Here is a 243,793-nt window from a genome sequence, read left to right on the forward strand (position 1 = left end):
AGTGCAAACGTTATTGGATCTGAGGGATCCGTAAGGACGTGTCTAGGGCGTCGACGGTGACTGGCTCCTGCATGATCAGGATTCGGGGAGTAGTCAGCGGCGGCTACGATAAGGCGATTATCATGACGCATAGCCTTATCGAAGTACCGTTCCGACGCTGACTTCATGTATTTCTGTATAGATTCGAGGCCCAGGTCGTCGTGTAGGTCAACGTTCCTCACGAACCACGGAGCTCCGACGGCTAACCTGCAAAAGCGGGATTGTAGAGATTGAAGGGTGTCTATGTGTGTGCGGGCCGCGTGAGCGAACACCACACTCGCGTAAGTCATAACGGGCCTTATGCAAGTTTTGTAAAGTGTCACCTTGTTCCGAAGGGACATTTTACTCCGCTTACAGATCATGGGGTAGAGTCTACCGAGAATAAACGCGGCACGGTCACGGACTGATTTTATATGCGGGCGGAATGTCATCGATGCATCCAGGGTAACGCCCAGGTACTTGACCTTCCTGGCCCAGGGTATGGATTGACTAAAGAGAGTAATCGGGGGTGTGAGATTCTTCCTCCTAATACGGGAGGAAATCCGTGTGGAGCTTCCCCTCTGAAATAGCACCGCAGTACTTTTCGCTGGGTTGATGTCTATGCGCCATTTTCGGAACCACTGTCCTAGGGCTAGGGCTGCGCTCTGAAGCTTCTTCGCGATTAGGGACTTGTTTCTACTGGAATAGTAAACAGTCGTGTCGTCGGCGAATAAAGCTAAATGGGCCGGCGGCGACCGGGGAATATCGTTAACGAATAAGCTAAATAGGAGGGGTGAGAGGACAGAGCCTTGCGGGACTCCAGCTGTGAGAGGTCGTGGGGAGGAGCGGGCTCCCTCGACTCGATATCGAAAAGAGCGGTTCGACAAGAAGTCCCGTATGATGAGCACGAGACTATCCGGCACGCCCATGTTGAATAGTTTGAAAATCAAACCGTTGTGCCAGACTTTGTCGAACGCTTTTGCGACGTCGAAGAAGAGAGCTCCCGTGTATAACGGTTTTGGTCGATTAAGCCCCACAAGAATGTGCTCCGTGAGGCGGTGCACCTGTTGAACGCATGAGTGATTTGTACGGAATCCGAATTGTTCATCGATGAGAATGCCCTTGGATGAGACGAAGTCTCTGAGGCGTTTGTAGAGCAGACGCTCATACAGTTTGCCTAAAGACATGAGGAGGCTAATCGGGCGGTAGCTCGTCGGATGATTTTTTGGTTTACCGGGTTTATGTATGCCGATAACGTCCGCTTCTTTCCACACCGCGGGAAAGATACAGTTCGCCATAGCGGCATTGAAAATAGATGCCAACATCACGATGAGTTGGACGGGTAGAAGTTTAATAACGCGGTTGGATATACCGTCGGAACCGGGAGCCTTGCGAGGACGTAGGTCTTTGATCAAGTCTTTGACTTCCATCGGGGTGACGGGTGGTAACGCGTCCGAGGGTGGCAAGGAGACTCTGCGTTCTACCTCACTGTCTACTAATTCTACATGAACAGGGTCCACGGATTGAGTGCTGGGCGTGCACTGGGTTTGCAATGTATCGGCCAGCAGCTCTGCTTTTTCATCATCATCGAACGCCGCGAGTCGGCCTGAGGGGCCTACGAGGGGGGGCATAGTTACTACCGTATCCGATTTGAGAGTACGAGCTAAGCGGTAGTAAGACCTTTGAGAGGGCGCGAGTCTTTCTAAGAAATCAGACCATCTGGCATCTCGGACTTCGGCGATGCGAGACTTTACGTCGCGTTGTAGGGCACGCATTCGAATTCGATTTTCCGCGGTAGGATACCTATCGTAGGCGCGTATCGAGGCGTTCTTAGCTCTAAGAAGTTCCCTAATATCGTCGGACAATTTGAAGCGGTGAAGGAAGTCCTCCGCTACAACTTGTTTCGATGACCTATCTAATGTCGAGGTGATGTGTGACGTTAAGATGTCTATGGCTTCAGCGGTATCCTGAGGAGACGGGGTAGAGTCCGGGCTAAACGGGAGCGATGGTGGATCAGATTCAGCCCGGCTGATGCCCAGCGTGTGCCAATCCACCACAGTCCTCGTGACGGGAACGGAATCGGGAGCGCGGCCGAGCTTCATAACGACGGGACGGTGGTCTGAATCTAACTCTGAAACTACTTCGATCGAGTGTAAGCGCAGAGTTACGTTTTTTAATAACGCTATGTCGAGTATATCCGGGCGATGCGCGATATTTAGCGGGTAGTGAGTCGGAGTTAGCGGAGCTACGATATCGAAGGCGAGATCATCGACTAACGCGTCAAGCCGCCTGCCATTCGGGGTTGTAGTGTGTGAGTTCCACCTGATGTGTTTACAATTTAGGTCGCCCGCCAGAATGACAGAGCTCCCCATGCCGAGCAGCGCCTCGATATCACTGCTTAGAACGATCTTATCCGGTGGAAGATAAACGGACGCGATAACGATCGGCGCGTGTCCCGTCAGTGAGATTCGGCACACTGATGCTTCGATATTAGCGAGCGCGGGAGGATCGAGCGGAACGCAATGCAGGGCTCTTCTATAGTAAATGACGGTACCACCACCACGAGCAGAGAGCCTGTCGTTCCTGACCATGTTATAGTTCGCGATTTTAGGGTCACGGCGCGCGGGCTTAAGTAGGGTCTCCTGCACTAAAAAGATATCAATTTGATGGTCACGCAAAAAGTCAGAAACCTGATCACGTTGATTTGCGAGACCGTAAGCGTTAAAAAATCCTATCGTTACGGATAGGGGCTTTATTCTACTTATATACGCCATTGATTACCGGCGGAGTGAGGGGAGGACGTACGTATTTAATGACGCGTATACGTCGGCGTATTCTTGCACAACGGCGATAAAGTGTTGTGCAGTGGAGGCAGCGCGAATGGCGTCGCCCAAAGCGTTAACGCGCTCAAAGTTGATCGACTGAAAGAAGTCGATCGCTAAAGCGAGATTGTCGGACGCGGTCGGAGGGCAAGTCGCGGGAGAGGGACGAGTCGCGGGGGCGGGACGAATTGCGGAGGAGGGAGTTGTAGCCGTGTTCGTGTACGGCAGCGGTTTCGCCCAGGCCAAGACACTGGGCACCGGCGCCGGAACGAACGCTGGCTTAGCCTGCGACACAGAGGGTGCCGAGGCTTTGATGTCTGGGCCGGAAGCTCGGAGGCGGTTTTGGCGGGCGACGCGTCGATTTATTTTAGGGGCTCGGGGGCATCCGCGGTAATTTGCGGGGTGACCCTGTGTTTGACACAGGACGCAGCTAGGCGGTTCCGTCGCGGTTTTTTGATCGCGAGTGCATAGGGCCGTGGCGTGATCGCCTAAGCACTTGACGCATCGGGGGCGCGCGTGGCAGTTACGGGAAGAATGCCCGTATAATTGGCAGTTATGGCACTGGCTGTGCCTTTCTTGTGTGGGGTTTCGACTGCGATTCCGGAAAGGCTACAGACCGTTCGGATGTTGAATATTTGCTTACCCTCGGGGGTAGGCTGGAGGGCGACGAGAACCATATTATATGGCTCCCTTCCGCGGCCTGTATGCATGCGGTGTACGGAGTTAACCGGTAGGCCTTGTTCGAGAAGGTCGGCCTTAACGAGCTCGGCATCCAACTCTTTAGGGATGCCACGTATAACGGCACGGAGTTCGCGCTCCTCCTGGAGCGTATACGTGTGGAAACTTATACGCTCCTTACGGAGGTAAGAAGAGAGGGCCCTATGGTCGTCGGGTGTTCGAACCTTAATTTGAATGCCGTTCGCGAGGTTACGGGCATTCGTGAAATTGATATTTTTGGCCTTAAGGGCTAGAGAAACTCGTTCCCAAGCTGCCTTCTCTTGAAGGATTACCGGGGGAGGGGTCTGGGTTTTATTTTGTGCCACCGGACGCGGCGACGGAGTGGCACGGGCTGGAGGCGCAACGGGAGTCTGAGGGCGGGGGCGCGACGCGTTCGCGGCTTTGCTAATTTAAGCGGCCGCGGGAGCTCGAGACTCCGCGGCACGCTTCTTACCCTTTTGCACCAGGGTGAATCCATCCGTCGATGAGGCGGGGGCGAGGTCGACCTCCATCTCCGAGTCAGAGTCGGAGGACGAGGAGGCGGGCGCAGGTGACCTACGAGTAGGTGTTTTGGAGGGTGCGACGGAGGCCGCGGATGATCGCGCTGCTGGAACGGTGACCACGGCGGACGACGCAGCAGTTTTACTCGCCAGTATAGGCGACGCGGGAACGGTAGGCACGACGGAGGCTGCGGTGCTTGATGCAGAAGCTTTGCACGCAGGTACAGGCGACGCAGGAGCAGCGAGCTCGGCGGAGTCCACGAGAGGGCTCGCGGTGTGATCGGCCTTGAAGGCCTGAAACTCGGAAGTGAGCTTTGGGTAGCGAAGCCGGAGAAATTCCGCAAATACAGCGTCCATGATGGCTACGTGCCCAGGTGGGGCTACCCTGGGTCTTGAAGACACTCGCCTTGCGGCGAGGCCCCAACTACTCGGACCTGAGCGGTTCTATTGAGCACAGGTGGCGATGCGGCACGATTACTACAGGACAAAGAAAAACACAACAAAACGGAAATAACAAAAAGAAACAAAACAATTAAACACTTCCAGGAAAACAGTTTGTCGGCAGATGTACCACGAACACAGAAATAACAAAAGGAAACAAAACAAATAAAAATTTCCAAAAAAAAAACACTTGGTCGGCAGATGTACCACGAACACAGGCCGCGCGAACAATGGCCGGGCTAACAAAAGCCGGGCGAACAAAGGCCGGGCGATCGAGTGGTCGATGAGCACGTCCGCACGTGACGGGTGCCTCTATCGGAATGTGCCCAGGCGATGCCGATGGCTTAGAACTACCCGCCTCTACCCGTTGACGTCATAATATGCGACCAAGACATTAGCTGGAAAATGTATAGCCGCGTTCTCTGAGTATTATATCTGCGAACTGCGATCACCAAAGATAATTTACTGGTATGCGGTATTGTGAGCCCGCGCGGGTAGGTACCATCATCCTGCTTATTTTTGCCAAAGCAGTAATACAATCCGCTTTGAACATGATTGAGCGTATTAAAAATTAAGGCTTCGACCTCAATAGGCGGCGGCACTCGCGTTATGATGTCTATGGACTCCGAGAACCATATTACGCGAGGTGATCCACGAACTCATAAGCTCACCTACGCAATAATAAAAAAGCCATAGTTTGATTATACCGAAGAAACGTATTTAGTACGCAGCGGCTCGAGTACCGCCGATGTTCTTGAACCAGGCTAAAATCTCAACAGCTTCGGTTGCGTTATTCTTTTATTTTTATTATGTTTTTGAAAGATTAAGCTGCATGGTACATTGAAATTAAGGGTGTATGTCTATTTCTGCCGCGAATCATGGCCAATGTATTAAACCTTATACTTCTACTGGGAGAAGATGTCAGATAAGCATCAGTTGTAAGCCAAGGTCTCGTTAGTATCTTCAGTTAAATCTCCGTATAGACCATCTTCAGAAAATATGTTAGAAGAAGTCTGAAAGTGGCAACTGTGACAGAGAAGGTGAGAAGTGCGCGTTTGGGATGGTATAGACATGTGATGAGACGAAATGAAAATGAGGTCGGTAAGAGAGTGTTAACTATTAATGTGGAAGGATATAGAGGAACAGGTAGACCTAAGAAGAAATGGATGGATTGCGTGAAAGATGATATGTGTAAGAGGGGGAGTGAGCAAAGAAAGGGTATATGATAGAGGAGTATGGAAGGAGAAAGCATGTTCACATTCCGATAGAGGCACCCGTCACGTGCGGACGTGCCCATCGACCACTCGATCGCCTGGCCTTTGTTCGCCCGGCTTTTGTTAGCCCGGCCATTGTTCGCGCGGCCTGTGTTCGTGGTACATCTGCCGACCAAGTGTTTTTCCTGGAAGTTTTTATTTGTTTTGTTTCCTTTCGTTATTTCTATGTTCGTGGTACATCTGCCGACAAACTGCTTTCCTGGACGTGTTTAATTGTTTTGTTTTTTTTTTGTTATTTCCGTTTTGTTGTGTTTTTTCTTTGTCCTGTAGTAATCGCGCCGCATCGCCACCTGTGTTCAATAGAACCGCTCAGGTCCGAGAAGTTGGGGCCTCGCCGCAAGGCGAGTGTTTTCAAGACCCAGGGCCGCCCCACCTGGGCACTCAGCGATCATGGACGCTGTATTCGCGGAATTCCTCCGACTTCGTCATCCACAGCTCGCCTCAGAGTTTCTGGCTTTCAAGGCCAATCACACTGCGAGCTCTCTCGAAGACTCCGCCGTGCTCGCTGCTCCTGCGTCGCCTGTACCTGCGTGCAAAGCTTCTACATCGAGCACCGCAGCCTCCGTCGTGCCTGCCGTTCCCGCGTCGCCTATACTGGCGAGTAAAACTGCTGCGTCGTCCGCCGTGGCCACCGTTCCAGCTGTGCGATCATCCGCGGCCTCCGTCGCGCCCTCCAAAACACCTGCTCGTAGGTCACCTGCGCCCGCCTCCTCGTCCTCCCACTCTAACTCGGAGATGGAGGTCGACCTCGCCCCCGCCTCATCGACGGATGCATTTACCCTGATACAAAAGGGTAAGAAGCGTGCCGCGGAGTCTCGAGCTCCCGCGGCCGCTAAAATTAGGAAAGCCGCGAACGCGTCGCGCCCCCGCCCCCAGACTCCCGTTGCGCCTCCAGCCCGTGCCAGTCCGTCGCCGCGTCCGGTGGCACAAAATAAAACCCAGTCCCCTCCTCCGGTAATCCTTCAAGAGAAGGCAGCTTGGGATCGAGTTTCCCTGGCCCTTAAGGCCAAAAATATCAATTTCACGAATGCCCGTAACCTCGCGAACGGCATCCAAATAAAGGTGCATTCATCTGATGACCATAGGGCCCTCACCTCTTACCTTCGTAAGGAGCGTATAAGCTTCCACACTTATACGCTTCAGGAAGAGCGCGAACTCCGCGTTGTAATACGCGGAATCCCTAAAGAGTTAGATGTAGAGCTCGTAAAAGTCGACCTGTTAGAACAAGGCCTACCAGTGAATTCTGTGCACCGTATGCACACCGGTCGCGGTAGGGAGCCATATAATATGGTTCTAGTCGCTCTCCAGCCTACCCCCGAGGGTAAGAAAATCTTTAACACACAGACCGTCTGTAGGCTCTCTGGTATCGCTGTCGAAGCCCCCCATAAAAAAGGCACTCCTAGCCAGTGCCATAACTGTCAATTGTATGGGCACTCTTCCCGTAACTGTCACGCGCGCCCCCGATGCGTCAAATGTTTAGGCGATCACGCCACGGCCCTATGCACTCGCGATCAAAAAACCGCGACGGAACCGCCTAGCTGCGTCCTGTGTCGAACACAGGGTCACCCCGCAAATTACCGCGGATGCCCCCGAGCCCCGAAAATAAATCGCCGCGTCGCCCGCCAAAACCGCCTCCGAGCTTCCGGCCCAGACATCAAAGCCTCGGCACCCTCTGCGTCGCAGACTAAGCCAGCGTTCGTTCCGGCGGCGGTGCCCAGTGTCTCGGCCTGGGCGAAACCGCTGCCGTACACGAACACGGCTTCAACTCCCTCCTCCGCGATTCGTCCCGCCCCCGCGACTCGTCCCTCTCCCGCGACTTGCCCTCCGACCGCGTCCGAAAATCTCGCTTTAGCGATCGACTTCTTTCAGTCGATCAACTTTGAGCGCGTTAACGCTTTGGGCGACGCCATTCGCGCTGCCTCCACTGCACAACACTTTATCGCCGTTGTGCAGGAATACGCCGACGTATACGCGTCATTAAATACGTACGTCCTCCCCTCACTCCGCCGGTAATCAATGGCGTATATAAGTAGAGTAAAGCCCCTATCCGTAACGATAGGATTTTTTAACGCTTACGGTCTCGCAAAACAACGTGATCAGGTTTCTGACTTTTTGCGTGACCATCAAATTGATATCTTTTTAGTGCAGGAGACCCTACTTAAGCCCGCGCGCCATGATCCTAAAATCGCGAACTATAACATGGTCAGGAACGACAGGCTCTCTGCCCGTGGTGGTGGTACCGTCGTTTACTATAGAAGAGCCCTGCATTGCGTCCCGCTCGATCCTCCCGCGCTCGCTAATATCGAAGCATCAGTGTGCCGAATCTCACTGACGGGACACGCGCCGATCGTTATCGCGTCCGTTTATCTTCCACCGGATAAGATCGTTCTAAGCAGTGATATTGAGGCGCTGCTCGGTATGGGGAGCTCTGTCATTCTGGCGGGCGACCTAAATTGTAAACACATCAGGTGGAACTCACACACCACAACCCCGAATGGCAGGCGGCTTGACGCGTTAGTCGATGATCTCGCCTTCGATATCGTCGCTCCGTTAACCCCGACTCACTACCCGCTAAATATCACGCATCGCCCAGATATACTCGACATAGCGTTATTAAAAAACGTAACTCTGCGCTTACACTCGATCGAAGTAGTTTCAGACTTAGATTCAGACCACCGTCCCGTCGTTATGAAGCTCGGTCGCGCTCCCGATTCCGTTCCCGTCACGAGGACTGTGGTGGATTGGCATACGCTGGGCATCAGCCTGGCTGAATCTGATCCACCATCGCTCCCGTTTAGCCCGGACTCTACCCCGTCTCCTCAGGATACCGCTGAAGCCATAGACATCTTAACGTCACACATCACCTCGACATTAGATAGGTCATCGAAACAAGTTGTAGCGGAGGACTTCCTTCACCGCTTCAAATTGTCCATCGATATTAGGGAGCTCCTAAGAGCTAAGAACGCCTCAATACGCGCCTACGACAGGTATCCTACCGCGGAAAATCGTATTCGAATGCGTGCCCTACAACGCGACGTAAAGTCTCGCATCGCCGAAGTCCGAGATGCCAGATGGTCTGATTTCTTAGAAGGACTCGCGCCCTCCCAAAGGTCTTACTACCGCTTAGCTCGTACTCTCAAATCGGATACGGTAGTAACTATGCCCCCCCTCGTAGGCCCCTCAGGCCGACTCGCGGCCTTTGATGATGACGAAAAAGCAGAGCTGCTGGCCGATACATTGCAAACCCAGTGCACGCCCAGCACTCAATCCGTGGACCCTGTTCATGTAGAATTAGTAGACAGTGAGGTAGAATGCAGAGCCTCCTTGCCACCCTCGGATGCGTTACCACCCGTCACCCCGATGGAAGTTAAAGACTTGATCAAAGACCTACGTCCTCGCAAGGCTCCCGGTTCCGACGGTATATCTAACCGCGTTATTAAACTTCTACCCGTCCAACTCATCGTGATGTTGGCATCTATTTTCAATGCCGCTATGGCGAACTGTATCTTTCCCGCGGTGTGGAAAGAAGCGGACGTTATCGGCATACATAAACCCGGTAAACCAAAAAATCATCCGACGAGCTACCGCCCGATTAGCCTCCTCATGTCTCTAGGCAAGCTGTATGAGCGTCTGCTCTACAAGCGCCTCAGAGATTTCGTCTCATCCAAGGGCATTCTCATCGATGAACAATTCGGATTCCGTACAAATCACTCATGCGTTCAACAGGTGCACCGCCTCACGGAGCACATTCTTGTGGGGCTTAATCGACCAAAACCGTTATACACGGGAGCTCTCTTCTTCGACGTCGCAAAAGCGTTCGACAAAGTCTGGCACAATGGTTTGATTTTCAAACTATTCAACATGGGCGTGCCGGATAGTCTCGTGCTCATCATACGGGACTTCTTGTCGAACCGCTCTTTTCGATATCGAGTCGAGGGAACCCGCTCCTCCCCACGACCTCTCACAGCTGGAGTCCCGCAAGGCTCTGTCCTCTCACCCCTCCTATTTAGCTTATTCGTCAACGATATTCCCCGGTCGCCGCCAACCCATTTAGCTTTATTCGCCGACGACACGACTGTTTACTATTCTAGTAGAAATAAGTCCCTAATCGCGAAGAAGCTTCAGAGCGCAGCCCTAGCCCTAGGACAGTGGTTCCGAAAATGGCGCATAGACATCAACAAAGCGAAAAGTACTGCGGTGCTATTTCAGAGGGGAAGCTCCACACGGATTTCCTCCCGGATTAGGAGGAGGAATCTCACACCCCCGATTACTCTCTTTAGACAACCCATACCCTGGGCCAGGAAGGTCAAGTACCTGGGCGTTACCCTGGATGCATCGATGACATTCCGCCCGCATATAAAATCAGTCCGTGACCGTGCCGCGTTTATTCTCGGTAGACTCTACCCCATGATCTGTAAGCGGAGTAAAATGTCCCTTCGGAACAAGGTGACACTTTACAAAACTTGCATAAGGCCCGTTATGACTTACGCGAGTGTGGTGTTCGCTCACGCGGCCCGCACACACATAGACACCCTCCAATCCCTACAATCCCGCTTTTGCAGGTTAGCTGTCGGGGCTCCGTGGTTCGTGAGGAACGTTGACCTACACGACGACCTGGGCCTCGAATCAATTCGGAAATACATTAAGTCAGCGTAGGAACGATACTTCGATAAGGCTATGCGTCATGATAATCGCCTTATCGTTGCCGCCGCTGACTACTCCCCGAATCCTGATCATGCAGGAGCCAGTCACCGTCGACGCCCTAGACACGTCCTTACGGATCCATCAGATCCAATAACCTTTGCATTAGATGCCTTCAGCTCTAATACTAGGGGCAGGCTTAGGGACCCCGGTAACCGTACTCGTCGAACTCGACAAAGAGGTCGACGTGCAACCTAACCCATGCATCAGCCCGCTGAGTTTCTCGCCGGATCTTCTCAGCGGGTCGCGATTCCGATCCGGTAGTAGATTCATTCGCGAAACAATTGCTCTTGAGCTGTTAGGTCTCCTTCGGAGGCGCTCGGGCAGTTGTTAGCAAATCCCACCCCTCTTGGCTGAGCCTTTGCTCGCCCACCTGTCCTGGTGAAACTGGAAAGGCCTTCGGACCACCAGTAAACTATCAATCATAAAAAAAAAAAAAAAAAGAAAAGAAAGCATGTTGCGCCGACCCCAGGTGACTGGGAGAAGGGCGGGAGTATGATGAGATCATCTTCAGAAAGATCCTTTGGCCCACCACACTCTAATGTCTGAAGCTGATAAAACTAATTGGCAACCCTGAGAGAAATAATGAAAAAGGGATTTATCGTTTTGATCTTGTACATTTTATTTTGTTAGAGGAACAACATTTCTAAATACATATAGTAAGCTTTCTTGTAGACTTCCCAGACAAGGCCTAGTAGCTTCGAAATGGCTGAACTAGCCGGCTCTATTCAGAGCTTGGACCGGTAGATACTACCACACAAACTATTTTAGTCACGGTGCAGTGATGGATTAAAATTTAACATAATATAATTGAGACACCGTTCTCTTATCTTGAGGTAAGTTACGGTATCACCCGTACGATGACAATAGACTCCGGTGACTACTTAACAACAGGTGGGCAGTGAAAGCGTTCTTCGATCTAAGTGAACGGTAGATCCATACGATAAGTAGCGACAACAAAATAATAGATTTATAATTTTTTGCATATAATTATTCCAATATCGTGATAATTTTTCGTGAGCAGATCTTCATTGCGTACATCCTCAGAAGCATCACCAGCGAGTTTTTTTGTTTGTTTTGTATATATGGGTGGACGAGCTCACAGCCCACCTGGTGCTAAATGGTTACCGCAGCCCATAGACACCTATTACGTAAATACCGCCACCCACCTTGAGATATGAGCTCTAAGGTCTCAGTATATTTATGTACATACAGCCACAAATTCGCAGCGTTTGGTTCGAAAACGGCGGGCATTTTGTTTTTTAGGCCAGGACGACTTCTAGTATAATCTACACCTGTAGCTATCTACGTTAGTTATATACGTCAATCCCTATATTACAGTGTCGACATGGTACACGATATTTATGTTCCGATTCCCCTAGGTGCTTAAAATTCAATGAGTAAAAAAACTACACCTTAAACATATTCAAGAAAAAACAATCAAATGCGACTGTCTTATGTAACACGTGCGTCGGGGTTCATGTTGAAATTTTTCCATATCTATTTTAATTTCGGGCACAATTCGTCGTCCGGGAATCACAAGCGGGAGTGTGATAAAAACACAGATGTCGGCCGCAAGGGTACCCCGTTACCAGAATCGTAAAATTGGACTGTTAGCGCTACCACAGCACCGGCTACAGCGCTGTGTGCATTTATTAGCAAAAGGAAAGGGGTCATCGCAATCTTGGCTATAAGTTTTGAGTTTTTTCTGAGCGTAGAGCGTCTTAATAGGGCCTTCATCGCTAATACCTCGAGATAGCGATTTATTTTGGGTTCGATTTTCTTTTGCAATTATTATTTTCTTCAGCCACTAAATTCTAGCTGAACTTCTGTAGAAAAAACGAAAGTAATAATATATGAAGTTTTAAACCAACATAAAAAGATGAACAAGCTTAAATAGCTAACTGAACTCACCATTTTTTTTTCTCCATCCTCTCGATACTTATCAAGATGCAATGTTATAGAATTATTGTAATGTCATTAATCATTGATGGGTGTGCAAATTGTTAAGTTGACCGAACGTTTTAAAGATGAATGACGTTCTAAGATTCAGTTACAGACAAACAAACATACATACATACGAGTATACTAAACTAATTAAAGCGTTTTGTCTTTCCAATATATGTAAATAAAGATAGCCCATTGAGTTTCTCGCCGGATCTTCTGAAAGTGTCGCGATTTCGTTCTAGCAGTCGATCCTGTGAAGCACTGCTCTTGCTAAGGCTACTCTTAGCAAATTCTCTCAAATTGAGCCCGTGAACTCACCTACCGGTCCCAAGCGAATAGTTTGGGAAAAAATATGTATAGATGAAAAGGAAGTTAATCTATGGTTTCGACTTTCCAAACTTAACTGTCATGGCTACAAATAATATAAAAAGGGCCGTTCTGAACCCGGTCAAAATAGATATTTTGTCCACCATTCAAACACCAAGGCCACCAACAGAGTTCATCACAATGACTTGTCCTATATTGCTCACATCTAGCAGGACACTGCAAGCTTCGTCAGCTCACCAATTCCCATTGCACCTACTCATGCTGCACCTTCCAGCACGCAGTCGCCTCTCGAAAGTTTTGAAGTCGTCGTGGCCTAAAAGATAAGATGTCCGGTGCATTCGTGTTGAGCGATACACCGGTGTTCGAATCCCACAGGCGGGTACCAATTTTTCTAATGAAACGTACTTAAATGTTCATGATTGACATCCACAGTGAAGGAATAACATCGTGTAATAAATATCAAAACCCGCAAAATTATAATTTGCGTAATTACTGGTGGTAGGACTCCTTGTGAGTCCGCACGGGTAGGTACCATCACCCTGCCTATTTCTGCCGTGAAGCAGTAATGCGTTTCGGTTTGAAGGGTGGGACAGCCGTTGTAACTATACTTGAGACCTTAGAACTCATATCTCAAGGTGGGTGGTAGCATTTACGTCTATTGGCTGCGGTAACCACTTAACACCATGTGGGCCGTGAACTCGTCCACGCATCTAAGCAATAAAAAGAAAAAAAAACATTGCCCCAGCTGCAAAACTATAACCAAGGTACGAAGATCGCAGCCCATAGTTCAATCGAATTAATAACCACTAGACATACAGTGATTCTATCTGCGACCAACATGCCCTTGAACGCGATTATCTTGCGTACTCCACAAATTCCTAACTCTTTAAAGCTGGTACCACACCGCGACATCGTTCTAAAATCGAAGCGTTAACATTTAACTGTTCCCTCCTTATGTTAATATCGTTATAAAATATTCCCAATGATACCGACATATTAATCGTCGCGTGCTACTTTATATCAGATGATATTCAACTGATGATTTACTATTGGCGGTTGCGATAAAAAACGTAAGGCTTTACGATCGGGTTTGTTGATGTTCGGGCTGATTGGGTTTTATTGCGTTCAGCTAAAGGATTTATTTATCGTTTTTTTTTTAATTCACGGTCTAGTTAAATTAAGTGAATACCAGACTTTAAGGATAAACACGGGAAAGTAACGTCCTAGGTTATTTCCGACACAAAGCTGTCATGTTTGTCTGAATTGAAGAGTGAGATAACTATGTAAATTTCAACCAGAGGTGTAGAGAGGCGTTATAATTTTCATGCACTCCATGGGCGCCCAACATTAGGTGTGTAAGTGAACTGGTCCGATCTCCTAAGCAAAAAAAGTTAACGTCTATTTAGTGGATTTAATGTTTTATTCCAAGAATTTCGAAATAGATATTAATTACTGGTGTTAGGACTTCTTGTGAGTCCGCACGGGTAGGTACCAGCCTATTTCTGCCGTGAAGCGGTAATGCGTTTCGGTTTGAAGGGTGGGGCAGCCGTTGTAACTGTACTGAGACCTTAGAACTTAGATCTCAAGGTGGGTGGCGCATTAACGTTGTATATGTCTATGGGTTCCAATAACCACGTAACACCAAGTGGGCTAGTCCACCTATATCAGCAATAAAAAAAAATACCTGTAATTTGTTACGCATTAAGAAAATTCCTAAATACTTGTGTTGAATGGTACAGCCAAGTCGCTGTCTGAAATTTTAAATATATATTTATTTGAATACTAGCTGTGCCCGCGACTCCGTCCGCGTGGAATAGCGACTTTGGGCAGCAGTTTTAGGACATTTTTTTGGTTTATAAACACCATCATTTGGGTATTTAGAAAAATCTAATTTAAAGTAACGCTTCTCTATACACGACATTAGACGTACAGCCATCGAGGATCAAAGCATACAGGTTGCTAGATTTACTAACATGTGACAGAGCTACATAGTCGTGTGACCGAGTTGACTGTGTGAAAAGCAGTTAACACTTAGATCTATACCCGCAACTTTTAGCGTCTGACATTAGGCTTTATTTATTATTATCACGAAGCATAGGCTCACTGGAAGCGCGATCGGTAGTGTGTCGTGCTTCCCGTTCTTGTAGTGTCTCCTGAGACCGGGCATTTAAGTCCGAACCCTCACAGAGCTCACACGTATTTCCCTTTCAGTAAAGGTCTCAGACTCAAGCGATAGAGCATGAGCATCGCGATCGGCAGTGAGACGTGCTTCTTGTTCTTCAATTGTCTCCTGAGACCGGGCATTTGCTGTCCAAACCCTCTGAGAGCTCAGACGGATTTCCCTATCAGTAAAGGTCTCCGGCTCGAGCGATAGTACATGAGCCTCGCGATCGGCAATTAGACGTGTTTCTTGTTCTTCAAGTTTCTCCTGAGACCGGGCATTTGCTGTCCATATATTTGAATATACAAAGTTTCACATAAAATAGACCGTTATGTCGGATACTAATAAGTGGAAGTCTGGTATTTTAAGCAGTCGGACATAACGATAAACTCACAAAAGATCATTGTGTAAAATACAGAAACACGTTAATTTTAACTTGAATTTTTTTAATTTAAATATCAACAAGCGTAATTTTATTCGATTGCCGTAAATAATCGCTCTTCGGGGAGTCAATTCTACCTGCAATAATATGATCAGATTATTGGACGCGACCATCAATTTAATTGCTGTTAATATTATTTCGTTCTCCCAATAATTTCCCTTGATTATGTCGGATTTAAGTACGAATTAATTTCAAAGCAAATCTGCTAGCTCGTGCGTCGCATTCAAACGAAACCAGAACTTTGAATCGTACGCTAACAAAATTCAATACCTCTAACAAACACGGAGAGTTTTATTTCAAGGGAAAACCACATGTAGTTTTAGTCGTCCACATGTAAATTCTGACCGTTTGTTCCTACTGTATTACGTACACAGTAGCACCAAAACATTGGAAATTCAACTTTAAGTCCTTTACGTTATGGATGCATCGGTGTGTAATATAGTTGACTTTGTCGGCAAACATACAGACGTGGTCACAAATTGCTGTGGTTTCCGTCAGTGTACTCCGCGTCTGTTTGTCTTCAAACAATAGACGCTACGTGCGTTTTGTTTGGGTTGTGACATATTTTTATTTACGTTATTGCCGCCAAGGAAGATGACAGAATCATACATCTTAATCATTGGAATAGAAGTCGTCGTGGCCTAAAGGATAAGACGTCTAGTGCATTCGTATCGAGCGAAGCAACGGTGTCCGAATCCTGCAGGCGGGTACCAATTTTTCTAATGAAATACGTACTTAACAAATTTTCTCCATTGACTTCCACAGTGAAAAAATAACATCGTGTAATAAAAATCAAACTCGCAAAATTATAATTTGCGTAATTACTGGTGGTAGGACCCCTTCTGAGTCCGCACGGGTAGGTACCACCGCCCTACCTATTTCTACCGTGAAGCAGTACCTAATGCGTTTCGGTTGGAAGGGTGGGGCAGCCGTTGTAGATGTCTATGGGCTCAAGTAACCACTTAACACCAGGTGGGCCTTGAGCTCCTCCACAAACCTAAGCAAAAAAAAAGGTAATGACTTCATGTGCCAAGATCTTCGATACACAGAAAAATTCAGATGTGCTCTCTCCTATTGGCCCCCGAGCAGTGACGTAAGCAGTTGTATTTTCGGATAATCACCAGTGGCCATATTTCACTAGTCGAAAACAAAAATGTAATTAATTGGTTGTGTACTTTGTTTGTATCTGTATTAATAAATAATATTGGGCATCAATAGCACACTATCAAAATTACGGTTGTGATTATAAAATGATCGCAAACGTAAATAGACGCCGTGAATATTAAACGAAACAAATTGGTTGGTAATTGACGCGGTTAACCGGTTTTCCGTATCTGTAGCGTTACACGTTGTCGGTTAACCGCAAGTATTGCAACCGGTTAAAACGGTTCAAATATTTTTGATTTTATCCAATTCGTTCTCACCGTATTAACGGACCACACAGAGACGTGCCACCTATTCTTGTTACAGTTCAGCCATTCGTCCGGTTCTGTAGAGTAAGAAATCAAATTACAATTGTATTTGTCTTTATATCTCAAGGTACCGTGGTATTCGCATTGTAATTTTTTTTTTGTTGGTTAGTTGTGTGGACGAGCTCACAGCCCACCTGGTGTTAAGTGGTTACTGGGGCCCATAGACATCCAGAACGTAAATGCGCCACCCACCTTGAGATATAAGTTCTAAGGTCTCAAGTATAGCGACATATCTATAGCCTCCTCCAACCACATAAGAAGTCGTCGTGGCCTAACGGATAAGACGTCCGGTGCATTCGTGTTGAAGCGATGCACCGGTGTTCGAATCCCGCAGGCGGGTACCAATTTTTCTAATGAAATACGTACTCAACAAATGTTCACGATTGACTTCCACGGTGAAGGAATAACATCGTGTAATAAAAATGAAACCCGCAAAATTATAATTTGCGTAATTACTGGTGGTAGGACCTCTTGTGAGTCCGCACGGGTAGGTACCACCGCCCCGCCTATTTCTGCCGTGAAGCAGTAATGCGTTTCGGTTTGAAGGGTGGGGCAGCCGTTGTGACTATACTGAGACCTTAGAACTATATCTCAAGGTGTGTGGCGCATTTACGTTGTAGATGTCTATGGGCTCCAGTAACCACTTAACATCAGGTGGGCTGTGAGCTCGTCCACACAGCTAAGCAATAAATAAAAAAAAAAAAAAAAAAAAAAACATAACACTAGGCAGACCATGTGATAATCTAGTTACGCAAAAAAAACCTTTAGAGCCTAAAACATGATTGGAGGTACTGGAGTCACCCCAGACGCGTGACAGCCGAAAATAACCAACTTTCTGCTCTGTAGTTATAGAGGTCTGATCCGATAACGGGGGGACGTGCTATTGGTCGGCTGCATGATACCTACTCGAGTGCAATTCACTTCTCTTCCGTGCCCCCGGGCCCTCGACAAATCAGTTTTCAGTGCGCCTTCAATGTTATCGGGGGGGTTAACGTTTCTTCAACGTTAAACGGACAAAATCGAGCTTCGATCGAATTGTATTTTAGTAATTTTCGGTTACATTAATTTTCTGTTTATTTTTAGCAAGATAACAAGTTAAATTAGATACAATAATTATTGCATCAGAAGGCAAATAGTATTCATAACAACGTGACTTACATAATACGTACCCAAAAAGGTTCAATTCAATTATTCAAAAATATGTAAATAGAATAGTAAGAAAATTAAATGTATTAAATTTACTTTAAAATGTACTAAATCATCTTTAAATGTGAGACAAGTAGGTATTAATGTAATTGTCTCTGAGGAATCATTGGAGCTTGTTGAGTCAACTGTATTTCTTGGTATACCTAACAGTGGACTCCAAACTGCAGTGGAGACCTCATATTCATAAATTGGCGAGTAAGATCAGCTCTGCAGCATATGCAGTAAAAAAAAGTAGAATGTTAACAAACGCGGACACGGCTCGTTTAGTTTATTTTAGTTACTTCCACAGTGTCATGTCCTATTGCATTTTGCTATGGGGCAATGCGGCCGATGTAGAATAGTACATTTCCTCCCGCGTGTAAAATTGCAAATGGCAAACACGCGGGATGAGATGTCCTACTTTTTTCCCGCGGTGCACATACTATTTTTCTCCTACCAGGCCGGAAGTTCGTGGAGTACCGAGCCGGGGTCCAGGGGCGAAGCCCGGTGGGATCCAAGGGCGAAGCCCTGGCAGGGGTAGGGGGGGCGGAGCCCCCTCATACTCATAAAAAAATAATTTACTGTTTTTTAATTTTTAAATAAACTACTACTAATTGAATAAGAACTGTCTGATGAACTCATCTTTTTTTAATACTTCACTATTAAATTTTATTGCCTTTTGTTTATTTCACTTTTACTAGGCTAGTTTACGAGGCTAGTTTTTGTGAATTGGCGGTAGTTCTTTTTGACGTTCAACAAGTATGTGCTTTCATTTATGTTGAATAAGAATTTTTTGATTTTGATTTTGGTTTTACCTTTTTCGTGGTCACGGAACAGTAATGTATTTATTATTCATCAACAACATTAGACTATGGTTCCCTTTCCATAAAAACATATCTAGACTATTATTATCTATCTATAATAAATATCTATTTCCATGGAATATGGTTCTATTTCCATAAAAATATCTATTTATCTATTTATAAGAAACTAGCGACCCGCCCTCGCTTCGCTTCGGAAACATTAAAACACATGAAACCAAAAAAAAAAAATTAAAAAAAAATTAAAAAGTAGCCTATCATCAGGGACAATGTCGGCTTCTAATGGAAAAAGAATTTTTCAAATCGGTCCAGTAGTTTCGGAGCCTATTCGAAACAAACAAACAAACAAATCTTTCCTCTTTATAATATTAGTATAGATATCTATTTCCATAGAATATGGTTCTTTTTCCATAAAAACAATTCTAGACTATTATTTGATATAGATATAGAACGTACGAATAATATTATATCGAGGGACTGCTAATGAATAGCCTTTGCAGCAGACACTTGGAATTAAAAAATTGTAATGGATAGTCTGATAGTTATGTGTTAGATTTTTAAGTTTTTTTTTTTTTTTTTTTTTTTTGCTTAGATGGGTGGACGAGCTCACAGCCCACCTGTTGTTAAGTGGTTACTGGAGCCCATAGACATCTACAACGTAAATGCGCCACCCACCTTGAGATATAAGTTGTAAGGTCTCAGTATAGTTACAACGGCTGCCCCACCCTTCAAACCGAAACGCATTACTGCTTCACGGCAGAAATAGGCAGGGCGGTGGTACCTACCCGTGCGGACTCACAAGAGGTCCTACCACCAGTAATCTAAACTAAACCAGTAATAGTAAAGTTACTAACATGGATTATAATTAATACTTACTAACAAAATGTTATGTTTTTTTTTACTGAAATAAAGATACATAATAATATCTTGTTCGATTTGAGTTTTCGTCTTCGCGACAATAGAATTAAAAAAATCTTGCCATTCACCGTTATTGCTATCGAAGATAAACCACGAATAAAATACAATTTGTTGTTTGATTACGGGAAAACTAAGTGTCGCGTCAAGGCATCGTGTGTGCGCGGGGTCGAAAATGGCCAGTGATTCTATTACTCAGAGATGCATAGGATGTTTCGCGCTCATTTAAACTTTAACGATGATTCGATTTTATAGTAACTAGAGTTTAACTGTGCTCATTGATGGCAATTTTTAATTCTTTTTTTTTATTGTTTAGATGGGTGGACGAGCTCACAGCCCACCTGGTGTTAAGTGGTTACTGGAGCCCAAAGATATCTACGACGTAAATGCGCCACCCATCTTGAGATATGAGTTCTAAAGTCTCAGTATAGTTACAACGGCTGCCCCACCCTACAAGCCGAAACGCATTACTGCTTCACGGCAGTAATAGGCAGGGTGGTGGTAACTACCCGTGCGGACTCACAAGAGGTCCTACCACCAATGTTCGAATCTCCATCTCCTTTTTACATCTCCCACCACCAGAGCAGAGTTCATCCATACTACCTACTCGTAGAACCGCTGCGTTCGTCGACATTGCGTTTCCAGAGATTATTTTCGCCACGCATCATCCAGCTCAGGATAAATTTTCTGTCGCCGAAGTTTCTCGAACGCTATAGCATGTCCGTCTTCGAACGAGGCTCGCGGAGAGTCCTCAGCCGTCTGGCGACGATGACCGACTGTAATCACTCACCATCAGGCCGTCCGTATGCTCATTAGCCTATAAAGATCATTAAAATAAAAATCATAAAACACGGCTTCCTTCGATCATTTCAATATGCCTCCCTGAGATTCACTAGTAAACTATAATAAACAAAACTGCCGCTTTATATTCTTAAAAAAGTAAAAACAAAACAAACTTTTTCCGATGCAATCCCATAATACATCAAGTTGATATGACTTCAATATATCTAATAGCATCGATACAATCTCCAGCGTCGCTTTTATAACGGTCTGCACTGCAGGATAGGGAGAACAATATGGCGTGTTGAAGTATCGAATACCGACCTTCTCTTAACAGCTCGACAGTTGGAATACCTATACTGCTTCAAATTAAGCTTAGATGTACACCTGACACGGGCTACTAATACCAATTACAACAAGCACTTAGTACTTACATCATAAGCCCGTTTGCCATCTTATAAATATACAAAAAATCCTCCGAATATGTGTACATTTGAAACAAAAGGGTGCGTGTACTTATGTACGCACGTAAGAAGTTAAAACTTTATTTTTATTAAATTTATTTCTTTTTTTTTTATTTAAATTTTAATCAATTTAAAAAAAATCGATTAAACAACATCCTCAAACACGCATATTGGACATCCTTTTCTTGACATCGTATAAATTCGGTAATTCTCGGTACGGATCGGAAAGTTCACCTGCGGCTATATTCAGACTCGCCAAGTTACGTCGGTCGTATTGTAATGAGCGATTTAGTGGGCAACTTCATTATGTTAATTTTGTTTCAAGGTGCGCGCGCATCGTAAAATTTCACTCTCATCAATTTTTCATAGCGCCTAAAGAAGTATAACTTTAAAAAATGCATGTGTTAACATTAGAACCTTATATTATAGCTTTTTATTAAGCAACCGAATAGATAATGTACTAAAAATTTTTTTAATTGGAATCACATACTCATAAACCCCGCTTACGTTAACCCTTCGTCTAAATATGTTCAATGTCGTTTGAAGTCCATACATAAAATAGTTTTTTTTTTGCATTAAGCGATGAATCAACCCTCTTGGTGCTCAGTTATAGGAACCCACAAATATCAAGAGGTAAAGAAGACCGTCACCCATCCTAAGACATAAGGTCGAAAGATTTATTATTTTTTTTATCGACTATTACACGCTTGGGAAAGGATTGCATGACTGTGCAGCCGTAGTAACACAAAAAATAAGCAGGATAATGGTGACTACCCAAATTTGTAGCTGCCTACGAGATTTTGACACCGACAGTCGTTGCCTTACCGTTCTCCGTACATCTTACCGACCACCGGATTTATGGAATACCGATATTAGTATAGGTTTTTGCACTTTGTTACAGCACTCAGCGCACGGATATAAATAACTCGCCCGCAGTACTGCAGTCAGGTTTATATGGCAAGAAGAGTGTCATAAGGAATACTCTAAAGATAGTAGTAGTGTTTACGTTAAAAGTTTTTAAAAATACATAGTTCTCTGTAAAAATATATATTAAAAGGACAGACGAGCTACGGAGACCCATAGACACCACAAAATGGATGCCGCCACCTACGATGACATACGAGGTGGAAGTGTCCTTGGTGTTGTTACATGACTATTCTACTCGTAATACCGACACAAATAGAGGTAGAGGGGGAAGAAGTCGCCCGAAGAAGACATGGACTGTGTGAATGACGATATGAGAGAGAGAGAGAGAGAGAGGAGTGAGTGTTGAGCCGACGGCTAATAGAAGAGAATGGAAGAGAAAAATTAGCTGCCGACCCCACCTAGTGGGATAAGGTGAAGAAAGAGCAGAAGAAGAAGGCCGACACAAATAATAAGGTGGTGGTACGCCCCAATTCCAATAAAGTTAGGAGAAAATTGACAAGAGGGGCAAGGATTTTTGGAAACAAAAAGTTAATTGAGATGTAGTTACTATTTCAAATTAGGAGTTAAAATGTCTTAAGGCACAGAAGCGATTATCGCTAGACAGAATATGACTCGCATACCCCTACGCCCTGATGAATGTCTGGACAGACTAACAGTTTAGGATCTTCTGATCCCAAATTTCCATGTGCTCTCGTGATTTCGACCTTACCGGTATTCAAGGATGCCCATATACATATGTTAGCACCATCACCGTTTTATCTACATTAATGCATTCACTAATGGATATGCCCAAAGCCATACCTATAGTCAATGTAGCGCCCGTGTGTATTCATTATCGTTCCCTAATAAGCTTGCAGTCAAAATGGAATAGGCACAAATGTAACCGGTTCATTGAAAATACCGAGGCTGACGCGTCCTAACACGGCTGCGTCAATACCCAGGTAAAACCACCTCTAGATATACCCGGCTATGATCGATATAATATGATGCGGTATCCAAGAAGGCGGTACGAACAATAAGGGCACTTTGGTAACCTCGCTGTGTTCTCCGAAACCCGTTTAAAATCAGATGATTTGTGAAGTCATTTTGTAAATAAGAGACACGCAATGAAGAAGAACTTACTGGTCATGTGGCGTCTTGTGTTCACGCACAAGCAATTACCACCACTCCGCCTATTTCTGCCATGAAGCAATAATACTTTTCGGTTTGAAGGGTGGGGCATTCAAATTTTGAGACTTAGAACTCTCTCTCTCTTAAAACTCATATCTCAAGACGGGTGTTGGTATTTATGTTATTGAAGTCTATCCTCCAACCATTTAGACCAAGCTGTGAGATCGTCCACACATTTAATCAATAAAAAAGCATACTACATTTTCTTTGCGAGGGCCATCCAATTTGGATTCCAGAGCGTTCTCGGAGAATATATAAATAAGAATAAGATATATATACGTAATACGATAGGCAAGTTTATCAAAATAACATAGATACGAACAAATACAGAGCAACGAATATTTGTCATCCGGATATATGTATGTACGCTCAATTTACGATCATCATCCACACAGTTCGAGACCGTGAAATAATTAGAGCAGCCTTTTGACACACACGACTGCAGCAGTCTGATTAAATCTGCCATTTCGAAACTCTCACTTAAACATCATATTTATGTAATCTGAATAGCTACTTTAGTCTATATTTAATGTCTGTTGTTCTAAAAAAAAGTAATTCAGTGTTTTACAAAGTAGAGATGTAAAAAGAAAAAGTAAAAACTGACTTGAAGTCGTCGTGGCCTAAAGGATAAAACGTGCGGTGCATTCGTATTTTGTGATGCACTGGTTTTTGAATCCCGCATGCAGGTACCAATTTTTCTAATGAAATACGAAAAATACTCACAATTTACTTCCACGGTGAAGGAATAACATTGTGTAATAAAAATCAAACCCTCAAAACTATAATTTGCCTTGAAATGCTTTGCTGGTTCAATTACCAAGACTTATACATTATATACGATGACGAACCTTAAGGTATATTTTGTCGAAATATTGTATAAATATATTTATGTCGTGTCAATCAACCGGCCCGCTTATAAACAAAGATATATTTTGTCGTACACTATTTATTTTCACGACAATAAGACAAATGCGATCGTAATTTTCGGGCCGCCACATCGAAAACGTAAATGTCGAACACTATCTCACGCCTAGTGGTGATGCGCGGAGGAAATACGTCGGAATACCGGGATCAAGAAGAAAATAAGATAATACACGTTCCCACACAAATAATATACGATATTGACAAACGTACGTGCTCCATTTGCCGGGATATTTCGTTTATTTGATTGCCTCATTAGACAAAAGATTATTAGACGTACTTAGAAAGTAGTTATAATCTCATGATCATTTGGATGGATGGGCTTACACATGGATAGGCATTTTTTACTACTTAACAGACGACTTAGAGCCCACCATGGTAAGTTACCGTGGATCGTGAACACTATTTAACTATGCAGATATCCGGCAATACTATTACTGGTAATATTTGTTACTGGTGGACGGACTTCTTGTGAGTCCGAACCGGTAGGTACCACCACCCTGCTTATTTCTGCCGTGAAGCAGTAATGCGTTTCGGTTTGAAGGATGTGGCAGCCGTTGTAAGTATACTGAGACCTTAGAATTTATGTCTCAGGATAGGTAGCGACATTTACGTTGTAGACGTCTATGGGCTCCGGTAACCACTTAACACCAAGTGGGCCGTAAGCTCTTCCACTCACCTAAGAAATAAAAAATAAAAATACTACCTCCTGTAAAGCTCTTAGGCATTTAAAATCTTAATTCAGTGAACAGTAAGTATTGAATATGAGAATGGTATGGCTGCGAAATGAAGATGGGGTCATCTCCTCAGGATGCTCCTTATTAATCTGGTGGAACAGGCAAAAGACTCAATGCTCAAAATATTACATTTTTATTGTAAACAGGAAACCTTTACTTTTTGTTAGTCAATAAAAACCATTGCTTTAATTTAATTAATAAAATTCCGTTTCAGATCTACGGTGCTCTTCTACAAAAAGTATAGTTAAACACAATGCGGTTCCCACCATCGAGGGAATAGCACTTAATGGAACTTCTAACAGGCTTTAATTAATTATTTTTAGAAACTATTCTGAGTTCTGCGTCCAAGTTGAATAAGGTTTCAATTGTCATTGATTACAATCGTGATAAATTACAAGATTTTATTACAAAATCTTTTCTGCCATCTACCATTATACTTCCATTCTACCATCCGGCTTTGGAATGAACTCTCCTCCCCGGTATTTCCCGAGCGCTGTGACATGTCCATCTTCAAACGAGGCTTGCGGGGAGTACTCAATAGAAGACAACAACTTGGCTCCGCCTTTGAGAATTCTGACGGCCATAGGCAACGGTAACCACTTACCATCAGGTCTGCCTGCAAAAGCCAATAAAAAAAACACAGGCCGCAAAAACATTTTTTTTGGCCGCATTACACTAGCTTAACTAGCTCACGATGCACTGGCTTGAAACAGTTTCCGGTATTCATAGATATCACAACGCGAATACCGTTCACCCTGAGAAACAAACCAAAGCAGCACTCTTCAAGTCAGAAGGAACATCCCGAAAGAATTTCAGTCAGAAAACGTACCTGTGTGCGCTCAAACTACGCCCTACATTCAGTCGAAGGTTCTAGTAATGCAAAAGAAATAAGAAAACAAACAGTACGATACCTCACGGCAGGACCTCATACTGAATGGTACCTAGTTTAGGCTCCGAAAGAAAAACAATCTACAGCTTTTCAAATAGTGAATAAGTGAACTGACTCGCCTTATCAGCATGCTTTGACTACACTGTGATGATTGATAACAGTATTTGATTATAGTTTGAAGTCGTCGTGGCCTAAAGGATAATCGTATCGAGCGATGCGGCTGTGCCAGTGTTTGGATCCTGCAGACGGGTACATTTTTCAGATGAAATACATACTAACCAAAATACCCATAAATGACTTCTACGATGAAGGAGTAACATCGTGGAGTAAAAATCAAACCTGCAAAAAATATAATTTGCGTAATTACTGGTGGCAGGGCGTGTTGTGAGCCCGGATGGGACTACCACCCTGCCTATTTCTGCCGTGAAGCAGTAATGCATTTCAGTTTGAAGGATGGGGCAGTCGATGTACTGTAAAAACTGAGACTTAAAGCTCATGGTGTGTGGCGGTATTGTTGATTTCTATCGAAACCGGATACCACTTAACACCAGGTAGGCCGTCAGCTCGTCCATCCATCTTAACAATAAAATGTCAAAAATAGCTTAAATAGTGTTCAGAATGTATAGATGGTGCATTAAAGATTTTACATGAATTATGTATTGACTATATTCAGTATTAAAATTTAATTCCGTCCACAAGATACGGTAGAACAGTACTGCAATATGTCGTACCGATCTGTTAGTCTCGTAACAAAGACGTGAATACCAAACACATTAGGAATTCGCTCGAGTGCTTTGCCCCGTTCGGGACGTGAACAAACCTTTTATCTGCAGTTTGTCTTAGAGATATAACTTTATACTATTGTAATAGTGTGCAGTATTCCTCGCCATAGGAAATTATTAGGAATTCGCAGACCGTAGAAACTAGAGTTGTATAATAACGTATCGTTATTGTTCTAATGAATGGAAATTATGCATTGCTTCTCTGATTGTACTAAATTAATAGTCGAGATAACAATTCACTTAGTGCTAAGCCATTACAGAAGATTTATCAAACATCTAATGATATAAATAACTTCAACACATTGAGACACGTAATTGAAGTTCGCAGCCGACAGAGGATGATGGCCCTTTGCAGCTCAAGGCCAGTATGGTCTTTTGACAATTCCTCATAAATCAATAAATATACTTAGGAACAGAGAGAATATACGAACGGCAATCGTTAATTCGATAGGGGACGCGAGATAATTTCGTCTCCAGGTAAAAGTAATACCCGTAAACAGTATTAGGTACGTGACTCGAATGTTCTCTCGTGCCACTCACGAAAACCCTACGCTGATGTATGTCCCGCCGTAAGTATTGTGGCGTTTATTGCCTTTCGTTCCGAAATGAAATGCTAAGGGAATTGATGATAATTTGTTTTATTCGCTAAAACCTAAGTTTCTTTCGTAACCTGATTTTTCCTGCCGACAAATCGACTACGGAAAATCATGTTGTATAATATAAATATTTACATAATGTGTCTACGATTTGCCACGCAGGCAGAAGGAACATGAAAAAAAAATATTTCTTTAAAAGCCGTATGCATGAACAAATAAAAACCAATCTTCCATTTGACTCCATACAGAAGATAACTTTTAGGATTATCGATGATCTTACCCCACGGATAATTTAGAATCTTGAGGTCTACGGTCTAAGGACTACGGTCTGAATTGTCTACGACCTAAGTAGTTTAGGGACTTTATTTTGTCTATGTTTTATTAAGTACGTTCCACTAAGGAAACAATTGAGAAGTGGTCTCTATTTTAGCATCACAACATTCAGTGATTGAGCCCAATTCATTTATAACTTCTGGAAACGCGGCATTCGCCACGCCACGGCACGCCAGTGACTTTTTCTATTTGGCTGGCGGCAGAATCTTTACTATGTGCTTAAGCTGCCTCTGAAATGAACTGCATTTCTCAGTGGCGTGGCTGTGTCTCTAACATACCGTCAGTTCGGCTGTGTGCTCATTTTCCTTGCTTGGTTCGCCTTCCTTGTTGAACTTCCTACGTGATTATGCGCTTTAGGACGAGCGTGTGATGCATGGAACTCGATGACCGAAGATATAACAAACAGTACAACCAACCAGAACTAAAGCTATTCAACAGTTGGTAAGTCCTTCTGTGCAACCAAAAGCAAATAAAGTCTCATTTATTCAGAAACCAGGCTTTAGCAATAAAATGTCAGTAAATAAATAAACATTTTAGTGCTATCGACATTTCGTTTCATTGTTTTAAGTGATGGAATCTTCAGTCGTATTGTTTACGGCGTAGTTCGCACGGAATATTAATCGCGGGGTCGGTGTTCCCTTTCCTGGTTCTCTCAATATTGGAAACTTTAAGCCTTGAAGGTTTGCAGTAATTGATTGGGATACCGTATCGAGGACTGCTTTGATCGAAACTTGGATTTGAATGTGTCCATATATGCACGGAATAATTATAAATTGTATAATTTGATTAATGCTTCGCGCTGGGGTTCGGGATAAATAAAATTCTACCGAATTACAAGTTATCACCGTATTAGCACTTAGAACACTTAAAACACTTCACAAACACTTTAAAATTCTCAATTCACTTCTTCCGCTTCGCTTCAGGTGATCCGTTCGCTGTTTCGCTTCGAGTAGTTCCGATTACTGACTGACTGCGTGCCATCTCTGTGACGCTTTTATAGCCGATATCACATCCCTAGAATTATCGAAAATATTCCATACTAGCGACCCGCCCTCGCTTCGCTTCGGTAACATTAAAACACACATGAAACCAAAAAATTTAATAATTTTTTTTTTTTAAAAAGTAGCCTATGTTCATCAGGGACAATGTCGGCTTCTAATGGAAAAAGAATTATTCAAATCGGTCCAGTAGTTTTGGAGCCTATTCGAAACAAACAAACAAACAAATCTTTCCTCTTTATAATATTAGTATAGACATTTCGAGTATTGTGTTTCTGCTATCTGACAATAGATGGCGTTGTACTTCTCTAGCGTTCTAGGTGCTACTAGATCCTTCTATATTCGTTCGACTATTCGGCGATAGATAGCGTTACTCTTACCGGCGTAACAATAGATTGTGATGATGAAATATGTTATTATTAGATATAAAATAAACGATCTCAGGAAAACGTACTGACTGCGAAATGCACTAAATTGAAATATACATTTATCCTGAACATGCGGCGTGCGAAATAAACACCTCAGTAAAGGGTTGGATAACAATTTACATGTACACTACACAAGGGAAATACGTTTGCGTCAAGATGTAGCAATGTTATGGGAGTTTTATAGTTCATCCTCTAGTTTCTGGATGAAATAATAAACGTAAATAATATTGGACAGAGGTGAAAATTGGTTTCGTGTGAAGCGGTTATCCATCGCTCAACTCAAGAAATCTGAACCTAAACCGCAATAATTTCATGAATTTTTCTACTCGGACTTTTGATCCGACGGACATAGCCTTCGTCTCGTTAGTAAACGTTCTTTATAACGTTTTTTTTTGTTTACTGCCCTTGTCGGTTAAGAATTCCACATGACCACGACTGCTCTGCCAAGAGCAACCGATGCTGATGATGCCCTAGGCAGACAAGCATATGGCCCACCTGATGGTGAATGGTTACCATCGCCCATGGGCGTCAGCAATGCCGCGGGCAGAGGCAACCAGCTGCTTACCGTTAGCCTTTAAAATGGTGATTTGCGACAGAACTGCAGCAGTCTTCAGAGTACATCTTTTTTTATTGCTTAGATGTACAATAATATTCCAGTATAATAATACCTCTTAAAACTTTACGGTTGTTATAGACACTTCACACCAAGCTTCTGGCTTAACGCTTTTTCAAACTTTTTGTGGTTGACATTGGCACTTCAGACTAGGTTTCAGATATACTTAAAAATAAAGTTGTTGTTTGCACTTTTGGCATAGCAGAACCAAAGTGCACAAGATATCCGGAATGATTCCAATATACCTTACGAGTATAAGCGAAATATGTCAAAAATTTACTAGTAATTAATTGAATAAAATATTGGAAATGATTCCCAAAGCCGTTGAATGTTTGTCGCATAGAGCATGGTAAGCCTTCAACGCTTAACCGATTATTTGAGCTAACAACACAATCATAATTATTATCGACATAACGCAATTAAAACATCACAAAATATAACTTGGCTCACATAGCAAACAAGAAACCAACGAAAACTCTTATCTCCAAGGATTCTTACGCAGAAATCAACATCAGACGTCTGAAAAGAAAGATCAAATTACCAGTTTTCATACGCAGGGTCGAACGCAAAATCTTCCGTCCACGAGTCTTTTGTTGGCTTTTGTCTAGCTATATACTCATGCGCTCTTTGCATCTGATACGAACAAAGATAATGGCCTTAAAAAGCGACCCTAAATAGGATTACCGCCATAGATTTCGCGGCCACCTCATTGTCGGACGAAAAGCCGCAACGAGATTTTGTAATTCGTTTATTTATTGGCTTTTGTAATACGAAAACGGCTGAATAGGTGGAAGCTGCTTTCTGAAGTGAAAACACTCTGGGGCGTGTCTCTAAATGAGATGAATTGATTTTAATTTAAGTAAACCTATTCGACATGCAGGTTTTCGCGCTCACTGTCAATTAAGACCCCTTGACACATTTCACACACATTTCCAAAGAGTATCCATGAGTACTGGTGTCCAGTTTTAGAGGCCAGTATGGGTGTCCAGTACCCAGTATGGGTGTGCAATATTGGTATACAGCATTGGGGTCCAGTACTGGTGTTTAATATTGGTGTTTTGTACTGGTGTCTAGTAATTTGTGTCCAGTACTGGTGTCCAGTTTTAGAGGCTAGTACTGGTTTCCAGTATGGGTGTCCGGTACTGGTATCCAGTATGGGTGTCCAGTATTGGTGTTCAGTACTAGTACCCAGTATGGGTGTGCAATATTTGTATTCAGTACTGGGGTCCAGTACTGAAATTTAATATTGGTGTTTTGTACTGGTGCCTAGTAATTGGTGTCCAGTACTGGTGTCCAGTTTTAGAGGCCAGTACTGTATTCCAGTACTGGTGTCCAGTATTAGAGGTTAGTACTGGTGTCCACTATGGGTGTCCAGTACTGATTTCCAGTATTGGTTTCCAGTACTGGTGTCCAGTATTAGAGGTCAGTGTTGGTGTCCAGTACTGGTGTCCAGTTTTAGAGGCCAGTACTGGTTTCCAGTATTGGTGTCCAGTATGGATGTCCTGTATGGGTGTCCAGTATGGATGTCCTGTATGGGTGTCCAGTATGGGTGTCCAGTACCCAGTATGGGTGTGCAATATTGGTATCCAGTACTGGGGTCCAGTACTGGTGTTTAATATTTGTGTTTTGTACTGGCGTCTAGTAATTTGTGTCTAGTACTGGTGTCCAGTTTTAGAGGCCAGTACTGGTTTCCAGTATGGGTGTCCAGTATTGGTGTTCAGTACTAGTACCCAGTATGGGTGTGCAATATTTGTATCCAATACTGGGGTCCAGTACTGAAATTTAATATTGGTGTTTTGTACTGGTGCCTAGTAATTGGTGTCCAGTACTGGTGTCCAGTTTTAGAGGCCAGTACTATATTCCAGTACTGGTGTCTAGTACTGGTGTCCAGTATTAGAGGCCAGTACTGGTGTTCAGTATGGGTGTCCAGTACTGATTTCCAGTATTGGTGTCCAGTACTGGTGTCCAGTATTAGAGGTCAGTATTGGTGTCCAGTACTGGTGTCCAGTTTTAGAGGCCAGTACTGGTTTCCAGTATTGGTGTCCAGTACTGGTTTCCAGTATTGGTGTCCAGTATGGATGTCCTGTATGGGTGTCCAGTACCCAGTATGGGTGTCCAGTACCCAGTATGGGTGTGCAATATTGGTATCCAGTACTGCAAATCTCCTAAAATTGTAATTTGCGTAGTTACAATAGTTACTAACAATTTAATTACCGATCTCTAGTCTCAAGGTCGTATGCTGTAATATCTGTGAACTCCGGTGATCCCTTAACGCCATTAAAAGAAAAAAATATCCGTTACATTTCCTCTAAAACAAATCGAATAATATTCAAATTGATCTCGAGCATTCCAGAATTGGAAAGCCACATTCAAAAGTCTCTTGCCAACACAGATTTGTGGGCACATCGAGGAACGGCCGTGGCTTCCGACCGCTAGTTCCGCATTCCACATTATGTTTTTGCGGCTTTCATACTAGATTATCCTCTCCGCGGAGGTCGGAGGCCGCTAATACCGCTTTTCGTGTTGTTAACGAGTCCCATGTGCGAATTTTATAAAACCAGGCTATGAAACTTTTCAGGAATCCGAACTCTATTTATTAGTAACGTTCTTTTTACCAAACAAAAATTTCAATATTACTCTAGAGTCTAGATTATCATTTGAATTCTATTTTTTCTAAAGTTTATTTAATACCCACGATCGACCGATAGGTCATCCCTGATCCCTGGATCAGTCTAGTCGATCGATTACGATAGTCTAGTTAGCAAAGCAAAATTAAAAATACATAGAAACGACTGCACAACAGATGAAAGAACGCAACGCAAGAAATACTTACTAGGATTAAATTTAAGTATTAAGTTAATGATTTGAATAAAAAAAATACTACTTTTTTTGTATAATCTTTGGTAGATCGCAGAGGGTTTCGTCAGGAAACAGTAAATCTTGGTTCTAATCAAGTTGGCCATGCCTACACTAGATCCATAGATCTGGCTTCCCATCTAGTGTTAAGAACCGATAGAATTCCCAAGTGAATGCCGCCACCCTCTTAATAACATGAAATCAAAGTCTCAATAGCATTGTACCACTGCTCTTCTAATCTTCAAAGTGGGACGCGGGAATGCTTCACAGCAGAAACAATAGGATCTAGTTGGCTCAAATACCTTCTACATATTATTTGCTGAAAATAGTTTAAGAAATCTTACTGTTACTTTGAATTCGTTGACTGACAAGACTGACTATGCAGAATCATCCAAGCCTATTCTTAAAAACAAATATGAAACACAAAAATACAGTGCTCTAAAAATTGGAAAATTGCAATACATCGCTAACTAAAAGTTGCGATCAACAATAAAACAAAACTTACGCCAATTCAAACAAACCTAAATATCATTCATCATAATATTTAAAACAAGCGAATTCGCAATTGAAACCCCTATCCTTGTAATTCGCACAAATTCGAACACAAAACTTCTTCGCGAAAAACGGATATTCCCCAAATTTCTTTTCGCTTCGAAATCGTAATAAGTTTTCGTATGCATAAATGGACCTCATCCGAGAATGTTGTAACAATGGGAAATTTTTCTTCCCGGCCTGCCCGGATGAGGAACCTTTATTTTTCGTCTCTCGCTTTCATTTCACTTGCAAATGTTTCATTCTTTATGAATTTACCGCGACTCAAGAGGCGAGAAAGGTTTTTCCGGCACCAGACTCCTACAAATATTTGAAGTGAAAAGTTTTGCTACGGGTGTTGTTTTATTTTTTTTATTTTTTCATCATTACATCTTCTCAATTTCATAGATTGGTCTCGGATAGCGAGCGATTTTGTTTTAGGTTACATTTTTATTTATATTTTTGCTATAAGGGGCTATTTTTTTGATAATATTACAAATATCTAATGTATTTAATTTATAAATGAAATTTGATTGATTACAATTCAAAATTGATTTGATTACAGAACATTCCATTGAAGATTACAAGCATATTAAGCAATTTTATTGCCCATTCTTTTGTAAAAACAAAACAGAAACTATGTAAAGTTACAAATACAAAAATGTAAACACACAATACATCAAAAAACACTAAACAGTGACGCGATTGCATTACAACGGACACGCTCACTATTACTTATGCTCAAGGGTTCTCTGGGAAGGAGAGTAATAAAACTTCCTAAATTGTACTTTTTGTCCTAACTGAATTCGTGATTTATTTGCATTTTTAGTGTGCAATATAAAACACTCTACATACCCATAACACGCTTTTCAGCTATAACTGACCACAGTATTGCAATAAATCGTACGTACTGTCATGACAATGTCACTGTCCACAAATAAGCTATGAAAACATTAAACTGTGTTCTGAAATTCAGATCACATACCAGCCGGACTATTAACTTACATAATAAAAGCGTTCTAAAAATAAATAACGCAGTTGATTCCATTACAAAAGCAAATCAAATTGAGTCGTACCTTGCTATCGTTGGATTCGTCCCGGGACACTTTCCGAATTCATTCGGCGTCGCCAGAGCGATTCGTCCAACGATAGTGTAGTGTAGACAATGCTTTAGGAAATTAGATCGGCATCGGAGTCAAGGCACGTGGTCGCCTTGACTGGACGACTTGTTATGTTAAGAGCACTAAAACGATGGACCTGTAACTTTTTGAACCAATTCTTTTTTTTTTTATAGCTTAGATGGATAGACGAGCTCACAGCCCACCTGATTTTAAGTGGTTACTGGAGCCCATAGACATCTACAACGCAAATGCGCCACCCACCTCGAGACATAAGTTCTACGGTCTCAGTATAGTTACAACGGCTGCCCCGCCCTTCGAACCGAAACGCATTACTGCTTCACGGCGGAAATAGGCGGGGTGGTGGTACCTACCCGTGCGGACTCCCAAGAGGTCCTACCACCAGTGAAAAATTCCAAACAAACGAAAAACTAAATGGGTTTACGATAAATATTATAGCTTAGCTGTACTTCTATTTATATCAATGATATCTGTACGGTTTGTCCAAATAACCATCTGTTGTAATAATGATAACAACTCCAATGTTTGAGTAATTGTTTATTGATAAGATTATAATAATTGATTGATGTTTATATGATATAGATGAGAGTAAGCGAATATGCGACGCCTTGCTAATGGCTAATGGTACACGAATTGACTGGAAAATGAATGACTTCGATATAAAATGCATCCGTATGCAATATAATGTGCTCGCTTGCCCGTACAATATCAAATATCAGAGTACCTAGAGTTTTAAGGGTTTCTTCAGTGCATCTTGCAATATAAATTATATTGCTAAAGAGCAAATAAATGTATGCCAAATCGATATAATTCTTAAGATTCTATTGATCTAAAATTAACATTGCGGGACTGGAAGCAAGCGGACCCAAATCAAGGTAAACAGTGAACAACATAATCCAGTAGGGGTTTTCCGAGCGCTCTTCTTCAAACGAGGCTTGCGAAGAGTACTTAATGGTAGGCAGCGACTTGGCTCTGCCCCTGGCATTGCTGACGTCCATGAGCGACGGTGACCACTTACCATCAGGTGGGCCGTATGGTCGTCTGCTCACAAAGGAAATAAATAAAAAAATGTGCAAGTTATTGACACATAAAGTGTGTATAGAATACACATAGAAATTAGAAAAACTGCGTGTGAGTAGGATTGTAGCATAGCTGCTTAGTAACGGGAATGAGTTTATTTTATTTTCTAACTATAAATACATGTATGTATCTATTTTGTTTTTAAGGAATTAAAAATTTAAATAATACAAAAACGAAAATGCAACAAGTCCGTATACAAGGTGGTACGTAAACCAAGTTGGCCATTTGCTACGTCGAGGTGACTTGGAAACTTAAACAAGCTCTTTCCGTGGCATTGTCCAACGTTAACACGTATAGAAAATAGCATAACCTAAGTATTTGCTATTAAGCATAAACTGTTCTATCTTCGCACAAACTGAATTGGGTAACTGTGAAACTTTTCCATTCGCCCATGGACTTCAGCAATACCATGGGGCAGAGCCAAGCCGCTGCCTACCGTTAAGTACTTCCCGCAAGCCTCGTTTGAAGAACCACATGTCATAGTGCTCGGGAAACACAGTGGAGGGGAGCTCATTCCAAAGTCGGATGGTCAGTGTCAAAAAATATCTCTGGAAACGCACTGTGGATGAACGCAGTGGCTCCAGGTAGTGTGGATGAACTCTACTCCGGTGGCGGGTGGTGCGATGGTAATTATCTACCTACCTACAACAAGTCTAGTTGTAGTGTTGACCGCGGGGAGCCCCTACCTTGCCCGGGTTCTTTCTTGGGTGAAGATCGGGCGTTAAGCTAGAGTTGTTTAGTGGATGAACCTCTACCATCTTCGGCCACCAAGTTCCACATACCCAAAGCGCCCTCTTAGGCCTTAGGTACGGGAACCGCTTAGGTGGTTCAGTACCCGATCTATTAACTTTTTAAATCGCGAAATACAGTTGCTTTTCTTAATTGCAACGAATATGTATTTTTTATTTTTTATTTTATTAGGCTCACAATACACATCACAAGCTAAAGATACATAAAAAACACAAATAACAAGAAACAAAATCTGGCTTGCAACATAAGTTATGTGCGCACGACAAAACAAGACATATAGTGCTGAATTTGTATAACAATGTTCCTTACAATTATGACAAAACAACATGCTGCTATTGTTGTGAAGCATGCATTTTGTGATATATTTGGGCTCTTCTAGCCGCTGTCAGATGAACCGTAAGCTGGTGTGGCGGTAGCCATCACAGAATACAAGGTATTTGACAGATGCCTGATTCTCGCTTATGACATTTTCAAGATAATCTTATATATACAAGTTCCGAACAACAACATATGGACCCTCGGTCTACCTATCACCTGCTCGGTAGAAGATCTTTGCCTACGTCCTTTCCCTTCCGCACTGGTGACCCTGACGTGACCTATCTATCAGACTATTCCAATAAATAAGACGCTGAAAACCCCTGCTAAAATTTCTCACACATTCGAGAACATTCTCAATTTTTAAACTATCGATAAAATTCCGCTTCTAACATTTTCATATTCATAAACTGCAACTTAGCCATTCAGGATGAAAGTTTTAAAATCTCCCCGCGGACTATATTACGGCGTTTAAATTTACACTGTGTACTTTGCAGTTTAGAAAGCTATTACTTTACCAGTTTATGGATGAACTGTGGCAGTTTTCGTAATAACGTGCTTATTGGCGGAATATTAAATAACATTGTATTTTAAGAGTCCACTAATGGCACCTAGCAACAGATTTTGTTGTAATTAATATGAATTCTTGATTTTAATGAACTATTCCAGCTTATTTCAAGCTCACCTGATTCTAAGCGGTTCCCAAATTCCAGAGATATCATCTGCTCTTTCCGCTTGGAAAATGAGTTCAACACCTTTAGTTTTTTTTTAATTACATTAAAGATACACAAACTTACGACGGTGCACCTGAACTTAAGTGGTCAGTGTCGCTCATAGATATTGCGTACACCGTCAGCGAAAAAAACAAAATATAGTGCTGCATAAATTATAAGACGTATTATGACCCTCGCGGGAAGGTACTACTATTCTACCTACTTCTACCACGAAACAGCCATACGTATAAAGTAAAGTGGAATATCAAATATATAATGCAGTTGAGCCTTCGACTTCGGTCCTAAATTATAAATATGTATGGTACAAAAATAAATAACAAGACAACCAAAGCTAAATTAAATAAAACCTAACGAGAAAAAGTCCACGAAAAAGTGTTCGAGATCTTCACAGCGTGAAACGAGACGCTTTTTTATATTATCTGTGCATTTTTCACTCGATCACGACTTGGGACTATTTGGCGGGAACGCGAGGAGTGAAGTTTTGTGATTTGTTTTATTTTGTCTATTTAGTGTTTCTTCAGGTTTAAATATATAATAACGGTGGTTTATTAACTGTTTAATATCTGTTCTGAAAGTGCATAAATGTGGGAAAAAAAAACAAACCCGCTGGACGTAACTTCTGGGGATCCTCCAAAAAGTCCACTGAAAAAATCTTAGTAAATGACCACCATTTTACTGAGATTATATTTCATCCCATATCATCTCATTTCATTTCATTTAATTTCATCCCAGCTGATTAAGTCTCAAATTAATCATCTTCATTTCATTTCACTCCATAATGTTATTTTTCATAAAATTAAGAATTTTAATTAAAATAAGACATGTCTTAAAGGTCTCAGTTACCAGGTCATAAAATCCCTTGAAAAAAATCACGACTTGGGACTATTTGGCGGGAACGCGAGGAGTGAAGTTTTGTGATTTGTTTTATTTTGTCTATTTTTTATTAACTGTTTAATATCTGTGGAAGTGCACAAATGTGGGAAAATGAAACAAAGGCGCTGGACGTAACTTCTCGGGATCCTCCAAAAAGTCCACAGAAAAAATCTCAGTAAATGACCACCATTTTACTGAGATTATATTTCATTCCATATCATTACATTTAATTTCATCCCAGTTGATTAATGTCTCAAATTAATCATCTTCATTTCACTTCACCCCATATTATCATTTTTAATAAAAATAAGAATATAAATTAAAATAAGACATGACTTAAAGGTCTTCGTTACCAGGTCATAAAATTCCTTAAAAAAATCGATCACGACTTTAGCGCCGTTTTTATAAATTTTCAAATATTTATGTATAATATTATTGTCGGACTAATTATTTCCACAAAACCGACTTACTATTTGCCCCGAGCGTGGATAAAACGCATATACTATCGACTTCAAAAAATAAATCTTGTAGTAAGAAATGTAAATCGAAAGAATAAGATGTTCAAAATTTAATTCAAAAGAGCAACTGCATTCTTAGTGTCGATCGAAAATTCAGCATCTGATTTACCTAAAACGTTTACGATCTGTCCCTCTGCTGAGACCGTAAAGAGAATAATAAATTGAATTGAACAAGTGTCGCCCGCAGACATGCCGGTTCCCAGCTCCGCGCAACTCCTTTGTAGGGAACCCCCAATGAAATCTCTAATTTAGTTTTTTTTTTTAAGACCGCAGTTGTTCTTTTAAGTTTCCACGTGCAGCTACAGTTACAGCTAAGTACGCTAATTGCAGAGGTGTCACAGTTTAAACATAACGCAAATGTGCAACTTGATGCGTATTCTAGGGGTACCGTCAGGGACCCTCATCAAGTTTTTTTTTTTAACTGCTTAGATGGGTGGGCGAGCTCATAGCCCACCTGGTGTTAAGTGGTTACTGGAGCCCATAGGCATCTACGACGTAAATGCGCCACCCAACTTGAAATGGATTTATGGTAGGCAGCGGCTTGGCTCTGCCCCTGGCATTGCTGATGTCCATGAGCGACGGTAAACACTTACCATCAGGTGGGCCGTATGCTCGTCTGCCTACAGAGGCAATAAAAAATAAATAAATAAAGATATAAGTTCTATGGTATCAAGTATAGTTACAACGGATGCCCCACCCTTCAAGCCGAAACGCATTACTGCTTCACGTTAGAAATAAGAAGGATGGTGGTACCTACCCGCGCGAACTCACAAGAGATCCTACCACCAACGTCTCCAAGAGACTTTCAATGTGCTGGTTTTTTCGACCCGTCTGTTAACCAGCTGCTGCGACACGAAATAAACCCTGCAGCCAGGTCTCGAAGGTTTCTAGATCTATACAACGTGGAGTCTGTGGCCGCAATGCTAGGTTTACCGGAACCTCAGCCGAATGCATTTCATAAGGATATTTATATCGGATTGGTACCAACCAGTACTCCTGACGGTTGAAAGACCAAGGGCCGATCCGGGACATCATGACGTCATAATTGCATCGTCAAGGAAATGGATGCAAGGTTGCAAGGTTTGACTGAAACCTACACACATACAAACATTGGAACTTAATTTTAAAAAATGCAAAACTAACCTCATTTCTCTTGAATTTACGGGTACCCCCACTCTGTTTATCTCTGCGTGAAGCAATAATACATTTCGGTTCGAAGGGTAAGGCAGCTGTTGTACTATAAAACTAATACTCAGAACTCAGGTCTTAAGCTGGGTGGCGGCATTCACGTTCTTGATGTCTATGGGCTCCGGTAATTACTTGACACCAAGTGGGCCGTGAGGTCGTCGACCTATCTAAGCAATAAAAATAATAAAAATAGTTTAAAAAAACTATTTACACAATTTTTAATTCAAATTTATTAAAATTTATTTTCAATTTTTTAGTTGGATTTTCTATAAAAGCGTATTTTGTTAGTTTTTTTAAACTATTATTTATTTTTAATTTTTTAGTTGAATTTAAATTTTTTCCATATTTTTTTCAATTTTTTTTTTAATATTGTATTGTCATCGGTCCTTAATAAGTATACCAAATTTCGAGTTAATGCGACGTTTTGAAGGGGGACAAAATCATGTTCAAAGATTCCGTTACAAACATACATACGTCTGAAGCTAATAAAAGCGTATTGAAAAGAATCTAATTGTCTTAGAAATTATTTTGTCTATACATTTCTCAGCCAAAAAAAGAACAGTAAAAGAATCTGTCTGCAGTGCTATAGGACCGTGTCTTTGAGCCGACAGTGTCTTAAGAAGCTTAATAGTTGTGTAAGATTCGGTCCTGCAAGTTCAGAGGATTTAAAGTACTACGTTTAATAGTCTTATCGTCCTTTGGAAAGTAAGCTCTGTGTTTGAAATGCTGAATTCGTCTTAATCCGGTTTCAGACTGGATTTTGATACTAATTTTAATTGTATATCATCTATATATTAATACGTGAAGCAAAAACTTTCGTATCCCTTTTTGCGGAAATTGCGCGGACGGAGGAGTATGAAATTTTTCCACACTTATAGAGAATATAGAGAAGAAGTGCACAATGCTAATATTTTTTTTAAATAATGCATAAAAGATACATTAAATCAATAAAGAAAACGTTACACACACTACATACCATGTATTTGACGCACACACGCATGCATACTATTTATTGTCAAACTTTTGTTCTTGACGTCTGTTATCAAATTGAGAATAGATTAAATATTGTTTGTCTTTGTTAATATTTTTTATAGTGTAGTCTATGCGAAATTTGTGATTATAGAAGTATAAAATACAATCATAATAGTAATTCCAATTAATTATAGTCGAATTTCGACTACTGCGGGATCTCTAGTTTAATTTTACAGACGCAACGTGCAAAACAAGAAAGACAAATATTCAAACTAAACATATAAAATACATATAATCCGATATAGTTTTTCTAAACAATTCGTACGTAAACTAAAGACTATCTTTTTTTTTATTTCCTTTGTATGCAGACGAGCATACAGGCCGCCTGATGGTAAGTGGTTACCGTTGCTCATGGACGTCAGCAGGGCCCTGAAACTGCGATACTTTTTTTATTGCCCTTGTAGGCAAACTAGCATACGGCCCACCTGATGGTGAGTGGTTACCGTCGCCCATGGACTTCAGCAATGCTAGGGGCAGAGCCTATATATATAACTAAACATAGAAAATAAAATTTTGAATTTTTGAATTTTGAATTTTGAAAATTTTGAATTTTGATTAAATTTTGATCAGTTTGTGGTTTCTGAAAATTTACAAAATCCTTCATTAAAAATAAAATATATTTGTTACTACCATCTACAGGAGCAATGAGAAACTAATCGAAGTGAAGCCATCTAGTGGCCGACGCCCGTAAACATTTTTGTTGAGTACTTGAGTTGCTTGTCTATAAATAATTTATGTGTATTATCTATGGACGTCAGCGATGCCAGGGGCAGAGCCAAGCAGCTGCCTACCATTATATACCCCCCGCAAGCCTTTTAGTACAAAAACACAACTTTATAGCTGCATGGAGATTGCAATATACCTTTCATAAGCATTCACATGTCATTGGTCGAACAGTTGTATTTCTCTCCATTGTTTGCACTGCACGTAATATAATACAATTAAAAATTAACCGACACCCGATGTCGAGGGTCTCTTACGACACTGTTAATACAACTACATATTATTTGCTTTAGATTGCCTATTCAAAATAAACTTGGCAAATGGTAATGTTTTATGCCCAGCTTATCAAATGAACTCAACAAATAGCGACAGAATTAAATTTTCTATTGATGACTAGCTGACCCGAGAGACTTCGTAGTGCCTCAATCGATAAATAAAAGACCTAAACTTTTTTATAAAATAAACTTAAAACAAACAAAAGGAATCCGTCCGACGGGGGACACATCAAAGGAAAAACAAAATTGTTATTTTTATTTCATTCCGAGCATTTTCATATTTATCTACCTTTTAAACCTTCTCTGGACTTCCACAAATAATTCAAGACTAAAATTATCCAAATCGGTCCAACCGTTCTCGAGTTTTAGCGAGACTAACGAACAGCAATTGATTTATATATATAGATAGATAGATTTTACACAACTGTAGGTGTTTACGCGGTCAGTGATCTGTCTGTGTAAGAAAGCACTTCAATGTATAGCTATTCCATTGAATATGTTTCAAAAAAGTTAATATTATATTGATGATTCAAAATCAACCCTCCAACTAATTTTCCTAATGACAATACAAACCAAAAATACGCCATACAAATTTAGAACGACGTGCATAATAAAGGACTTAATTAATATACGTAATTAGTATAATGTTGCGGTAATGGTGGGGCAGTGTCAACATTCGTTGATGATCGATAGGCGACACGTGGGTCTTCTACCAGTAATTATAGCGTTTATTATGGATAACCTAAATGAAAATCAACCTTCAAGTTTTTACTTTAACTCAAAGTGATAAGACTCAAAATTACTCTACCTACCTACCACGAATACCGCATAACCCCATCCTGGTTTCTTCAAGTACTTTCGTATTCAGAAACCCTATTTCATTTCCAATCCGTTCACAATAAAAAACGTTACTTCGTATGAGAATACTAAAAACATTTTATACTTCCCAAACTAAAGTGTACCCTCAAAATAAAACCGTATTTAGTATTCAGTATTTTCTTACAACAAATTTTGGATACAAAACATACGATAGCCAAATATATAGCTGAAGTAAACATTCGACTGTACGAGGGGAAAGCGAATTGTCTGTGAAACTTTTCAGCCGGGAGAATGGAAGAAAAAGCGAAGCAGAATCTTTCAAGAAAAAGGTTAACCGTTTTTATTTTTACTAGAGATATTTCTAAAGATATAGATATAGATATTCTAAAGATAAAGAGACTTAAGATATTTCTATAATCACAGATTTCGCCAAGCATAAACTTAGACAAATAATGTTAAAGATAAACAATGTTAACCTATTCTCAATTTGACCACAGACTTTGTTTTTCATTATGTCAATAGTTTTAACTTTATGGACCACAGACTTTAAGCAGAAAGAAAAGTATGATAATAAGCAAATAGTTCCATGCGTGTGTGTGTGTAATATGGATGTAAAATCTGAAGTAAAAAAAAAAAAAAAAAAAAAAAAATATATATATTTTTTGTGTGTGTAATGTTTTTTTATTGATTTAGTGTATTTTTTGTGCACAATTAAAAATAAAATTAGTAATCTGCACTCCTTCTCTATATTCTCTATAAGTGTGGAAAATTTCATACTTCTCCGTCCGCGCAATTTTCGTAAAAAGGGATACAAAGTTTTCGCTTCACGTATTAATATACTAGCGACCCGCCCTCGCTTCGCTTCGGAAACATTAAAACACACATGAAACCAAAAAAAAAAAAATTAAAAAAAGTAGCCTATGTTCATCAGGGCCAATGTCGGCTTCTAATGGAAAAAGAATTTTTCAAATCGGTCCAGTAGTTTCGGAGCCTATTCGAAACAAACAAACAAACAAATCTTTCCTCTTTATAATATTAGTATAGATAGATTTATTATTATAATTGCTCAAATGATTTTGTTAAGTTCTACTTGAAATAATGCAGTATTTGGTTTAGTGTTTCTAGGGAAGCAAACCAGCACTTATTTATTTTATCGTCATCACCACTAATAAATCTGATTATCGATAATGGTGCATCGAAATAAAACCTGACGTATCTTTTTCAAAATTACTGTAGATTGTCTAGAACGGGTTGTCTGGAAGAGATCGCTATTAGCGATAAGACAGCATACTGTACAATTATACCTACCCGTTGACGGTTTTTTCAATGTCCATTGTGTTTTCGTGTCCAATAAAGTATTCTCCCATCACCACAAGTAACATCCTTGAAGAAAATTGGTTAAGTAGTTATAATTTATTATTATTGCCTATATTACGTTTATTATGTAGGTACTACTTGAAGAAATTCACTAAGCTGCTCAGTGTTTCTAGAAACGCACACCGCGCTCTCTTACTTATTTCCTCATCATCATCACGAGTAAGATTGAATAAGATAAGAAGGCATTGGTTAAACTGCACTAAGTTTTCTTATTTAACATAGGTAATAAGTTCGAATATGAAATCGTCGTGGCCTAAAGGATAAGACGTCCGGTGCATTCGTATGAAGCGATGCACCGGTGTTCGAATACCAGGCGGGGTACCAATTTTTCTAATGAAATACGTACTTATCAAATGTTCACGATTGACTTCCACTGTGAAGGAATAACATCGTGTAATAAAAATCAAACCCGCAAAATTATAATTTGCGTAATTACTGGTGGTAGGACCTCTTGTGAGTGCGCACGGGTAGGTTCCACCACTCTGCCTATTTCTGCCGTGAACCACTTAACACCAGGTGGGCTGTGAGCTCGTCCACCCATATAAGGAATTAAAAAAAACTAGATTGTATTACATAATCGCTGTTACACAATTGAGTCAGTTTCAAATAAACCCATTTATTTGATTACATTAATTCACAGCCCTCGGCTTATTGGTAGTCAGCTAAAACTTGTTTTAATTCCGGTTTTAATGTTTATACGACAGGAAAGTTGCGTTCACACATTTTTTTTTTTATTTTTTTTTATTGCCCTTGTAGGCAGACGAGCATACGGCCCACCTGATGGTGAGTGGTTACCGTCGCCCATGGACTTCAGCAATGCCAGGGGCAGAGCCAAGCCGCTGCCTACCGTTTAATACTCTCCACAAGCCTCGTTTGAAGAAGGACATGTCATAGCGCTCGGGAAACACCGTGGAGGGGAGCTCATTCCATAGCCGGATGGTACGTGGCAAAAAAGACCTCTGGAAACGCACTGTGGATGACCGCAGTGGCTCCAGGTAGTATGGATGAACTCTACTCCGGTGGCGGGCGGTGCGATGGTAAAAACGAGATGCCGGTATCATCTCGAACAATTCCTCAGAGCACTCCCCATGGAACATACGGTACAAAATACAGAGGGAACCGAAGTCCCTCCGCAGACCCAGAGGCTCCAAACGATCCGTGAGAATGGGATTATCGACAATCCGAACGGCCCTCCTCTGTATGGAGTCAAATGGAAGAAGCTGGTATTTGGGAGCCCCGGCCCAGAGATGGGAGCAGTACTCCACGCGAGGCCGGACTTGTGCTTTATAAAGCAAAAGCAAAAGCAAAAAAGCATTCTCTTTGTCCTTAATTATGAGTGTACGTTAAACATTAACTTATCATGGCTCAGGTAAACGAAAAGCCCTTAAACATGACTTAATGAAGAAAGTTTTCGTCTTAGGGCCGGCGGACTTGACAATACCATAAACATTCTGTGTGGGTGCACCTTTCGCAATGCTGTTCAATAATGTTTTAGGTTTTTTTTTGGAACAAAGTTCCTTATGGGACGATGCGGTGGGGTACCCTAACCCGGAAAAAACGTCCGTAACGTAAGATTTTTATTAGTAATGCACACAGTGTACGACTTAACTTTGTAATAACGTACAAAAAATAACATATTTTTTATCATTCATTGACCACGATATCAGAGCGTTCGTTTGCGCAATACACTAACTAACTCTTATGCAAACAACCGTGAATGAAGTGTACCACAATAGGTTCGCACGTTACCGAATGACCGTGGGTTGTTGCGAAACCTCCAGTTTTATTTTCTTGATACCTCGAATAGAACTTAAAATTAATATTTTTATAATAAGGAACATCCTTTCTATCCGGTGTCCCACGACACCAACATCTTTTTCTTCCTATTCTAGTAAGCCTCGAGAGGTTATCATAGATACACAGAGCGAATACACTAGGTTTATATTAAAAGATACGGGAGAGAGTAGTAGAGTAATGTAGTACATTAAACGTTACAAAAAGGGAGCGTGTCCTTATGTACGCGCGTAAGAAGTTATACTTTATTTTTATTAAATTTATTCCTTTTTTTTTGTTTAAATGTTAAATAATTAATAATAAATATTTAACGTTAATAATTTAATAATATTTAGTATGAATTACATTAAAAAATAATTTTGTCATTTATATTACTAAAAAATGAATGCTAATAACACTTTTTTTACGAGTGTACATGCGCGAAAGTTCACCTGCGGCTATATTCAGACTCGCCAAATTACGTCGGTCGTATTGTAATGAGCGATTTAGTGGGCAACTTCATTCAGTTAATTTTGTGTCAGGGTGCGCGCGCATCGTAAAATTTGACTCTCATCAAATTTAATAACGCGCCTAAAGAATTGTATTCACTGTTCACTTCCAGGGTGTAAATAGGCAACGTTACGGAAAACGGAATAGAAATAATTATGCTATTTACCCTTACCCGCTGAAAAGGCAAACAAAATTCATTATTTAAGCTATTGTTATGAAGTGGTTATGGCCTAAAGGATAAAGACGTCCAGTACATTCATGTTGAGCGATTCACCGGTGTTCGAATACCAGGCGGGTACCAATTTTTCTAATGAAATACGTACTCAACAAATATTCACGACTAAATTCCACGGTGAAGGAAAAACATCGTGTAATAAAAATCAAACACGCAAAATTATAATTTGCATAATTACTGATGGTAGGACGTCTTGTGAGTCCGCACGAGTAGGTACCACCCCGCCTATTTCTGCCGTGAAGCAGTAATGCGTTTCGGTTTGAAGGGTGGGGTAGCCGTTGTAACTATATTGAGACCTTAGAACTTATATCTCAAGGTGGGGACGCATTTCCGTTGTAGATGTCTATGGGCTCCAGTAACCACTCACCATCAGGTGGGCCGTATACTCGTCTGCCTACAAGGGCAATTAAAAATAATAATAATAATAATAACACAGAAAATGAGTGAAGGCTATCTTCAGTTAATCCATAAACTCATGAATTTCAAAAATTTACAATACAAATGGATAAAACAACGACCAATTAACGTAGGCAGTTACAGCTAATTACATAGGTACAATATTTCGTGTAACGTTTGTCAAACAAGCACGTCGCTTCGCACGTAAATAAATTAATTATGTTCAAACACAATTCGTACATTATATCTGCGTTACACGTTGCGACAATTATTACTTGTATTAGGTATATAATGTTTGTCGCAATACATGTGTATTTAGGATAATTTACTACCGGCTTACCTGTTCTTCTGGGGTTTAATGGTTAACAGAGTCTATAGACCAGCTTGAGATATGAGCTGAGTGCCGAGTGAGATGTTTAGAACCGAATTAGAAGAAACCTTCACGGCAGAAATAGGTAAAATGGTACTTGCACGTACAGGTCTCACATTACGCCCTACCACCTGGAATAATACAAATTTAAATGATTACTAGTTTGACTTTTATTGCACGATGTTATTCCTTCATAGAAGTTGATCGTAAGCATGCGTTATGTCCATTGAAAACTGGTCGTACCTGGTTGACCTCGATCCTCAGAATAATCACTTAATCCTTTCCCACGGTTAAGTAGTTCAAGCCTTTTTATCCTACCACTGATATGAGTGTCCAGAAATCAAGCACATGCAATTAAAATAAAACACGAAATTCGGACGTTCCATATTTTAAATTTGAAAGCTTTTGGTGAACTAAAAATGTTCCTTAAAGAACTCGGGTTGGTAGAATTTAGTAATTACCTACCTACATACACTGAGATCTAAAAACCCGCACTGTCTCTTCACTGTCTCAATTTTTTTTAAACCATATGAACATGTTTTGCGAATAGCAGCCCACAAAGAATCTACTCCCAGAGGCGTACGACATAGCATTTCCCAACTGTACTGCCAGCTGCTATGATACCGGTCGAATTCAAAAGGCCACAGACATCAGTAAATATATTCTCTCTGGAGCAACACAATACTCGCAAAGGAAGTAGTTTCAAAGTCCCCCAGGGACGCAATAGATTCCGGGATTTCCTAATGCGTTTGCCGCAACGTCATCTTGGTTTCTACTTACATAGTTGCTCGCCATGACACGGGAGTCCGATATAAAAGGGGGTTATTTTACTACTAGAACGCCTCGTACAGGGAAGGGTTGAAGGTACAAGACTGCGCGGGAGGTCATCAATGCGGTGGACCGACCAAATGAAAACTGCAGTGGGAGGTCCCATAAATGAGTGCAGTAGAATGGCCTCGAGCAGGTAGAGATGGCGGGACATCGTGAGACGCATCAAGTCTGCCCCTTTCAACACTACATGACGACCACGACCACTCTGTCAAGAGTGCCACGATTGAGAAGAAGAAGATCTAACTAGACTGGACTAGACTTAAAATTCAACAGGCCTTGCGGCGGTGGCAATCATATAACTTTTTCAAGATAAGCTTTCATGTATACAAATTCCGAACAATAACATTTGGATCGTCGGTCTACCAAGCAGTTTTACCCGCTCAGTGAAAGATCTTCCGTTTGTCGGTACTCCCAACTGGTGACCTGCGACAGAGCATCTGCAGCCTTATCAACAATCATCAAAGTCGACTTTCACAGTTTCCGCACTTTCGCAGTTAAACGCAAGCAATCAACAGTCGTCCCACAGCAAGCCAGAACCGCAGCCTCAACAGGTCCATCGCAGTCGACGAGCATGTTCCTTCTAAAATGCCATTGGTCAATCACCTACGCGATTATTCTAATCCAGAGTATTTCTGTAAATACATAGTAATTAAAAAAATACAATAAAAGAACATTCTCACTTGAACACAAAGGAAGAGGACAGTTTGACCGTACTCCAAAAACATATCGTAAAACCCTTATTTTACAGCAACCCTTGCGCGGTTCAACCACATAGATTAGTGTTTCACGCTTAATAAGTTCAAAGTCTCGTGGCACTTGCTTGAAACAAAAGGACAACGTAATGAATATTACAATGGTTTCCGGTATTAAAACTGTTGAATTATGATTTCAAGTTTGGAAATAGACGGAAAGATATTTAGTTCAATGATTGTAATTTTCGAGGTGGATTGTCTCCTTTTGCATCATCTGAATACGTTACTGGGACTTTAACGTATTAGGGATGTTAATTTTCCTCCACATGTAATCCTAATCCCGGAACGTGTATTCCGAGAGTGCGCCACAAATCTAGAAGAGGCAGCATGTAGACTCATGTATTAGCATACATACTGCATAGTGCGTTTATCGCCGTGATGTAATGCTCGGTTCAAAATTATTTTACGCTATACACGTAAACTATATGGTAATTAGGGGCTTTTAGAAAATAATAAATAATAAATAAATATTGACTAACAATCACGCCACGTTAACTGGTCCCGTGCTAAGTTCGTAAAGAACTTGTATTACAGGTACCAGATAACGGAAATAAATGTAAGATTTTTATTATACGCATACATATATTTAATAAACATCCATAACCCTGGAAAATACATTTTATATTTATCATACAAATATCTTCCCTTGGCGGGATTCGAACCCGCGACCCCCTTGTGTAGTGACCATGTCACTTACCACTACACCAGACGGCCGTAAAAACGCTATTGATTACATTTCATAACGCTAAGATGCGATTTCTTCTTTAACCTAATGGGTTATTTTGTTGGCACTTGAAAACAGGGTCCAGGTAAACAAGAATAAGGACTCAGAAAACTAGACTAATTTATTAAAAAAAACTGTATTTTCTTACATCGCAACGTTACGCAAAATCCATCCCGGCAATTCCTTAAAACACGCCTGTTTTTGATTCTACTATATTTGCCTATTCAACGAAAACTCAATTCTTTTAACACTTTTTCTGAAGTGAAATGTGTGCACCATGGTTGTAAGGCTAGTAGTATGAATGAGTAAATAACGCCGGCTATTTCTGCCAGGACGCAACGACGTTATAGTATCGAGAATAAGACAGCTGCTTATTCAATATTATTGAGACGTCCAATTCGTACCTCTATCTTCTTCTTTTTTTCCACCTTATCCCACTAGGTGGGGTCGGCACAGTTAATTTTTCTCTTGAGTTCTCTTTTATTAGAAGCCAGCTCACTCTACTCTCTCTCTCTCATATCGTCATTTACACCCTCCATCCAATTCTTCTTCGGTCCACCTCTTCCCCCTCTACGTCTCACTACCAATTTTTTTTTTTGCTTAGATGGGTGAACGTGCTCACGGCCTACCTGGTGTTAAGTGTTTACTGGAACCCATAGACATCTACAACGTAAATACGTCATCCACCTTGAGATATAAGTTCTAATGGTCTCAAGTATAGTTACAACGGCCGCCCCATCCTTCAAACCGAAACGCATTACTGCTTCACGGCAGAAATAGGCAGGGTGATGGTACCTACCCGTGCGGACTCACAAGAGGTCCCACCAACAGTAAAAAATTACTACCTACATACCTCAATATGGGCAGTAAATACTCAGTGCCAACTATACTCGAAGTTCACCGAAGAATTTAGGCCAATACTCCCACAAAATTCCTGTCGCACAAAGTAATTAGAAATACAATTTGAATTTGTCTTCGTAAATTATATTAAACGAAACATCAAAGTATATAACAATCTCGTTTCCTATTACCATGCAGAACAATTAGAGGCAGTAAAAAGAGGGAATGATTGGGGCTTAATCAGAGCACGCGCCTGCGACCTTATTGACCTTTGAACCTTAATGAAGGATCGCTTCCGCGGCCAAAGGCGTCTTTGTCACTGTATTACGCTATTTGTATAGGGGTGGTGTAAGTCATAAGCTAATTTCGGTGTTCAATATTATATTCTAATTTTAGAGTTGCTCAGCAGGCATAAGCAGGCATAAACAGCGCCAATGATTTGAGTTCCGTCAGTTCGCCTCAATTTGGCAGCTCTAAAAAACAAATATTTACCTAGCATCTTTTTCAGATGTTCTATTATATTGTGTTCTGACTGTTAACGTTGTTTATTCATCATGATTAATGATAATTAATTAATAATTAATGTTGTTGTTCTAAATTTTTTTAAATTAAATTGTTCATCGCGATTGTTAATTTCGTTTATTAAATTAAATGATATAGCATGTTTATAGCCCGTAGCACGAGAGACATAGGCTGTACGCATAATGACAAAGCTTGCTGTAGTGCGAATGGCTACGAATGGCTAAAAGTCGTCGTGACAGTCGTATTTTTGTTTTAATACAATTCTGAAGCCTGCCTGTAATAAAAATAAATCCGTGTTTATTTGTTTGCTCAGAGAATACACGGCTCCGTAGCCTAAGAATCAGGAAAAAATCGAGCTTTAAGCGTTGGATAGTCCTTTTTCATTGAACGTGCAACTTCTTCCTCATCGCCCTCGTGGTCTTATTATCATTATTAAACTGCAAATAGAAAATTCAATTTTGAAAACAACTATCCTAGACGATAGTTTTAAATATTTTTTTTAAATTCAAAATTCGCTTTCCTTCTATAACTTGACGACCGCTGTAATATTAAAGCCCTTTGTAATACTAATTACAGCGGCGGTTGGAGCGCGTGCGAGGGACGATGCCTTGATTGCAGGTACCACGATGTGTTACCCCACTGTTTGATGTTTCAAATAACTTCTTGATTGCTATTCTCTCAGTATCCGGTGCGGAGTTTAGTGGACAGTCATACAATTCTATATTACATTGTTTTTTTTCCTAGTAGCCTAAGGAGCGAATCCAAATTCGCGCGGGCTGGTACGTGAGCTCACGGGCTCAACCTGAGAGAATTGCTAACACTAGCCCTAGCAAGAGCAGTGCTTCGCAGTATCTACCACCGGTTCGGAATCGCGACCCACTAAGAAGATCAGGGGAGAAACTCAGTGGGTTGTGTATAATATACTGTTACGAGCTGAGGCTCGGGATAAATAAAATCTATCGAATTACAAGTTAACACTGAATTAAACTGAATAGAATTATCGAGAATATTTCACACATTTCGAGTATTGTGTTTCCGCTATCCGAAAATAGATGGCGTTGTACTTCTCGAGCATTCTCTAGGTACTGCTAGATCCTTCGATATTCATTCGACTATTCGACGATAGATGGCGTTAATCTTACCGGCGTAACAATACCTATTGGTTTTTTTATTGTGCAATCGACTGAATTACCTTAACCTTCAATTAAATTAGTTCTTTACTTATGTTGTTTTGTTTATTAATTTTAAGGTTCCTCCTCCTCCTTGAATCGTGTTCGTCAATGCTGAGGGTCGTGCGTGACCTATTACAGAGCATTTTTGTCTGGACTATGTTCGTCCATTCCTCTCTGTCCTCAGCACAGTGAAAAGCAACATTGATACTGAAGCTTAATGTCGTCTTAATTTAATTAGACTAGTGCCATGGGACTACGCCCCCTAGGCCTCTTTCCTTCCATTTTCTCGGCGATGAGTAGTTTTTCGAGATTGCCACCTTTTTTCCTCGCAACGTGACCGAAAAACTTGAAAATTCTACGTAGACAAGTAATAGAGAGTCTTGCGGAGACGCCTAGTTCTTCCAGGATTGATGCGTTGATCGACCCGACTTCGGTCAGCCTTCTTTAGAGTCCATGGAGACCATAAAAAGATATATAGAGGTAGTCATAAAGTAATCCGAGTTTAACTGTGCTGGTGATACAGGTTAACATGCCTTGTTTGTCGTATGATACTACGGCATATCAGTTTTAATTAATTACCCTTAATACATTTTTATTGCCCTTGTAGGTAGACGAGCACACGGCCCACCTGATGGTGAGTAGTTACCGTCGCCCATGGACTTCAGCAATGCCAGGGGTAGAGCCAAGCCTATCGTTGCCAAGCCACTGCCTACCGTATTTGATTGATTTTTCATAATGACATCATAATACCCGAAATTAATGCACTGAAGCCGCTCGTAACCGAGACGCGTGCTCAAGCAAACATTGAAACGAAAAGTCCCTTAAATTCCGTTTATTATTCAAACACATTGAAGTTAATACAAATATTTTGAAATTTACAAACTAACTTTTTGGGTTTTGAAAGTTCGTTTAATTAAATCTTCAGTTTCGCGTTCCGTCGGACCGGGCTCCTAAATTCGGAGTTTCGTGGTTAAATTTCGTTTACTTGCGAACAGCCTCGGTACTAATTAAGAGTATTTTACAAAATTCAATGATGCTCGCGTTTGTTTGACTATGTAACTCGATCGTGGACTTGGGTTTGTTGGTTTTCGATCTGTGTCTTTTTCTATACCGGTCAGCCATTGGTAAAACAACGTGACTAAAATTCTGAATAATAACTCTAGCTATTTTAAAAATTAATTCTCAAATCTATATATGAAATCGAAACCCCGTCCGGCTGTAGTTGGAATGGCCCCTTAGGTAGAGAAAAAATATAATGTGTCAAATGAAAAAGCGAAATTAAACTGCGAAAGTAATTATATGTATGTACTAGCTGACCCGGCAGACTTCGTAGTGCCTCAAACGATATTTATCGTCGCACGTCGACCTAAGTCGTAGTGCCTCAAACGATATTTATCGTTTGAGGCACTACGACTTAGGTCTTTTATTTAAAAGACCTAAACTTTCGTATAAAATAAACTTAAAACAAACAAAAGGAATCGGTCCGACGGGGGACACATCAAAGGAAAAACAAAATTGTTATTTTTATGAAATTCCGAGCATTTTCATATTTATTTACTTTTTAAACCTTCTCTGGACTACCACAAATCATTGAAGATCAAAATTAGCCAAATCGGTCCAGCCGTTTTCAAGTTTTAGCGAGACTAACGAACCGCAATTCGTTTTTATTTATATAGAAAAAGATAGATAGATTAGTTTTATTTGTGTCAATGACTTGTGAAACCGAACGAAAGGCTACTACTCTAGGTACTATTGTAGTTTACAAATTTAAGAAATCAATCGAAGAACGTTTGTCTCCTAAAAGGCACATTGTAAAGTTAACGATTATACTCTTGTGCCAACAAGTGGGAATGAGTTCGCTCCCCAAATTTCCATTTTTTTCCAATATAGTACTCCTGTAAAAAAGTTCAAACACTTGGGAAAAAATAAGCCCGCTTAGTGTGATTTGATAATTCTAGTCTGTAACGTTTTTAGGAACAGGTTTGATTTGACATTTAGGAGGCTTGTAACATTGTCTCATTGTTTTGAAATGAGAGCGTCTTACCATAAATCTTTAATTGCCCGTTCATCCTAGTTCTATCCATTCCGATTAGTTGAACATCTAATGTATATAATTGATGATGTAATTGTAATTGATAATAATAATAAATCTTGAAAAATCTATATAATTTTGTGGGTACACAGTGGTATTCACGTTCTAAGCTAATATTCTAGTAACTGTTTGACATGTTATTAAACCAAATTTCCTTTTAAGCATAAACCTAAATTCCAATATACAGTAATATTAATTTCTATCAACTTTCGTTTCTAATAGTGACCGACTTATATCGAATGTTCTGTGCGATGTGGAGCTTCTGTTACTATGTTCGAAATAATTCTTACCTTAAAGGCACTAAAATAATTTAGTGCAGAGAGAAATGGTTGAAGGAGAGATGAAAATATAACCTAACTAGCGACCCGCCCTCGCTTCGCTTCGGAAACATTAAAACACACATGAAACCAAAAAAATAAAATAAAAAAAAATAAAAAAAAAGTAGCCTATGTTCATCAGGGACAATGTCGGCTTCTAATGGAAAAAGAATTTTTCAAATCGGTCCAGTAGTTTCGGAGCCTATTCGAAACAAACAAACAAACAAATCTTTCCTCTTTATAATGTTATTATAGCATATAGTATAGAAATAAACTTTTTTTATACAAACAGTAGGTAATCACGGTAATGCAAGCGTAAACAAAAGATTGTATTATCCGGCATCGTCAGGCGTCGCGTGCTAAGCAACGATGTTATCAATTCGCTAAATGTCAAAGTACTCTATATGAAGTCGGTATTGCTGGGTTCCTGTTGTGTACGATAAAGGGAAAACAGTCTTATGCCAGTGGAATAAGGTTCACGACATTATTGACATCGAACTTGCAATGTGAACTTCTGTCGTGAATCGTAACGGCTTTTGCCGGGTGTAATGTTCTGGTCATAGAATGGGAATGTTGCAGATTGAATTTTTCGAGCGTGTCGATTCCTGAACGTCGAAATTTCTGAGAGAACAAGAAAAAAGCATCAAACCAACAGCAACTTAAAACAACCAAAACTATATAGTACAGGATCCCTGGTACAATTTTCATCATTTATTAATAACAAGCTGATTTTTCGTGAGTAGCTTCCTTTTGACTAGACGCCCAACTTTTTCTTTACAGTAACGTTGGTAAATGGTAGCTTACTAGGGGTAGAAGAATAAAATATGTTGATTTCACGAATTTTAAAAATTTATTGCTAACCGAATTTTTCTTTGTTAATTATCGAGATAATTATCTAGATAACGTGAAAAAATATTTGTCCTACAAAATATAAGGTTTTCTTAGGGAGTCCCCCCTCTCCAACTTGTATCATAAACAAGGTCATGAAAAATAATTACTAACCAGCTGATTTTTTTTATTGGTTAGCTAACATTTTCATAGTTTACCACCCACATTGTCCTACAAATTGCGTGGTATGTCATCTTGGTCCTACGCTTAAAAGTTGTCAATACCGCAGTGGCTTTAGAGGAAGAGGTAGACCTAAGAAAGAATGACGTGTTGCATGAAAGACGATATGGGTAAGAGGGAAGTGAGCGAAGAAATGGTATACGAAAGAAGAGTATGGAAGGAGAAAGCATGTTGCGCCGACCCCAGGTGACTGGGAGAAGAGCAGGAGAATGATGAATCTAATAATGATTAAGTCTCAAAATTAGGACGAGAATTAGAAAAACACAAAACCGAATGGAGTCTTCGTGGTCTGACAATTGTCCAATCTACGATTCTCAATTCTACGTTAACGATAAAGTCAAAGAATCGCAACGTCTCGCAAATGTACGATAGTTGCACATACAGGGTGTTATTGCGAGCGAACTCCACTCAGCTATAGCCTAGCATTTACATACCGTTTGATAAACCAATAGATGCCTTAATGACCCGACGATATGCTTGTTCTTGGGTCTTCTCATTAGCTATGCACCTAAAATGAAGTAGAAATTAGTATTGTAAATATGGGTTTGTGTTTACACTATTCTTATATCACTATCCCTCTCGCACGCCGGCGTCATTAGTCATTGATATAGACGTGATAAATATGCACTGATAAAATTATTAGACCGATAACTCAAGTTCTATTTTATATTTTGGGCAAAAATTTTACATTTTGTCTATTAATTGGGCAGAAACTTCCATAACATTACTAATCGTTTTGATATAAGTCGCGACGTACTATTTCAAAAAATTTGAAATAACCAATTTGTTATCGTCATCTTTGAAAAATATTGAAAAATGAAATGAAACAAAGAAACCATAAAAAATATACGTCTCCACCATCTTACAGTTTCGCGATCAAATTTTCTCTCATCACGCAGACAATTACTTTTTAACTTAAGAGAACCTGCCTATGGAGTATTTGCATTGTTATAATGGGTTTTTACTTAACGACGGTCTAAGTGCAAGGGATTTTCATCTTTATCACGTCGTTGTTAGTTTTCAATTTCGCCTGTGCATTCTTAATTAAGAACTCTCGTGCTAAAATGTTAAGCAAATTGTTTAGGTTTAATAGTAATTCTCGAATTTGTCTTTGATTATAATGAAAAAAGTCGTTACAGATATTGGTTGTCAAATATTACCGTCACTTAATAGAAAACTAACCTCTACTACTTTTTTTAATGCATCGCGAAATGTCTGCCGCGTTGTTGAAATAATATAATATAATCAGTATAAGTGTCCTACCCTTCAACTCGGAACACGTGGTTACTTCGGGGCTTAAATTGGTAAGATTTTAATGCAACATTAATTTGATATGTTTGTAAAACTTGGGTTATGATTTACCTTAAATTGCGAAATGGTTTTTAGTTGTGAAGTAAAAACGCGTTTCCAAAACTTTTTTACTGGCGTCGTCAATGGCCAAACGAGCTCACGAACCGATAGTTGACGCTGAGTGAATATCGTATATAACAACAAAAAATTCAATTTGAACACCTCATTGGGAACAGTTACATCGGAAACAAATACGAATAAACGTGGGACCATTTTCACTTACCAGCTCCATGGAAATGGGGAACAAAACGACCCCAAGTACCAATATAACAAGACCCCCAATATTTAAACGTAGCCCGCTGGTTCGATCGGAAACTCTACCAGTGAGAGGAGAGCGGAAGATCTTGATCGATCTGCCGAAGGTTTATAAGACGTGGAATTCGAAAAATTCAATTTCCTAACTGTGAATTTAGTAGGGAATGTAAGAAAAAGCGGGGTGTTCATTGGAACGGTCCCGCGGGGGGCGGCACGATGTAAAACACGCGGTAAATACGTATTTTTAAAACACGTAACACTATTTCCCATATGTTGTTCTCGTTTGTTGAGAATTTTCGATTATTTCTTTACAGTCGATGCTCTGATATGTTCTTTTTTTAATTTTTTATTGCGTAGAGGGATAGCCGAGTTCATAGCCCACTGGATGTTAAGTGGTTACCGGAACCTATAGACATCTACAACGTAAAGCCGTCACCCACGTTGAAATATGAGTTCTAAGGTCTTAGTATAGTTACAGCGGCTGCCCTTCAAACTGAAACGCATTACTGCTTCACGGCAGAAATAGGCAGGGTGGTGAAACCTACCCGTGCGGAATCACAAGAGTTCCTACCACCAGCGATTACCGAAATTATAATTTTGCGGATTTGATTTTTATTACACAATGTTATTCCTTCACCGTGGAAGTCAATCGTGTATATTTGTCAAGTACGTATTTCATTAGAAAAATTGGTACTCGCCTGCTGGATTCGAACACCGGTGCATCGCTCAATATGAATGCACCGGAAATCTTATCCTTTAGGTCACGATGGCGTCAAAAGGTTCTTAGGCTTACCTTAGTGATAACTTATATATTGGGATAACTCGAAGACACTATTGAAGAATCAAGGCTTCCAGCTCAAGCTATTCTTACTCGGAAACAATATAATTTTACTGGTTGTAGGGGGTCTTGTGAGTTCTCAAGGCTACGTACCATACCCTGCCTCTTTTTTCATTGAATCAGTAATGTGTTTCGGTTTAAAGTTTGGAGGAGCCGGTGTACTGTCAAAATTGAAACTTATGACTCTCATCTCAAGAAGGGTGGCAGCAGTTTGTTGATGTCGATGGATTTTTACTGCTGGTAGGACCTCTTGTGAGTCCGTGCGGGTAGGTACCACCACCCTGCCTATTTCTGCCGTGAAGCATTAATGCGTTTAGATTTGAAGGGTGGGGCAGCCGTTGTAACTATACTTGAGATCTTAGAACTTATATCTCAAGGTGGGTGGCGCATTTACGTCGTAGATGTCGATGGTCTCCAGTAACCACTTAACAATCAGGTGGGCTGTGCACTCGTCCACCCATATAAACAATAAAAAAATTAAAAAAATACTTTGGTAACCACTTAACTCCGCATAGGCAAATATAAATTACAATGTAGTACAGTATAAATAAATGTAATTCTTAAAGCGGCAGTGATTAGGTTGGATTTTGATTATCGGGCGGACACTAGCAGGAGAGTAGTATAATAATATGCCGCATCATCGCAAATTATAAAATAGCATTTTTCTCTCTTTCTCATTATCAAGAATATAAAGATACGGGATGTCATTTTTAATGCAATCCCGATCTAATAACGAAATTCCTCAGATATTCAGAATGTTGATGAAGGAATTTTTTAATTATTCCCGTTTCTAATTGAGATATTTTCGGTGATAAAATTAAAAAATTGAGGGACAGAGAAATATTCGACTCGGTCAATAGAGCGTCGGGTGTGACTTAATAGAGGTGGAAGTGAAGGAGCCAAGACTAGATCTCATCAACGAGAATAAATTATTAAATATTTTACAGCAACATAACGTCTCATGAAAACTCAGATAATATTATATCAAAATCTACGAGTTAATGAACAAATGTATTGTAAAATAATAATAGTGTAGTGTTTGTTTGATAGATGGACGCAACACAGCCGCCGTCCCCTAAACACGTCATTTTGGATCCCCCCGGCCCACTTTCACAACCTGCTGGGGCTAGTGTTAGTAAGCTCCCTCAGGCTGAGTCTCATGAACTCGCTTATACAGTTGGCGGATCCAGAATGGCAGTAGGTGTCATTAGCATCGAGGCAATTGCATCGGCAATGGCAAGGCATGCGAGGCAAAAAAACTAAGAGTTTCCTGAAGATACGGGAAGAAATCCAGAGAAAATTAAATCTAAGCGATTAAAATACTTTCTGTTTAATACGCTTTTACTAGCTTCATACGTACGTTAGTATGTAACGGAATCTTTAAACATGATTTTGATTAACTCGAAATTTGGTAAACTTATCAAGGACCGATGACAATATTTTAATATAATATAATAATTAATTAATTCTCGCTTTTTTTACCATTAATTTGATTTCTAGTTTTAGCTGGATTTTCCATAAGTTTTTAGTATTTTTTAAAACTATTTTTATTAATCATTATTACCACTGGCGAGAAACATTTCATATACAAACCGCTTACTTACTAAAGTGCCATTCTTCATTAAAATTTGCAATGCATTTGTCAAGCGCACGGTTCAATGACCAAGAAACAGCGCTAGGCTTTGCCAATCCTAAACATAGGCTTAATAGTTTTGCAATTTTAGAACTTGATTGTAACTGAAACGACTCTGCGCCAACGTAATTGAGGGATTGCGCAAACCACCTTAATTTTAGGCTTACAGCTTATTTAGGCTAGTTTCGAAAGCGTTTTTGTTGTTACGGCTTTCTAGCGGACTCTTAGCTAATCCCGCCCATCTTGATTCAGACTGCGCTCGCACTCTTGTCCTGAAGAGCTGGGAAGATTAGGCCAAAAGCAAACCCAAACACCAAAAGAAGACAAGATTGAATTCGGCAATGGAGCAATGTACTAAAACAACCATATATTTTATTATTTTCCTATTAAATGGAAAACAGCATGCTCCAATGCTCCTGCCAATTCTTCTGCGGTGTACCTATTCGATTTCGAATCGGTAGTAAAGTCAATTTGAAAGCGCAAACAGAGGTCTATTTTTTTATTTTTTTTTATCAACAATCCGACAAACAGATGTCAATTTTTTTATAATTTTTAAACTAACTATCCGAATTAACAAGGTTTTGGGTACCACAGGCACCCGTCACCGTTCTCACCCGTCGCTTGCGACGAAGGATTCGGCGAGTAAATTAACCCACAGGCACAGCCCACTAATAGTCCAAAATCCCAGGGCCCCCAGACGTCTGGGGGACATCTTACTCTATAAGTTTCTCGCCGGATCTTCTCAGTGGATCGCGTGGAAGATTCTGCGAAGCACTGCTCTTGCTAAAGCCAGTCTTAGCAACGTCCTTTGGTTAGAGCCCCGTGAGCTCATCTACTCGATTACGCTGACATAACCTACTAGGCTACCAGCTTAGGTAGGAGAAAAAATAATAATTCGCCGTACTTTGTTAAATTGACCTGACCAATACAAGTAATAAAAAAAGATGTATGGTGTCGTGGGACACCGGATAGGAACGAAGTTCCTTATTATATAAATATTAATTTTAAGTTCTATTCGAGGTATAAAGAAAATAAAACTGGAGGTTTCGCAACAACCCACGGTCATTCGGTAACGTGCGAACTTATTGTGGTACACTTCATTCACGGTTGTTTGCATAAGAGTTGGTGTATTGTGCAAACGAACGCTCTGAGATCGTGGTCAATGAATGATAAAAAAATATGTTATTTTTTGTACGTTATTACAAAGTGAAGTCGTACACTGTGTGCATTACTAATTTGTACGTTATTACAGAGTTAAGTCGTACACTGTGTGCATTACTAATTTGTACGTTATTACAGAGTTAAGTCGTACACTGTGTGCATTACTAATTTGTACGTTATTACAGAGTTAAGTCGTACACTGTGTGCATTACTAATTTGTACATTATTATAGAGTTAAGTCGTACACTGTGTGCATTACTAATTTGTACGTTATTACAGAGTTAAGTCGTACACTGTGTGCATTACTAATTTGTACATTATTATAGAGTTAAGTCGTACACTGTGTGCATTACTAATAAAAATCTTACGTTACGGACGTTTTTCCCGGTTAGGGACCCCTCCGCATCGTCCCATAAGGAACTTCGTTCCAAAAACCTCGAGATTGTTTATCATCGGTGCACTGCTTCGAGGCAGATCTGTTTTGAATGTTATACAAAGCATCAAACTGGAAGTGGCTAAAGTCCTAGTACAACTAGCCCATTAAGCACCGCCAGAGTCAGTCCAGTTTTAAAAAGGCCAGTCTGACGTGACTTCGACGAGACAAGCGACGAACGCCACACGTTGTATTCATTACGCATTCCCCCATGTAAACACCGCCCCGTTCGATATTAGAGGCCGGAACATATGGCCGTAAGACGTGTTTTATTAAAGTCTCCGTGTAAACGTTCACGTTTACGCATTTTAGGTATTCGCAGCGCACCGCCCGCCGCCCTGCACGCTCGCTTCGTAACGGCTCATGTAGGTATTCGAAGTCATTATGTAAATAAATTAAATGGTTTACTGTCTGCTATTGTTATGCCATTTTGGAATATGTTTAGGGAGATTTCGTACTTTTCCTGATGGTGAACGATCAGCGTCGTCTATGAGCCTCTGCACTTTCAAGGCCACTGCTGAGCCTTTGAGCCAAGCAATGAAGACTTCAAGGCCCGTTTGGAGGAGAACGTGCAAATGCCGTGGAGAGGAACCGCCATACCTATTTCAACGATTTCGCCATACCACGCAAAGTGGTGGTGCGTTTACACTCAACGATAGGACAGGTGGTGCTTTTGTAGTCTGCCACTTGATGTCTGCGTTCTCAATAATCAAATTATATTTAAAAAAAATAGAAAAACTTCCGGTTGTAACTCTACGGAGAGAGTGGGATACAGGTTTTTTGTCTATGATTCACTTTTAATTTCACTTGGTCCTTGAATTAATCTTCCCATAACGTGAACACACATAGGCAAGTACCACCACTCTGCCTGTTTCTGCCGCGAAGCAGTATTGCGTTCCGGTTTGAATGGTGGGGCAGCCATTGTACTGTACAAATGAGACTTGAAGGTCTCCAGGTGGGTGGCAGCATTTACGTTGTTGATAGTTAACATCACCGGTAATGGGCAGTGGCTTCTTTTCACCCTTCCATGCATTAAAATAGTCCACCCAATAAAATCTATGTTTATTATAATGCACGATTGTCGCGACTTACCAGTGGAACCATACACGCTCTCCCATCAGGCGTTAGCGGCTTGTGATAGTATACATTTATTTATTTATTCAATTTAATCAAAAACGATAACTTCCGCTCAACTAAACAGTAATGGCGAGCTAAGTGATTTTCTCCCTGAAGCTACGTAGGTATATGTGGCTTTATTCCGGAAGCTCCTCTGAGCTTATGTTTGCACGTACATATGTGTATTGGACAGCTTCCGGACCGGTAGCGGTGGTCGTCACCGTTTGCAACTATTAAACAGAATTAGCTTCCGCTAACTTAGTCCATCAGTTCCCTTCGGTTAACTAGATGCCATTCAACTAGTAAGCGATTTATGTGGCAAATGTATAAAGACGATAAATAAATAATAATAGGTAAACCTGTATGGTTAGGTAGGATTAATTGTGAGCGTCACGAAGAAATCGTCCTTTAGGGGTAATAAAGTTGAATATATATTACTTTGATGATCCAGTGGTTTGTAATTCTGATCAAGGATTTCGGATTTAATTCCCGGTTGGAATCAGTGGTAAAAGATATTTGATATTACTCGCGTGTCTATATGAATTTATTTCGGGCACGCGTACCAAATAAGTTCCTTGATTAAAACTATGCGGCTAACAGCGACGGTAACCACTCACCATCAGATGGGGCATCTGCCTACAAAAACCACAAAACAAACTGTTTTAACCCTAATTTAAAATATTATTTTAATACCACATCAATGTTTTGCAGTTCGTTGGAGAGAAGTTAGACACACTGACGCCTTGGACGCGAGATAATGTACTCGTTCACAAGTTTAAATACACTTGTTTCTTCTACCTAAGGCGCTCTCTAATCACAAAATGAACCGAAATTTAATTTAGGTATCTTATTTCGACTATAATTTAAAATATATATATATTAGATAAATATTTTAGATTTAGTCCGTGACCAGAAAAACTGTAAAGTATCTGAATTATTTGGAAATAATAAAAGAACAAATGCCAGATTAAACCTTAAAAATCGTTTTAATTATATCTACGCCTTGCGGATATCGAAGAAAAGGAATCATATATAATAAATGAAAAAGTACAACCTCTGCAATTGAATATTCGGAACCTGCCTATTTTTTTATTGCTTTGATTGGTGGACGAGTTCACAGCCCACCTGGTGTTAAGTGGATACTCGAGCCCATAGACATCTACAACGTAAATGCCGCTAATGCTATAATAACCGCTAATGTAGCGGTGGCATTAAAGTTTCCATGCCATGGCCATGGCCTTCGGCTGAACAATTGGTGGAAAGTGAGTTCGACTAAGATACTTTAACGGAAAGCTTAATGTATCGATTACATTAAGCAGTTTATCGATCTATGCCGAATGAGGTAAAACATTAAACAGTCTATTCTATGAATGAGGAATTTGCTGGATTCGCTTCAGTTGCTATTACTTGCTTCTTAGCAAAGCGGAGGGGGAAAGTCCTTAAACAATAACTTAGGATAACGACACAAAATAATACTATTAGCAAAACACGTATATTTAATGACAAATCGTTTGATTTAAATTATGGGAATGACTATCAGATAGCGACGCCATTAAAAGTGAAATTACGCAACGAACACACAGCTTTTACTTACACTTGAGGCCAACGCGGAGTGGATAATTGTTTGAATTAATCGTCCGTTGCTTTGCGGAAACGTTTTTTTTTTAACGCACACATTGTATTATAACTGCGGTTTCTTGTAAATGTGACGACAATATAATTTATTATGTTACGTAAAATTTATTGGAGTGTTTTGTTGCAGTTTGTGTTCTAACAAAAAAATACGTTTATAACCCATTGATATATACGAAGAGAGTACTCAATCATAGGCAGGGGCATGTCCGTGCTTCAAGCATAGCTAATATCCGTAAGCGACGGGACTACTTACCATCAAATGGGCTGTATACTAGTCTAACTATGCAGGCAATAAAAAACTGTACGTCTCCGGACGCCCGACAGAAGTGATAGCTTAAACTAATCTAAGTTGAACTAGGTAATATTGAAATAGTTTGAGAAAGGCTTAGGTTATTAATAAATTTTATGTATATTAATATGACAATGTAATGAAAATTGTACCGCTGCCATATGCGTGAGAGAAAGGGAAGCCAAACAGACTGGCGCAGTAACGCCTTGCGTAACGCAGCGTCTTACCCTCACATAAGAAATACTGAAGTCGTCGTGGCCTAAAGGATAAGACGTCCGGTGCATTCGTATGTACTATATAGCGGTGCAACGGTGTTCGAATCCCGCAGGCGGGTACCAATTTTTCTAATGAAATACGTACTTAACAATTGTTCACGATTGACTTCCACGGTGAAGGAATAACATCGTGTTATAAAAATCAAACCCGCAAAATTATAATTTGCGTAATTACTGGTGGTAGGACCTCTTGTGAGTCCGCACGGGTAGGTACCACCGCCCCGCCTGTTTCTGCCGTGAAGCAGTAATGCGTTTCGGTTTGACGGGTGGGACAGCCGTTGTAACTATACTGAGACCTTAGAACTTATATCTCAAGGTGTGTGGTGCATTTACGTTGTAGATGTCTAAAGTTAACACTTCAATAAACGAAAATCGAACAGTAATTACATGCTGTTTTACGCATATTAATCAAGATTTCCGTTTGCTTTGGAATATTTGCTTTGAAGAATAAAACTCCGAAATACAATTTGCTGCATAATTGCATGGCAAAAGAAAAAACAGAATAGCAGTGCTATCTCACATTGTCTCCATGGTATTCGTTATGGATGACTATCTCAATTTACCAATAATAAATTTATAACAACTAAAAATACATTAAAACTTGTGTAAATAATCCTCACTAGTTTTATAACAAACCTGTAAAAAAAACTATAAGCTTGCTACCAGTTTTGGTTATGTATTAAACCAATTATTTTGGCAGGACGTGTAATTATATCGAAACTCGTTCATCGAAGGTCCGTACTGCACGCTAAGATTTCGTAACAAGCGTCGGTAATTACAACCAGAAATCTAAAATTCAATCCGAGCACTTGACAAACTGTTCATAGCTTTAAAGTTTAAAATATTTTACGCTTAAAATTGTCAATGATAATTATAAAAAAACCAGAGCAGAGATTATCCGTTTGGTTAATCACAGCGTGTATCTAGAAATCGTCTTTACTACATACTATCCACCAGGTCCGATGAAGCAAGCACAACCCCTCGAGGCTACTACCAATAGATAGGAAGAAAAAAAACCACCCAATTTTAGAGCCAATCATAAATCTATATAATATGCGCGAAAATGTAATAAGTAAACACCTAGCACTATGATATGTTCTTTTTTAAACAATGACTATTGATTGATAATAATTCAAATGTATGTACATTGAATGCTAATTCGAAGATAATAAAGATCAAATTACAAAACATACATCTCTTGTAGGTCTAAGAAAAATCCATGAAATCATACCTCGCTGTGATTAGCGAAACATTACAAAAGAAGCATTGATAGTACGAATACGACCGCAATAAATGTATGAAGCTCTCAAGATATTCGCATTTGCGTAGAGCGAAGTTTTTTTTTTATGATATAAGGGCCAGGACAGGAGTGTGTGAGCAAAGGCTTAGCCAGGAGGGGTGGGATTAGCTAAGAGCTGCCCGAGCGCATCCGAAGGAGAACTAACAACTCAAGAGCAGCTGCTTCGCGAATGAATTTACAAGCGGATCGGAATCGCGACCCGTCGAGAAGATTCGGCTAGAAACCTACGGACTGATGCATGAGTTAGGTTGCACGTCGAACTTTTTGCCAAATCCGACGACTACGGTTACCGGGTAGTGCGAAGTACCTTAATATATATATTTTTTTCATTTCCATAGTCTTATCATGTCAGATATCATGAGTACAATGTCAAGCAATTCTACAAATACTTTCGTTTACAAATACAATTTGTATAAATAAATAGCTATACAACATTATAAATAAATCACTTAACAAATAATTAAATTTCCAACATATCTTACGAAACCAAAGTACGACGAGCTACAAAGACCAGACCAGCAATCTACAAGGTTTTGCAATAAACCGTATCGATTGGCGGCAAGTGGGCTCTTGTTAAACATGATATTTCGTAAGGAAACCCTTCGCGGAACTCGGACGATCCATAGCCCTAAATATTTCTGAAACTTTAAATCCGACCTCCGCTTTGTTGTTCCGATAGCAAACCGACGAATTATTAACGGATATTTTTTAAATAATTTAACCGACCTTAAAAACTGAGGAGCTTCTGAATTCCATTGAATTTTTTTGTAATTTCATTACGAGTCGAAGTCTAATCTCCAACAAAAGCTGTTTCCTGTGTGCAAGTACTTTTCAATTAGATCACAATGATAAATTTTTTTAAATTGTATATATTTTTATTCTTCTAGTAGTGCAACAATGTTAGCAAAACTCATAGTACTTGAGTTTCGATTATATTATAACTGTAATTATCCTATATAACTCTTATATGTTAAAAAAAATTATTAAAAAATCCGATGATTTCCGGAAAAAACCAACACACGGCCACATAACGTAGCCAACGAACCGTATGACTGAAAGTGTTTTGTTATCAAACGATCGCAATTAACGTAATATTGTAATGCTTTTTGTTATTTAATATTACGTTACATGTTTTATTATGTTTAATTTTGGCTTATTACCTGTAAAATATGTTGTTACAAATCTTTTAACAGTTATGTGAGTTTGAAAAAAAAGACTTTCTGGTATCAATAATTTTATGTCAAAGCCGCTGATCACCTTGCACTGTCAGTCCCAAAACTAACCTCTAAATTGAATATAGCAGCCAGTAATCCAGCAGCAAAAATTTAATTCGAATATACGTCATCCCTTCATTTACCACCAGTATATTAGACTTGGAGACTTAGAGTATTAATAATAAAGTTTCATATTCATATAAGTTAGGTCATTCGCCTTTCTTATGGGTGCCGAAATATATACCAAGACAAGCCTAAGCCCTAATAACCAATATCTAACCCGGAGCCCAGTAAAATTGTTAGGGCAACTACATTAACAATGTCAAACATTCCCCCGCAACTTGAGTAATCGCCGCTACCAGCGTCTACCGAGAGGGGATCGACCATTCACTTTGCTTAACCACCGAGTCACAGTGTAGCTTTGCATCGTGTGAACAATTGTACGCTAGCAACATGTGCGGTGAAATGGGTAAGGCTGTCTTGAGGGCGTTGACTGGCGCGCTACTCTGCGGAGTTGTTTCTGACGCGGCCTATTTACAAGTGAGTATATTTGATGTTTATTGAGCACGCTGATAAGATTACTGGTCTTGTTAGTCCGCACGGCCAAGTACCACCACCCTGCCTATTTCTGTCGTGAAACAGTAATGCGTTTCGGTTTGAAGGGCGGAGCAGCCGTTGTGCTGTGAAAAGTGAGACCTTACAGTTCTTGTCTCGAGGTGGGTGGCGCATTTGCATTGTAGATGTATATGGGCTCCGGTAACTACTTAAGATCGGGTGGACCGTGAGCTCATCCACCCAACCAACTTTTCTTTTATTTTTTTTCTAGGTGGGTGGACGATCTCACAGCCCACCTGGTGTTAAGTGGTTACTGGAGCCCATAGACATCTACAACGTAAATGCGCCACCCACCTTGAGATATAAGTTCTAAGGGTCTCAGTATAGTTACAACGGCTGCCCCATCCTTCAAACCGAAACGCATTACTGCTTCACGGCAGAAATAGACAGGGTGGTGGTACCTATCCGCGCGGACTCACAAGAGGTCCTACCACCAGTCAAGTAATAAAAAGTACACCACAAGTAATAATAAAATTAAAAAAACGTGGTTGGAAAAATAAGATTCTGCTTATTTCGACATCGTTGTGAGTAGCGGTATTCACATTAATATCACGTGGACTGGATTCTAGTATAGCCGATCAAATGAAAAAAAAATCACACAACTAGTGCAACTAGTATAAACTCTTATTTTAAATCACAATCACAAAAAGGAAGTTTTTTTTATTGCTTTCAAAGAAAGCGACCTTAGAGTCCTCTTAAAGGTCAAGAGGTGGCCTAACTTACTACTTAAACTACTAGTTTATTGTAAATTATACCATCATTCTCCTGCCCTTCTCCCAGTTACCTGGGGTCGGCGCAACATGTTTTCTCCTTCCTTACTCTTCTATCATATACCATTTCTTCGCTCACTCCCCTCTTACCCATATCGTCTTTCACGCAATCCATCCATTTCTTCTTAGGTCTACCTCTTCCTCTATATCCTTCCACATTCATAGTTAACATTCTCTTACCTACCTCATTTTCATCTCGTCTCATCACATGTCCATACCATCCCAAACGCGCACTTTTATACTTATTTATTTATTTATGTACACACAGAAAACAAGACACAGTACAGAGTAATAGGAAAATTATGTACAAAGGCACTGCTTATTTCTTTGAGAAATCTCTTCCAGCAGACCTGCGAGAGGATAATGAGAATAATAATAAAAAGTGATAAGTGTGTGTAGAACAAATAACACATAACTAAAATAACAAATACAACATGAGAATACCTTATTGTAAATTACACCATCATACTAATATTATTATAAATATACTTACTACGGCCTTATAATACTATTACTTTCTTATAATAAATTAAAAGAGTAGAACTATTCTAAGCAATTACAAACACACAAAATAATTTCTAAGCTATCTACGTAATTCCCGAAAGTTAACATACAAATAAAGTTTGTGATAGTATTTAACAACTACATAACGGGAAGCCGTGGAAGCGTAATAATTTTAAAAGTTTTCAAATAACAAAACATATTTCACTGAAGGGACGAAGTTAACTTTCAAAATTGCGTTTAAAATTTTGTTAAAAGCGGCCGCCATGGACGGGGAAATTAGAATAGGGCCATGTAAAGTTTTAGGTCCTAAGTTTGCCCATACATCTTGTTGTGTTTTTAAGGATAAAGAAATCGTGGTTATTGTTCATATTTTGGCATATAAGTACTTGCTCAAAGTATGAACAATACAAAAACTTCTGACCTTTGGGGCAGTACTAAAAAAAAAATTAGGAAACTATTAATCAAACGAAACAATATGTAACAATAAATAAATAAAATTATCTATTGCCTTTCACACAGGAAACACTTACATATCTATATAGATATATAAAAATCTAAGATACTTATTATTATAGAATACAACTATCCACTTTCAAACATCAAGCTGTAGTTTAATTATCACATGTATAAAAGCTATGGTACTTTTCGAAGGACATAGCATGATGCTTCGAAGCACAAACTTAGAATCTAGAATAAGGGTAATAGTGTCATTAATTTGGTGACTAAGCCTGTTCTAAGTCTGTGTGGGTACCTTGGTCTGTGTACCATCTATTCCATACCACCTGTTTTTGGTTCCTATCCAAAAAGGATTGTAAGGAAAATTGGTCACTACTACGTTCAGCTCAAAGACATCCTCAATAGGTCAAAGGCAATAAATAATTTTATTATTCTGGACAAGGCACAAGGGAAAGATCACTAGGATATGAAGTGTGGGTTTTCAATGCAAATATGACTTCAAATACCAAATGCATTAAAGTAGCCATCAACTTTCTGATTGTAGTATAATAGTGTATTATTTGTGTTCCGGTAGCTGCTTTAAATGAGGAAGAAAACAATTTTGCCAATTTTAAAAAAGAAACTCCTATTATCTTCGAGCAAAGTAATAAATGTTTCAAGAATCCCCTACCCGAATTCAACAACGGATATCTTAATCAAAGTTGCGGTCACATCGTTCACCGGACCTCGTTCTTATCACCATTAAACGGCAGTAAATCCTGAGGCCATTCCACTATGACAATAAAACCGCGTCCACTCGCCCAAATATATCAACGAGCAATAACTCGTCTCATAAGGGAACACTAACTTTTGCAATTTACTCTCTCACTGTTTCCCTCGAGGGATCTTCAAAGGGGAATTATCTCTGACTAAATTCGCTCCCGTTTATTTTGGACGCGGGATCTTCTGTTTTTTAGTTTCGTTTCTTTGATCAAAGCTTTCAAAGTGGAAATTGTTTGAAAGTTCGTTTCTCAAACAAATTTGTATTCTATAGTAATTTCGCAAATTTACACCTCGTCGATTTTCGCGCACAAAATTTTTCATTTAACGCTTAGTTAAGGTCTTTGAGGAGGAAATGTGGCGGTTTTAATGGAGGAAGTCATGGCGAGATATTATTAAGGAATGAGAACTGTCGCCGTAATTATGCTCGTCTGTCATTTGATGTTCGGAAGTGTTTTCGAATGAAAGCTAATTAATGTGAAGAATAATTTTGATGTAGACCTTTCTGGAATCAACGTTATTTTTTTTCTTTTGATACCCTCCACCCACTGACTCGAAGCGTACCTTTATCGTAGTCGTAATTTCTGTCTTTGTCCAATTTTAGAAACTTAGATAATGTTCTTTCTTAGTTTATTTTCGAATATTTTTTTCTTACCTTGAAAATTTAAGTAGCCGAATTTGATAGCAATCTCAATGTAAAAAGCGATAATGATGGCTTAAAAACTGACGGAATAAAGTTGAAAATATCGCAATTACAAATGATTTTCGAACTGCACGCATTGTACTTAACCTCAAAAAACCGTTCTGCTTACAGTAAACACAGTCGGTAGTATGGCGCTCCGTTTACAACAAGATTTTTGAACGGAACTTGGCGCCAGATTCTACCGAATCTGTGGATTGAAATCCCAAATACTGTCAGTTTTTTTATATTCCATAGATAGTAAAATAGAGTACAGAGTCCACGTATTAAATAGCTACCGGAGCCCATAAGCATCAAAAATATATAAGGTAGAAATCTCGTAAGATTGCGTATAGATTCTAGAACTTTTACTTTATTTTGGGTACAGGACCACGACTACCGGACCCGATTTTTACATACGAAGAATCTCCAACATCTAACTCTGCAACTAATATCGAATACACAGAAAACAAATAAGTGTTTGAGTAATAATTGCACATCCCTAATTCATGAAAGAACAATTTCATGAAAACAAAAAACATAACAGTTCTATTCGAAAAGTTTACTCTCACAATGACTTCTTCAAGTCTGAGGGTTCTTAAACCTCGTAATATTTTAATCACAATGGCTGGAAGGCAGACTACAAGAAATTTGAAAATGTAGCATAACAAGGGCCACTTTTCTTTTTATCGAGTTGTACAATTAGTTACGTGATAAATGGTTGCTAATATAAGGTATTGTTGTACCATACAGATTAGGACAACCATCTAGCCTATCCCTGCTGAAATCCAAACCCTATTTTACGGATAATTAACACCACTCTGCCTATTTCAAGCGCAAAGCAGTCATCCGACTCAATCCAACACGCCCCAATTACCCTTCAAACCCGCAAACAAGCTTCGCTGTAGTTATGCGGGATTTTAATACCTACCCTACCTATCCACTATGCGGGATGGAAGTAATATGCTCTGCGTCGACTCTGTCCCGCCGTCTCAATGTGGTCACTGGGCTCTGACCCGATCCGGTGTCGAGAACCAGCTGTGAGCGGCAGGAGTTTTTGGTGAGGTTCAACTTCCACATACCCCACCTGTAATGAAGGGATCCGGTGATTTTCTCCTGTAAGAAAACTTTTTTTTTATTACCAAGCAGCTCACCTGATGGTGAGTGGTTACCGTCGCTCATGGACGTCAACAATGCCAGGGGCAGAGCTAAGCCGCTGCCTACCGTTTAATACTCTCCACAATCCTCGTTGAAGAAATATATAATTTATAGTGGAAATATTTCATAAACACGTTCCGGATCAGTGTTTACCTCAAACGAAAAATTCAACTTGGATTTAAAGTTCTTCACCTGACGTCTAAAACGTATTGACATTTATCCGCGGTAGCGTCATATAGCTCGTACAATATACCTTGTACAGGCTCTTGTAGTCTGCGTTTAAACGTTAAGAAGAAAAAAAAAACGGAAACTCTCCAGCAACTAATAAAATTCTTAAAACGAAACTTGTGTACTTCACCGCTACGAGCTTTTAAAATTAAACATCAGACAATGTTTAATCTAAGAAGCACTTAAGCATTAATTTTCGTCTGACGTTTATCAGGTTCGCTTTTTATAGAGACGGGGCGATGAGCTCACTTACTATCTAGTATTAGGCGTTTACTGCAACCCATAAAACGATACCTCTCATCTTGAAACGTAAGTTCGAAATGTCAATTATATTGTGTTACTTATCTCTCACTCTTACACAAACAAAGAATTTGTGTAAATATTTTTGAAAATGAAAAAATCCTAAAGAACAGAGGCATACAGTCCGATCTAAAAAAAAATTTGAAATAACTTTTCTCCAGATTGTTCTAGTATTTTCGATTATCAGCCTCTAGGGCATTTAAATCAATTGCGTAAAGAAATCTTACCCTAGAAACGTCGCACACATAACAACTCCAACAGTTTTAAGTGTGTATTTTTATATGTTAAAATAGCTAACATCTGACATTTCGTCTCTATGTCTAGAGCTGAGTGTGTGACACAGATACTAGTCTTGGGGTGTACGCAACTCTGGTTGGCCATGACTGCCTCTCGCTACCGGACGAGTTGATCGATTTCGCAACACGTGCTCGGCCCATGGATCTAATATAGTTCTAGTACATATAACGTGTTTATTATGTAATATAGTATAGAAAACTTACAGAGACCACAGCCTAATCTTATTGAGGCTTATTTACAGAAAAAAAATATATTCACAAAACACAGCTGGTTCTTTTCACAACTGTGGGTCACTGACAAACTTACTGAATTACAATAAACCTCAAAAATCGCTTTTTTCTACAGTATTGATGCTGTAAACACACATCTGCTGGTGGTAGGGCCTCTTGTGAGTCCGCGCGGGAGGGCACCACCACCCCGCCTATTTCTGCGGTGAAGCAGTAATGCGTTTCGGTTTGAAGGGTGGAGCATCCGTTGTAACTATAGGTATACTTGAGACTTTAGAACTTATATCTCAAGGTGGGTGGCGCATTTACGCTATAGATGTCTATGGGCTCCAGTAACCACTTAACACCAGGTGGGCTGTAAGCTCGTCCACCCATCTAAGCAATAAATAAAAAATTGCGATATAGACGTAGAAAATAAGACCTTCATACGTTATAGGCAGTTGAGCCAGCGGCTCACCTGGTTACCAAGTAGTTACAGTCGGTTATTGACATCTACAAAGTCAGCAGCACTACCAAGCCCCTGCTTAACGACAAATGTCCTTAACAACGACTGAGAATTGAGTCTGGAAGCCGTGATACCGTAATCAAAGACACTAACCACATACCCAAAGAGCAAACTGAGTTAATTTACTTTACTGAATTTCTTTTCAGAGATACGAACCCTACGGCCTCCAGTTCGAACAGGCTTTAATCAGAAAGCCCCTAAGAGAGCACGAGAAGCCACAGGACCTGCGCAACGTTCCCGGAACCCCTGGCGTGGACTACCCCATCTACCACTCCGTTCCGGAGACTCGATTCTCGTGTGAGCACGTGCCGATACACCCTGGAATGTATGCTAACGTTGAAACTGGATGTCAGGTGAGATCCATTTTAAATTACAAATAAACTTTTTTTTATTGCTTAGATGGGTGAACGAGCTCATAGCCCACCTGGTTTTAGGTGGTTACTGGAACCCATAGACATCTACAACGTAAATGCGCCACCCACCTTGAAATATAAGTTCTAAGGTCTCAGTATAGTTACAACGGCTGCCCCGCCCTTCAAACCGAAACGCATCACCGCTTCACGGTAGAAATAGGCAGGGCGGTGGTACCTACGCGTGCGGACTCACAAGAGGTCCTACCACCAGTAATTACGCAAATTATTATTTTGCGGGTTTGATTTTTATTACACGATGTTATTCCTTCACCGTTGAAGTCAATCGTGAACATTTGTTAAGTACGTATTTTGGTACTATGGTAAAAATTGGTACCCGCCTGCGGGATTCGAACACCGCTGCATCGCTAAATACGAATGCACCATAATCCTGATAGGTACCATTACAGACAGGTACCATAATCCTGTCCATTTCTGCCGCGAAACAGTCGGGCGTTTCTGTCTAAAGGATGAAACAGCCCTCGTATGATGCAGTGGAAACTTCAACCTCAGGTTCCAAAGGGCGCTGTGATGTAGCTTCCACTTCAACTGACTCGTGAGTCTGAGCATCAGCGATAAAGGTTTTTTTTTACTACGTCTATAGGGAAACGAGGAATCGCCCCAACTGATCATACGTAATCATCATCGCTCATTACGAATACAGAAATACCTTTTAATTATACCAACAGATTTATAATTTGTCTTGTATAACCAAAAATGTTACTAGTGACTGTTAGTTAGTTGTCTTCATATCTGCTTAAGTATCCACTAGTCAAAATATTTACTTTGTAAACGTCTACATAAAGGCTGGCATTCACTCAGTAATATTGCGCAATAACCACCCAATATGGCACAACAAGTTTCGTATGAACTTCTAGATAACTTGTTTATATGCCTTGTGTATATTTTTTTCAATTTAAAAGTCTTCGATATTCGAATTAACGTTCATAATTTAAACTTAATTTTGGTCTGCTCGATTGTGATAAGCACTCGTTCATTTAATGTCTCCTGACCCCGAGAAGGTCAAAACGTTATAAACTTATTTAATGAGATAGTAAAATAAAAAAGTAACAAAAAGAAAGCGTAAAATTAAAACCTCTTTTACGGTTTATTAAAACCTCTTTTACGGTTTAATCTCTCGTTTTTTATTGTCATTGTATTATTTCGAACATTTCAAATACTTTATCGGCCCTTGAATATTGTGCTGCCAACTACCGTCTATTCTTCTATTAAAATCATATCTAGACTTTTACATTTCATTTGACACAGAATGAACTAATAGCACTGACTTGAGGTTTGGCAGACGAAAACTGTTTTTTCTACTGAATTTGAAACGTGAGTAATAATATAATGACAATAAAAAATGCGAGATCAAACCGAAAAATTAGTTTCAATTATGCCTAAATTTGCTTAATCGAAGAAAATACTTAAAAGAATTAACATATAGTTTATGTGTTTCTCACCAGATAATTAGGTCTTTCAAATAGATAATTAATTCACTTAGGCATTTCCTTCGAGATACTAACGCCAATGTAGTGACAGCTGTCAAAAAAATTTTTAAATACCGATCATAACCGCCATTGCTCTAAGCCCACCTGAAATTCTGATAATATCTGAGCTAATATCTGGAATATGACATACAATATGAATACTGCCATCAATATTGAGCAATTAAGTCAAAGTGTCTGTTATAATAAAATTTAATTACAACAAGACATGATTATTATTTACCTATACAGAGGATGTAACCATTGACATAATAAAAAAATAAAAAAGTTGACTCAAATTTCGAAGTAGAGGCAGCGAAATATCTGACATCTACACTATTTGGTCGTTCAGTGAATGAATGACATTAATGTAATTCATGGCAATACGAACTGACAATCACACACCCGACCTGTTTATAGATATTAATTTGAAGCCATAAATAAAATTTAAGATGAATCCAGCCCATTTTAAAACACTTCGTCGAAGTATTGTTCATGGATAATATACACATAATGTCTTATTTACAATTGACATATACTCGTAGATCCCAAGGATTGAAGTGACGTCTTCAGCTCTAACACTAGGAGCAGGCTTAGGGACCCCGGTAACCGTACTCGTCGAACTCGACAAAGAGTTCGAATTGCAACCTAACCTATGCATCAGCTCGCTGAGTTTCTCGCCGGATCTTCTCAGCGGGTCGCGATTCCGATACGGTAGTAGATTCATTCGCGAGACAATTGCTCTTGAGTTGTTAGGTCTCCTTCGGAGGCGCTGGGCCAGTAGTTAGCAAATCTCACCCCTCCTGGCTGGGCCTTTGCTCGCCCACCTGGCTTGGTGAAACAGTAATCTTTCAATCATAAAAAAAAGGATGGAAGTGTCTGTTGAATTGCTTTACCAGCCTTAAAACTCAACACAATATACAAAAATTATAGTAAAGTTTTCGTATTTAAATTGTGACAATGACATTTCTTTCGTTATTTATCTGGTATAAAGCGCTTTTTATGGTCGCGGCCTTCGATCATCAATAGTAACTATTGTTGATCGAAGGTCGCGGCCATGAAAACTGTAAACTATTATTAACTCAGAAATTAGAAATGGGAATTTCTTTAGATTAAACTTTCTCTCTCTCCACATCCTACATAGGTAGTGAGGTCAGATATTCTTTTTTTTTTTCCACTTCGCTTTCTATTCGATATCATCGTCAATAATATTCCCTCTTGTCCTTTGCCACTACACCTTTCCACCCCATCTTGGGTCTTCGTCTAGGTCTTCAACCAGGGAGGGAGAACTGCAACGCCAAATTTTTTAGATTAAACTCAAAAAGTATTTTTAAAAATGATAACAAACTAATAAGAGACTTAGACTTTTCACTGCGAAGAAGGACCCCTTTGTCATGGCGCCGCAATTCCAAGGAGTATACCTTCCGAGAGTATCGGGATACTTGGGGTTGACATTTCGAGCGATGTCCAGTTTTGGAGTAATTTGGAAGGCAAAGCCAAGTTGGCGTCCAAAATGCTGGAAGTCCTCAACAGAGCGAAGCGGTACTTCACGCCTGGACAAAGGCTTTTGCTTTATAAAGCACAAGTCCGGCCTCGCATGGAGTACTGCTCCCATCTCTGGGCCGGGGCTCCCAAATACCAGCTTCTTCCATTTGACTCCATACGGAGGAGGAGGGTCATTCGGATTGTCGATAATCCCATTCTCACGGATCGTTTGGAACCTCTGGGTCTGCGGAGGGAATTCGGTTCCCTCTGTATTTTGTACCGTATGTTCCATGTGGAATGCTCTGAGGAATTGTTCGAGATGATACCGGCATCTCGTTTTTACCATCGCACCGCCCGCCACCGGAGCAGAGTACATCCAAACTACCTGGAGCCACTGCGATCATCCACAGTGCGTTTCCAAAGATCTTTTGTGCCACGTACCATCCGGCTATGGAATGAGCTCCCCTCCACGGTGTTTCCCGAGCGCTATGACATGTCTTTCTTCAAACGAGGCTTGTGGAGAGTATTAAGCGGTAGGCAGCGGCTTGGCTCTGCCCCTGGCATTGCTGAAGTCCATGGGCGACAGTAACCACTCACCATCAGGTGGGCCGTATGCTCGTTTGCCTACAAGGCCAATAAAAAAAAATACAAAATATTTAAATACAAAAACTAACATATCGTCGTTATCAAGCCAAAATCTGCAGTGCACTTTTTGAGATTTTTACTTTTTGACCTTTTCGTATCGTTCACAGCCCTATCTACCGTATAAAAAAAACTGTTATTTGTCTATAGCCTTAAATTTATCTATAGCTTTCATTTGATATAGTTCTTAAAAATTCACCTTTATATAAAATTTTATACGAAAATTGTTGTACTCGTTAATTCAAAATAGAGTTTTTACACATAGCAGATTTTGGTTTGACAGCGATGATATCCAATTTTAAGTACTCTAATGGAGTGTACGCCACTGTTACTAATGAAACCTGTATAGAACAGATGACGTGCAGCTGAATGATGGTAATTGCTCTTACAGGCCTACCACGTGTGCCACGACGGTCGCGAGGGTCACCAGGGCGCCTCGTTCCTATGCACCAACGGAACTCTGTTCGACCAAGCCAAGTTCGCCTGCGACTGGTGGTACAACGTTGACTGCTCACAGGCCATTGAACATTACAAGTAAGTTATATTCGTGATGCAGTATCTTTTGTAAGTGTAATTAAATAACAAACGCGTAAATTTCATAAGGCTGTGTAAAAACTGGTGGTAGAGTATGTTGTACCTGCACGGGTAAGTACCACCATCTTACCTATGTCTGCAGCTAATCCGTTGAAGACTCCTCTTTGAGTAATTGGCCAGACGTTAATACCATTAGATTTCGACCTGTTTCAAGGAAAGTGACTGCATTTATATTGTGACAACTATGGTCTTCCGTAACCACTTTGCACCGAGTGTACAGTGAGCTCGTTCACCCATCTATGCAATAAAATATAGATGCTTATCGTATCTTTTTCTCTAACATTTATATAATAGGAGCTATGTTGCTTGAATATAATTTAACTCAAGACTGACGTAATTAATCGAATGTTAAATAAATGTCATAAATAAATAGTGTATGAACCTCCGAGCTGAATTGCACCTATTCCTTTTCAGACTGAACGCTGATCCATTGAAAAATCCCTACGTGCCGAAACAGAAACCAGAAATCCACCAGGAACAACCGGAAGAGTACAATATCCCTGAAGAGGCATACTTCAGGAAATACTAAAGTAGCATTGTGATTTAATCGTATTTATGTTTCAGTTACTTGCACACATCACAGATATTTAAATTTAAATCTAAATTAGAAGCATTTTTATGAACATCGATTCTATAAAAATATAATCTAGATAGGATATTTATCTTTCACTTTTAAGGCACCAACGTCAAAACCCTGATTAGCTTTCCGCATAAGGTATCATCAGGAATCAAGTTTATCAAATTCTAGTTTTGTTTACGAACAGAAACAAATATATTATATGCTGTGTCTTTCATTTAGTGAGAAATGCTTACTTAAAAACGGGATTCCTGACTGGAAAAAATAAATAGGGAAACGTGACGTGTGTGCCGTATCCAGAATATGTTAGAAAATATCATCTAATGAAAAATCAAATCGGCCGAAGTATACAAGACTTCAAAACAAATAATAAATTCTACGAAAGCTGTAATGTAAGCTGCGAGTTATGATGTTACATTACAAAATTAATTTATTCGTATAATAAATTTGTCTGAAACTTAAAGATATATTGTTTTACTCAATTATTACTTTTAAAGAATATTTTTTTAAACAATTAGTACAAGCGCGTGTCGACACATCATAGTGGTGATGTCTAATTTCGAAGAAATACTCTATTTCAAACTAGCGGACCCGGCGAACTTAGTTCCGCCACACGATTTGTTTCACACACATCAACCTGTTAACTTCAAAATTCTACTATAATTAACCATAGAACGTTTAGCTGTCAGTTGCGTTTTGCTATTCCATATCAGTTGCGTTTTGTCATACCACGGTTTATGTCACGTCCCATGGGGGGGTGGTGCGATCAATGGCCCTATACGGGGCGCCTGTGTGGGGCCAGTCCCTGGCCGCGGGGGTGGCGAAGCTGCTGCAACGGCCGCAACGCACCATCGCGGTCAGGGTCATCCGTGGTTATCGCACCATCTCCTTTGAGGCGGCGTGTGTACTGGCTGGGACGCCGCCTTGGGTTCTGGAAGCGGAGGCGCTCGCCGCTGACTATCAGTGGCGGGCTGACCTTCGCACCCGGGGCGTGGCGCGTCCCAGCCACAGTGTGGTCAGAGCGCGGAGGGCCCAATCTGGGCGGTCCGTGCTGGAGTCATGGTCCAGACGGCTGGCTGATCCTTCGGCTGGTCGTAGGACCGTCGAGGCGATTCGCCCGGTCTTTGTGGATTGGGTGAATCGTGACAGAGGACGTCTCATTTTCCGGCTCACGCAGGTGCTCACTGGGCATGGTTGCTTCGGTGAGTTCCTGCACCGGATCAGAGCCGAACCGACGGCAGAGTGCCACCATTGTGATTGCGACTTGGACACGGCAGAGCATACGCTCGTCGCCTGCCCCGCATGGGAGGGGTGGCGCCGTGTCCTCGTCGCAAAAGTAGGAAACGACTTGTCGTTGCCGAGTGTTGTGGCATCGATGCTCGGCGACGACGAGTCGTGGAAGGCGATGCTCGACTTCTGCGAGTGCACCATCTCGCAGAAGGAGGCGGCGGGGCGCGTGAGAGAAGCACAATCCCGCCGCCGTCGAGCGGGGGCCAGGGAGGCGGATCTCGCCCAAGCCCTGGCCCTCTAAGCGTTTCGGGTCCCCCCTCACATGTCGGTCTGGGGACCGGCGAGGGGGACCTAAGAAGACGACGTGCAAGCTGCTCTGCACGCGTTTTACGCAAGAGCATCCGGGTGATGGAAGGCCGGCTATCCTCGACCCACGCTGGTTCTGGTCCAGCGGGGTATTCCGTAGGATAGCTCACTCTAACCGGCGCCATCTAGGCGGGCTTCCGATAGCCTGCCGACCGAGAGGGCTGGTGGTCGTGGCACCGACGACCGCCGGTCCGGCGTCCCGAGGGGGAGGGTGATGGGAGAGATGTGCTCCGCACTAAACGCTTCACTTTCCCCCCTTTGCCTCTTCATGAGTTCTGTCTCATGCGAGGTTTGGACGTTGGTTGTTGAGCGACAGGAGGTTTTAGTCAGTTCGACTCTGACATGCTCCGCCCCTCTATCCCCAGTGGAGGGCGGAAGTCCGGCGATTTCCTCCTGACCGACCAAAAAAAAAAACGTCCCATGGGAATGTGATAAAAAGTATCCTATGTCCTTCTCCTGGTTCTAAGCACCCTCTTCAGCAATTTTCAGCCAAGTCAGTTCAGCCGTTCTTGAGTTATAAATAGTGTAACTAACACGACTTTCTTTTATATATATAGACTAGCGACCCGCCCTCGCTTCGCTTCGGAAACATTAAAACACACATGAAACCAAAAAAAAAAAATTAAAAAATAAATAAAAAAAAGTAGCCTAGCAGGGACAATGTCGGCTTCTAATGGAAAAAGAATTTTTCAAATCGGTCCAGTAGTTTCGGAGCCTATTCGAAACAAACAAACAAACAAATCTTTTCTCTTTATAATATTAGTATAGATGTCAATCAGCGTGCTTTGTACTCGTAATACATATTATCTTAAGATTATAAGTTTTTTTTAGCTTTTAATTCCTACCCATAAAACGTACCTACCCATAACGTACACACTAGAATAAAAAATAATACTTGTGCCTTCAGAAGGGTACATCTCCCTAAATTTTACTCTAGAGTCAAATGGTATGAGACAGATTAGCGCAACCTCGCGCAGCGAACCTCTAGAAGCGCAATTAGATTTCAGGCGCTATGGACGACCTGCTATAGTGATAGGTTAGATGGTTGGGTGGTAAAGGTGATGGGTCAAATTCCTCAGAGCACTTTCAGTGGGTTAAACAAGACAGAACGCAGAGGAAACTGTATAGACCCAGTGGCTCTAAGCGAACCATGTCGAATCGATTTTTTTGTAAGGCCACAGCCATCCGCTGGATATGGGTCTCCCCCAAGGTTTTTACTGGTGGTAGGATCTCTTGTGATTACTGGTCGTAGGACCTCTTGTGAGTCCGCACGGGTAGTTACCACTGCCCTGCCTATTCCTGCCGTGAAGCAGTAATGCGTTTCGCTTTGTAGGGTGGGGCAGCCGTTGTAACTATACTGAGACCTTACAACTTATATATCTCAAGGTGGGTGGCGCATTTACGTTGTAGATGTCTATAGGCTCCAGTAACCACTTAACACGAGGTGGGCTGAGAGCTCGTCCACCCATCTAAGCAATAAAAAAAAAACCTTGAAAAAAAAGGCTCGCCACAATAACCACCATAGCATGTCGTGAGTGCACCGCGTGGGAGACCTACCCACACCGCGCTCTACCTAACCGAATTCTATGGTTTATAAACAAAGAAAATAGTATTACAAAATCAAACCGAAGTGAAAATTACTTTTTTACCCCGGTTATTATCAGGATATTATGGTATGAAGCCATTATAGCATAGTATAAAGTATATAGCCAAGTAATAAAATCATTATTAAGCTGTCGTCAGTAATAGATAAGTGTACAAAATTTTAATGCTAAACAGACATCGATATACTTCAAGATCGAGCTAAAATGTGTAAAGTGTATAACGAACAAAAAGCTACCGACAAACTTTTATTCTTTACTACTACTTTTTACTCTCTAGTAGCCTTGTTGGTTGAAAATGTTAATTTGTACAAATAAGCCGCTGCACATATTATAAAATCGATTTCCACGATGAAAACTTCAACATCACACCCAAAACAAACGGATTCCTACATTTCCTATTTACCGACACGAGGAAATTAATGCACGCAGGAAAATACATAGAGCATTTTCGTGTTACGTTTTGTCCGTGATGTTGTCAATGGCATTGCCGCGTCGATAATTGACACCGAAACAATACTGGCTGATAACTGGCGGCGAATAAAATAAAAATACAGTACATACAGCAATTGGTCGCGGAATGACGACGGTGACGGAACGTGAATGTTGTTTTACGCGTTTCGCTTTTGTTTTTATTTTTATTATTAATATTTATGTCGATTAAAAGTTTTTAGTTTCGAAGTTTCGAAGTCGTCGTGGCCTAAAGGATAAGACGTCCGGTGCATTCGTATGTTGCGATGCACCGGTGTTCGAATCCCGCAGGCGGGTACCAATTTTTCTAATGAAACACGTACTCAACAAATGTTCACGATTGACTTCCACGGTGAAGGAATAACATCGTGTAATAAAAATCAAACCCGCAAAAATTATAATTTGCGTAATCACTGGTGGTAGGACTTCTTGGGAGTCCGCACGGGTAGGTACCACCACTCCGCCTATTTCCGCCGTGAAGCAGTAATGCGTTTCGGTTCGAAGGGTGGGGGTAGCCGTTGTAACTATACTGAGACCTTATAACTTATATCTCGAGGTGGGTGGCGCATTTACGTTGTAGATGTCTATGGGCTCCAGTAACCACTTAACACCAGGTGGGCTGTGAGCTCGTCCATCCATCAATGCAATAAAAAAAAATAAAAAAAAAAAAATTGTTGAAATATATAAATCTAGAAAAAAATTGTCATGCAGAATTAACTTAGAGGCTCTCGAATAATACTTTTGAGAGTACGGTAAGTATCATATGGCAATAGAATCCGAAGCAAATTTTATAATCAAGACATTTCGTATAATTTTTTATTGCTTAGTGGGTAAGGGAACTAATCGTCCACCTGGTCTTGAATTGTTTAAAACAATGATAGCATAACGTGAATGCCTCCACCCACTCTCCCACCCTTTAACAGGAAAGCAAATCTGCTTCACTGCAGAAATATACAGGTACAGGATAATGATACTCACCTGTGTGATACGATAATACAGCTTATAAGAGCTATGCAACAACGTGTTCACACGAAAGCGTTTTGGGCGTATAAGCCTAAGGAACTGGTAAAAAAAAATTGGCAATGACGAAATAATATTGAGGTCCGCTTGGTACCATCGTTCTGTCTCCAGTGAATCATGCTTTAGGAATTAAAACTTGGTTTAGCTTATAACTCGAGGGTTGGATTAATGTTGTAATGTCTATCGATTGCGGAATCAAAATCAAATGGGAAGTGACGTCATCTGCCAATGAAATCAACAAACACTATGCGTACTTATGCATTTTAACAAAATTCAACCTCTTGCTCGTTAGACTACCTAAGCTTACGAAGCTCTTTGCCAACACATTCCAATGCCAAGACGAATCCACAAATATATTCAAAATTTAATAATAAACAGATATACCCATTTTTTTTCATTGCTTATTCTCTAATAGTTTTTAGTTTCGTTTAGAAAAATGTTCAAGGGCATCCTCCACTTTATCAATAGGCAGGTTAATGTAATTGTTTAATGTATTATATTGTGAATATTTTTTTTTCCTTACATTATTCGTTAGATTAGTTTTTGTTATTGTGTTGTTTTGTCATAATTGTAAGGAACATTGTTATACAAATTCAGCACTATATGTCTTGTTTTGTCGTGCGCACATAACTTATGTTGCAAGCCAGATTTTGTTTCTTTTTATTTGTGTTTTTTATGTATCTTTAGCTTGTGATGTGTATTGTGAGCCTAATAAAAAAAAAAAAAAAAAAAAATAATAGCCTAAGTATCTGTCGCGACCCACTGAGAAGATTATGCGAAAAACTCAGTGAGATGTGTCTATGGGTACTACTCACGAGTCTGTTCACATCAATGAATGAATGAAATGCGTTTATTTCAGGCAACTTAAGCCCATAAAATTTCACATACAATTACATAGCATCTAAATCAAAATACAATAAAATTCAAATTACAATTTATCATAATGACTAAAAACAAAAACAAACAAAAATGAAAACAAATCAAATGAAACCGAATTAAAAATTTTAAAATTAAAATTGTCAACTACTAATATAAAATTAAAATTAATAAAGGAACTAATACAATAAATAATAAAATAATGTTAACTTAATAATATAACTACATATATAATATAATTTAAAAAATGACGCTGACGAATTCTCAAATTTCAAGACGACCAAAAAAGAATATTTTGGGAACTGTAACACTGCATTTAAATAATTTGAATATAAATAAACGCGTACAACAAACGTTGCCTTTACGGAGCATTCGAGGGAACTTTTCATTAAAATTTGCTTGTTCCACCGAACAATTACAGGCCCGGTGAACAGGCGCGGTCGAAATAATATAAATAAAATGTTATTTATTAACACAGAAAAGTGTTTGCGGCCGTCGGCGTGTCCGTAATAAGCTCACCGTTTTGTTAATGTTTACTGCGATTTTGTAACAATGTAAACAGTTTGAGAATATTACGTAATCTTTATGGTTTCTGTAAAGATACTACATATTTTCTTTGTAAAAACGTAGCAAGTAGAATTATGAGCTACTCGGGACTTCGATCTTATTCTCATGTCTCATGTGGAATCTCATCATGTCTCATCTTACCACTTCGATAAAGCAACACAACAGGAGAACCCTCTCATCGTGGCCGCCGGTAACTACATTCCCGATCCTGCGGACAGAATGGAAAGCAGTCGACGTCGTCCAAAACACGTCATTTCGGATCCTCCCGATCCACTAACGGTGCTTTTAGGTACCTCAAGCACCGGACACCGTTCTCGTCGAACCTGTCGCTTTCGATGAAGGGCTCGACGAGTAAATTAACCCACAGACAGCCCACTGAGTTTCTCGCCGGATATTCTCAATGGGTCGCGTTTCCGATCCGGTGGTAGATTTTGCGAAGCACGCTCTTGTTAGGGTTCGTGTTAGCAACGTCAGGTTTGAGTCCAGTGAGCTCACCTACTAGTTAAGTTCACGCTGAAATAGTTGGGCTATCAGCATAGGTAGGAAAAAAAAAATCTCATCTCACGAAGTTTATGTAGTAGTCATATCAGCACATTACAATTTAGGAGTTCTCATCTAAATGTTTTATTGATTGCAAAAAAATGGTTGTTTTGTTATTCCCCTTGTAAACAGACGAGCGCACCGCACGCTAGTTTAATACCAGTAATCAATGGCGAACATCGGACGCCCTCTCTTTGAAGTTAGCATACGGCCTACCTGATGGTTAGTGGTTACCGTCGCCTATGGTCAGCAGTAATGCCAGAGGCAGAGCCAAGCCCCTGCACACCGTTAATAATTAGATATTTTAAATTTACAGGTCTTCTCTTAAAATCAAATATTCTTTCCCTATATTCAATTAATCTTACATAGATCCATAGCTTAAACTAAAATAACCCACAATGACATTAGAATAAATTCGAACTCCCAAGTAGCTCACAAATCTACTTTGTACTTTTAACACAGTTAAAATTTCAATTTTTGGTAATTTAAATAAAACGTCATTATAATTGAATAAAAAAGTTATTAGCCTGTTATTAGCCTTATTGATCGAAGAGCCTGTGGTCTACTTTTGAAACAAACTAATGAAACTGATGAATGAATGAATGAGTGAATGAATTAATGAAACAACTTTGAAACAAAAACAGTAGCAATGTTTTCTGCCCTACCTAATATTCTGCCTTCGTTTACCATTTACTCTAGAAAGACCCGCATCGTCTCCTCCGCACTTTTTAAGATGGTACCTACGAATGTTCACATGTACACAAACAGTCTTCTGAAAACATTACAAACAACATCCACGTACAAAGTCCAGGAAACGTACTCGAAGTGCTTAAATGAACAAATATAATTCGAGAGCAAAATGTAATATTTAGAAAGTTCTTTGATCCACAAAGGGCCGTGCGAGCACGCAACGACGCCACGGTCCGAGCTAGGGTTGTCGGCGGCGCGTAAATATTGTTCGACAAATTTTATTTTTAGTACCTGAATTTTGTTGAGTTCTTATTGAATATGTCCAGCACAAAATTTTAACAAAAAAAAAATTGTACTACGGTTTTTGATCGTTCTGCGATGCAAAACGGAGATGTTACACACAATATAGTTTCGTACTCCCTAGTATCCAGTGTCTACTAACAATCACTCTATACTACTTGAATACTCTAAGTCGTATTTTGTCATAATTCTTCATTTTACTCAATCGTATCGCTTCGTGCTCCTGAAAGCAACTTCGCAACTGTCCTTATTTTTAATTATACTATACTACTATAACTTATATTATACATACCGCTAGCCACGTTTTGGGCACGCAGTCGAAAACGCAGTACGTTCGACTTATGTCATTATTTTGCTTCTTATTTGATACGCAAACGGTGATATTAGCTATTTATTACTGCGGCTGTTAACCACGAGACCGGTCTCACTGCCGCTAGGTGCTATTATAACTGTACATTTTTCTAATTAGAATTTGTCAACCCTACAATACACATGTGTGTATGTTAAACAAAATTCCCGTGCGAAGTTGGCAGACAACCCTTCTGAGCGTTCGTGTTTACGGAGCCATCGCGACAGATTTGTCAAAGAAAACTCGCGGCTTATGCAAATAACACAAAATGCGTAAATAAGTATTACAGAAGGTTTTTTTTATAACTATGTGTAATTAAATTGGCTTGTTGAACTTATGTACAATTGTAGTCAATATTAATGTTTTATAAGCAGATTGTTAGCTTATGGGGTTAGCCCGTAAACACGACATGTCTGAAATGTCTTTCCATGTTGTTACGCTGGTAAGAGTAACGCTATCTATCGCCAATAGCAGAAAGGAATATCAAAGGAACTAGTAACATCCAGAACGCTCGAGAAGTACAACGCCGTCGTATCGACTATAGAAGCGTTGCAGAGATGGCACGAAGGCAGTCTGTAATCGGAACTACTCGAAGCGAAACAGTGAACGGATCACCTGAATCGAAGCGGAAGAAGCGAATTACGAATTGTTAAGTGCTCTGTGTGTTTTAAGTTAAATAGATTTTTTTTTTCTTTTTCATTAGAGAAGTGCACATTTGGGATGATATGGACATGTAATGAGACGAAATGAAAATGAGGTTGGTAAGAGAATGTTAACTATGAATGTGGAAGTATATAGAGGAAGAGGTAGACCAAAGAAGAAATGGATGGATTTACGACGATATGGGTAAGAAGGGAATGAGCGAAGAAATGGTATATGATAGAAGAGTATGGAAGGAGAGAACATGTTACGCCGACCCCAGATGACTGGGAGATGAGCAGGAAATGATATGAGAGTTTTGATTTACAATTCAGTAGAATTTTTATTCATCCCGAACCCCAACGCGTAACAATATTTGTGAAGGATATTTCAGTAGTATGAAATATACCTACATTACACGTCCAATCTATAATTATTCAATATTTTATACTTTCTGCTTAGATTATGCTGTGGGGTTAAGAAATGCGGGGTCGAACAAACATCAAATAAGCAGAACGTATTGTTTTTCTGTATGCACTGAAATCGCTTCGAGTTTTGTTTGTTCCAAGAAACGGTTCTGAACGCGTGAAGTGCCCATAACAGAACGAAGCAATGTGAACTTTGGAGATTTTTACGATTATTGGAACTTCAATGTTTTTAATTAGTAAATATTATTTGTTTTTAATAATTAATATATATGATTTTGTTCAGTGATTACTGGAGATCAGCGCGCTAGAGTGACGGTAGCGTGCGGCGCAGCCTCAACCCCCTCAGGTTACCCCGCGACCATCACCTAGAGAACTGCTACTACTCCCTTGACATAACAATTCGTCGCAACCCAACCACTTCACATGTCGTGTCCTAAGCTTATCCCTAATTTCACTAATGGTAGGGCATAATGTAATCCCGCACTGTTGATGTCCACCAACATACCAAATTCTTATGGTTTTTTTTATGAGTATGGTCTTGTAATTGCATGCAATTTTAAACGTGGGAGGAAATGTCCTACTTTTGTCCCTTGGTGCACAATGTACTATTTTTCGGACTGGGACCGAACCTCCTACGAGGTATCCGCTGCTAGGGAAACCGCTTACAAAACCTACATCATTTGTATGGCCAATTAACCGTCAAAACATACACATGTCATGTACGATCGATAACACATCTCGTCGAGGGTAAACAGATTGAGAAGTTATCAGAAAGTTTTCGAAGAGTTAGCAAGTTGGTATTTAATTTAGACGGTCCCCGGAGCTAAGAGCGACGCGATGCGGCTCGATTTCGAAACTTTTGCACACCTACTTAATTACTGAGACGTGACTCATAAAGATATGAACTTGTGCCGAACGAAAACCGATTGCTTCAGACATTTATTATGTTTTAGACTTTTTTTTTGTGTCAAATAATCTTATCTGATTATAAGTTTGTAAATTGCTTCCCTCCGCGATGTTTCCGAAGAGATATGACATATATTAGAAGTTGTAGTGGGCTAAAGGATAAGACGTCCGGTGCATTCGTATCTAGCGATGCAACGGTGTTCCAATCTCGCAGGCGGGTACCAATTTTTCTAATGAAATACGTACTTAACAAATGTTCCCGATTGACTTCCACAGTGAAGGAATAACATCGTGTAATAAAAATCAAGCCCCCAAAATAATAATTTGCGTAATTACTGGTGGTAGGACCTCTTATGAGTCCGCACGGGTAGGTACCACCGCCCTGTCTATTTCTGCCGTGAAGCAGTAATGCGTTTCGGTTTGAAGGGTGGGGCAGCTGTTTTAACTGTACTGAGACCTTAGAACTTATATCTCAAGGTCAGTGGCGCATATACGTTGTAGATAGTCTATGGACTTCAGAAACCACTTAACACCAGGTGCGCTGTGAGCTCGTCCACCCATCTAAGCAATAAAAAAAAAACCTGAATGTAGGTAGGCGACAGATAGCTTGATTGTGTTGCATGGTATTGCTACTATCCATCCGCAACTGTGAACATTAGGTGAGTCATATGCTTGCATGCTTTTGAAAACAATAAATAAAGGACTTTCAATACTTCGAGACTAACATCGTTCTATCGGACCTATGGGCTCTAGTAATCACCTAATAATGTGTAAGGGATGTGAGCACGTCTGCAAATTTTATCAATAAAAAAAAACAAAAAACAAAAACCTCAAGTCCAAAGCTTACGTAAAACAGCGTACGATTTATTATTTACAAAATTCTTGAAGCCTCAAAACTTTCCACATTAAATTATAACTAGTCTAGTAGAGTTTTGAACGCGTTTAAAACAAGATACAGTTCTTGTTTAAGATGCGAAAACCGTTTAATTTTGAATTTTGTAATAACTATATGAATGGGTAATTAATAGCTAAATTTATTACAGATTGACATTGGAAGAGTCGGTATCAGTGAGCACTGTTTTGCCTCTAGTGTTGCCAATATCCATTCTAATCGATAATGTAACCTAAACTGCACAACTGATCCTAAGCTGTGACATAGCTCTATCGTTAGAGATGGGTTTTTGATTCCGATCCGATTAATAAAGATCCAAACGAGCATCAAACCCTAACAACTATGGAGGTCTATCACTACTGGACTAAAAACAATATTATATTATGCTCGATGCTTCTAATAGTTCACAACGTTCATGGTCACAGACGACTAAGATGTTACTCGTTGACATTTAAATATTGTGCTTACTGATTCGTTAAATTAAGTTTTTATAAATAAAAAGTTATATTGAATAATCTTATAATACATATATATGAAAATAAATGTTTTCTTTTTTAAGCTATTGCATAGCTTTTATCGCGGGTTTTGGGCTCGGCGACCGAATCAAGAAATTCCGTAACGAAAATAAAACTATCACCCCCACTCCGCCTACCATGTAGCTCGCGTTCAACACATTCACAGTTGCGCTTGTGTAGTGTTTGTGAATAAGCGCGCGGCGTGACGTCGCACTGCATGCGCACCATAAAAAGTCTGCCCATCTCTCTCTCGCGCGGTCCAGCTTATGAGTGAAGGGGACAGTTAATGTTTTGTTTTTGTTAATGTTTATAAATATAGCGTGGTCTTATTTTATTATTGATTTAATATTACATTATTATTGTCTAATTATAATTGCATAAGTTGATAAAAATGCTATGCAATAGCTTTACCGCGGCAGTCCCCGAGTGCCACACTTGTTTTTTTGTTTACTTAATATATACTATGTACTTAATGTATAATTAATGTATAGCTATATGCATTAACCTCTCCTCGAGGGCAGACCTCCTCCAATGAAATTCAACGCTTCCTATTCTGAACCACCTATGTATATCCAGCTTGGGCCCGTTATCCTTGTGATGTCATCCTGCCATCTTGTGTGAGGTCGCTTTGCTCTGTGTCGCTATGCCCGTGGACCACTCCCCGAATTGACTCTTTTGGTTCACCTTTCATCATCATCATCTCCAATTAAGTACTTATAAATATTTAATACCGTATCGTACTGTCATTAAGAATTTGCATCAAATCATAATAACAATTTTAATTGCCAATTCTATTTGCACGTGCACTCAAACATTAAACCAACCTAAAACTAATTACTCTGTTTCCATTTCAGACTTCAGTTGAGACTTATAATTTAGCTAAAATGTTTTACGCGGTACGTAATTGAACAAATTACATTGTATTGCAATTCAACAATTTAAATGACGACGAATGAAAATTATTTTCTTAGTTGATTAGACGGTTTCACTCAACCTTTAAGTGCCACAAAGTCGGCCACCACCGTGAGATCAATCCCATCTTACAATATTCATTTTGAATATTTAAATAAAACACATAAACACCATTTTTGCTTCTTTTTATAATGCTTTGTTCTATTATTTAATATACGACACAATTAAAACTTTGACATAACATATCTTAAGATGTAAAACTATTTCTACTATTTTTATTTTACATCTCAAGATATGTTATGTTATAAAACTACTACTAAATAGTAAAAAATAGTAGTAATCGTTAAAATAGTAGAAATTGAATTCTGTGATTAAACGGATAGTGCAGCCCACGATCTTTTACGGAAATCACGTATGCAGCCAGCTCTTGACCGTAAGAGTGCTACTGCGGACCAGCGCGCCATTTTGAACAAGACCATTCAAGGTTACCGTACTACCTTCGTTGAAGCAGCATGTGTGTTTGTAGAACCCCCCCTGGATCCTGGAAGTGGAAGGCCTCGCTGCTTTTCTCTATTACCAGGGACCTTGTAAATTTTTTGTCCAGTGTGTGACGCGTTAGGAGATCGAGGAATTAAGCTGCTGCTTGATCTGTGTAACCAGGTATGGAGGACAGGCAAATGGGTCAAAGACTGGAAAGAATCTCTGCTTATTCCACTACACAAGAAAGGATCAACGCGAACATGTAGTAATTACCGAACAGTGGCATTAATATCGCACGCTAGTAAAGTAATGCTTTATGTAATTAACGGAAGACTACAATCCTATATTCAGTGGCAGATCCCTAGTGAACAGGCGGGTTTTGTGAAGGGTCGAGGAACACGAGAGCAAATTGTAAATGTAAGGCAAATAATTGAGAAAAGTCGGGAGTTTAACATGCCAATACTCTTGTGTTTCATAGATTACACAAAAGCTTTTGATTGTGTTCGGTGGGACTGTTTGTGGAGAATTCTGCGGGAAATGGGCGTACCTCAACATCTAGTATCATTGATCGCTAGCCTTTACCGGGATGGTGTGTCTATGGTTAGAGTGAATGACGTCATCTCGGGACCTTTTAAGCCAGAAAAAGGTGTGCGACAGGGGTGCATACTTTCTCCTATTCTTTTCAATGTGTATGGAGAATATGTAATGAGGAAAGCCTTAGAGGAGTGGGAGGGGGGCATCTCAGTCGGTGGCATAAAAATTAGCAATCTGAGATATGCGGACGATACCACGCTTTTCGCGTCATCTGAGAAGGAGCTTGCTGACCTATTCCGTAGAGTGGAGTATGAGAGTAGTTTAGTGGGGCTCTCCGTTAATAAGTCCAAAACAAAGGTCATGATAGTGGACAGAACCAGTCAACTCTCTAGAACTGGAGAGCTATCAGTTCTAGAATTCGTCAGCGAGTTCATATACCTCGGGTCCTTACTGACCGACCGCGGAGGCAGTGAGGGAGAGATAAGGAGGAGGAGGCAGGTGGCCAAAACAACGATGACCAAGCTCAAACGAATATGGCAAAATCGCAAAGTCTCCAACGTCACGAAAATGAGACTCGTCCGAACCTTAGTTTTCTCAATCTTTCTCTACGGGGCAGAGTCCTGGACAATTAAGGCATCCGAGCGCAAGAAAATAAACGCATTTGAAATGTGGTGCTGGAGACGAATGCTCCGAATTCCGTGGACGGCCAAGAGGACAAATAAATCTATCCTGGATCAGCTTCGCATCCGAGTCAGGCTCTCAACAATCTGTTACCAGAGGATCCTCAGCTACTTCGGTCATATTGCCCGCCGACAGTCAGATAACTTGGACAAAGTGATTGTGACGGGCAAAGTAGAAGGAAAGAGACCCCGCGGCCGATTACCTAGCCGTTGGTGTGATCAAGTAACCGCTCTAACTGGGTTGCCAGTCGCAACCGCCATTCGAGCAGCTGAGGACCGGACGAGATGGAAACAGCTCACGAGACAGGCAACGGTCGAGTTTCAGGGACACGACCTTCAGCAATGAAGAAAACGACGAAGAAGAAGAAGAAAGAAGTGTGACGCGTTCCCGTCCTTATATCTTCTGAACGCTGTACTCCTGAGGCACCAACGGATGGGTTATGCCTGGAGTGCGTGCTGGCAGTGCCAATTAAGGGAGCTTAGAAGAGCCTGCGATCGACAGGCCCAGTGGTCATCATGCCAACGTTCGCCGATCCCGCGTCCCGTAGGGTCCAGCTGTGCGATAATTTACCCCCTTTTTGTGCCTTTACGTCGATATTTGAGCGACAACAGGCTTTACGTCGGGATCGACGTTTTGAGTATGTGCTTATATCTAAGAGCGTGTGTATTATGCAAAAGTGATAATGACAAAGACACGACAAGTTTGCGACCTGCTATTGTGCAATGAATCGACAGAAAGTAAGCTTTTTTATGGTTGAAAGATTACTGGTGGCCCGGAGGCCTTTCCAGTTTCACCAGGACAGGTGGGCGAGCAAAGGCTCAACCAGGAGGGGTGGGATTTGCTAACAACTGCCCGAGCGCATCCGAAGGAGACCTAACAACCCGCGACCCGCTGAGAAGACCCAGCGAGAAACTCAGTGGGCTGATGCATGGGTTAGGTTGCACGTCGACCTCTTTGTCGAGTTCGACGAGTACGGTTACCGGGGTTCCTCAGCCTGCTCCTAGTGTTAGAGCTGAAGGCGTCTAATGCAAAGGTTATCGGATCTGATTGATCCGTAAGGACGTGCGAAACTAAGCTAAGCTCGCTACGGTCGACCCAACTTCGACTTACTACTTTTATCACGCCCAACGCGTGCGCGAATTTTTTCATCCTGAACTATACGAAAGGTTTGACCGATTTAAATATACCTAAGCAGATCTTTACTATAAATAAAGTATATTCTTCATAAAACTATTCCTAGATTACGGTCTGGTATTTATCTCGGCAACAATAGGATCTAACGCTTACACTCTTAAACATTAATGTTGTGTACTCTAGTTGTAATACTAATAATACTAAAACTGAAGTATCCGCATGTTTATCCTTCGTTTGTGAAATGGCAAGATTGTTACGGGAAGAGTTAATATTTTTTCACATGCTTATAACTTTAATTGCAGAAATAAACTCATAGTCCAGCCACTTTCAAGTGATTACCGGAACACCTAGAACTGAATCTGAATGACCTACCTTGAGACATCAAGTCTTGAGATCGGAGTCTTAATTTTGTTGCATAACGTTTATCCACCTTTCAAAGTAGAACTCGTGACCTCTTCACAGTCCGTACCAGTTCAAATTTTTATTATTTTTTATTATTTATTAGAGCCATACACCTATTAGGCTGAGTCGGCTACCTTCCACCAATAAACTTACATTTTTGAAGTGAAACTTCTTTAGGCGCGCTGAGAGTAAAATTTAACTAGCGACAGATTCGTTAGGGCTAGAGAGAAAAGATACAATTTAGGAAGAGTGAGAGTGAGAAAGTAGACAGACCGTCTCGCGACCACTCGACCTGGGCGGAGAAAACGAGGTAGGTCGCTTCTGTTATACACATTCTGTTTACGGGCCTTGGCCACTAGATGGCTGGTTATTAGTTTCTCATTGTTCCTGTAAATGGCAGTAACATTTTAATGATCTTATATTTTATTTTTAATGAATGATTTCAAATATATATTTAAATATATATAAATAGTAAAGAGATAATTTTTCTTATACACAGCATTGCCTACAAGAGATATTTGAGTTAAGGATGAAAAACGAAGAAACCACAATACTACACGCCGCAAAGGAAGTTTCAAATCTTTCACGTGCACAAAGTTGCACGAGCACCATTTTTTTTATCTATTCCCCAATTATATATTCACTCATTATTTAACTGACCAAGTCTTCGACCAACAAATTGTTGATCGAAGGACCAAGTTGAAACTTTGTATAGTTGTTTTTGCCACTTCAGAAACGGCTAGGCTAGTACTATAAAATGGTCGACAGATGGCGCCACGTGTTTCAACAGAAATACTATTTATTTATTTATTGCTTAGATGGGTAGACGAGCTCGCAGCCCACCTGGTGTTAAGTGGTTAATGGAGCCCATAGACATCTACAACGTAAATGCGCCACCCACCTTGAGATATAAGTCCTGAGGTCTCAGTATAGTTACAACGACTGCCCCACCCTTCAAGCCGAAACGCATCACTGCTTCGTGGCAGAAATAGGCAGGACGGTGGTACCTACCCGTGCGGACTCACAAAAGGTCCTACCACCAGTAAATATTATCCAGCGGTAAAACATTTACCAACGGTTTACAATTTTCAAAGTCGCAGCAAAGAGATTTTAGGGATTGTTACGTCTGTTAAAGTTGAGTATTCCGAAGCGTGAATTTCAATTTTTTGTTTCGTTTGGTTTGATTTTTTCTGCATTTAAATCTTCTACTCCATAGCCGTGTAGGAAGGCACCGGCAGAGGCGGATCTCGTCACCGCCTCTGCCGACGCTAACGCCAACTTTTCTCATTCAAACTTATTTCCTTTTATCTAGCAGCCACGGAGGCGGACTTATCGCACGCTTTATTAAATTACTTGATAATTTCAATTCTTGGCGGTCCGTGCTTTGTTTCATTCTAGAAATTTCCACGAAAACAATTTCTTCATAAACGACTTCATGGATGGAAGAAATTTAAAATCGCTGAATTCAGATTTTTTTTTGTGTCAGTTATTATAAAATTCGATAGTGAACCTTTTTAAACATTTTTCGATTGATGAAATTATATGTGTGACGAGCAAATACATACTATACTTATAGTATACTTCAGAAAATTATAACTTACTAGCTGACCCGGCAGACTTCGTAGTGCCTCAATCAATAAATAAAAGACCTCAACTTTTACATAAAATAAACTTAGAACAAACAAAAGGAATCGGACCGACGGGGGGGACATCAAAGGAAAAACAAAATTGTTATTTTTATTTAATTCCGAGGATTTTCATATTTATCTACCTTTTAAACCTTCTCTGGACTTCCACGAAAAATTCAAGACCAAAATTGACCAAATCGGTCCAGCTGTTCTCAAGTGTTAGCGAAACTAACGTACAGCAATTCATTTTTATATATAGAGATTAAAATGAATACGATTTTCGATTCATTCTTTATTATGCTCCGCGTCTGATTATTTTAAATGGTTCAGAAAAAATTGCGCCCACAAAATGATACCCTGTTAAATACCACTATATACTACTTTTGAAATAGATTACGACCCACCTGGTGTAAGGTGGCTACTGTAAAACGTAAGCATCCAGTGCTTTTCCTCGTGATATCCTCTGGTTAACTAATGTGATAACATGATAAGGACTAAATTTTAATTTCATATTCCAAATTCAAAATTTCGAAGTACATTCAAATGCGATCATCAAAAAAAATATCTCATACAAAACATTGACTTAACAATTTTTATTATCGTCGCGCGAATATTCATTATTCGAAAATATCAAACAATAAAAAATATTCTCAAATCAAACAACGGCACTTCCTGCGAAAATAAATCCGAAATGTTTTGGAAACAGTTAGGGAGCGCAAACAAAAAGCAAAAAAAAAAACAAATATTATCTGTGACATCAAAACAGTGTTGACATGAAGCCGTTCAAACGAGAAACACAACACAAACAAACGCATATCCGAACTGACTAGTCTGGTTTTTATACGAATATATTGTTTCCGACGGTTTCACGTAACAATTCCTATACTAAATAGTAAAAAAATTTAGGAAAATTACCTTCATGCCAATTAAACTTGGTAAAAAGTTAGAGATAAAATAATTAATTTATGGATAAAAAAAAAAATATTCTATATCCGATCTGGATAGCAATGCTGCCGTGACAAGCTCAGCAAAAGTTATTTAGCTAGTTCATTGATAGAAAATTTTCTCATCTGGCACGGACTCTAACTTTTAGTTAGCCTAATTGATGTCTTACTGAATTTTTAGACATGTTTTTTTAATTATAAAATTTTTTACATGTAAATTATATTTAACTATCGGAATGTCTTTTAAAACAAATGAAACTAAGAGAGAAACAAACAAATAGATCCAAAAAAAACAACAACAAATCAATAATTGCATAATTCTCGATTCAATTGATCGATTTTTAATTGTTTAAATGTTTTATACATGCTGCTCTTTAATTGTAATAGCGCTATTCATGCGTCTCAACAATACTTTTGGTAATTTAGACCAAATATACTCAACAGATTCTAGTGGTGAAAAAAACAAGACTGCAGTCGGACTCGATCGACCAAAACTAAAATAAGAAACATCGATCAAAACTAAAACAAAACATGCAGCCGAACTAAGCAGCTCTACCTTTTTTGTTAAGTCAGCCAATATAAAAAAATGTTTTTTTGTTTATCAGATAAATGAGTTCGTACTTGGGTAAACGGTAATGTGATTTTAGTACCTTAAATAACTTCTTAACATTCTATTATTCAAAAATATATTCACTTTCTACATAAATGAAGTTGCGGGTAAAATTTAGCGTTATGCCAATGTAACTATTCCACACTGACGAAGTCGCGGGCAAAGCTAGTGTTTTATATGTACCTACTGCTCATTAATTCTAATAGCACTATTCATGCGTCTCAATAATACTTTTGGTAATTTAGACAAAAAATTCTCAGAAAATTCGAGATAAATAAATAAAAACCTTTGTAGTCGGACTCAATCGATCATAACTAAAATAAAACATGCAGCCGAACTAAGCAGGTCTATCTTTTTTGTTAAGTCAGTCAATATAAAAAAATCTTTTTTTTTGTTTATCAGATAAATAAGTTCGTACTTGGGTAGACGGTAATGTGAGGAGGGGGCGTCCCAAAAATACTTGGATGGACTGCGTGAAAGAGGATATGCGGGAGAAGATGTTAGTGCAGAGGTGACGTATGATAGGACTGAATGGAAAAAGAGGACACGTCGGGGATAACAGCAAGAAAAAGAAGAAGATTATTATTTCTTCATTTATGCAATTGTAAAATAAGGATCGCAGTGCAAATAAAACTTCCACTGTTCCAAAATGATCTGTTATAATAATAATTAAAAATTAATTAACACTCTTGTTACGCCTTGCTCATTTTCTAACAGTCTTCACCATCTTCCTTTCCTCTTCTGTTATTCTCTCACTTACATCTTAACACACTCTTTTCATACGTTCCGTTCTTACCGATCCTACATTTATTATTATTTTTAATTGTCCTAAATGCACGCAATGCAGCTAAGGTCACCTGATCTGAATTTTCGATTAGCGGAACCCATAAACAACAAATGCCGCCACCCGCCTTGAGATATGAGCTCTAAGTTTCAATGCTATTGAATAACGACTGTAACATCTTTCATATCAGATCAATTTGCTCGCACCAGCAGAAAGGAGAGGGCAGAAGCAAAGGGAACATCAGGCTAAAGATATTTTTTCTTTTGATGGGCGTCGTTCCGAAGTCAAGGCCTTTGATGTCTATGGATACAGCTGGTTCACCGTCACAGATGTGTCCAATAAAAAGCTGTCAAAGCTACACGGTCTCACCATACGTAGCAGGTGCATGAAATATCTTTTACTGGTGGTAGGCCGTCATGTGAGTCCGCACGGGAAGGTACCACCACCCTGCCTATTTCTGCCGTGAAGCAGTAATGCGTTCCGGTTTGAAGGGTGGGGCAGTCGTTATAGCTATACTGAGACCTTATAACTCATATCTCAAGGTGGGTGACGGCATTTGCGTTGTAGATGTCTATGGGCTCCGGTAACCACTTAACATCAAGTGGGCCGTGAGCTCGTCCACCAAAAAAAATCTACTGACGGTCTTAACGTACGACGAAAACCTAATCATGTTAATCCCGAGCAGGGAACAAAGACCGACCGTTGAAATCAAAACGAAGCATCTACCATAACATTGAATTCGATTAGCAAAGATTTTATCATCGAAATTTACATAGGTAAATTAATTATTACGTTATCTTCGCATACACAAGGACTATTAACATAAAATTAATTTCGGTTAACGAGAACGGTCACAGGAGACACGGCGCACTGTAAGAGCGAGTTATAAGGTTAATCCTGAAAATTTCGAGCTACCCGTATTTTATTTATCAGCTTATATGTCCAGACCAACGCACTGCTCACTCCGTGTTAAGTAGTGAAGTCCATACGAAACATAGATCACCACTTTAATATACGAGAGCTGCATTGTAATGTCGACTATACTTAAGGACAATGACAAACGGAATAATACGCTTTTATTAGCTTCAGACGTATGTATGTTACTATGTAACGGAATCTTTGAGCATGATTTTGACTCCCTTTCATAACGTCGGATTAACTCGAAATTTGGTATACTTATTGAGGACCGATGATAGGTCGTCGTGGCATTCGTGTTGAAGCGATGCACCGGTGTTCGAATCCCGCAGGCGGGTACCAATTTTTCTAATGAAATACGTTCTCAACAAATGTTCACGATTGACTTCCACGGTGAAGGAATAACATCGTGCCGTGAAGCAGTAATGCGTTTCGGTTTGAAGGGTGGGGCAGCCGTTGTGACTATACTGAGACCTTAGAACTATATCTCAAGGTGTGTGGCGCATTTACGTTGTAGATGTCTATGGGCTCCAGTAACCACTTAACATCAGATGGGCTGTGAGCTCGTCCACACCGCTAAGCAATATAAAAAAAAAAAAAAAAAAAAAAAAAAAAAAAAAAAAAAAAAAAAAAAAAAAAAAAAAAAAACATTCAATATTTAAAAAAAAAAAAAAGAAAAAATTGAAACAATTGAAATTCAACTAAAAAATGAAAAATAAATAATAGTACAATAAAATCATTTTTTTTCTATACACTGTATATTTTTTACACTATTTTTATTTCAAATTTATTAAGATTTATATTCTATTTTTTTTGTGGGATTTTCTATAAAAGCGTATTTTTTTAGTTTTTTTAAACTATTATTTATTTCTTTGATAAGGGTTGCTCCGAACGCTGTTGTTCGAAGCATGTCTCAAAGACTTCTTGGTTTCTTTGTGAACGGAATGCACGCTGGTGACACACTACTACAGACAGGCGATGGAAAAGTAAGAAGTCTTTTTTTTCCTACCTATACTTAGATAGCCTTGAGAGGCTATTTCAACGTTGCTTTAGCATGTAGGTGAACTCTCCGGGCTCAAACCCGAAGTGTTGCTAGCACTGGCCCTAGCAAGAGCAGTGCTTTGTAGAATCTACCATCGGATCGGAAACGCGACCTGCTGAGAAGAACCGGCAAGAAACTCAGTGGGCTAAAGCGAGTCATCTGACAGTCTCTGTCGTGCTGATTCCTAAGATTTAAAATATTTAAAATCTCGTCTAAAAACAATTATGTTCATTATGTTACTTTGCACGCAATTTAGCACTACTAAACATCATCTGAATCGCGAGTTCATTGGGCTCGAGTGACGCGGGACTGTTTTCGATTTTGACTATGGTCTCCTGATATTTTCTCTTTGTGTGGATCCGGTATTGGTACGAGCCATAGGAATATCGGTTTTTCACACTATAATATCACTATCTTACAGTCTATCTAGCGCTTGGAATGTACCTCTCGGTTTCCTACCCTCTATTTTTCTGGTAACGACCAGTTTTTCCATTCCATTTTCCTACCTTGAATCATTAACTTCCTAAAGTGTTTTAAATTAAGAAGGATAATTTTGTTTTTTTTTGTGTATTTTCATTTTGTATAGTTTAATTAATATTCGAATATTCCATAAATATTTTAAAAGTAGAATTTATTAATCGTCTTTATTTAAGTTCGTTACGTCGAGTTCGAATAAAAATATTTTAGTTTAAAAAACGAATATTTATAAAACACATAACTTAGAAACGTATTCCGTTAAACGATCAAGCTTAATCGATAATATCGATTTTATCAACACCCAACCCTAGCCGGTCCAGCTGACACAGGTCGTTACTTTTTCGGTTGTTACCGATAGAAGCCATTTCGCTACATTCTGCTGAGTTCCGAAAGCTTCCAATATTCATTCTTCTTATTATACACCCTTCTGTTAATTAAATGAAATAGATTTCTGAGAATGAATGGAAATTTAGATTAAAATAAATAATGATATCTAAAACATTGAGGAGCTATTAATATCGATTAAATTTAACAATAGTGATGATCGGATATCACTTAATTTAAACTTAGAATCCTTATTATGTATTTTACTAAATCAAATTCTCTAACTCCAATTCCAAAGACAATAGCCGCCAACATGCAAACAGTAACAGCACCCGCCAACAAGACGGATAGCTACAATTAATTCGTAATTTCCATTATTAATCTCTGAGTTAGACGCCGGAGTAAATCTCCAGTGACAGATAAGAGATATTGAAAATTAATTTTATCTTGGCTCTTTTCTTAAATACTTTATAATGGGAGGCCGTTAGAACTTTATCCCCTATCGACTCTCCAAACTAATTGAACAAGTGCCATTTGAAAACACAGGTATGTATTTAGAAACAAGGGGGTAGGGGTCAAAGCACTTTTATTTTATGATTTATTAGCAAGTACGTAAATAAGCGGTTAACATTATTAAATATTTGTAAACAATATACATTATGTATATTTATTAGCATGCAAGCAAAATTAAATGCTGATGTATGTACTAATGCTAAATGATTTATTTAATGCACAAGGCACTGTATTCATTTAAATATTTAATGATACCAACTAATGACAGCGGCTTGGCTCCTGGCATTACTGAAGTCCACGGGCAACGGTAACCACTCACCATCAGGTGGGCCGTATACTCGTCTGCCTACAAGGGCAATAAATAAAATAAAATATTTAAAAAACGACAACTCTATGGTCTCTCATACTATACAATAACCTTTTGAAATCCGACTCATTCACTATTTTTTTATTATCCGACTCACACAATATTTTTTTATTTTTTTTAAATCTCCTTTAAACAAAAATGCTCAGAAACTTAAATCAAACTGTAATTTTCAGGATCGAAGATAGTTTCATTTGCTATTACACAAAAGCAGGGTATTCGAACTGTACTTAGCTGGTTGTTCGAGAGTTTTACAGTTAAATAACCTTGTAGCGACTTTGTTTTAAGACTCAAAGAACGTACGCGCATTGAGGTGATCGTACTGATGTGAAACGAATGTCGAATTAATTTAAAATAATGTAACCGTAATACCGATTTGTACCTGTGCAATCCAGGATTCTTCGATATTTTGGACATGTATCGCGACGGTCAACAGAGTCTATCGAGATACTTGTTGTTCAGGGTAGGGTAATTTTTTATTTTTTTTTATTGCTGCACCCATCTAGGGTGGTTGAGCTCACAGTCCACCTGGTGTTGAGTGGTTACTGGAGCCCATAGACACCTACAACGTAAATGCGCCACCCACGTTGAGATATAAGTTCTAAGGTCTCAAGTAAGTTACAACGGCTGCCCCACCCTTCAAACCGAAACGCATTACTGCTTCACGTCAGAAAATAAGCAGGGTGGTGGTACCTACCCGTGCGGACTCACAAGAGGTCCTACCACTAGTAATTACGCAAATTATAATTTTGCGGGTTTGATTTTTATTACACGATTTTTATTTTATTCCTTCACCGTGGAAGTCAATCGTGAACATTTGTTGAGCACGTATTTCATTAGAAAAATGAGTACCCGCCTCCGGGATTCGAACACTGGTGCATACGAATGCACCGGACGTCTTATCCTTTGGGCCACGATGACTTCAATGGTAAAAGATCTCGTGGACGAAGCCTCATACGCTAGACTGATCTAGTGAAAGGTACCTTACCAAAACCCCACTTAACGAGTGCGTGCTTTTTTTTGTGTTTCCCTTAATGATGATCCCATCAGCTTAATGATGAGAGGCCATTTCCGCGTAACCCTAACAAGTAGATGAGCTCACGAGGCTCAAACCTGACGACGTTGCTAACACTAACTCTAACAAGAATAGTGCTTCGCAGAATCTACCACCGGATCGAAAACGACCCACTGAGAAGATCCGGCGAGAAACTCAGTGGGCTGTGTCTGAATTAATGCACTCGCCGAGCCCTTCGTCGCAAGCGACGGGTTCGACTAGAACGATGACCGGGGAGTGCTTGCGCCAAGCCTCAGTTCACAAACTATGAAGAACAACAGCTGTCAGGGCTGTAATAAGCAAGGATTCCACATGACCACGACTGCTCTGTAGCCGACTATGATTATAACCGATTTGTAAAATTCAAGTCCTAGAATAAAAGGAAATAAACAACTACAACAAATTAAAAAGATTGAAACTTAATTAAAAGCTTTAAAAAACACATATCAGTAGTATTTCATGACGTCACAAACTACAAATTTTTGTCAATTGTATTTCTAAACGTGCTATCTCGCTCGCATACTCGCTAACATTAACAAAATTTGAAGTAAACGTATATTTGTATATTTAGGGCCATAAATACGTCAGGTAATATAAATAAATGTAACAAAAAAAACACATTTTTAATCTAAAGCATTAAGAATATTAAAAAAATAACAGAAATAAAAGGTCACCTCTACATCAGTTTATTGTATTATAAATGTCAGGGATGTGTACAGATTATGTTGTTCTCGTCCAACGCGCGTCCAATTCGTAGTTCCAAACGTAATCTATGTAATGCCCTTACTGATCTAACAAAGTCAATTCTGAAAGGGTCATTTCACTAAATCGAATTACATTTTTTTTTGTTCTTTCTGGACGCGTTTTATAGATTGGACCAGGCACAGGACGTTACTAGTAAAATTAGAACGAGACCCGTAATTGTTGGAAGCGAAACGCTTGTTACGAACCCTAACCTCTACATTTTGTTTAGGAATTTCGACATTATATTTATGGTATTAAGGGTCACAAGAATGCAGGCTTATGTTTGCGTTTGCATTCAGAATTAGAACAAAGGGTTGTCACCCGTAGAACGTCGCTCAATAAAGTTTAATCAGAGCAGACAGGCAAACGTAAGTTACGTTCTACGTGCCACGTATTTCCTCTTCTGGTCCTGTTGAAGGTCGCGGGAAACCATTGGGCTCGGGCAGTGCAGGATTGACCTTTAAATCGAGCTTGGGGAGATTTGTATCTAGCATTTTACGTCTGTAAGCTGATCATAGAGACCAGGTTCCACAACATGTTTTAAATTTTATTATTAGCTCAAAGACAACGTATTCGTATTATAGCCGCTGTCGCAACAGTAGAACATTGTTAAACATACTGATAGCCTGGCTTATAAATGGCTTGTTCCTGTAGTCAAAACAACAAGACATCAATAAAATAATTGTCGTTGCCGTTTTAATACCCAAGTTCCTGAAGGCGCAATGCAATTGGAAGGCATCATCTGGTAGACTCCATCCGTGCAACCACGAAAAATGCGTTTTTTTTATTGCTTATATGGGTGGACAAGCTCACAGTCCACCTGATGTGAAGCGGTTACTGGAGCCCATAGACATCTACAATGTAAATGCGCCACCCACCTTGAGATATAAGTTCTAAGGTCTCAATTATAGTTACAACGGCTGCCCCACCCTTCAAGCCGAAACGCATTACTGCTTCACGGTAGAAATAGGCACGGTGGTGGTACCTACCCGCGCGGATGCGAAAGAAGTTCTACCATAAAAAAGAAAAAAATAAGCAAAGTAAAATGTGTCTAGAAATAATTTTTTGCATTAAAAATCACTTGGGCCTGTCTCTTTCAGTCTTCTATGTACCCCTCCCTTCAAATCTTCTAATACACCATATATAATAAAGGATTCATTTCCGTAAATACAAATCATCATCATCAACCTGCGGCAGTCCACTGCTAGACATAGGCCTCCCCCAACGCTCGCCACTGAACCCATCTTCGGTTGTACGCATCCAGTTACTGCCAGCTGCCTCGCGCAGGTCGTCGCTCCATCTAGCAAGAGGGCATCCTACACTCGTTTGCCGATTCGCGGTCTCCAGTCCAGAACACGCCTACCTCAACGGCTATCGCTTCTGCGACATATGTGACCAGCCCACTGCCACCTTAGCTTACTAACTCTGCGAGCTATATCGATCACTTTGGTTTTTGCCCGAATGACCTCATTGCGTATTCGGTCTCGCAATGACAAACCAAGCATAGCTCGCTCCGTAGCTCGCTGAGTAACTTTTAGTTGGTGGACTAGCCGCACAGTCAGTGTCCACGTTTCGGCTCCGTAGGTAAATACAAATGGTAATTGTAAAACTAAAACAAGAACGAAAAGCAATTTAAATTTCGTATACCAAACATGAATCGTTTAAAAATTTTGTCGACCTACACCTTTGTTTTAGTGACAGCTTAGTTGACGGACAGGAACAGTTTATCAATTCGACTAAAACGGATCCTCACATACACACCACTGAACGTTTTCTTCCATTTAAATTATGGAGGGTAGAAATAAGGTAGAATAACGGCCGTCTGGTGTAGTGGTAAGTGACATGGTCACTACACAAGGGGGTCGCGAGTTCGAATCCCGCCAAGGAAAGATATTTGTATGATAAATATTAATGTCTTTTCCAGGGTTATGGATGTATATTAAATATATGTATGTGTATAATAAAAATCTTACATTTATTTTCGTTATCTGGTACCTGTAACACAAGTTCTTTACGAACTTATCACGGGACCAGTTAACGTGGCGTGATTGTTAGTAAAAATGTATTTATTTATTTATTTATAATGAGCACTTGTATATAGGGTAAACAGCAAGTTATTATTGGGAGACTCACTGAAATAGCGCTAGTGTAGAAAGTGGATATAAACATAGCAGTTACAAGCAGAGTAAAGTGTACTAGATTGAAGTGAAGTGTGGTTGTTTTAGGGCGCTCTTTTTAAAATCTTTCCACTTGCTACCATGGCGCCATCTTAATTGGCTACCTTTCAACGAACACTTTTCAATACACTAAAATGGCGCTCTTTACTACTATCTTCTATAGCTTAAATTAGTAACGAATGTAGCTGAACCTTAAATATCCTGATTCGAGTAACTGGGACCGATAAGGTTGATCGCGCTTCAGCGGTCTTGAATTAAACTTTGTTTGAATAAGATTGTCGTCAGCTCATTAAAATCCGAAACATTTCGAAACGAATAAGCCGAATGTTTCATTTTTAATTCTACGTAAAACGAAAAACCGATTACGTAAATTTCGGGAGTTGAATTATGATTTTCATTTGTTCGACTGGTTTATTTAAATTTATTAAAGTTAGTGGGATAATAATTTAGCTAGCTATTAAAAAATAATAATTACAATGATGATAGGCTGTCTGACATCAAGTTCTTGGTCAACACGGTAAAAAAAGAACTATAAGTGGCTGCTAATTTAAATGTAAACTTGAAATGAAAATTATTTTAACCTTTTTTACAGGTGGGACAGTGTTTGAATCTGAGAAACAACTAACGGACCGACCATTCTTTCGGGTCACATAGAATCATCAAATAAAATATTTACTTAATTTTAAGTAACTTAACACTGCCAGCTACGAAATATTCCGCTAATTAAAATGTTCGAACACGTTTGAACGTGACACGAATGTTAAATATATGTAAATAGCCTTATTATAATTTGTATAATTGCGCAATTAGTTATTGGTAGTAGCATAACTTGTAACCCCACGGGTACGTACCACCAGCCTGCTTATTACTGCTGTGAAGCAGTAATACGTTCCAATTTGAGGCACGGGGCGACTGTTGTACTATGGAACTGAGACTTCGAATTCATATCCCAAGGTAGGTGGTGGCATTTATATTTTTGATGTCTATGAGCTCCAATAACGACTTGAGGTCAGGTGAGCCGCGAGCTTCTTCACTGGTTAATCAAAAAAAAAAAATTTTAACAAAATATCAGTTTATAAAACGCAATACAATCTATGTTTAATAAGCTTCCGCTTCAACCTTAATTACAATTTGCTCTTAAAAATTGTATGAAAGATATTATAATTAAGAAAAAAAATTCACACTGGCAACACAGCACGCGTTGTTCATTGGCAGCACTGGGCACGTTGCCACGAAACTCCATTACGAGATTACTTTCCTCACTTCGCGCTATCGCACCAATTAACATTTAATTTAGTTAATCGCTGTTTTTTGTTTTTATTTTATTTGATACACAAATATTAATTATGCAAACGAAACAACTGTATGTCTTTTAAATGAGATTATTTTTTTATTACTTGTAATACACGGTTGATATTTATGTGGTTATTAAACCCAAAAACAAATGCTGTAACTGTAATTGTTCCCGAAAATAAAGATAGTAATGATAGGTCGCGACAAAATAAAAAATAAAAAACCCCGTTCGTATGTAATACAATAAATAATAAATAATAAATAATAAATAATAAATAAATAAATAAATATTTACTAACAATCACGCCACGTTAACTGGTCCCGTGATAAGTTCGTAAAGAGCTTGTGTTACAGGTACCAGATAACGGAAATAAATGTAAGATTTTTATTATACACATACATATATTTAATATACATCCATAACCCTGGAAAAGACATTTATATTTATCATACAAATATCTCCCCTTGGCGGGATTCGAACCCGCGACCCCCTTGTGTAGTGACCATGTCACTTACCACTACACCAGACGGCCGTTATAGAATGAATTATAAGCGCAAGGTCAACGGCCTCGTAGGCGGCAACTGAAAATACTTTTAGTGTTCCATTGCGGATTCACAAAAATCGAATTTACTAAAACAACAAGGGTCTTCTTATTCATAATAGGCAATTTTGCAGCAGGCAGCGGCTTGTCTTTGGCATTACTGGTGACTATGGCCACAGGTGACAATCAAGTGGTCGACGTCCGTGGACCGATGACTTTGTCATCCAAACCGACACGCGTTACTGTTTCTAAACCGAAATAGGCAGGAAGAGCTACCTATCTAGCTTATTAGAAGTACGCGAAAATGTACGTAGGTTTTAAAAAAATATTATTAACAAACAACTAATTAGTAACCGCTCAAGAAACTGAACTGTCCCTTTGGCACTGGTGGTAGGACCTCTTGTGAGTCCGCGCGGGTGGGCCCCCTCCATCTTGCCTATTTCTGCCGTGAAGCAGTGATGCGTTTCGGTTTGAAGGGTGGGGCAGCCGTTGTAGCAATACTTGAGACCTTGGAACTTATATCACAAGGTGGGCAGCGCATTTACGTTGTAGAAGTGTCTATGGGCTCCAGTAACCACTTAACACCAGGTGGGCTGTGAGATCGTCTACCCATCTAAGCTATAAAAAAACAAAATGGAAATTGACATCTATTCGAAATACTGAAATATGTTTAGGGCTCAATAAAATACTTATTCTTCCCAGTTTTATCTCAGAACCAAAAGTACAATCTATTATTGGTGTCAGATCAACTGATACAACATAGTGTAACGAAGTTTAAGCTTCTAAATGATACGCTATGATAAGCTCGAAGGTACAAGTTCCGCTAACTTATTAAAGTACAAAGCTGACGTTGAAACTTGGATATCCCAGACTTACTGTTTAGGCTGAAAAGTTAAGAATAGATCTAGATGATAATAATATGGAAATTAGCGAGACTAAAGTTTATCTTTGCCTTTGAGAAAATTTGTAGAGTTATTGAAATACAGATCTTTTTTTATCCTATTTTATTGCCTTATAGGCAGACGAGCATGCGTCCCACCTGAAGATAAGTGGTTACCGTCGCTCATGGATGTCAGCAATGCCAGGGTCAGAGCTAAGCCGTTACATACCGTTAAATAGTCTCCACAAGCATCGTTTGAAGAAGGACATGTCATAGCGTGCGAGAAAAACCGTGGAGGGGGCTCATTCCAAAGCCGGTTGATATGTGGCAAAAAAGATCTCTGGAAACGAACTGTGGATGAATGCAATGGCTTCAGGTAGTATGGATGACCTTTACTCCGGTGGACGGTGCGATGGTAAAAACGAGATGATGGTATCATCTCAAATTGTCATTATCTTCGACGCTTCGAATACATAACAGTTTTATGGTCACGTATGACTAATGCATTATTCGTCGCCATTTCAATACTGTGCTAACTACCGTCTATTTTTCTATAAAAAAACATGTATGTACATATATACCTATATATGTAGTATTGGAATCGTGGCACATAAAATAAAATAATTCCACTGTTGCACTTTTACTCTTCTTTTCCAAAATCTTATTTTTATAATAATAATTATAAATTAACTGTCAATTTTTTACGCCTTGCGCATTTAACCGTCTTCTTCATCTTTTTTCTCTCTATCATTCTGTCAGTCATTCTCTTTTCCCTTTCTCACCGTTTTCTCTCACTCACATCTTAACGCTCCGTTGCACACTCTTTTGATACGTTCCGTTCTTACCAACCCTACCTATATATATTTAACCAGTGAAGACTTTCATTTGAATTCATCAATAACTTTCGTAACTAACATTTGAAACAACAGAGCGAAACCCGGTCGACGTGTACACGATTCGATAAACTGAATAATTAATTTTATGTACAGGTATGTAATCGAAATAATATTTGTGGTCTTTTATTTGACTGGCTCGGTGGTGCAGTAGTTAGCGGTCCTGACGGTTCGAGGGTCGTAGGTTCGATCCCCACTTCGGACAAATATTTTTTTTATTGCTTAGATAGGTGGGACGAACTCACAGTCCACCTAGTGTTAAGTGGTTAATGGAGCCCATAGACATCTACAACGTAAATGCGTCACCCACCTTGAGTATAAGTTCTAAGGTCTCAGTATAGTTACAACGGCTGTGAGATTTGCTCTTCGTCAGGTAGATTTTATCTATGTATGTTTGGGGAGGCTTAAACGACAAAGGGAAGATCTTCCACCGAGCGGGTGACATTTGCTCGGTAGACCGACGGTCCGAATGTTGTTGTTCGGAACTTGTATATATGCGCTTTATCTTGAAAATGTCGTAAGCGAGACTCAGGCATCTGTCAATTATCTTGCGTTGTATGATGGCTACCCGCCACATATGTATGTCACATCCGGACACGAAAAACGAAGCGAAAGCGCACCATCTAGTAGATGCGAGCCGCAACTACTCGTCAATCATCGGATCATGTGCTTGGGAGGTGTACTTCAGCAGAGTCGAGGTGTCATCGCTTGATTGGATTGGAAACTAATGGAAACACATTCGTTACCTGACTTGGGAAGAGTGAAGACGTCTTGGAAATGACGTCGTTTGGTGCTGCGCAATCTCTTTGAACGACTACCCACCATACGTCCACTATGTCGAGAAATAAGGAAAATGAAATGAAATGAAAATATCGGCCCATTCTGCAACATAATATACTTACATATATTCTCCTCCCTGAGTCGCATTCCTCATGCCCGAGGGTCGTGACCATCTCCTCCCATTATCCTCCTCTGGATGATGTTTCGCCGTCTTCCTCTGTTCTCGGCGGTGTGTATGGCATCGTAGACTCTGGTATCCAGAGTGGTGTTGATTTGGTCGGACCGGCGCATTGGATTGCGGCCACGAGATCTTTTGCCTGCAATCTTGCTAGTTGCTATCAATTTTTCAAGGTACCACCGCTCTTTTCAAAGAGCTTATCGTTCGAACAAATGTTTTGTTGCAACTAGTTCACAGAACAACAAGGTATCAATAAAATATAGACTAGCAGTAGAAATATTAGGCAGTCCCGAAACGAAAAAACCATTCATAAAACTAATTACGGTCCTGTGCGTTTGAAAACTCCGACACAGACGAAAAATAATATTGTAAATTTTCGAAATACCGCTAACGCGAGTGCAGATATAGAAATAAATTTAAAAAAAAATAATTAATGTTAAACAGTAAGAACGAATGTAGCATTTATATAGGACTTGACTGGAAAATATAATTTTTTTTTTAAGAGAAACTTTTATATAACAAATCTAGGAATTGAACGCCGGTAAAATTGCTGGTGGTAGGGCGTCTTGTCAGCCCGCATGGTCAGGTACCACCACACCGCTAATTTTTGTCATGAAACCATAATGCGTTTCGGTTGGAAGGGTGGGGCAACCGGTGTACTAAAAAACTTTCAACTCTCTCGGCCTCGGTGGCGGCATCTACGCTGTGAATGAATGGCTCCAATAACAACTTGACACGAAGTGGGCTATGAGCTAGTCCACCCATATAAACAATAATGGAGAGCTGCATCGCTTCATACGAATCTCTTGGCCCACGAGAACTTCGCACAGATTTAAATTGAAATAATTTCTATTTAATTTCACTGGTGAACGATCAAGGTCAACATAATTTATTTATAAAGGTGATGAAAATCGTTGTTATTAATTGCGTTGTTCAACCCTTAAGGTCATTGGGGAGAACAGAGGCCGCCCCTACAGAATTGCAAATCCGGTCCAATACTGTTCTGAAGACTACTTGATTAGGGCTGTGTTAGGAATGTCGACAGTCGCGCAGTCATAATAAATTATCGAAGCGACCTTAATAGGATAACAAGAGATCTAATAATAGGGTAGAGTTGCGCTCCTCTCGTATCCGTGCGATGATAATCCACGTTTTGGCATCGTGTTGACATTGATGGTTCAAGATGTTTTCGTTAGTATTGTGCGTGGTAGCAGCTATCGTGAAACAGAAAAAATACGGTTAAAATTTCCCGAATGATATTTTCAAAATAATCTCGCGTATATCCTGAGTAACTCTTGGCTATACCTCCGGCATAGTTGAGGCCCTTGAACAACAATGACCACTCAACTTCAAGTCACTCATGTAATCGAACTCTTTCATCACCATCATCATCATCATCAGCCTATAGTAGTCCACGGCTGGACATAGCCTTCGACTTCTTTATAAAGTTATAAAAGATATTTTTTATCCGTCCGATGGGTGACACATCAAAGGAAAAACAAAATTGTTATTTTTATTTAATTCCGAGCATTTTCATATTTATCTAACCTTTTAAACCTTCCCTGGACTTCCAGAAATAATTTAAGACCAAAATTAGCCAAATCGGTCCAGCCGTTCTCGAGTTTTAGCGAGACTAACGAATAGCAATTCATTTTTAATTGTATAGATAGTTTATACTTCTTAATTGAAAATTTCGAAGATATCAAATAACACATTGAAATCGCATCAGATTTAATACGAACCGTCTATGTAAATGGGGTTTTACGCAATTCCAAAAATTAAATTTTAATTGGCGCGCGAGGTGTTTCCCCCTGATTTCGTTTTCACTAATGAGTTTGAAAACTTTCCCTCTTTGTAAGATTAAGCCAAAAATTGTGAAAAACTTCGCCCGGCCGGCGCCGTCCCGCGGAGAATGTTTGACATACCTAATATCTGGGCCATTTCGGGGCTAAACGGCGGCTGCCCGGGACAAGTTTCTTCCAATTCATTCCAGATGTTTACTTTAGGTGGTTGAAATAATGTAGTCGACAGACACAGATGCGCAAGATTTACCATATGATTCTTGTAAGCACATTTTTTTTTATTTTTGGAACGAAGTTCCTTATGCAACGATGCGGAGGGGTACACTAACCGGAAAAAAACGTCCGTAACGTAAGATTTTTATTAGTAATGCACACAGTATACGACTTAACTTTGTGATAACGTACAAAAAATAACATATTTTTATTATATATTTTTTATAAATCATTGTGAATAAAATAAAGTTGATAACTTTGTAAAGTATTTTTTTATCAATAAAAAAATCATAATAAAAAATGTAGTATACCCGAATAATTATTTTCTTTATACCTCGAATAGAACTTAAAATTAATATTTTTATTATAAGGAACTTCGTTCCTATCCGGTGTCCCACACGACACCACACATCTTTTTTTTAAACAGAGTGAAATGTGCTTCATTGAAGTGAAATGTCGTAGCATATGGCTCTGTTTTTAAAATCCTTCCACTTGCTACTATGGCGCCACCTTAATTGACTTCATTTCAACAGACACTTTTTAATACACTGAGACAGTGCTCCTAACATCTACCTTCCATAACTAAGGGCCATAAATATTAATCTATGGCTAAGAGCACATTCCTTTATCGGCTTTGTAAATTGTTATATATTTATACGACTTGAAACTAATTAGAAAGTACTACGTAAAAACAAACTTATTCCCCGTTCTCGGCACAACCTTGAATGCACCCCGCGGAATTAAAACTCCGCACGAAGTAGCTTTCCCGCCGAGATCACTTTGTTTATGAACTCAAGCGTCGAGATATAAAACCAAATAATATGTTTTATGACTGTTTATCTTTAAGCGTTTTTGTTCGTAAATATGGAGAGAATGTCTATGAAACGTTTTTTATTGTGGTATAGGAATGATTGCTTTATCAAAGTAGTGCTTATTTTATAGACTTTAATGTGTTGAAATATAATAATTATAATCTTCGAGGTGTTTATATGAAAACAATTTTAATGCTTTTGTTAATTTTAGACATTTTAGAATTAACATGTACTCGGCTTCCCACATAAAATATGTATAGCCCGTTCTTATGAAATCAACTTTCTTTTTAAGGCCTCCAAAAGACGTGACAATGAAAACAACGAATATTAATGAATTCCCATTTCTGTAGTCGGTCAATAAGTTTTTTTATTTTATTTTTATTACTTAGATAGGTGGATGAACTCACAGCCCACCTGGTTTTAAATGGTTACTGGAGCCCGTGGACATTTACAACGTGAATGCGCCACCCACCTTGAGATATAAGTTCTAAGGTCTCAGTATAGTTACAACGGCTGCCCCGCCCTTCAAACCGAAACGCATTAATGCTTCACGACAGAAATAGGCAAGGCGGCGGTACCTATCCGCGCGGACTCACAAGAGGTCCTACCACCAGTAATTACGCAAATTATAATTTTGCGGGTTTGATTTTTATTACACGATGTTATTCCTTCACCGTGGAAGTCAATCGTGAACATTTGTTGAGTACGTATTTCATTAGAAAAAGTGGTACCCGCCTGCGGGATTCGAACACCGGTGCATCGCTCAACACGAACGCACCGGACGTCTTATCCATTAGGCCACGACGACTTCAAATGAATTCCCTTTTCTTTAGTCGATCAATAAGTACTATATAAATAATCCGTTTGGCGTAATATCTATAACTTCTTATCTGTACAGTGGACATAAAGAAGAATGAAATATCCAGAACCGCATTCCATTACGCGCGACGCTGCCTCCCTGAGACCCTGTGCTAATAATTCTTTACGTCGCCGAGCTGTGTGACAGGCGTGTAGGGTTCTCGAATCGCCTCTACTGATAAACTACTTTTCATTTAAATTATTCGTCATTTGGAAGAATATAAATTGGCGCCGGCCGTTTTAAAATTAAGAAAACCATTAAAATATGCTTACAATTCATACAAACTAAACATCAAACACGAGAATCGAATGACGACATCATCAACAAGGCAGTCGTTACAGAATTGTGAGCCAATTTTTGTTGATAAGACAAAAAACACACAGACCTTTTACTTGACCATAGATCTTAATTATTGATTTCACACGACCGAAAAAAAAATTCCTTTGTCCAATATTTGGATACCAGCTGATAACCCTGACAGCCTTGACGGGAGCTCATATTTACAGCTATTGATACAGCCTACCGAGATGACAATTACGTACTACCTCCGCCGCGAGGTGTCTTCAACAGATCTAGAAACAATGGAATGGCCATGGAATTTTGAATTTACAGGGAATCACATATTGAAAGGTGACAATACAATTTATGGTCTATACCATTGGATCTTTTTACTGAGAGACATATGATTGATTCTCTTAGCTGTTGTTACCAGGATTTGGAGACTCAACTTCATTGTAAAAATGATTACCTAACGCTTCGATTGCTTGGCATCAGAATTAGACAAGATATTTAAGGACTGGCAAACAAGACTTACTAAATCGAGAAGTTGCAATAGGAAAGTAGATAAGGACGGATACTAATAGAGTAGTTCAACTAGACCCTCGTCCGATACTTTCTGTCTAAAATCAAGTTTTACCCTCACGATTTTATTGTAATCAGCGTCGTAATTTGACATTTGTCGTACGTACGTTACGTTCGACATGAGGTTGATGAGGTTTTCATGAAAAAAAATCGTCAGGAAAAAGTCGTCAAACATTCCAGTGACGTCAGTAGTTCAATGTATTCAATAACATTCAGTACAGAACCAACGAATTTCCCCTGAGCGCCGTACACAACACGACGCGAAGAAGAATAACGTACCGAATGCAAAATGAAAATTATCATACAAATTCGCCACCGTCTTATATGAACAATGTCGCTATGCAAAAATATGTAAGAGCAATTCAGCGGTGACGCAACGCCGGCCCACTTAGGAACTCGTGATTTGCATTTGCGTTAAATAATCGCGGATGCGGAACTCCCTTTATATCCGTACACCTGCTTAGTATTCGGAGATGTTAAGGGCCGTCCTAAGATGAGAAAGTATATTCTTAAGATGTCTCCTGTTGTTTCAGTCGTTGTCGAAACTAAGAAATTTTACTATTCGGAGCACTTTTCTTCCTTGTTCCCTTGTTCCGTGAAACTTTAAACTTGAAACTTAAAAAAAAAATACTATGACGAGCACTTTTGTTTCAATGTCATATTTTTTCCTCTTTTTTCTGTAAAACAAATATGTAAGCTTCTTTTATTATTAGCATCGGTTTAAAAGGTCTATCCAGTTACATGTTTCCAGAAGCCTCTCAATAAAATAACGTTTAAGCATTTAGGTAAATCCTGAAACTGCAAAGGACTTTTCGGGGAAAAAAAATATTCTATTCCCCCAAACTTGCGCATTTTCACAAATACTTATCTGGGATTTTTTTTTAAATTAGGTACATTCTTCTTCTTTTTCTCCACCTTATCCCACTAGGTGGGGTCGGCACAGCTAATTTTTCTCTTCCATTCTCTTCTATCAGCCGTCATCTCAACACTCACTCCTCTCTCTCTCATATCGTCATTCACACACTCCATCCATGTCTTCTTCGGTCGACCTCTTCCCCCTCTACCTTGCACTACCATTTCCATACATCTCCTAGTTACATAAATCTTCTCTCGCATCACATGACCATACCACGCTAACCGTCCGCTCCTTAATTTGTTGATTACCGGGGCCACTTTCACACTTCCTCTGATATACTCATTCTTTATCTTGTCCATTCTTGTCACTCCCCACATCCATCTCAACATTCGCATTTCTGCCGCATGCACTCCTCTTTCATGCTTTACTTTCGCTCAGATCCATACAGCACGACAGGTCTAATGATCGTTTTGTAAATTTTTCCCTTTTTTCCCTTTAAATTAAATTGGGAAAAATTTTAAAAAAATCACACAACACGATTCTTTAGGATTCCACCAAAAAGCCAGTAATTGAACCTTTTTATGAACGGTACATGGTATTTTTTTTTTAATTATGCTAATTTCAATTGTTGCAGTGCTAGTTTTAGAAACATAGGTGTAAGTATCACATCAACGTCTAAGTCAGATTAAGGGATCTCTGCAGCTTTACCTATGATGCGGGGTGTGAGCGCAGTGGTGGTAAAGTGCATGGACCTTGGCACTATCAACAATCCTGTTAGGTACATTAGATTGCACGCAAGCGCTACATGGACTGGAGACGCCTTTAGCTGAAGAATAATATATGTCGGGGGAGATACAGATGGAACGTTTTTAAAAAGTGTGACGTCAGCATTGCTGACGTCACGGTTATTGCTTTGTTGACGATAACTCATGTTTGGGTTTCCGAAACAAAACTTCACGAGAACTTCACAAGAACTTCGTATATTGCACGAGAAGCATAACAACGTTACAGAGATATCCGTACAGTACAACGGCTCGGACACGAATCAATCAGTGCTAGACAGCACGGCCGTATTTATGGGGCTTCGTACCCGTGAGCGTGTTGACACGTTTTAAACACGTGAGCGTGTTTACACGTTTTTCAAACACGTGAGCGGGTTTACACGTTTTTCAAACACGTTTTAAAGTATTGAAATTACAATAAAAGGAACTGTTTAACATTAATTTCTTATCACAGAGTAATTAGTTGATGATCAGTAGGTAAATAGTCATATTTGCGCCGACACGGCCATACTGACAGGCGGTGCGCGCTCTGCACCAACCGCCCATGTATGGTGTATCACCAGAGAGTTCTTGGAGTCCATCTGAAACAATGGAATGTCTGTTTCTGATATTGGTATCTGTGTACCTTTTTATGTTACTTTGAAAGTAACTTATTTTGTGTAGTTTTATATTGTGACGTACACTGTGGTACTATGTAGTGGACGTACACTGTGGTACTATGTAGTGGACGTACACTGTGGTACTATGTAGTGGACGTACACTGTGGTACTTATGTAGTGGACGTACACTGTGGTACTTATGTAGTGGACGTACACTGTGGTACTTATGTAGTGGAAGTACACTGTGGTACTTATGTAGTGGAAGTACACTGTGGTACTTATGTAGTGGACGTACACTGTGGTACTTATGTAGTGGACGTACACTGTGGTACTTATGTAGTGGACGTACACTGTGGTACTTATGCAGTGGGCGTACACTGTGGTACTTATGTAGTGGGCGTACACTGTGGTACTTATGTACTACAGAATAAAGATTGAGAAGCTTTATACAAAATTGTTATAAGTATAGGAATGCTGTACATGGGAGGTGAGCGATGATATTGAAGTGCTTGTAATGCTCCACGCTTACTCGCACGATTCATGTACTCGTAGATATATCGATACAAATGCTCCACGCATAATTGCACGATTTGATTTCTCGTAGATAGGATTGATGCTGTGGCGCTGAGCGGTCTCGAACGCCGTGGTCCACAGGGGCTCTAATGGAAGTGGGAACTAGGACGATGCTGGGGCCTAGGCCTAAGTCGGTCAAAGTTAGTCAGTCATAGTCAATCATTTTGACCGTGGTCCCCAGAGGCTCTGAAAAGTAATGTTTTTGGAGTTTACTCCTTTAGAATCGATTTACATATATAGGCCCGGGGTATGAAAATTATGGGGACCAAAATCGTACTAGCATGTCACACGAAATGCGTTATGCGCCTAGCATGTCACACGAAATGCGTTATGCGCCTGATTGGCTCCTGATTGCGTGATGCGTGCGCGCGCCAATCAGGAGCCAACGCGCGGCCGCGTTATCGCAGGTGACGCCGGGCTGCTGCGCCGGCAGTCCGCCACAAAGCCTCGTACTGATCGCGCGTTTCTCTCATTATTGTATTTTCATATATTTGTTAGTCGTTTGTTTTGTGTCTCGTTAATTTGTTAATAATCTGTTGTGTATCGTGTTGTCGTAATATAGAACTATTTCTCGTATTGTTTCGTTTAATTTTTTATATCCAGTAAACTCCAGTCGTGCGTCGGAGCGGACACACACACTTTTTTTTTTTTTTTTTTTTTTTTTTCTTGCCTTTTGTTTAGGCTTATGAGGGTTTGATGCTGTGGTGCTGAGCGGTCTCGTACGCCGTGGTCCACAGGGGCTCTAAAGGATTGTGAAGGTCGATGCTGTGGCCTGGGCCTTATATTTATGACCGTGGTCCACAGAGGCTCTGAAAATAAATAGCGTAATGAAGAGCTCACATGGGAATGATGCTGTGGTGCTGAGCGGTCTCGTACGCCGTGGTCCACAGGGGCTCTAAAGGATGCAGGTAGGACGATGCTGTGGCCTAGGCCTTATGTATTATGACCGTGGTCCACAGGGGCTCTGAAATTGGTTCAAGGAAGGAAAATAGGATAGGGGTAATGTACAGGCTTACTTTTAATGATGGTCGACCCGTCAACAAAGACAAAGGCCAACGGCTGGATCTTACTGCTGATGTTGATACTGACTTTCTCATAAATTGGTAAACATTTTAAGTAACTATCAGGATAGCAGTAAGAAATATAAATCGGCGCGCGGCGGGGATGGTTAAGCGGTAGTTTCCGTTATCACTCGTGTTCGATTGAACTCGTCAATAAAACTTTTTGAATAATAATTATTGAAACCCAACACACACAACTTTCACAATGACAGGGTAAACCGACAGTTTCGTGCCACATACCAACAGACTGACTGACTGCCAGAGACTCATTGACTCTGACGGACGGACCGTCTGATACGGACTGGATGACTGTCTGACACGGAACGCCACGACTCTGTCCACGTACCGCCATTTTATACTGTGGCGTTACGGAGTCTACCCTACATTTTGTGATATTTATCAAAACAGCATTTCATCATTTAAAATAATAGTCAAAATAACGTCTTAATATTACTAAAAGTCTTTAATCACGACACGGCCATTCTGACATGTCACACGTCCCTGTGTGACGCTCCTGCTAGAAAAATAACCTTCTGTAATATCAAACAGGTTTCGTCTCGGCCAATCCTGATTCATTCAAGATTGAGGATTGGGATTCTTTCATTACAAAACATAACGTTAGCTTTCAACAAGATCTTTAACCTGTGTGAGTAGATAATTTAATTACCCAATTATTAGCGACACACTATACAACTGAAAAATTTCATTAACGCTCAATAAGCATTAGAAACCAGAGTCATTACAAAACTAAGTAATGTGAGTAGTATTTCATCAGTATTCAGTATCAATCACAAACTGTCGTTACAATCACCTCCATCTAGTGAGAGTAACTCATGCCACCTATATCGAGTGACGATAACCTTGATACCTCCATCGAGCGACGCAAATAAGTGGGACCTCCATCCGGCACCCAACTTCAACATAAAACACACGCTCGATTTAGGTGATGTGTTCAATTACCAGTTTTATAAATGACACCGAATACTTATCTTTACTAATCACACAAAATAGGACAACAAAAATCCTTACTTTAATCAGTTAGTTGTATCGTGGTCTTTTGACTCTACATCTTCTAAATCACTAGTTTCAACAAAATCGTATTTAGGGATTGCACTACATTTTGATGAATTAAGCACACACACATAGTAAAAGCTTAGAAAATTCTCAAGTATACGGAAATAATTGATCACAATAAACTTCTAGAGCAAATTAAAGAGCGGAGGATGATCAGAGCCTTGTACCACCGTCGTTTATTCATTCAACCATTTAATTAAGCATAATTAAATTATCGAAACTTCACATAAGCCTCTCTATCGCCACGGCTCTCCCGCCGACCAGCAATCGCAATTGCCCTCATGATGCGCATCCACAGCGTGAATCGCCCGTGTGCATCACCCCCTGACTACACACGATGGTATTTACAGACCCCGACCTCCGTCAGAGCCAAACGCGCACCGCGCACCCACGGACTACTTGAGTTGCCTCAAGAGACATCGATTTCTACCGGGCTACGACTACGTAATAGCTACTAGTACGGTCGAACACAATACGGCCGATAGAGTCTTACTAGAGTTTCCAGCACAACTTAGGCTCACTCATCTTCAATAGGATCATTGTCAACATCAACTTCGACTGGTACATGACCTACTGATATCCTCCTCAACCTATCGTGTGCATATTTGTACGTACGCTTACCGGAAAATTTTAAATTTTCGCCTTTGTTTGATTAAATCGCGCCTTATCATAATCTTTTGTTCTCATACGCTATCTCGCGAATTTCGTCAATATCAATTTCAGTCTAAATCGCTACACATCAACGACGGTCTTGCAACCTTGCCGATTAAAAGCTCGAGTGGCGATGCTTTCGTTACACGACTCATCGTGAAATTAATAGCTAGCTGAACCTCACCTACAACATCTTGCCACGATCTGGTATCGCTAGTCTACCGCTGTTAACATTGCTTTTAGGACACTCATAACGCGCTCTACCTGTCCATTAGTACGAGAGGAACCGGTTGCTCTCTGGTCTCGTCAAGGATAATCTCTTGTTTTCAGTATCATTTAAAGTAAAAAGCTTTTCGGGGTATGGCACGCGAATTATTAAAAGCTCAAGAGGGCTCACCCTTTTTATACGTTGGATAGAACAATTTAAAAAATATGTGCTTCTAGCACTTCTTGTCAAGAACATGTCAAGAACAATTCCATGAGCTAATTGCGAGCTTGGTCAGCAATAACGCAAGTGTGGGCTTCGAATAAGGACACACTAGATTTAAGTGCTTATTTCGCTGAATGCTCAATCTCACTGAACCGATTAAAACAACTATCGGGTAGTACATGACATTAAAATGGTTAAGCAATAAATCATCGCAAAGGATTTGTTCCGTACAGTTTTGGTCAAAACAACAGACCCTTTATGAGAACCATCGCATAAAATTCCTGAATTATGAAGCTACTACTAATAGATTTCTCGACAAGAGAACATTCGGCATCAGATTCCAAATAAAAGTAAAACGACTCACCAGATTTTTCTCATTTACCAAAACACCCGATGTTACGCAGCTACCGGCACGTCGCTCTGCTGCTGCGTTGCTCGCGGCCGTCGATGACATCGCGCCATCAATTTGCCTCGGCGGCAACTCGTGGCAATGTTTTTGCTTAGATGGGTGGACTATGAACGAGCTCATAGCCCACCTGGTGCTATGTAGTTATTGGACCCACATATATCCACAACGCAAACGCGTCATCCACCCCGAGATACAAGTTTCAAGGTCTCAGCATAGCTACAACCGCTGCCCCACCATTCAAACCGAAATACACCACTGCTTCACGGCAGAAATAGGCAGGGTGACGGTACCCGTGCGGTCGATGGCACTATACGGATCACCCGTCTGGTGCCACGTCCTTACCCACTAGAACGTCGCTGCGCTGCGACGGCGGCAGCGCGCGATCGCGGTCAGAGTCATTCAAGGATACCTCACAGTCTCCTACGAGGCGGCGCGCCCTAGCGCAAGTGCAGCCGGAGCGCAAGGGCTCCAAACTCGGCAGTCCGTGCTGGAGGCGTAGTCTCGTCATTTGGCGGACCCGTCGGCCGGCCTCCGTACCGTCGAGGCGATCTGCCCGGTTCTCGCAGACTGGGTGGGCTGCGACCGCAGAAGTCTCACCTCTGGCTACCTGTGCAGACTCACAAGACATCTTACCACCAGCCACCACGCAAATTACAATTTTGCGGGTTCCACCTCTACTACACGATGTTACTCCCACACTGCGGAAGCCAACCGCGAACACTTGTCAAGCACGCACAAGCACACACTTCACCCGAAAAACTGGCATCCGCCTGCGGGACCCGAACACCGCCGCATCGTCAGACACGAACGCACCGGACGGTGTATCTTACAGGTCACGACGACTTCAAATGTGTCAATTTTCTTCCCCACGAAAAATTGCTTGCTTTCTTGTTTGCTTGCTTGTCGTCATGACAGATCCATTATTGTGATCGAACTTCCACTTGAGACTTGCACTTGCCTTAATTTCTTGCAACAGCTTGTTTCGTGTCCTATTTCCGCTAGTAAATGCCATGTGATAAAGTTTCTTCGTGGCTCAGATCTTCCATCGAGGTAGCAGACGCTATTACACGACTTGCGTATGCTGCATTCACGCTTTTGTGGCTTACCATTGCTTAAATTGATAAGCGTCGCAGCAAGAATTTTGCATAACGAGCGAGAAATAAGTCGCAAATGCCTCCATGTGACACTTACGTATGAAATCCGCGACAATCATGATAAGGCACCGCCTTTCAGGGCCCCACTGAAGACTACAATGAGCCGTGCACCATCCAGTAGACGTTCATCGAGGTACATATCAATCGTAGCGCACCAAGCACATGGATCGGAATCTGTCTGTTCCCGAAGAATTTCTGACCCGTGATCTCAGATACCGTTACTGGTATTCTCATCTGCATCATGTTTTTCCGCTGTACTTCGAACATGTTCAAACACGTCACGCCAGTGAGAGTAGAGTCCTGATCCTTCACTTCTGATGTCGGGGGAGATACAGATGGAACGTTTTTAAAAAGTGTGACGTCAGCATTGCTGACGTCACGGTTATTGCTTTGTTGACGATAACTCATGTTTGGGTTTCCGAAACAAAACTTCACGAGAACTTCACAAGAACTTAGTATATTGCACGAGAAGCATAACAACGTTACAGAGATATCCGTACAGTACAACGGCTCGGACACGAATCAATCAGTGCTAGACAGCACGGCCGTATTTATGGGGCTTCGTACCCGTGAGCGTGTTGACACGTTTTAAACACGTGAGCGTGTTTACACGTTTTTCAAACACGTGAGCGGGTTTACACGTTTTTCAAACCCGTTTTAAAGTATTTAAATTACAATAAAAGGAACTGTTTAACATTAATTTCTTATCACAGAGTAATTAGTTGATGATCAGTAGGTAAATAGTCATATTTGCGCCGACATATAATATTTATAATAATATTTATTTAATTTCTCTCTTAAAGGTGTAGTACAAATATAAATGAACCTTAAAATTCTTTTTTGTTTCTCTCATTTTGTTAGCCTTTGAAAGAGCTAAAGTCTGTACTAGGTTCAAAGATCCGTATTACTGATCTCCAGGCTCCCTGCTTCTTACGTTATATTTTTTTTATTGCTCAGATTGGTGGACGAACTCGCGGCTCACCTGGTGTTAAGTGGTGACGATGCATTTACACACATTACATCTACACATCTACAATGTAAATGCCGCCACCCACCTTGAGATATGAGTCCTAATGTCTCAAGTACAACGCCTACCCCACCCTTCGAACCGAAACGCATTACTGCTTCACGACAAAAATAGGCAGGGCGGTGGTACCTAATCATGCGGACTCACAAGACTGAATATTTTTTATTGGGTTGGTCAATCAGTTGAGCTTATTTTACTCGTCGAACCAGTAAATACATATACAATACCCCACAGGTAGCGGGCTGACTGTGCCTATGGCATTGCTTACGCTATGAGCGACGGTAGCTCACAGTAGGCTCACCATCATGTGGGCTGTATGCCCGTCTACCTATATCTAAGGCAAAAAGTTATACCTATACCTTAAATTATTGGACCATTGAATACACGGCATTTTAAAACCATAATGAAAACTGCTGTTACTCAACATGAAATTACCCTCGATTTTCATAATACACCGATTAAAAATCTAACCGCGGCTTGAATCTAAAAAGCTAATAAATTTATTCGCGAGTAGTGGAGTCACGCTCGATTCGGCATCAAGTGTCGTACTGCGAATCGAAGTCCCGTGAAACTGAACGGCCAATTAAAACTAGAAATCGACTGAATTTTCCATTTAATTTACGTGAACTTCGAACACAATCTAAAGTACACGGCTGCAGGAAATTTCAGTACATCAACATAGCTTAGTGCATGGAGGGTAGTTGTAAACAGGACCCTGAAACTGTGATACTTTAAGACAAATATTTTTTGTATGGAAACTAGCGACATCTTGTAGCGGATGCCCCTAAACTTATATGTTGTTAAAGTTAAGGCATTTAATTATTGCGTAACTAAACAAAATAAAAAATCATACAAGTCTTTATTTTTTATAGAAACATTGATTAAATTTTATCAATTTGTGGTTTCTGAAAAATTTACAAAATCCTTCAATAAAAATAAAATATAGGATAGGTAATATGTTACTGCCATCTACAGGAACAATGAGAAACTAATCGAAGCGAATCTAGTGGCCGACGCCCGTAAGCATTCTTGTTGAGTGCTTGAGTTGCTTAACTATAACTAATTTATGATCTATGGATGTAAACGAGTACCATCTTGTATAGGGGACAAGTTGAAAAAGTATCCACCTGTAAACAGCAAATTATTGTTGGAAGACTTACCGAAATAGCGCTAGTGTATGAATTGGAAATGATATGAATATAGCAGTTTTAAACAGAGTGAAGTTTGGTGGATTGAAGTGGAATGTGGTTGTTTTAGGGCGCTATTTTTTAAATCTTTCCACTTGCTACTGTGGCGCCACCTTTAATTGTCTCTCTTTCAGCAGACACCTTTTTGATAATACTGAGATGATGCTTCTTAGTTCTACCCTCCTGAGCTTCGTGCAAACAGCGAACATAGATAATGCACTTAAAGAAACATTATTGCTGTCTAAATAAATATAGTTAAATAGACTTGTGATTTCGGATTCTTTTTTTTTAAGCAGACACTCTTGATCCGCTTTGAATTATGATCGAAATCTCAATTGCATTTCTTTAAAGCTTGACCTAACTTTACTTTGTCTAAAAGCACCTAATAGTTACTACTAATATTAATAATTTTATTAATTTTTTTTACCAATTGACTACGAAAAAATCATAGCCATTTTAGGCAGGTTTGAAAAAGGTATGTATTGATTACCTTGCCAGTTTCGAACCGATGCTAATGTATTAATTCTTTTCAGTTTATCAATTTAAATAAAACAACAAACATTTTAATTGACGATATATTATTTATAAAATTAAAACATATTTTTTTTACAAAAATAGGATGGATAATGTTAAGTAACTACATTTTATTGTTAGTTGTATACCTACTAAATTAAGTATGAACATTTAAATGCACAATTTTATATACTGTTGGAATTATATCAAAATGACAACTTAAGCATTTTATTTACTCATTTTTGTGCATTGAAATACCCCAATAACAAAACAAGTTTAACTCCACAGTACATTCCAAACATATTCTTCATTGAACAAACTTTGGTATAATGTTAACTCTTAAAAACTATTTTTTTTTTAATAACATTTAGAATTTTAGGCATTTTAAATTTATATTAATAAAAAATAGACTAACATACAGTTACAGATGACGTACAAAATGTTTAAAAGTTACGGAAAGCATAATGAATGAGTAAAATATCAAATTAATATCTTTGAAAAAAGCAACTGGAAATACAATATTTAGTATTAATATGTAACTTTTTCTTTATGTATAAACATGCCTCCTTTTTATTTACTTCGTTTTAAAACAATATCATACGTACGTTTTTAAATATAACTAAAACATAAAATGGCAATCGATCGTAATGTTCACGAGATATCATTAAGATCTTTAGTTTCATTAACCGTAAGTAACAATCTTATAAAAAACAAAAATATCTGTAATATTCCTTAACATAGTCAAAATCATAGCGCTTGTTTCAGTTGGTTTGTACATTACAATATAATTATTATACTATAACATTCATGCTATAAGATTATTTATCGTCTAGACGACATAGATACTAAAGGCAAAGAATTACTTTTTTCGAATGTTCGTATATCGATCGAATAAGCAGTCCACATACTCACACAAACCAAACACTGGAATACCGCATATTATTCATAAAACTACCGACGCCGACCCGGAACCGAACCATCGCCTTAAGCGTAACCTGAACTGACCGACATGTTGAGGATTCAATACTTTAAATTTACAAACGAAGCCACGTATTTCTTTGCCGGGACCGGGCCTCGGTGTGAATTATCGATCACTTTCATTAATTATGTACGTTTTAGCTCCCTTAAATTAAGTTATTACTTTCAGACGATGTCGACAAATTTACGGGCTTATTTTACGTAAAGCTGCTCGTTATTATGGATTTTTTTTTAGTTTCACACATCGTACATACGGTGCTATAAAGTCACTTATGCAATTTGTTACTGAACTGAGTATGAGAAAATACATTTTTTAATAGTTATTAGTGAGACGAGAGAGACATTTGCTTTTACTGATATAGGTTAAATATTATCATTTTATTTCTATAGCTTATCAGAACTATATACGAATTATATAGGGCCGTCTGGTGTAGTGGTAAGCGACATGGTCACTACACAAGGGGGTCGCGGGTTCGAATCCCGCCAAGGGAAGATATTTATATGATAAATATAAATGTCTTTTCCAGGGTTATGGATGTATATTAAATATATGTATGTGTATAATAAAAATCTTACATTTATTTCCGTTATCTGATAGCTGTAACACAAGTTCTTTACGAACTTATCACGGGACCAGTTAACGTGGCGTGATTGTTAGTAAATATTTATATTTATTTATTTTCTTTAGGTAGGTAGATATAATTTTCCAACGCTTCTAAAAAATTACATAATTTGCATAAGTAACATTACTGCACCGTATATGCGATATGTGTGTGTGTGTGTGTGTGTGTGTTAATATTCCGTTAATTTGTCAGCGCCCTCAGAAATAAAATAGGTTATATTTAAAATTCGTCGTGCCTGGCGAGTGCTTCTCCGAAGTCGGTGGCCTGCGAGCCGACGAAGAGATCGTACTTGTCGATGATCTCGGCCTTGGTGAGCTTCTCGTCTGCGTCGGCGTCGGCCTCGAACACGAGGTGGCGCGCCTCGGCCTCCGCGTGGTCGAACTCCGGCGGCGCGATCCAGTCCTTCACCTCGTGCTCGTCCATGAACCCGTCCTTATTCGTATCTCTGTTATACAATCATAGCATTTGTCAGGTTTTCATATCGATAAAAAAAACTCTACATTAACATAAAATTTACCCATATATTATAATATCTATATATATAAAAATGAATTGCTGTTCGTTAGTCTCGCTAAAACTCGACAACGACCGGACCGATTTGGCTAATTTTGGTCTTGAATTATTTGTGGAAGCCCAGAGAAGGTTTAAAAGGTAGATAAATATAAAAATGCTCGGAATTAAATAAAAATAACAACTTTGTTTTCCCTTTGATGTGTCCCCTTCAATTATTGTATTCCTGTTGTTTGCTTTAAGTTTATTTTATACAAAAGCTTAGGTCTTTTATTTATCGATTGAGACACTACGAAGTCTGCCGGGTCAACTAGTTTCTTATATAGAACACAGCTGTGTTATCATATATTTGTAAAACTTGAACTGTTATTTCGATAAGTAAACTTGTACAAGTCACAGAGGCAGCCCGCACACTGCTATACATATTGACCGACAGAGCCGGAGAGGAGCGGCCGGGAGACCCGGGGGACGCTGGGGGGGCTGTCTCCCCACCCGTTGTATCCAAGTACTTTGATTGTCGCATGAATACATAGTTACTTGCTCGAGACCTAGACTGAGTCGATACAAAATGTTCTCCGGAGAAGGCTAATAGATAGTTTTAGTTATTAAATGAATGTGTACCTGTATCCAGTAAACTGTTCTCTCTCCTGCTTGACCCAGTCGGGCTCCTCCTCGTCTTCGCCGTCCTCGGGTTTGTACATATCGCCGATATACTCATCGAGCGATACTTTTCCGTCCTGTAAAACGACGAAATAACTAAATATTGTTGCATATAAAAAGAAAACGGCGAGATCAAACCGTAAAAACAATACTAAACTCTGTTTAAAACTGCTATATTCATATCATTTCCTATACAAGCGCTATATCTCTGAGTCTTCCAGTAGGAACTTGCTTTTTTTTTATTACCTTTGTATGCAGACGAGCATACGGCCCACCTGATTGTGAGTGGTTACCGTCGCCCATAGACTTCAGCAATGCCAGGGGCAGAGCCACCTACCTGCTGCTGTTTACAGATGGACACTTTTTCAACTTGTTCCCTATATAAGAAGGTACTTCATTATTTCTCTAATTAATTGGAAAAGTGCAAGCTCTGATGTTCTTGCCAATTCCTAGAGGAATAGACACCATAGATGGTGCAATCATCATTTCAAATCGATGGTAAAGTCAAGTTGAGAGCACATAAAAAGACCCACATATTTCAAATGTCTTTATTATTATTAACAATACCCGTGATTAATGTTTTTCTTATGAGAGATAAGAGAACGTGATCACAGCACATAAATATTCACTTTAAGGTATAATAGCCGGCAAACTTCTTGAGCATTTGTCGACGTAGCACACTGTATTATTATCGAGATCTAGCAGAACTTAATTCAATCTTGCGTGAATTTATCTTTTTTTAATTTTACGTGTCATAAAATGTTAATATTAGATGTTATTTCGTATTTCTAAATAAATAAATAACATTAATTATTAATAAAAATCATTTATTTCTTTATTTTCCTTAAAAATATTATTTTTAATACTGCAACTTTGTTCTAAATACACAAGAAATATATTTTACACCCCTAAATATATTCTAAAGACTAAAAAAAATTCGCATAACCATCTTCCTCCGTCGAGTAAGTTTCTTCTCCCATGTTCTATTTTGTACTGTTGATTTGGAAGATAGAAGTGGATCTGAACCTATCAAAAATCGGTTAAGTACGTCTCGATTGGTGTTAATTCTGCTTGTTTTCCTGCTGAAATACTCGCGATTCCTCCTATATTCCTTATTATTCGCTTCTTGAGCTTCTTCTGCCAATGGGTCCAAAGGTAAAACGCATGTTTCAATTACTTATTTTGAGTGTGAGAGGATTTTGTGTATACTAGAAGGCATGTAGTACCAGGAACAATGTACTAAATAAAGTTTTCTTGTCTCTTCGGCATATGTCTTGTGCCTCCAAGATAACAGAAATGTTTGATTAAATTCAGATTGATCCCTGTTATTTTCGCTTACATTTCTCCCATTTAGATTGTATTTTTGCTGTAAGACTACTTATAACCATTTGAAGTGATCTTGGAGGGTTTCTACAGTTCTCTATGTCATAATGTTGTAGTATTTTTTCAATTATAAGGTTATTTTGACCTTTTTTTTATTAATTGGAAACCATATATTAAAAATATCTCGCCTTTTCATTGCGCTAAAAACAAAAAAAAATGTATGAGCGGGGCAAATAGGAGCAAGGAATTCCAACTAAATTTCAAAGAACATTAACCGTAGAATGCTATAACAGTGATTTCCCGGTGTATACACTTGCATACATTTTTAAAAGTCAACACTAATATAAAAATGAATTTTTTTTCAAGGACTACAGCAAAAACGTTATTAATTAATAACATTTCAATATTATAAGGTTCAAACTTACCTTAACGTATCCTCGATGCTATAACAAACGATTAAAATGACCAATTATAGCACTTTAAACGACAAGAGCAGACCTGTTCGCATTCTGCAATAAAGCAAAACTAAACAATACACTCGTGCTAGTACGCATAAGCTATGTTTCGAGACTTCTCCTGTGTTGTATGGTGTTACACACTTATTAATTTTATTTAATATCGGTTATTTAGTTATACACCTGTGTAATAAAGGGAGTTTTAGGAATATTTAGAAGAGTATTATTTTTAATTAAGTTCTGCTAGATCTCGATAATAATACAGTGTGCGTAGTGGGGGTAAGTTCGCGCATGGTACACTCACGTGCAAAAACAATATTTACTCTGCGTCATAATGCTATTAAATTATTAAAATCAACATATTATGTATTTATTTATATATTTATTAGAACATCAACAAAAAATATAGGCTAATAATTTAATCTTGGGGTGAAATAGATATTCCTTCTATTAAGTCAAAACTAGAGCTGTTGCCAGGTCTTGGTTCAGTTGAAGCGAAGCTGGTATTTGTAATTTTTTTTTCGTTATCATAAACTTGACCATCATCATCATCACTGTTTTCATCACCCGAGTCGCTATCATCGTGATGAGTCGATATAGGGCTCATCGGTGTAGTTTACAACTCAGTCGGTTCGGTCTTCTTTTTTGTTTATAATTAATTATTTTTTGAAGATATTCGATTCGTAGTAATCGAATGTTACTTTTTTCAATTACCAGCTTCCGATTACTTTCTGTGTTTTTTTTTCATCTGAAGCCTAGCTCTTTCATAATTCGTCGTAAGCTTCATTCCGAGCCATTAAAATTTATATCTTCTTTAATTTTTTCGAAGCCTTTCTACGGTACGGAGTTTCGCTGCTTGTTATGTAGTTATTATGATTACATCTTTTTATTACAGATTGAACGAAACTATCCATTCCGGTAACTTTCTTCTTCCCTGATATTTTCTTACCCGGAGTCCGAAACACGGCGAGCAAGCCAGAGCCTTTAGCTTCGTTAATAATGCACCTAACAGTACTCACTGATGTTTTTCTTGCTTCCGAAGTCTGTTTTACTTTTTCCATATCATTCTTCCGCTGTTTTATAATGAAGCAATATACGTCGTACACAAATTTTCTACCCTTTCTTTTAAATACTACACCAGTTTGTCGCGGCATAGTGTATTTTTTATAAAAAATCAACAAACACTCAATATATAGCAATGGCAACAAAGTCAACAAGCAATTATAACAAATAACGATTAATAACGATAGACTTTCCGCTGTAGGCAAGCGTACATTAGGGAGCAAGCGGAACGCGGGCGCGGTGCGGGACGCAAGGTTCGACTGATCTACCAATAACGCGCTCGATACGATGTCCCCTGCCGTCGCGCCTCACCCTCACCACCAAAGTGATCTAAAATTCGGTTCTGCGCAGTCAAGGTCATTTGCTCAAGAAGTTTGCCGGTTACTATATGAAGACCAGGTTTATACATAACGATACCACCATCTAAGTCGGAACACGTGACTAGCTCATGGCAGATGTTAGTAAGATGGCACTAGCTGCCTGTGCAAGCCTATAATACAATCAACTAAAAGCAACTAAACAACATTTCTCAAATTCTGATTAAATGTTTGCAATGAGCTTCTTCAATATTGCATTGTATTCCGACTTATTAAAATTTTCTACAAAAGTTTTAAATTTTTTGGGTATTCAAATTTCATGACTGCAAACACTTTCATATACACTAGCTACCTATTTTATCTGAGTAATTGTTAAAGTATGTACCTGGTCCTTGTCAATATCCTCTAAAGTTTCCAAAACGACGACATCTCTCATTGAGCTGTGGTCTTCAGGATGGAGGAAGGCAGCAAACTCAGTTCTGTTGAGTGCATCGTTTTGGTCAGCATCTATTAACAAACAGCAGAATGAAATTATGAGAGAAATCAACATTTAATTCAAATAAGACAATGGATGCTTAACCTTGATGTGTGACACACAAGAGGTCCAACCACCAGTTTCAATATAATGGAATTAATTTTCACTCAATATATATCATGAACATATGAAGAGTTTGTGGCCACAATTTTAGAACTATAACCATAGTATGACATACACACTAGGATTATAACAGCTTATAGTCTAGATTAGTATTTATACTAGACAGAGCTTCTGCATCGATGCAGAATAACTTACGTTGTGACTGAAGTTTTAGCTTTTACATACAATTAAAATAAACCCCATTCCTTTTGTAAATCATACTTCCCTTTACTCCCCATAACTTTTTGTGGAACATAGTGAGGTTTTATCACAAGTGTTTGTCCGATGGTAATTACTCAACTATATTTAATCACGAACACATCAATATGTAGATCCATTTTATGTGTTGAATTCGTAAAATACTGAACTTTTGCCTTATCCAATTTACATAATTATGTTGATTGCATTTTCAAGTAGTGTCAATTCAGCTTTTTATATTCATGTTAATGTATGTTTTTAAACGGACATTAATGACATCTGACTCTGAATAAGCTATTTTATGTTTATGCCTGATTTTTTCTAGAGATAAGTAGTCATTTTATTAATTTTAACACTCTGCATAACGCGGGACTTACCCTCTATCACGATTGGTATTTATAAAGTGATAGCATCGAAAATAATAATTATTATCTCTAATCATTTATGTGATTTTAATCCAAACAATAGTATGTACTGATAAAAACTTTACAATGCATATCTCAATTTTTGCATGTGAATTTAAGAAATACTCTAATAGGACTTCACTTTATTATTAACTAACGGCACGCTCCGGCTCCCCTCGGGTTTCTAACAAAAATGTCAACGATATTTGACGTTATTTTATGTTTTTAAATAAAAACACTTATTGCGGCATAACTATAATAGTCAGAAATATGCTGTCGCGACACTTTTGTAAATAATAATGTCGCGCCTTTAGAATTATAAAGGCCCAATTCAAAAAATGTGTTTTTTGGAAAACATCGATTAAAGTTCTCAAACCGAAAAAACGTAGAGGAAGGGGACGGAGTGAAAGAGACCGATGGATAGCTTTGTCCCTTTAAAAGCTACTTCTGGTCATTTGATTACTAAGAGTCGCTGAAAAGGGTCGTTCTAGGTCCATTGTTTAAATTAAAGACGAAATCCAAAAATTTCGAAATGGGTCTCTATAATTCTACAGGTGCGATGTGTTCTACAAAGTTGTAGTACATTATTTTATTCTATAATGAATAGTTTTTGTAGGGCATGCCACGTAAAGAATATTTTAAGTATTTTTTTTACATCTTGGGTTACATTATTGGAGTTTTAGTAAGGATCCCTAATTTTTTTCAAAAAATATTATAGCCTATGTCACTCGGGAATAGTGTAGCTTCTAAACAGTGAAAGAATTTTTGAAATCGGTTAAGTAGTTTCGGAGTATATTCAATACAAACAAACAAACAAATCTTTCCTCTTTATAATATTAGTATAGAAGTATAGACAACTCACCAGCATAGGTCCATCTTCTCCGATCCCTCTTCTGAAGATTTGAGTATGTGAAGCCTTCACTGTTAGGAGCTTTTAATTCTTTCTCGTCCATATCATCCATAAATCCGTAAACATTCTTTCTGTATGCCTGAAAAATTAAAATGTAGGTTATTTAAAAAAAAAAAACAGCCATTGCTGCACTCAACATCTGGAATCAACATGATAATAAATGAAAAAAACAGAATCATGAAACATGAATAGAATTTAAAATAATTGGAATTTATTTCACTTCATTACAGCCAATCATATATATTTAGGTCAATTGTATTTCAACATATAACTATCATTCTATGAAAAACGCCTTCCAAGAATATAGGTCAGGTTAACATACCTAACACAAAACTTATATTATATTCGAGACCTGTTTTCTTAAAGCCTTTTTACTGGTGGTAGGACCTCTTGTGAATCCGCGCGGGCAGGTACCACCACCCCGCCTATTTCTGCCGTGAAGCGGTAATGCAGTAATTCGGTTTGAATGGCGGGGTAGCCGTTGTAAATATACTTGAGACCTTAGAACTTATATCTCAAGGCGGGTGGCGCATTTACGTCGTAGATGTCTATGGGCTCCAGTAACCACTTAACATCAGGTGGGCTGTGAGCTCGTGCACCCATCTAAGCAATAAAAAAAAAAAAAAAGAAAAAAATATGTATTTTTTATGGTAGCTTTCAAACCTACGCTTAGAAAACAAGTTTGTTATGACCAATTGAGATGACCTCACCTCCCAAGTCACGAACTCTTCGTTATTAGGGTTCTGCTGTCTCCAATGTCTTTCCACATCCTCATCGATGTATCGCTTCTGAGTATAGCGGATCCAATCTTTCAACTCAACGAGAGTTATAAAACCATCCTGGTCTGAATCTATCTTGTCCGCTATTTCTCTGTAACGAAATATAATAAATTTAACTTACTATCCAAAGGCGGCATTAAAATAGGTTTCTAAAGTGGTAGGATCTCTTGTGAGTCCCCACGGGTAGGTACCAACCACCCTGCCTATTTCTGCCGTGAAGCAGTAATGCGTTTCGGTTTGAAGGGTGGGGCAGCCGTTGTTACTATACTGAGACCTTAGAACTCATATCTCAAGGTGAGTGGCGGCATTTACGTTGTAGATGTCTATGGGCTCCAGTAACACCAGGTGGGCTGTGAGCTCGTCCAACCATCTAAGCAATAAAAAAAATCATTCCCACAGGCTTCCCCACAGGAAACTGTTTTAATTTATTATCTTCAGAAAAATTATGTGACAGTTCAGAAAAAAATTGACATTTTTCCATGACCACGCAGACGAAGCCGCGGATAACAGCTGCTAAATATATATAAATAATCATGGTATTATTATATCGTTATAAAAAATATATTTTAACAATGTGCGCACGCGATATCATACACAAAAACATTTTATCACTTTTGCGTGTTATTAATTCATACACAGACATGTTTAAGTTCTTTACCTAAATATTTGCTAAAGTCGATTAATTCGTCACTGAAAACTGCTACCAAATTGGTTGTATTATTTTGATATTTTTTTTCCTACCTAAGATGATAGCCTTAAGAGGCTATATCAGCGTCGCCTTAACTAGTAGGTGAGCTCACGGGGCTCAAACCTGATAACGTTGCTAACACGAAACCTAGCAAGAGCTGTGCTTCGCAGAATCTACCACCGGATCGGAAACGCGACACACTGAGAAGATCCGGCGAGAAACTCAGTGGGCTGTGTCTGAGGGTTAATTTACTCGTCGAGACCTTCATCGCAAGCGACGGTTCGACGAGAACGGTGACCGGTGCTTGAGGTACCTAAAAGCACCGTTAGTGGATCGGGAGGATCCCAAATGACGTGTTTGGGGCGACATCGACTGCTTTCCATTCTGTCCGCAGGATCGGGAATGTAGTTAAAGGCGGCCACGATAAGAGGGTTCTCATGTCGTGCCGCTTTATCGAAGTGGTTATTTTGAAAATTCGCATGCACAGATAGACAAAGAGAATTTATTTTTTTAAGATTTCATTTTGTTTCTATGTAATGTAGATGCATAATTAATACACCATAAATCTTTATCACATCCGATGCAAGCCTCTTGATAATCATTAATTCTCGAATATTCTTCACATTCTGACACACATTTAAGATAACTAGGCCAACTGATAGTGTACGAGTTCAGCAATTTTTGTGATTGGTCTAATATTATTCTTTGTGATGAAAACTTTACAAATTTTTTGTCCACCATGGTAGATACAATCATTACGCTTATTCCTAAAAGCATTTATAATTTAAATTGTATTATTTCAACATAAAAATCTTTTTCCACTCTTTCTTTTTGTAACTTTATTTATTTGGAATAAGATTGATAAATTTCCATTAAGTTTATTTAAAAAAATTTAACAGTATTTTCTTTCTAATTAGTAGTCTATTTTTGAAAAGATTCAAAAATAGATTCCAATTTATTTAACCCAGATATTTGTTTGATGTTTGTGACATGATGATAAACTTAAGAAGCACACACTGCGGATACTGTTTTATCGTGGATAGTGCTCGGTAATTAAGGGCACTGACTTTTATTATAATGTCACTGACTGATAGCATGAATTTTAACTTATGTGAGTTTATCACACTAGTCTTAATTTTAAAAGGATGAGCTTCTTTAGTTAAAATTTAACTAACTTTTAGCAGCTAGCTCATCTGTAATTATCTACAGAACAGAATCTTTTAAAGTAATTTTGACTAACTTCAAGGCAACTTGTAAATTTGGAAAGGTGTTAAGGCCCAGGTTATAAATACAATAATATTATTACTCTGACCTACTATACTGATCAGAATCACAGGGCTATATTTTTTTGAATTTTATAAACTAAATCTAATATTATTGTTAGATATCAAGTTAATGACTGAATCCTACAAATATTTCCTCTATCATACTTGGGTACTCCAATCATTTCTAAGGTAGATTAATGACCAACACTTGGTTACAAAACTTTAAAGGCTTACAGATGCATTTGAATTATTCAATGGGAAACAAAGACAGTTAGTAATGTTTCTAATATCTCACACAATTGTATCGAAAAAATCACACTGTATAATAAGTGCAGGCAAATTAGCTGTGACAACCTATTTAAATTTTCCATGGCACTAATTGGTAAATGACAGTTGTTTCTAGTTACTTGCATTGTATTATTTTCAGGAATAGTCTCTTACGGGTATACAATAATAAATGTAAAGTTTTTATTATGGAAGTATGCTGATTGTACACTCTTTAAACGGTATAAGTACACAAGAGATTTAATATTATAATTTTTTTCATCATAAAATCTAGGTTGTAACCACTCAAATGCATTTCAGACTAAGTCTCATAAGATATTCTGTAGTTTCCTTAATATAATAATAATAATTTTAAGGTTCCCAAACACATTGTATTTTTTGTGTTTTTTTGGTATTTAACCTCTTTAAGCAGTGTAACTAAAAATCTCTAAATCAATTCAATGTAGCTAGACAATTTATCTTGGTAATTAGAATAACTAAATAAAAATCAATATTTTACAGGATTTACAGTACTAAAATAAAATTTAAATATCAATTGTAGAAAACCTCACTGCCTAGTACCTATTAAGTCACCTAATATTGCCACCCTGCCTATTTCTGCTGTGAAGCAGTAACATATTGAGGACTGAAAGGTGGGACTCAAGGTGAATAGTGGCAATCGCACATTCACAAATGATGTCTATGGGCTACAGTAACCCTTTAACCTTCTACACCTATTTAGGCAATTAAAATAATAATAACAATGTTTAAGTAGCTTACACATTTTATTGTTTAACTTCTCTGCATACAGAGAGCACACTATGTATAAAAAACATTTGTTATGTACTTTTTCTTTTTTAACATGTGATAAAATATGTCATCATAAAACTTAACATATGCTTTTAAAACACTACTGTAATTTTTTGTAGTTTTTTTTTCGGAGCTAATGAATAAATAATTAAAAGTAATATACAAATAATAACTTACCCAAGTCTCCTCTTACTTTCTTCGGGTGATAGTTGATCGAAAGTTTTGGCCTGGTCCTCTCCCAAAAAGGCGTCATGATCAAACTGCTTGTTATGATGCTCATTGCGATAATGTTCAGCATCAGACAGATGATCCATCAACCTCTTCGTCTCTTCATTCGTTGGGACTCCCGCGAACACCATCGAAATTGCCAATAGCACAAAGAAAGACCTCAACATTTTGGCCTAAGAATTAAAAACATGCGTTGAACAAAAAATACCGGCGGCAAAAATATCTTCGTAAAGTAGACTAAATAAATCGAAGTTGTTCAATCAGAATTTAAATTAAGACCCCAGGTTGAAATATGAAGGAAGTCCTACGAGTTTTTTTTTATAAAACTGCTTACTACTTGGAAACCGCCACGTCAACAGAGCCACGTAAACTTCCTGAATCCCAGAGACTTAAAATCAAATTGGAGCGGAAACACTGGAACACGGGAAAATATTGTATGTAGTGAGTGAGTGATGCTAAAGATAAAAATGATGGGGCTGCTGAAATATGTCGAAACATCGATTCACCTCTTTCAAATCGATTTTAAGGCGAAAATTCCAAAGTGCTGAATGGGCTACTATGTGGCAATTAAAAATACTAAGATGTATCTAAATTTTTTATTTTATCAAAAGTACATTTTCTATGTAAAAATAATGCAAGAACATTTCACAAATATTTGATATCAAAAGGATTTAGAAAAAACTTGTAGTTTAGTAAAGCAAATGTTTATGGTGCGTATTCTATATAATGACAACCAAACACGCAAACATTTTTATTTGCGTAACTACTGGTGGTAGGACGTCTTGTGAGCTCGCACGAGTAGTTACCACCATCCGGCCTAATTCTGCGGTGAAGCAGAAATGCATTTCGGTTTGAACGGTACAGCCGTTGTACTGTAAAACTGAGACTTAGAACTCAGGTCTCAAAGTGGGTGATGGTATTTACGTTGTTGATGTCTATGGGCTTTGATTACTACTTAACACCAGGGGGACCGTGAGCTCATTTACTCAAAGTGGGGTGGTTCCTAGAAGGGCTCTGGGGATGAATTGATTGGTTCCAGATAATAAGTTCTGATGACAGGTGTGATAGTTAAAGGAGATAGAGAATTCATGTCGAACAACACACACAGAAACGAAGTCCCTCCGTTGGACAAGGAGGACCCGACAAACCGCAAGGACAGGCGGCGTTCTTTAATTTTTATTTTTTGTATTGCATTCGTGACCGCCGTTCACCAGTCTTAATCGATTCATCGAAACATTAGCATTGAAAAGTTTAGACACCCGACATCTCTAGATAGAATTTTCGTTCAGAAACACGAACTAATCTAAAACTCTACAAGGAAAACTTTAAGAACATTTTACTTCTATCAGTATGCCAAAACTTTTTTATTTTTTTCTCCTACGATATTCATACAACCGCTTCTTGTTTTAGTGAATTTGCAGAGAACAGAAAATCCCTTTTTACAAAATACCTAAAAGCTTTATATAGTAAGATGTGTTCAGAAAACGCAATACCCTACAACTTTTCTTTTTTTTTTCTTTTGTAATGGCGGTCCTTTTTGATTTCGCCAAAGTCAAGGACCCTACAACACTAAGCTGGTAAAACTTCAAACACTGTCAAATGTCAACGTCAACATCCAACTCTGTTGTCTTTGGCGGTGTAATGTCGTGACTGTTGTGCTGCGCTTCTCCGTTTCCAAAAGGAATATTATTAATAATGTTTCTAGAAATAACTGTAGAGAAGTTTTAAACCCCTTCGTTCGGTGGTGAAAATCTAGTGTTTGTTTGATAAGTCGTAAGAACAGAATTGCAAATGTCAATATGTCAGGATTTTGGCCTTAATTTCCAGCATAGAATGGTAAGCGAAGTGCATGTTTTATTTTCATTCGAATAGTTTTAAGTATAGGACTAGACTTCCTCCTATTCGCGGCTGTAAGCACTTAATGTATTATCAATATTAAACCGGCTGAAATTAAATAAGATTATAATAGCACAACATTCGTTATTTCCGGTTCGATTTAATCGGATGCTTATTGGAAAGTATGTTTGCAGGGCGCAAATATATCACAGTTGGAAAGAGATATCGGGTCAGAGCAGTTCCCACCTAACGAACATTATTTCGGATTAGTCAATGTGAGTATCAAATTTTATTACTATAATTTTGGGATATGTTATCTAATCTAAGAAACATTTTCAAACGTATCTCTTTTATATAACTTAATATGTTATATAGAGTACATACTCTATAGAAATGTTGTTGCGGATAACCCTTACCTACTTTGCCTGAAATGTGTTTCTTGACTTGATAAATTCAGACATGAAAATTATATTCAGAATGAGGTTACCAAAATAGTAAATAAAAACTAGATCTAGTCAGACAATACTACTGAAGTAAATGTAATATATAAGTAACAATATTAGAAACACTATAAATTAAATAAAAGCATTTTTTAAATGAGGAAAAGAGATATAATTATTAAAATTACAGGAATCAACATTTAAAATATGTTTTTTTAAGATACCTCCTTTATCTACATCATCTTGAATGAAATGAATTATTTGAGATTAATAATAATAAAGCACCAGTCTTGCTTGGGTCCTTGACTAACTCATATCGAAAGAAGAAAATTGATTATAATAAAATAATTTATTTAATTTCAGTTTGGCAACACTTGTTACAGCAACTCAGTGTTGCAAGCTTTATATTTTTGTCGCCCATTCAGAGAGAAAGTATTAGAGTACAAAGCTAAGAATAAAAGGACCAAGGAAACTCTATTAACATGCCTGGCAGATTTATTTTATAGCATAGCTACTCAAAAGAAAAAAGTTGGATCAATTGCACCTAAAAAATTTATTGCTAGACTTAGGAAGGAAAAGGGTATGTGGCGGGTATACTTATATAAAAAACTAGTAGCTTAAACTTAACACACCATTTTAATTATAATTAGCCATTTAAGAACACCTTATAATTTAGTCAACTGTCAGCACTCACCTACACCTTTACATAACATTCAAGATTGAGCACAAATTTAGTAATAGTTTAGTAATATTATTTTTACTGCATATATGAAAAAAGAAATCCCTTTTTGCAAAAACTATTCATTAATTAGTTTTTTTTTTGGATTTTATGAGTAATAGACTTAATTGAACCAACTGTTATATGACATTTATGACTGCATGTGACTATGAAAATGGTAAAGTATACAAAACATATATGATGTAATGACAATAATTTTTTTCATTAAACAATAATAAAAAAATTAAATACATTTGTTATACAAAGCAATATTTTTGTTACTACTTCTATATTCTTCTTCTATCTTAAATCATTTTCTGAAGTTCCATTGAGTAACGTTGCCTAATTGTTTAGTTCTTTAAATGCATTTGTTTTGTTTACAGAGGAATTTGACAATTACATGCAACAAGATGCCCATGAATTCCTGAACTTCCTAATAAATCATATTAATGAAATTATTTTAGGTAAGAAGTATTTGACTTTATTTCAGTTTTAGAAACATAGGAGTAATGTCCTTGGTCGTTTTTAGTATTAATTTGTCTATACCTGTCTTGTAAAGATTCAAACTCTATTGCGAAACCACAGACTAAAAACAAATTGGCAACCTCTGAGTGTCAAGTTTTCGGATTTAATCTTAAGTATGTTAATTTACAGTTATTTAAATGGACATTTATTTTGTCAGTTGCTAATTGAAACCCTCTTTCCGACAGCGGAACGTAATCAAAGCACATTAAAAGTTCAAAAGAACAACTCCGGTGAGAATGTGACGTGTAATGGTTCAGTGCCTCACAACACCGAACCGACTTGGGTGCACGAAATATTCCAAGGAACATTGACAAGCGAGACAAGGTGTCTTAACTGTGAGACGGTCAGCAGTAAAGATGAGCATTTCTTTGATTTACAGGTAACTGTTAATTTTGTATACCATAATTAATATCTTTCTCTCTTCCTATTAGCAGAGGAATGAGTGTGGATTCTGCTGTCCAACTTGAGGGAACTTGAGACAACTTCTAATGCATTTATGTGTGCATGAGCTCTTAATCCGCTGAATGTTAAGTATATAAGGAGCTGGACCTGTGATCACGTATGCTACTAACAACCTTGAAACAAGAGGTCTAAGTAGAAGACGTCGCGGTCTAAAGGATGAGATCCTGGTATACTAATAACAAGCGATGCGATTTTCCCAGTATTCAAATTTCGCATAGGCACAGTCTCAATGCCTTAATATGTAGTCTCAATTTTAAATGCATTGTGTAAGGAAAAATAGTATTTTATTGTTCAAACTGAAATGCATGAACATTGCGGTAGACACAGTCAGAATGGCAGTAAAATAACCTGTTACTAGAACTATGACCACTAAAATACCAAGAGTTTTTGCCCTATTACTATGAAAGTCATTCGTGAATAATCCCCTCTGTAATCCGATTTCATGCCTTTCGTGTAACACATAGTTTTCCCCATATAACACGCGGATTTCCTGTATGTATTAGAAATATTCTTGGTTTTATTTAAAAAAAAAACCTACACATTTCGTTCATAACATAATCGTAATGAGAAAAGCGTTACTGCGTCGCGGCAGAAATAGGCCGAGTGGTGGTACCCACCCGTGTGGACTCACAAGACGTCCTACCACCAGTAAAAATTATCGGACCTCGCATTGCCTTTTTTTTATTGCTTAGATGTGCGGACGAGCTCACAGCCCACCTGGTGTTAAGTGGTTACTGGAGCCCATAGATATCTACAAAGTAAATGCCCCACCCACCTTGACGTATAAGTTCTAAGGTCTCAAGTATAGTTACAATGGCTGCCTCCCTACCCGTGCGGACTCATAAGACGTGCTACCACCAGTAAAAATTATCGGACCTCGCATTACCTTTTTTAATTTATTGCTTAGATGGGTGGACGAACTCACGGCAAACTTGATGTTAAGTAGTTACTGGAGGCCATAGAAATCTACAAAGTAAATGCGCCACCCACCTTGAGATATAAGTTCTAAGGTCTCAAGTATAGTACAATGCCCCCCTATCCGTGCGGACTCACAAGACGTCCTACCACCTTGTCGGTACGGTCATTGTCCCACGTTTCAGGTGGACGTGGGTCAGAACACTAGCATCACGCACTGCCTCAAGTGCTTCAGCGACACGGAGACGCTTTGCAACGACAACAAGTTCAAGTGTGACAACTGCAGCAGCTACCAGGAGGCGCAGAAGCGGATGCGCGTGAAGAAGCTGCCCCTCATCCTCGCCCTGCACCTGAAGAGGTTCAAATACATGGAACAGTTCAACCGGCACATCAAGGTGTCGCATCGCGTTGTGTTCCCATTAGAACTGAGATTATTTAATACGGTGAGTTTGGATTATGTCCTCCGATAATAATGCAAAGAATTATTTAAGTGTAATGAAGCATTTTTTTTATTTTATTGTATTCCTATTTTTATGTGTATGTATGTGTATATGTATATGTACATTTATATATATTTCACTGGATTGGTCCGATCCGGTGGTAGATTCTGCGAAGCACTCCTCTTGCTAGGGTTCGTGTTAGCAACAACGTCAGGTTTGACCCCCGCGAGCTCACCTACTCGCCCGGTTAAGCTGATATGGTCTCTGAAGACCATAAGATTAGGTAGGAAAAAAGAGCTTATTAGCGTTCGTTGTTTAATGGTAAGAATGCCGACACCGTGGCTTTACGCAACACATGTCGGGCGTCTTTTAAATTAGCATAAAATTAATATCTGCCTACCGTCTAGACATTTTTATAGAATCTGTTATTAACTATTAGATTAATAATGATTGCACTAATTCTTAGTCGCTAAACATAACAAGAACTCAGCCACATAGATTCAAATTCAAAATCATTTATTTCAACTTAGATGTCAGTATAACACACTTGTTGAATGTCAAAATATAAATAACAATGTTAACTCTACCACCGGTTCCAAAAAAAGCCACAGTCCTGAGAAGAACTGAAACGAAACAAACTCAGCGGGCTTTTCTTTTTTTGATTTTTCTCAAATATTTTCTTCTTTTTTTAAATAAGTAACAATATTTGCAATAAATGAAAAACAAGTCAAAAAATACAATTACAAAAAAAAAACACAATAATAATAAAAATGAAAAGGCCAGGAGCGAACGCCTCATTCCCACGTAGTGCCATCTAGTAGATAATCCTTAACTTTATAACATACCTTGTTGCACAAACGTTCCTTGACAGTTTTCTTACATCTATGAACAGGTAGTAATTGAACGTTTAGTGGGATCTTGTTGAAAAGATGTACACCCAGCCCCCTAAAAGAGTTGCTTATTTTCTTAATTCGAGCCACCTGCAACGCAAGCCTATGTTTGTTCCTAGTGTTCACATTATGCAAATCGCAGACTCTAGGGAATTCTTCAATGTTTTTACGCACGTACAATAAATTTTCAAAAATGTATTGGGACGCTAAAGTTAGAATTTTGATTTGCTTAAACTTATCCCTCAAGGATTCCCTCGGGTGCATATTATAAATAGCACGAATAGCCCTCTTCTACAGGATGAAAATAGTTTCGACATCGGCAGCATTGCCCCATAGCAAAATGCCATAGGACATAACACTATGAAAATAACTGAAATAAACCAGACGTGCCGTATCTTCATCAGTATACGTTCGTATTTTTTTACCGCAAACGCTGCAGAACTAAGTCTACTCGCTAACTTGCATATAATACGAGGACCCCACTGCAGCTTGGAATCAACTGTTATACCAAAAACTGTCAAATCCACAAGCTCCAGTGTCTCTCCACTTACAGTAATATTAGTGTCTACTTATCTAACATTAGGTGTGGTAAATTTTATAAATTTTGTTTTTTTTTGTTATTTAATAACAGATTATTAACACTAAACCAATGTACCACGTGCGAGATAGCATCATTCACATCGTCATAATCTTCCCATTGTCGTTTAATTTTAAACAATAAGGATGTTTCGTCAGCGAATAATACGACCTCGTGACGGGGTTCGATAAACTTTGGTAAATCATTCATATACACAAGAAATAGAAAGGGACCCAATATGGAACCCTGAGGAACACCCATATTAAGTAAGACACCGGAAGATCTCTTTCCTTTAACGTCTACCTTTTGGATTCTTCCGGATAAATAAGATTTAATAAGTTCTAATGAAACGCCCCTAATACCATAATGGTGTAATTTCCTCAACAATGTATTATGCTCAACACAATCAAAAGCTTTAGATAAGTCGCAGAATACCCCAAGGGCATTATGCGATTCCTCCCAAACCTGAAAAATATTTTTAATAAGATCTACACCTGCATCAATAGTTGAACGACCTCTAGTGAATCCATATTGTTTGTTATGAAGCAGGTTATTGGAATTGAAATGGTTCAAAAGATGTTCCAAAATATTTTTTTTAAAATTTTACGCAATGTAGGTAGTACTGAAATGGGCCTAAAGTTAGAGGGGTCAAAAGTACTACCAGATTTAAACAAAGGTATTATTTTACTATATTTCATTAGATCAGGAAACACCACAATCAATACAGTCATTAAATATTCTAGCAAGGTAAGGTGCGATTATATCAATAATGGATTTTATAACCTTAATTGAAATTCCCTATAAATCACCAGTTTTCTTAATATTAATGAGCTTGAAATTATCAATTATGTCCTTTATATTAATATTTGTGAACTTAAAGTTAACACTGCATTTATCAACATGATCTTGCAGTAATGATTCGGTGACGGTAGGAGATGAAAGTAAAGATTTTGTAGTAGAAGCTGGGTTATCAGCAAAGTAGCGCTCAAAGGCACTGGCCACTTCTTGATGAGAAGTTATTATTCTATCATTGATTTTCAAATTTAATTCAGCATTGCTGTTTCTGACATTCCCAGTCTCCCTATTAATGATATTCCAAGTCATTTTAATTTTGTCAGGTGCATTTTTTATAAGATTGCTTAAGTGCAATGACTTGGCCAATGTATAGAATTTTATAACCAGCTTGGAATATTTAGAGACATACTCATGAAATGACTTATGATTATATGATTTTTCATGATAAAGATCATAATATACTTTTTTAATCTTCTTCTGAGTCGATCTCTTCATTGCTGAAGGTCGTGTCTAATTTGAAATGTTGACCGCATCCCCACGTCTTCCTGTCCTCGGCTATCTTTATGGCCTCGGCTATTGGCAAGCCGGTGATCGTCTTTACTAGATCATACCAGCGGGTAGGTGAGCGTCCGCGTGATCTCCCGTCAACCTGACCAACTACCATCAACTTCTCTAAGTTATCGGGTCCTCTACGAGCGATGTGACCGGAGTACGTGAGAATACGTTGGAAGCAGATAGCGGACAGCCTCATGGCAATACCTCCTTCATAATGGATAAGTTGATCCGGCGTGCTGTCCATGGAATTCGCAACATTTTTTAATAATAATTACATTATTATTTACTGGTGGTCGGACGTCTTGTGAGTCCGCACGGGTAGGTACCACCGCCCCGAATATTTGTCGTGAAGCAGTAATGCGTTTCGGTTTGAAGGGTGGGGCAGCCGATGTAACTATACTGAGACCTTAGAACTTATATCTCAAGGTGGGTGGCGCATTTACGTTATAGATGTCTATGGGAATCAGTAAACACTTAACATCAGATAGGCTGTGAGCTAGTCCACCCGTCAAAGCAATAAAATAAAAAAAATGTATGGTTTTTTTTGTTTTTGTTTTCAGTCTGACGACGCTGTGAATCCGGATCGTCTGTACGACCTGGTGGCCGTGGTGGTGCACTGCGGCTCCGGCCCGAACCGGGGCCACTACATCAGCATCGTCAAGAGTCACGGCTTCTGGCTGCTGTTCGACGATGACATGGTTGATGTTAGTCACTTTTCTATATATATTATTTTTCATACCTAAGCTGATAGCCTTGAGCGGCTATATCAGCGTCGCCTTAACTAGTAGGTAAGCTCACGGGGCTCAAACCTAATGATGTCGCAAACACGAACCCTAGCAAGAGCAGTGCTTCGCAGAATCTACCACCGGATCGGAAACGCGAGATCCGACGAGAAACTCAGTGGGCTGTGTCTGAGGGTTAATTTACTCGTCGAGACCTTCGTCGCAAGCGACGGTTCGACGAGGACGGTGAGCGGTGCTTGGGGTACCTAAAAGCACCATTAGTGGATCAGGAGGACTTTTCTATAGATGACCTTTAACCTCTTCACGGACGAATTTTTTTATAGAACAAAAACCAGGAATTTAGTTTATTCCTTATTGCTTATTCATTTTATATTTGAAAACAATTTAAATGAGTAAAAAAATTATTAATTTATACATGGTGAATATTCATTTAAAAAAATTATTCAACTATGAGGAAATGAAATGAAATGAGATTAGATGATATGGGATGAAATAGAATCTCAGTAAAATGGTGGTTATTTAATGAGACTTTTTCAGTGGACTTTTTGGAGGATCTCGAGAAGCTACGTCCAGCGACTTTGTTTCATTTTCCCACATTTGTGGACTTTCACGGACATTTTAAATAGACAAAATAAAACAATTCACACAACTTCGCCCTTCGTATTCCCGCAAAAAAGTCTCAAAACAATTCTAAATTTAGTAAATATATGTTGTCTTTTTTCTTCCAGAAAATAGATGCATCAGCTATAGAAGACTTTTACGGCCTAACTTCAGACATACAGAAATCGTCCGAAACAGGATACATACTATTTTATCAGTCTAGGGACGCTAGTTGTTAAATAAATAAATATTGTTAGTTAAATTATTGAAACCAGTCAATATGAATCGTTTTGAGATAATATGCCATGTTTGTTAAAGTTGAAACGGCATATGTTTATTAAGATAATATTTTATTCTTTGCATTATTATTATTATTATCATTCAAATTGTTCGATTGTAAATAATAAATATTTCATTTCAAAATTAAAAGTTGTGATCTATCTCTTTGGGTATTTATTTATTTCATAGTAAAAAAACATCAACACCGTTTTAATTAATTAATGATCAATAAAAAAATAATTAATTGTCAATTACGTTTTTAATAGTAGCCTAACGCTCGCCGTTTCGCTAAAATTGTCTACATTTTCCCTAAAAATTCGATTAGAGTTAGGCAGATAAGCGTACGAAAACAGTTATTTTAACATAGCACCGTCATGGTTGAGGTAATTTGTGCAAAGCATTATATAGTTTGCGTAATTACTGGTGGTAGGACCTCTTGGGAGTCCGCACGGGTAGGTACCATTACCCGGCCTATTTCTGCGGTGAAGCAGTAATGCGTTTCGGTTTGAAGGGTGGGGCAGCCGTTGTACCTATACTGAGACCTTAGAACTTATATCTCAAGGTGGCTGGCGTATTTACGCTGTAGATGTGTATGGTGGTAAACTCACAAGAAGTCCTACCAGCAGTAGTTACGCAAATTATAATTTTGCGGGTTTGATTTTTATTACACGATGTTATTCCTTCACCGTGGAAGTCAATCGTAAACATTTGTTGAGTACGTGTTTCATTAGAAAAATTGGTACCCGCCTGCGGGATTCGAACACCGGTGCATCGCTCAACACAAATGCACCGGACGTCTTATCTTTTAGGCCACGACGACTTATATCATCATCGCACCGTCCACCACCGGAGTAAGGTTCATCTATACTACCTGGAGGAGACACTGCGTTCATCCACAGTGCATTTCCAGAGATCTTATTTGCCACGTACCATCCGGCTTTGGAATGAGCTCCCCTCCACGGTGTTTCCCAAGTGCTATGATATGTCATATTTGCCATTGCATTTTATTTACAAAGTTAGAATCAACTATTGAGGTAGAATAAAAACAGCTAAGTTCTTAAAAATATTTTATTGGACTTTACGCTACGAATTCGTATGGGATAGGCGCAAGTAAGACGGGTTTCTCAGTTCCACTGACGATGTGGGCAGCTTTAGGGGGAGCTGGCTGTCTCTTCAGGTTGACGGTCTTGCCGGCAGCCTTGGCTTCCTTCAGTAGCCTCTCATTCTCTTTGACTCTCTTAAGGAAGTCTTGTCTGCACTTGGAGTGCTTGACATGCTCAACACGGATATTGATGCGCTTCGGTATAATCCTTCCGCGAACACGCTTGTTGACAATCACACCGAGAGCGTGAGCAGTCACGTTGTACACACGACCTGTCTTTCCATGGTATACTTTGTGTGGCATACCCTTTTGAACTGCACCATTGCCCTGTAATAAAAAAATATAATCCATGCTGCTTCATTCATTGTAAGACAATCAAAACAATCATTCTAAATAGAGGCAAGTACATTTTTAAAGCCTTGAAAGTATTTTTTTTTTATATTTAGGAAGTAAGGATTACTGGTGGCTGAAGGTCTTTTCAATTTAACCAGGACAAATGGGCGAGCAAAGACCCAGCCAGAAGACATGTGATTTACTAAGCAGCTGGCCTGAGAATCTCCAAAAGAGACCTAACAATCCAAGGGCAGCTACTTCGTTAATCTACTATGAGATCGGACATACAACCTACAATGACAAAATCAGTTGATAAAGTGAGCTGACTGATGTGTATGGATTGGGTTGCATGTCGGACTCTACAAAGTTTAATGAATATGATTACCAGAATCCCTAGGACTTTTTTTATTGCCCGTGTAGGCAGTCCTACATCTAACAACATCTGATTTATTTGCCCTGCTAAAGATATCTTTGAGAAATAAATGAGTGTTTATAGGGACAGCTACCTACACAATTAAAGAATAAAAAATTCATCACATACTTCTGTATATTTATAAATTAATCACATTAAAAAGAGGGCTTAAAGATAGGGTGGGACAAAAGATGTATCAAAATGGCCCACCTCATCTTAAAATGAGCTTTGCTGCTATAAGTTTGCTTATATTAGTAAAATCTGTAAATAATATGATTTCGGTAATTACTGGTAGTAGTAGGGTTTATTGTAAGCTCACACTTTATGAACCACTGTCCGGTCTGTTTCTGCTGTAATTCAGTCATGCAGTCTGGTTAAAAACAATGGAGAGCTATTGTGTATTTTAATTGAGACTTGACCTCATGTCTCAAGCTGAGTGTAATAGGTAGCATTCACAAATGAAGGGATAAAAGGCTATTTAGTTTATTGGAAGTATATTTGTGGAAAAGCTATTTTAAAGTTTAAAATTTCGAAAAAATATTATTAAAATAAACTTCTTAAGCTATTTGAACAGAGGAAGCTTAATTAAAGTTCAATTAAAAACATCAAACTGCTGATTATAATACCAAATAAAACGCTCCTTTGCTATGCGACATGCTTTACTCTTTTCCTATATGCGACATTTATCTTTATAATTATTAAGATAAATGTCGCATATTAAGCAAAATGTTGCTTAAACCAAACAACCTTTCACCCCTCAGTATGGTCTTTAAGTATCAGTAAATATTACCAGGAGGGCAATATAATAATAGTGTACTAGCATGTCCCCTAACCTATTGGTTTAAAATATTTCGTCTAAGAAATTTTAAAAAAACATCCATGAATAAACTATTTGACTCCTAATTAACTTTTTATTTAAATACCCAATATTCAAATAATACCAGGATTGTTTGATCAAACCAAACTAACGTCTGAATATTATAGAAAATGAAGTTGAATCTTTTAGTCTATGAAATATAGAAATGTGCAAAGTGAATTGTTGACATCAATTAGATTTTTGTAACTGTAAACTTTGCTAGCAATCGTAATAATCCTCTTTAGTGCTATAAAAATTCAGTTTAAATTACTATAAGTCAATACCGCGTCAATTATGACCATAAGTAATAACCATAGTTTACAACGCCAATTAAACTTAAACTTACTCTGATGTCTACAATGTCTCCAACTTTGTACACTTTCATGTACGTGGAGAGCGGGATAGTTCCATGTGTGCGGAACCTGCGAGCGAACAAGTCCCTGGTGCCGCGGCGGTAACCCTTGGAGTTCGTCATCTTCGAGCCTGTAAACCGAAGTATATGATATCGACAAGTTTCACAACACGTGGATCAACTATAAGCAAAGTTCCCTGATGTAATATTCACAAAAACTGCTATGGTAAACACTAAACGTAGACTATTGAGCAAATTGGGAATAGCTAAATGTGAAATTAAATTATTAATAGGATTTATTTTTGATTTCACGCGATATTCACCTTGTGCCTTGTGTTACAAAGCTTGACGGATCTAGAAAGAGGTTAGTCTCGTCTATGGAATGCTGTCCAGAGAAGAATAGAGATGCGTGTTAGTTACACTAAGCATCGCACACCATCTATAACCATTATACAATTCTTAGGCCATAGTGTAATTTATCGACAGCTATTTGAGACCATAGACTACGGTGAATTTACGAGACAACCACAGAAACAAACAAAATCAATTAAAAAAGTTTGTCAATGTCAAATAACGTCAAGGGGGTGTGAATATTTCTTTCCTTTATTTTCTAAAGATTTTAATTTTATTTTTATTTTTGTTGTTGTAATGTGCTTACAATAATACAATTTATTTACAAAAAGTACAATGAATACGTTACCAGAGGCCACTATCGTGGATTCATGTCAATTAACACCAGTTTATTTGATAAATCCGAATGACAGTCAGGTAATGCACCTATTATTTATTGACTGAATTAGTTTAACAAAGTATCAAAAATACTTCAACACAACGTTGCGTTTTCAGGCGAATTATATTATAACTTTGGGCGATGTTGAACAGAAACCTATTTCGGATAACCTGAAAAGTTTTTACGAAAAGAGCGGCAGTATAGAAAACTCAATACCAAATGTAATAAAGGCCCCCGCGCCTCGTACCATCAAAAAGATCGATCCAGCAGCCGTCGGGAATAATTTGAAATTAGCCAGCTTTCTGTTGCCAAAAACTGAACCAAGCAAACCTTATGTGTTGAACAATGTTATATTGAAACCGAGCTTACCTGCAGTTTCGAATACTCGTAAAATAAATCTACAGTCTACAGAACAGAAGACACCAAATACCATACCGGTCTTTGGCATAGACAGGAAGATTGTAAAGTTAAAAGATGGCATGTTGACTCGCAGGAATCGCGTTGAAAGAGCGCTACCAAAGATAAAACCCAAAGAGAAGTATGTTTGGTAAAAAATCATTACAACACCCATTTCATATCATGGGCGAGTATAAAATTATATTTATCTGCTTATTTCAGTACTTCAACAATTATCCCGCCGACATCGAAACTCACATCAGTGCAGTTAATCAAATTAGGAGAAACTTACCATAGGTAAGGTGTGATAGTAATTGGTCTATAATTTTTTTACTTAATATACTTTAGTATTAGTAATGAAATCTTTTAATGTTCTCAGAACTCTGGTAATTATTATCGTTTGAATCGTATCGAACATTATATTCGTCAGGGTGTAATCCTGCTTATCAGTTTGAACTTTGCTTTTCAGAAATGCATGCAAATCAAACTTATCAAATAAGTCATAAATATAAATGATTAAATCGCAAAAGACAGTTTAATATTAAATTCAACAGAGATAAATTTTAGTAACAATTCAATGGAAGGATTGATATATGTCAAATTTCTTGATGAAGAATACTTTGTCTAAATGCCAAATCAACTTAAATTCAGTCATAATCAGGACTAACTAAAGTAATAGTTTAGAACTTAGTCCTTCTAATTGGTACTTTGGAGGAATATATATAAATATTAAATAAGTTTTTGACTTCTGCTCCACTTAAAACAAGATTGATGAAATTACGTTTAAAATTTTCAGCCTAAATAAGTTGAATGATGATCAAGTGAAGATGGTAAACCATGCCTTGAAAATATTCAGTGATCCTGAAAAGATTGTTCCAGAACCCACCTATGATCCTGTTACGAACACAAAATTTATATATAAGTAAGTTTAAGTGACAAATTTTATTCTTGTCTAATTTTACTTTCAAAAAATATTTATGAAGGATAGCTGTAAACATGGCTTTACACAAATTTGCACTTTGTTAAACTGTAGTAACCAACAAGAAGATCGGACACTAGAATAATTCCATTCATTGTCTATCTGCAATATATAAGTAAAAAACCATCTGCGGTGAAGAAAATTAAAGTAGTCTCAATGTTGAAAATAATATAATGAATATAAAAACGGCGAGATTAAATCGTAAAAGTACTTTAATTGTTATTATACTAAATCATCTTATAATTTGTTATAAAATAAACAATTTTGTGTATTAGTGTATCATAGTTCAGTGTATATCAACATAATATGGCAGGTAGCTTTGGAGTAGTTTTATTATATTTGAATAAAGCTAATTTTTTCTTACAGGGTTATTTCTCCGAAGGACCTCGTTATTGCAGGTAAAAAGAACATCATCTTTAAAGAGAAGAAAGAAGAAAAAAAGATTGAGATACCGAAAAAAGAATTTGTGAAAAAACAGATTGTTATTGAAGATTTTGTAGACGAACCAGAGTTACCGGCCGTGGTTAGCATTTCTTTCTTAAATTTTAAAGTTAATTATAATTACAGAGAGGAAATATGTGAACAGGGTGGTAGTGAAGCAATCAAATGTTATGTTACCAAAAGATAATTCAAATTTAATTTATTCAAATTTAATCTTAATTTGTGTGCAGTGATTGTTGATGCTAACAGAATAACTTTTTCAGACCAAAGTCACACGAAGCGGTAGAACAGTGAAACATCCAAAGCTGATAGTACCGCAGGACACTCCACAGAAACCTAAAAAGAAAAATCATGTAGTCACCTGTTTCCAATGTTCAACTGTAAGTTTTAAAATTATGGGGAAGTATGATGAAACATAACACTGAGTAACTGTGAATATTGAAAGAATTGAAACAAGTAAAATATCAGCACTTTGAAAACATTAGTACATACAAAGAACGTTTAATGTAAAATAAAAATAAAAAAACTGTACACAATAATGTTTTCTGGTGTGATTCAGATCATAATATGAACATATTATGTTACAATGAATTGGGGATTTATCCATATTATCTATCTCCTCATTTCATCTCATCCCATATTGTCAACATCTTCTCTTTTTGATTCATTTCCTATCTTAAGTACTGCCAATAGGGTATATTATAAGTTATCATGTATCAATGCCTCCAGTCCCAGTTACTTGCAGCAATCAGGTGTTCCGGTTCACTCATCAGTATAACTGAGCGTTTAACCTGAGGGTGCCAACAGGATGAAAAGGCATTTAATGTCAAGATTATAATTTTGTTCATTCCTGTATTGCCTTATGCAATTTCAAGTAATCTCATGTGTTCCTAATGAGGAAAATAAATAGTAAGCAACGCAGATATTATTTCAGTGTCTTTGCAGTCCCATAAACTTGAAGATGTCAACTCTGTGTATTTTTGATTTAAAAATTCAATTTCCTGATTGATTCAAAACAATTTTACAAAAAAAGTGAGAAACAACTTTACAAATATTTCTATTAAAAATTATATAAGATGCTTTTATAAAAGCCACGTAACCGATAATAATATACAATACGATTGAATTCTTATATATGGATTATAAACATTTCCAGGAGTTTGCTAGTCTTTATCGACTACAAAAGCATTATGAAAACCATCCCACCCATATACCAGCCAAGATCCATTCAAACCTGTTTCACTGTCTACTGGCAATTGTAAAAGGTGGTTCTGAAGAAGACAGGACTAATATATTTATACAACAGTTGGAACAATTGATTGTGAAGCTAAAGTCTCTTTTGCCATGTTTACTGAATACGATGGAGGGCAATGAGGGAAAACCTTGCACAATCAATGATGATATAGGGAGGTAAGTTCTTATAATGAAAATTTGTTAGAATTATTTTATTAACCGTTTATTTATTAAACAGTAAGGCAGTAAGAAACAGACTACACATTTATGCACAATCAGCAAACCCGATTACATCGGCTGGTAAAACGGACATTACAAAATGCTATGCTCAGACAAACATTTTGACAATTTTCATCTAAATCATTCCAGCCATTTCAGAGTCTATAGGGAAGACATACACATGTCGATTTTTATACATGTACAACTAAGTGTCATTATGTTTGCAGGATACTGGGAATGGATCCAGGAAAATATAATATAGATGTAAATGCTTTAAGTTGTATAAAAGATAAAGATGGCTTCTGCATGCATAATCCCTCCACTATCCAAAATCAGAGTAATGTTGAAGTGAACCAACCATCGGAATTATTAATAAAAAATCACGAAGAACCAATGATTCCGGATACAGAAGATTGCGCAAGAATTAGTTCAGCAGAAAACTGGCCGACGGTAAATAAAAGAGTTTGGAAATTAAAAAAGTTAAAGGCTCAAAATAGTGGCGCCAAAAAAATTAGATTAGACGAAAAACATACGTTATTAGAATTAGATTTAGCTGTAAAAAGAGAAGAAGACTTAAACGAAACTAAAAGACTTAGTTTCGAATCTGAAGATCTATTGACTAAGCTAGGTATAGACACCAGTAGATTCAATGAATCAATGGTGGCATCAAATGAGTGCAATGACGTTAATAACAAAGTTACATTAGACCAAAGCAAGAATAATCATATACAGTTCCACAGCACACATTTTGATATCAGATCATCACCTATAAAACCAACATCCACAGTTTTTCGGAAGTTTCAAATAACCCCAGATAAATTATCTAATTATGATGGTCAAATAATAGGGGCCGTGAACATGGTTGACAAAGCTTTTGAAGAAACAAATAACATTAATGGTTTAATTAATAATGATATTGAATTACCATGTAAAGAGAATGCAATAGATCAGAGCTGGATACTCTCTAGTGACAAGTCTGAAGATGGATTTACAAAACCGGACAGTTTAATTGAACCTTCATTAATACATGTTAAAGATACAGATACAAATAAAGTCAGCAGCACTAGAAGTAATATAAGTGATGTAACTCAAGATATTCTAACAAATGTGTGCTCAGAATCAAACCAAAGTGATTCGGTGCTTAATTTCCTCGATAGTTTAGGTAGTACATGCCTTTCATATCCGGGAATGGAAATAAGATCAGGCACATCAGACTTCAATTTAGATTTATTTTCATTTACAAATACATAGGATTAACTTTTGTAATGATGATTAAAATACTGTTGGTGTTTTCATAGCACAAATCTGGAATGGATGTCCGCTCTCTTTCCTGAGAGCTAGATATGTACATACAAATTTTACTTATTATTAAAGCAACGCTTTCTCTTGATTTTATTTATATAAAAGTAAATTGCCTATAGGGTTGAATCAAAATTAACTGAAGGTTAAAACATAAGAATTGATGTACATTACTGGAATTTATATTGAAAACACCTGTATGAGAATTAGACCTTTTTCTTTAATGGAAAGAGAAATTTAATAATCATATTAAGATCTCACATTTAATATGGAACAAATGTTAATTATGTATTGCATTACGATTATTCATATATAAATAACCTGAGTCGTAATAATGTAAGCTAATACCTATTTTTAGTTAGTTTAATTAGAGTTTACTATTGATATTTTAAATAAAGTAATGACTATTTACTATGTATTAAAAACTTTCTTTTATTTATAAGAACCAAGCAGTAGTTTAAAATTAATACAAATTCATAACCATCAACTTTTTTTAAATATTATACACACATCAACAACACATCAATATTACATTATACATTACATCATTACATACATCACATTATAAATACCTGAAATAAAAACTTAGAAGAAAAAATATCAATGGTGATGATGTCTTACAACGTATAAATAAGCAAACTTGAGTTACTACTACTGCTAATCATTATCTACTTCTATGGTAGAGAATTATCAATCATACATTCTGGTTATCCCGTTTCTGCAGGATAGCCATGAGAGCATCATAGTACGTGAGGAATGTTGACCTCCACCATGATCTAAATTTAAAACTGATTTTTATCTTAAAATACTATTAAAATTGAGACCTTAGAACTCTTGTCTCAAGGTAGGTGGCGGCATTTATGTTGTAGATGTCTATGGGCTCTGGTAACCGCTTAACACCAGGTGGGCCATGAGCTTGTCCACTCTTCTACACAATAAAAAAAACAAAATGTGTGCAATTCACACGTGGTAGAAGTGAAACCTTCCAAAATTAAAATACAATTATCCTAAACGTCTTAAGTATATGTAAAATTTTGTCATTAGTAAATAATTGTAAGGTAGCGCCCTCTGTGAATTGATATTTTAATTTCACGTATAATCCTAAATTAAAATTCACTACAAGAGCTTTCATACACACGTTAGTATTAAAAAATCTCACAGATGGCGCTGTATTAAATAGTATGTATATTTCTGTCTCATTCTTTGCTGGCTTCATCCTACACATTTTTGTATTTGTGTCTCTTACCTGTCGTTTTTTCCGTTGCATCCGGTTTGAAATCACAACGATTCTAAAGAAGTTTTCACTTCAAAAAATTAAAAAGAAATTCCCACAAAAAACAAAACAACAAATTTATTGGAGGAACATCATACAGAACACAAAGTGTAAATGAATATTCTCACAATCTAACTATCTATTATTTTTGTTCTACAGATATTGATTTAATTACGCTTGTAAAACAGGCCTTTCATTTTTCCCTTCTAGGTTTTGATTGGTGAGTGCATATCCAGTGCCCCCTCTTTGCAGTAGAATTATATCTTTTTCTTTAAGTTTCTCACCAGTTAATGGATGCAACCAATCTTTTTTTATGATTTTCTCAACACATTCCATTGTCACAACATGTCCTGAAGTTCTGGAAAATAAAGAAATTTTACTGTCTATTTTACTTTAATATCTTCTCATAATCAAAAGTTATATTTTGTGAGTATTTAAAAAATCAAGGTAAATTTGTTTTGTTGTTGAAATTTAGTTTGGTATTAAAATAGATTTACAAGATCATAAAATCAAAATGGATTTATTCAGTACTATATATTTTGAATTTTATGCTATGTGATCACCTGATAACAGCGCAGGGCACAGCATTACTTAATATATCATGTGTCACTGGACACATGTACCGGTTTTCTTTGGCTATTAAAGACTTCTTATCATCTGGATCATTCACCAATGTCCACTTAACTTCTATTAAATCCTTCATCTTCAATGGTTTGCCGCTGATCGGACAGTAAACGGTTGGATCAGGTTTTTCTATTTTCGAAATCTTTGCATCGGGAAGTTGGGATGGTACCCAAAAACTAGGTAACTGTTTTTCTTTACCATTCGCTATATTTGATACTGAATTTATCGTTTTTTCCTCTATAGCTGAAGTACTTGGTGTAGTAGATGAAATATTTTTTTCCCTGTTCATGAATTTAATGAGTTTCGCTTCTTTTTCAGCCACCGCAAGCTCGGCTCTTTCAACTTCATCTTTTTTTAACTGTTTCTCATATTTCTTTAATAAGCGGTTATATGCGTTCTTCTTACTGATGATGTACTCTAAAATAGCTTCTTTGTCGAATAAGTAGCCTTCTTTTGTGACCACAGGGTTTCTACAAGGCTGTAATGTTAGGCTGCAGCAATCAAAGTTTTTTATGGAGTCTTTTCCGACACGTTCATTTTGGGTACCGTAGCCAGAAGCAGCAGCGTCCTTTTTCTTTTCATGATATGTATACACAGCACCTGCTGTACAATTTCGAGCGTGTCGAGTCATTTTTAAAACTGTTTATTTAAATTAATTGTTTATGTATAATAGGTGTAGGTAGTACAATATTATTTATGAGCATAGATTTATACACTTAATATATTTGAGTTTATGTGTATAATCTATGGGTATGTTATAGCTTATCTATTAGAAAAAGAGCAAAGGAAATATAGCCCATACAATCTTACAAAAGAAAGTTTGAGCCACGTCTTGTCCGAAGAATGAAATTAAGCAGATTGAAGATAATTCAATTTATTCTGTTTCATTTTTAAATGTAGTAAGTGACACAAAGTAATAGCGAGTAAGTTTCGGTTGAGATGAAATGAAGTTAACAAAAATTGTAGCCCTTTCTGATTGAATATGATTGTTCAATCTGAAAATGTTTGTTACATTTAATATTTGGATGATTTTTCTAACAAATATTGTATAAAAAAGGAATTAGAGACGTTTCATTGACCGACTAAAAAAAAAAATTATAAAAAAGTCAAATTGTGTCAAACATATTGGTGAATGAAGTACCTACCCTTTATCTTCAATTTTAGACTTTTAAACTAGAACATTTTCTCCAAAGAAAATTGTTACGCCACCATTATAAGCCCGAACCATTCTTCTTCTTCGTTGCTACACTCTTGACAGAATGGTGGCACTCTTGGTAGAGTGGGATAGATCCCCACGCTGAAGTACTATATTTTAAGTGCATCTGTCTTGCCGCAGTCTTGTGTTTCTCTCTATTTAGCAAAGTCCAGGTTCTGTAGCGCATAAAAAACCGAGAATACCAAAGATCTGTCTAATCTAGTCTTCGTAGCACTAGTTTTATTAGTATTGTTCTCATTATTTCCATCTTTACCAGAAGATTTTCAATGTAGCCAGCACTGGTAGCTAACAAGGTGATGTCATCCTTCAACACTTATTTCTGATCCTTCAATGAAAATACCATCGGTCGAGCTCTCGAAGTAATTCTCATGATAAGTTCTACTACTTAGAGCTAGAGTCCGAAACTACCGCTACTATGCCTCCCCTCATACGCCCTTCAGGCCAACCACCGGCTTTCGATGACGATGACAAGGCTGAGCTGCTGGCCGATGCACTGCAAGAGCAGTGCACCACCAGCACTCAATACGCGGACCCCGAACACACCAAGTTAGTCGAGTGCAGAGCTTCCCTGCCGCCCTCGGACGCGTTACCCCCCATTTGCATTGACGAAGTTAGAGACGCGATCCACAACCTCTAACCTAAGAAGGCACCCGGCTCCGACGGCATCCGCAACCGCGCGCTAAAACTTTTACCAATCCAACTGATAGCAATGTTGGCTACCATTTTAAATGCCGCTATGACGCACTGCATCTTTCCCGCGGTGTGGAAAGAAGCGGACGTTATCGGTATACATAAGCCGGGCAAACCGAAAAATGAAACCGCTAGTTACCGTCCGATTAGTCTCTTCCCGACGATAGCCAAAATTTACGAACGGCTCCTTCGGAAACGCCTCTGAAACTTCGTTACCACGAATAAAATTCTTATAGACGAGCAGTTTGGATTCCGCGCTAAACACTCGCGCGTACAGCAAGTGCACCGCCTCACGGAGCACCTCTTAATAGGGCTAAATAGGCGTAAACAAATCGCGACCGACGCTTTCTTCTTCGATATCGCGAAGACGTTCGACAAAGTCTGGCACAACGGTTTGATCTACAAACAATACAATACGAAACTACATACCCGACCCAGTAGACCGAATGGTAAACCGTCGACGTCGCCCAAAGCACGTCATTACGGATCCTCCTGCTCCATTAACGGTGCTTTTAGGCACCACAAGCATCAGTCACCGTCCTCGTCGAACCCGTCGTTTGCGACGAAGGGCTCGACGAGCGAATTAATCCACAGACACAGCCCACTGAGTTTCTCGCCAGATCTTCTCAGTGGGTCGCGTTTCCGATCCGGTGGTAGATTCTGCGAAGCACTGCTCTTGCTAGGGTCAGTGTTAACAACTCTCCGGTTTGGGCCCCGTGAGCTCGCCGCGAGGCTGAAATAGCCTCTCAAGCCTATCAGCATAGGTAGGAAAAAAAAGAGCTAGAGATGTTGATTATGATCGGTAATAATATATATCCTTGATGAATGCTGGAACTGGGGTCAAATTCTTAAACTAAACATATTTTGTTCGCACTTACGCAGTTCTTTTCTCGTATAGTTTTCTCATAAAGTGCACCAGATGTTTTGGTGTTTCCATTTCAATTAGCGTTTCTATTCTATTTAAGATTAATATTGTTGCGCCCTGACATTGAGAAGTGTCGTATGGGCATGTTTCTTTTGCCTGTATATATCAATGAAACAAACCAAAATCGTGAAATCGGGGAAATAAGAAATAAGTCGCTACTTTATGACGTCAATGGTTTGCATGTCAATGTTTGTCTTGTTTACCTCATTTTATTCAGTATTTACATTTTAAGTTCGTGTTTCAATTTTAGTTTATCGAGTTTCTCGCTAGAAACTGGTGATCTTTATGATACATTTAAACAATTAAATCGCTGTCATTGTGATAAAAATTATCTGTGATTAAATTAATCTAATCGTGTAATTGTTTTAAAGCGATAATCTAGTGGCGATATTCAAATTTCAAATAGTTTTTTTATTTATTTAAAACCTTGTGTTTTTATTTGATTTTTAATAGTTGATGTGAATAAGAATGAACTTATCGTTCGCTGGTTGTGGCTTCCTCGGGATTTACCATGTTGGTGTTGCAGTTTGTTTCAAGAAATATGCGCCTCATCTCCTTCTAGGGAAGATATCAGGAGCTTCTTTTGGAGCTTTGTCAGCCTGTTGCTTGCTCTGTGATTTGCCCATAGGTGCGTTTTTTTCCCTACAAGCATGGTAACGACAATTGATAATTTTTTTTTTTTGGGTACAATAGAAATGATCTGATGCCCAATGAAAATCGTTTTAAATTAAATAAATATAATAGTATAAAACAATTCAATTATACCTACATTTTTAATTTTAACAAATTTCCCTAATACACCTAATGTTTTATAGATAAAAAGTGTAGTACTTCAGCAAATCAGCAGAATATAATGAGTTCTATTTCATAAATACTGGTGTTTAAAATAATAAAAGAATCATTGTAATAATATTTTTTTTTGTCAATATATTTTTAATTGCATTTTATATCAGCATGTATTATTTTTAAAGCTAAAGTTTTTTGTTTTGGCTTGCCTTTGCTGCTTTACAGTTTTTGCAACAAATTATGAGTGACAAAAAATACTGAAAAAAACTTGCCCATTTATAACAGCACACCTTTAAGATTGTAAGGTTTAACCAATTCAAGGGCAAGGTTTGATAAGTTCTCATACAAAGAAGGTCATTAACCTATTTTTGTAGAGTACAACAGAATTTTAATAAATCTTCAATATACGAGATTTGACGTGACAATGTGAAGTTGATATCATACCTACACAGTTAATTTAGTTTTTTTTTAAATAAAAATTACTAGTTTGGAAATTTTATTCAATTTATTTATTTTGTTTAAGTGTTAGTAAATAAAAATAAAAAAAACATTCGAAGTCCACTCCTAACTTTTCAATACTTCTTAATTTAACATCTATTAAATACAGCTGGGCAGAAGTATAGGTTGTATTATGTATGTATGTTAGTTCAGGAGGATATTTGCTATAGTTGTGTTTGGAACAATTTGCTCTTTCATAATTTAGATTGACATATATTATATAATAAACTAGTAAATTTTAGTGCTTGGGTTGACGATGACTAAATAAATATATTTCAAAGAGGCTAGCATAGCAGTGTCATCCCAATGAGAACATTTCTTTGTGTGAAGTTTTCATATAAAAATGCAACTATTTATTTTAGTGTTTTTTGAGATTTCAATATTGTTCTTGATAAATTACAGTTACCTAGCTATTATTAGGAGTCACCCATATGATTCTGGTCTAGTAATTGTACTAATAAAGTGTAATGGAATCCACAAAATGCAGAATGTACGGATGAACAAAGATTTTTGATTAATTAATTGATTTTTGCTTTTCTGGGACGAGTTATTACGTAAATAAATTTTAAATGAGATCCTCGTTTCATTACTTAGGTGAAATCACATCTGATGTTCTCAGAGTGGTCCGCGAAGCAAGGTCAGGGTCCCTCGGACCCTTTAGCCCTTCATTCAACATTCAAAATGTGCTCCTCGAGGGCATGGAGAAATATTTACCCGAAGACGCCCATAAGATAGTGAGCGGTAAACTACATATATCACTTACCAGAGTATACGATGGGAAGAATGTTATTGTATCGGAGTTCCCTACAAGAGAAGATTTATTACAGGTTGGTTCCACTATTATTGGGTACACAGTAAAATAGATCTTCAATAAAATCTGTCTTTGCTACAAATTTGAGAATCTTGATCAATCTGGATTTGGACTGTGAATAGAGTATTGTCGATTTAGTGGCACATCTAGTGCCTCATTAATCAACATCTCTTAGGTTGGAATTCGCATACTTTTCTATTACAAGAAATACTAATGATTGAAACAATAATTTTCAAAACTATAACTTTACCTTTAATGCATATTATAAGTAATTGTTGTTTTTACTAAGATGGGTAGACGAGCTTATGGCCCACCTAGTGGTCACTGGAGCTCATAGACATCTACAACGTAAATGTAGCCACCCAACTTGAGTTCTAGATTTCAGTTTTTACAGTATAACGGCTGCCCCACCCTTCGAACTGAAACGCATTACTGCTTCACGGCAGAAATAGGCAGGGTGGTGGACTCACAAGACGTTCTACCATCAGTACATATAATTTTAATAAAAAACTAAAATAAGCCATTTATTACTTTTACGACAATCCTTGTTAAGATTAATATCTTGGTTATCCATATGCTGGTGATTTTGTATTTTATATAAATAAATGTTTTGGAAGGTTCTTAGAAGATATTAAGTTTTATTTATAAATCGTACAACTGTAACGATTTTTTTTTTTAAAAGGCGGTGATGGCGTCGTGCTTTGTACCAGTATTTTCTGGCCTGTTGCCCCCCCGATTCCACGGCATCAGGTATATGGATGGAGGGTTCAGTGATAACCTGCCAGTGTTAGATGAGAACACCATCACGGTCAGTCCCTTCTGCGGGGAGAGCGATATATGTCCTAGGGATTTGAGTTCACAGTTATTCCACGTAAGTATTACGATTTCATAAATATTTAAATAGGTACGAAATTAAAGCATAATCTTACTAATAAATAAGTAACAGATTTTACTGTCAACGAAATCAGTCATACTACATAATCACATATGACCCTATAAATAATGATAATTGATATTGTGGTTTGCGCACGTCAAAAATGCTAGGCTAAGTTGTTAAGCTGTTAAGACTAAGTTGTTACCTACCTAAGCTACTACTAAATATATTATAGGCTTAATTCCTGAACAGTTCAATCACCAATGCCGGAAAAATCAATTATGATTCCCGTAAAAACAGAGTTCCGTTCAAAATAAACGCTTTGTTAAAGAAATTAAATATATATAATAATATGTATGTAATGATATGGAATATTTCAGAATTAAAAAACAATAAAAAACTTATTTGCTTTTTCTGTGATATAATAAGAAAATAACATTTAAAGCCCATAATCTCATTCAATATTTTTAACAGTATTCATAAATTATACAAAACTGAACTTTCTTTTTACTGAATGACAGACTTCACTGAATGACACTAAACAAAAATCCTTTTTAAAAACTAAAGAGTTTTAAATATTCAAGGTTTTTCTTTACATAATTATATGAATTTTTTAACAGGTAAACTTAGCGAACACGAGTATAGAGCTATCAAAACAAAACATGAATCGATTCGCTCGTATCCTTTTCCCTCCAAAACCCGAAGTCTTAAGCAACATGTGCAAGCAAGGCTTCGACGACGCTCTTCGATTCTTGCACAGAAACAACCTGATATCTTGCACGAGATGTCTCGCCGTGCAGTCGACCTTCCAGCTTCAAGACGTCTTGGATGACACAACGTACGATTATGATCCGGATTGTGAAGAGTGCAAGACCCATAGACAGGTATTGTGAATAATATCACTAGAAAAACGGCTTCAACTGCTTTAGATTTTTTTTCCTTTCGCCATTTGCCTAAGCGGCTTTTTTTTTATTGCTTAGATGGGTGGACGAGCTCACAACCCACCCTGGTGTTAAGTGGTTACCGGAGCCCATGGGTGGCGCTTAGACATCTATAGCGTAAAAGCGCCACCCATCTTGAGATATAAGTTGTAAGGTCTCAAGTATAGTTACAACGGCTGCCCCACCCTTCAAACCGAAACGCATTACTGCTTCACGGCAGAAATAGGCAGGGCGGTGGTACCTACCCGTGCGGACTCACAAGAGGTCCTACCACCAGTTCACAAGAGGTCCCACTACCAGTGAGAAGAGGTCCTACCACCAGGCTTGCGGTCCAGATGATTTTTAAGCTTTTAATGTAGTTCACAACACGTCCAATCTCCAGTAGAATGCTTAATTTGAGTAAGAATTTTCGTAATATTATTAAATTATCTAGCAAAACATGTTTTGCGTATAACAATGTTCGGTTATCTAAACGAATATGTGTCAAGTGTGTCAATCAAGGCAAAAGGCAATTACTATCTTTCGAGAGCAGGGAATGATTAGGCGTTAGTTATTTTGTTATTAAATATTAATTTCACAAGAATATGTTTACCTTTAAATTACACTTAGTCTTATTTAAAAAAAAAATATGAGCGCCAAAATGCCTCGTACATAAACCTCTAATGATAATTTAAAAAAAACTGTCTCTAGAATTGCATAGGTCAGTGACCCCTCGTTTTGGGTTTAAAATCAGAATTCTATTTTTTTTTTTCTTATGTTGAATATTTCTGTTTGGAATTTTACTGAATACGAAAAACTCGTTCTGTATTATAATAATAATAATAATAATAGCCTTTTCATTCCTAAACATAGGGTTACAAGAGGTCCCTAAGTTCGGTGTGCCTTTTGGCATAGGCCTCCTCCAATTCCTTCCAATGGGTCCTATCCCTTGCTACTCTCAGCCAGAATGGTCCCGCTGTCTGCTTCAAGTCATCTTCCCATCTCCTGATTTGACGACCCCTACTTCGTTTGCCGTCTCTTGGTTGCCAGAGGGTGACTTGCTTGCTCCATTTGTTAGTGGGGTGGCGTAGCATATGCCCAGCCCATCTCCATTTTTGGACGTCTATCCGGGTGAGAATGTCTGTGAGTTTCGTTCTTGTTCTTATGTCTACGTTCCTGACTCTATCTTTGATTTTTAACCCTAGCATGCTTCTTTCCATGGCACGTTGGCATTTTATTAGCTTCTCCCTGTGGTTAAGTGTCAATGACCAAGTTTCGCAGCCATAAGTAAGAACTGGTAGAATACAGGTCTCGAATGTTTTCTTTTTGATATGATTGCCTAGATCCTTACTTTTCACTATTTCCTTCAGTGACCAGTATTTTCTCCAACCTTGGGCTATTCGCCTGGTTATTTCCTTGGTCATTACATCTGAAGGGGATATAATCTGGCCTAAGTAATTATATTCTTTGACATATTCGATCTTGATGCCATCTACCATAATGTCTATTTCCCTTGAGTTTGTCATCAATTTTGTTTTACTGGCATTGATTTCCAAGCTTCCTTACTTATATTGGCTAGGCTCTGCATCATTAGTTCTATTGCCGCAGGATTCTCTTCAAGAAGCACCAAATCATCGGCAAATCTTAGGTGGTTTAGGCGAGCTCCATTTATATTTAGACCTAAGTGGTCCCAGTTTAGCTGTCTAAAGATGTGCTCGAGTACGGCGTTAAATAGTGTAGAGGAGAGAGGATCGCCTTGGCGTACACCCTTTTTGATAGGAAATGACTCTCCTGTTGATTCAAGTTTGATACTGGCCTTGCTAGATTTATATATACTCTTGAGTATTTCTATATAGTTGCTCTGGACTCCTTGTTGTTCAAGACTCCGCCATATGTATTGGTGCCTGAGGCTATCGAATGCCTTTGAGTAATCTATGAACGCCAAGTATATTTGTTTATTGTATTCATTATACTTCTGTATCAACTGTTTTATTGTGTGAATATGATCTATAGTGCTGAAGCCTTTTCTGAATCCTGCCTGCTCTGCGGGTTGGCTTTCATTTAGCGTTAATGATATTCTTTCCAGGATCACTTTAGCAAATACTTTATATATGTTTGATATTAGAGAAATTGGCCTATAGTTCCCAATCTCGTCTCTAGTGCCTTTTTTATGTAGTAAAATTATGTGACACTCGGTCCATTCTTCTGGGATTTGCCTTGTTTGTAGGATTTCATTGAAGAGTTTTGCCAGCACAGGACTGATTTCCTCTAAAGTTCCCTTAAGCATTTCGTTAGGTATCTTGTCCGGCCCTGGAGCTTTCTCGAGTTTTTGGGATTTTATTGCCTTGGTTACCTCTAAGGCAAGGATCTCTGGCACTTCGTCTACTTTGTTTTCATTTGGTTCGTAAACTTCCGGAATTGTGTCCAACCCTGAACCTAATTTATCAGAATACAATAGGCGGTAATAGTCCGTGGCTAGTTTCAGTATTGAGAGTCGTTTAATTAAGTTAGATTCGCGTTGGTTCAGTTTCAATATCCATTCTTTCCCATGTTCGCTTAGTTGCTTCAGAGCCTTTTTTGTTCCTCCTGTTCTTTTTATATTTTCTTCTAAAACACTATTTCTTTTCTCTCTACGGTCTTTTCTTATATTCTCCTTAATTTTCTTGCTAAGGTTTGCAATTTTTTGGCGTCTTTCTTTATCCCCTTTATTTGATATTAGTGTTCTTCTTTTATCCAATAGTTCTAGTATCTCCTTGCTTAAATAGCTTTCTTTGCTCCTGGGTTTGCTGACTAGCATCTCTTTCAATTTGTTTTGTAATCTTCTGTATTTAATCCCAGTTTCTGCGTCGGAAGCAATAATTTCTTTTTCTGTATTAATGTTTTGTAAATATTCTAGGATGCATTAGTGGACGATCTACCGGACACGGTGATGACGATATTCCAAAATGCCATCGATTCGGCCAACAACGGCATCGTGAACTGGGTGATGAAGCAACGTGCCGTCCGATACCTGAACCTCCTGACGCTGCCGTACCGAGTGCCCATCGACATCATGTATGCTACATTCACCAAGTAAGTGCCAGTTATGTTCGACGGTACTTTTTTTTGTTGCTTAGGTGCGTGGACGAGCTCACAGCCCACTCTGGTTTTTAAGTGGTTACCGGAGCCCATAGACATCTACCACGTAAATGCGCCACCCACCTTGAGATATGAGTTCTAAGGCCTCAGTATAGTTAGTTACAACAGCTGCCCGACCCTTCAAACCGAAACGCATTACTGCTTCACGGCAGAAATAAGCAGGGTCATGGTGTCTAACCGCGCGGACTCACAAGAGGTCCAGTAATCACGCAAATTATATTTTATTAGTGCTTATCTGTCGTGTCTATTTTTCTTTTTCTCCTACCTATTTTAGTAAACTCGAGGGGTTATTCTAGATTTACCGAACTAGTAGGTGAGCTCTCGGGGCTCAAACAGAGGGTTTTGCTAACACTGGCCCTAGCAAGAGCAGTGCTTCGCAGAATCTACCGCCGGATCGGAAACGCGACCCACTGAGAAGATCCGACGAGAAACTCAGGGCTGTGTCTGAGGGTTAATTTACTCGTCGAGCCCTTCGTCGCAAGCGATGGGTTCGGCGAAGACTGTGACCGGTGCTTGAAGTACCTAATAGCACCGTTAATAGATCGGGAGGATCCGTAATGACGTGTTTAGGGCGACTGTTTATCATTCGGTCCACCGGATCGGTCGTATCTAGTTAAAGAGATATAGTTTACTGATAGCCATCCAAGGATCATTACCCACTTTATATGTGTGTCTGATTAGTTGTAACTCGATGACATGATTTGAAGCCGTTCCATAGCCCGCCTTGTAACTTCATCATCAGACCAGCTGGATAGTAGCGTAATGTTGCATTATCATCAGGGGTATCCAACTCCAAGGAGAAACAACAGTTAAAAAATCATGAAAATTCGCCTTTAGTGCACTTTTTTATATTCGTTAAGCGTATACTTCCCTAATACTAGACTGTAGATCATCGTTTAATGATTACTCTTTTGGTAGATATGTAGGGTTAGACTCCAAACAGGCCAAATTGTTATTGGTAACAAATAAATTTCACGAGAAGTCAGCGCAGCACGGATTGGTTTTAGGTAACTACAAGCTCTTGCTAGGGCTAGGGTTAGGTTAGAATTCTCTCAGGCTGAGTCCCGTGAGCTTTCGGTGATGTCAGCATAAGCCCTCGAGGTTACTGGTGGTTTTTGTTGTTATTTTGGTCCAAGGGTACCCCGCTGGTACATAGGGCTCTCATAAGTTGTCTCCACCTGACCCTGTCTTACGTTTAGTAGGCAAAAGTATATTTGTAATCCCTTGCTGTTTAGGAAATAAAATCTCAACTGAATATGTTCAAGCGATGACAACCAAACATATCTTAACAGTGTGCTTAATGCGAGTTTTATAACGTTCTCGATCGCGTAAAAGTTAACTCAAATTTGGATGGATTTGGAACGTTTGCTTACGTTTGGCACTAGGGGCGTTGTTCCAGCTGCATACAAATTTGAATTAACTCTTACGCTATCGAGAGCGTTAAAAAACTCGCACTTAACACGCTGGCCAAAGCTGCGTTTAAAATCTTTTGAGGTATTTTTGACCATCACTATGCAGATAAGTGGTGATCGTCGCTCAGGGATGTCAGCAATAACGAGCACATCCACTACTGAGGACTTTCCCTAAAATTTCGTTCTTTTAAACTGAATGTAATACTAAAATTGTTGAGATCGATATTATAACTGACAGCTATTTGCCTACACGCTACAACACTGCTATCATAATGTAATGACAAAAGCAAACGTCAGTACACGTGCACCGAGATCTAGTATTATTCATCTTGTAATGTTTGTAGGTCGCGTTCTATCTGTTCACTAGGTCTGTTGTTTCCTTGGAAAGTAAGCTTCGATATGTATTCGAGCTTGAACCTCTGGGTCTGCGGAGGAACTTTCCTTCTCTCTGTATTTTGTACCGTATGGTCCATGGGGAGTGCTCTGAGGAATTGTTTGAGATGATACCATTATCTCGTTTTTACCATCGTACTGCCCGCCACCGGAGTAGAATTAATCCATACTACCTGGAGCCACTGCTTTCATCGACAGTGCGTTTCCAGAGATCTATTTTGCCACGTACCATCCGGCTTTGGAATGAGCTCCCCTCCACGGTGTTTCCCGAGCGCTATGACATATCCTTCTTCAAACGAGGCTTGTGGAGAGTACTTAACGGTAGGCAGCGGCTTTGCTCTGCCCCTGGTATTTCTAAAGTCCATGTGTGACGGTAAACACTCACCATCAAGTGGGCCGTACGCGCGTCTGTCTATAAGGGCAATAAAAATAAATAAACTAAATAGGCGGTTTGGTCTTATCCGACCGCGACGGGGCAACGCAAAGACGGCGCGGCGGCGTCGCCCGAATCATGTCTCGTCGGATCCCCCGGATTCACTCTCGGTGCTTTTAGGTCTCTAAAGCACTGGTCACCGTCCTCCGTCGAACTCGTCGATTACGACGAGCGAACTAACCCACAGACACAGCCTACTAAGTTTCTCGCCGGAGCTTCTCAGTGGGTCGCGATTCCGATCCGGTGATAGACTTTTTTTTTATTTTTTTTTTATTGCGTAGATGGGTGGACGAGCTCACAGCCCACCTGATGTTAAGTGGTTACTGGAGCCCATAGACATCTACAACGTAGACGCGCCACCCACCTTGAGATACAAGTTCTAAAATCTCAGTATAGTTACAACGGCTACCCCACCCTTCAAACCGAAACGCATTACTGCTTCACGGCAGAAATAAGCAGGGCGGTGGTACCTATCCGCGCGGACTCACAAGAGGTCCTACCACCAGTAATTACGCAAATTATAATTTTGCGGGTTTGATTTTTATTACACGATGTTATTCCTTCACCGTGGAAGTCAATCGTGAACATTTGTTGAGTACATATTTCATTAGAAAAATTGGTACCCGCCTGCGGGATTCGAACACCGGTGCATCGCTTCAACACGAATGCACCGGACGTCTTATCCTTTAGGCCACGACGACGACTCCGCTAGCAAGCAGGCTACTAGCAAGAGCAGTACTCCGCGAAGTACTGCTCTTGCTAGGGCTAGTGTTAGTAAATTCTCTCAGGTTGAGCTTACCTACCCGTCTGGGCGTATCTGGAATAGCCCTCAGGCTACCTTATAATAGGTAGGGGAAAAAATACAAAAAAAATTGAAGGTTTCATATCCGATTAGGACGTTGCATTTTCCAGTTCCATAATTCGATCAGTTGGACGGTACCAGATGGAAAACATGTTTTTATTGTGATCAAAATTGTACAGAATTCAAGTTTAATTATTTATTTGTTTAATTCAACTGACGTACTCATCGCCTAATTGGTATTAAACTATAACTCTCTCAATTGTATAGTATAACCATTCCGCTTCTCAAACTCTGGAGATGTGAGTCCTTTACATCAGCAACAGATCGAATAGTGCCTAACACCAGTGCAGTCCTCAACGCTCTACCGCTGTTGAGTTTCATAAGGATGTTATGTTATAAGTTTCGTGAGAATCAAATACGAAATGCTTACATTATAATACGTATGTATAGTTAAGAAATAAAACAATATCAGATAAAGTAATACTTTAAACAATCCGTCTTCATTAATACGCTTTTATTAGCTTCAGACGTACGTATGTTAGTATGTAACGGAATCTTTGAACATGATTTTAACCCCCTTCAAAACGTCGGATTAACTCGAAATTTGGTATACTTATTAAGGACCGATGACAATTCAATATTAAAAAATTGAATAAATTGAAATTAACTAAAAAATTAAAAATAAATAATAGTCTAAAAAAACTAAAAAAATACGCTTTTTATGATCAGATATGAGTAGAAGGTTTGTTTTGATAATATCCTAAAAAGCACGCCACGTTTTTTTTAAATAAAATAATTTTTTCTTACACTATTTTTAATTCAAATTTATTAAAATGTATTTTTTATTTTGATTTTCTATAAGAGCGTATTTTTTTGTTTATTTATACTATTATTTATTACATACAAAGCCGATTTTCCTTTAATCCTTGCCATATGTAGCCTATGTATGCTATATGTACAGCCAGCGATGCATTTTGCATATTTTTGATCTTCTGATCTATCTACATAGATACATATCTGATCGATCGATATTGTTTAACTCAATATCAATTGGTAAATAAGTGTTTTTTTTTTTATCAGTTGGAAATTTTGCTACGATGTTTTCGGTATTATGGACTTTATCGACGATCTAAAATTGTTTTGAAGTTTGGCTGGTGCTATTACCACCTTGATTAAGATGTATTTTAAAATGTAGTATACTATACTGTCACCGCTTTTACGAGAACAGAAGAAGACACGAGAATTTCTTATTACTTTATTACATATTCATATTTACGTTAAATAATAAAACTGTAAAATATCTCCAAAAAATTATTTGCTTCGCGTTTATCTACTAGAATATCTGATTGAGTTATGGATTCTGTTCTACAGACTACTAGCATGGCTTGGGCAGTATTTTAATTGAGCAATTAATACGCTTTCGAGATTTACTCGAAATTCGAAATATTTTTTTACAAAAATGGCGTCAGTAATGTTTGGCGCGTTTTAGTTAGGGCTGCATAAAATGATAATTCGATTACGTCAAACATTATCTATCAACTGCGTTCTCGTTTGAACGTAATCAATGTTTTGCTGTAAATGTTTTGGCGTGTATTTGTAATTTTATTATGAAAGTGTGTCATTTGTTATGCAAATAAAAAAAATCTATGTATGTATAATACAAGACTATAATAAAATTTGCAGGATAATTGTTTGCATGCGCGTTTGTATACACAAATTCCTGAAACGACTGAATCAATTGATATATAATTCTAATAAGTCAATTAAATCACACTGTTGTACTTATCTGGGCCTAACAAATGTACCTAAAGTTTCGCTGCTCCCGGGTTTATGACGTCAGATGTGTGTAGCGTGTATTCTTGTCTGCCATGGTTAGCAGGCTTATTGTTTTCATCGCAGTTTTGTCGCCTGTCAGTTTACGCAAGTAAAAAATTTAATGGTCACTTAATTAAAACAAATAATTTCTAAAACTTAGTTGCTGATGTACGACACAATAGAGAATGGGTAAAAGTCGATCCTGGACATAGGATTAGAGTCTATCGGACATGGCCATGTTTAATTTATCACCGCAGAATACATCGCTACTTTACCTTCGTTTTTTTATTTAATTACCTACGAATGTCTTCAAAAATTATAATCGCTTAGCTCGGAAGTCCTGTTGAATATTAGAAGTATGTTTTTTGAAAAAAATGTATTACATTGCATACAAAGCCAAGAACATAAATTAACAAATAAAGAAAGAAGAAATAAATAAAAAAGAAGGTAATGGCCACAGTGTCAATGATAATGATTGTTTCTATGAGCTTTATCCGTAGAAGCCGAGTGCTATATTAGTTTTGCTTAAAAAAGCGCGCTTGAAAGGCAAAAGTGACTAAGCGACAATAACTGATTTGTACATAAATGATATGCAATAACCATATTCGATGCGCAAAAAAAATTTATTTCTAGATCTATTAAAATCATTTCAATCCTACAGCTACTAGCTAGATTCTACTACAGCTGGATTTGTTAAAATAAATTTTGTTTTCAGGTATTTCAACTTCAAATTAGTGTACTGTAAAGTTCACGCATTGTCGCTTAGTCATGATTGCCTTTCAAGCGTCGAATATATTGTTTTGACGATATGTGGACAGTTGCTGTGTCTGCAAAAAAGAGTAGGAGAACGAAGTACCACAACAGTATAAGTTTTTGAGGTCAATTTACTATTTTCCGTACGTTCGGTGAAGCTAGTATAACCCCTCGAGGTTACTAGTTTAGGAACGGGAAAAAAACTATTTCCCGAATGTAAAAAAATCGTTATGTCTGCGGAAACCTATCTCGACCCATCCAAATAACAAGTTTAAATCTTTAACTCACTGGTGGTAGGACCTCTTGTGAGCCGGCACGGATAGGTACCACCACCCGCCTATTTCTGCCGTGAAGCAGTAATGCGTTTCGGTTTGAAGGGCGGGGCAGCCGTTGTAACTACACCAAGACCTTAGAACTTATGTTTCAAGGTGGGCGGCGCATTTACGTTGTAGATGTCTATGGGCTCCTGTAATCACTTAACACCAGGTGGGCTGTGAGCTCGTCCGCACATATGAGCAATAAATAAAAAAACTAACACATTATCATGCTTTTTAGCTGTGTTGCCGATAGGATAGAAACGCATGCAGTTCAGTATAATGTCGCCGGCAATGTACTGGTCCGTAGGAGGCGCTGTGTACGGCACAACAACATTATGACTAGGTCAGTTTCGTTTGGGTCGTGACGTCACCGGAGGATGGGTTTCTTTAGATTGCGACTTTTAATAGAAAATTTACGTTAATAGCTTTATTTAAATAGCCGAATTTTGAAGTACTGCAGTTTGGTAATAGAGTTGTGAATTTATTGGTGATTTTTCTCTTTGACAACCCTATGTCCCTAATGCCTTGGCATAACGTCATCAGTGTGCTTGGTGCGAGTTTTTTAACGTTGTCGATAGCGTAAAAGTTAACTTTTATTTGTATGCAGTTGGAACAGCGCCCCTAGCGGCAAACGTAGGCAAACGTTATACACAGAACTACTTTTATTATTGGATATTATAATACACAAATTAGTATAATAAATAGATTAACAATATCCTGTATTTAATGTGGTTACCAGCAAGAAGGATAACACAGTAAAAGACAACTAGGAAAAAGTCTCAAAATGTTTTAAGTAACAATCAAATCAGGAAAACATTCAGGCACCGTATCGAAGCATAGACAATCATAGAGCTTTTAACTTTTACTACTTACTTTTATTTATACTATGTTTTAAGGTATAGAAATCGAGGTCTGTATCTTGGGTTTTGCTTCCCATATCAGATTTGTATTCATATAGATATTATGTGCTTTGTTCAAACGGTACTTTGAACCGGTTTGAAATTTGATTTTTTTTATTTTTTATTTAGACTGGTTCACGGACCACCTGATGTTAAGTGGTTACATCAACAGCTTGAGACCTGAAATCTAAGTCGCAGTTCTATAGTACTACTATTTCCCCCCACTCAAACTGAAACGCATTACTGCATCGCATTTTAAATAGGAAGGGTGGTGGCTATTGCAAAGCACTGCTCTCTAGTGTTAGCAATGTTCCAGGTTAGAACCCCATGAGCCCACCTACTCGTTCTTTGAATCTAGTATGATCCCTCGTAGTCACTAGAATAAGTAAAAAAAAAACTATCCTTGCATAGTCAAAAACGTCCTAATACTTTAAAATCGTTTAAAAGAATACTCATGCAATTGTATGAGGTTTGAAGGTAATTTCAGTGGTAAATCCATTACAGTTTTGTTTAAAAAAAGCAATAATTTAATTAAGGATTTATTTAAAATGGGTTTTTACTTATACGTAAATTATAGTATATAAAATTATGTAAATTATATTATTCAGTAAATAAAATTTTGAGTTATCGCATGAGCAATTTTATCTATTGTGAAACGTAGAAATTCTTAGCTATTCTTTCAATAGAAGTCGCAATCTAATAATATATGAGTTTGGTTTTTTTGTCCTTTGTCTACATGTTTTGCATGTTTGTCTCGTTATTTAGTTATCGTATAATTTTTTTTTTGTTGGGACGTGGGCTTCGTCATCAATAAACTTTTTTAAAACTGTTTTAATGATTTCAAAACGACTTGAAAGGTTATGTTTTGAATGGTTATTTTTAATTTCTCCACCATACCTATACATTAATTACATTTATTACTGCATTTGATTATTGTCGAATTTAGGTTAGCTTTTTAAAAATAAACTTCATCACATTTAGTACAAATATTAAATATTTGTAATTACAATGTAAATTTTAAATATTTAATTTTTGATAACACTACAAGCATATATTTTCGTAATTAGACGTTCGTAAATGCAATGTTATCGCAACGTTCCCTCAACTGACGCACATTGCTGCTTTTTGTTTCGATTCGTTCGTAAACATTATTGTATTATCTGTATTCGTTACTCAACTTCCCTATCGTAGTTCGTTCCAAACACAATGTGTCATTCGGTCAAGGCCGCTAGGTTTTTTTTTTTATTTTTTTTTTATTTGTTTCTAAACGTGCCACGTGGATTCTACGTCAAACAGCACGTGTGGTCTTTGGTTATCAGCATCGAAGTATCGGAATGTTTTCTAATCTGATTTCTGGCATATTATGAGATTGTTTTTTCTAAGACGTAAATTAAAATAGATTAATTTCGGAATTATCTAAATTCTTATATTACCTATATTGTAAATGTTTTACGTTTAGTTATAGAGTGTATCTTTCGTGGATTAAATTTCTCGTGTGCAAATTGATTTTATTTTTATATGTAACTGCTGTCTTACTGTATAAAACGAAAAAAAAAACATTTTGACTATTTCTCAAATGGGTGATATGATGATTAGGTGCGGGCTTATAACACGCAAATATAGAAATATACTAATGAAATTGAAAAAAGTCAGAAAATAGAACAGAATAGAAAACATAAATGGAGTACCACCATAGATTATATTTCACAATTTATTTTGAAGTTTGTTCCCCCTAAATAATTTATTACAATATTTTCTATCTGATTTGATTGAGTACCACTGCGTATTGTTTATAAGTGAACTGAGTATTGTATATAAGTGAAGCTTAGTACCACATATATAATGGTTTAACGTCTAACAGGAGTATCGAAACTCAAATACTTCCTTTTTTAAGCGATTTTATGACCTGGTAACTAAGACCTTTAGGTCAAGTCTTATTTTAATTTTAATGATCACTTTTTATATGAAAAAATGATATTATGAAATGAAATTAAAACGAAATGAGATGAGATGATATGGGATGAAGTATAAAGTATAATCTCAGTAAAATGGTGGTCATTTACTGAGACTTTTCAGTGGACTTTTTGGAGGATTCCGAGAAGTTACGTTCAGCGACTTTGTTTCATTTTCCCACATTTGTGCACTTTCATAAATACTAAACAGTTAATAAAGCACCGTTGTTACACATTTAAACCTGAAGAAACACTAACTAGGCAAAATAAAACAAATCACACAACTTCACTCCTCGCGTTCCCGCCAAAAAGTCCAAATACTTTCTTATCACCTGTTTAACCTCCTAATAATATGTATAATATTTTTAAATGACTACACGAAAAAACAACACGGGCAGTGTTTTTTTTGCGTAACATTTTGAACTTTTAATGCACTCGATTTTGTTCCTACTTTATTTGCTAGCCCCAATTCTAAAGCTGAGGAATCGTCCGTGACCATGAATACTTCATAACGTTAAGTAAAATTTGGAAATTATAAAATTAATATTACGCATAGTAAACTCGACCACAGACCCTATAAGTAGTTTTAATTATTTTCCCATTCGTTTCACGCATAGTGACAAACGTACAATAGTCTCATGCGAACGAAGCTAGTAGAAAATCTCTAATAAAATTAATTAGTAATTGTAAATTAAGAAAAAACCTGAATGCATTAAAAATAGCTATTTTGTTAATATCTCACTCTTATTACTTAGACGAATCTAATGACACCTCATATATTGAAATTCTTAAATAGGCTGAAAATGAAGGGCAAGTCGAAGAATTACACACCTACATACGCCGAAAAAAAAAACATTACCCTCCTTACGGTCGGGTATAATCCAATGCTTTTAATCCACGTCATCACAATTTTCAATTTATTGCTTAGATGGGTAGACGAGCTCACATCCCACCTGGTGTTAAGTGGTTACTGGAGCCCATAGACAGCTACACCGTAAATGCGCCACCCACCTTGAGATATAAGTTCTAAGGTCTCAGTATACTTACAACGGCTACCCCACCCTTCAAACCGAAACGCATTACTGCTTTACGGCAGAAATAGGCGGGGTGGTGGTACCTACCAGTGCGGACTCACAAGAGATCCTACCACCAGTAAGAGGTCCTATCAGCAGTAGAATATAATAAAATAACCCTTCCGCAGATTCGTATCATGCACGCCGAAGATGAGCAAGTCAGTCTGGAAGCTGAGCCTCAATCTCCTGCAGCAGCTCCACGGTTTCGTGTACACGTCGCACGATAGGTCCGAAGCCGCGGCCAGGATATACTACAAGCTGACCACCGAGGCGAAGAGAGAAACCAACGAAGGACACCTCTTGGAGAGGCGGTGAGTAATAAACATTTAATAATAATGATATCTATATATTAATACGTGAAGCAAAAACTTTGTACCCCTTTTTACGAAAATGTCGGGGTTGGAGGAGTATGAAATTTTCCACACTTATAGAGAAGGAGTGCAGAATGTTAATATTTTTTGTAAATTATGCATTAAAAATACATTAAATAAATAAATAAAAATGTGCTTGCACACACACACACACACACACACACACACACGCAAACACACACACACACTTTGTATATTGTCAAACTTTTGTTATTGCTTAAAGTTCGTGGTCAAATTGAGAATATATTGAATATTGTTTGTGTTTATTAATATTTGTCTATAGTGCAGTAGTGTAACACATTAATGTAAGATGCATAGTTTTAAAGCGACCCGTAAATCCTAGCGGCCCGCGCATGTGTGTGCACTGCATCGGAACATCTTTTGTCCCCACTAGTAATAATAATAATAATGCCTTTATTTCCCGAACATTTTACATTTTAAAGTTGTCGTGGCGTAAAGGATAAGACGTCCGGTGCATTCGCATCTAGCGATGCGCCGGTGTTCGAATCCCGTAAGCGGGTACCAATTTTTCTAATTAAATACGTACTTAACAAATGTTCAGGATTGACCTTCACGGTGAAGGAATAACATCGCGTAATAAAAATCAAACCCGCAAAAAAATAATTTGCGTAATTACTGGTGGTAGGTCCTCTTGTGAGTCCGCACGCGTAGGTATAATAGCCGGCAAACTTCTTGAGCATTTGTCAACGTAGTGGGGGTAAGTTCGCGCATGGTACACTCACGTGCAAAAACGTTATTTACTCTGCGTCATAATGCTATTAAATTATGAAAATCAACATATTATGTATTTATTTATATATTTATTAGAACATCAACAAAAAATATAGGTTAATAATTGTAATAATTTAATCTTGGGGTAAAATAGATATTCCTTCTATTAAGTCAAAACTAGAGCTGTTGCCAGGTCTTGGTTCAGTTGAAGCGAAGCTGGTATTTGTAATTTTTTTTTCGTTATCCTAATCTTGACCATCATCATCATCACTGTTTTCATCACCCGAGTCGCTATCATCGTGATGAGTCGACATAGGGCTCATTGGTGTAGTTTACAACTCGGTCGGTTCGGTCTTTTTTTTTGTCTATAATTAATTATTTTTTGGAGATATTCGATTCGTAGTAATCGAATGCTACTTTTTTCAATTACCAGCTTCCGATTACTTTCTGTTTTTTTTCCATCTGAAGCCTAGCTCTTTCATAATTCGTCGTAAGCTTCATTCCGAGCCATTAAAATTTATATCTTCTTTAGATTTTTCGAAGCCTTTCTACGATACGGAGTTTCGCTGCTTGATAAGTAGTTATTATGATTACATCTTTTTATTACAGATTGAACGAAACTATCCATTCCGGTAACTTTCTTCTTCCCTGATCTTTTCTTACCCGGAGGCCGAAACACGGCGAGCAAGCTAGAGCCTTTAGCTTCGTTAATAATGCACCTAACAGTACTCACTGATATTTTTCTTGCTTCCGAAGTCTGTTTTACTTTTTCCATATCATTCTTCCCCTGTTTTATAATGAAGCAATATACGTCGTACACAATTTTTCTACCCTTTCTTTTGAATACTACACCAGTTTGTCGCGGCATAGTGTATTTTTTATAAAAAATCAACAAACACTCAACATATAGCAATGGCAACAAAGTCAACAAGCAATTATAACAAATAACTTAACGATGAATAACGATAGACTTTTCACTGTACGCAAGCGTACTTTTTGGAGCAAGCGGAACGAGGGCGCGGTGCGGGACGCAAGGTTCGATTGATCTACCAATAACGCGCTCGATACGATTTCCCCTGCCGTCGCGCCTCACCCTCACCACCAAAGTGATCTAAAATTCGGTTCTGCGCAGTCAAGGTCATTTGCTCAAGAAGTTTGCCGGTTACTATACCACCATCCTGCCTATTACTGCCGTGAAGCAGTAATGCGTTTCGGTTTGAAGGGTGGAGCAGTTGTTGTAACTATACGGAGACCTTAGAACTTATATCTCAAGGTGGCTGGCGCATCTACGTTGTAGATGTCTATGGGCTCCAGTAACCACTTAACACCAGGTGGGCTGTGAGATCGTCCACCTATCAAAGCTACAAAAATATATATTTTAAAACAAACAATTTCAAGTAGACTAAAAAAAACCAATATATTATATTTAAAAAATATGAGAGTAAGATCTACACTTCTACCACAAAATGTCTCTCGACTCTGTGTGCCTTTCGGCAAATTCTTCCTCCGACTCTTTCCACTACTCTCTGTCTGCTGCTTCTCTTATCCAAAGAGGTCCAGAAGTAATTTTCAGTTCATCCACCAATCTTCTTGGTTTGCGACCTCGGCTCCTCGATGCCTTTTATAGCTAGATATAAATCGAACGAAACTGGTTTTATGTTCATTCAAAAAACAGTTCTAAATTAGTGGCGAAATTTAGATATATGGTATGTGTGCTTAGTGCGAGTTTTTTAACGTCCACGATAGCGTAAAAGTTAACCCAATTTTATATCCAGTTGGAATTATTGCTTATCTGTCGTGTCTATTTTTCTTATTCTCCTACTTATTCTAGTAAGCTCGAGGGGTATTCTAAATTTACCGAACTAGTAGGTGAACTCACGGGGCTCAAACCTGACGACGTTACTAACACAAACCCTAGCAAGAACCGTGCTTCGCAGAATCTACCACCGGATCGGAAACGCGACCCACGGAGAAAATCCGGCGAGAAACTCAGTGGGCTGTGTCTGAGGGTTAATTTACTCGTCGAACCCTTCGTCGCGAGCCACGGGTTCGACAAGAACGGTGACCGGAGCTTGAGGTACCTAAAAGCACCGTTAGTGGATCGGGAGGATCCGAAATGACGTGTTTGGGGCGACGTCGACTGCTTTCCATTCTTTCCACAGGATCGGGAATGTAGTTACCGGCGGCCACGATGAGAGGGTTCTTGTGTCGTACCGCTTTATCGAAGTACGTAGGCAAACGATCCCATTCATACAAATATGAGCGAACTTTTACGCTATCGAAAACGTTAAAAAACTCGCACTAAGCACACTGAACATGCTTGGTTTGGTAGTATGAGTATTGAGTATAGGATGAGTTATAAGGGGAAGGTTTTTTTTTGGACATTTTATACACAATTGTCTGACCTCATAATAGATTTCTCTGTACTGTGGGATCCAAAGACTGATGTCAAAAATAAGCTACTTTTTATTTAGGTCTTCAAACACTCTTATGTTTTCCTTAGAAATATACTATAAATGTTTTAATTCGTCTCACGCATGTTTGTACTGTGGGAATCCACGACTCTCCGCCCATCGGTATACATATGTATGTGTTATATTGTTAGTTTCTTATTTTTTAAATCTTTAGTCAAATATATGCTTAGGCCATTTCCCGCCAAAGCCTAAGACTCCAAAGCCTAAAATATCCGCGTTTGATGCCTAGTTGGGTACAGTTCAGTTATTATGACAAAGGAATTCAAGCAACGTCTTTTGTGCAAGAGTTCTATGATGTGTTCAATTAATACAATTGATTATGTTGAAACACATTACACACACGAACGTTGATTACACAATGCGTTTGTAAATGAGTTTATTGGTAAGGTCAAGGAAACATTTATAAGGTGTATTTATAGATTATAGTGTTTGTTTAAAACTGTCGTGGCTTGTGCTGTCGCGAGCGATTCGCGTACAGGAAGCTAAGAGTTCCGTATGTCGTGAATGTAGTTGATGTCTGAATGTCTAGTAGTAGTAGTAGTAGTTCTATTTTTCCAACTGGAAAGGCAAATGTATCATAACCATACAGCCTAACATGAGATGATATGGGATGAAATATAATCTCAGTAAAATAATGGTTATTTGGTGAGACTTTTTCAGTTGACTTTTTGGAGAATCCCAAGAAGCTACGTCCAGCGGTTTTGCTTCATTTTCGCACGTTTGTGCACTTTCTGAATGTCTAGATTATATAGAGCGTGTTTTTCCCCCTTCCTATTCGCTGGTAGCCCAATGGGCTATTCCGAGTTCATGCGGACTGGTAGGTGAGCCCTAGCAAGAGCAGTGCTTCGTTGAATCTACTACCGGATCGTAATTGTGACCCACTGAGAAGATCCAACGAGAAACTCAGCGTGCCTTTTGTTTGGGTGTGCCTTTACGTATAATAATAGCTTGTATTTGTGTTACTCTTAAAATTAATTTTAATTAATTTTATTTAATTAATTTTAATTAATTTTATGAGTAACAAATTACAATTAATTATTAATTTGTCCACTAGATCTTTGCCTTCGGCAGAATAAATGGGAAGCTTTCGTAATTTTAGATACAAAGTCGTTGTATTTCTTTCGACTAATTACTGAATAATGTCTTCATGTGTACTACAAGGCAAATAATTTACGCAAACATTGCGTATCAAAACATTTTTCAAACAAACACGGAATCAGCAATTCAAATTCGAATTGTATTTTTATTTTAACTGGTCCATTTACTATTCATAATACACGACGGAGACATATCATCTGAAAGTTGTGCTTACAATGTTCTTTTTACGTGCACACCGGTGTTTCGCACAAAGCCGCTGCGGCGGCGCCTTGATGTGTGCAATAAAATAAAATATAATAGTTTAAAAAAACTAACAAAATACGCTTTTATAGAAAATCTAACAAAAAAATAGTTTTTTTTTTAAATAAATTATAATAGAATTAAAAATGGTGTAAAAAAATTATTTTGTTGTAAAAAAAGTGTGGGGTGCATGGTATCAGTAGTTATAAATATTTTATGAACAGATATGAGAGAAGGGCTATTTTGATAATATCCTATTTGATAATATCCACCCCACGCTTTTTTTACAATAAAATCATTTTTTCTTACACTATTTTTAATTCAAATTTATTAAAATTTAATTTCTATTTTGTAATTGGATTTTCTATAAAAGCGTATTTTGTTAGTTTTTTTAAACTATTATTTATTTTTAATTTTTTAGTTAAATATAACTTTTTTAAATTTTTTTTTAATATTGAATTGTCATCAGTCCGTAATAAGTATACCAAATTTCGAGTTAATCCGACGTTTTGAAGGGGGTCAAAAACATGTTCAAAGATTCCGTTACATACATACGTCTGAAGCTAATAAAAGCGTATCAAAAAAAGCGCGGCTTGGTTTTCTTTATGAAACCCTTTTATGTACATATACCGAAACAAAACTGGTATAGTAAGCGGCACGTAAGTTGGCAAGGTTTTGGTGTAGTGGGGGTAATGTCGCGCATAGTGCATATTGCAACAAAAAAATGGTCACATTTATTGCCCGCATATAATTTTAATTTATTTTATGAAATTTTTTATTTGCCATAATTTATTTTTAAGCCTGTGTGTTTAGAAGAAAGTTAAAGAAAAGAGAGGAATTCGTAAAGTGTATTAGGTGTTATAAATAAAATACAATTAAAAGTTAATAAGTTTATTTAAAAAAATATACTTAATATTAAAAATTATGTGTCGCCGTCGTCACTATCATTTTTTAATACTACCCCTGTGCTACCCTTTGGATTAAATTTATGGCAGCACTTGAGCTGGTGGAAGGAGCTGGCTCCTCATCGTCGACATAACGAAGATTCCCTATCGTCACTGGCATAAATAATTAGACGCTCAGTGACTGAATCGACTATATGGTCATTGGTATTTGGTCCTGGCATTGCAAACAAACTTAAAACAATAACACTCTTAACAAAAACTAAATTTAAAACAATAATAACAACTCGTAACAAAAACTCAATATAAACAAAGGTTCCTACAAATTTAGTAGGCGCATGTGTAACCAGGAGCGAACGAAACATGGACGCGGTGCGGGAGGGAGGGTCGACTGACTCACCAATCGCGCACTCGGAACCGTGCTACGTCTTTCCCCGCGTCCCGCTTGACAACCAGAGACCTTAAAAACGACTTCTGCGCATCTAGCGGCTCTTGCCAAGTTACGTGCCGGGGACTATACTATCTGCGTTTTCAGGATGCGTCCTTCTAGTACATGACTCTTATTATTTGTAGGATACTGTTACTTTTACTTGAAATCAGAATCGTATGCGCCCGTTGCTCGTGCATAATAAATCATATCGTGACGTAATTGCAACGGTGATGTCACTTAATCAGAGGTTTTAATCCGCTATTTTTAATCTGTTCCATCATTAAAAACATGCGTTTTTATTTTATTAAGAAACAATATTAAAATATTAAATTAATCTAATCGCGGTTTAAAGATGACCTTCATGTAAGTTGACTTCATTTCGGTTTTATCGATTCAATAATCGATCAGAACGTTGACTGCATCGATATCGTTATATTGCGCAATTATGATTTCTTGGTTCTATAAATAACATAAAATTGCAGAATCTTTTGTAAATTCACATTATTATAATGGAATTTAATGTTTCTTTAGAGAACTGAGACTGGCTGCTTATATCAAGGGCTAAATGGATATATTTATTTATGACGTTTTTAGGGATGTAGGTAATGAAACTAAACGGACCGATTTAGCGTCTATTGTAGTGATTTTTTTTGAATAAATAAAATCCGACACCTCTTATCATTTCTTTTCACGTTAAACACATCATACAGCATAATGGTAATTTTTTTTTATTGTTTGGATGGGTGGACGAGCTCACAGCCCACCTGGTGTTAACTGGTTACTGGAGACCATAGACATCTACAACGTAAATGCGCCACCCACTTTGAAATATAAGATCTAAGGTCTCAAGTATAGTTACAGCGGCTGCCCTGCCCTTCAAACCGAAACGCATTTGGTACCTACCCGTGCGGACTCACAAGAGGTCCTACCACCAGTTAAAAATCTAAATCTAGATAATCAATGAGTTTTTTTACTATTTGGTTGCAAATGACAGCACAAGCAATGGAGTCGCATTCTGCCGAGTTTCGTTACTTTGCGCGGCAGTTTTGAATAATAACCCTCCGGTGCCGTTGTCTTAAAACTTACGATACCTATATACATCCGCATAAAACGTTTTCTAAACTGTCAGCAACAAACAACAATAGTGTTCTTTATCAAATCGATTAACGGCCGTACCCGGAACAAAGTCCGATTTTCTAATCGTTTACCAATCGTTTGACATTCAAAGTTTACTCTTATCTGTTTGCAATTAAAGTACATTGTATCCTGTATTAGGTGATGTTGTTTAGTACCTTTAGAATTGTAGTGTTCAAACAATAGAATCGAACTAATAGTTTCAGTATCGAAATCCGATTACGATTTTTATTAATTAAATAGCGCAATCAAAAAAGAGGTTTATAGCGCAGTTTTGTTTTTTAATTGTAATTAAGTTCAGGGTTTCGGCGACTTGGTCAGGGAATTAGCCGTGAGATCACTAATTAGTAATTACTATTTCAATTGTTTAGATTATTCAGAACAGATGGTGCGTAGTAGGAAGGAACAATCATATCCTGTTGGATACATTAGGATTCAAGATTGAAGGGTCATTGTATTCAAGAAGCGAATACAAGCAATGAATATCAATCGATTTAAAGAATCGATTTAAAATCAAATTGTTACTCGCTTTATTTAATTTCTCCTGTACGTACATTTGTATGAACTAGAGGTCCCGCAGTAGTCGAAATTCGACTATAATTAATTGGAATTGTATGTTTGTACACTATTATGATTGTATTTTATACTTCTATAATCACAAATTTCGCCAAGACTACACTATAAAAAATATTAACAAAGACAAACAATATTTAATCTATTCTCAATTTGACCACAGACGTCAAGAACAAAAGTTTGACAATAAATAGTATGCATGCGTGTGCGCGTCAAATACATGGTATGTAGTGTGTGTAATGTTTTCTTTATTGATTTAATATATCTTTTATGCATTATTTAAAGAAAATATTAGTATTGTGCACTTCTTCTCTATATTCTCAATAAGTGTGGAAAATTTCATACTCCTCCGTCCGCGCAATTTTCGTAAAAAGGGATACAAAGTTTTTGATTCACGTATTAATATATAGATGGATTTACTTTCAATTAAATTTTCACGTTTCGTAAAGACGTATTTACGAAAAGCACACTAACATTGTGCATAACGGTTTTGATAATGAAATCCTAGGACGGCTATGAAATTCATCTGCTATGGGCTAATTAGATTTGAATTAAGCATTAAATAATGGAACATTAGTTAGTGAGCGATAGCAATAATAATTATAATTGACAGAGTCCTTGGTCTAATGGACAGTTAAGATTGCGACCTCATTTCCCAAGATGGATGGCGGAATTCGTTATAGGATACAGTCGCTTGACATCGAATTGTCTGTAAGTTCGGCTGAGTTTCTCGCCGGATCTTCTTAGTGGATCACGATTTCAATCCTGCGGGTAGATTCAGTGAAGCACTGCTAGGGCAGATGCTAGCAACTTAATTCACAACCAGTCAGGGTGAAGCCAGAATAGCCCCTCGAAGCCAATAGCAGAGAGGTATAGACGGTTGAACGGCTGTCTGGTGTAGTGGTAAGTGACATGGTCACTACACAAGGGGGTCGCGGGTTCGAATCCCGCCGAAGGAAGATATTTGTATGATAAATATAAAATGTCTTTTCCAGGGTTATGGATGTATATTAAATATATGTATGTGTATAATAAAAGTGTTACATTTATTTCCGTAATCTGGTACCTGTAACATAAGTTCTTTACGAACTTAGCACGGGACCAATTAACGTGGCGTGATCGTTAGTAAATATTTATTATTATTATTATGTAGGCAAAAAAAGTGCGTGCGTACAAAGTACACATGTCAGAAGTGAAACTAATTTATAAGTCTTGCTTATATTTATACAAATATAAAACTTTAGATTTCCGAGACTTAAAGGGAAAAAGGAAGATATGTTCCAGCCAAAAGTCTGTCAAATGTCAATCTCAAACCTCAGTGTTGACAGTCACATTATGTTTAGATTTCTAAATTGTAAATGACTAATATTTTGCCAATTGAATTGACTAATTTAATTTCATGCTATTTGATTAATGTTCCAAATTCTTTTCATTTCATTTCAATTCCTATTAACATTTTTCACGAAAAAATTATAAAATATTAGGCTGTATGGTATGATACATTTGCCTTTCCAGTTGGAAAAATACAACAACTACTAAGTACTACTGACATTTGACAAGTACTTAATTTCAATAGTAGTTTGATGTCACTTCCGTTGCATACCTGCGTGACGTTCTGTAAAAATTTTACCCTCATGCGCCTAAAGAAGTTTCACTTCAAAAAGAAGGGTATTTTTGTTTTTTACCAAACTCATTGTCTTATAGCCCAGCAACTATCAAGCTTCCAGAACAGTACAATGATGATGTCATAACACGAAACTCAAATATCTATCGTATGCTTATCGAATAAGAACGAGTAGAGATCGTTTGTAAATAACCTTCGTTGTATCGTTTTGTTTATAATTTATCGACGAACACAATACATATATAACAAAGAACATTCGTTATCCGTTCGTCCCGCTTCCCATGTGTTCGTTTGAACAGAATTTCGCTTTGTTTCACGTAGGTACCAAGCTAAGATAATGATGTGTCATTTGTAAATATTATGTTGATTGAATAATTTAGTAGATAGGTGGACGAGCTCATAGCACATCTGGGGTTAAGTGGTTACCGGAGCCCATAGATATGTACAACGCAAATGCAGCCACCCACCTTGAAATATGAGCTCTAAGGTCTCAGTATAGTTACAACGGTTGCCCCACCCTTCAAATCGGAACGCATTGCTGGTTCACGGCAGAAATAGTCGGGCTGGTGGTGCCTATTCGTCCGGACTCACAAGAGGTCCTACCATCAGTAAGTAATTTTCAATTATTTAGATGGGTGGATATTCTAAGTTTTTAATTATTATTGAAGCGATCGAACGTTATCAATCCACTAAAAGGATTCAATTGAAAAAAGGATTAAGTGCAACAAAATACCAGACTTCTAATTATTACCGTAGCATAAATAATCTTATCTACTTACTAAAAGTCAACAAATATATTCATAATAAATACTAATTACTTTAGTACACTGGTTTAGCTATTTTAGCACACACTACAATTACATGTACAACAGATACGTATTATATAACACAAAATCCAAGTAACACAACACGGTTATGTATTGGACCGAAACGTTTGGATCTTGAAGTAGAATAGCGTAAAAAGCTTTCACTTATTTGCATGATTTTTAATAGTTTTTAACACGCTCTTATTAGCTTGGTATAGATAATATGTATGTGTCTTTGGATTTAACGGAATCTTTATACGTCCTTTTCGTCGACTTCAAAACGTTTTATTAACTTTAACTATTATCTCTACTAGAACTAGAAAATTTAGCATACTCATCGAAGATCGATGAAAATACAATAATTTTAACTAACTTCGCTCTAATATCCTGTTGATATTAGAGCAAAGTAAAAAAAGGTGAAATATTCATAGCTTTTAATTTGGTTTGATTTTTTTTTTTCTCTAAGCACTTGTTATTTTTTTATGTATATACTTTGACATTTCCTAAATCAATGCAAAAGGCGTTGAATCCAAATTATTTAAAAAAAAATCAATTTGCTATTTTAGAGTGTTTTTCTAATCTGCACGTGTTATTTTTTTTCGTGCAGACGAGCGAGTGAGTTCCGTGTGACGTACGGTGACGTGAGAATAACCTATGAGGATGCGGACACCTTCGAACAAATACTCAACGTGACGTCACACCACGATGCACTGCTCGCATACTACTACCTCGACGGAGAGAATAAGGTCAGTTTCATTTATTAACTTTTTACGTCAATATAGTTTTATTTTATGTCCTAATAAACGCTCTTAACTATCTTGACATAAGATTGAAATTCTCCTACCCTTCAAATTGGAACGCGAATTAGAGCCGAAATAGACATATTAGTGGTACTACCCGCACAAACTAACGATATGTCAGTGCTGGAGGAAGAATTCGCTAATTAGGGAGAAATTACTCTGAGGGTGGATGAATAGGTAACAGTATCCTAAGAAGATCAAGCTGATTGAGAACCGAACAGACTATATTTAAAGAATTCCTGATGACCGAATCAATCAACATCAGCCAACTGTTGTTTATCAAAGAAAATGATGCGTATCACTTAAGATGACATCATAATAGTTAAATCGATAATATTCGTACTTAGAGTATATCGAGCATTTAATGTGACGTACACATTCTGTTTACGAATCGATTAGTTTGTGACTCATTCATTCGCAATTTGTACTACGATGCAAGCAGCAAGGCAGCGGCTTGGCTCTGCCCCTGGCATTGCTGAAGTCCATGGGCGACGGTAACCACTCACCATCAGGTGGGCCGTATGCTCGTCTGCCTACAAGGGCAATAAAAAAAAAAGCGAACTATACTAAATATGTAATAAAAAACTGATTGGCCGACAACGCAATAACAATTTGCAAATTATAGAATAAAAGCTCTTTATTCGCGTTTAACTATTCGCGTATTAAAAAAATGCGATCCAATTCCTATATTCGCGGCTAAAGATTAATTCATTCGCAGATCTAATCGCTACATCGGTACATACACACTGATTAAAAAGATTCCAATATATAGGTATCCAAACGAATATCCTTTGTAAAGACGTTGTTAAATGGACTAATAAAAAAAAGAAAATAGACCTTATCCCAGCCTAAGAACGTATCCCAAATTTGTAAATTAACATTCCGTATTCAAGGTTTCCTATTCGCGACCTATGTACGGAACATATATATATACCTGGCGAATAAAGAGCTTTTACTGTATCTAAATTGTAAGAAATATACATATTTGACGCACAGTTACGGCTGATGAACCCTAGAGATTTTGAAGACAGATGTCTTGGGGCCACGAAGGCGCGACTCAACGGCGAATTTCATGATGCTAATATCGATCGAGACGCATTTATATGTTGCATCGACATAAATTATGATACATAGTAAATAGAATAATATAACAAGTGTTAATATATTTTCATAATTTTATTGGAGATGAAACGACGGTCTGTGTTCCATATATCAAAATAAGTACCTACTTATTACCTGGTACCTACCCGCAATAACTATGCTCTCTCTGCTCGTGTAGGTTTAGAAGTAGCAGTGATACAAATTCGATTTTTCTCATATTATATTATACTTATAATGTGAAGTTCAATAGTATTTTCATAAGTTAATTTCTGATTTAACTCAATAATCGGCCAGGGCAACGAATGCGAAAAGGCCCTTTTGGGTTCGATAATTCTTTTGCCGTAGCACCCCTATTTTGTTCTATGGACTGTAACTTCATGGACTTTTGAGTTAGATTGCTCTATTTGCTGGGATTTGTCGACTTAATATCAATGAATAGAAAAATCCCGGGTTATGACGAATTTTTTTAATCGAAATTTATTTTTGAATCATTTGGAACGAAATTACTACAAAAAACTTATTTGGATATATAGGGTTGGCCAAATTTTTTTTATGTGTTCTGGCAATGGTTTAAGCTTTGATGTATATAATATATTGAAAATTCGAAGAATCAGCTGCGCTAGAAGACATTCTGCGCATAAATTCTGAGCTACACCTCGCAAACTGTCGGACACTTTTCTTATTGTTACGTATAGATAGAGATAAACTTGCGTCTGAGCTGAATTGCTGGCTGGTTTGCACTGATGGTAGAGGTCTTGTGAGCCCGCATGGGTATGTACCACCACCCTGCCCATTTCTATCAGTAATGCGTTCCAGCTTGAAGGGTGGACCAACCGTTTTACTATAAAACTGAGTTAGAACTCATGTCTTAAGGTGGGTGTGGCAAAATTAGCGGTAGGCAGCGGCTTGGCTCTGCCCCTGGCATTGCTGAAGTCCATGGGCGATGGTAACCACTCACCATCAGGTGGGCCGTATAATCGTCTGCCTACAAGGGCAATAAAAAAAAATACGTTCTTTATGTCTACTGGCTCCGGTAAACACTTAACACCAGTCGAGCCTTGAGCTAGCCCACCCATAAAAACTAAAAAAGTATTAAAATGAAGGATAAATTTTGAGTACTACGAATTAATTATGGGATTACACTCGCATTATCCTTTTCTGTGTGTGGTATCCGTATGTCCTGATGATAGGTTGGGCAGAATTATCAGTGTAAAAACCTCTGACCGGGTAAAGTATTCCTCGCTAATTACTTAGTAAGAAATATTTAAGAATGATATTGATAACCTTTCTTGTAAACAAGCATGCCGCTTCCATCGCAAGATACATACGTCATGCGATGTGATTGATGGCCGATAGATGAGGTCAAGTTTGTTCATTTCTCTTGTTAGTACGCTAACTTATTATATGTATTTCGTTTAGTATTTTCTACGCCTTTCGTGAGTGGTAGATATAATTAAAACTATTTTCACAGTTTACGAAGCACATTGCGAATATGATAAAATAACACGAAAGAACAGTGTTGCCAACTATTTTATAGAGTAAGATTTGATAAAATATGGGTCGACAAGATTGGATTGCATGAACACACACACATGAAGACATGATTTAATTTTGGGGTTAAATAATTTGGTACTTTATTAGATATTACCTATTTTATTATAATTATTTAACTATACTCAGTTTTATAATTATTTAACTAACTATAAGTCGTCGTGGCCTAAAGGATAGGACGTCCGGTGCATTCGTATCTAGCGATGAACCGATGTTCGAATCCCGCAGGCGGGTACCAATTTTTCTAATGAAATACGTATTTACCAAATGTTCACGATTGACTTCCACGGTGAAGGAATAACATCGTGTAATAAAAATCAAACCCGCAAAATTATAATTTGCGTAATTATTGGTGGTAGGACCTCTTGTGAGTCCGCACGGGTAGGTACCACCGCCTTGCCTATTTCTGCCGTGAAGCAGTAATGCGTTTCGGTTTGAAAGGTTGGGGCAGCCGTTGTAACTATACTGAGACCTTAGAACTTATATCTCAAGGTGGTTGGCGTATTTACGTTGTGGATGTATATGGGCTCCAGTAACCACTTTTAACACCAGGTGGGCTGTGAGATCGTCCACCCATCTAAGCAATAAAATATTTTTTTAAATATAAAATGGGAATTTCATTCACAACACGAAATGTTGGTTAATTGAAAAGTTCATTGCTCTAAATTTGTTGAAATTTATCTTTTCTTCAATTAAAGAATTCAATATTCCGTCACTTAGCTTTTTTAGGCGAATGAGCATACGGTCCACTCGATAATGAGTCGTTACCTTCGCTCATGGACATCAGCAATATCAGGGGCACAGTCAGGCCGCTGCCTATCATATTGAAAAACATAAATCAAACATTATAATTTATGTATTTAAATGTTCAAAGCGGATTGTAAATTTGGTTGCGCGTTTGGTATCTATCTCCCTATGTTCATCATGTGAGGTATGATTTTTTGATAATGATTATAATTAATATTGATTCAATATCTAACACGTTTTATAAGTTGAAACAAGTTACATCATGTTTAGTAATTGTTGAAGGACAAAATTGCGATAAAATAAAATACGCAGCTACGTAAGGATGTGTGATAACAACTGTACGTGCTTTGTTGCTGGTAAATAAATATTTGCAACCGGAAAGCAATAAAAAATAGTAACGTAAACTATAATTCATTTTGCAATCCATATATAATATATTATGTACATATTAATTTATTGGCTGAAATTATCGCAACAAAAACTTTCACTGGTGGTAGGACCTCTTGTGAGTCCGCGCGGGTAGGTACCACCACCCCGCCTATTTCTGCCGTGAAGCAGTAATGCGTTTCGGTTTGAAGGGTGGGAGAGCCGTTGTAACTATACTTGAGACCTTAGAACTTATATCTCAAGGTGGGTGGTACTTGAGACCTTAGGACTTATATTTAAAGGTAGGTGGCGCATTTACGTTGTAGAGGTATATCGGCTCCAGTAACCATTTAGCGCCAGGAGGGCTGTGTCCTGGTCCACCCATCTAAGCATTAAAAAAAACTGGAATAGCATTCTGAAAATACACATCTGTGATACGTTTTGGAAAATTTTAACACTGTAACCGGTATTAACCGGTTCTAGCTTTGCATGTATTCGCAGAGAACGACCCTGCGAACTCCAAAGCCTGGCTGAAGCTGGTTGATTATATCAAAACGCGAACGAACACAGTGAAATATTATTAGTTCTTGTTTTTATTTTAATTATTTTACAAAATTCTTTAATTCTTTTTTTTTTACATCAATCATGATGCGCAATGTCATAACTACGTCACTGAATGTTGTGTATAATAAGGTATTGCTAGTTGCGTCGTTTGTTTTAATTAATAAAATTGTAAAGGGTCCGTTTTATTTGAACATGAAAGAGTTTGCTTCTATTAAAGTTAATCAGTACATGTATGACGTGAACGTTGGAACGGCTCGACTGATTCGGCTGATTTTACGTCATCACGGATCCTCCTGACCCATTAACGGTCCTTTTTGGCACTACAAGCACCGGTCACCGTCCTCGTCGAACCCGTCGCTTGCGACGAAGGGCTCGACGAGCGAATTAACCCACAGACACAGCCCACTGAGTTTCTCGCCGGATCTTCTCAGTGGGTCGCGTTTCCTACCCGGTGGTAGATTCTGCAAAGCACTGCTCTTGCTAGGGTCAGTGTTAGAAACTCTCCGGTTTGAGCCCCGTGAGCTCACCTACACACGCTAGGGTAAGCTGAAATAGCCTCTCAAGGCTATCAGCATAGGCAGGAAAAAAAAGGCTGATTTGTTTGTTTTTTTGTCGTAATTGTCAGAATAAAGTTTGTATAGAAACAATTCTTTTTCACTAATACGATAATAATAATCAACCACGATCGATTTCTTGTCTTCCGTAAACGCAGTACTTTTACTAATCTCTATCGGTTTTATAATCGAACCTAATTAATCCGAATCCTATCTGACAAATCGCAGAGGTGCCTTTTAAATAAGTTCAATAAACTTCAAAATGAATGCGTTTCGTGAAGACAATAGTGCGGATAGACGCAGGGCAGTTCACAATGATCATTCATTAACATTGGATTTCGATTTTGGAACAAATTCTTCTTCTTTTTGTCCTAACCCCACATTAAGTTTGATCCTCCATTCTCCCTTATCATGCTGCGTAGAGATTTGACACGAGTGTTACGACCGACCGCCTTCCTGAAGTAAACCCTCCTTGAGTTTTATCTCCAGCAGGATATCCATTGTTCATTCTTTTACTTAATCAATTGTGTTTAGTTCTACGATTTGAATTTTATTATTATAGTTAAACATATTGTACATTGCTATAAAGATATACTCGTACAGTAATAGGTACAGTCATTCAGACAGAGTATATTTTTTAGTTTGTCAGAACGATCCCGTATACTGATTTAGTGATGTGAGAGCGATAACTTTTAAACAAAATATAGATTAGGATCTTTTTGTTGTTTTTTAAACGTATAAACGATATCAAATTACCTGTTAAATAGGCTTACAATGATAGTCGTGGCTGTTAACTGTTAAATACCTAATATGCTTGTACAAGGCCCTGAGTTAGAGACTTTTAATCTTGGTATTTGAACTCGCGTCACAATGACGAAGGCACACGTCAGGTCACGAACAATAAACATATTGCGCGTCGGTCAAGTTCACAGCATATTAAAAAAAAAAAAACAATGTGGTATTGTGTAACAGACTTTAATGACGACGTAAAAAATTATGCTAATTGGTTGGAGGAGGTTGGAGAAAACAGAACACACTGCATTATTTTTGACTAAACTTTTGTGGTTCAGATTTCAGACACATTTAGCTACAAAATTATTCGCCACTTGATTAAAAAAGGGCTGAACTGATTTTTCATATATTCTTTCATAGCCGCTATATAGTCTGTCCAAGGTTTTTTGGAATTAATGATGACAATTAGAAAATTCCTAAAATAGAAAAAAGTTTGTTTCTGGGACTTTGGAAATATCAAACTGTTTCCTTTATTGCCTTTCTTAATTGGAAATGATCAGTTCATTTCAGATTACTATGGGCACTATTATACTTTTACTTGCTACATAAATTCATTCAATATTAAATGACATTTACTGGTGGTAGGACCTCATGTGAGTCCGCACTGGTAGGTACCACCACCCCGCCTATTTCTGCCGTGAAACAGTAATGCGTTTCGGCTTGAAGGGTGGGGCAGCCGTTGTAACTATACTAAGACCTTAGAACTTATATCTCAAGGTGGGTGGCGCATTTACGTTGTAGATGTCTATGGGCTCCAGTAACTACTTAACATAAGGTGGGCTGTGAGCTCGTCCATCCATCTAAGCAATAAAAAATAAAAAATGTGGTCTAAACCGGGCTTTATTACTATCTTAAGTTAATAAATACTCCTTGGGAATTAAAATATGGTTTATATTTATAAATAGGTCGAAGCATGACAATAGGTAGTATAGTTTTATCAAACAGCGAATGCGTAAAGTGCGCTGCTGCCAGTACCAACTTAAGGGTGTGACCAAGGAAAGAGAAATAGATAGGGGAATATGGCAAGGTGAAAATCGCAAAGTAGTGGTACTTTGGGGAAGCCGGAAATCAATTTGTATCAACGAATTAAATCGATTTAAGTAATCCATTTTTAAATCTGAGAGATCATTGACTCCTCAATCAAATATTGACACTTTTTTATGCCAAAGGTCAAACTTCGTTGGTTTTTTGTAAACAAGTACGGATATCGAACGTATCTAGAACGATAGATACCACAGAATAGCGAGCGTATTGCATACATATTCAAACACAATTTTAAAATTATTGTTATTTAAAGTTGATAATTGCTTTTTATATGTGGTACTGATGGTATGTTATTGATTTTCGCAAAACATACTGGTTTAACTCTTAGAACAGTAGTCAATTGATTTCGTAAAGAAATGTTTTTTATTTATTAATTGCCCTTGTAGGTAAACGAGCGCACGGCCCACCTGATGGTGAGTGATTACCGTCGCCCATGGACTTCAGCAATGCCAGGGGCAGAGCCAAGTCGCTGCCTAGCCCTAAAAATATTAGTTCAATATCATGGCAGTTTTCAAATGATGTGATTTATATGTTTAATAATATAGAACCAGCTGTTGCCCGCGTCTTCGCACACGTGGACAAGGAAAAGTGTCAGTGTAGTCTACTGTGGGAATAAGAATAAATTAAAAAAAGGACAACGAACAGACATTTCCACATATTAGTATAGTTAATGCTTAATTTATATGTAGAGACTTCGGGTCTCTGGTTTATGTACCGAATGTTTCATGGAGAGTCATACGATGCATTATTGAGAAGATCCCATCATCTCAATTTGAATGACTATCATAAAAAATTAAGAACCGGAGTATTCTGAAATTCTATTTAGATCATAATAGTGTTTAATTTACATCATTACTGGCGCTTACTTATGTAATGTCGACACCTAAATTTAGACAATTAAAATTTCTTTTGTTCATTTTCTTTATTTACATACATTTACACACATAAACGTGTTAGCAATCAACACAAATGCATTTAAATAGTACTTAATCGATTTTGTAATTGTATCTCCAATTTTTTTTACTGTTTCCTATAAGACTTGCAAGCAAACGATTCGGATTCCTCACAGCCGTGAGCGTCCATCGACATGTTCTACATTACGTAATAAAATAATAATAAGCTAAAACCTCTTTCTACTGGTGGTAGGATGTTTAGTGAGTCCGCACGAGTAGGTACCACAACCCTGCCTATTTCTGCCGTGAAGCTGTAATGCGTTTCAGTTTGAAGGGTAGGGCAGCCGTTGTACAGTACTGAGACCTTAGAACTCATATCTCAAAGCGGGTGGCGGTATTTCCGTTGTAGATGTCATCCATCTAAGCAATAAAAAAACAACAATTTCGAATCTGCTAACGGCGTAATACCGTGTTAATTACTGTTTTTTTTTTATTGCCCTAGTAGGCAGACGAGCACACGGCCCATCTGATGGTGAGTGGTTACCGTCGCCCATGGACGTCAGCAATGCCAGGGGCAGAGCCAAGCCGCTGCCTACCGCTATGTACGCTATGTAGAACGTAAATTACGTAACTTATTATCGTTGCTCAAATGCTTATGTATCGTTGTCAGATGAAGATGACCGAGATATACGACGTGACCGACGCCGACACGGACGCTGTGCAGTCGCCCACAGAGCGGGATCTCAACAAGCAGCTGGAGTTCGACAACGACTGGTCTGACGAACTCATCACCAGTAACGGTCAGTAACACGTTGCCGCTCAAAAGCACTCGGGAATGTGTTCCGCGTTACTTTCTACTGGGAGAGGGGGGCGGCCATTAATTACGTGAGGGGTTGGGGGGGACTAAATCAATAGGGAAATTGATATTGTTATTGAAGACGGACAGCGGTTAGGACCTACTACATATTACTTGTTACCATAGACCGCATAAACTTAAGGTCTCTTTGATTAACGTCATATTCCTCTACCCACTGACGCATATGCAGGAATGTGATACCCCCTTCGCGGACTCACAACTGAAACACGTAAATTCATTTGAAAATACCACTAAGTACCTACTGCGAACAGCTGCTGCTGTCGTGGGTTACATTAGCAATAAATCGAAATGAACAGATTTCTGAATCTCGCTAACGACATTTTCAAGATAAGTCCATTTATATACATGTTCCGAACTATAACATTCGGTCATGTCATTTCGAAGCCTCCGAATCCAATATCAGTGCTTTTAGGCACCCCAAGCACCGGTCACCGTTCTCGTCGAACCCGTCGCTTACGACGAAGGGCTCGGCGGGTAAGTTAACCCTCAGACACAACCCACTGAGTTTCTCACCGGAACTTTTAAGTGGGTCGCGTTTCCGGTATTAGACTTTGCGAAGCACTGCTCTTGCTAGGGCTGGTAGTGTTAGCAACGTCCTCTGATTAGAGCTCACCTACTCTTCCAGTGAATCTAGTATAACCTCCCAAGGTTACTAGAATAGGGTACTAGAATAGATCTTAAATAATAATTAAATCATATATAATCATATCATCTAGCTAGCTAGCCTCTCCAGACTTTAACAATTAAAATGGGTTTTCCAGAGGAACTGGACATGGAAGCGATGGACGATGACGCCCTGGCCGACCGGAACATATTCTCGGACCCGGAGAGCGAGTGGAACGGGCGCCGATCCAACTCGGAGAGCGACGCCGAGCAACCGGAGGCCGACCGCCGCCCCCACGGGAGCGCCTACCTCTCCTACGCCGACTGACTTGTACACCAAGTAGAACGATCTCTGTTACTCATAAATACACGAAAATCGGTGCGCGTGCAACTTGATGCACGTGAATGAAGTGAAACTTCTTTTTCGATATGTGTGTAGTATTGTGGTTTTCTTCATTTTGTCACATCCTTAAATCAAATAGCTCTTGTAATAGGGAATGCTGTGTATAAGAGATGCGACATCTTCAACATTTATATTATATATTGTATTTTAAATTATAGACAGAAAAATAAATACATACATATTTCTTTAAATACTTCATTAGAATAGTGGACGCTACTCGTTGCTAACGCTCGCGCGGGCCTGTAATAGGTACTCTCCGCGCATGCGTTCGAGTGCCACGCTTCACTCTCACTCTGTCTCTTTCTAGTACGGTAGCGTTAAACGTTTAACGCAACCTTGTTGGAAGTCGTATCAGAAGTTTCACTTCAAAAAAACAAAATCACAAAAAGTGCATATCGCAGTCTATGACGTTACCGGATTAAATGCGGGCGTGCAAGAGAGATAGATACATACAACGCACTCACTCTTTTTGCAAGCTACCTATATTCGTCTTGTATAAATCGCCACGAATCGATCCGACCGCATCACAAGATTAATTGTCTTTAATGACTTTTAATGTTTCTTATAAAATAACATAAATACACAGTGAAATCAGAATCACCCAGAGTCAATTACGAAACTTTAAGTGGTCGATTTAAGCTGCTTTCAGACTAGGCTATACTATAGTGTTATATAGTATAGCAGCGTATACATACTTAGCTAATAATATATAGTACAGTACAGTATGAACGTGTCCATAACAATGTATGGTGCGTGATATTGTTGCTATGAGTTATATACTATATGCTATTATATTATAGCGTAGTCTGAAAGAAGCTTTAAACGGTTTTTATTTCTAGTAATGTTTGCGAGAACCATTACAAACAAACAATATTGTTTTTATTTTATTTTATTAAAACAATCAAATCTTCTGTAGATACAACTTAGTAAAGGAAGCAATAATATCGATAAGTCCCTTATATAATTTTGTTCTTTAATTCATTTGATCGTTCTACTAAACGATTTTCGGGTGATTTGCATAGAGCATTATTATCCGTGTCGATAAATGTGTAACGATTTATCGATAAAAACTTTTGATATTTATTTCTTATTCTTTATCACTGGTCATTTCAAGAGAACCTTTAAAGGTCTATTGCCCGTATCTTTAGACGTTTCGTAAAATAGTCCTCCACTCTTAACTCATCCGATGATGCTCGAGAATTCCCTCCAAACTTACTCGAGTTTGGTATTTTTAGTCGACCATTACAATATTCCTCAACTGTCCTCGAGTGAGGTAATAATGATGAAAATTTGATCAAGCTAGCATCAAACCCATAGAGTTCTGTAGTCTATGGTCATTGTTTAATGTCAAAGTCAGGCTGCCGCTGTCTGTTTGACACTAGATGAACTTGTTTGATGTTTTGGTTGCTGAGTTATTCGTAAATATGTGTGCGTGCGGTAAATCTGAAAGTGTATTATTTATTTTGTAACCTATTATTATTTTAGATTTCGGATCCGGCTTTGTATTTTTATTCGCCGCTTTTGTGTGATTTTGGTTGCATCGTGTTGTTGAAGTGCTTTTCCACAACCACCAGTTTATTATTATATAAATAAAACTTATAATCGCATTGACTTTATTTATCAGGTAGTAAGCAAAATATGTCTCTTATGTAGGTAAATAAAATAAAGAGTTTCAAATGTCTAACCTCGAACTATTTACTTTATTAATAAATATTATCAAACTTAAATTATCAAAATATGCGGGAATCGTGCACAGATCCAGGCCATTGCACAACAATATCATATATTTCCATTTGCGGTCCACATACTATTTGGACATTGATAGAAAACCAGCCTTGAGGAACGTTCAAGGTACGTCGCGACGTACCTTGACTTGACAGTTCGCTTACTTCACTCCGGTTAGGAAATTTTTCCAAGGACGTTTGAGTGGAGTTTATTTTTACGACTAATCATACCAAAACGCGCGTTGGAGGTTGAGTCGAGTCGAGTTAAGCTCGTGTAAACGACTAAAGATACGGGTGTATATAGCTAAAATTGAAAAACGCTTTGAGTAGGTTTGTATTTTATTAAATTGAGATAATTTTAATTATTGGTGCTTTGCGTATAATCGATTTGTTATTGTTATAACAAACATCAAGATTTTGAAACAAAGCGCGTTATTAAAAACCTCTGACTTTATTGTCGGGAAACTAAGTTACGACACAATAACATAATCAATAATCGAGAAAATAATAATTTACAAGAGGTTTTGTGTTGCGTGCAATGTACGATGTAACGCAATGGATATTAACTGATGCGCGAGGTCAACGACCTCATGCGAACGCGGGATTTGCCATTGTTTATTGGTTTCCTTTTGTTTATTTGAAAGAAATTCGTACTTCACACGTGTTCTCGGTCGACTTCCGTAATTACAGAATAAAAAGTTAAGAAACTAACAAAAAGACTTAATTATAATTTGCGTAATCACTGGTGGTAGGACCTATAGTGAGTCCGCACGGGTAGGTACCACCGCCCTGCCTATTTCTGCCGTGAAGCAGTAATGCGTTTCGGTTTGAAGGGTGGGGCAGCCGTTGTAACTACTGAGACCTTAGAACTTATATCTCAAGGTGGGTGGCGCATTTACGTTGTAGATGTCTATGGGCTCCAGTAACCACTTAACACCAGGTGGGCTGTGAGCTCGTCCACCCATCTAAGCAATAAAAAAAAATAAAAAAAATACTAGTTTTTAGTAAAGGACTATTAATTAATTACGGACCTAAGGATATTTTGACCAGCTTTGATTCCTCCTACCCTCATGTATAATAAAAATACGTAATATTTTTCGGGCTCCTCTCTTGGTAAGCCGGCGTGCCGTTGTCTGAAATACACACGAAAACTTTATTTTGTTAATTCCATAAATCGAATACTTACTTAATAAATACTTCATTGTTTGCGTGAAAGACAAAACGAATTTCGACAAACTTATTTGAAAAACGACTTGAATCAACTAAAATAAATTTCCATCGTTCCGTATATAAAACGAACGTACTTGACGTCAATCAGCTAAAATTGAAATATAATCTTTTTTTCTTTGATTCGTTCAAATCAGTTTTTCGTTTTCTTCATAAAGTATCTTCTAAGGTTCCTTTTGTTCTGGCGATACTCGATTTATTTATTATCGTATCGTGCGAGTACCTGATGTGTGTTCAGTGTGCTTAGTGCGAGTTTTTTAACGTTCTCGATAGCGTAAAAGTTAGCTCATATTTGTATGGAATGGGATCGTTTGCGTACGTTTGCCGCTAGGGGCGCTTTTCCAACTGCATACAAAATTGGCTTAACTTTTACACTATCGAGAACTTTATGAAACTCGCACTAAGCGCACAGTTGATAATATACAAAACGATATTAATTTAATATCACGAAAGGCGAACTGATCTCTTAACCGATTAATTATTATCGTGTTTTTAATCGCTTAGCGTGATGCTGATAAGTCATCGGTATTGATGCAATATTTTACCGAAAAAATATTGGTTGTCTGTAAAGTCGGTATACGGACGATAGTTGTATGTGATAACGTCAGTAGCAGAACTATTTGAACTGTTAGCTCTGACGTCACGCCAGAAGAGAGATAAATGTGTCACAAGCCAACGCTTGGGCCGATCGTGCCTCTTTATCGCTTGTTTCGCGCTCTCGCTTGCACGCTCAAGCTCAGGCGGAACGTGACACTTTTTCGTGCGTGCAGTCGGTTTTTATCGATTTATAAGACGTTAGCACGCCAAAAAAAAAGTTCACTTGTAAAATAAATTAATTCCAACCAAAAAACATAAGTTGCTTACGAATGATAAGACAAATCGAGTGACCACACTTACACATCTAACAAAATACCGATCTTAAAGGTACGGTAGCCATAATTTCAACTGAATTTGAAACATTTGTTATGTATTATAGACTATCACAGAATTCGGATTTTTTTTGGTAATTCTTATTACAATTTTTACAACAAATCTTGTATACTAAGAATTATTGCACAGATATCTATCATACTATAGTAGAGTTATTTTGTCGCTGCAGTTTAGGTCATAAAAAGTCGGAGCGGTGAAGCGAATATTTCGCTCTCTCTTCCACTCACGAGCCTTATGGACAGGCATAGTGATGCGCATTATTGTTGTCGATAAGCGTTATCGATAGTTTATTTAGTTTTGTTCACGAGAACGGCAGAAATTAACACTTTGTAACTTTTTAGGATCTATTTTCATTTCAGTGAAAAAATTTAAAACATTGTTGATAACAACACGTGTTTGTGCTGGTATATTGATGCCAACAGGCAAAATATTATTTTGAATAAATTATGCCGTTTTGGTACAAAACAAAGGAGTAGCCATTGTGTCACTAAAGAAATTCAGAGAACGAATGCACAAAAACAAATTTCTCTTCAACATATATACTATGACTGCCTTCGATGACTCATTTGTTTCTATTGATAATGGCGTTGCGCCCGCGCTACATGCTCACCGCCCTAGCCGGGCTATGTTTTATGACCCAAACGGACAAAATAATTCTACTATAGTCAAGTCTCTGACTGTAATACTCGTTTAGATTTATTATGCCCATCTATTTACGTCACAATACCTTCTCAACTATATATTATATAAATTTCAATTTACTAATTTATAACCTACCCTACAAAAAGGCTCTTCAATTATAGTTTATTTATTTCATCAGTTTTCGCGAGTAGTAGACCTAATTAAAACTACTTTCACGGTTTATTCTTGCGTTTTTTATCAATTTGTGTATTAAAGCTGTAAAGTATTCGGAACGTTGAAGCTATGTAATGACAATTAAAAAAAATCTATGCCATATTAAATCGTAAAAGTTTTGTAAATTATGTTTATTTTTTTGTCTACACAGATTACACTTTAATTTTAAGGGTAGTCAATCAAACTTTACTACCGTACAATAAGAGTTCTTTATTCGCGGGGTATATATTCTGTATTCCGCGAATACAGAAACTGTGAATTTTACATATTTGGGATACGTTCCAAGGCAACACCATTTAACAACGTACTTTAGGCGTAGTTGTAATAAGGTCTATTTTACTTTTTTAAAGGATTTTCGGTTGGATACCTACATATTGGAATATTATGGAATCAGTATGTACCGATTAGATCTGCGAATAAAGAAATCTTTACACGCGAATATAGGAATTGGGTCGCATTTTTTTTTAATCCGCCAATAGTGAAAACGCGAATGAAGATAACCCGAATAAAGAGCTTTTATTGTATAGGATAAAATGTTAACTCCTAAAGACTACATACTAATTTTAATAAAGTCTATAATGAATGTTACCGTTTTACAAGATGTGTGGGTTGAAAGTTGCAGTCAATACCGACGGCCCGTCAGCCGGCGGAAACTGAAATATTTACGAGAATCATATGAAGTAAAACAGCACTAGACGTCGTATGTTTTATCGATAAAAATAATCGACTGTGTGTTGCTTTAGTATTGCTTTAGCTCTAGTGTGGTGGTGGTGTAAATTAGGGCTGTCCAGAAAAGGCATGCGACCCGCGACGCATGTTTCAATCAGAAAATAGTTTTGGATATAAATAGTTTGAATAATGGAATTCTTTGTCAAAACATATCATCAATATTTGGTAGAATGTTTGGTAGAACGCTTGTAACGTTCCATTTCCATGACATCATTTAAAAGTTAAGCTATATTTTACAAAAAAAAATTAATTTTGTTTTCTGGAATATATTTTGTTTTTGAAAATATATTTTCTGCGGCCCTCCAGCTTTTATAGTAAATTTAATTAGTCGGCAAAGGTATGTGTTTTGGACAGCCCTGATATAAAAAATAATTGTTTATAATATTAATCGTGAGCTTTTGCGTTTCGTTTTGATTCGATCATCGACCAAAGTCTAGTAGAGTAATCTGATTACTAATCTGTTTTTTAATTAATATTGACGTTAAAGTAAACTAGACAAAAAAAGTTAGTAAACAAAGTTTTATATTAATTAATCTTTTACTTTAAAAAAAAGAAGTATATTTTAAAAGGAATTAGTGCGATTTTTACTTTTCTTAATTTTTTCGGTTCCCATTCTATAGTTCAAAAATCTAAAGGAATCTTTCACGAATTCAAAACACTAAACAAAATATTCATGACAATGAAAACTTCTATATTATTTTTTTAAAGTCGACATAAATGTAATTAATCTTATTAGCAAAAATGTTAGAAATTCATCGAATATGCAATCTAAAGGGAAGGACAACTGTGGTAACCACTCTGATTCTAGGTGGAGCCTGAGCTCATTTCTCCATCAAGAGAAAGAAAATGGGGCAGTAAAATGATTTTGATTGTCATTTATTTACATGATGACCATCAATGAATTCTTGGATTGAAACCTTAAGAATCGCACTACTTCCATTTATTTTGCTTAAAGAAAAGGATAGTTAGCTGTGTACTATAATATAATTAAGTTTGTTTTTGTAAAATAGCCTTCTTAAATATAATACATGACCAGAATGTGTCTTAACGTTAATGCCATAAGACGCAAAGTCGCCTACTTTGACTTTTTTTAATGTTATATAATAATAACAAATAACATTGGTTCACAGTTATATTATAAATACAGAAATTTTTGAAACTTTCAAGCCAATAAATAGTAATCTAACTGTTCTTGTTAATAGTAAATAAATGTAAATAAAAAAAGGCTTGTGATTCATAGAAAATTCTAATTTTATACATGAGAGATGTTAGAAACGCCCAGAACTAATAATTAGTCACGTCGACTTTACCAATTTAGTTACACAAGAAGCCATACCTATATCGAAATAGTGAAATTAGGACGGCGCGGCAGCGTGTCTTTAATTTTAAACTGTCAATAGTGTCAACTGTCAGCCAATTTTATTTAATGCAGTACCTAAATATTTTGTATTATCTGTATTTCGTAAAGTAACTGTGAAGAAGGCCCAGTGTGTAAATTAAAGAAGAGAATCATAAAGTATTGTTTTGTTATATTAGTTTTATACGATTTTGTAAGTAACAGGTTAATAAGATTTAGGGCTTTGCAATCAAAATAAAATTTTATGTGAATTCAAATAGGGACTAAAGTCCTTGTCTTGTAAAATAAGTTTCAGATTTTATCTTTAACTGGTGGTAGAGTTTGAAAATATAAAATAAATATACGGCCTGAATCTGAATTGATATTTCTATTTGATTTGAGGTCGATTAAAAACAAAAAAATGGCGGATTGCTTTAAACTTTTGAAGTTCTAATTCTCTGGGCGCGTTTTGGAATGAGAGTGGCTAAGTTGCGCGCCACTGTAAAACATAATTTATTTCATTGTAAAGATTATGTTTCAAATTTGTAATAGGGCTATTATGTACCATATGTAAGTATTGTTTAAGATTAAAATTATTTATATTAGAATCTGTAAATGATTCGATTACGCCAAAAGAATACTTTCAACTTCTTACGTGCGTACATCAGTACATACACGACTCCTTTTTTCTTTCTTTCTTAAAACACTGTACCGCTGATACATACATTTAGGCTCTACAATTTATAAATCGCTTGCCCGATAACTATTCAAATTTCAAATAAAACCTATACGTAAATTTTGTTTACCAACAACTAATTTCAATAATATTTTTAACTAATTCAATAATATTATTAAAATACTGTATTAATTCGGTGATTTGAAGCGTTAAAACGATTTATTTTTTAAGAAAAACACATTTATATTAATAAAAGATTTAATACGAAAATGTTATTTTTAATTACTAATTAATTAATGAACCTTTTTAATCGAAGTTCGAAGTGCCGACTGCATTGCTTAAAAAATAAATATACCCCAATAATACCCCCAAAAACCCAAATAACCTTATGTAAATCTAAGAACGTCGAAAAATAAACAAAATATCGGCATACCTATCAAAATAATTGAACAGCTGATAAAACTATGGAAAACAGAGCTGGCTGACAAGTTTTAGCAATGGTGTGACAGTTATGAATGATCGAAAAAACATATAATGTAGTTTTTTTTTATTGAAATACTTTAATTTCATCATTGTAGTTTAAAGACTAAAAAAACACGCATAAATAACAAACCGAACTAAGAATTATTTTTTTTTTAATCCGGTTGCCCGTTGGTACTTATTAGCATAACATTAAAGTGAAGTTTTTTATTTTTTTTTTATTGCTTAGATGTGTGGACGAGCTCACAGCCCACCTGGTGTTAAGTGTTTACTGGAACCCATAGACATCTACAACGTAAATGCGCCACACACCTTGAGATATAGTTCTAAGGTCTCAGTATAGTCACAACGGCTGCCCCACCCTTCAAACCGAAACGCATTACTGCTTCACGGCAGAAATAGGCGGGGCGGTGGTACCTACCCGTGCGAACTCACAAGAGGTCCTACCACCAGTAATTACGCAAATTATAATTTTGCGGGCTTGATTTTTATTGCACGATGTTATTCCTTCACCGTGGAAGTCAATCGTGAACATTTGTTGAGTACGTATTTCATTAGAAAAATTGGTACCCGCCAGCGAGATTCGAACACCAGTGCATCGCTCGATACGAATGCACCGGACGTCTTATCCTTTAGGCCACGACGACTTAAAACTTAAAACGACTTATAATTGAAGTTATAAAACTAAGTCATTGCTCGGTGATGCGTGTTCAAATTTTCAAGTTAATCGAACGTCTTGAAGTCAAAAAATGAAGTTCAAAGATTTCGTTACAAACAAACAAAAATACATACCAACGTATTAGGACATGTTAAAAAGGTAATAAGATTTCTTTGTGGAATCCTTTCATGCTAATGTAAGCTTAGGAAACCTTACATTTTAGAACATAAACACTAGGAGGATTAATGGTCCTCAAATATACACAGCTACTCGATAGAAGAAACAACGTTCTCTGCTTATTACGGAGAAATGTAGCGAAATCGATGTTTACCTGTGTAATATGATACGTGCTGTGGCGCCGACGACCGCCAGTCCGGCGTCCCGAGGGGGAGGGTGATGGGAGAGATGTGCTCCGCACTAAACGCTTCACTTTCCCCCCTTTGCCTTTTCATGGGTTCTGTCTCATGCGAGGTTCGGACGCGGGTTGTTGAGCGACAGGAGGTTTTAGTCAGTTCGACTCCGACATGCCCCGCCCTTCATCCCCAGGGGAGGGCGGAAGTCCGGCGATTTCCTGCAGACCAAAAAAAAAAAAACCAAATAGAGCAGCCCATTCTAACGGTGGTTACAAACAATTATCATATCCTCTTCCCAGTTGCATGTAAAATCTCATTATCGAGGGGTTAAAGGGTATTTGGTTTAAGCGACATTTCGCAAGATACGCGACGTTTATCTTTGTAATGAAAGATGCGTTATTATTGTGCGTATTGGTGCGTATTAGCATCAACACTTTCCTGATCCATCAACGGTGCTTCTAGGCACCACAAGCACCGGTCACCGTCCAAGTCGAATCCGTCGCTTGCGACGAAGGGCTCGACGAGCGAATTAACTCATAGACACAGCCCACTGAGTTTCTCGCCGGATCTTCTCAGTGGGTCGCGTTTCCGATCCGGTGGTAGATTCTGCGAAGCACTGCTCTTGCCAGGGGCAGTGTTAGCAACTCTCCGGTTTGAGCCCCGTGAGCTCACCTACACACGTTAGGGTGAAGCTGAAATAGCCTCTCAAGGCTACCAGCATAGGTAGGAAAAAAAAAAACTTCAAAAACTCAATGTTTTTGATTGAACTTCCAATGAGTTTACTCTATTCAAAGATGTTTTTTTTGTTATAATGCTTTTTCCCAATTTTATTACTTTTAATGGCGCATGAAGTTGCAAAAAAGTCGTTTAAAACTTAACGCTTAACGCTTTAAGCCCTCGATATTATTTAATACATACTATGTAGTTGCAGAAACTTTAAACGAAATAAAAATACCTGTTCAGTCTGTCAAAGTCAGTTGATTCCAAGTACAAATCGTTGTCCTATTGACATTAATAGGAATTCAATTTTTGAAGAATATTCAACAACTAAATCAAATTTATTTATTGTACATTTTTAATATCGCTCTTCGAAGCGAGAAACTGTGATTCGTGAAGATCGGACGAATGTTTTTTTGATGATTTTTGAACATGGTCGGCAAAGGTGTCGAACCGAAGAGCAGCCGTATATTCCAACAGTGTTATGCTAAATGTTGCAAACTACAAAATTTAACGCCCCTAAACAATGTGCTGCCAACCGGGAATGGAAAAATATTGGATTTCTGCGTCGATAGAATTAAGTATGCCGATTGGCCGCCGATACTGAACGCTTTGAGCTGTGATTTAAGTCTGCATTCTATTTCTATACGATGCAGGCAGCCGGTGAAAACTGGTAAGCATCAACATACATACTCATACAAGATTAAGATTTAAAAACAAAACAATTGTTGCTTAGATAAAAATAGTTGTCTGTTGTTCTTACAAAGTTACATTTGAATGTTAAGTTTCAAACATTATTGATTGAGTGATTAAGAGTGTGTGCATATTAATATCGATAGCACCCATTATGCAACAGAAGTGGAACTTGAAAGAGAAATAACTATGTAGTTACGGGTCGTAATATTTGCGTTATAAATTATTATTCTACATAAATGTCGTATTCAAATTATACCATAATAACTACCGTTTGCGTGCTTAAAAAGTATTAATAAAAAAAAATACATATTTTCCTCAGTACTAGAACAAATCGACTGTGATCGACTAGCAAAAACTGTAAACAAACGAGCTGTGATTTTAACCAATTTTATGCTGAATAATCTCGTCGAAGCGATATCCCAACTCTTGTCCAATACGACCCTATTGACTTCATTGCTGCTAGAAGGATTGCCGTTGAAGATCCCTTATTTGAATCCTTTATGCGAGGTACGGTTTTATAAGGCCACTATGTTTTTCTAATTTCAATCTCAGTAAACGCAGCAATATAATTATGTTGCTAACAAGCCCCCGAGAGATACTAAGTATTTTAAGTGACGAAATCATGACAATCGCCGATTTGTAATGCAGTTTCACTAGGAAAAATTGTCAGAGAGAAATTGAGAAATAGAACAACACAACATTCACGTTATTATATTTTTAGGCTGTTTTTTCCTACCTATACTAATAGCCTTGAGAAGCCAGTTCAGCTTCGTCCTAACATGTAGGTGAGCTCACAGGGCTCAAACCGGAGTGATGCTAATACTGGCCCTAGCAAGAGCAGTGCTTCGCATAATCTACCACCGGATCGAAAACGCGACCCACTGAGAAGATCCGGCGAGAAACTCAGTGGGCTGTGTCTGTGGGTTAATTCGCTCGTCGAGCCCTTCGTCGCAAGCGACGGGTTCGACGAGGACGGTGACCGGTACTTGTGATATCTAAAAGCACCGTTAACAGATCGGGAGGATCAGTAATGACGTGTTTTGGCGACGTCGACTATTTACCATTCAGTCTACAGGATCGGGTATGTAATTTCCAGCGGCTACAACAAGAGGGTTCTCATGTCATGCCACCTTCTCAAAGTGGCGCAATGATGCCGACTGTAGATACTTACTGACTGAGTCAAGCTCCAGGTCATCATGGATATAAGACTGTAGATGAATGGCTTAGCTAGAGAGCGGGTGCTCCCTAAGGCAGGTTGGGAGTAAAAGCCCGTTCACACGCGCTCATGCTTTTTTCAGGCGGTCCTTTTAAACAGCTCCCTCCAACACTTGTACTTCCAACGATGCTTGCTCGGAGACGCGGGATGTTTGGCAATCTGCAAAGCGGTCCGATGTTTGCCGAACGTCTTGACTTTAGACCTGTCAGGTTGCGAACTGACTATGCTTGGAGCTAGTTATATAGCTGAATTAGTTAAGGTGATTTTCCCCTTTTGTGTTTCTTATCTTTAAGGTTTTTTACTAACACCAGAAAACGTAATGCTGCTCTATCAGAATAGAGCACTATGGATATAATAGAAGGTCAATGTCACCGGCCGCGTTTAAATTTGAAGTCTAAGTCTTAGCTGCATTACGGTTACATCTAGGTTACCTTCTAAACGGTATTTGCTTCTTGGCATAAATACGCAAGATAGCGCGCGGTGACACCAAGCACAACGTGCTCTGCCACCGGCACGGTATGTAGTTATGTCACTTTAGGTTCAATTCCAGAAAACAAGAAAGACCAATTCGGTAATTAAAATTATCAATTCAATTGAATTCATTTATAGACGGCCAAATACACATAAACAAGATCAAAATGGAATAAATAACTTTTATTAATTATGTGAGTTGATCTTGGATTAGATCGGCATACGTGAATAATCGACTGGATACCATGGCATATTCAAACAACTTTTAGACTTAAGGATTAAATATTTATATTTTATATATTACTATAGAAATGGATAGGAGTCCGATATTCAAAGAACATTGTTCATCATCGTCATCGTTATCAGAATATTTTACTTCATTGTTGAACATTGTATTTTTGTGAGACATAAAAGGACACCACGCGACCCGATACTGGCGTTCTTGTGTCCATTAGCGGCCCCTATTCTGCGTATATGGTATCTTAAAACGTCCGCTGACTAGGCACCTTATTGACTATTAATTTAAAGATCATCATTTGATATTTGCCTTTTTTTAATTCAGTACCAAAAGATACATCGATACAGCGAGAACTGGATCCATACATTACGTTACCGTCTCCCTGATCTCGATACGATGGCTGGCCTGAGACGTATCACCCTTTGTGGGAACACTCAGTTGGGTGATGCTGGACTCACCAAGCTATTGGAGGTCTTGGCTGATGATTTGTGGATCAAAGGTATCTAGATTTTTCAGAGTACAGTTACAGCCAGCAGTTATGCCAAATGTTTATTTTTATTAAGAATTTGTTATAACCTGCAGCTTTACTCGCCTTAATATAGAAATTCCATTTCTCAGAAAAGTATTTTTTATTTCTGCATCAATAATACCTTATATTTTTTTCTGTACCTCTGACAACATATATATATAAAATATCAAATAAATCAGCTGAGTAGCTTAGATGAAAGCGTGACCTAACAAATACATTTACTTTCGCATTTATAGTATTAGTATGGATTTCTGTTTCTACAATATTGTATATACAGATTAATGACCACGTATTTTGTGGTAAGTCAATTACATTATTATATTATGGTGCTTATCAAATATACTTGCAGTATTATTTATGGTAGTTGTAAGCACGGGTAAGTTCCATAATTCTGCCTACTTCTGCCGAGAACGTTTCGTGAGTTTCTGACACAAAATATCCGTAACAGTCGGTGTTGGATGCTTCGTCCACCCAGTGTCTCAAAAACAAGATAGGGGTTGGATTTGAAAGGTGGGCAGTTGTTAAGCTACTCTATTGAATCTATTCCAAATTCTTCCATACAACAACTATTAGTGGTTGATTAAGGCATAGGTAAATGCATATTGCGATACCAGTTCTTCGTTTAATGTTTTACTGTTGAAGGGTGTGGCAGCCGCTGTAACTATACTTGAGACCTTAGAACTTATATCTCAAAGTGGGTGGCGCATTTACGTTGTAGATGTCTATGGGCTCCAGTAACCACTTAACACCAGGTCGGCTGTGAGGTCGTCCACCCATCTAAGCAATAAATAATGTTTTTATAACAATCAGTTATTATTGACAAATTTGGCGGCAATTTTTCAACGACAATGATTACTTCTACAGCACTAGACGTCCAAAACTGCGGTCTGACAGAAGCAACAGCAACGGCTACATTGAACATGATGCGGTCGAACACTACCCTGGTCGTCTTAGACTTGAGGCATAATTCTGAGATCTCTATCGAGTCGCTATCCAAGGTTAGGTCTGCACTCAGAGCTAACGAAAGGGGAACGGCAGGACAGGTGAATAATCTTGTTGAATCATTTCAATCATTCTGATAAATTGTAATTTTAATTTTATTTTACATATTTTGATTTAAATATTATGTAATTGTGTGTAAAATTTTATGGGCTTAAGTTGCCTGAGATAAACGCATTTCATATCATTTCAATAACAAGAGTATTTTCAGTACTTTTTTCGGTTTTTGCGAGTCGTAGGCATAATTAAAACTATTTATTGCGTATTTATTGATATTGTAGAGTTCATCCATACTACGTAGAACTACTGCATTCATCCACGGTGCGTATCCTGATATCTTTTTGTCACGTACCATCCAATTTCGGAATAAGCTCTCCTCTACGGTGTTTTCCGAGCGCTATGACATGTGCTTCTTCAAACGAGGCTTGTGGAGAGTACTTAACGGTAGGCAGCGACCTGGCTATGCCAATGGCATTGCTGACATTCATGGGTGACGGTAAACACTCACAATTAGGCGGGCCGCATGCACGTCTGCCTACATGGGCAATAAAAAAATCAATATTGTTTTCGACGCTTTGAATACTCAGGTTTTTTGATGACGGACGATTTAAGAGTATTTTTATCAAATTTTTCTATGTCCCCCCCTTAATACCTATTATATATTCCTATATATATAACTAGTCAGGTCATAAGTATTGTCACACAGTAAAAACTTTTCTTTTAGAATGCTGGCCACAAAAAAGTTTATTGAATTCGAATTTCGAATTGTTCATGAAAATAAAAATGTATACTTTTAGAATTTTACTCATTTTTAAATATGGAGTGGACGCTTAAAGAAGACCGTGTTGCAGTTATTGCGTTGCATCGTTGCGGTTACGCGCCAATTCAAATTTTTAACATACTGAAAAATTTGAATATATTCCAAAAGATTCGTTTATCGTACCATCAAACGTTATAATGAAGACTCTAGTGTAGATGACAGGTCAAGAAGTGGTCGCCCTCGGTCTGTTAGGACTCCAGCAGTGATAAAAGCTGTGAAGGCGCGAATTCAAAGAAATCCCAAACGTAAGCAGAAACTGTTAGCCCTGCAGATGGGGTTAAGCAGAACCACGGTGAAAAGGGTGTTAAATGAAGACTTAGGGCTTCGGGCATATCGAAGAAAAACAGGACATCGTTTGAATGTTCGTCTATGGACCTGAGACTGAAGAGATGCCGCGCTTTGTTGAAGCGGTACGCGGGAAAAAAATATCGGGAAATTCTTTTTTCGGATGAAAAAATTTTTACCGTAGAAGAGAGCTACAGCAAACAAAATGATAAGGTGTACGCACACAGTAGTGAAGAAGCGAGCAACCGTATTCCGCGTGTCCAACGAGGTCATTTTCCATCCTCGCTCATGGTATGGTTGGGAGTTTCTTATTGGGGCTTAACAGAGGTACATTTTTGTGAGAAAGGTGTAAAAACGAATGCAGTTGTGTATCAAAATACAGTCCTGACGAACCTTGTGGAACCTGTTTCTCATACCATGTTCAATAACAGGCACTGGGTATTCCAACAAGATTCGGCGCCAGCTCATAGAGCGAAGAGCACACAAGACTGGCTGGCGGCGCGTGAAATCGACTTCATCCGGCACGAAGACTGGCCCTCCTCCAGTCCAGATTTGAATCCGTTAGATTACAAGATATGGCAACACTTGGAGGAAAAGGCGTGCTCAAAGCCTCATCCCAATTTGGAGTCACTCAAGACATCCTTGATTAAGGCAGCCGCCGATATTGACATGGACCTCGTTCGTGCTGCGATAGACGACTGGCCGCGCAGATTGAAGGCCTGTATTCAAAATCACGGAGAACATTTTGAATAAACTTTAGTGTCATAAGAATCTATGTTTTGTTAAGTTTATTTTGGTTTATGAATGGTTACATAATGAATAAACTTGTTTCAATTATTTTACATTAAACATGTGACAGAATTTATGACCTGACTAGGTATATTCCCCCCTTCCATTTGAACGAGTGCAGACACTATCCTTTACCCCTTTCCTGGCGCTAATCATTCATACGGTTTCACCGGTAGGAAAGCAAGAAAATTGGCCTTTACCTGCGTATTTCGAATTCACGTTGTGTCTGGATTCCAATAACGTTTGACTACGTTGATTTTTCAGTATTCATGGCTCGGAAATGTTAGCGGTTGCTCAAATGATGGAAGAATTAAAACTGTCGTCAAGTAAGTGATTTCAATTGGTTTAATTATTGTATGGCTTCTCAGGCTCCAGATTCAAATATGTTAAATATTTTTTGTCAATATTAAACACGAAATACTCTGTGATATCACAAACCAACTTAGTCTTATTAAAATATAAGGCTTTAAGTCTTTTGAATTTCACTCCATAGTACTGACATTACTAATCATTAATCTCTAGCGTATATATCATGGACATATTTTTCGTTAGAAACGTAATTTTGTTTTAGCTTCACAATTCTATATGGAGTTTACTGGTGGTAGGATCTCTTGCGAGTCCGCATGGGTAGGTACCACCACCCTGCCTATTTCTGCCGTGAAGCAGTAATGCGTTTCGGTTTGAAGGTTGGGGCAGCCGTTGTAACTATACTTGAAACCTTAGAACTTATATCTCAATGTGGGTGGCGCATTTGCGTTGTCTGTGGGCTACAGTAAGTACTTAACACCAGGTGGGCTGTGAGCTCGTCCACCCATCTAAGCAATAAAAAAAAAGTTCTATATGGAATTCTATATAGAGTCTATATGGAGATAGTAGTAATAAGTCTTAATTTGTCGTTTTTTTAATTTTTTAAAGCTTGAAAATCATTTTTTTGTTTTAGAAATGGAGCTGTCAAAGACAGAGGAACGATAACGAAAAACGCGCCATCGAAATACGTAGCAAAGAGTAGCGTCGTCAAAAAAGAAAAGTTAGTAAACATTGACTAATGTCTTTAACAAAGTACTTTTTAACAATAACATTGGTTCACTTCATATTTCGATGCCTTTTTTACCTATTCAATATTGGAAATTAACTAAAAATTAGAATCTTAGTAAGAACCCGCTAAATAGCTTATATAGATAGCCAAGAATATTTAAAGCAATTCATGTGCGCAATAAAAAATTAAATAATTCGTCACCATCCGAACTATACTACTAGAACTAACCCATAGACTTTGTCCACTGAGTTTCTCGCCGGATCTTCTCAGTGAGTCGCGATTTCAATATTAAGTGTATTATCTATGATCGCGATTTCGATCCGGTGGTATATTCTGCGGAGTACTGCTTCGCTCGGGCTAGTATTAGAAAATTCTCATGAGTTAAGAGTCCCCTAAGCTACAGCGAATAGGTAGGGAGAAAAAAATCACCGCGGTATTCAGTGCGAGGGATGCGAACTCATCTACTGGTGGTAGGACCTCTTGTGAGTCCGCGCGGGTAGGTACCTCCGCCATACCTATTTCTGCCGTGAAGCAGTAATGTGTTTCGGTCTGAAGGGTAGGGCAGCCGTTGTAACTATACTGAGATCTTAGAACTTATATATCAAGGGTGGCTGGCGCATTTACGTTATAGATGTCTATGGGCTCCAGTAACCACACTTAATACCAGGTGGGCTGTGAGCTCATCCACCAATCTAAGCAATAAAAAAAATAAAAAAATAAAAATTGTCTACATTAGCAAATATGGATCTTTGCAGAGATTACACAGAAGTACTCGAAGAGCAGCTTCAAGAAGAGATATCGCATCGACAGCAACTCGAGGAGTTGAATCTACAGCTAGTGGATCAAATGAAGCAGTTGAAACAGCAGCAGATCAAGTTGTGGGCGAACGGGGCCATGTCGTCAGGTAATTAAGTAATTACTAATTGAAAGAGATGTGGTGCTGGAGAAAGATGCTGCGTATTCCGTGGACAGCATTTCGGACCAACGTATCAATTTTGCAAGAACTCAAAATCTCCTCGCGGCTGTCATCCGAGTGTCTTCGCAGAGTCTTTGACTACTTCGGTCACATTGCACGGAAGGATGGTAGCAATCTCGAGAGGCTCATCGTGACTGGTAAGTTAGATGGGAAAAGACCTCGGGCTCGCAGTCCAATACGTTGGTCTGACCAGATCCACATCGCTCTTGATTCCACGTTTCACAACGCCCTTCACACCGCCAGAGACAAGAATAGATGGAGAAACTTCGTGCGGGCGAAGGTGATACAAAGGGGTGGTCACGACCCTCAGCAATAAGGAAACGACGCAAGGAGGAAATAAAAGTACTGAAAGACTTTCGAGTACGTTTTAATCGATATTTGCAGCACTGTGCTAAGTCTGAAGGATGTCGCAGTCGATTGTTTGAGACTCGACCTCATGTCGATGTATGTACGTATGTAAGTATCTCCATGAAGATTGATCTGCTGCGAGGTGGATCGTCTGTTGGATGCTGCCCCCAGCTGTCCTCCTTAAGGTGTCCTACCATCTTGTTGGTGCCGTACCTTTGGCTCATTTCCCCTCCATTTTTGATATCTACGAGGTCCGTAATAGCCGAACACCAGATTGATGACCCGTGAATTTATTCACACATTTACCTAAGTGATAAGAAGTCCTTATGTTATAGTGTTATAAGTACTTAGGTAGTAAGTGGGTTTAATAAATTATGTAATTTCTATATTGAGTAAAATGTATCTTTATTTAAATAACCCTTTATCCTCCTCCCTGAGTCGCATTCCTCATGTCTGAGGATCGTTACTATCTCCTCCCAATATCCTTCTCTGGATGCTGTTTCGCCATCTTCCTCTGTTCTCGGCGGTGTGTATGGCATATCGAAGACTGTGGTATCCAGAGCGGTGCTAATTTGCCAAATATCTACCTTTATAGGCGCTTTTAAATTGCCACAACTGTTATCGATTCGAGTTTCCCTGCTGTAAATAATAATCTGCAAAAAAGGGCTCGTTCTTTTCCAACTTTACGTAACATGTAACGCTACGTATTATAAAAACTAATTACCATCTGGGTTGTCTAGGTTCAGAACAGTCATTCCAAGCGAGTTCGCGTTCGGGTGATTATTCAAGCAGTTCTGGTTCTTCGAGCTCGATTCCGATCGACCAGAACACGCTGTCCTACATTCAACAAGCCTTTAAGGATATATATGAATTTATCAAGAATAATCAGTGTCACGGGTGGGTATTCCGTCAATACTAACAGGTTCATTGGTAGTTTATTCAAAAACTTCAGACTTCTAGCAAAATAACACAACAAAAATCTTATGTGCCCGTCTTTTGTACCCAACAGTCGCAGGAGGGTAATATTTTTAAGCGTACTTATGTGTACGTCAATTTTTTGGCGCGCTCTCCCGCCTAAACTTTTGACGTATTGAAACAGAGATGTCATTAGAATATGCCTCTCGGTTATGAGTGTGAGAGTATTTTAATCGTAGTTTTACTTTAACATCGTGGTCTTCAAAACTTACAGCTATTAAAACAGCGAAAGTTTGTAAAAGAAAATAAATTATTATAATATAAATAAAACAAAAAATCTAATTAAGTTTAAAAATACTAACTAAAAAGGGAAAAATAATAAGTAGTATAGTAAAATATAAATATTAGGTCTTTATGTACGAAATTGCCGTTAGCATACAGAAAGTTAGTCATTTTTTGCCATTGCTATTTAGTAAGAAGCTGTGATCAAATATACCAGCACTAAGCTAACATGACTGACCATGACTTTTTAGGAATAAGTTTTCGTTTGGGGCATTGCTTATGTGCTGAATCGTAGTAGGTAGGTTCGTAGGTAAAAACCAATGATAATTCGATTGTTAGTAAAAGTTTTGCAGATGGAGACAAACAACGGTAGGTAGCGGCTTGGCTCTGCCCCTGGCAGATACAATCTCTAATATAAGGCCTTAATATATAATATATAATTTCAGACAATGCCTCGTTGATACGGCAAATGATAAAAATATCGAAGAAACAATTGTCAATGAGGCCACCGAAGCTGAAATGCACGGATATAATGAACTTCGCGCCAATATTGTAGCGAAGAAAGCACAAAGCACGCACGTCAAAATGCTCACGAATGCCAAGATGACAAAGAAAATGACCAAGTCTGCGCATTTGTTGGGCGATGTACCAGGATCTCAGAGATCTAGGGACGTTGAAATGGTCGGTTTAATTTCAAATTTGATATCTAAATGGATCTATAGCTCTATTACAAGTATCATTAAAAATAATCTTGCTACACTAATAGCGGGCATAATAATATTAAAATTTAATTAGATGCGAACAGCCAGTTACTAGGTTACAATTTAGAAACACAGAGCATTTTCGTCAGATCTGAATTTGGACGTATGGGTTAACTTGAGTGATCACAGAATACGGAAATAATACTTAATTATTTATATCAGTTTCGTACTAGATTTGTTTTATCCCACTTTCTAAATAATACGTGCTTATAGACCTCTGGGGTCTTGCTGATATCAACGGTGGCTGTATGTAATGTATTATTACTTACATAAAGACGCTTTACCTCTATCAAGGGCGGATCCAGCTTTGGCGCCAGGAGGGGGTCACATAGTCAAATTTTCAATGCGTTCATTCCGCCATCATACAAAATTATTATATTATATTGAATTAATTATATATTGAAGGTATGTAGTTACATAAAATCTGTATGGTGACAAAATATATAAATAAAATCATTGTTTAATTAGTGGTTCATCTAAGTCTTGGATGTAGCTCAGGGGGGGTCGTGACCCCCATGACCCCCCCCCCCCTGGATCCGCCTTTGACCTCTATTTACCCAATTACCTATTCCTGATTACCAAGCTTTACTAAATCCAGGGTATTTTAGAAACAAAACAATCTGTCTTCGAATAATCGTACCTAAGTTAAATGATTTTACAGAAACCAGAAATGATCGAAAAGCAAATGGGCGACACTAGAACTTTGCACGAAGAACGTTGCTACGACGACATGAGAACGAAGACAAAGAAGGTATTGTCACATTCTTTTTCGGATGTATATTTAACTGAGGCTTTTCATATTAAGCTTGTGACACAGCGGTATCAGGCGTGCGTCTCGTGCATAAGTTATGCGTTCGAGACAGTACATATCCTTTGCTTTATGTCACATACAATTTTAGTAATGCAGTAAAGTACAAGTAACGCAATCCTGGCTTCCTTAACTTCATAACTGTACATTAACCATTTTTTCTAATGAAATACGTACTCAACAAATGTTCACGATTGACCTTCACGGTGAAGGAATAACATCGTGTAATAAAAATCAAACCTGCAAAAATTCTAATTTGCGTAATTACTGGTGGTAGGACCTCTTGTGAGTCCGCACGGGTAGGTACCACCACCCTGCCCATTTCTCCCGTAAAGCAGTAATGCGTTTCGGTTGGAAGAGTGGGGCAGCCGTTGTAGATGTCTATGGGCTTCAGTAACCACTTAACACCAGGTGAGCTGTGAGCGCGTCCACCCATCTAAGCAATAAAAAAAAATCTCCGTTGCTTGTTACTTTTAAGTTTATGTCGCGAATAAACGCTAGGAGTAACCAGTGTGCTTAGTGCGAGTTTTTTAACGTTCTCGATAGCGTAAACGTTAATTCATATTTGTATGCAGTTAGAACGTTTGCGTACTTATGCCGCTAGGGGCGCAGTTCCAACTGCATACAAATTCTACTTACCTTTTACGCTATCGAAGACGTTAAGAAACTCGCACTAAGCACACTGTTGTGTTATTTAATTATTATAATTATCTCACTTCCGATAACGCCCTGAACCATTAGTCACCACTACCAATATAACCGCCAAAGCCCATTATAATAATTATCTTAAATCAAGGGACTGTATTATTTATTACTGTATTACTGCATTATGTGGAAGGCATTGGGGAAGGCCTATGTCCAGCAGTGGGCAGATAAAGGCTGATGATGATGATGATGATGATGATGATAAGGGACTGTATATCGGTAAGTTTTGTTTATTTAAAAAATAAAATGGTTTTTTAAACGTTTAAATGGTTAAATGGCCGTCTGGTGTAACGGCCGTCTGGTGTAGTGGTAAGTGACATGGTCGCTACTCAAGGGGGTCGCGGGTTCGAATCCCGCCAAGAGAAGATATTTGTATGATAAATATAAAGTGTATTTTCCAGGGTTATGGATGTATATTAAATATATGTATGTGTATAATAAAAATCTTACATTTATTTCCATTATCTGGTACCTGTAACACAAGTTCTTTACGAACTTAGCACAGGACCAGTTAACGTGGCGTGATTGTTAGAAAATATTTATTTATTTATTATTATTTTCAGTCAAGTTCCCAGGACAGATCGAGTCCTAGCAGCAGCATGGTCAGCGATTCGTCAGACACATTGGTTTGCTCCCCTCAGCTGACGCAGCGCACTCTCGCCATCAACCCGCGAGAGGCCTTCTACTCGAGCGACGATGATGAGTCTTCATGAGTTTTTGTATTCCTTTTGTTTATTTGTATGAATAAAGTTTGTTTGGTAGAGGAGTTTATTTCTGCAATCACTTTATTATTTAAAACTAGCTGACCCGGCAGACTTCGTAGTACTTCAATCAATAAATAAAAGACCTGAGCTTTTGTATAAAATAAACTTAAAACAAACAAAAGGAATCCGTCCAACCGGAGACACATCAAAGGAAAAACAAAATTGTTATTTTTATTTAATTCCGAGCATTTTCATATTTATCTACCTTTTAAACCTTCTCTGGACTTCCACAAATAATTCAAGACCAAAATTAGCCAAATCGGTCCAGCCGTTCTCGAGTTTTAGCGAGACTAAAGAACAGCAATTCATTTTTATATATAGAGATAGAAGATAGAAAAGTAACAATTAATAAGTAACAATTGAAAAGATGACGGTTTATTTAAGAAAAATGACTTTAGTAATTTTAGGTAACAGACTTGTAAACATACACTAAATAAGACTCATTTCAAATTCACGAAACTTACGTTACTTTCACAAATTTCCTTTACATGTATTTACATATAGGTAATGTCTAGATTTTTATTTTAGGTTATGTATTTAGTAACTAAAGGTTTCCAGCAATCCGGAACTCCGCTACCATGTACCTCGCGTTCAACACATTCACACGTTGCGCTTGTGTAGTGTTTGTGAATACGCGCGGGCCGTGACGTCGCACTGCATGCGCATCATGAAAAGTCTGCCCATCTCTCTCTCGCGCGGTCTAGCTTATGAGTGTGAAGGGCGCGTGAGAGACGCACAAGCCCGCCGCCGTCGAGCGGGGGCCAGGGAGGCGGATGTCGCCCTAGCCCTGGCCCTCTAAGTGTTTCGGGTCCCCCTCATATGTCGGTCTGGGGCCCGGCGAAGGGGGCCTAAGAAGACGACGTGCAAGCTGCTCTGCACGCGTTTTACGCAAGAGCATCCGGATGATGGAAGGCCGGCTATCCTCGACCCACGCTGGTTCTGACCCAGCGGGGTATTTCGTAGGATAACCTATTCAAACCGGCGCCATCTAGGCGGGCTTCGGACAGCCTGCCGACCGAGAGGGCTGGTGGTCGTGGCGCCGACGATCGCTGGCCCGGCTCCCGAGGAGGAGGGTGATGGGAGAGATGTGCTCCGCACTAAACGCTTCACTCTCCTCCCCTTGCTTTTTCATGAGTTCTGTCTCATGCGAGGGTTGGACGTTGGTTGTTGAGCGACAGGAGGTTTTAGTCGGTTCGACTCCGACATGCCCCACCCTCCATCCCCAGTGGAGGGTGGGAGTCCGGCGATTTCCTCCTGACAATAAAAAAAAAAAAAATAGATCAGTGTGAAGGGGACAATTAATGTTTTGCTTTTGTTAATGTTTATAAATATAGTGTGGTCTTATTTTATTATTGTTTTAATATTAAATTATTATTGAATAATGAAAATTATTATAAAATTTATCAACTTATTCAATATTTCCGCCTATTTCCGCCGTGAAGCAGTAATGCGTTTCGGTTCGAAGGGTGGGGTAGCCGTTGTAACTATACTGAGACCTTAGAACTTATATCTCGAGGTGGGTGGCGCATTTACGTTGTAGATGTCTATGAGCCCCAGTAACCACTTAACATCAGGTGGGCTGTGAGCTCGTCCATCCATCTAAGCAATAAAAAATAAAAAGAAATAAAAAAAAAACTGTGCAACAACAAGTGGAAGGATTTTAAAAACAGCGCTTTAAGGCATTAGAGTAATAAAAAAAGTTCAGATTTTAAATACCTACTACATATTTTTTAACTACAAAAGTCACGAAAAATATACTGAGATCCTATATAAACTATACTGAGATCTTAGAACTTATATCTCAAGGTGGGTGGCGAATTTACGTTGTAAATGTCTATGGAGTTTTTTTTTTTTTTCGGGCCGAGGGCCGAACCTCCTACGAGGTCCCCGCGCCTAGGGGGCGCGCGGGGTATGTGAGACTCAACGATCTGCAGGTGTTGAGAGCAGACCGCGGGCCCAAGGAATTTAGGGCCCACCCACTAAACGACTCCCCTGCACTCTTACACCCGGCGTCCGATCTCCGTCCGGGGTCAAAACCCGGTCAGAGTAGGGGGGTTCCCGCGGTCAACACTACAACCAGACACGCGGCGCCACCCCGAGGACGCCCGACGGACGGGTCGTCGAGGCGATAGTCGACGACAAACGACGTCAGTCTCCGCGGTACGGCGGCCCTACCAGGCCGCCCGCGCGATGCCGCTGGTGTTCCGGGATACCCCGCTGGGCCAGAACCAGCCTGCCGGGTCGGAACGCGATACACCGCCGACCGGGTTGCTCTTCCACAGTATGTTCAGGGACGACAGCGACGACGAAAATGCGGACCGCATCGCAATCCGAAGCCGCCGACGCGTCGTCCCGTCCTCCTGGTGCCAGCGCGCTAGAGTGGCGGTAGCGTGCGGCGCAGTCACAACCCCCTTAGGTCGCCCCGTGACCATCACCGGGAGGAGACTGCCTCCTCATAGGGGCCGGAGCTGGACAAACGCCCTCCTCCGACCCCCGGCTCGACGGCGGCGGCACGGCGCCGAGAGGGAGGAAGAGTTCTCCCTCTCCCGTTCCGCCGCCTCCTTCTGCGAGGCCGAGGTACCGCAACCCGGTCGCCTCGATCTCGACGCGAACACCTCCAATCACGAGGTGGGCCCCCTGAGGCGGCGCTCTCCGGGCCCCGTGGAACAACAGGGCCTGGGATTTATCGAACGCCACCTCCAGACCCAGCCTTCGGATCCTGCCGACGACGAAGGCCACCCCCGCGCAGGAAACACGGGCAGACTCGCGCAAGTCCCTACCCCGGGCCACGACCAAGGTGTCGTCCGCGTAACAAACTCCGCCTATTTCTACCGTGAAGCAGTAATGCGTTTCGTTTTGAAGGGTAGAGCAGCCGTTGTAACTATACTGAGACCTTAGAACTTATATCTCAAGGTGGGTGGCGCATTTACGTTGTAGATGTCTATGGGCTCCAATAACCACTTAGCACAAGGTGGGCTGTGAGCTATTCCAACCATCTAAGCAAAAAAAAAAATTTTTTTAATTCAACATACTCTGTTTAAAACTGCTTTATTCATATCATATCCATTTCCTACCTACACTGGCGTAGATGAACAGAGTTGTTCTAGGTAGAATGGATGAAACGCGGCTTCTATGGTGAGATCATCTCAAACCGTACCTCCTACACTCCCCATGGAACATCAGATTCGAAACACAAAGGGAGCAAACCAAAGTCCTTATATAGACCCCAGAGGCTTCAAGCAATCCATGAGAATGGGATTGTCAATCATTTATGATATGTGAGATGAAAATATCATTACTTTTTAATCACAGTGCATTCATGCTTTGCAGAAATAAGTAGTGCCATGGTTTGTCTTAGGCAAACTTTACTACTAACAGTAGAGTAGTAATATGAATTCATCATCTTTTTGCATTATTGTTTTTTTTTGTAAAGTTAGGTTGGTTGATCCTTTGCTCAAAAATAAAGAAGTATTATCAAATTTTAACTTATAAATGTTTACTAGGCATACTAATTTTTATTTATATTAATCATATTAAAATTATTTTTATTTGTTTTCACTGATTTCAGCATTCTTCTGTTGTAGTTTGGCAATCATAACCTTCTCCTTAGCTTCTTTTCTAGCTAGTTTTTCCTGTTTCTTTTGTTCTTTCTCGCGTTTGACCAACATCTCCTGGAACCTTTCATCACGAGAATCCAGTTTGAAACCAAAATGTCTTCGCACCTCCTCAACAAGGCGTTCCTTCTTGTCCTATTGGGCAAAAGATCAAATTATTTGTGAGAGCATATATTCTAAGCATTGTAGACACCACAATATAATTGTTTATTCCTGGTAAAATCATAAAACTAATATTGTGACCACCAAATTGACATTTTTAAGATGGGTACTGGTTTAAGGTGGTTTTAATATTTCACACTACAATGACTCAATAATCTCTAATTTGAAAATAATTAATATAATAATATACCTTAGCAGCTTGTGCTTCAGCAGTTTTCTTGGCGACTTTGTTTCGAAGTTCCTTTTTCCACATCTCTAATTTTGCCATTTTGGCTACAATTTCCTGATCTCTCTTCAATATATTTTCCTCTTCAGCTTGACGTTTCTGCTTGGCTGTCTCCATCATCTCTTGTATTGTGAAAGGGTATGCTTCAGATTCATATTCCAATTTCTCTCTGATGTCTGCTCTAGTTGGCCAGCATAAACCTTATAAAAAAAACATTGTTTAAGAAAATAGTTAAGGCAGTCCACAGGGACCGTAACCATCATCCAGCCTATTTCTGCCATAAAGCATTTATGTATTACAATTTAGAAGTTCTGATTCCATGTCTTAAGGCAGTAATTTTCACATTATAGTATCTATTGCTTGAACACAAGGTCTGCTCATCACCACTAATAAATCTTAAGATTTTAAGAGTCCAACCGAATGACAAAAAAATAAATTTCACAAGCTTGCTTTTTTTTTTAAACCGCAATATTACTTGAGCCATTAGATATCGTAAACATTTATTGAACAAGAATATGTTATTGTAAAGTACTTACTAGGGTTCACTCCACTAACGCTTCCATATTTTCCATACATTTTCCTGTTGTATTTCACGGTCAAATGAGCTAAACTCATTGGATAGTCGTAGGGTCGTTTTCCGTTAACGAGGTTATAATGTGACATACTAAGACGAGATATATTTCTCTTTTTATTAATTTCTTCTTCCTTCGCCTGTGCTACATCGCTGTCGTCAATAATTACTTGTTCATTTTGTTCAATTGCTTCCGATGTTGTAGAATATCTGTATAAATGGCTGGAAATGTTATAACGGAAGCATTTCAATCTAACACACAAATTCATTTTTTAGCTAAATTTAATAATTCTTGTTGAAGTTGTAGTGTTTTTTGGTTTTGTTCCGAGTTAGAACTCTCAAATATAATAAGTGTATAATCTATGGTTAGAACTCAAACTCAAATATTAAAGCATAGATTATACAAGTGTATAATCTATGTTTAGGTTTTTTTTCTTTTTTTTTTCCTACCTGAGCTGCTAGCAGGTGAATGAAGTTAGCCCCTCAACAATTTTTTTTTTTCCTATTTTATACTTATTTTCTATTAATTCGTTTGTTCATCATTTGTTCATGATTGTTCACTGTTAATAATTGTTTGTTCTGCATTTATTTATTTAAAAAAAATATTTAAAAATATACCTACAAGTTAGCCCCTCTAATGCAATTTTTAATATTTTTTCATCCTTAATGATTCGTAAATATTAATTTTCGATTGTTCTTATATAAAACACTTTTGTTCTCTTTCGAAATTACTCGTTTTTTGTTTAATTTACTATTTTTATTAGTTGAATAAATGTATGCAAAATATGTGTACTGCGCATGCGTCAACTATAATGCCTAAACTTTCTACGCGGGTTTAATCGTGAAAAAAAAAACAAATATAAATCCTGAAGGAGCAATTAATTGGTATACAGTTTAATTAAAAAAATAAAAAAATAAATAAATGAAATAATGTGCATTGGCGTTAATTTAGACCAAATACATTTATTCAACTAATACAAATAGTTAATTAAACAAAAAATGAGTAATTTCGAAAGAGAACAAACGTATTTTATATAAGAACAATCGAAAATTAATATTTACGAGTCATTAAGGATGAAAAAATATTAAAAATTGCATTAGAGGGGCTAACTTGTAGGTATATTTTTAAATTTTTTTTTTTAATTAATAAATGCAGAACAAACAATTATTAACAGTGAACAATCAAGAACAAATGATGAACAAACGAATTAATAGAAAATAAGTAGAAAACAGGAAAGAAAATTTTTTTTGAGGGGCTAACTTCAGTCACCTGCTGCTAGCCTTGAGAGGCTATTCCAGCGTAACCGTAACTAGTAGGTGAGCTCACGGGGCTGAAACCCATAGATTATACACTTAAAACCTGACGACGTTGCTAACACGAACTCTAGCAAGAGCCGTGCTTCGCAGAATCTACCACCGGATCGGAAACGCGACCCACTGAGAAGATCCGGCGAGAAACTCAGTGGGCTGTGTTTAAAGAGTTAATTTACTCGTCGAGCCCTTCGTCGCGAGCGACGGGTTTTAGGCGACGTCGACTGCTTTCCATTCTTTCCGCAGGATCGGGAATGTAGTTACCGGCGCGGCGGCCACGATGAGAGGGTTCTCGTGTCGTGCCGCTTTATCGAAGTAGCGCATCGACGCCGACTGCATATACTTACTGGTGAACTCTAAGTCCAGGTCGTCATGGTGGTCGACGTTCCTGACGAATCACGGGGCTCCGACGGCTATCCTGCAAAAACAGGATTGGATAATTTGAAGTGATTTTATGTGAGTGCGGGCCGCGTGAGCGAACACTACACTTGCATAGGTCATGACGGGGCGTATGCAAGTTTTGTAGAGTGTCACCTTATTTCTAAGGGACATTTTACTTCGCCTACATATCATCGGGTAGAGACGTCCTAGAATGAAGGCGGCACGGTCGCGTACCGTCTTGATGTGAGGGCGGAATGTCATCCTACTGTCGAGGGTGACGCCTAAATATTTGACCTTCGGGGCCCACGGTATGGGCTGGTCGTACATCGTGATTGGGCTAATGGCGGAGGTGTCGACGCGCCTAGTCGGGAGAGGGATGCTCAACGTGGTGTTCGGAGGGCGACCCCTTTTGAAGAGCACCGCTGTGCTTTTCGTGGGGTTGATGTCGATGCGCCACTTCCGGAACCACTATCCCATGGTGGTAGCTGCGGTCTGAAGTCGCCGATGAAGCAACGCTTTCTTCCTACACGAGTAGTAGATGGCGGTGTCATCGGCGAAGAGCGCCAGATAGGTCTCCGGAGACCGGGGTATATCATTGATATATAAACTAAACAGTAACGGGGAGAGGGTGGAGCCTCGCGGGACTCCGACTGTGACGTGATGGTTAGGACTTTTGCTGCATTTATATAGCTTACGGACTTGTGAAACATTTTCCTTTTCAACATGTTTTCAACCAATTGAAATTCAAGGAAACATAAAGCGTACAGCCTAAATTCTTACTATTAAGAACTAAAACTTACTTACAAATGTGAAATGAAATTTTCTTATTTCCTACTTATCTGCCACTATCCTCGAGGAGCTAATTTGCTTCACATTAGATGATGAGCGAGCTCTTTTTTTTTTATTGCTTAGATGGGTGGACGAGCTCACAGCCCACCTGGTGTTAAGTGGTTACTGGAGCCCATAGACATCTACAATGTAAATGCGCCACCCACCTCGAGATATAAGTTCTAAGGTCTCAGTATAGTTACACAGCTCACGTAGCCAAGCCTGAAAAAAGTTGCGACATCTGCCCTAGCAACAGTACCACTTCGCTGAATCTACCATTGAAAAGATCCGACAAGAAACTCGGTAGGTTTTGTCTATAGGTTACTATTCAACGAGTCCGATGTATGAAATGGAACGAAAATAAAAGAAAATTATTTCTTAATATTTTGTTGAAAAGTTATTAGGTAATTTCTTTTCATTTGGTTTTTCACCCAATGGGGTACCAACTGTCAAAGTGGCGCTGGTGTGCATTGTTCCCATAACATTCAATATTTGTATTGGAATTTTTGATTAAAAATTATTTTAAGCACAACGACGCGTTGTTTTGTGCCAATATGCTCAGAAATTGGAGTACATCAATTCCCGAAGGACAAGAAAATTGGAAGACTGTGGTTAAAGGCCATTTGACGCGAAAAATGTATTCCCACAAAAAGTTCGAGGCTATGTCGTAAACACTTTGTGGAATCTAACTATGAAAACATTAGTAAATACACAGATATGCTTCTTTCTGTCAAATATTTATAATGCATGACTAGGTGTAGCACACATCTTTGTTCTCTTATTAAAAAAATCCAATAATAATTAGTTAGGCACACTATTAGTTGCTAACATATTTCGCAAGTAGATTTATGCTGTAAGGAACCTTTTAACAAACACAAAATCAGACTGGAGGAAACACATTCCTCATGAGCTGTTGTTCATTATCAGCTGTTACTATTGAAAGTTCTATCTAAATCGCTGCATCCATTGTAATAACAAATATTTTGAAACTATGGTCAGGTTTCCTTGTGATAGTATATTTAAATGTTTTTCTTTGTGTTGTAGGTGTCAAAAATTAACATAAATATCTGAAGAAAGGTGCTGTACCATCTATATTTTCATGGAATATGAAACCAGTTTCTGAAGAAACAAAAAGTAGAGAACAAAGGTTACAAACTCGTAACCTTAAAAAACAGCTTTTTAGCCTGCCCAACACTTCCCAATACTGTGAAGATATAGTACCCCTTGAAGAACACAGCAATGTGCATTTTAATTCAAATGTCTCTCAAGAAATTCTAATAGAAAATAATAACTCTAGTATAGATGAAACAATTACAAGGCATCATATTACTATTGGAACTCAAACATCCAATATATTAAGATTGTTCTCTACAGAGCTATTACTTGCAGACGATGAGACAGTGCAATACCACACCGGGTTGGGAACAGCATCTAAGTTTTCATTAGTTTTAATGACACTTTTGCCAATGTCAAATGATATAAGGTATCGCTAGAGTAGAGTGGTCGGCATATCAATAGAAGATCAATTTTTAATGTTATTAATTAAGCTTAGAAGAAACACAACAGATTTTGAATTAAGTAAAATTTTCGGTGTAAGTAAAACTGAAGTTTTTAATATTGTTGTAACATGGATAAATTTTGTCAGTGATATCTAGAGCCTAATTGACATTTGGCCTAGCCGCAGCTTAGTAAATTATTATATGCCTAATTGTTTTAGAACACATTATCCCTACACAAGGGTGATTGTAGATGGGACTGAAATTGGCATACAGAAGCCTAGACAACCTGATGCTCAAAAAGCGTCATTTAGTTCTTATAAACATAAAAATACCTTGAAATTTTTGATAGGAGCTTCAAAACCTAATCCTAATCACCAGGGGGATTATTATCATATGTTTCAAACGGCTACGCTGGTTCTGCAAGTGATCGACAGATAGTAGAACGAAGTAAGCTGCTGCAGATTTGTGATTCTGGAGATAGTATTATGGCAGACAGAGGTTTTAATGTACAGGATCTGTTTGCCTCTAAAGGAATTACTATAAATATCCCATCTTTTTTAAAAGGTAAATCACAAATTCCAGGTGTTCAGTTAAAGATAGATCAAAAATTAGCTAGTCAGAGGGTTCACATAGAACGATTAATTTCATATGTGTAATGTTATGTAATTTTAGAGAAGGAATTGTCAATAAAAATAATTAAAAATATTCCTGATTTTTTATTTCGACAAGTGTGTGTATACAATACAGATATAATACAGATATTTTTCATACAATGCTTTGAAAATATTTTCATAAAAGATATCTAATTTATTTATCATATTATTTATAAAATTATTGTCTTTTTCAACATAAATCACTTTGATGTCCTTGTAGGTGTAAATGACCAAGTTCCAGTATGTTTTGCCTGAGCAGTATAACTGCCCTTGGATTTGATAATAATATGGGCAGGTTTTTTTAGAGACAATATCCCGTTACATTGTTCTAAGTAAGGCACCGTTGTGTATATTTATTTCATGTTTTCTGCTAGCGTATGGACATTTCACTTCAATTATAGTTTCTTCGCCCAACACACCATCAGGAGATGCAGCAAGATATATATGGGCGCTCTTGGCTAATGAAAATGCCACATGGCTCCACTAGCAAATCATATATATTAGCATATTTTGCTAGAGCAATTTTCTCATTTTGTTTCAAAATTAATATTTTGGTCATATAGCTCTAATCTGAAAAAAGTAAAATAATACATTAGTTGGTAGGTAATGTGTGTAATATGAGCAATTCTTTTTGCACATGCTACAAGGAATATAGTTCCTAAGGTACACAATTTAATATTATTATTATAATAGTTACCGGAAACAGTTTGAGAGAAGTTTTCTAAGTTAAAATAAAACATCAACATTGTACCTTTCGACAAAATCCACTTTTTTTCCTCGTAAAGATGCACCACGTGTCTCAACTCCTCCTTTAATTCTTTAACTATCCAGTTGGAATATATGTTGTAAAACTGTTTAGCACTACTTAGAAAGTAATAAGAACCGTATCAAAGTCACAAAATGCCGAAATATCACGAACGCAAAACACACAAAATGGTGGCTCTCTGTGACAAGGGAACAAGCTACGCTGGCGACATCTGAGAAAAGCTTTAACCGGCCAACCCCATTGACATGATTTTAATTTTTTTTAACACATCGTTCAATCTTTGTTGGCGTATTCCCTTTGTCAGTCGTATTGGCGTTAAACAAAATGTATTTTGTTTGACATTTTGTTTTAGTTGCCTTAAGTAAAAAAAACTTTGTTACCTTGAAATATAAATTTTATCACAATGGCGTAAAATTAAATTTAGCTAAACAACTTTTGAAAAATTGAACTGTCACCGTGTCAATTCATTTTCACCCATAGACCTTTAAAGTATTTTCACCATAGATTGCACACTAATTTGTTATTTCTCTCTTCATCTTCGTCAAAAAGTGTTTAAAATCTACTCTCATTCTATTGATTGATTTGTTCCAAAAGCTTATTTGAAAATGGATGATTTTGGAGACAGTTTCGTTGAACCTGAGGTTGATCCAGCAGCAGATTTCCTTGCCCGTGAGCAGAATCAGCTAGCGGGTCTCGAAGACGAGCTAGAAACCAGTGCTCCGCCCCCTGCCATTTCGACGTCTACAAACGGGTTTGACGATTTTGTCGGTAAGAATATTAAGTATTATAAAACTAGAGATCGAAATATAAATTTATGATGCGCTGTAACATAAATAATTTCTCTGGAAAAAAATAATCACTCCTGAATGAAGCTAATCAATAATTGTGCTTGAATGAGTCATTATCCGATAGTTAGTACTTAAATTATTTTTCGTTTTGTGGAAATATTTGAAGGTAGTGAAGTTGTCAGTCTTATAAATCCTAATTTCATGCTATACCTCTAGAAGTACCCAGTGCATCAGCATTTGATGCTAATGGTCTGTTGGATGACGCTCCATTGGGATCCACTCCAACAACAGTATTCAAACAAGAACGTGAGGAACCTGAGAAGATCAAAATATGGCGTGAAGAACAAAAGAAAAGATTAGAAGAGAAAGGTGTTTATTTGTTACAATTATTTTAAAGTAGAGTGACATGGTTATTCTGATATAGGCTTTCTTTACAATCGTAGAAGGTATAAGAAGTTTGGATGCCTGCCAACTAAAGGGGATTGCCATATTTTGTAATTAAGGTCAAGAAATGTCAGTTTTTATTTTCTAATTATGTAAATACTATTAAATAAGATCACACCTTTAGAACTGAAGCGCCATAAGCTAAAAAGTTATTTTTGCTAAACTCCAAAAATGTTATTAGTAAATTGTAATACATATTCATTACATTTTTTTTTTTAATCTAAGGTATGCGCTTTATTTGAAAGAGATGGAAAGAGTACTTTGTCCTTTTCTAGACTTAAAAAGAATTTAATTGTATAAACTGGTAGAATACATGTCTATAAGTCGTTTAAAGTATAAATCATTTTATTTATTTATTTTAATTAAGCCACTTCAATTCTAAAGGTGCGAATAGATATATGGAAAAATATATATTTTTTTTTTTTTATTTAGATAAATCTTACAAACATGTGATTGGTATAAAATACTTTAAGAATCTAATGATATTAATTAATTTAATAGTAGAGAAGAATACAATTTAAAAAATTGAGAAACAAGATCTAGCTATTTAGTCACTATCTTAATTATTTTATTTAATATGAAGTTAACAAAAGGAGGTGCTAATTTCACAGATGCTGAGGAAGAACAAAAGAAGCAAGAAATGCTTCAGATAGCCAAGAAAGAACTGGAGGACTGGTACAAATCACATGAAGAACAGATTTCCAAAACTAAAGCTGCCAACAGGTAAAATCCAATTATTCCAATTCCATTAAAGTTCCAAAATAAAGTTTTGATCAGCTATATGCATAAATCGTAGAGTTTTAGAATCAACTGGATTAGTTTAATACAGAACTCTGCTCCGAGCATTTCCACCACCCTGAATACTGTTAAGCTATTGTGGTTGAGTGGGTTGCACTCTCAAATGTCTGTTATTTTTGACTAGTGCTTTTTGAATGCATTTTAACTTATTATTACAAAAAAGTTTTAATTTTTTATTTTAATTGAATTGATATCATAACTAAAACTTGGCATAACTTTTGCTGTCTTAACTTGAGACAATTGAGTGCCGGAGAGAGACATTTCTATTAAATTTGGCCTTTTATTTCAATATTCAATTCTGTTGACCCCTTCCATGCCCCTCGATGCAACCAGCTTCAGCTTTACAGTTTTATTGACTGTGATTGTAAATGTTAGTAATATATCAATAAATCATATTTTAACTTTCTTAAATTTAAGTAAGATGGTAAAACATCAATTTTTTTTTTCAATGCCCCAGGGAATCTGCTAAGTGAGTATAAATAACTGATTAAGAAATTGATAACATTAGTGTCATGGTCATGGTTGAATTTGTAATTAATATTGGAACATGAAAATACATTTAGAATTAACTGTATCCATAAAATGTGTAACAAGTTCTGTGAATCAAGTTTCACTGTCACACTGATATCACCATTACTGAAAAAACTGATGCACCATAGAACTCAGTGCACTATAATTTTATGCTGTTTTTTAATTAAACTATCTATTGAAATATTTTTATTATCCTTCTTTCATAAAAATATTTGAATGACTTTTTATGAATAAATAGTGTCACACATAAATAAAAGGTAGTTGACTGGTTTGTTCAATTGCATGAACATAGTATTGATACTTTCTTTTATAGAAAAACATGTGCTTTGCTTAAATGATAGGAATGCAGAGCGAGCACAAGCTCGAGGATCTGAAAGTAGTGTGGAGGAAGGAAATGAATGGGCCCGGGTTTCTGAGCTTTGTGACTTTGGACCCCGTCGAGGAAGGGATGTGGCACGCTTACGGTCAATTGTGCTTCAGCTCAAGCAAGCTGGATCTCGCCCAAACTACCCATCACGTGCTACTAAAGTGTAAGAAATGCATTTATGTTCTTCGTTTTCTAGCTGTGTCGTAGGTAGGTCAACCATAAAACTACTACAAATAAAGGACTACCATAATCCCATAATGCTAAAAAACATGCTAAATATAGTAGAAGAATTCTTAGAGTATTATCGATCTCATGCCACATTATGGATGATATTCACTTTGTGATATGTATATACATGTGTTTGTGAATCCAATACCAAGGATTCCTTTTTGTTTAATGTTCTTAAACTGCAGAGTTTTATTCTTTCAGACAGAATAAATTAAATTAAAAAAACAAAGTTTCCTCAAAATAACTTTATTATAATTTATTTTATTAATAACAATTAATATAAATTTATTTGTTCACAGGGCTTGAAATAACATCACAGTTTGTATAATATCTTATAATATTATCAGTCCGCTTTCGAAGATCACATTAATTATTTTTATAAATATAAGACAGGTATCTCTATCTACCAATATTAATAATGTTCAAGCAAAACACAATAGTGGTTTAGAGCCTTGTTATTTATTGAAATTATTTTGTATTTACTATGTAATGGCTAACTAGTTGAAGGATTAGTTATTAGCTTTATGCTAACTCAGTTTAAAAATAAATCATTCCAAAACTAAGTTTTGCCTTTATTCATTTTATCATATGATAAAAATCATTGGGTCTGAAAATGAAGAAGATTGGTAGTAACATTGGTAACACAACACAATATTATCACAATTGAAAATGTATTTGATTTCACATAATGTAAGACGTGCAAATATATTATCCAATGGCTGTGTTACTAATGACTGATTCACATGATACAAATATTCTTAAACGACAAGTATATGATTAGCTTAATAAAAAAACAACAATATAATTTTAAGGTAGTTTAGTGTCATTTTAACTAAAGAAACTGTCCTTTCCATGTATCCTTATCAATGTATATAAAATATTTTATTGCGGTTTTTATGGACGCGTTTATGGCCCACCTGGCGTTAACTGGTCACCGAAGCCCATAAATAAACATCTAAAATGTTAATGCCACCATCCATCGTGAGGTATGCGTTGTAAGTCTTCGTTTTACAGTAAAATAACTGCCCCATCCTTCAAACTGAAATACGTTACTGCTTACCAGCAGGCAGGGTGGTATTAACATGTTGTGTTGGTTGTATGGTATTAAGGTGTGGGCTCATGAAAGCTCTGCAGGCACATGCAGCTCTACCAACAGTACCTATGTAATGTTTTTGCATGATTCGATTGTTGATGCATAGATGCGGATTGAAGCAAAGCCAAATTGACTTCCAGATTGAATAACATTCTGTTACATGATGAACTGTTGGTTATGGGGAGTGCAGCCCTGGCCATTGCGGTGAACCTTGGGAAGCCTACAGCGGACATCTATAGTCCAGTGATTAGAATATTTTAAGTTAAATTTCAAATTATATTATTAGATTTATTTTTTGCTCAAATTTTAACATTCACATAAAAGATATCATGATGGTGTTTTGTAAACAATACCTTCGAAATGAAATATTATAGTCTTAAATCTCTTGCTTTGTCAATATACTTTCTTTTATAAATTCTGTCAGTTAATTGTAGTAATATATACATTAAACTTATCACTAATAGAAAGGGCCAAACACCAGATTTAAGGTAGCTACGTAACTGTTGCCCTAGTGGTTTGTTTTTGTTTAGTAATATTCTATCGTAAACTATCTCAGTTCTTTTTGTAATGTCCATCCAACTGTACATCTCTCGAACCAGTCTATTGCATTTAAATGGACACATTATGTTTCCTTCTTTAATATCAGCTATTGCTTTCTCGATTCCTCTGACCAGGCTGCCTACATTTGGCTCCGTAAGATAGATCATACTTTCTGGTAGTACTTCAGGTATTCCTCCTACTTTAGTAGAAACAACTTTTAGTCCACAAGCTGCAGCTTCTACTATAGCCATACAATATGCTTCTGTGAGTGATGTATTTAAGAAAATGTCACCCTTCACTAAAACATTTCTAACTTCTGAATGTTTTAAGCTGCCTAACAATCTAACAGATTCTTGACAACCTATTTTTTCTCGGACTTCTTGTAGTAGCCACATCTTAGGACCGTCTCCACCTATGATGAATCTTAAGTTTGGATACCGTGGGCACATATCGGCTATAACGGCAGCCATGAGATTAACACCTTTTCGGTACACTAATCTTGAGACTATGACTATGGTTATAAATTTTTGATCTCTTTGGCATGGATCAGGAATGAAAGAAAATGCATCAACTGCATTTGGGATCACCGAAACTTTGTGAGCTTGAACTTTGGCTCTTAACACTGTGTTCTCTTTGCCAGTGTGAGATACACATATGCAATGATCAATCTCACTGAGACATATTTGTAAATACTTGTTTGTCAGTACAGCTGATGTGTCAGCAAACCCAAATAAACTGTGGTCAGTGAATACAGTTTTTAATCCCATTAATTTGCCTATAATACATACTTCATGACACAAAACACTAAAAGCAGAATGACCATGAACTATTTCTATGCATTCTCTTATCAATATATTTCTTATTAAAGCGATATTACATATCATTGTTGGCAATACGCACTGGGCATAAAATACTCTAATAGGTAAATAGTAAACTTTTAAGCCTGCGGTTAAATATCGGATACCGACTCTGTCGCCATAAGAGTGAGTTAATACTATGACTTTGTGGCCTCTTTTAATGAGACATTGTGACAAATTAAATATATGCTCTTCTACACCTCCGGTATTCGGGTAAAAGAAATCTGAAGCCATACAAACAACTTGCCTCTTTTTTCTAGCATCCTGAAAAGTTAAATAATTATTAATTATTTAAGTATTGTCGTAGAAAAAAGTAGGATATTAAAGGAGCAATTATCTATTCACATGTACAAGCCCAGTAGATTAATAAGATTTTTTTACCATTTAAATTAATGTTTTGTACCTTTCTTTGGTACAAATAGTTCAAATTTCGTAGATCTTCAGATAATATCACATCAAATCCAACATACTGTAATACTATTCACAGAATAAAGTATTCTATTTATGTGTAAGAAATATCAATTTTCTGGACCTAACAAATACAATTAACCTTGCAACTAGTTGCAACCTATCTATGACACTTTAAGATGTCACACATTTTTCAGTAGTCCTTTGGACATGCAAAAGGAATCTAGCCCATACAACAAAATATTATAAAAAAGCCAAAATCTATTGTTTCAAAATGGAAATGGAGCGAAATTAAATAAAACTGAATGAAGTGAGACAAAGTAACACCGAAGGTACGGGATGACATGAAGAGAATTGACCCCTTAGTAAAAATTCCGGATTGAAAACGCTTAAACCAAATTTGTACTACTCTCACAGACACTGCACTAGGTCCATAAACATCGCAAATATTTTTCGCGGCTTGCGTTGCATTTTTACCTTTTTTGTAGTAAAATTTTAAAATGTATCGAATTCATTAGATACACTCATCTTGACAGTGCGAAAAATAAATAAAAATCACACATTTTCCTAATTCGAATTTGGAATTATCTTCTTTAAAATTTAAATTTTAATGATACCAAAACCAGCCAGACACAAATATAGCCAAAGAGATTTTATTACAAGTTTATAAATACTATAATGCGAAAAGACTTTTCCCCAACCTATTATTTGTGATAATAGGTACGGTACCGTACGGTACGGTACCTAATTCGTGAGCAATTTTATCATTACAATCATAGATTATACACTTATTAACAAATTCAAGTAAGCATTAATCTTAACGTGAACATTTGTTTCTGTATCAGATTCTGTATTTTTTACTTGTGACAGTGCTCCCTTAGTTAGACTAAGCTTTAAATATATTTGTAATTAGTGTTGATACAACATGGAAGACGATAGAAAACATGAGAAGAAACGCAAACGGTTTGCTGCCCGATTGAATACTCTGAAAGGAATTGTTTGTTATGAAGATCCTAGGCCCGTAAGTAAAATATTTCCATAGCTTACATACAAGTGTTTATTAAAATCTTTAGTTTGCTATCCCTTAAAATAGTCCAGATATACATTTAAACATAAATTTCAATAACACTAGTACTTAAACTGCAACAAATTTGTTTTATCTGCTATTTTAAATGTATTGTATGGCTTGGAACTAGGTAAAATGCTTATATCTTTACAGAATGTGATTCTTTGCAATGTGGGGCAAGCTACAGGGTTTGATAAGCAAAAACTGTTGAAACTGCTGACAGAGTACAAGGTAAACACACCGTTGCCTAAGTTTGTTGCCGAAAAAGGAGAATCCTACTCATATCTCATGTTTGATAAAACCGAGAATGCGTCACTATTTTATGAGGCATGCAATGGGAAAGCACAGGTAGATGAGAATGGAACGACACTCTATGTGACATTTGTTGAAAATGGTAAGTTGGAAATGTATTGAATTACTGAATTATCTTATTTCAAGGCAAACCTCTTTGTCATAATTGGTTATAACAAAATTAACTAAAACCTATAACAAATAATCTTATAAAATAATTGCCTTTTTAAATTACTGTCTTTTATATTTGTAAAATGAAGATTTTTTTTCAGTTCCGGATACTGATATTATTTGTAAGCATCCAAATCCTAAAGGCTTACATATAATACCCGATTTTCTTACCGAAGATGAAGAGAAGTTATTCCTTAATACCTTTAATATACAACACGTAGAAACAACATTAAAGAACCGTCAAGTCAAACATTATGGTTATGAGTTCAGATATGGCAGCAATGACGTTGACTTGAGTTGCCCATTGCAGGAAAAAATACCAAAGATTTGTAAATTGCTGTGGAGGAGGCTCCAACACTATGGTTACGATCTCGGAGTACCAGTTCAGCTGACTGTTAACAAGTACTTACCTGGGCAAGGTGATTATTATTTACTTTATTTTATGAATTTTCTAAAGTTCTTCATCATTCAATTTCTCGCTTCGAATCACTAACTTACTGGTGGTAGGACCTCTTGTGAGTCCGCACGGGTAGGTACCACCACCCCGCCTATTTCTGCCGTGAAGCAGTAATGCGTTTCGGTTTGAAGGGTGGGGCAGCCGTTATAACTATAATTGAGACCTTAGAACTTATATCTCAAGGTGGGTGGTGCATTTACGTTGTAGATGTCTATGGGCTCCATTAACCACTTAATACCAGGTGGGCTGTGAGCTCGTCCACTCATCTAAGCTATAAAAAAAAAAAAAAAAAACTAAGAAATTCTTTGTTGTTGAACTCTTGATTTAGTAGTGATGTCCTCATGTCTGAGAGCTGTGACCACTTGAATCCAATACTGTTATCCTCACAATACATAACTTACAAATAATTAATCTCAAGAGATCTCATAAACATTCTTTTACATAATCCAAAATAATAATAATAATACAAAATTTATCTTTCAGGTATCCCGTCGCATGTCGACAAACACAGTCCATTTGGAGAAACAATTCTGGCCCTATCACTGGGCTCCAATGTGGTTATGGATTGGAAGCACCACGCAGGGAAATATGTGCCAATTATGGTTGAGGCTAGATCAATGATGATAATGCAAGATGAAGCTAGGTAATAAATACATTTCTAAGACAAAGTTAATGGTACAAAGTAATAAAGATCATTGTCATCATCAGTTTATAAACATGTATGAAGAATTTCGACCTTCACGACGATTTAAATCTAGAATCGATAAGTGTCTTAAGGTAGCGTTAGAACTCTAAAAGGATAGAAAGAATATTAATAGTTTGTTATTTCTACGAAAACACTTATAGTCAACTTGTAACAGTAATTAATACTTAAAACTTTGCAAAAACTTTACAAAAAGTAAGTTACTCTATTATTTCCTGTAATAAAAAAGAAAATAATAAATTCCAGATATGACTGGCAGCATGGAATACAGCCAAGAATGTGGGACCCAGTCCTTGATGTTCGTTTAATAGATAAAGAGAAAGTTAAAGTGATCACATCTGATACTGTACAGAGGGAGATGAGAATCTCCTTGACATTCCGATGGACCAGGTGTGGGCCATGTAAATGTGAATACAAGACGTTGTGTGATAGCATTGAACGTAATATTCCTGAGACAATTAGCAATGATGTTGCATCTAACATAGAGGACATACATGTGCACCAGGTATTTTTAGTTTTAAGTATTACTAACATTCATTAGCTGTTGGTAAAATCTATTAATAATGACAATACACAATGTTAATTTTAGTATATTTAGTAACTTTCGTACACACTTTGATTCAGGATATTACTTCGTTCAAAACCAGTAATAGGATCGTTTCAAATTGTTTTCAGAACATTTTAGAATGTTCTTCCAGAATTTATCAAAATGGGCACAATATTCCTAAGAAGTTGCAAAAAGTGGCGTATTTTGGAAAAAATAAAATATATTGTATAGCATGAATTGCTTAATTTATAATCTGAGGTATTTTAATGAGTATGTTTTTTAACAATTTACTTATAGTTGCTAAATGTTTCAAAAGTATGTTACATTATTTCATTTTGATTATTGATATGACTGTATTGACTCTGGTGTATTTACGTAATCACAGATGCTAGATTTGTAGTTTGTGTCTTTTTTCAGATGTCAACATCAATCTTTATAGTAATTCCTAAAAGTTTGCTGAATACTATTTAAAAAGACAATCATAATTTACTTAATTCTAGCTACTGTGTAAGAAAATCAATTCAATTAGGTTCTAGAAAATTAATTAAACTGCTGCATAATATTCGTCATTATATACGTCATTAAACTTATAGCAAAATTATAATATTGCAGTATTTCTAAACATTAAATCCCTTTACACAGAATGGCTATTCATGATTATATAGACTTTATCTATCAATTCGTTGAAAATTTTAAAGTTTCTAATATGCCATCGGATGTAACACTGGTTCAATCATATGAAGTTCATTGTAGGACCGTACATAATCGAAAAATAACTGTTGTATTGATTTGCTATATTGATTTCGATATAGCTATGAATAGTTAACAATACCAGGTCACCGGTCATCGTTGTCGTCGAACCCGTCGCTTGCGAGTAAATTAACCCACAGACAGTCCACCGAGTTTCTCGCCGGATCTTCTCACACACTTACGTACTTACTTACGTACGTACACTTATCTTACACTGACGTAGCCTCTCAAGGCTATTTTTTTTACGTCGTCTTCAATAAATTTTCTGCCAAAAATTAAGATGTTATTTAAGTATGCATAAACATCTTCTCAATTCCTTGTAAGGTATACGAACAAATCGCAGGACACTTCAGCACAACGCGGCACAAGCCTTGGCCCAAGGTTGTAGACTTCATGCAGCACGTGCCGGCTGGATCTATAGTGCTGGACCTTGGCTGTGGCAATGGCAAGAATATACTCAACAGAACAGATATATTGCAGGTTAGTGTAGGTTTTTTTTAAAAATAAGTATTGGAATTATTCCTGGTAATGGAAGATGGCCCAGAAAGATTGTATGAAAATTCTTCAAATATTTCATAGTTATGTTCCAGTCAAATTTATCAACTTAATGTATTCATCATAATGTACTTCACTTTTATCACTGCTTTTGTGTTCTTTCAATAGGATACCAATTATTTTACATTAACTCAAATAATAAAATAATAAATTGTGTTAAGGATCTCTAAATCCCCCTCCAAACAAGTTTTATTCTCGCCCACCACCGAGCTTCACTTCATCGAGCGATCGCGAACGCATATACCTACATTTTTAACGATTACATTATCTACTACAATATTCAACCTCATTGTTATTTGTTCTTCAGTTTTTATCTTTTAATAAACCTGTAAATACGAGCCAAATCGTTTCATTGAAGAGAACAACAAGACATCCAGCAAGGAACAAATTGTTTTGGAGCAAACACCTAATTACCTAATTTTGCAAATTGTTTTTTTTTTTATTGCCCTTGTAGGCAGACGAGCATACGGCCCATCTGATGGTGAGTGGTTACCGTGGCCCATGGACTTTAGCAATGCCAGGGGCAGAGCCAAGCCGCTGCCTACCGTTATTAATAATTCTTTCTTCTTCGTCGCTTCCTCATTACTGAGGGTCGTCACCACCTTGGTCTAGTTTTTCCACCAGCTTCCTCCAATGTTTCCTGCATTCGGCCTGCTTAATAGCGTTCGGGACGCTGGTGTTTGTGGCCTCCTTGAAATGTACGTCCACCTGGTTGGCAATCTTCCTCGACTTCTCTTTCCTTCCACGCGACCTACAACTATTAGTTTTTCCAAGTTGTCAGGATATTAATTATAATAATTATAATATATAATATAATAATTAGGTAACCCTTAATATTTTAGTACCGTTGAACCGCTATCGAGGACTGTCCCAATGCTGATACTGAACTGTCTCGTTGTCAGCTCCATTGTTAACTATCTCTGTTAACGTTCCCAGGTAGCCGGTGAAAGGAGCAGCGGTCTACTAGAGGAATGCAAGGGGTTGGCGGCCCGGATATCCGGCGCCGATTGCATCCGGTTGGACTTGCTCAACACCGGCCTCAAGGACGAGTGCGCTGATTTCATCATTTGCGTAGCCGTCGTGCACCACTTCAGCACACAGGTGACATTTACTTGTGTTATTGGGAGATATTATTGTTGGAAGATCAGATATTATAATATTATGTCGTCGTGGCCTAAAGGATAAGACGTTCGGTGCATTCGTATGTAGCGATGCACCGGTGTTCGAATCCCGCAGGCGGGTACCAATTTTTCTAATGAAATACGTACTTAACAAAAGTTCACGATTGACTTCAACGGTGAAGGAATAACATCGTTAATAAAAATGAAACACGCAATTACTGGTGGCAGGACTTCTTATGAGTCCGCACGGGTAGGTACCACCGCCCTATCTATTTCTGCCGTGAAGTAGTAATGCGTTTCGGTTTGAAGGGTGGGGCAGCCGTCGTAACTATACTAAGACCTTAGAACTCATCTCAATCTTATCTCAAGGTGGGTGGCGCATTTACGTTGTAGATGTCTATGGGCTCCAGTAACCACTTAACACCAGGTGGGCTGTGAGATCGTCCAGCCATCTAAGCAATAGTGAATTTTTCAATTTTCTGGGCAAGTTGACACAACCACTAACTGTGCTATACTCGGAATATAAATTATGAAAAAAAAAATGCGTTTCCGACACATATTTTTTTTACCGAACTTAATTTTTCGTTACATTCCTAAATTGAAATTTAAAAAATATATATTTCAGGCACGCCGCCTCCACTCGATACAAACAATACACCGACTCCTGCGGGCCAACGGGCAAGCGCTCATCACGGTGTGGGCCAAGGATCAAACCAAGTCGAGTTACTTGTCGCGGACCCGGACGCCGCTGCTGGACCGGCACAAGCTGACCGTGGGCGGCATCCACTTGCCCGTGCACGAGAACCGCACGCAGTTCCAGCACAAAGACCTGCTGGTGCCCTGGAACCTGCGCAGCAAGGCGCCCCCGCTCCAACAACCCGACACCACCTTCCTCAGATACTACCACGTCTTCGATGAAGGGGAACTGGATCAGCTCTGCCGAGACGCGCGGCTCGCGATTGTCAGGAGCTTCTACGAGGAAGGCAATTGGTGTGTCGTCTGTATGAAAGTTTAATAGGGAAAGTTGAAAGTTAAATGTGGATATCGTCTCAGCATTTATGTCTAAAGGCAAGACGTCATGTGTGTTGGCATCGTTGGCCGCAAGTGCCTCCCGAGTGAAAAGTAGCACGCTGCATGCTGGCTGTATGCCACTGTTTCCCTGGCTCATTTCGAAATGAAGTGTAAAATATTGAAATTGATGATGTCACAGATGACAGTTGTGTGTGTTGCAACAAGGCAAGTATGAAATGTGTGCGAGGAAGCCAATGTGTGATGGTCAAATATCAGATCAGATTTACTTTTTCCAACACAAAAATGATTTAAACAAATTGGTGTGTAGTTTTTTATTTATTTTCGATCTCAGTCGAGTTCTCTACATACAAAATACGTTTTTAAATGAGTTGTTTAAAGTTTTTTTTTGTCCTATAATTATTCACTGGATGAGAAATTCTGCCAAAAATTATAGTTATTTATATGAATGTATATTATCGTAAACTTCGAGAATGTAATTATATTATGACATCCGGAGTGAAGTTAGCATTCAATTGTAACGTGAATTTTACAAGTATGTAGTTAGCGGTCAAAGTAAAGTAAATGACAAATTAAGGTAATGCTGCTACACATTCTACATGTTCAAAGTCCATGTGTTTGAATGTTTTTTTTAATTGTCTTAAACTTTTGTATACACCAAAGAAGTGTATTGTTGTCTATAAACAATTTATCTGTTTATCAACTAAATATAATAAAAATGTATCCATTTTAATTTGTAAGTGAATGTCGTTCTATAGAACATTCCTAATTGTAATTGAAATAAACGTCTCTGAATGTTGTAAATTTGTATTTGATTTCACTGGTAATTGTTACTAGAGAGAGGCAGGACGTGCTGTGACGGTTCCGCCGTCCTGTCTGCTTCTGAGACAAGTCATACCTCAGGGTGGGTGGGTGATGGTATTCGTACTTGCAAAGTACAGTAATTAGGTACATCGACATTAACAACAAAGTCTGAGGGTTTTTTTTATTGCCCTTGTAGGCAGACGAGTGAGTGATTACCGTCGCCCAGTAATTTAACATGGACGTCAGCAATGCCAGGAGCAGAGCCAAGCCGCTGCCTACTGCTTAATACTCTCCACAAGCCTCGTTTGAAGAAGGACATGTCGTAGCGCTCGGGAAACGCCGTGAAGCTCATTCCAAAGCCGGATGGTACGTGGCAAAAATGATATCTCGAAACGCACTGTGGATGAACGCAGTGACTCCAGGTAAACGATGGGGAAAACGATATGATTTTATCATCTCAAACAATT

At 38.2% G+C, this 243,793-nt stretch overlaps 11 protein-coding genes and 1 long non-coding RNA gene across 17 annotated transcripts; 7 read left to right on the forward strand and 5 right to left on the reverse strand.

The window, feature by feature from the left end:
- The first annotated feature begins 66,790 nt into the window (after window positions 1–66,790).
- LOC114239794 (uncharacterized) lies at window positions 66,791–78,850 on the forward strand. The gene is made up of 4 exons (XM_028170187.2): window positions 66,791–67,232; window positions 73,337–73,543; window positions 77,606–77,748; window positions 78,223–78,850. The coding sequence occupies exons 1-4, from the start codon at window positions 67,146–67,148 to the stop codon at window positions 78,335–78,337; spliced, it is 552 nt and encodes a 183-aa protein (XP_028025988.1). The 5' UTR covers window positions 66,791–67,145; the 3' UTR covers window positions 78,338–78,850.
- Window positions 78,851–124,971: 46,121 nt separating this feature from the next.
- scf (Calumenin B scf) lies at window positions 124,972–137,506 on the reverse strand. Of its 2 annotated transcripts, XM_028170194.2 has the most exons (7): window positions 137,369–137,506; window positions 136,984–137,207; window positions 133,711–133,870; window positions 132,953–133,079; window positions 131,237–131,358; window positions 127,656–127,771; window positions 124,972–126,969 (listed from the first exon to the last, which is right to left on the reverse strand). In XM_028170194.2, exons 2-7 carry the CDS (start codon window positions 137,199–137,201, stop codon window positions 126,744–126,746), a joined length of 969 nt encoding a protein of 322 aa, XP_028025995.1. In that variant the 5' UTR covers window positions 137,202–137,207; window positions 137,369–137,506; the 3' UTR covers window positions 124,972–126,743. The 2 variants fall into 2 exon arrangements, with proteins under 2 accessions (XP_028025995.1, XP_028025996.1); XM_028170195.2 differs by having other exon boundaries at window positions 136,984–137,485.
- A 1,119-nt stretch (window positions 137,507–138,625) lies between these two features.
- Usp12-46 (Ubiquitin-specific protease 12/46) lies at window positions 138,626–146,972 on the forward strand. Its single transcript, XM_028170061.2, has 8 exons — window positions 138,626–138,870; window positions 139,065–139,145; window positions 139,674–139,890; window positions 140,412–140,492; window positions 140,739–140,932; window positions 142,116–142,373; window positions 145,748–145,891; window positions 146,659–146,972. Exons 1-8 carry the CDS (start codon window positions 138,826–138,828, stop codon window positions 146,767–146,769), a joined length of 1,131 nt encoding a protein of 376 aa, XP_028025862.1. The 5' UTR covers window positions 138,626–138,825; the 3' UTR covers window positions 146,770–146,972.
- An 891-nt stretch (window positions 146,973–147,863) lies between these two features.
- On the reverse strand, window positions 147,864–150,309 carry RpL21 (ribosomal protein L21). Of its 2 annotated transcripts, none has more exons than XM_028170066.2 (3): window positions 150,195–150,309; window positions 149,859–149,995; window positions 147,864–148,238 (listed from the first exon to the last, which is right to left on the reverse strand). In XM_028170066.2, exons 2-3 carry the CDS (start codon window positions 149,985–149,987, stop codon window positions 147,888–147,890), a joined length of 480 nt encoding a protein of 159 aa, XP_028025867.1. In that variant the 5' UTR covers window positions 149,988–149,995; window positions 150,195–150,309; the 3' UTR covers window positions 147,864–147,887. The 2 variants fall into 2 exon arrangements, with proteins under 2 accessions (XP_028025867.1, XP_089588534.1); XM_089732408.1 differs by having other exon boundaries at window positions 150,188–150,282.
- Window positions 150,310–150,362: 53 nt separating this feature from the next.
- Window positions 150,363–155,586, forward strand: LOC114239778 (uncharacterized). The gene is made up of 8 exons (XM_028170160.2): window positions 150,363–150,632; window positions 150,711–151,132; window positions 151,213–151,287; window positions 151,787–151,912; window positions 152,336–152,492; window positions 152,674–152,790; window positions 153,567–153,820; window positions 154,090–155,586. The coding sequence occupies exons 1-8, from the start codon at window positions 150,552–150,554 to the stop codon at window positions 155,111–155,113; spliced, it is 2,256 nt and encodes a 751-aa protein (XP_028025961.2). The 5' UTR covers window positions 150,363–150,551; the 3' UTR covers window positions 155,114–155,586.
- Window positions 155,072–157,799, reverse strand: LOC114239724 (nitric oxide synthase-interacting protein homolog). Its single transcript, XM_089732407.1, has 2 exons — window positions 156,998–157,799; window positions 155,072–156,792 (listed from the first exon to the last, which is right to left on the reverse strand). Exons 1-2 carry the CDS (start codon window positions 157,687–157,689, stop codon window positions 156,606–156,608), a joined length of 879 nt encoding a protein of 292 aa, XP_089588533.1. The 5' UTR covers window positions 157,690–157,799; the 3' UTR covers window positions 155,072–156,605.
- Window positions 157,800–160,025: 2,226 nt separating this feature from the next.
- On the forward strand, window positions 160,026–219,783 carry bmm (brummer). Its single transcript, XM_089732306.1, has 21 exons — window positions 160,026–160,517; window positions 161,768–162,000; window positions 162,667–162,855; window positions 163,479–163,742; window positions 166,675–166,850; window positions 176,894–177,076; window positions 187,757–187,895; window positions 196,232–196,361; window positions 197,200–197,331; window positions 205,323–205,325; window positions 208,145–208,332; window positions 209,124–209,300; window positions 210,075–210,249; window positions 211,144–211,322; window positions 213,437–213,498; window positions 214,113–214,199; window positions 214,964–215,112; window positions 216,273–216,429; window positions 217,176–217,410; window positions 218,152–218,241; window positions 219,567–219,783. Exons 1-21 carry the CDS (start codon window positions 160,358–160,360, stop codon window positions 219,714–219,716), a joined length of 3,258 nt encoding a protein of 1,085 aa, XP_089588432.1. The 5' UTR covers window positions 160,026–160,357; the 3' UTR covers window positions 219,717–219,783.
- A 3,013-nt stretch (window positions 219,784–222,796) lies between these two features.
- Window positions 222,797–224,693, reverse strand: CRIF (growth arrest and DNA damage-inducible proteins-interacting protein CRIF). The gene is made up of 3 exons (XM_028170083.2): window positions 224,306–224,693; window positions 223,734–223,969; window positions 222,797–223,516 (listed from the first exon to the last, which is right to left on the reverse strand). The coding sequence occupies exons 1-3, from the start codon at window positions 224,607–224,609 to the stop codon at window positions 223,313–223,315; spliced, it is 744 nt and encodes a 247-aa protein (XP_028025884.2). The 5' UTR covers window positions 224,610–224,693; the 3' UTR covers window positions 222,797–223,312.
- Window positions 224,694–227,309: 2,616 nt separating this feature from the next.
- LOC114253478 (uncharacterized) lies at window positions 227,310–229,064 on the forward strand. The gene is made up of 2 exons (XR_016324075.1): window positions 227,310–227,828; window positions 227,905–229,064. It is a non-coding gene; the product is annotated as an uncharacterized LOC114253478 (long non-coding RNA).
- Window positions 229,065–230,052: 988 nt separating this feature from the next.
- Window positions 230,053–233,497, forward strand: Clc (clathrin light chain). Of its 3 annotated transcripts, XM_028170077.2 has the most exons (6): window positions 230,054–230,546; window positions 230,783–230,935; window positions 231,622–231,733; window positions 232,266–232,277; window positions 232,681–232,869; window positions 233,234–233,497. In XM_028170077.2, the coding sequence occupies exons 1-6, from the start codon at window positions 230,384–230,386 to the stop codon at window positions 233,238–233,240; spliced, it is 636 nt and encodes a 211-aa protein (XP_028025878.1). In that variant the 5' UTR covers window positions 230,054–230,383; the 3' UTR covers window positions 233,241–233,497. The 3 variants fall into 3 exon arrangements, with proteins under 3 accessions (XP_028025880.1, XP_028025878.1, XP_089588434.1); XM_028170079.2 differs by lacking the exon at window positions 232,266–232,277 and having other exon boundaries at window positions 230,053–230,546; XM_089732308.1 differs by lacking the exons at window positions 232,266–232,277; window positions 233,234–233,497 and having other exon boundaries at window positions 232,681–232,873.
- An 817-nt stretch (window positions 233,498–234,314) lies between these two features.
- On the reverse strand, window positions 234,315–235,993 carry PIG-A (phosphatidylinositol glycan anchor biosynthesis class A). 2 transcript variants are annotated; one of them, XM_089732307.1, is made up of 2 exons: window positions 235,828–235,993; window positions 234,315–235,688 (listed from the first exon to the last, which is right to left on the reverse strand). In XM_089732307.1, exon 2 carries the CDS (start codon window positions 235,656–235,658, stop codon window positions 234,396–234,398), a length of 1,263 nt encoding a protein of 420 aa, XP_089588433.1. In that variant the 5' UTR covers window positions 235,659–235,688; window positions 235,828–235,993; the 3' UTR covers window positions 234,315–234,395. The 2 variants fall into 2 exon arrangements, with proteins under 2 accessions (XP_089588433.1, XP_028025877.2); XM_028170076.2 differs by having other exon boundaries at window positions 235,806–235,993.
- Window positions 235,994–236,603: 610 nt separating this feature from the next.
- Window positions 236,604–243,326, forward strand: LOC114239741 (tRNA (carboxymethyluridine(34)-5-O)-methyltransferase ALKBH8). The gene is made up of 8 exons (XM_028170102.2): window positions 236,604–236,853; window positions 237,052–237,292; window positions 237,462–237,779; window positions 238,301–238,460; window positions 238,767–239,025; window positions 240,142–240,297; window positions 241,309–241,473; window positions 242,119–243,326. Exons 1-8 carry the CDS (start codon window positions 236,758–236,760, stop codon window positions 242,506–242,508), a joined length of 1,785 nt encoding a protein of 594 aa, XP_028025903.2. The 5' UTR covers window positions 236,604–236,757; the 3' UTR covers window positions 242,509–243,326.
- Window positions 243,327–243,793: the final 467 nt, after the last annotated feature.

The sequence above is a fragment of the Bombyx mandarina genome, chromosome 13 (assembly GCF_030267445.1).
Source record: "Bombyx mandarina strain Sakado chromosome 13, ASM3026744v2".
In the NCBI taxonomy this organism is placed as follows: Eukaryota; Metazoa; Arthropoda; class Insecta; order Lepidoptera; family Bombycidae; genus Bombyx; species Bombyx mandarina.

What these genes read in the sequence shown, in the direction of transcription:
- LOC114239741 (XM_028170102.2), top strand. Translation starts at nt 236,758, where the DNA reads ATGGAAGACGATAGAAAACATGAGAAGAAACGCAAACGGTTTGCTGCC. An exon ending in TGTGACATTTGTTGAAAATG is followed by an intron (nt 237,293 to 237,461) that starts GTAAGTTGGAAA and finishes ATTTTTTTTCAG; the next exon opens with TTCCGGATACTGATATTATT. An exon ending in TGCACCACTTCAGCACACAG is followed by an intron (nt 241,474 to 242,118) that starts GTGACATTTACT and finishes TATATATTTCAG; the next exon opens with GCACGCCGCCTCCACTCGAT.
- RpL21 (XM_028170066.2), bottom strand. Translation starts at nt 149,987, where the DNA reads ATGACGAACTCCAAGGGTTACCGCCGCGGCACCAGGGACTTGTTCGCT. An exon ending in GAGACATTGTAGACATCAGA is followed by an intron (nt 148,239 to 149,858) that starts GTAAGTTTAAGT and finishes TTTTTATTACAG; the next exon opens with GGCAATGGTGCAGTTCAAAA.
- LOC114239724 (XM_089732407.1), bottom strand. Translation starts at nt 157,689, where the DNA reads ATGACTCGACACGCTCGAAATTGTACAGCAGGTGCTGTGTATACATAT. An exon ending in GTGCCCTGCGCTGTTATCAG is followed by an intron (nt 156,793 to 156,997) that starts GTGATCACATAG and finishes TTTATTTTCCAG; the next exon opens with AACTTCAGGACATGTTGTGA.
- bmm (XM_089732306.1), top strand. Translation starts at nt 160,358, where the DNA reads ATGAACTTATCGTTCGCTGGTTGTGGCTTCCTCGGGATTTACCATGTT. An exon ending in ATGTATGCTACATTCACCAA is followed by an intron (nt 166,851 to 176,893) that starts GTAAGTGCCAGT and finishes ACCCTTCCGCAG; the next exon opens with ATTCGTATCATGCACGCCGA. An exon ending in ATTTGAATCCTTTATGCGAG is followed by an intron (nt 208,333 to 209,123) that starts GTACGGTTTTAT and finishes TGCTTTTTTCAG; the next exon opens with GCGGTCCTTTTAAACAGCTC.
- scf (XM_028170194.2), bottom strand. Translation starts at nt 137,201, where the DNA reads ATGTTGAGGTCTTTCTTTGTGCTATTGGCAATTTCGATGGTGTTCGCG. An exon ending in GAGAAGATGGACCTATGCTG is followed by an intron (nt 131,359 to 132,952) that starts GTGAGTTGTCTA and finishes GTTTGTTAATAG; the next exon opens with ATGCTGACCAAAACGATGCA. An exon ending in GAACAGTTTACTGGATACAG is followed by an intron (nt 126,970 to 127,655) that starts GTACACATTCAT and finishes ATTGTATAACAG; the next exon opens with AGATACGAATAAGGACGGGT.
- LOC114239794 (XM_028170187.2), top strand. Translation starts at nt 67,146, where the DNA reads ATGTGCGGTGAAATGGGTAAGGCTGTCTTGAGGGCGTTGACTGGCGCG. An exon ending in CTGACGCGGCCTATTTACAA is followed by an intron (nt 67,233 to 73,336) that starts GTGAGTATATTT and finishes ATTTCTTTTCAG; the next exon opens with AGATACGAACCCTACGGCCT. An exon ending in CAGGCCATTGAACATTACAA is followed by an intron (nt 77,749 to 78,222) that starts GTAAGTTATATT and finishes ATTCCTTTTCAG; the next exon opens with ACTGAACGCTGATCCATTGA.
- LOC114239778 (XM_028170160.2), top strand. Translation starts at nt 150,552, where the DNA reads ATGAATACGTTACCAGAGGCCACTATCGTGGATTCATGTCAATTAACA. An exon ending in TTAGGAGAAACTTACCATAG is followed by an intron (nt 151,288 to 151,786) that starts GTAAGGTGTGAT and finishes TAAAATTTTCAG; the next exon opens with CCTAAATAAGTTGAATGATG. An exon ending in AACACAAAATTTATATATAA is followed by an intron (nt 151,913 to 152,335) that starts GTAAGTTTAAGT and finishes TTTTTCTTACAG; the next exon opens with GGTTATTTCTCCGAAGGACC.
- CRIF (XM_028170083.2), bottom strand. Translation starts at nt 224,609, where the DNA reads ATGAATTTGTGTGTTAGATTGAAATGCTTCCGTTATAACATTTCCAGC. An exon ending in CGTTAGTGGAGTGAACCCTA is followed by an intron (nt 223,970 to 224,305) that starts GTAAGTACTTTA and finishes TTTTTTTATAAG; the next exon opens with GTTTATGCTGGCCAACTAGA. An exon ending in CTGAAGCACAAGCTGCTAAG is followed by an intron (nt 223,517 to 223,733) that starts GTATATTATTAT and finishes TTTGCCCAATAG; the next exon opens with GACAAGAAGGAACGCCTTGT.
- Usp12-46 (XM_028170061.2), top strand. Translation starts at nt 138,826, where the DNA reads ATGTCAATATGTCAGGATTTTGGCCTTAATTTCCAGCATAGAATG. An exon ending in TTAATTTCCAGCATAGAATG is followed by an intron (nt 138,871 to 139,064) that starts GTAAGCGAAGTG and finishes GTATGTTTGCAG; the next exon opens with GGCGCAAATATATCACAGTT. An exon ending in TAGACTTAGGAAGGAAAAGG is followed by an intron (nt 139,891 to 140,411) that starts GTATGTGGCGGG and finishes TTTTGTTTACAG; the next exon opens with AGGAATTTGACAATTACATG.
- Clc (XM_028170077.2), top strand. Translation starts at nt 230,384, where the DNA reads ATGGATGATTTTGGAGACAGTTTCGTTGAACCTGAGGTTGATCCAGCA. An exon ending in CGGGTTTGACGATTTTGTCG is followed by an intron (nt 230,547 to 230,782) that starts GTAAGAATATTA and finishes CTATACCTCTAG; the next exon opens with AAGTACCCAGTGCATCAGCA. An exon ending in GAAAAGATTAGAAGAGAAAG is followed by an intron (nt 230,936 to 231,621) that starts GTGTTTATTTGT and finishes CTAATTTCACAG; the next exon opens with ATGCTGAGGAAGAACAAAAG.